This window comes from Syngnathoides biaculeatus, chromosome 13, assembly GCF_019802595.1.
Source record: "Syngnathoides biaculeatus isolate LvHL_M chromosome 13, ASM1980259v1, whole genome shotgun sequence".
In the NCBI taxonomy this organism is placed as follows: domain Eukaryota; kingdom Metazoa; phylum Chordata; class Actinopteri; order Syngnathiformes; family Syngnathidae; genus Syngnathoides; species Syngnathoides biaculeatus.
Genome location: NC_084652.1, coordinates 10872821 through 11081489, shown reverse-complemented (window position 1 = coordinate 11081489; position 208669 = coordinate 10872821). Strand labels below are relative to the sequence as shown.

At 42.9% G+C, this 208669-nt stretch overlaps 7 protein-coding genes and 2 long non-coding RNA genes across 22 annotated transcripts; 4 read left to right on the top strand and 5 right to left on the bottom strand.

Annotated features, from left to right (window-relative positions):
- Positions 1 to 12210: 12210 nt before the first annotated feature.
- Positions 12211 to 12656, bottom strand: LOC133511142 (uncharacterized). Its single transcript, XR_009797804.1, has 2 exons — positions 12499 to 12656; positions 12211 to 12399 (listed from the first exon to the last, which is right to left on the bottom strand). It is a non-coding gene; the product is annotated as an uncharacterized LOC133511142 (long non-coding RNA).
- Positions 12657 to 12683: 27 nt separating this feature from the next.
- LOC133511140 (neurocan core protein-like) lies at positions 12684 to 74109 on the top strand. Of its 5 annotated transcripts, none has more exons than XM_061839803.1 (22): positions 12684 to 12774; positions 26950 to 27088; positions 28831 to 29200; positions 43374 to 43453; positions 46672 to 46875; positions 48065 to 48247; positions 48959 to 49133; positions 50396 to 50523; positions 51356 to 51640; positions 52891 to 53016; positions 54429 to 54509; positions 54583 to 54722; positions 54912 to 55080; positions 56137 to 57153; positions 63557 to 63667; positions 66015 to 66128; positions 66647 to 66698; positions 67933 to 68039; positions 69219 to 69301; positions 69512 to 69656; positions 71852 to 72034; positions 73062 to 74108. In XM_061839803.1, exons 2-22 carry the CDS (start codon positions 27064 to 27066, stop codon positions 73175 to 73177), a joined length of 3894 nt encoding a protein of 1297 aa, XP_061695787.1. In that variant the 5' UTR covers positions 12684 to 12774; positions 26950 to 27063; the 3' UTR covers positions 73178 to 74108. The 5 variants fall into 5 exon arrangements, with proteins under 5 accessions (XP_061695787.1, XP_061695788.1, XP_061695790.1 ...); XM_061839802.1 differs by having other exon boundaries at positions 12755 to 12968; XM_061839806.1 differs by lacking the exon at positions 56137 to 57153 and having other exon boundaries at positions 12752 to 12968; positions 73062 to 74109.
- Positions 74110 to 74945: 836 nt separating this feature from the next.
- On the bottom strand, positions 74946 to 83024 carry tm6sf2a (transmembrane 6 superfamily member 2a). The gene is made up of 10 exons (XM_061840373.1): positions 82569 to 83024; positions 80877 to 80983; positions 80684 to 80781; positions 80499 to 80602; positions 80329 to 80411; positions 78403 to 78527; positions 77232 to 77333; positions 77054 to 77146; positions 76325 to 76444; positions 74946 to 76226 (listed from the first exon to the last, which is right to left on the bottom strand). Exons 1-10 carry the CDS (start codon positions 82658 to 82660, stop codon positions 76017 to 76019), a joined length of 1134 nt encoding a protein of 377 aa, XP_061696357.1. The 5' UTR covers positions 82661 to 83024; the 3' UTR covers positions 74946 to 76016.
- Positions 83025 to 92230: 9206 nt separating this feature from the next.
- On the bottom strand, positions 92231 to 101157 carry LOC133510455 (uncharacterized). The gene is made up of 3 exons (XR_009797613.1): positions 100893 to 101157; positions 94351 to 94606; positions 92231 to 92369 (listed from the first exon to the last, which is right to left on the bottom strand). It is a non-coding gene; the product is annotated as an uncharacterized LOC133510455 (long non-coding RNA).
- LOC133510454 (myomegalin-like) lies at positions 92355 to 140698 on the top strand. Of its 4 annotated transcripts, none has more exons than XM_061838353.1 (46): positions 92355 to 92493; positions 93597 to 93643; positions 93732 to 93799; positions 98083 to 98193; positions 103880 to 103956; positions 105512 to 105635; positions 105734 to 105891; positions 107492 to 107648; positions 108391 to 108444; positions 114152 to 114289; positions 114369 to 114488; positions 114560 to 114652; positions 114969 to 115193; positions 115270 to 115428; positions 115521 to 115622; positions 116228 to 116365; positions 116439 to 116618; positions 116705 to 116899; positions 117515 to 117697; positions 117767 to 117883; positions 117957 to 118028; positions 118117 to 118217; positions 118998 to 119140; positions 121599 to 121714; positions 121801 to 121931; positions 122023 to 122191; positions 124843 to 125005; positions 125134 to 125250; positions 126194 to 126459; positions 126526 to 126740; positions 127618 to 127735; positions 127817 to 127934; positions 128454 to 128502; positions 130907 to 131142; positions 131667 to 131927; positions 132267 to 132398; positions 132474 to 132590; positions 132670 to 132838; positions 132930 to 133051; positions 133946 to 134182; positions 135270 to 135371; positions 135526 to 135746; positions 135830 to 135973; positions 136066 to 136204; positions 137224 to 137270; positions 137944 to 140698. In XM_061838353.1, exons 1-46 carry the CDS (start codon positions 92453 to 92455, stop codon positions 137995 to 137997), a joined length of 6246 nt encoding a protein of 2081 aa, XP_061694337.1. In that variant the 5' UTR covers positions 92355 to 92452; the 3' UTR covers positions 137998 to 140698. The 4 variants fall into 4 exon arrangements, with proteins under 4 accessions (XP_061694337.1, XP_061694339.1, XP_061694336.1 ...); XM_061838355.1 differs by lacking the exon at positions 92355 to 92493 and adding an exon at positions 93248 to 93469; XM_061838352.1 differs by lacking the exons at positions 92355 to 92493; positions 93597 to 93643; positions 93732 to 93799; ... (4 more) ...; positions 107492 to 107648; positions 108391 to 108444 and adding an exon at positions 110765 to 112785 and having other exon boundaries at positions 119001 to 119140; positions 137944 to 140694.
- Positions 140699 to 142096: 1398 nt separating this feature from the next.
- prkab2 (protein kinase, AMP-activated, beta 2 non-catalytic subunit) lies at positions 142097 to 147730 on the bottom strand. Of its 3 annotated transcripts, none has more exons than XM_061840075.1 (8): positions 147521 to 147730; positions 146684 to 146863; positions 146457 to 146614; positions 145763 to 145860; positions 145391 to 145501; positions 144286 to 144419; positions 144136 to 144204; positions 142097 to 144045 (listed from the first exon to the last, which is right to left on the bottom strand). In XM_061840075.1, exons 2-8 carry the CDS (start codon positions 146840 to 146842, stop codon positions 143968 to 143970), a joined length of 807 nt encoding a protein of 268 aa, XP_061696059.1. In that variant the 5' UTR covers positions 146843 to 146863; positions 147521 to 147730; the 3' UTR covers positions 142097 to 143967. The 3 variants fall into 3 exon arrangements, with proteins under 3 accessions (XP_061696059.1, XP_061696060.1, XP_061696058.1); XM_061840076.1 differs by lacking the exon at positions 147521 to 147730 and adding an exon at positions 147168 to 147461 and having other exon boundaries at positions 146457 to 146554; XM_061840074.1 differs by lacking the exon at positions 147521 to 147730 and adding an exon at positions 147168 to 147453.
- A 2939-nt stretch (positions 147731 to 150669) lies between these two features.
- On the bottom strand, positions 150670 to 169974 carry LOC133510416 (mitochondrial adenyl nucleotide antiporter SLC25A24-like). Of its 4 annotated transcripts, none has more exons than XM_061838290.1 (11): positions 169835 to 169974; positions 168909 to 169015; positions 157677 to 157803; positions 157185 to 157272; positions 156794 to 156905; positions 154805 to 154963; positions 154581 to 154733; positions 154388 to 154495; positions 152588 to 152755; positions 152365 to 152515; positions 150670 to 151141 (listed from the first exon to the last, which is right to left on the bottom strand). In XM_061838290.1, the coding sequence occupies exons 3-11, from the start codon at positions 157792 to 157794 to the stop codon at positions 150960 to 150962; spliced, it is 1239 nt and encodes a 412-aa protein (XP_061694274.1). In that variant the 5' UTR covers positions 157795 to 157803; positions 168909 to 169015; positions 169835 to 169974; the 3' UTR covers positions 150670 to 150959. The 4 variants fall into 4 exon arrangements, with proteins under 4 accessions (XP_061694274.1, XP_061694273.1, XP_061694272.1 ...); XM_061838289.1 differs by having other exon boundaries at positions 168913 to 169015; XM_061838288.1 differs by lacking the exon at positions 169835 to 169974 and having other exon boundaries at positions 168909 to 169643.
- Positions 159475 to 169667, top strand: LOC133510418 (EEIG family member 2-like). Its single transcript, XM_061838294.1, has 11 exons — positions 159475 to 159791; positions 161350 to 161470; positions 161649 to 161678; positions 161931 to 162047; positions 162248 to 162294; positions 165604 to 165707; positions 166359 to 166439; positions 166528 to 166735; positions 166876 to 167012; positions 168464 to 168527; positions 168716 to 169667. The coding sequence occupies exons 1-11, from the start codon at positions 159646 to 159648 to the stop codon at positions 168756 to 168758; spliced, it is 1098 nt and encodes a 365-aa protein (XP_061694278.1). The 5' UTR covers positions 159475 to 159645; the 3' UTR covers positions 168759 to 169667.
- A 24-nt stretch (positions 169975 to 169998) lies between the features above and the next one.
- On the top strand, positions 169999 to 177869 carry prpf38b (pre-mRNA processing factor 38B). Of its 2 annotated transcripts, XM_061838293.1 has the most exons (7): positions 170001 to 170236; positions 170355 to 170410; positions 171769 to 171837; positions 172988 to 173139; positions 173219 to 173279; positions 175582 to 175817; positions 176695 to 177869. In XM_061838293.1, the coding sequence occupies exons 3-7, from the start codon at positions 171826 to 171828 to the stop codon at positions 177353 to 177355; spliced, it is 1122 nt and encodes a 373-aa protein (XP_061694277.1). In that variant the 5' UTR covers positions 170001 to 170236; positions 170355 to 170410; positions 171769 to 171825; the 3' UTR covers positions 177356 to 177869. The 2 variants fall into 2 exon arrangements, with proteins under 2 accessions (XP_061694276.1, XP_061694277.1); XM_061838292.1 differs by having other exon boundaries at positions 169999 to 170410.
- The last annotated feature ends 30800 nt before the right edge of the window (positions 177870 to 208669 follow it).

Genomic DNA, 208669 nt, shown 5'->3' with positions numbered 1-208669 from the left:
GATTGGTTGTTTTTGCTTGGGCGTGGTGGTTTCTGGTACATGAAATTAGATGCAGGAGATGGCGCTAAATAAAGATGGCTGTTTTTTCCCCCCTTCGCACAACATATTTATCGTATACTACTGTCAAGACGTGATAACAATGAGAAAAGTGTGAGGGGGGGGGTGGTTGTGATTTGTTTTTGTTTTTTATTGCAAACTCCCCTTTAAGTACAGAGTCTGTACTCCCACTTTTATCTAAGTAAAGGAGTTTAATCAATACTTAATATATGTGAGTGCTTTTGCCACTTGTGTACATTTGTAAAAGTACACAGGGGTACAGGCACATTGGAGTTTTTGTTACTTACAACCCCATAATACGATTATTATTCATTATCTGCGCAGTCAAGCAGTTCTTCTGACACGATGACAGTTAATGCAGGACGACGCGGCCTCCATTTTGTATTTGTTGTTTACAGTTTTGTGTCAAAGCTTGTATATATTGAATGTGTTCACGTGCCAGCAAACAGCTTGGATTGATTGATAGATATATTGATCGATTGGTGTATTTGAGCATATAACCAGAAAAGATAGATGAAAGATTAAAAGAACGTCGCTACGAATACTCCACGACTGCACAAAGTTTAAAATGTAGTAGGAGGAAGTAACACTAACTTATCGAGTCCTATCCCTATCATGTGCATCAACTTCTAAACTTCAATCAAAACCTGCCACCATTGACAAAACGCTAAAAGTAAAAAAATGTCGAAAATAAGTGCAGTATTACATATTGTAGCTATCCAGCGTTTCAGTGTAAAGTAGCGCGACGAGGCCTGGCTGAGTGCACAGCCCAATTTTAAGTTCAAGTTGAAGTTATGACCTAATTGTTGTCTCGCCAGGCCCTCGATTAGAAAGAGGGAGCGCAAAGCATTCTGGGGGAATGGCAGGTGTCCCAATGTTGCAAGCAGCCAGCTTGTTATTTTGCACAACTCGTACACGTACACACACGAGTGTGCATGAGTGTATATATCAGTGATGGGACTTGACCCCGGCGAGTTGCGCCAGTGTTTGCGCGTCTTGCTGGGCGTGGGAAAAAGACGGGACCCCTTTTCACAGCTGCCTCGGCTGAGGACTAGACTGCCGGGGGGCCCCCCACGGACCCCTATACCCTTGTCCGACTAGACCCTCCAAACCCCTTTTCTCCCACCCTCCCCTTCAATCCTATTCACGCTGCGGCCTAGTGGCTTTCAAAAGCGAGTCCCCCCAACTCCCCCCACAACCACCCGTCCCACACGCACCCAGCCCCCGTCCCCCACCCCGGCCCTTCATAAATACATCTTATTATTCAAGCCCTCGTTTGCATAGAGATTTCAAAGACATCGCCACTTTGCTCGCGAGGCCTTTTCAGGCCCGACGAGTGCAAATTTCAGTTTAGTAATCTCCTTGTGTTAATATTTGTTTAGAACACAGTGTGTCGACTTTAAGGAGAATTTCTGGCATTTCTTGCTTTGCTGCCAAGAAAGTTGAGCAATCACTTTGCTGGCGTGTATTGCATCTGCCACCGGCCATTGTACAGTACCTCATCCACTCATACGTACACCCCCACCCACCCCCGACGCTCTGCAATGCATTACTGCAGAGATTTATCTGCCATCAGCCTGTATAATACGGAGGTTATAATTTACATCCACTTTAGAAAAAGGAGGGAAAAAAAGCAGCGCAGGCCCCCAGTCCCTTGCATATGCTAATAGCAAGCTTGGGAAAATCGGGGCAACTCAAAGAACTCCATACTAAATTTGAATAACTGAGCTTTCTATTGAGCGCCAAGGTTGTGGAACCATGAAGATTTGACCTTGGCGATAATATGTACTTTGTGTTTAATTCTTAATGCTGGGGGTGAAGAGAGGAGCATTTTGGGTGGGGTTGATGGGGTGGGGTGGGGGCGTGGGCTAGAATGTTGTCTTCTAGTTCAACTAAAGTACAACCAGCGTGAAAGACGGCAAATAATTCACACAAATTTGCAGAACGTGGAAGCGTCGGCTAAATGCGTCGCGGCGGTTGCACCGGCCTTTTTTTTTTGCATGCACTGCCGACAACAAGAAGGAGACCTTAAGGGGAGGTTGTCGTGGCGAGGCATTAAGGACGAACAGGACAGAGCCACCCAAACGCTCTTTCCACATGAGCGGGTCCAAAAAAAAAAAAAAAAAAAAAAAACGGCGGCTTGAGCCCGACTCCCCGTGCTCGCCTAACGGGATAAAGGAACCGCGGCAAAGATTACACGGCCACCTCCCAGCCACCTACCACACTCTCTACCTGACAAATAGGATCATCGTCTTTCAAGGGATAAAATGCTGACTGCGTGAGAATGAAAGAGGCGGGATGAGTGCAAAAGAATGGTCGCACTTAAAAGCGGGAAACAAATGTTTGCTCCAGACGTTCTTTACGCACTGGACGTGATTCAGGTTTGACACCACAATCATTGGATTTTGTGTTTAACAATGCTATACCGCAGCAATACCATTAATATTCATACCAATCCCCCAAAAGGACACCACAATTGTGTGTGTGTGTGTGTGTGTGTGTGGTGGTGGGGGGTAGAGAGTGAAAAATAAAATAAATGAATAATAAAACTGAATAGTCCCGGGTTGAATCTCGGACCCGCCTGTGTGGAGTTTGCATGTTCTCCCCGTGCCTGCGTGGGTCTTCTCCGGCCAAACCGGTTTCCTCCGATGTCCCAAAAACGTGCAACATTAATTGGACACTGTAGATTGCCCCAAGGTGTGATTGTGAGTGCGACTGTTTGTCTTGATGCTCCCTGCGATTGGCTGGCAACCAGTTCAGGGTGTAACCCGCCTCCTGCCCCTTGACAGCTGAGATGGGCTCAAGCACTCCCCGTGACCCTCGTGAGGTTAAGCAGCGAAGAAAATGGATGGATGGATGGATGGATGGATGGATGGATGGATGGATGGATGGATGGATGGATGGATGGATGGATGGATGGATGATGGATGGATGGATGGATGGATGGATGGATATAACTGAATATAAAGACTGCCCTGCGATTGGCTGGCAACCAGTTCAGGGTGTACCCTGCCTCCTGACCGATGATAGCTGAGATCGGCTCCAGCACTCCCGCAAATTTTGTGAAGATAAGTGCCCAAGTAAATGGATGGATGGGTGAATATAAAGACTTGTCTTATACTCTATTGCTACGACTCAATCATCATAATTTGGACGTGTACCTTTAAGGGGTGTGGCCTAGTGAGGGACACCAAGAGGTGGAATCAGTACCTTAACCTTCTGATGGCTTTCCTGTGATCGCTTGCTAATTGCCAGATCGTTCATCACGAGTTAAGCTAACGGCACTGATGCTCACCCATTTGTTGCTGGTCGCAGTTGGTCGAGCAACTGAAGCTAGCTAGTACTTCAAATTAAAAAAAAAAAAAAAAGACTCCAGTGTTAAACTTGTAAGTTGGGGTATTCGTAAATGAACGCCCGACGGTGACGTTGACAAATACGGAAAAACGGCCCCATTATCGTCGGCTCGAAAATGACAACCCAGGAAGAAGCCGGGAGCCTCTTCACGTTTGACCTTCAGGCGCAAACTCAAAATGACGGCTGAGGCGCACGTGTACCTGCAGGCTGACAGACGAGATCCTCCTGCTCTCTGTCAGCATTCTGGCTTCAGAAGACAACTTTAGGGATTGGAACGATGGCATTCTCCTTAAAAAGAAGAAAGCAAAAAGACAATCTTACTCCAAAGGGGAAGCTAAAAAAAAAAAAAAAAAACAGGTGCTAAAAACATGGGACAAAATATGCTCATTTCCCCACGTAAGGTATATTGTCTATTGCATGTATAATATATCATACTTGATGCACACACAAAACAGCACTCTTTGGGGCATCTGGGCAGTTTCATCAGTTGCTTAGCTACAACAATCGAAAATAGTACGAGACCCGCTGCCATGTTCCATGTAAAACAATCACACGCACACGCACAGCCAGTCACACTTGGGCCGAGCTCTTGTCTAACAGTGCACATCAAATATTGTCAGTCATGGTCTAAATAGAGCATGCCGGGACGTCAGGGATATTCAGTCATCTCCGAGCCTTGCTGATTCCGCTCCAAGAATAGATCAAACGCGACGCATCCCATTGTGTTCTTTACTGGCAAAAATAATCCACTCGATTGAATATGCTTGGAAAAAAATATATAACACGATAAAAAAAAGAAATTCGGCTCGGGTGAAGGGGACGGAACGGATGATGTAATATGTCGCTACGTTCCACCCAGGGGTAGCAAACAAAGCCAAACTTTTTGCGCTGCATTCACGATCGCGGTTGATCACAGAGTACTTTGTGACAGGCAGTGGACATCAAAAAGATTCTGCACCTACTGAGCAAACATTGAGATATGCGAGAATTTACTGTGAGCCACGGGGTGCATCGACAAAGGTCAGCTATGTAGAAGACGTCTCAAGCTGCGCCTTCACTTGCAACTTGTTCTCGAGACCACAAAATGAAATGACATTTTACCAAGGAAATTAATGAAAACACTATTGAATTGTTTCAGGCCTGCATTTTGCTATTTCTTTTGCATATACACCAGGTGGCAATAGAAGAGTTGCACCAATAAGTGACTCAGTAAGCTGCAGTATTATTAGTAGTTTTTCACAAATGCTAATTGTTATTATATGATGAGTATTGTTACATAGCCTCTCTATGTGTCTTGCTGCACCATTTGTGTTCAAAACCCCTGATCCTCTAAGGCAGTGGTCTCAAACTCAATTCACCTCGGGGCCGCTGTGGGCACATTCTAGCTGAGGCGGTGCACATGCACGCAATTTAAATGAGAAAAATTTAAAAAGTCTTTTATATTCTTGAACACAAAATAAGATAAGCAAAGAAGCTGGTGTCAACAAGTTGTGTCCAAAACTACAAATAAAACTCTGCACGGCAACACCACTGTAACGTTCACCAATGAAAAATGTTTCTCTGCGTGCATCAAGCCTGGTCGCTGTCACGCCCCCGAGAGCCACAACCCCACCGTGATTGGCAGGTTCGTCAGCCCCGCGCGCAACACTGTAAAAGTGTCATTCATATAAAACTTCAGGGCCGCACTGTCATTTCGCTTTCATAGCGTGGTGGGGGCCACAAAAAAAATAACTTGGAGGCTGCAAATGGCCCGTGGGCCGCCAGTTTGAGATCCCAGCTCTAAGGGTTACAACTACAGCAACATCAATGCTAATTTCGTTCGCCCATCTATGGCGTTGTGCATTGTGTTAGCCTCAAGCTGGCAGACTTTTTTGTATATTGTGCAAGTGAATTAAATACACATGTAATTCTCTTCCATGTTTAAATTTCATCAGGATATGGAAGTGAATAGGTGCGAGCATGAGGGTGAATGCCTGGTTGTCGACTGACCAGTCCAGGGCGTAGGCCGCCGCGGCAGCTCCTGGCTGAGGAATTAGCAGTATGGATGGAATTGAGGTCTTGTGACATTAAGAAAAAATGTGCGCAAACTTCACATGAATGAAAATGACAAGATATTTTGACTTCATAATTTATTGGACTAAATTCTGTAGGTTAGATTATTTTTTTAATTACGTCATATTTGCTATTCTGTGATCATTGTATTGCATGGCCATTTTCTACTCCCTCGATTCTTTTAAATGAGTCCCAAATGGCTCAAAAAACAACCTGGCATAAACAAACACATCTGAAAAATGGCGTCTGCTGCCAACGACGTCACGTGTCCTCCAAACTGCCCAATCACGTGGAGCCTTTTAACTCTTTCCATGTCTCACCTCCCCTGATATTTTTGCACTTTAAACACCCACCGCAAGTTCCAAGTCTCTCACATGCGCGCAAACGCCTCCTTTTGTGTCTAAAATGCAAAAATGATGAATGCATCGGCGGCTTCTTAAAGGCACGTGCGCACGTGCCACCTCGCGGGATGCAGCTCGGATTTGCACAGACGGGACCGAACCGTCACGAACAAAATCACTTCGTGTCCATTCCCGGAATCCTAACATCATCATCATTGTCATCATCATCATCATCATCATCGTCATCGTCCTTGGCATTTTCCTACTCGCTGTCGATTTGAGCATCCACCTCAGCATCCTGCGTCGGTGGTGGCCTTGACATAAGTCTTCCAGTCCGGATCACCCTCTGGCGGGGCCGTCGGGCTGGTCGCGAAGAGTTCGGCGTCAGTTGGTACTTTCGGTTCTCTAGCTTTATGAAATTAAAACTCATACAGCTAGATAACCAAAGACACAAACTAAGCCTGTCGTCTCTCTTAAAGGGCCACCGCACCTATACCAAAGCGCGGATCGTGCGCGCGCGCGCGTGCACAGTCAAGGTGGATGAACGTGCAGTTCTGCGTGAGTGGGCCAAGCATTATTGGACAAAATGTCCAAAATGTCAACGGAGAATCTTGCTTCCCTGCAGCGGTCCAACGATAATAAAACACTTCTCGAATCTTATTCCGCAACAATATGAATAAGATTCGAGATCCAAAGTGTTTTTTTTTTTTAAATTGTCAGATCAACACTACATGGAAACTCTGTTCGGGAAAAAGATTCAAAAGTGCTCTTCGCTGCAATTCAACTGAACCAAATGCAGAAAGCATCATACTTACTTCGACACCAGGCTGACTACGTACTCCTGCTCCTCTATACTGCCCCCCTCCCAAAAAAAAAAAAGAAGAAGAAAAAAATCAAATCTCAAATCGGCTTTTCACACAAGTCACCCCTCTCCTCACCCTCGACACCCCCCCTCCCCCCCAAAAAAAAGGTTCAAATTTTGCACCGCAAAAAAAGTGTGCAGGGGCAACTCCGAGTGGTCTGCAGCCTCTCGCAGTGCGACTGACAACTGCGAGAAGTGCACATGGTGAGCGCACACACGCGGGTTAGCTCCGCCTCGCAAAGAGAGGACCGGGGGAGGGTTTGTGGGGGGGGGGGGGGGCAGAGAGAGAAAGAGAGAGAGAGAGAGAGAGAGAATATATTTATATGAAAATGAACTAAAGTGTCTAATTCACACCCGATTTACGGACTAAAGAGTCTCTATGGTCCTATATGGTTTTCAGTGATGAATTTCAAACATGGTGGTGGTGGTGGGGGGGGGGTGAATTATACCATTTGTAGTAGAATTTGTAGTATTTTGTCCACTCGATGTCATCAAAAGGAATTAGACTTTGCACTACGTTTTATTGTCATTGATTTCAATTCATAGCTGGTCCCCTCTCACATATTAAAAAAAAAAAAAAATCCGGAAAATCGTCCAGAATTTTTGTCAGCCAAACTCCGTTCAAATGGCACCCGTGAATTTCTGCCATTGAAAAAAAAGATGGTGGCAACAATATGTTTTTCTTCTGCTCAATTGTGACGACCCAATTCAAAATCAGTTGACCCACATTCCTCTCCACTCCTTAGACTGACCCATTTTGCCATTTTAAGCCTACTTCCCGTTTTCTATAACACAATTAAACTCATAAGTTTACGCACCCTGGCAAGAGTTGTGAAACGTCGGCAATTTTGTAGGGGAAAATATGACGGACGATTTCTTCGTTAATATGTTGTGTTATGCTCTTTTGAAATGCCTAAAAGTTTTATTTTAATTCATTCAAGATAAAATAGATATCACAAATTTTAAATAATGGTACAAATCATCCAAATTCTACTATGTATGATCACAATTGCAGTTAAATTGTATTTGGACCACCACAGACACTTTTTCAACATTCGGGCCATGAGATAACTCTAATAATAATAATAATAATAAAATACATCTGGCTTCGTTAAGTAGCAGCACGCAGGTTCGAGCACATTTTGAGGTTCTAGTGAAGGGATTGAAACCAAGAAAATGCTGCTGCGCGTGCGTATTTATGTACTGTATCTGGATTTATCGGGTGTGATGCAGTATTAAGATTTGAATGAAATACGGGCTGGACACACACACTCTCTCTCTCTCTCTCTCACACACACACACACACACACACACACAGGCACGCTTGCAATATCTGCTGAAGTTTGAATCACGTGCTTGTGCGCATGTGTGCAGATAAACCAATTTAGAAAAAAAAACAGCAGAGGGGAAAGCTATACCTCCACCTCTTCCAGTAGGTTCCCAAAAGAACATGGCATCAGATAGCAGCTACATATCTGATTATTGCACGTGGGCAATCCGTTCTAAGACTCGGGTGGGTGTCAGGGCCCCGCGCAGCAGCGGCGGTCTTGAATCTTCCGGATTCCACTCTGCATCATTTATAAGGAGAAGATGCAATCGGCTGGGCAACGTACAGGCAGGGGGGTGGGGGGTGGGGGTCTTCTGCTGCATGCAAGCACGGCGTCAGACGTGTAATTGAATTTACACTTGCTCAAAAATGCAATTCAGATGAGGGCTCGCCGCGCGCTCGCGTGTATTTGTGCCCTGGGATGCGCGTGCACAATGGGGATAATCGGATAATTACGCACAACTAAACACAAATAATCCAGAAAAAAAGATGGGTGCATTTACACCCCAACGTGAATGAGTGCTCGGATGGATTTTCCCACAAACCTGTGACGAGGGGGGGGAAAAAATGCCCCACTCCGCCCAAATGAAAGGGTGGGGTGGGGGCCCAAAGAAAAAAAAAAGAGAAAGAAAGAAGTCAAAATCAAGTTCAACAACGTGCTGGAGAGACATTTACATGACAATTCGGTCTGGTGCCCCCCAACTCACCCCCAGCCCGCACAACAGAGTCTGGCGTCAGCCCCGCGCCACTTTCCCAGGCTCCCAACAATGCCCCCCACGCACCCCACCCCAAACCCTGCAGCTCGGCGCTGCCTGCCTGCCTGCCTGCCTGCCTGCGGCTCCTCCGCCGCCTCATTCAACGAGTTTCACAGTTTGCGCCTTAACGTTCGCCACGTCCGTGGCCGCTGGATCAACGTGCACGTGCGTCTGCGCCCTCACTTGGGCTTCATTGGACCACTATAGCCTTGTTTTTGGAATAATAATTCAGAATTGCATTAATTATGGTACATGTTTTTTTGCGGGTCGCTCCTTATTATTTGGCACACTGAAGTACTGTATTGGATTTTAAAAAGGATTTAAATTAGGCTGCTGCAATCGGGCGACACACACACACACACGGTGTCATCACTTTTTGTGAATGGAAGAAAATGAAAAAAATTCACGGAGGGCGTTTTACTATAATATTACTTTAAATTTTCTTTTCAATAAGGTACAAAAAATCACCGTAAACATTGTGTGTGATTGTGTGTGTGTGTGTGGGGGGGGGGGTCTTAACCTGTTGTGTTTTGTATGCATGTTACGTTCAAGGCTGCAGGAATTATGGAAGGAGGAAGAGGAGGCTTGGGGCCTGTGAAAAGAGCCAAAACGGGCCCCATTTTGGAGCGCGCATGCATGTGCTGAGCACGTAAATCACAGAAAAAAGGAAAACGTGCATTTGGGTGTGACGTCAGAGATAATATGCCGTCATACGACTGCGATGTCGGATGATAAATACAATAAATGTTGAGTCAATTAATGAGAACTCGAGATATGACATTTGAGTCATACAATAATAAACATTTATTCAGTATTTCATTACATTTTTAACTGTTTTTTTTGGTGGTGTGTGTGTGTGTGTGTGTTTTGTCTTAGTTTTGAATGCTTCATGATATCTATTTACATTGTCGTCGTCTCCCCAACTAATACCCTGAACAGGAGTGATAATAGGTTGCATACAATAATTTGAAACCTATCTATAATAACAAAAATAGCTGTGTTTTGTGTTAGTAATGTTTTAGTTTTGTGTATTTGTTACGTTTCAATTTTCTGTTAGGATGATTAAAACTCGCTGGTCTTTGGGGCAACTCTCCCACCCGATTTGGACACTTTCAGTGGTATATTAAAATCATTTTGGGAAACAAACAATGTATTTTCATAGGATGGCGCACATTTGTTTACAAAAGCACGCGTTCATAAACGCGTCGCAGATGCAAAAGACGCCGCGAAACAGCGCCACCCTTCGGCGAGAAGAAAACACGGACGCGCGACCGTTTCCACCAGCATTTGGTGGACTTCACGATTTGCATGTTGTTCCAAAGCTTGGGGTGGGGGGGGGGGGTGGAGACAGACAAACACACACAGACAAAGATACAAAACGTTCGTATACTTTTTTTTTTAATCGTAAACCAGACGTTATGTGGGGAGTTTGTATGGATGTTTTAGAATTAATTGGGATTAAAAAAAATACGTTTGAAATTAGGCCATGTGTAAGAAAAATAACTGAACGTGTATAGTGAAGTGTTGTATTATTAAAGCACAATATTATTACATTTCCTTGGTTATCATTATTATGATTGTTCTATTACGTTTTATTAAAAGTTACTTGGCACAATAATTGCAACAAATGTCACCAGAGTAACGTTATGTATTCATTTGATGGAAATATGATGGTCATGTGAAGTGAATGTAGCACATATCTCCTGTCATATTATTTATAGTTTTAAAAAGTGTAACACGATTTCGTGCTGTTTCAGCAGCGAACTGTTGGGTGATTTAAAAACGAATTCTTTTAAACGTCACCGTTACATTTTTTTTATTATGCATGAAAAATAAACATGCATTGCAGTTGGAAACGTGTGTGGTGATTGATGAATTAAAACATTTATATTTACAGCACGTGTTCAAGCTATGAGTTTGGTTGCTGTTTGTGTATAATGAGAGCATGTTTTACTACTACCGAGAGAATTCTTAATTTATTTTATTGTTTTTTTCTTCTTCTTTGAGACACTTTCTCGTGGTGCGGCCAAACTTTTGATCACCCCCATTAGCTTTTTTTTCATTTTTTATTATTATTATTTTTTAGCACGATTCGGTTTCCTTTTCAAACTCCACTTTCTCGCGTCGCCTGCAATTGTAAGATTTGCATTTCGTGTATGCTTTTGATTTCAATGTCTGATTTGCTCTCTGCGAGCAGAACGAGCTGGACAGCATTAGTGACGTAAGCACAACGTCAGAAAGTTTGTCGCAATGAACTGTGGAGAAATGATGTGAATTATCAATATGATAATGATGGTGATGTTCATTATTATTTTGACTGAGGTGTCAGATATGTTATTTTGTACATAGCGGTTGCATTAAACAACGCGTTATTTTATTTTTTTGTTAGATTCATCCTGTTAACTTTGAAGTCGTTATTTCATGCTATCAAGCAAATTCATTTTGTTAAATAGATTTTGAACATACTTAAATATCCAATTCATGATTTAAAAAATGTATTAAAGCAGATTACGATAGTGTAGTTATTTTCCAACTTTCCATGCCAACATATATTACCAACAAATATTATTCTGTTCTTGAGCAGATACTAAGGAAAGTTGAGGTATTGTTTATGCATTTAAAAAGGAAAAAACTTTGTCCATAAATTCACAAGTTACGAGACACGCACACCAAAATGAACAAACTAATTGTCCAGTATAAAAAACAAAAATAAGCAAACCAACCGGTTTATACCTTTAAAAAAAATGCATCAACAACCCTTTAAAAGAGAATAATAAAATGCATATAAAACAGATTATCTTCCATTTGGTTTTAATATTATTATAATAATTACGATTAAACACTTATTGCGCTATATTTATCATGTATGTACAGCCAAATGGGGAGTGGAGCCATTGCGCACTTTTTAAACACACACACAAACACGCACACAATTAAATCAATAAAATAAACAAAACGCGGGCACAGTTCGATGAAGAAAAATAAAACTACATAATCATTTCGAAGTAAAGAAGTACACTTTTAAAGTAAGATAAACACATTTAAGGGAATTGAATCTTAATGTACAACCAATACTCCAAATACAAGACACGCGCAACAAGCAACTATAAACTCTAAACCGGAATACGGAAAATAAAGAGAACGTCGGCGTGCAGTTCTTACCACGTGCGGTCTTTGTGTGTGTGTGTGTGTGTGTGTGTGTGTGTGTGTGTGTGTGTGTGTGTGTGTGTGTGAGAGTCCAGCAGGGAAGAGTGCGCGTGTGAACCAGGCGCAGTCCGCGTGCCGCCCGGGTCCCCCACGCCCCCCCCCACCCCCCTGTAAATGGAGGGGAGTCGGGAGGGGGCCGACGGGGGTCGACAGGGGCCCGCGTTCCCACGGGCCACATTCCGCCGCTCGCTCAAGTTCAACCTCAAAGACGCAGACTGCGTACGGTGGGCAAGACCCGCGCGGAAGACCACAATGGACACCTTAGATTAAGATTTAATTAGATAGAAGAAATCAAAATAAACAAGGTCGCACAAGTGTAAACTGGGGGGTGTGGCTAGGCGCGGAATGAAGCGATCTCATTCCAAATATGCGACAGGATTGGCTCGTTTGGAGTTCTTGAACCCAAATCCAGTTCAGAGTTTCCTGACTGTCTTGGAGTCACATCTAAAAGTGAAAATGTACAAAATAATTTCCAAAGCTTGAATTATAGAATGGAACAGAGTGAGAAGAAAGTATATTGTTAAAATGTTGTCCTGTTCTCACTTTTAGTTGGGTTGTGTCTTTCTTGTTGCTCCATTCTGTCCATGTCGCGGGTTGCGTGTTTGCTTCTTTGCGTGATTCAAATTCCTGCCAAGTTTATTTTTATTTAAGTCCTACTTTGTCACGTCGACTGTTTTTGGTTTGTTACTTGAAGTTGTTTTCAAACCGGAAATGAATCCACAGAGTTTAACGAGACAATGAGAAACACCTGGACAGGATGCGGAGTGGCTGGAGGGAGCTGATTGGTCAACACGAGGGTTGGAGGGCAAACACAGACAGGTGGGCACAAGTCACAAAATGGCTACAAAAAGACCTGGAAGACGCGATAAACAAAAACAAACCCAACCTCACCAAATGTGAGCACGGGGAAAATATATTGCACACTAGTGACGTTTACAAGAAATGGATGTCCTTTCAAGATGGATGAAAGGAAAAGATCGACAGCACCATTGGGAGAGTTGCACGGGTTTCTGGCAAGTACTGCCTATTTAGTACTGACTTTGGCTTTTACTGCATTTTTGCGTTTAACCTTTTTTTTTTTTTAAAGCCTAAAGTGTACATGTTAGTATGGTACTCGTGTTTATAGTCACTTCATATTCAATGACGTACATCCACATGCAGGCCAATATACGGTCATAGCGGACGTTTAGCTAAGACCTGTTAGCGCGAGCACTTGCAGTATTTTGCAAGTGTACATGAAACTATTCAGAAACTCAAAAGAAAATGTAATAATTTTCTTGACTGATAGTACAAAAAAGAATGAGTAATCCAAAAAATACAACTTCTATAAGGAGTTTGATTAAACCACACTGATGCCAATTCATGCAACATCACCAAATGCTCATCACTACATGTTGGAGTTTTTACTGATTCGTCTCTTCCACAAATGTATAAAAATGTACAACTTTTTAGTTTGACCCCTTCCACACACCCAAAATGTAGCGAGATGAACATTCTCTTAACTAAAGGAGACTTTTTAAACCATGTACTGTAAAATGGTTAAACTCTTATGATCTATTATTGTCTTCGGTTTTTGAGAGCACTGAACCCATAAAACACTTTGAGACTCTTGTGATTCAGGACAATAGAAACAAATTTGTTGTGCTTATAGGGGGAGGGGGGGGAGGAAAGTCATTTTATCACTCACTAACAGAGTTTTCAGTGAACATTTTAATGTGATTTGATTTCATCTTTGAAATTTTGCTAATTCTCATAATTATTGAATGTTTCTCTCTCTCATTGTGCCCCATTTGACTTCTTTGCCATGGAATTGGACACTCAAACACTAGAAAGTACTTTTCCCCTCCAACATGTTGCATAGTATTAAAGTAATCCAAATCTTGAATGTTCTGTATTTAATTTTCCGCGGTGCTCCAGTGCATTTACATGATTCCTCACATCTACTATCAGCTCAATTAGTCAACACTGCGCTGCAGCCAAGCTACCCCTCGGTTCATTTTTTTTTTTTTTAACAAGGCTGTAATGTACTTTCACTAGCTTCCCTTTACAGACCTCCTCAACGGCTCCTAAAAGCTTTAACGTCGCCGTAAAACGCGCCACTTATGAGCTTAAAGTCGCGCACAAAGCGACTAGCGTGCCGGGAAACGCCTCATTAAGACGTGACAACAAAGAGGGCCGGCCAGGCCAAAGGTGAGATGACCCCCGTGACCCCCCCCACCCCCGCGATGAGCCGGAGTGTGCCGCCGATCGCCGTTTCTGTTGATGGACTGACGGGCAGTGCATTTGCTGACCCGCGGGGGTGATCTTCTGGACGGCGGACGGATGTGTCTCGAACCGATCAGCATTGATTGCGTGACCTTTGGCGACACTTGGACACGATTGCTTTGTTTGGGGAGGGTCAGCGACGACATCGGTGCGTTAACAAGCTTTTCTCGATCAATGAGTCTTGTTGCCGTCGGAAATTATCCAGTTTTACTCAACTAGCCTGATTACTATATGAACTATGTCTCTTTGTCCATCTAGCCATTGACAGACAGAATGAAACTCTCGTCTTCGCCATGATTGTTGAAGAAAAGTATACACTGTACTTTTTTTTTTTTTTTTCTACATTTTATTTTCCAATATCAGCAGTAAGAGTGAAAAATAAAGTACAGATTGTCTGTACAATGTCACACACCGGGTAGCGGCTTGACGTGTACCTTTTTAAGTCAATTTCACAGATATCTGTCAAAATGGATGTCGCGACATTAACGGAAGGGGAGTTGAAGTCGATATAGCGTTGACATTGATTGAACGATTGAGATGTTGCCGACTCGTAAGGTGGAAAAACGGGGAAAGTATCGGCATGGAGGGATCGGAACAAAACGTCAGCATATTTGGGGATGTCAACTCCTCCCCATCCAGGACTTGAAGAGAATATATAAAATACAATTTCTTCTCAGGATGAGTACTATGTAGGTTAACCAAAGAGGGGAAACTATTTTCTGTCTTTAAGTTTTCAAGTCATTGTAATGTATATTATTGAAAGTAAAAATTCGGTACAAGTATTTCATTACTGTACCTGAGTGTTTTTCACATAGTTGTACTTTGATTTCAGGGGTGCATTTGGGTTTAACTTCTTCTATGGCCACACACAACTTGTGCAAAACATGTTTCAAAATTTAAGATGTTTGTCATTTGCACAGTAAAAAGTAACACAGAGCCATGAGCAATACTTACTTTGCTGGTGATCCTCCACTTTTGCAAAGAAAATAAAAAATAAGAATTGCAAATGTGTTCATCGATTTAAGTTATACCCGGTTGCAGAGGTATTGCGCAGTCTTGAATTGAAAATGTATGGCACATTAATTGCGAAATACAGCAAGGGTGACCCCAGTCTGTTAAGCAACTGAAATTTGTAAATTGAGCAAGGCTGCGAAAGAATTCTACCAACAATTAGTGTCCGCGGTTCCAAAGTACATCTTGAGTGTTGTTGAAAGGAAAGATGATGTAATAGTGGTAGACATGCATGTCTCAGTTTTTATGAAACATGTAGCACGCATCACATTTGAAATCTGTAAATACGAGATTTAATTTAAGCATTGAATATTGTTTCTTTTTACACAATTGTTTTTACATTTTACACAGATATACATTAAGATGGTCATAGACTCGTGAAGCAGCAGTAAGATTTGTCATTCTTCACAGAAGATAAAGAATGTGGGCATGTAACTAACTTATCTACCTCCCCCCCCCACCCACACACACATTTGTGTTCAATCATCGCGGAAAGCGTGACATTGCTATTCGTTGGCCCGTCTATGGCATTTTGCATTGTTGGGATTGGCTCAATGGATTTGTTAGGCAAAGGTACACTATATGGACGTTTTTAATATAATTGCAATTGTTTTGGCTTTTAGTTTCAGACAAACCTTGACTGGGGGTGGAAAAATATGAGTTGAAGGTCCTTTTTGTACTTCTGTACTTAAAAAAAAAAAAAAACTACTTACCTTTACATATCCTTACTAATCTGTACTTTTACCAGACAGAATCTTTTACATATTTGGTGCACTTCAGTAAAGAATCGGATGACTTTTGCTCCCTCCACCCCACCCTTCCGTCAGCAAATGCCTGGGCAGATTCTGGTGGCCAGTGGTACCCCCTCCCCCCCTCCATCCCTAACCCAGCATGCACACGCACCCCTCATTTTTTTATCCATCCTTATGGGCTCGTGACAAGTCTGGGAGAGGATGGGCCTCGCATACGGGCCAGACCGACACCTCCATGTAGTGCTGTTAATTACGGGCATCTGCCCAAACGTCCCAGTCTAGGGGCCTTTGGGGCCCGCTGGGGTCCTTGGCTGTTGTCATAGGGACGGCGGAGAACCGTTGGTGGTTTGCAGGGCCAGACAGGGACCCCCGTTATTCTCCTGAGGGGTGGCCAGACATGACCCCCCACGACTCTCCCCTTTTTGATTCGGGTGGGAAAGAGCGAGCAGGCAGCCAGGATGAAAGGCGTCATTTTAGGGCCACGTTTTATCGCCAGTGAAGAGGAATGACGATGTTGTGTTTTGAATCCCAAACAGAATTGTTGGACTTTAGGAAAAGACATTTTAATTCATTTTTTTTTTCAATTCTTTTAAAACTCAATTTAATGACTTTCACTTTATTCAACTTTCGCAAAGTAGATTCACATCAGATGGATGATTACTTATCTGACTCATTATCCCTCAATCCATGTTATGTATCCATCAAAACAATTCTCACCCAGATAGTATATTGCATTTATTTGCTTTTTTAATATTCATTGTAGTTGAAATTGATCAGATACACTGTTCAGCAGTGGTTTATTCCCCCCTTCACACACCGTCGCTCTATGCATGTGTTAATCGCTGTCTGTCTGTGTTCTCTAATGCATTGTTGGTTTCCCACATTCCCTGTTTGCAGCATCTTTTGTCAGTGGGAGTAGAAGAGCAAAGATTGATCAATGGATGGCAGTGTGAATGGCCAAAGGGAGGGAGTTATCATATCGCACAGGGGAGAGTCAACTGATGACCCCTGCTGGACAAATAGGCGAGAACATCCTGCATGGAAATTCTAACAAATTCCTCCAATGTTCTCTTAATTCTATAGTTTCTCTTGGCTGCACTGCTTTCAAGTACATGTGTAGTCGTTTTTTTTTTTTTTTTTTTTTTGGCCAATCAGATTTCAGAGAGGGGTTGTGTTTCCGGGTCAATGTAATCCAGTGCTCTCGGAATCAGTCGTGCTGGCCAATGGAAATGGGCGCTTGGGTAAGTTGGTCAAAATGTGGTCGGATCTGCCAACGAGCCAACTGAGGGTCCAACCAATTAGAGAAGACTGGAAGTGTCTCTTACAGCTGCTCTGGACTATTTAAAATAATAATAAATTTAGAACTCTCTTCTCATAAAGCATTGGCTGATGTGTACTGTGGCTCACTTCAAAAAGCTCTCAGGAGACCTATTTACAATTGTTGACTTGGACAAAGCTGGAAAATTTTGCAATATTTCAGTCTGTAGTTCAGACAAATTGTCTTTTAAATGTTGGCAGTTCAGGACATTTTCTACTCTTGGGAGGAGTGACAGTTCTGTAAAGATGACTGTGAGAACACAGCACGAGAATGTTCAGAGGTTAAAAAGGGAGAACCTTAGAATGTCAGCTGAAAACTTCCAGAAATCACTGGCACATGTCTGACAAAACTAGAACATTAAAAAACATTTGAACAAGAATGGAGTTGACGGGAGAACAATGAGGAAGTTGTTGCTGTCTTAAACACACTTTAATCTTTTTCTACTACACAGTAGTTCAATTTATATGTAGTATTATATTAATTCACCCAAAGTGAAATGTTTCAATATTCAAACTATTTTGATGACGACTGATTACAGTTAGAAGTAGAGAATACTACATAACGATCCAAAAATCATTTTTATCACAGGAAAATGTATTCTTAATGTTTACATTTGTTAAACTACTGTTAAAAAAAAAAAGCAACTTTGCTCTGATATTCTAATTCCTGAAGATTCACCAGTTGGCCACAAAGTTGCAGTAAACGCACGTAAGAAACGCTGACGTCAATTTGTACCACTAGATAGCGCTGTAACATAATCAAAGCTACCCACGCAGCATTTTACATTATAATTTTCCTCCGGCCAGCCAGCAGTAGTTTTGCTTGAGATAAAGTTCAATCAATATCTCAAACATATAAACTCTCCCTTAAAATAATTTACCTCAATGTTTGTTTTATTCCGGTATGTTGTATTTTTGCCATTTTGGAGTTCTTACTTCATGGATAATAAAATTGAGTCTGTTTTTAACTTTGTGGGGAAACGGTTAAAAACACAACGAATTCAGCAAATAACTTGATCCAGTCACCGTGGTCCAAACTCTGCCCATTTCCATGACTGAGAATCTTCAGACATTAAAAAAAACAATTTTTAGCAAGCACATTGTAAGGTTTTGAGCAAAAGATATGCAAATAGTAAACTGTTTGCCATTAAAATGGTAACAAAACTGATTTTCATTCTGATGAATTAAGAAAACAAAAAAATGGTCTTCTTCACTTTCTGTTAAAGTCCAGTTTGAGAACATGATTTTAAAAAACGTCATCTTAATCCAGGTTCTTTTGTTTATGAGAGCAACTCGACACAGGGGCAGATCTATTCCGGTGGGTCACCCCAAAAGGATCACCTCATTGGAAAGCTGTGATGCAGCAGTTTTTTTTTTTTTTTTAAATGACTACAATTTATGAACAAAAGAAAAGGTCACACTTGAGTTTTACCTCAACTTTTTGTGTTATCAATAAATACTGCACAGGGTCAACATTCTTCTACTATGAGGCTAAGGAGCATTTTGCCAGTGGGCAAAAAGATTTTACAGACATTGGTGCCACCGAAAGGAAAAGTAGTGAAATATGCACATTCTGTTCGTGAGAGTACAATTAAAATGTTAGTCATGTTGTTTTAATGTTCCTGCAAACCAAATGTGTGGTAGTTGTAATAAACAAACAGATGGCAATTTGCATAAAAGGTGACAAAAGTGGGCGTGTGTGAACGAGAGCGTCACCGAAAGATCAGGTAGACTAATTTGTTGATATCGGGTAGGATGAGCTGATTATTCATGCATCAATTTTCTCACGCGGGTGAGCTGGAGGCTGTCCAAGCTGACTTAGTGCACGAGGGGGGGGGGGGGGGGGCTGCAAGCTAGAATGATGGCCAGTCAATTGCAAGGCTCATATAGATAAGCAAGAATTCTCACCTATGGGCATTTAAAGTATTCCCTTAAGCTGACATTCATATTTTTAGAATGTGGGAGGAGGCTGGAGTATGTGGTGGGGGGGACCATGCAAAGTCCAGAATGAAATGCAAAAACTGAAATTCCTGTGAATGAGGCAGACTGTTCCCTGGTTCTAATCTATTTAAGTGCATAACTTCAAATCTTCTGTCTTCTATAATAAGAGACTGAATTCAGAAAATGACAGTCATAAATGAACAATTGATGACAGATTGAAAATTTTAGCGTTGTCCCCTGTTTAAGAATCTGAATCCGAACGTGCCGCTTTTGATTGAAAATGATACCGCTCCAATTACAGTTACAATTGGCCTGTAGTTGTGGTGATTCGCACTAACGTTTATTGTCAGGAGACAGCGTGAGGCAATGCGAGTGAAATGCGCTCGGGCCAACTCGCTCGCAGTTGGAAGCCAACAGCTCGCCTAATTAAGTCTTCTCTCCGTTATGTTCTGCGACGATGCGTTTAAGAATGAGGACAAGCAATGTGATGCAATAAAGCCAAACATGGAATAAAGTTTCACTGTGAAAACATTGCAAAATGCAGCATGAGAAAGTAGCTTACTTTTGTTTTAATAAAATAACTAGATGGATAAAAACAGTGGTATCCCGTTAAGTCTTTATCCCTAATATTACAATTCTGTATGGACTCACTGTAACTTCTTATATGGCGGTGTGAACAATCCTTCAAGATGTATCCCACTTGCAGTTGACCTTTACTGTCACTGTAAACATAAGAGAGCATTGTGTATTTAAATTGACTAAAAGAGATTGCCTTAAGAATGCCCTTGCTAGCTTAATGCTAACGTATACTGGAAAACACTGTTGACAAGCTACCACTTAGCATCGATCATTGTGGTAAAACCATTTATGAACACACAATTGATCAGAAACAACGGAGACCCCCCACTTTGATCGATAATGTAACTATATTCACCGTCAACTGTTCTTTATATTGCCAAAAATGACCAATATTGTATTACCGCTGCTTACTGAGTCGCATGAGTTCTGAAACCGTGAAACTGTTTGAGTCTGCATGACTGCCCCCAGTGGTCAAGACGGGTACAACAGAAGGAGCGGTACATTGAGTTGAATTGAAGCATTACAGTGTATGCTGATGCAGAAATTTAGAATTCTATTCTATTGGTATTACGCTATCCTTTTCTAATGCACAATATTCTAATGGTATTTTCGTAATTGCTTTATTTGTTGGGTGTTGCTGTGGCATTAAGTGTTCCTTTTTTTTCAGTGTGGAAAGATGACTTGTGACCAGTGTAGAATGACTTAAACTACAATATTACTTACAGGATCCAATACTTTTGTTTCTCACTTGTCACGGCACACAACACATGAACGTGATGTTTTGGTTTCTAACGACGTGATTTCGACACCTCTTGGAACACGAGTATTCTCCACAGAGAAAGCGTCATATCGAAAGTGCCGTTACGGAAAACTGCATCGAGCCATTAAAAGGGCTGAGTCACGCGCAGCCACCAATGATTTGTTCTCCACTGGATTCTGCGGAGATGCTAATGAACATAATAAATCTGCGCCGCGTGTGTCCCCGCATCAGTTTCAAGCAAATAAAGCAAATAGCGGAGCGCTTTGACAGAGGAGGTTCCATGTTTTTAAATTTGTTTTGATTTTTTTTTTTTTTTTTTTTTTTTTTTGGGGGGGGGTGAAAGGGGAAAGACTAAGTTGGCTAAGCGGAACACACAAAGCACAGATGCTGAACGGGCGCTCATAAACCACATGCAAAATGCTCAGCCACACATGACCTGCATTTTAAGCGCAAATCAGTACATAATTGGGCATGTGAAAGTGCACGAGTAGCTGTTGTCTGTTATTTTGCAACGGCCAATCTGTCTTAGGGCCCCGCCTGCTTGGCCCATTTTCATCAGCGTGCAATTTTAGACCGTTTGTTAAGCCATTCAACTTTTCACCTTTTCTGATAAGCTTTAGTAGCAAACTTATTTTGGATGGTGTCACACAGACTACTGCAAAAAGATGGCGGTAGGCGCATGAGCCTCTATTAGACTTGGGCAACACGAGGGTGAGGACAAACTAGAAACCCAAATCCTGTACTTGAAACTCAAGATAATGCATCATTTTGTATTTGTTGACATTACATCATTGCAGTTTTAACTATCGAATGGATTCATTTTTTTTTTTTTTTTTTGTAGTCTCAAAAAAACCTACAATAGTATGAACCGTGATATTCTGTTCATTTGTGTGTCGTTTTGATGGCGTTGAACGACCGCACCAGAAATCTGCATTTAAAGCGAAGCACCAGTTTGAAAACATCCCGCCTGCATTTTCTGCAGTTTTGACAGTTTTTGAAATTTCTGGCTTCGCCAACAGCCCCATTGAGCAAAAGCGAAAAGGCTGCTAACAGGATCAATCTGTGCCTTTTGACAGGCCCGCCTGCCGGCGTCGAGTTTTCTATTTTCCGAACGGCACCTTCCTGAGCTGGAAAATGCGCAAATTAATCTGGCAAACTTTTGACTGTCCTGCCTGCTATCGCACTTAGTTTTGACTGGCTGGCGCTGTAAAGATTTTGAGGGGGTTGGGGGTGGGGGCTATCCTGGGAATTGAAGTCACTCAAGCTCTGTGGTTCTCAATTCCTGTGTCCCCAGACTTTGCCTTGAAGGCTACAAAAAGGAAGAATGTGACGTCAGCGACCACAGACTAACAATTCGGCAACTCTTAGCCTCTGGAATTTTGTGTTTTTGTTTGCAGCAATTTTTTTTAAAAAAGCTCTTAATGTGTCAAATGATATGATGATGAAATGATAAAAAGATGATTTTTTTTTTTTTTCGGCACTATGGTCAGTTGTCAACACAGTAGACAAGAGTACTGTCTTCATCATTGCAGTGAGACCAATACCAGGTTGATCAGTGTCAACCTACAATCATCAAAATACTGATGTAATGCTGTTCAACGACATTTACGCGATGACATTTAAAAATGGGCATCTGCCCAAAAAATAAATAAACACCCATGATCCATTTTGAGCGCTCACCGTAAATCACAACCACAGAAAAATGAGGCGATTTTAAATATGAAGGAAATATGGGAAGTGCGTAGCGTTCTTAAAGTGCCCTACACGTACAACTTGTTTACTTTAATTGTATGTGAAACAATTGTTGCCTTCGTACAGTTCGGTTGTATTTAACTTTTAAATTGGCTTAAAAAAAACGAAAAGAGCACAAGTTTAATACGCTTGACTGGTTATAATTTTTCTTACAATTTAACCTATGTACAACACATTTTAATTATTGCCTAAATTCAAGTGCAGTGTTCATGTTCATACCGTCCAAGGGTTGTTGTTTTTTTTAAACAGGCCTACCATGCTCTCTTGATGAGTAATCATAATGGTAGTACGTTTTTTAGTAAGTAGTAGTAGTAATTTTTTTTTTTTTTTTTTTTTTTTTTTTTAGCTCGTAGTTTCTGTAAAATGTTTGAGAGCCACTGGCTTAGACTATTAACTATGGTACAAGTAGAGGTACATAGATCAGTCACTCACATTTGGAAAAATGCACGGGTGTGGTCAGTCATGCCCGCAGAGTTGTGGGTGTGTGTTCTGTTTTTAATCATGAGTGTAACCCTTTAAGAGCGGAGGGGGGCGGTGTCAGGTAAACTATGAAGTAGAAGTAGGCTGAGCAGCACCTCGTTGATAAAGACTGTGTGCTTCCGTGTTTAAACAAAAAAAAAAAGACATCAGGCTGTGGTTTTCATGTGCGGTGAGTGTGTATGACAAGTGCGCAATTGCGTGGTGGTGCATCTTAGAGGGAACATTGGTTAAGACTATAGATAAATAAGCGACATCTTTCAATATCTATGTATTTCTACTCGTAACAAATTTTAAGTGCATGATTTTTCGTGCTCGACTGTACAGATTTGCGAGTGCGATGGCACCCCAGCATGTATGCGCCCGTCAAATCACAGTGACTGCTTAATACAATTAAATAATAATTTCCAACAGGGACCAGTGGGTTGATGCCAAGGTTATCCACATTGAAACTAATAGGATGTAAAAATCTTTCCTTGCAAATTAATCTTTAATAATGACCTTATTTATTTCTAATCGTTAGCTTCGGTGTTTTCGCTGCCCAAGGGCAACACTTGAGTACTTGTGCGTGTAAACTTGGGTTGTTTTTCGGTTCCGTAAATGCCCGTTAACATGCTGTTTGAGTTCCAATTTAGAGAGGAGTTAGTTTGTTGAACGTGTGATTTAAAAAAAAAAAAAAAAAACAAACAAACAAACAAAAAAAAAAACAGGATGGTAATAGATGGAATTTCCAAACCCATCCAATCCTTTTGGAGCAGAGGAAGTGAACCGGAGAACTGAACGCACCCTCGATTGTTGACAATTCAGCAGCTGTGGAATTTCTTGTTTGCAGTTTCTCAGTGCTGCCATTTTGGATGAGCCTAATGTTGGAAACAGTGCTGCAGCTCATTTTTGGCCATTTTCCCAAGTCTTGTTGCAGGTCAACTTTCACATATAGTTTTACCCTCTTTTTTTGCACATGTTTAAGCATTTTTTTAAAATTATTTCATAGTATACAGACAAGTTGCACATTGTCTCACAGGATGCTGAGCAGCACATTTAATGAAAGCAACTTCCCTGGTCATTTACTTATTCTGTATGCTAATTTTCCGTAACCTATTGATGGCATTTCACATTGTTTTACACTTTTCAGTCAGTTTTACAGTAAACGCTTTGACTCTTACGTGGAAAAACTGTGCGATTGAGTCTTCTTTTCAATTCCCAAAAGTGATGTTATATGATTGTCTCACATTTTTTTTTGGAAGCACCCGAGTGAGTTCTCAAGAATTCTTGTGTATTAATTAATTCAAATGTGCTAGAAGCCTGTGGGAGGGGCACAGCTACTGGACAAACGTTTTGTCTTTCTGGCAAATTTTCACCTATTGCAATAAAGACGTTGCATCTTGCCCACAGCCGGCCTGTGCGGTTATGATCAGTTCCCGCCACGTCTCCTTCACTTCCTCCATTACTGTCTCCCGGACAAAACTCCATTTTATGTGGTTTACCCACCAGCTCGTTTGATCTCCCCACGTTAACACCACCAGTAAAAACAAACCGTCCAGAATGAGACTTTCCGGCCAATAACAAGCGCGCGCCAGACACCCGAGAGCACCCGACGCCGAGATGGAGAATTTATTATGCTAGTAAAAACATCATTATGCTCTTTGTTCCCGCTGTGGGCGCTGTGTCTTTCCTGGCAGCGCCGTTAAAGATGATGGAGCAGTTTTTCGTGTCATAATCCCACTCCTCTCAAGTCCCTCGTTCGGATGGCTGCTCCCCCCAGTGGAAAATGATTGACATTTCTAAAAAGTCACAGCGCTTCAACGATAAGTCGAGTCCCGTTCGTGTGTGCGCGCGTGCACGTGTTGTTAAATAACTACACTGCGTCGTACTTTGATACTCGGTGTAACGGTATAATGTAAAATGTATTCGACCACGTTTGAGCATGAACTGGCTCGGATGTTTGCTTATGTTCAGCGTTCATAATTTATGATGTGTTTTATCAATTTATCAACAGCTCAGTTGCAGCAGTGATATGGGGGAAAAAGACTGAAACTTTTTAAAAGGGTTTTGATCATTTTAGGAAGGTTCTCAGAAACTAGCAGCATGGTGTGGTTAACCCTATTTCAACAATTCCTTCTAGATTTGCTAATCTGTTGTACTAAAGTCCTCCTAAATGTTTAAATCTGCACCTTTCAGCAGTTAATTTAACGCCGAGAGAGCAGTGAAACACACACACACACACACGCACGCAATCAGCTTTCTTGTACAGAAGCTGCTGTCAGCCACAGCTTGCACCCAGACGCTCACACGTAAACTCGCTGATGTCACGTAACATTAGGCCGCGCCTCTTAGAGTATGGAATTAAATATGTGCCACCAGGATTTGAATTTGAAATGTAAAGTGATCACATTTTTAATAGTTGTATTTCAATGTTAACCATTCAACTGGCTACAATTCGCTGTCTAGAATAGCCAGCCAATTGCAGTTACGCTTTATTAGTCACGTGACCTCACATACTAAGAAAACTTAACTGGATTGGCTGGCTGTTGGGTTTTGACCTGAAGCAACCCTGCCTGGTGGCACAGACGGTGAATTTTCGACAACGAATTGTAGCCAGTTGAATGGTTAACATTGAAACGTGACACTGAAATACAACTATTAAAAATGTGATCACGTTACATTTCAAATTCAAATCCTGTTTTCTGTGGCATTTCAAATTTAAATCCTGGCGGCACATATTTACGTCCATATTAGAGGCACACGCATGTACAGCGATACCACAGTCCGTGAAGTATTCTCTATGAATTTCTTTCCGTACATCCAATATGTGTGCATCTGTAATGTTTTCAACTGTGTATTTTAAGGACTTTAAATGTTTAGTTTGTGTATGTGGGTGGGATTGGGGGGTAAAATTCAAAACTTTTTTTTTTTTTTTTAAAATGTGATTTTTCCAAATTGGAGATTTTACATCTATTGCAAATGAGTATGGAATACATCACCAGAGCTAAACAGTAAACATTTATTGTTGAAAGAACTCAAGAAACATTTGAATTGCTATTTGAGGCCAATTTTTAGTAATGCCTGGCACACATTACAGCATTGTGACCATTTTTGAGAAGTTCCTGTGGCCTGCTCTGACAACACAAAACACCCTAACATTTTTGACATTGCATCATGTGCACAGCATTTGCATCGTGAGACTGAAGTTGCAGGACCACGGCAATGTTTCAATCTTTACCACGTCTTGATTTTTGGCCTACTTTTTTCTCCTAAATCCTCGTTTAACATGTTCGCTGATCTTTGCTATACGCAGTCTCGGTTGTCTTTTGTTCATTTCTTTCTGCAGCGCCTGTCGTGTTCCGAGAGAATCAGGAATGCAATAAGCGTCGCGTACCCCCGCTGCTCTGTTTGACTGTTTTTGCCCGTCAACTCTTGCTGCGCTGATGAGGTTCCCCATCATGAAAGTTGCCGCAAATTGTGTTTGCTTGTAGAACTGACGCATAATTGGATGCCGAGGTGTTGCTGCTCTTTATTTGACTTGTCGGAGAGTGAACCGGCAGCTCGTAATTTGCATATGTTTAACTTTTACGGCACTGCACAAAAAGCACCAATTGAACGACAAACCACACTTCACAGTGAAGCCTCGCGATACTGCAGCTCTTTGTTCTCTTTTTTTCAGTCATATTTTACAGTACAATGCTATTTTTCACTCGACTAAAACAGTGATAGTTTAATGGAATTTCCATTTAATTTCAATGGGAAATGGTTTGAGTTAAGAGCATGGTGGTGGAATGAATGAAACTTGTAAGTCAAGGTCCCCCCTGTACTGTATGCTGCTTCCTGTGTGTCAAAGTAGCAGTTTGAAGATTTATAATCACTGCAACATCTATGGTCATTTCTGTTAGCCTGTCTTTGGCATTCTGCTATTTGTTTACATTAAGCTAGCGGGTGTCTTATTTATGGACTCTCTTTGGTGAATTACTTTAAAATCCAACATGTTACTGTTAATAATAATTTTTTTCCATAAGTAATTTAAATAGTAATTGAATTAGTACTTCATAATAGCAACCAGGGTAAGTAACCATTTGTTGTTTTCTAAAACAAATTCTTAATTTTACACCTGAAAATGTCACCCATCCATCAATTTTCTATTTTCAGCGTCACGGGGACCCCGAGCTTTTCAAGCTGACTTTGGGCAAGCGGAAAACTTCATCCTGGACTAATCTCCAGTCAGTTACAGGACGCATAAAAAGACCATTCACTCTGTCACTGATGGGACTTGAACCGACGCATGTAGGTCAGTGAACTACTGTACTATCAGCAACTGCCAAATATAAATTTTTTTCTTAATGAATATGTCCACAGATTTTAGATGTACAGAGATTTTTTTTTTTCCCCTCAGTTTTGACTGTGAAACAGACTGAGTTTGTTTCCATTATTTATGAAGGTGACATTTGTTCTGAAATGGTCGCACTTTCCTATAATAGACTGTGTCCAATGTTCAGATTTGGACGGTATCACCAAGAAAAAGTAATGTACTCGTAGCTTGGGCTGCACAAAGCCTTTTAATGAGGTTTCCCAATATGGACTCCAAATTAACTTCAAGTGGGGCAATTACCTGCAGCACTTTTTTTTTTCTCTCTCACTCTATCGCTTTTTTCCACTGCACATCTCATCTTAGCGATCATTGGTACTGTTTGGACTCCAAAAACCCGCCTCTGTGAGATGAGGGAAGATGCATTATTCAAAACCATGCCAAGCACCTAGCAACAGCCTGCAGAGCAACACCGGAGCAAATAACACACTCTGCTGCTCGCTTTCTTTCACGACTGCACATGTGTTGTGAGCAATTACCTGCAATAAACACACGCTCGCTTTTTCTGCCCTCAGAATCGGGAGTGTATTCAGTAATGCACCGACTAGAACCATGAAATCAGATATTCAACCACAAATTTCAGGGAAAATAATATACAGATTTTGTATATTTTTATTATATTATTGTTCATCACAGGGGAAATTTTAATTTTTATATCAGTGCAGCATAAAACTGCACAAAGGGAGGGATAATGAAAAATAAATACCGTAATAAAATTAGTATTATTTAGAGGATGAGTAGCAAACTGTAGACACTTTTTCTCCCTTTTTTGCACACTGTGCGCTAGCAGTCATAAGTTTTCGAACAAATTCATCCAATCCAATGTCTGATTGTATTCTGAAATGAATGCACAGAAAAATCAAAAAGTTACAAGATAAATCAATTTCCGAAGTAAAAAGTATTCTGATGTTTTGACTCATCAAGTAGCCTCCTTCTGGCAGGTAAAACAGCAGAATGCACTCTCTGTGTTCAATCCACAATGGAAATCAAATATTCTTCCTGACGATTTTGCAAAAGTTTCCATAATGTGGCTCAAGTAGTTTTTTGCATTTTATCTTCTGTCAAGTTTGTCCCAAACCACCTCGATGGGGTTTAAGTCTAGAGACTGTGGCTGTACACACATATAATTCGGAAATCTGTATTATTTTTCAGTTCACTCATTATTCTTGTATTTGGATTTGAAATGCTTGATTTTTATTTGTTTTAAAAGTGGGAGATAGGGGTCTTTTAAAACTTTTGAGGGATTGGCCTCAGTTTTTTTTTTTTTTAAAAGAATAGAAGGAAGAGAATTTTTGAAGAGCGTAAAGCAAAAATAACAAGTTGAGTCAAATTTATAAGGTGACGCTTGTTGAAGTTGTCCACACTTTTCGCCTCCTGTCCAGAAAATTAAAATAAGAAGTAACCGGACTCCTGATCGCATAGCAAAGTGCAGCTTGTAGTACTTCTGCTTCGGATGGCGACTTCTCTTGTTTTGTTGTCATTTGTCGTTCAAACTCCAGTGAGGCGAGCGGCAGCGTGAGGAGGATGTGACGATCTTAAGCTGCTTGTCAGACTGACATTCTGGTTTAATTCACAGACACTGGCTCAACCTTTAAAGGTTTATGTCGGATTATGGTCATATAAAGACGCCCCCCCCCCCTTCTTTTTTTTTTTTCCCCAACCAGCCACCCTCCCCCTTCCACCTACACCGCCACCCTCTCTCTTTGAATGGGGGCGCTGGAGCCGCCTGCCTCGCCTGCCCGTCAGCTGTCTTTGTTTCAAACTGATCTGGCTTCTCTCCGGAGCACCCAAAGGTGGCCGGCCGACTCGCACCCATCGCGCCCCAGGAGGCGCCCGCATCCTCGGCCGCTGGCTGAAGTCAGGCTTACCGCAAAGTGCTGCAAAGTGCTGCTTCACGCCCGCTCCGTCGAGCGTGTGCTGCACCTGCAAAAGCTTTTATTCCCCCCCCCTTTTTTTTTCTTCTTCTTCATCTCCTTCCTCTTCTCCCCTCCGCGCACATTCCAGCGGATTGCATCTCTGCTTTGTCGCTTTGAGGTGAGTACGAAAGCGGTCCTTATTCCTCGTGGAATTTACTGTTACAAGCGTCGCGTCGTGCATCACTAGGAAGCGTTTAAGTGTGAGTTGCATGACGAAAAGGTGGGGAAAAAAAAGAGTGGCACATAAGGTCTTGTGTGTGTGTCATATCACTAAACACCAAAGTGATGGTTTCAAGCTGGACAAATCAGTGCTATGGATTTTTGAATTATTTACACCGCAAAGCTGTTTAATATGGAGTGAAATTTACGACTAATGCATAAGGCTATGCATAAAACATCAACTCTTGTAACCTTGTTTGTGTGTGCGCTGCTGTGCGCTTTTAACCTTTTTAATTTAGTTTTCACTGGACGACAATCCCTGAATCTAAGAGGTTGGAGTGCTGTGAACAGGTGTTGGTGAAATCTATTGTGTTACCTTATGTCACCTGCACATGACATCCAAGGACGCCTTCCAACTTGTGCACCCATTGGCCGCCGCACTGCTCACAATGTGGGTTAAAACGGTTTCCACAACCTTTTTGGAGCCCAGGGACACATTTTACATCAGCGCAAAACCTCGTGGCACACAAGAACCCCAAAATAATTTTACAAAAAGTGGACAAATTGTAGCAAGGGTGAGGGGTGGTGGGGGGCTATCTGCCCTGATTCACTGAAAACCGCATATATTTGCTAATTTAGTATAAAAAAAATAGTCATTTTGGTGTCCCGCCAAGATACTGAACTGAGTGACTGCTTCTTTTTGTCGGGCCATAGTTTTGTATAACTGGAAAAAAAGTGCTTTGTCGCCATCTTGTGGTATCGAGGCAATTACAGCCCTATCTGGGTTGGCGAAGTGAGTTTCATTGTTCTGTATGTCATTATATGTTGCTGGCATAGGTAGGTGAACAAAAGATAAAGTGCTACCTTGGCTTGGAACTGAGATAACGTACGAGCTTTCCAAGCTACCAGCCGTCGCTCGGCTGGTTTATTCTTTTTTGCTTTGATTTGAAATTTAAATATGATTGATAGCAGGAAGCTCACCTCACTTCAAAGCAAGAAGGACTTTGGCACATAGTGAATAATTCTTCAAAGAGAGGCTTCAAGGTATTTTCTTCCCATTCCCAGCTGACATTTACTGTCAAACTAAACCTAAAACAAAGACATTTTGTATATGAAATGAACATTGGGTTCTCTGTTCGGAAAGTCTGCTAGCTCAAAACAAAAGCGAAACACCACAGACGGCTAACGGAACAAATTGATTTTGGGTCCTTTAAACATAAGCAACAGATGCTTGAACACAAACTATACAGCACCAGCAACACATGTAGACAGACATTACAACAACAGGATTTTTTTTTTTTAATTTGCGAATAACAAATAGAGAGAGAGGGTGAGAAGCTTGGTCATCCGCAAGGGGCTCAGTGTCGAGCCACTACTCCTCCGCATTGAGAGAAGCCAGATGAGGTAACTGGGGCATCTGATTCAGATGCCTCCCGGACACCTCTCTGGTGAGGTGTTCTGGGCATGTCCCACCGGAAAGAGACCCCGAGGACGACCCAGGACACGCTGGAGGGACTATGTCCCTCGGATGGCTTGGGAACACCTCGGGATCCCTCCGGAAGAGCTGGAAGAAGTTGCTGGGAAAGGGAAGTCTCGGTATCCCTGCTACTTCCCCCACAACCCTCCCCGGAAAAGCGATAGATAATGGATGGATGGATAAATAACAAATATTACTGCAGCTTACTGCGGTTGCCACCATCTTCTTAGTGTATGTCCATATGCTACTGCCTCCTAGTGGTGAAGACTCGCACACGAGAAGGAGTGGTACAATTAATTAATCATGACATACAGACTATTTCTTTGCATTCTATTTAATTATTTTTTTCAATCCCCATATTACTGTACAGCGCAGTTTTTTATTATTACAACGCGATTTTTGTCTTTTCTGGGTGAGGCTGAAACGTATTAACGGCATTTACATTCATTGCACTGACAAGTTGATTTGCAATACAAACGGAGTTTCGGAATTAACCACCGTGCATAATTAATTTGTAATAAATACATTTTGGCGCAATTTAGCGAAATTGGATATTTCCTGATGATCTGTCACGGCACATTAGTAGGAAGTCACTACTTGGATTAAAAAAAAAAAGAAAAAATCCAAAAAAGACTAAAATCCTGCAGTGATGAACACATCCAAATCCACTTGCATTTTTTTGGGTCACCTTGACAAACGAGCGGCATTGTGTGACCACCCGAGAGCCCCCATTCAGCAGACCCCTTTCCTCAATCTATTCCTCGTTCCCTTGGAGGAGTCGTTTCCCCCCCCCCCCCCCCCCCCCCCTTTCTTGGCCTTGTTAGTGCGCCCGCCACCAGCTGGGTGCCGGTGCCATAAAGCGGGACCAGGTTAACAAGGCGGCCGCATGTTCTGGAGCAGGAGGTGGTGAGAGGATTTTGTGTATGTGTGCGTTGGGCGGGTGAACGGGGGAGTGACAAAGAATGATGCTAAAAGCTGCTAGTTTACGGCATGCATTTTTCATTCTTTTTGTGTGCTCGTATGTGTGTGGCAGGGTGGACAGAAAGCAGCGTCGTGTGTGTGTGTGTGTGTGAGGAAAGGGTTCTAAAATAGTTCCTGCATGTACTCTTTGGCTTTGTACTGTACATCATTGTGCGACGGATGAAAAGCTTTTGATATAACACAGCAGACAGGAGTTTGCAGTATTATTAGTTACACAAAAAAATCGGATTTAACTCACTGACTGCCAGTCGTGTTGAAGCGTTCTTAATGAGACCCACTGAAATTGTGTGCTAGAACAACATACGCACTTTTTGCCCACCTAAAAGATGGTTTATGTCTAGAAATGAGCAATAGAACATGGGTTGATTTCACTTAAAACGGGCATTCCTGGATAAGGAAAATGAGCTTTTTGTGAAATGTCAAACATACTTCAGTTGTAATATCTGCATTTGCAAATTGGATATTTGTATTTTGTATGACCTTTTTATCATCTGGTGGTAGTGTTGTACAGAGGTTTAATTTGACTTTTTGGCCATCTATCAAAAGCAAAAGTGAAAATATGTTTCTGCTTGTCTCTCAGTGCAAGTACTTTTAACATGTATTCTACTTTGCTGTTACACTTTGCCTATATTCCCTGACATTCATTAATGTGTGCTAGTGCCCGAAGGTAATTTTAATGACTTGGAAATGTGTGTGTCAAGTACTAGTGCACATTTTCATTTGGCAATCTGTGTGCTTGTGTTATTTGGGTTATTTGGATGTGACCTGAGACTTAATGAGCCTCATGTGAAGTGGTTAATCTGTTTCAAATTGAGTAAATAGTTGTTTATACATACATGGGCTCGTGATTGTGTACAATCTCGAAGCACGGCGTTGATGCTTTATGATCAACACAATTCGGAGTGGTTATTTGTCATCTATCCCCAATTAATAAACCCTTTTGGTGGGTGGTCCATTATTAATGGCTTCGCTCTTTGCGGCAGGGTTTCAGTCCCTATTCCCAGCAAGTAATGGTGCTCTACTGTACTGGAAAGGATAATGTTCCTAAAGTAGCAATTCAATTTTCTGCTCTGCCACAAGCTGACTTTTTGTGGATGTTAATGTATCTCCCAACAACTTTGCATCCATTACTCTTAAAACCCTCTAAATTGATAATTGATTGTTGCACACAACATAATGAGCATGCAAACTTAAAGTGTAGCCAGGATCATCAAAGTACAGAAGTGATTTTGTTTATTTATTTTTTTTATGGCATTCTACTTACCGTATTTTCCGCATTATAAGGCGCACCTTCAACAACTGGCCTATTTTAAAACTTTTTTCATATATAAGGCGCGCATAGAATAGACGCTACAGTAGAGGTTGGGCTTACATTATGCATCCATTAGATGGGCTGCGGTCAAGGCTCAATATTGATCCATATATAAGGTGCACCTGATTATAAGGCGCACTGTCAGCTTTTGAGAAAATTAAAGGCTCTTAGGTGCGCCTCATAGTGCATAAAATACGGTAATCACTAACGGTAAAGTGTTACAATCGCCTGGTTGATGACCAGTCCAGTGTGTAGTGTGCTTTTCACCCCAATTTGGTATTGGCTTCAACTCCCTGTGGCCCTGAAATGGAGAAGTGGTGTAGGAAATGGATGGCCGGACGGATGAAATCTGCTTGTGAATCCTAAATAGTGGCTCAAGCTTAAGAAAAATTGTACTAAATGAGGCACAACATAAAGAAAAACAGCACGCACCGCCACCCTCCGGCTCTACCTAGGGGCAGATGACAGATGAGCACTATCTAGTAACTGCTAACTAGCAGCGAAGTGAAATTAGTTGGCTGAGTAAAAGATGTCGCCAGGCAACGTGGATTTAGACATTTTACGGCGCCAGGTTCAGTACGAAACAGACCACTGAAACCATGCAGTGAGGGATTATGGTTAAAGTAATGCATTTTAAATAAAAAAGAAGCCTTTTTTCACAGAGAGGAAAACGATAGCTAATATGCGGGAGCCAACATGTGTCTCATCTTTGCTACTGTGGTGACAAAATATCCAATTCCCCGAAAACTGTCACCAGGATTTAGCCAATTGGCTCTATGTTGTTTTCAAATAATTTAATTGGATTTTTCATTTATTGTACTTAATCATCTTGACTTTGGAATAGTACATGGAGTCCCACTTCGATTGTAATTTACTTACTTACTTAATTTACTTTACATTTGTTACTGTCGATGTGAATGAAGATTTAGACGGCGAGCCTGAGCTCTAAATCTTAAATATTAATGTTTGTTCAGAGCTACAATGCTTGAACCTTGTGTTTAATTTAAAGCAGCAGTGTCCATTTACAACCTGTTGCATGCTCTTTATTGGCTTGGAGCATATTTTAATATTAAACACGGTCCGCATGAAAAGGTTACAAGAACAAGTTAGCATTGAGGGGGGAGCACTTGATAATTGAAAGAAAAATGTAACAAAAGTGAAAAACATTTGTACATCCTTGGTATAAAGCCAATTAAAATTTGACTTTTGTTCAGCTATTCTAGGTGGACAGCTTTCACTTTTCTGCCCCGTAAGCAAGCCCAAACAAAATGTTTGTGATCAAGCCACAGTATCGGTCTCTTTCACTACATACCACCGAGATAAAGCCCCATGTGAGCCAGCAACACACCGCAAAGGGACCCAAAAGGGGATTGGCGCAGCCGCGCCATCAATCACCTTCGCTTTTGTGACCTGGGAGGGCTTAAAACCGCTGGTCCGGCCAATGGTTGCCAGCATGGATGAGAGCACAGCTGAGCAGCTCATTCACACAAAGAAAATCTCCCTCTTTGTCTTCCCTTTAAAGGTGACAAATGGCGTAAAAGACAAATGCGCCATCAGTTACTAGTCATGTCATTTTACTGCAAAGTTTTATCAGCATTTTCTGTTTTGTGTTGCTTGTTTTTCTCGCTATGTCACTTTCGGGTGTTTTTTTTTTTTTTTTTTTTGTCCCCCGCGCCAGCGCACTTCAAGAAACATCTCCTCTCAGCACTTTCTGTTCTTGTCTTTGCTGAACGTGTGAATGTGAAACACACCTGAAGGACGATGACGTTCGACATTCGACTGGTGCAGCACATCCTTAAAGTCATACAAATGTTTCATCATAACCAATCAGCGTGCTGCTGTCTTTTGCTCTATTTCAACATTTTTTTTTCTGTGTGCTTCACCGAGGATGCTGTAATGTGTTCTGTTTATATGCGAAGCTACTCTCTAATAAACCTGGTCTGTCATAGCATAGACTCGCACACCTGATGTCATAATTGGCTTTGTCACCTGAGGACCTAACCTCTGACCTTTCACCTTTGTCCCTTGCCGATTTGAGGCCCAGCTGTTGTCACGGCCACGTGGACAAAATTGTAACAATGCCAAGGTAAATGGGTTTAACCTTTAACCCTTCCACTCAAACCAATCGTTTCAAAGCTATAAATACAAAATAACATTTGAATTTTGCAAGAAAAGGGGTTCTGCTGGGGGCACGGTGGCGCAGCTGGTAAAGCGTTGGCCTCTCAGTTCTGGGGTCCTGGGTTTAATCCTGGACCCGCCTGTGTAGAATTTGCATGTTCTCCCCATGCCTGCATGGGTTTCCTCCGGGCACTCCGTTTTCCTCCCACACCCCAAAAAACATGCAACATTAACTGGACACTCTAAATTGCCTCTAGGTGTGATTGTCAGTGCGGCTGTTTGTCTTGTGCCCTGCGATTGGCTGGCGGCCAGTTCAGGGTGTACCCTGCCTTCTGCCTATTGACAGCTGGGTTAGGTAGGCTCCAGCATTCCCTGCAAACCTCGTGAGGAAAAGCGGCAAAGGAAATGGATGGATGGATGGATGGATGGATTAATAATGCCAGGGGATTACTTGAAGTGATAGCCACAGAGCACACACAATGATTCAACAATGAAGCAGCGCTGGCAATACTGAACAAGCGTTAGATCCACGTTGTTGTGTAAATGAAGGCTGGCTATGAACCGTAATCATGGCCCAAAAATCTTCAATTAGTGTCTCCCGCTTTGGGGCAAATATAGACATGGTTAACCATCAGAGTTCACATTCAGACAGTCACTAAATGGTAACTGAACCCACAGTGCCCGCACCAAAGTCAGGACCAGTGTCAATTGTTCAAATGGTGCAGATACTTCTCAACCACATGACTGGCCTGTATAGGTCAATAAGAGATGTGGCAAGACTACTATAGAGAGAACACAAATAATATTGAATTGGCCTGCCAAAGATGTGATGACAAGCTCAGACAAAATTGGCCGCATGTTACAAAAGAATTGTAAGTTAACACTCAGAAGTTAACGGCAAGAGGGAAAACGCTGTTAGAATGTCAGCTAGTTTTAGTTTGGATTGTTTAACATCTACCTGACGGAAGGAGCCAGAAGACGCGTTAACCAGGATATGGAGGGTCGAAGAGGATTTTGCATGCTCATATCTTAGTTCTGGTAGCGTGCAAGTTCTTAAAGGTGGCTAGGGGGGATACCGGCAATTTTTTTCAGCGGTGTTGGTTGTCCGTTGATGGCGTTTCTATTTTTTCATGGCAGCATCAAACTAGACTGTGATTGATGAACACAGGAGTGATTCGATGACTGCTGTTTCGAGTTGCCTCAGAAGGCCTTTCAAGGATGGAGTTGATGTTGGTTTTCCACTTCAGTTCCTGGGCGACTGTAGGAACTTGATGGTCTTGACTGTTGAAGCGGGGCACTTGGTCAGCATGAGGGGCGGCTGTGGCGAAGGATGCCTCCTACAGTCTTGAGCGGGTTCAGGTCCAGGTTGCGTTGGCTGCGCTACAGCTTCGTCACTCCACTTCCTGTCGCTATGCAGACTCGTCATCGTTGTTTACATATTTGTGTGCTCGCATGCAAAGAGAATGAATTCAAAATGAGTATTTGCTTGTCAGGATCATGACTTTGCTCGCTCATTTGCGCAACAGTGAGGATTTGCAAATAGACACGTACATTATGGTGTGGCGGGGCTGAGGATGGGAGAGGAGAAAAAAATCATATCTTTGCAGCTGAATGGTTGTTGTAGGAGCTGTCAATCACTGTCAAGTATGACTCATCATTTTGGAGAGTATGCTGTATGTCTTCTTGCAAAACAAAGATTGTGCCTCACAGTCCTTCTGTCTCGAGAGCTTTTTGGATAATCTTAGATCCTTTCAAGTGTTTTCAGATCAACACCGAATCTCAGCCTGGCCTCCCCCACGTGCCTAATTGTGCCACTTTGAATCAGCCTTTGTGTGGCAGAGAGGGTCGTATGGATCGCCAAGTACTAAGCAACCTTCCATGTAATGAAGCGACGAGAACAAAGTTGATGAGTCATTGGGTCTTTTGAATTATGGTGATTAGTCACCATAGACTGTGAAGGGCATGCATGTGTGCATGTTCTAAATGTACACGAGGGATTAATAAGTAGGATTCATCAGTGTCCACTGTTCTCTTTGTGATTGTGATTATGATTGGTTTAATTGATTTAATAATATTAAATCTCTGCTGTTCCTCCACTTGGTACAATCGTTTGTTGTCCTTCTACAGAAGAAGGTCCATAAAGGCCTTCAAATGAGTTTGGTGCTAAGGGACGCAGACGTAAACCTTTAGGATGAGCTACGACAGAGATTACAACATTTTGTAGGAACTATTCCCAGGAGAATAGCAAGATCATCGGCATACTCTGGTTCCATTGGATAAGAGTTAGATTTGTTCTGTGACTATGCTCTTAACTCAAAACACGTGTATCTCAATACATTTACTTCACATTATATGTATATACAGTAAATAAAATAAGTATTTGAACACCCTGCTATATTGCAAGTTCTCCCACTTGGAAATCAGGGAGGGGTCTGAAATTTTCATCGTAGGTACATGTCCTCTGTGAGACCATGACTGCGGCCATGTATTGTGAGATTTTGGGGAACAACCTCTTTGGCTCAGTCAGAGCATTGAAGATGTGTCGTGGCTGGGTCTTTCAACATGACAACGACCCGAAGCACACAGGCTGGAAAACCAAGGAGTGGCTCCATAAGAAGCGTATCAAGGTTCTGGCGTGGCCTAGCCAGTCTCCAGACCTAAACCCAATAGAAAATCTTTGGAGGGAGCTGAAACTCAGTTTCTTAACAACAGCCCAGAAACCTGTCTTATCTAGAGAAGATCTGTGTGGAGGAGTGGGCCAAAATCCCTCCTCCAGTGTGTGCAAACCTGGTGAACAACTACAGGAAACGTTTGACCTCTGTAATTGCAAACAAAGGCTACTGTACCAAACATTAACATTGTTTTTCTCAGGTGTTTAAATACTTATTTGCAGCTGTATAACACAAATAAATCGTTAAAAAAAAATCATCCATTGTGATTTCTGGATTTTTGTTTTGAGATTATCTTTCTCACAGTGGACATGCACCTACAATGAAAATTTGAGACCTCTCCATGAATTCTAAGTGGAAGAATTTGCAATATAGCAGGGTGTTCAAATACTTATTTTCTTACTGTATGTTTTTATGTTTTTTGTTATATAGTATACATGTACAGTCACTGTTGTGTTCAAATGAGTTGGTTGAAGGGTAAACACTAACGGCGATGCTATTCACTCGTCAGTCTATGGCGTTTTGTGTTGTGTGTTAGCATTAAGTTAGCGGAAGGCAAACTCGTGTGTGAGTTTTAGTTTGACAGAAAATTGCAATTGGCAATGAACAGTTCCAAGCCTCTTTTTTTTTGGGGGGGGGGGGGAGAATTGTTTACTCCAGTACATTCCGAGCTGCCGTCAATAGGCACCACTGACGACCATTCCATTCTTAGGTTGCCCATACGTTCTCCACATAGAATATGATTTCAATTTTTCAAGTCAAGATGGACTGCGTGTGTCATTTGTGAATATAGAACAGTATAAGAGCTTCCGTTTAGGGCTTAGTGGAATGGATTTCATTGTGATAATGTGACAAGGGCGATAAAATGACCTTCCTTTCATTCGTCTTCCTTCATCTTCTTCTCGCTCTTATCCCGCTTCCCACTTTGACTGTCAGTCATAGGGAGCTGTATGGACTTAAGAGTTTGGTGAAACATAATTAGAAAGAGGGGGTGTCCAGAGATTCGTCCTGTCATGGAGTGGTGATACACAAGACTGACAGTTTGACTGTTCACTTTTATGAAATGCTTTGAAGCAAACGGGATGCATCCAAACAATTCATATGCCTTGTCACATGTGCACACATCCCTTTCACACCCCCCGCCGCCCCAGTCATTCTTCATGTGTAAAAATCATGTGTGTCAGCACTACGCAGTAATCATCACGAGAAAATTATTTCAGGGATCAGCGAACTTTGATTGAAATTTCACAACGATGCCAGCTTCCAAGATAGGTTAAACAGGGGAACCATACACTGCCCCAGTCTGCCGATCTAGAGGCACTTTTGCCAATGTCCACGCGATGTTGCAGAGGCACTTCAACCAGGACAGCCCCACTACAGGCAGAGCCTTTAGGAACACATGGCGGATCTCATCCACCCCCGTGGTGCCTTCCCACCATGGAGTTTCTTAACCAACTTGGTGACTTCGGCCCGCCTCAAGAAGAAACCGCCTCACAGATCCCAGGATCTACTTTCTCATGTGAAGGCGTGTCTGTGGAATCGAAGCGGTCTTGAAAGTATTGTCCCCACCGACGCTCAATGTCTTGAGTTAAGGTCAGCAGTGGCTCGTCCCAACTATACGGAATGCTGAGGGTGCAATTCTACTCCCTTCTGAGCTGCCGGATTGTCGGCCAGAATTTCCTCGAAGCTTGTCTGGAAGTCTATTTCCATGACCTTAAACTCCTCCCACACCTGGGTTCTCATCCCAGCGGTGTTCCTCCAAATCATGCCCTTTTAGGTCTCACTGTTACTATCCACATAAGAATTGAAGTCCCCTGAGGCAACAGTCCACAGCGAGACCTCTCTACAGCACCCCCTCCAAGGACTCTTTAAAAACTCTGGCGTTATTTTTTATGCTTAAGCGCAAACAACAGTCAGGGCCCATCCCACCCACCTGAAGGCTGAGCGAGGCTACCCTCTCATCCACCAGGGTGAACCCCAATGCACAGGGGCTGAGCTGAGGAGCAAAAAGTATACTCTGCCCTGCTCACTTCTCCTTACTGTGGGCAACTCCAGAGTGCAAGAGAGTCCACCCACATCCACAGGTGGTGAGCCCATGGGAAGGGTGACCCACGTTACTCTTTCGGGCTGTGCCAGGCCGGCCCCCATGAGTGCAGAACAGGCCACCAGGCGCTCTCCTTCGAGCCCCACCCCCAGGCTTGGCTCCAGAGGGGGGTGACCCATTGACCCGCATCTGGGCAAAGGAAACCTAGATACATTAATTTTATTTGTCATAGGGGTCTTTCAGCCATGTTTTTTTCTGATCCCTGAACTAGGACATTTGCCATGGGTGACCCTGCCAGTTGCATAGAGCCCCAAACAATTTGGCTCCTATGATCACACAGACCCCACCACCACCGTTAGGTGACTGCTCAAAGTTCCTTGTGGCAAACCGATGAACCATGCTTTCAGCAAGAGTTAATGCGAAATGTCAATTGCAGATTTGTCTCTGAGTGAACTGGGTTGAACAATTGACTATAATGCATCTTTAAAACAACACACTTAGTAAATTTCCTGCTTTCCAGCATCCTTGAATCTTTTCATATTTGGGTTATGCCTTCTTGCTGAGCAGACGTTTGAATACTGATTCCTTATTTATGTGCTAGCCGCGTTTATCATTTTGCACTTTTTGGATCTCTGTCGCTGGCATTTAACATCCATTCATGCACTCTGGTCAAAATATATCAGTTATACATCCTCAGTGAAGCCCACTGGAGCGCTTTACAGGCTTCTGGCTCGATTTGCGTTAAGTGTGTGAGAGTAAAGCGGCGTGACTCAGAGGGTGGCATTCACGTGGGATGTCTTGTCCTGAACAAAAAGTAGCGCTGGTTCGTATGCTGCTGGTGTTAATGGGTGGCGCCTGCACTGTATGCTGTAAATCCCCACTGATGAACTTTGAATGGATTGTCTATGGACCCACAGTTTTGTTTATTGTCTTTTCAATTCACAATGTCCGTAGCCTAAACTGTGAGTTTAGACTTTAGGGGATCGGGATTGGCTGGGACCCTGCGCGGGCGAGGCTCTCAGATTCAATAATTTTGTATGTGCCCAACAACGTGCAAGTGTGGTGACCTCGTACAGAGATTTACAAAGCACCAGCAGCGAGCGTAACCCGCGGTTCAGCGGCCCAATGTGCAAACAGTCCTGCAGCTCGACCCCAATCTGTCAGAGCCCATCACGAAGTCCAAACCCACCTTTCACACGCTGGACGTCTTAAAGTGTGTGCCACAGCGGGGTCTCACCCGCACCAGAACCCCCTTTTCAGGAGTCCAACTTAGTTTCCATTAAAAAACACTCAAACGGGTGTTGTTTGGTGCCATCTGGTTTAGTGGGTGTCACAGGGGTGATATACTATCTCTAAAGAATGTTTTTCTTTCGCCTCACACACACTCCACTTTTTGATGGTTTTAGGGAGGCTGTGAATGGTTAGAAAGACTGACATTGTTGTGTTCATTTATTGGTGGTTGAATCGGCGTTGCGTAATCCTCTTTCAGAGCATCGGGGATGCTGTTGGAATGAGTTGCGGTTACCTTGGTGAGCGTGAGGAAGCCTTAATTAATTATTTACTTAATGTAATTAAAATAAATACGCCAACCGTCCGTCCATCCTTTTTCTGTAGAGTTTGTCGGCATTGGGGTGACATCATCCAAGTTGACTGCGTTGGAGCATTATATCGCCACATGACTGAAAGTAAACAAAATGAGTGTAAAAATTTTGATTGGACGCATTGGAGCAGGCCTGTTTTGTTAAAAATGGATCGCTGTAATCAGCCACCAAAATAAGTTTGCATGCCGACACTATCCGCTGTCGTCATCTTGTAATTTCTCTTTTTTACTGCAGCACCCATGGCCCTAAGACCTTTTGAAATAAAGTTTGGGATAATGATGCAAACAGTCATTCGCTTGTGTTAAGTATTCACGCCTCTCTTCTTTGTCTCGGGCTCAGTGAGAGCCGGGACTTCGACGGACGTGGCTGGCGGTGGCGACATCAGCCGTAAAATTCTAATCAATGACGGTGGACAAACTCTGCGACTTACCATGATCATGTTTCGTGGTAAACATGAACAAGATGGTGTTTGGTCATTCTTTTTTGTGGGGGTAATTTCAACACCATTCAGACTGTGTTGAGGATTCCCTGTTTGCTTTATTCACATTTATATCAGGAAATAAAACTGCATCCATGAAGCGAAGCTGTGTTTTGTTCAGCCAAACTCCTTTTCAACTGTCTCATAGCAGCATGGAACAATCTGCCTCCCCATTGAGCTGAGAACCTTCAGGCCTCCATCCAAATCCCCTGGCACAGTCAATAGCTTAGTTAGGATGCATGGTTGGATTTCCTCTCGATCATGCAGTGGGACCGCACTAGAATCTTCTCATAGCCGAGGACCGCGTCTTTGAGAAAGACCTGCGCTAGGCTAAATCCCTTTTTTTCCCCCACTGGGAGGACATCCGATGGGCTCTTGCCACTTGGTACTCGACAAAACCAGATGAGTTGAAGTCATGTCGGCAGGATGAGCAAGTCTGCTGTCGTTCGTGAGCTTTCATATCGTTGAAGGGTTCCTACGGGAAACCTGATGGACGAAATAATGAGACGCTTAAATTGCAACAGCCGCACTTGGGTGTCCCCTCGCCACACTGAGGTTCAAGGTCACTTGGTCTCCTTGCAGCACCTCTGGAAGAAACCTCTTCACATGCCCACATAGATTAACACTGCTAATTGCTCAGAATTCAGAGCTCTAATGAACTGTGACTGCTCAAAGAGGTGGGGTTTTTTTTTTTTTTTTTTTTTTTTTTTTTGGTCCTTATTACAATATCCAGCAATAGGCCTCTGGTGAGGGTACACTGGATTAACCTTTTTGTGTGATCTTTCTGTAAGGCCATTATGAAGAATTTGATCTATTAACAGTTGGATACAGAGATAATATCCAGTGTTTGATACTCTTATGCAATCGATAATATGAATCATCAATCACAACATATCGATTTGACGCAAAATGATAAGTACGAGACGAGATCAACATTTTAGCTTTCGTTTCCAGGTAGATAGCATTTCTTAGAAAAAATATTTTAAGGCAAGCACTTGGGTAACAACATACACGTCATTCACATGTTCCTATGCTTTTGTTTACATTAAAAATGCATTTGTTCACACAAAAGTGTTTATCTTATAAGTTGTGTATCAGATCCAAACATAATTAACTGGGAAAGAAAAGAAATCTGGCTTTACTCATCTTTTGACATCGAAAAAGTTATCAGGCTATTTGTTCCAATACTTTGAGGGAAGAAAACTAACCGACATACCCAACTGACTAACTGATCAGACATGATACAAACATGACGGAATATGATTGATCCTATGTACTGTTCGTGGATTGTAGTGTGGACTACCCATTGAGAGCATAAGCAGTAAATTCTGAACGGTCTCTGAATGAAATACTTTGATTTGATTTGTGTGAGACATCCCAAAGCATTTTAAAAAACGCACCTTCTAATAACTCCAATTGATTGGTTGCTTTCTGTCATCTCCCACCCTTCAGGTCCAGGATGGCGCTTCCTTGGCGTCCTGCCGGGCGAAAAATCTTCTTGACCGTCTTGTTGCTGCAGTGTTTTGGCCTCGGTGAGTTCAAGCAACAAATTACTGTCGTATATTAGCGGACCCAAATTGCAGGTAAACAAAGGTTGAACAATAATGATCACTTTATATTAAGTTGTACCAGATGTTGAAGAAAGCCTTATTTCCTCCACACCCAGCAGTAGCGTTTGTATCGATTCTGTCCAGTAATAGCTGTCACTGACTGTCATCAGGTGGTTTCACGACAGGTATGGAGAGAGCCGAGAGTCACAGAAAGGTATAAAAGTGGATGTCCTTGGAACTTTTCTTGGATCAAATACTAGTGACTTTTACGATTCAGATCCTTTTTTTACAAAAAGAGTTAAACTTTTTTTTACAGAAGGTCATGCTAAGTTCACTTGTAAAGATTTTAGTACTTTTAAAGTTTATCATGCTGAAGACTCCTTAGGTTTTCACTTTTGAGTGAAGACATCTCTAAGATTAGGTGGGATTCCCCCACATCAAGGGGAAATCGACTTTGTGGTTGGGGTGCACTCGCAGCAATATCCAGCATTAAAGGCCATTAGCATTTTTATTAGCGACTTTTTCGGCAATATATTCAGAAACGCCATGCAAATTCACTTTGTAGCATTGACCATCTTTGTTCTTTCCACCAACCGATCCAACAGATCCAATATACCAAGGACACCCACTGAGGACAAAGTGATGTGAGCAATAAAGTCTCCCATTATGGAGGAAATACGAATGCTTTTCACGAGATGGGAAATAGGATCCCCCCCCCCCCCCATTGCAATTTTTGACTTGCTCTGGGGGTGGAAAAAAAAACAAACTCCTTGATGGAAGCCAGTTTCCCAAAATAATTAACAACCTAATGGGTCAATTCATGGAATGAAGTCATTGTTACTAATGTATTTGCACATGTTTTTTTTTTCTTCATCAACTCCATTGATGGACATGTCCATTTAATACAAAAGATGGATTCAAGGGAATAAGAGAAGAGATCGTATGCAGCTGGATGAGGATAAAAGCTGCTAGCATTCCGCGGAAGCACATCTGTTCCTTCATTATTATTTTTTTCCCCCCCTATCGATGCAGACGTGTGTACTAATTTCCGCGTTCTAAGTGGGAGTTGTCATGCTGGGAGTGTTTGTAGACGTACTCTTTAGTATTGATATGGAACATCTCCAACGGCATTTATGCAATTTAACATCACCATCTGTGCATTTACGGCGGCATGAAATTCACAATTATGGTGGTGGGGGATGCTTTCCAATTAAAGTTGTCAAATAATACCAGGTGTGTTGGAAAAGTTACAGGGCTGCTGTCACAAAAGATAGTATATTCCAATTCCTAAACGCAAATGTGAAGTTTACCGCTATCTGTCCACTGTCAAATCAATATCAGTACTACGACCTTAAAAAAATGGATGCTACTTTGTCTCATATCTTTCTCATACCTACAAAATCTATCTGCTAAAAGCTTCTGGTGTCTGGAATTCATCTCAACGGGTGTTCACAAAGCTTGTCCATGTTGTGACAACAAGGCACTCTAATACAGCCGCACCAGAACTAAGCCCCTGTCCACACGTTGGGAGTCACGTCCGACTTTTTTCCTTTTTTCTCTCTTCTGTCTTCTCTCTTATGTGCACACACTCACGGCCCACAACGAGGCGCTCTAAAGCAGTCACGCTGGGGGACTATCCAAAGGCAAGATGCATACGTTTAGTAGCCCATTAACTCCACACCGCAGTTGCGCTGGATAACCACCAATGTGAACGAAGGCACTCAAGGTCCCAAATGCGTGACTGGGCCCTGTTTTCGCGACGACCCAAAAAAATCTGGAAAACTAAAATGGTGAAAAAACAGTTTTACAGTATATTTCCACAGCTGAGTCCTTCATAGCTTTCAGTCTTTCCACGTTGTCTTCAAACATATGGAATATATTTTAGAAAAAAAAAAACAAACTCTAAATTCAGTTGGGAGAGTCTTGAAGACAGTGCCAGCACGAGCAATCATAGGTTATTTCTTGTTATTGGTGTCGGTTATTAAAGTCGCAAGGAATGGGTTGTGTTTATTTTGGTGCGACTGTGTCAGATCCTTCAGCAAAGCCACTGAGCCAGCTTGCCTCCAAACCTCACTTCACTATCTTTTAGGGGGCTGACAAGAAGAAGCTAATGACACCAAGCATCCCTTTTAAGTCACTTCCAGTGCTCTACCCCTCACTTTTCGCCTTATTTTTACAATCCATCCCATCTGTCAGTTCCATGCCTACGAGTACACTTGTCAGCCAAAGCCCCCCCATTTCCATCATTCAATTTACACCAGCGCTCTTTGTCTGCGCTTCCTGCCCCATCTTTGTCCGCCGGGCTCCCGATCTCATTCCGGCTCACGATTTCGTTCTGCCTCTCAGGCTGTCTGGTTTTTGTGTGATTACATCTGATTTGAGGGGCAGGCTGTGGGGGCTCTCCTGAGCTCATCCAAATTATCTCGGGGGGGGGGTGGCTTGGGGTGTGAAAGATGTGCAATCTAAATGCAGATGGGAATATCCTCCAGAGATTTAAAAGCCACTGTTTGTATTATTCTGAAAGACCTTTTGTTTGTTTATTTTATTCATTTATTTATTTATAACCTTAACTATTTTGTATTCGCACACTTTTTTTGTTTGCATTGTTCTCTCACAGGGAATATGGTCACATCGTATAAAATGAAACAAATGGGTTTTCAGGTCGCGGTTGGATACACGGAAATTGTTTGGGTACATCTTTACAGGTGATCCTGTTGTCATGGTGACATTGTTATTAATGTGCAGAGGCACAAAGCCCGTTGCTTTGTGCCGTGCAATGATCCTTAAAAATCATTTGGACATGAGAATATAATGGGGGAAAACATAAATAAAAGGAGTCGGCCGGCAGAATGAAGATCACTTCAGCAAGTTAGTGTGCGCGGATTTTGCATTTCAGTAATGAGCTTAAAAGTTCTTTTTCTCTGGAGTGATGACAAAGATTGTGTAAAAGTTGCTAATGAATTCCCAATGCCTGATTAGCCGACAAATTGATTTAAAGCCAGAGCTGACCCTCATTAATATTTCTCTTCTAATACAGTGTAGACAGCACTCATCAATAAGATGACTGATTGGTGCTTTTATCAAAAGGCATCAGACGAAAATGGATCCAGAACATCATTTCCTCCCCCTGCTAACATCGGAAGCGCAGTTCCTCACGGTCACATTTTACAAGACTCCTCTCGTTCTCGTCCTCCGTGCAGGTGCGTCCTCCTCCATAGTTAACATGCGGAGGATCACCCATCCTACTGTACAGCAGCCGCTGGCAGGTGTGGCCACACTCCCGTGCGTCTTCTCCCTGCCGACCAGTTCATCTGCTCAGGACGTGCGCCTCGTGTGGACCCTCGTCAGGATTGCCGGCGCCGGACGAGGTTCCCCTCTGGAGCACGTTGTCCTGACTACTGAAGGTAATAGCAAATACGCCACGTTCCACATTATTAGGCAAATGAGGTTTTTCCTCACATTTTCCCCAAAGAGTTGACATAAACAACAGTCAGCATAATTGGAAAGTTATCAACTGTTAGAGCATAATCGGAATATTTTGAACAAACCTCCCAATGATAAGTACTGTTCCAAAGTAGAGGATACAACAGCGTTTTAAGAACTAAACATCTTTACATGTCAAGTTACATTTCAAGCTAGGATGCTTTCACAATTAGTACATCAACTGAATCTGTTTTTCTTTCTTTTTTTGGTAAGATTTTTGCTCGACTGTATTCACAGGTTGTCAGAACAACCTCCAAAAGTTGTTTTGTTGCTATTTGTGAACTGCAAAAATATTTACATTTAGGATGCTCCAAAAGGTCTCAACAGGTTTAGGTCAGGGGTCATGAGTCTCTCTCCTTGTATGTGCAATGCATTCAGTGATGCAGAGCTACATAGAGAAAGTCAGTTTGTGGCAATAACACTCCCCTGACACCAGAACAGTTGAGAACTTTTCGAGCATCCTCATGAAAAGATTTTTGCAGTCGGGTGGCGGTTCTAATTCAAACAGCAGTTCTGGGAGGCTATTCTAACATCCTTGAAAGAAATTCAAGCAGAAACGCTCAAAATACTGGATTTCAGAATTGTGCAACGGCTATCAAATAAGGGTTCTTATGAGTGTATTTTTCTTTTTGTGTCTTTTTTTTAATTTAATCTGCTTGTTTTTCAGCTGTGATGTTCAATTTTGGGGGTAGGAAGCGTGGACGAATGTGACAGTTTGATGTGCTAGTGGTCAGCAGGTCTGACTCACGCTTCCGAGGTTGGGGATCAAATCTCAGTTCTGTGTTCGCACGTGCCTCCCACATTCCAAAAACATCCATGTTTGGTTGATTGAAAGTGGAAAAATTTTCCGAAGGTGTGAAACCAGTCCATGTTGTGCCCCGCCTCTTGCCCAAATTCAGCCAGGAAAGGCGCCAGCTCTCCTGCAACCCCAATTCGTCTTTTAATTTAATTGAATTATACTCATTATAATCTCTCAAGGACAAGCGTGATATTTCAAAAAAAGGATGGATGGGAGCTTACAAGAAGAAAGAACATTTTCTTATCATCCTTTGCTAAAATATGCACGTTGGTTTCAGTCTGTCTGTCCGCCTTTTTCTCTGTCTGCCAAAGGTGATGTAATCAAGGTGAATACGGGTTTCAGCGGCCGTGTCACACTGCCAGGATACGCCGCCAATCCCCTCAACGCTACCATGGAGATCTCCAGCCTGCGTACCGACGACTCGGGCACTTACCACTGTCAGGTTGTCACGGGCAACGACTACGAGAGAGACGCCGTGACCCTGGTGGTCTACGGTAAGCCCGGCGGCGGGCGACGAAAATGCTCAAAATCAGACACAACAACGGCTTTCATTTTCTTTGACGTTTCTTTTTCTTGGACTTTTTTTTTTTTTCTCCAACGCTAATCTCAACGTCACATTGACATGCTAGCATTCATGTGGTTTGTACAAATACTTCATCAGTTTACTTTCAGATATCTGTACTTTATTTGACTATTTTTCGGATGACTTTGTTCATTTCCTCCCTATATTTGAAAAAGGGTGTCAGTACTTTCTACTCTTTACTTTATCTGAATAGACTTGTGACTATTTTAACATCTGCAGAAGATGTCAAAAAGGACAACCAGTACATAGAGAGTACATTTTCATTTTCACCTAAGTAGTAGACTTCAAGCAGTACTTTTACCGAAATCTTCAACTTCTACTTAAGTACAGTGTTTGAGTACTTTGACCACCTTTGATCAATGAAGCATAATCATTTTTAATTCAGCAAATGACAGACTTGATTAATGAACCGAGGCGCTCCTTTTTTTCCCCTCATCTCAATTTCCACCCAAGTAATAGTGTAACGTCTTTTTTTTTTTTTAACAGATGCATTTGGGCTGAATGGCAGTGATACTCTTTCAGTCTGCTCATCTGTGAAATTCCTGCGGAACCGTCACATTCTTTTAGGGAATAACATCATGTTTTTCTCGAGATAAAAACTAGTCCGCGTGTGCTTCTGCAGGTGTGGTGTTTCATTACCAGGCTCCCGGCACTCGCTACGCCCTCTCCTTCGAAGACGCCCGGCGAGCTTGCCAGGAGAACTCGGCTCAGGTGGCCACATCGGCCCAGATGTGGGCCGCGTACTTCGACGGCTTCGCCAGCTGTGCAGCCGGCTGGCTGGACGATCAAACTGTCCGGTGAGGAGAAAAGTAATGACTTACCTGTTAGCCACTTAACTAGTGTGCTCATTTTGTTAGATACCGCCAATCTTCCTTTACACACGAGAAAAATACTTTGAATTATTAATAGTGAAAAATGAGCCAGCCATCTACTGATTTTCTGTACCACTTACCCTCAATAGGGTTACAGGTCGTTCACGTGATTTTTGCTTTGACTTGCAAACAAATACCATGACCAGTGGAAGTTTACTGTCAAACTAAATGTAAAAGAAAGAGCATGACATGTTGTGCACTCACTTTAGCTTAATCGTAACACAGTGTGCATAACACCATGGGGGAGTTAACGGATGGACATCTGAGCACAAATGCTGGAGCAACACATGAAGATAGATGATAAAACATTACTAAAAGGCATATTTTATTTATCTTTATTTATCTGTGAAGAATGACTAATATTGCTGCAGCTGACTGAGGAGCTTTGATGGGCTCAATGTGGAGAAAGCTGTTTCATTCTTTACATTCTATGTAATTATGTCATGACAGTGATTTTGTGAAGTACAATACGCTACTAATACTAAAGAGCGCTGTTTCATAAATATATATATATATATATATATATATATATTATATATATATATATATATATATATATATTATTTATTTATTTATTTATTTTGGGGGGGGTAAGGCCTGGAACAGATTAATGGCATTTCCATTCATTTCAATTTGGAAAGAGAACTGAATACACAACTGTTTTGAGTTACCTGTCTGGTCATGGAACAAAGTAAAGTCATATGTCAAGGGTCTACTTTACTGTATGGGAAACATTTGCCTCTCAGATGAAATGGCAACTCAGCACCATTTTTCTATATATTTTATACAAAATATAGTGATTGACAAGTGAAATGGAAATGTACAAACACACTTGTCTCATAGTCATTATTGTTCATAGTAGTAATCCACCTGGTTGTCATAAAACAACCTGGATGGTGTGACTCGCATAAGCCAGTTTTGGGGCAGTCCATGTGTGTTTGCTCCACAAATTCTGCTTCACAACACGAGATACTTTATTATTGATCCGTGGCAGGAAATTGCTTTTTCGAAGCAACCTTATAGAACAATAAAAGTGCATACAAGTTGAAAGTAGAAGTGGAATGTAAAATTGTTTCCTGATATTTCCTCCAGTAAAATGCCAATAATTGTCTTTGCCTCAAAGTGAATCTTTTTTAGTCATATTATTGGCAGGGAAGGTGATTAATCTTCTGATCTCGTCTCTGCAGCTATTCTGTGCAGTCAGCCGACCTGGACTGCTCTGGACATAAGGAGTCCTCTGCTGGAGTGAGGAATTATGGGAAGAGGGACCCTAAAGAGTTGTTTGACGTGTACTGTTTTGCAAAAGAACTGGACGGTAAATGCATGACCGTATACACACATGTAAGCACGTGCACACCCACGTTGTTTTCAGGTCTACCCTTTACCCAACAGTAGTATTTTCATTTTTTTTTTAACAGTATACTATTTCCTGTAATGCCCTCTCATGTGGGAAAGGAGAGCTACAGTCGCCAATGCACTTTTCATCAGTTTATTGAACACGCTCAGCGCAAACGCACATTAAAACTCGCTGACCTCATCGGCAACGCCACCAGACCCCACCTTCTAAATGCAGATATGTGTAGACATACATTTCGTACAGTATTTTCTATCCATTTTGGGGCTGATTTACCGTGATCCCAAATAGCAGGTTACAAAATTTCAAATTCACTCACACTAACAGATTCCACCTGGCGTTAGAAACGGGTGGAAAAGCCGCATGACACCTTCTTGTGACTGGTGCGCGAAGTCAGCCCTTCAAAGTTGCTTGTATGTATCACCTCCAATAAACTATGGTTCACTGTATTTATGTCATCAGTAAGAAAGGACTAAATGTCTGGACAAAATCTGTCCAAAAGTCCAAACAACATGACTACAGTGGTGACATTCACAACGATACTGTATTTTTATTTTTAGTCAGTGCACGCCTTCCTGCTACTAGGGCGCTTGCTGTTGAATGTGTCTCTAAAAATAGTCTGCTATTTCTGCCTCACCTGGGGACAATTGGATTAAAAAAAAAAAAAAAAAAAAAAAAAAGTATAAGAAATATCTTTTTCCTCCTCCCTTACTGTCAATCCTTTTCAATGCAGGTATTAAATGAGATTCTATCTCGTGTTGATCTGTCTTTCTGTTCTACTTCCGGCCCGCAGGTGAGGTGTTTCACGCCTCGGTTCCTGGCAGATTGACTTTGTCTTCGGCATCGGACCGATGCGTGTCCCTGGGGGGCCAGCTGGCCACCGCGGGGCAGCTTTATCTGGCATGGAAGGCCGGCCTGGATAGCTGCGCCCCGGGCTGGCTGTCCGACGGCAGCGTCCGCTACCCGGTCACCCTCCCTCGCCCGGATTGCGGGGGGAACAGGCCCGGAGTCCACACTGTCACGCCCAACATCACGAGTGACAACACCACAGCGCTGTATGATGCGTACTGCTACAGAGGTATTGTGGGAAGAGATTATCTGATTCTTTTTAAAAGTACTTTTTCACGGCAGTCATTTTGACAATGGACACACCACCCTCCACTTTTCCAGCTCTGTCCCGTTAATAAAAAAAACCCACCAAAAAACTCAATTATAATTCAATTTATTCATTTTTACCACAATATTGCACAGTTTATATGTCACAGTACACAGTATGTTGTGTGTGTGTATATGTATATATATATATATATATATATATATATATATATAAATGCATACATACCGTATATATTTTCTGTACTAAATTACTGAAAAAAGTATTAGACTGACTTCAGCATTATTTTCATCATACTACCATAGTGCCTTGGGATACGAGTGATCTGAATTGTGAGTTTTTTTTGTTTTTCACCATTGTTAATCCTATTGTGTTGCTGCTTTTTGCTTGTACATCAAGCACAAAGGATCACTTTTAGTTTTATTTCCTCAATTCTTTCTCCAAAAAAATTTGATTCCTCAATTTTAAAAAAAGATCATTTCAGTATTTCCTCATGTTTTAGATAGCAGCGTTAAAAAAAGCTGCTGCTGGTTACAAATGTGGACTGACTGGGGAGGGGAAATGTGAAAATGAAATGCCAGTATTTTAAGTGGAATACCCCATCAGTAACATAGTGACAAAAAGAACTATGAACTTGTTCATTATTTTAAATGCTAAATTTACTCCAAAATTGTGAAAGTGGATGATTACGAACTAAACTAGGTCATTTTTGGAACAGTGAACTGAACATTGACTGTTCCAACACATAGTTCATGTGTAAAATGACCTTTGCTAACATCACTTGTAGGCACATATTCTTAAACCTTGACTGTAGATATGATCATTGCTAAAACAATAAATTGATGCAGGATTCAACACTTTTGGACGGTTCTGCATTTGTGTGCCGTTCGAGTGATTGGCTGCTGACATAAAGCATTCAGTGACGAGGAAAATAATAAGTAGGTAGTTTTAAATGCCCTTGACAGTCCAAAAGCCTTTTGTCCAAATGGGCTGAGAAGCTGTGGAAGGCTCTGTAATAATGACAGTACATGCCACAGCCAGTGTTGTCGCTATGGCAACAATTGATCCGGCGCAAGATCTTCACACTGTTATACAGCTGCGAAATAGCTGGATTGACAAGCAGAGGAAGGATTTACTTCAGCGTGTTTTTATCCTCTATATTGTCTGAAAAGCGTACAGTAAGGTTGTCAATTTTCAAATCTTTATTTCTGTAGGGGAAGTGGAGAACACGGACGCCATTTCTCAGATCTACACGTCCCTGTGGAAGCCCTGGAGCTACCTCACAGACTCCAGTACTGCATCTGCAGCAACAGAGAGCCCACCAACCGTTACTGCTGGAGGTCTCGGATTTCTTTCGTTTCACATCTTTAACAGCCGATTCATCAATTCATCAAATGCAGAGTTTTTTTTTTTTTTTTTTTTTGCACATACATTACCGGTTAACATTTTGTGCAAAATGTCTTACTTACACACATAAAAAGGTATTTGCAAACTTTTAACTGGTTGTGTAGAACAATGTCGGATTGGTGGAAAGTAATCAAGTAAAAATACGTTTTCTGTTTAGTTGATTTTTCGGGTATTGGTCCTTACTTTGTGGAAATCGGCTCATTACTTTTGTCAAACTCTGTGGATGATAACATCATGTAAAAATGATGCAAATAGAGGGGTAAAGTCAACCGTGGATTAGATCTTGATTGAATGAGATTTTAGGGACCGATAAGGTTGGAAATTAAGGAAGAATATGGAGTAACGTGAACCAGGAAGCAGTGACAACGATGAAAACAGACACAGTGAAATAACATTTGCCATCTATGTCAATCTATCAAGTGTTGTGCCAGTCTTAAAAAAACGGCGCTTTCACCAAATGTGAAAAAAAAAATAATTCAGTTATCATTGGCTAATTTATCATTAACAAAGCTATGGTATTGTTTTTTCTTCTCAGTACAAGACCTATTTTAGTTGATGAAAGAGGGAGATTATTTTTTGTCCACAGGTTTTTTTCCACTGTGCCAATTTTTCAAAAGGATATTGTACACTATAAATCACAGCAAAAAAAAAATCTTTATTGCTTTAGTACTTAAAGTCCAGAGAGAAGAAATATAGTCAGTCTCTTCTAAATTTGACACAAAACAGACAAGAGTTGTTACCAAGCCTGCCAAATTTTAGTGATTTAAAAAAGCCAAATATCTAAAATATGGCTTCAAAATCATGAAAAATCAAGTTGTTGCTGTGTATTGTGAATGTAAAAAGCCACGCCCCCTGACAAATTGATGCTTCTTTAGCTGTCATCTTTCGTATGCATAACCAGCCCAAATACATGTTTGAGCTGCGTAAATACGACATATCGCCTTTGAGCCTCCAGTTGTTGGAATATATATATATATATAAATGAGAGAACGAGGCACACCAATGCTAAGGCCCCATCCACACACTCCACACATACGACCAACAATGAGGCACCCTAAAGTGGCCACGCTTGTGAACTAAGAAGCGGAAAACTGAAATGGTTAAAAAAAAAAAAAATTGAACAATTCATCGTGGCAGTACTGTATGTATTTTTCAATGTTTGCACATTTTCAGCAATTATAACTAAACATCTCTGACACAAATTGACCACTTTGACTTAAGTATAGTATTTACCAGTCCATTGTTCTAAGTACAGTAAAAGTACGTCTGGATTGTGTGTGTATGAAATTTTTCTTTACGTATGATATGATTGTGTTTACATTTCTGATAAATCTGGGATCCACAGGTGATACTGACAATTCTCCATCCAACTGGACCGGACTGGTGGACCTTGAGGAGGACGAGTCCCTTCTTGGCATCAATGCTTGTAAGCCCGCTTGAAGACATCTTGCTCGCACTTATGTCCAAACCATTTTGATAAATGCCTCTTGTGTTCCCAGCGTCAGACCCCTGGTCCTCGGAGTCGTACGTAAAAATTCAGGTATTTCCGGGCCAAAGCATCGACTGGGGAGAACCGTTTGAGCCCGACTCGACTGAGTTTCTCCGACCTACTGTTTTTCCAACTCCTGCTGAGAAGAAGGTCAGTCTTTTACTCGCCCCTTCTGAGTGTCAACATTTGATTACATTTCTTTGTTCTGCTTTGATGATCAATGACAATAGACTAGATCAGACCACTGATTCTCAAAGTGGGGTATCAGTTTGGCTCATGGTGCGAATTGAAATTGAAATTGGAACTAAAGCTTCGTCGGTGGATTTGAACTGAATCCAGGTCATCGCAGGGATTGTCAAATCCTTTTGGAAGCCTTGGAACTACCTGGTCGGGACTGATGTTGGCGGTGAGGAAACAACTGGATCGCCCAAAGAAGCGACGGGTGAAGAAGATGTGAAAAAGAACATTGAGCAGACTGAAGAAAATTTGACAACTACATTATTACCAGGTGGGTACATGGATGTAAAGCATTTTCCAAGCACAATAACAGTAATAATAAGATAAGTGTTCTAGGTGAAGACATAGGCATGCATAATAAAAACAGGGATTAATAATTCAGAACAGAGTAAGGGCTTTTTCTTTAGCTCATGCGAGAAAACATGAAGCTCTTATTGTTGTTATCAATCATCTGCGGTTTGCTTGTTTCAAGTGTCAAAATAGCTTCAGGGGTGAAATACAGCAATTAGTGGTGTATATTTTCACAATATTGTTATGTTTTAGGAAGATGTTTTGGAGCAACGTTGTGTTTAAAGTGCTAAAGAACAAACACTTTTGCTTTTTTTCCCCTCCAAAAGAACATCCTTAGGTTTTGATCTGAGGATTATAGACGAAAATGTCTTTATTGAAAAATGTATAAATTAAATCCACATTTGTTTTGGTTATCATAGTCTTGGCTGGCACTGTGCAGCCGCTGTTCATGTCACCCAGCGCTGTCATCTCAGTAAATGTCTTTCTCGAGGTGGCTATTAGGGACGGTTAATATTAGCCGTTCGGAACGTTAATTTGTGTGGACATTTTCTTTTAACCTAAAAGCTGGCAGTTCACAGAAAAATTATCATTATCCTCTGTTTGTATTATCTCAAGAGTTCTGCATGGCTAAACACATTCTAGCTGTGGGTGAGAGGGATGAGATTACCAATGATATCCTTTCTGAGATATTCGCACAATTCAGTTCTGAAGAAATCTGTCAGGATTTCATTTTGTTCTTTGTGTTTCTCATTGTTGAGTCTTTTCACCAGTTTTTAACTTTGTGGAGTTCAAAGACTATACTTGACAGGAAGCTGGTTGACCAATTTTCCCTTATGTGTATTTCACTTTTGATTGTGTTTTACTTGTTTTTACTGGCATCTTGTCTAGACTTTACTTTTCTGTCCGTGTTTTTATTTAACGGTATCATACTTTTCTTAATTTTAGACTTTTTTGAGTTGCCGCTGTTCTTCTTCTGCCACGGTTCTTAATTTATTATTATTATTATTTTTTTTGGGGCATTCCTGACCATCTACAGGTTCTTTTTCTTGGGGAAGTTCAGTTTCTATTGTTGCCACCCAAGACGATGCAACCTCAGCCAACAAAGAATTCTCCACTCCTCTGACGTCGTTTTCTCCTGCCTCCAATACTTCCCTGACTACCGAGCCAAACATCAGTGAGGAAAGTCCACAGATGAATCTGTCCACCACCTCCACCCCGGCCACTGAAACCACTTCATCGAGCAGGGAAACCTGGGTTCGGGTAGACGTTGAGCCCACGACCCAGTCCAGTGACAAGAAGGAGGTTACGATGACATCCCGGCCGTATTCCAGAGGTGGACGGGGTAGGGGGAAGAAGTACAGAGGGGAGGAACGGATCAGAGGAGAGGACAAAGGAAGAGGAGATGATGAAGGAAGCGGTGAGATTACAGCTGTGGAGGCCAAAGGTGAGATTCAAGTCTCGCGACGCCCGGTCGGAACCAGCAAACCGAGAGAGAGGTCCAGATCTAGAGAGAGAGGTCACAGGAAAGGACAGACCACTACGACCACCAGCCCTCCCACCACTCCGGAGCTCATCGTCATGTCCTCCTCATCTCTGATTATTGACCCTAAACTCCTGTCCACGGTTTCGTCTGAAACCCAATCCTCATCTGTCCAAGTCGAATTGGAGCCCTCCACTTCTTCCCCCGGAACCTCATCATCTACTACTTCACCCTTTTCAACGTCAACAGCAACAATCACCCCATCTCCAGCCCCACCCCGGTCGGCACCATCGTTCTCCCTTTCGGTGGCATCATCTCCAGCTCCGACGGCTGAATCGGACCCTCCTCCGTTTCCCACCTCAGACAACCATAACAGCTCCGCTAACCCCGTGGCATTGCTAGACTGGGTGCCAGTTGAGAGCGTAGCGGTTCTGAACGTCTCTCTGGATTCTCCTCCGGAAGAGGAGGAGCCCGCCTGGTCCCAGAATGTGGGCTCAGGGTCCCCGTTACCGGGCAACATGGAAGAGGAGAGCAGCAGATTCAATGTCAGCACCGTCACTCTGGTCCCAGCTGGTGAGCACTGAAGTCCTGCTTTAACTCACTCTCCATATTATTGTTACCTCAATCGACTTAATCTGTTGCAATAATTTATATTTTAATACATTGGACATTAAGTTTTTATTAAATAGTTAAATGAACAGGGACAATGCTGATAATATTCATTGCGATGAAAGGGCCACGTTTTCCATTTGTCATCCCTGGATAAATGTTCAAAAGCCAGCCTAAAAACAATTATAAACTGAAGATATAATTGAAATTACTTTATTCAACATTCGTAAACATTCATAATAATAATAATAAATAAAAGGAAGCCTACATTCACAGATACTACTCAAATCATGTAGCGTGCAGCAGGCTCATCCTACAAAACACAACAAAATGGGTATTCATCTGAAATTTATGGACTGGAAAATCCTCACTGAAGCATACAAAGGCGAAGCGGAGGCACAGACATAAAAACCACACAAAGTACATAAAATACAGTCAGTCCAGAAATCATCAGTGTTCCATAACATAGTTGAATACATATTTTTGTATACATTTTTTGGAATTCAAAATTGCCATGCTTGAATTAAACCAGGTTACAAATGCATTTATGGCATATGGAAAACACGGTCTATTCCTCTCTTGCTGTTCAGTAATGACAAATTGAAAAAATCTATTTATGTCCCGATCATGGCTCTATCATTTATTTATGAAGCGGTCGATCATGAGATTGTGAAAATCATTTGAATAAATTGTCCTTAACAAACCATATCTGTTCGTTATGAGTGATAATGGGCTAGTTGGCATCTGTAAGGCCTGATGTTGGATGCTTATTTTAGAAAGTTAAGTCTAATTTATTCTGGTTGATACTTATTTCAAAGGAGGGCTAAGTTGGGTTCTCTAGAATATTTGCCAACCCATAAAGTGTGATGGTTAGACATAGGCAGCTGCCTTTTTTTTTTTTTAAAAAAGATAATCTAGTTTTGCCCCGTAAAAGATCAAAGGGAAGCAGAGCTGCAGCGGTGTTGACATTTTAAAGTGTCATCAGCATTAATTTGTGATAATCGGGAGATGTGAAGGTGGCGGGGCGTCGGTATTTGTGTCCGGCCTTGCGTCTGCTGCATGCGCCACACGCCTCGTCGACGCGTTAATTGACAAAGTGTAATTGGCCGTCTTGGTGATGGAGTCCCGCTTGGTGTTTTGACACAAGTCCAGAGCGGTAGTCTGTGCGAAAGATCTGCAAGCATTTCAAGGTTCATCTGATTCGGTGTAGAAGAATAGATAATGTAGCCGTTTGCTCTTTTTGCCGCTGAATAATGAACCTCACACCGTCGCCCCCAGCTATCGAACTTGACTCGTCGCCGATGAGATATGTTTTGTGTGTGCGTAGCAAATGTGTGAATCATCAATATGTGAGTAGGTCAATGAGGCAAAAAAGGCATAAATAGCAATTTATGGTAATGGCCCTCATCTGTAATTCTTATAACCAGCAATAAATACAAAATATGGTGCCGGCTCCGGGGATTATCACTAAAGATTGCCTTTTCATTTCATCCCAGTCACCGCTTCATAGCTTGAAAATAATGCAGTGTTAGCCCCCCTGGCTGTATTCTCATCAAAGAGGCTGAGACCACCTTCCCGTCATTGTAGACAAGCTGCTGATTAAGTCTGTATCTCAGCGGAGCTGCGGGCCGGCTTTTCCACTTATTTTTGCTTGATAATGAGCAAGCTCGTAGGAAACGCACTATCACCTGCCAGTTGAATTCCTCACGGCGCATGGCGATATCCTACATTGCTATGGTGATGACTTCGTACCTCTGCAAAGCCGCAGCGAGTAAGTCAAAGCTACAAACTGGCGGTAAGAGGGGAGAAGAGCTGTGAATTGTATCGACGAGCGAGCCCTGGGGGAGAGAGACTGACTGTGGCTGCTTGTGCTCGGGATGAAGGTTGATTGATCGAGCGGGATCCCCCGCAGATACGCGGGCGCAGGGTCGTAAACACACAAACGCTGATATTTTAACCAGGCAAACTCAGGACGGGGATGGATGAAGGGAGCGGCCCGGGGTGATGGCTTTCCTCAAACCCTGGTTGTCGGGATGCAGCTCGTGTTTGCTCATCGTCACTTCATCGGTCGGTTGCTTGATGGCAGGGGATGGAGAAAACGGAGATGAAGAGGCAAATAAAACGCTGCCAGTCAATTTTTTTTTCAGGAATGGGCGTACAGAGGGGGTCAAGCACCTTTTCGATTGGCTGATCCTCTCAGTGCTGCATTCACCTGACCCAGGTGCAGCAGAAATCCCACAGAACAGAACTCTATAAACGTCACCCTACAACTTTACTACATTTTGCTCACCATTGTGAAAAACAAGACTGACTTTGTTTACCAGAATTCAGGTAAACACATTTTACTGACAGAGCTTCACCAAAAGCAAGACAATATTAAAATGAATTAACATCAGCAAATACTAAAGAAGTGCAAAATCTGCACCCGATTCCTCATCTGACACCCAGTGGAAGGAAACTCCAAAGACACTAATGGAACAACGGTGTCTTCCTAATACAGTTTTTTTTTTTTTTTGCACTACAGAATGACATTTGGGCAGCAGCTGGGAGCTGGTAAAGTGATGGCCTCACAGTTCCGAGGACCCGGGTTATAGCCCAGCCCTGCCTTTGCGGAGTTTGCATGTTCTCCCCGTGCCTGCATGGGTTTTCTCCTGGCACTCTGGTTTCCCCCCACATTCCAAAAACATGCAACATTAATTGGATGCTCTAAATTGCCCCAAGGTGTGATTGTGAGTGCGGATGTGTGTGTCCTGCGATTGGGTGGCAACCAGTTCAGGGTGTACCCCGCCTCCTGCCCGTTAACAGCTGAGATAGGCTTCAGCGCTCCCGCGACCCTCGTGAGGATAAGTGGAGAAGAAAATGAATGAATGGATGGATAAATGACATTTCTGCACTCTATTAGGAAAACAAAATGTGAAGCAAAACTACAAAAGGGCACTTTGGTGCTACTAGTAGGGTCAAGGAGATAACTAGTGCATGACACAAGCCTACAAGTTAGGCCGTGTAGTGTTACAAGTACAATTCAGTCATATACTAGTAAGGTTTAACTTCATACTTGTAAGCCAAATGTGGCACTACCAGTGGGAGGGGAAAAAAAAAAAGACCACTCATGTTATTCTGCATGTGTGCTGAATTGTCTTGCTAGTGAGGACAGAGCATACTAGTGCATGGACCTTAAGCTTTATTATAAGGTTGGCAAATAAATGCTGAAACGTCTTTCCGTATGTCTGATATAATGCCGTGTGGCTCACACACATACGCACGTATCCAGTCAATTGAGTTCCACGCAAGATGAGTGGACAAATGCCTTAGGGATTACATTTGCCCTTTGTGTATGAATCTGAGTCGTGTTGTTTGTGTCGGTGGTGTCAGATGCTACGCAGACCAGAGGACAGTTCACTCTGTCAGCTCCTCCTGCGCACACTATTGACTTTTTTTTTTTTTTTTTTGCACTGCTCACTTTAATGAACGACCAATCGCGCACGGTTTATCCTTACAATGCGCTCAGATCGCCATCTTGCTTGATATTTGTCCAGGTGTTCGTTGAGCTTGCAACTCTTGGTCCAGATTGGTGTACTTTAAATTCAATAAATGAATGAATGTAGTTAGCACAGACTTCAGTTGAGAAATTAAAGCACCGTAATTACCGGCCTACAGAGCGCATCTGGTTATAAGCCTCACCCAGTACATTTGGAAAGGAAATACAATTAGGCACATACATAGGCCACACCCATGTAAAACCCCCAAGTGCCCACATTGAAACTGACATTGAAACACGAGATATTTACAAAAAGATGGTACACACCCTCGTGCCGCCACGCTAACAGGGAGGGTTTAAAAAAAACATAGTGGTAAAAATCACTGAGACACGGCAGTGACACGCTAGCGCAGCGCTAACAGGGTTGGACCAGGAAAAGTTACTTCCTCGGCACATATATTCCGCCGATCTCACTCTTAAGTTTTCCGCTCCAGTGCTCCCTTGCGGCCGTGAGGGGGAAAAAAATGCACAAATTAGCCACATCACCGCAAAGGCCTCAGGGTTGAAAGCGTGTGTGTGTGTGGGGGGGGGGCTTGCAGTTTATAGGTCAGAAATTACGGTATTACTCTGTAGAAGTCTATAATAATACTGTTAAAGCAAAACACTGCGCAATGTGCGTTGCATTGTGGGACGTGGCCGGCATTACAGGCAAAAAACAAAGTTCTAAGCCTTCGTGCCCATCTCAAGACTGTTTGTAAACCAAATATCAGGTATAACCTGAGGTAATTATTCTTTAAAAAATAAAAAAAAAATTAAAAATTCAAAAGCGTAATCAGTCACAAACCTAGTCATTGGTAAACCAAGGTTCCACTACCTGGGCAAACTGAGTTACAAGCCCAGTCATGGAACGAATAAAACGCAAAAGTCAAGGCACAACTGTATAAGTGAGTAGAAATCTCACCTTTTGACAATTCACTGTTTTTTTGTTTTGTTTTTGTTTGTTTTTTTGGTGGAACCTACCCTTAACTTTTATGCTAAGGATAAGTCTTCCGCTAAGATGGAACCAAAGCCTTGGCTAATGGGAAAGTAGTAGTTGCTACAAGAAAATATTTTGAAGTTGTAAATCTCAACTGGGGAGGAGCTAAATTAAGCCTGGGTTGTTAGCGGAGAGCTTCGTGTGTATTACTTTGCCACGTGGCGTGGCTATTAAAAAGAATAAATTTATTCCTGAAGGAATTAATCTGTAAACCATTTTATGCATGTATTAAAATGCTTGAGATCATCTTTTGTGGAATATTTTAGATCTAATCTATTAATATAGGCAATTTGAACCATTTTAGGATGAGTGTAAATTACTTTTTTTTTTTTTTTGGGTGGGGGGGGTTTCAAAAAGCTCTTTTGAGGATCCCACCGTCTAGTGGACGGGAGAATAATCATCGTCTTGTGATTTGATTTTTACCCACAGCACACAAGCCTTTGCGTGCACGTACACACCGTCAGCGACGGCAGAACAAAGCCTCCCCAAAGCCGAGCTTGGCGACCAGAATAAACGGGTGGTGCTTCTCAAAGGCCCATAGTCGCCATAATGAGCGGTCAAGGGGAGAAACACGTGGTGGTGCGTCAATTGATATGGAAATGTGTAATTGTGGAAAACAGACCACACGCATGCACGCATTTAGCGGGTGAATGACGGGGCCGACACATTCAGCACGGGGGGTGGGTCTGCTCATTTCTGCCGAGGATGTCTAATGTCTGAAGTTCTCACGCTGCCCGCTACGCTCAGCCGAGCGAGCCGGGGCTTGCTTTCCATATGGTAACCATGACGACGGTGGCTGTGAGCGGTTGGCGAGGTTGAAGCGCTGTGGCTTCTGATCCCTGTGAAAGGAGGCAAAGTGCAAAATGGATATGAGCGTGTTGGAGTCGTCGGTTTTGGCCGAGGCGCCGTGATGGCTAATTAGCATCGCATGACTGCGGGCAGATTGTCTTTTTTAAAACAATAATACTAATAATTATGAATACAGACTTTAGATAATTCATCAATAGTGATTCCCTTTATTTGTTAGCATTAAGCTCACTAACGCTAAGGCAAAGTTATGTTTGAACAAATTTGCAACAAGAAATGTTCCTCCTTTTATTTTAGTTTGACAGTAAACTTCAAATGGGCGTGGCATTGAAAAAATGTAAGCATTCTTTTTGAAACCACTCCCCGTTGAAGTGTTGAGTGCACCGCTACCATACATAACTCATATCTCAAATTTTTACCCGCAAGTCAAAGCAGAAACTCGTCTGAAAATTGCCTCGTATGTTGCACAACTCATAGGTCAGTTTACTTCTTTTTGAAGATTCTCTAATATCGGAAATATTTTGAAATCAGATTCTTACTGTCGTCCTTCAATTGCAATTAAGCAGGATTAAACGACGCCGATCACGCTAATAGCCCCGAAGAAACCATATTCTTCAAAACACAGCAGCAGAAAATGTTATCTGTACAAATGGTTTGTTAATGCCAATAACAACAAATGAAGTATACTTATGGGTAAATATCTACACTGTCTTCTGCTGTGGTTCACGCCTCTTCTCCCTGTGAGACAGGAGTACACAGAATTCAGCTAAAACTATTTGACAATTCACAAAAACAAATGTTTTTATTTTGAAACGTACTCAATGGGGATACATTTTGAAATTCCGAGAATCTCAAATGGTGACCTTTAAAAGGTTATTCAAAAAAATAATGCTTGCTTTGTTTACACTCTTCCGTTTATTAGGACACGATTATTCTCAATTGATTGGAATTACTTGAGATCCATAACCAGTGTATCAGTCCAATTGAGTCGGAACTTCTATTGAAATTCCTAACCCCCCTCCCCCGTGTTGAATTGTCTCTTTCAGTCGAGCCCTGCGTGACAAACCCATGTCTGCATGGAGGCAAATGCCTTCCTCAGGGAACAGGCTACAGCTGCTACTGCCCACAAGGGTACGCGGGGGAGAACTGCGAGATTGGTGAGTGATGCTTACACACACGCGCGCACACACAGCAACGTAATAAAGTCGACATTGCGGCGCATAGCGACAGAAGGCGCTCCAGCAGCGCTTCAACGGCAGGTTAAAGACTTGAGCTTTCCGTTTCGGGGTTCAACACAGAAGGGGTGGGGTGCGCCGGGCCAAAACGTCAGACTGACAGGCTGCCAAACGCAGATGAGCTGATGCTCCCTCAAGGTCAAAGTGCTGCTGTCGCTCACTGACAAGGAATCTTCGCCACAAACAAACATTTTGAGCTGTCCATTGGCTGTGAACCTGACAAAACATTAGGCACGTCTACACATTTAGCACATGGATAGATTCCAGATCTACCCACAATTATTCTTTTTTTTTTTTTTTAAGCCTTCACATACGGTAGCATTTTTTTTTCATATTTAAACCTATTTTAAAATACAATTTTCCCCCAAAAAATTCAAACAAAAAGGTCTTTAAAAAAAAAAACCCTGCATGGATTGTTGTCTCTGTGTCTTTATCAGCCTTTGGCGGCCTCTTGTGGCATCTTAGGGTTAAGGAACTATGTTGAAGTGACTTGTGAGCTTCATTTACAGAAAAAGTAGTGCTTTGCTGCCGTTTTGTGGCGTCTTCATGTTCAGTTAAATGTGTTGAAGTGAGTTGAGGAGTTTCAGTTGGACAAAAGTAGTGCTTTCCATAATTGTGGGGGAACACTGAGCACAGCAGTCCACACCACTCCAAACCAAATAGAATGTTCGATACGGGCATTGTACTGGATGTAATTACATTGTGATGGTGTACTTAATGAAGCTGTATGGATATTTGTGGGCCATGGTGAAGTCCATCATTAGGCACGTGCACGCTCTGTGAGCCTGGCTATAAATTGGCCTGGTCTGCCTTTAAGGAGCAAAGTGGAGTGTTTAATTGGTTCTCTTCAGGCGCACTTGACTGATGAAGCAGTCCTTCCTCAAGGTAGCGTGCGTGAAAGGATAAAAGGAACCCCAAGCAGCGACCTCATCGTGGTCCCGCTCGCCTTATTTCCGAAGAACGGCATTAGGTTTGTTTTCTGGGATGGACGAATGATAAATGCGCATTCTGCAGGAATGATGGTTGGATCAACGGATGATGACTAAATGGTGTTTATACTATTTGATACTATAAATTATGGACCGATAGATGATGAGCTGTACTGTAGTGTGATGGATAAATAAAAGGTAGCTGGTGAATTATTGATGGGCGATGAATGTATATGAAACGTTAATGAATCAAAGATGGATGGATGGCTGAATGGTTGATATGCCGTGTTAATGGAAGATAGATGATGGGTGATGAGTGTTTGTACAGTGAATATGATGGATGGATAATGGATATTTATTGTATGGTGATTCATAGAAAAAGATGGATGACTGGTGAATGTTGAAATAAATTAGATGATGAATGTATGTATGTTATAAGTAGATGCTGATGTTTTAACCAGTGAAACATACATAATCAAGTACTGTACAGTATTTTAGTTTCCATTACTGGTTATTTTGGACAGATGTGACTTAAATTTCACATTGAGTGATGGACTAAGAAATTTGTTATGCAAAGTGAACACAATATCGTTATACAGTGTCACAAAGCAGTGATACAATTTAGCTCAGTTTAGCTTTATGGTAGCAAACAATGCAAAAAAGGATAGACGGGCTAACGAATAGCATCAATGTTGCGATGTTATTACCCTTGGACACAAATGACGTTGCAACACGTAGAAACAGCTGATATGACAATACTCGGTCATATTTTTGTGAAAAATGACAAATATTTATCAGTTTACTGAGTCAGTTGTGAAACACATTTGTGTGTCTATATTCCACTCCTCCTGGTGGCAAAGGCTCGTCCACCAGAAGGAGCAGCACACGTCCATTGAATTGAAGCAAAAGAAGTACAATATAAAGTACTGTTTTTATTATTTAAAAAAGAAATTCTTTGGTAGTGTAATGGCATAATAGCATTTCCATTCATTTGCTTCATTTGTTACAAACTCCAAATGGACTGAATGAAATTTGTAAGGGATGAGCTTTTAAGCTGCATTTGCACACAGAGACTATTGTATATTGAATGTTTTTGAGTGTCTCCTTATGTGGCACAATGAGTACGGCAAAAAGGATAAAACTTCCTTACATCTTGTTTACTCATAATACAACGCTCTTGAACATCAATGCAGTACTTTGAAGCAAGAACACAGATGGCAGGATTGCATTTGTTAGCGGCTGGATGTTACACAAATTGACAGATTTTCTTCCCTCCATTTACGGAACATCTTTTTTTTTTTTTCCTCTGTCTCTTTTTTTTTTTTTTTTTCTCCTCACAGATGTCGACGACTGCCAGTCAGAGCCATGTGAAAATGGAGGTACTTGCATCGACAAGATTGATTCCTTTCTCTGCCTTTGCCTGCCCAGCTACGGAGGGGACACATGCGAGAAAGGTGAGAGGTGAAACACTGGGCAGGTCCAAACGGATAAAAAAATGATTACATGGGGAAATATTGGGGGAAACTAAGCTAAGTTTTCCAACATGTTAAGAAGTGAAATCCATACTACTGCATTTAACAGCCTTTCTTTTCGTACTTAAACATGTAAACAGAGTTTGACTTGTTTTACTATGTGCTGTACAGTGTATATATAATTCTGCTTTATGTATAATCTGATAGCGTTGAGATGATCCGTTGATGTACAATGCATATCGGATGCACACTGTAATAAAACCAAGTGTGTATGTGTGTGTCCTGTGTCAAGTAATTAATCTGTAACCTTTGCAGTAGTCAATGGCTCCTCCACGTAATTAATAGCCATTAAAGATGCAGGAGAGAGGAGATGCGGCGTGCTGTAATGAGAAAACTGTCCTTTATGTAGCAAGTTGCCAAATGGCGGCCCTCCCGTGTTTACCTTCTTCTTTGCTGCTGCTCTTCCAATAAGAATACATGAAATGCTTTTTCCCTTGCAGACGTAGAAGGCTGCGAGCACGGCTGGAGGAAGTTCCACGGACATTGCTACAGGTAAGAATCTCAAGGCAGCGGTCTCCAACCTTTTATGCGCTGCGGTCTTTTCACAGGCCTCCATGTAAGAAACATAAATAAATGAAAACTCAAGCTTTGATTTGGTCATAGGCACGAAGTCGAAGGCCAAAGATAATCAAAATAGCAACAGTTCTGAAAGGGCCAGTAATTTGGTAAAAGTAATAAATGCCAACAAAATTGTATTTACTCAGTTATTCAACTTTGCCAACACAAATACTTCCATATTTTGTTGTACCACTAAATGATTGAAAGGTGTCCTGGGTGCCCAACTGTAACAACTAAAATCAACAGAACCTCTATACAGGCTACAATTCTCTTTAAAGTAGACTTTTTTTTTTTTTTTTTTAATGAAAGACAAACAAAAAGGAATAAAAATAACAGCCCATGTTATATTGTTACATTCTGCCATTTGGTCAAAACGCAGATTAGTGATTAGCTGCCATTCTGCTAGCAAGCTACAGCAGTTACATAGCTAGGCCGACCCTCTCAAAACAATAAACCTTTAATTAGCAAGGAACCAATAAGACAAAGTGGCATTTTAAAATGGTAATAAATGGATTTATAGACTACCTTTTAAGTAGGGCTTCACAATTAATACATTTTTGGGAATTTCAGAGTTGTAACATTACTTGTGGGCAAATATCGATACTAACTTTTCTTCTTCTGTGGTTCGCAACTTTTCTCCCCTTGTCCTTTGTCAAACTGCATTTTCAAAAAAAACATCTGAATAATTATTCATTTATTTTCCGTAGCGCTTTACCTCACTCGGGTAGTGGGCGTGCTGGAGCCCGGATGCTCAGAACTGTCAGGCAGATGTGCTAACCAGTTGACCACCGTGCCGCCCAGAATAATCAATAAACATTCTGCAGGGCCACGCAGCTGAATAGGATTCTTTAAAAAAAAAACAAAAAAAAAACACACATGGGATGGTAGAAATAGATGTAAAGTACTGATATTTTGGCCTTTCTGAAGAAGCTCTCAGGTACCAGTCTTAGGCACGGTAGTTGTGAGGCACTGCTCCTTCAAGGAGATTGTTAAACACGTTTTAATAATTTGACCCACGCTGTGATTAAGCACCCTTAAAATGCAAACTTTTGCTTTCATGCTTTGTTTCTTTCTAATCGTTTAGCAGAGGAGATTTGTTGCGCTTGTGCAAATGATGGAAACAGGACAAAATACGTGGGTGTTTTTTTTTTTTTTTTTTGTCTCTCAGGTACTTCACCCACAGACACACGTGGGAAGATGCAGAGAAAGACTGCAGAGAGCACAGCGCCCACCTGAGCAGCGTTACCTCCACCAGCGAGCAGGAGTTCATCAATGGTAAGAAAGTCGGGAAGCGAGAGACATGCTGAGCAAACAATATTGCAAAAACAGCAACTGGAATGTAATCAAATCTGCAACCACTCTTCAAAACGTTAGGTACCCTTTCACCATCTAACGAGGTCCAAAGCTACTAAAATTTGCTTTTCTATAAATGAATAGTGGTCCAGTTTCATGTAGCAATAAGATCATAAATGTGACCGTTTATAAGGGTTGCCCAGAAAATACTTGAAAACCAAAATGTTGTTCATACATTTTTAATCAAATTCTCCAATAGGATCCAAATAGCTTGTGAGGCTTCCTCTATATCAGTATTTCCCAACTTTTATCAACACAAGGAAGATATTTTACATGAGATATATTTCACAGCACACCACCGAACAAGAATGTCACGAAATGTTCTTTTTTTTTTTTTCGCAGATTGAGTAAAATAGAAGAACTGCGGTTTCTGGAACCAACCCTTATCTTAAAGGGGAAATCCACTCGTTTGCATTAACAATGTATCCAATAGGTCATGTAATATGTAATCTCTCATTTAATAGTGTTTTGAGAAGATTTTTATCGACAGTTGCGAATTTTCAGGGGCGCTGCCATTTTCGCGAGTCACATGACCTACGTGCGCAGATGTGACGTGTTACGTGCCGCAACAAACGCTCCATTACATGGGACACCATTTATCCTCAGTGCTGATTTCTCGGATTTATCCTCATCTGATGAAGAAATAGCAGTATCGGTTGATCGGGAAGACGGAGGAATACTTCCATACACAGCAGTGAGCGGTATAGCCGTGAGCCCGGCAGGGCCGGGGAGCGACCTCACGGCTCCCCCAAGCCCCGGGGCTGTGCCACATTGTCAAAATAGAGAACATATTACTTGACTTATTGGATACAATGTTAATGCAAACCAGTGGATTTCCCCTTTAAATTACTTCTTAATCATACTGAAGAGTGACAAGTTTATAATGACGGGATAAGGAAATGGAGATTAAAATAATGCCATCATAGATTGCCAATAAGTGTCTTTTTTTTTTTTCGGTTTTTCTTTTGCAACACTTTACATGTTCCAAAATTCAAACCAGAACCAGATGATTGAACAACTCTGACTGGTAGATATACTCCACTTGTACTCCATTCCTTCCTGTCCATTTAACGGCAATTTGTTGTTGGCGGGTCTATTAAGGTCTCGGTCATGACAATGCCTGGGTGGGTCTGAATGACCGCACAGTGGAGGACGACTTTCAGTGGACCGACGGCAGCGAACTGGTCAGTCAGAACTCTTAAATGGTTGAAATGGTGCCACAATGTGAAACGCTACATTCATCCATGATGTCTTTACATGAATACCAGAAGGTTGTACGAAAATGCTTGTGCTTTTCTCTCTCACCTCCACCTCCCTCATCCTTCAAATAAAATGAATTCCAGACTCCAGTCGTGCTGCCCGCTGAAAAATAAACCGGATCATTTCTTTTGCAGGTATACGAGAACTGGCGGGAGAGCCAGCCAGATAACTTCTTTGCAGGAGGCGAGGACTGTGTTGTGACCATCGCTCATGAGGACGGCAAATGGAACGACGTGCCCTGCAACTACAATCTGCCCTACATCTGCAAGAAGGGAACGGGTACTGCTTACTTACACAGACAACGCATACGTGGTTAGCCGAAAAATATGGTGGACGCTCAAAAGTCAGCTGCAGTCCATTCCGCGGTGGCGGTTGACTAAGTAATTGTAATTTTAAAACCATTAACCCATAATGGAGTGGGAACAGGAAGGTTTTTTTTTCCACTACAAAAAAAATGTCCAAAATCGTCCTATTGCTAATTATGGTTTGAAGTTGAGGCATATTTTTCCTGAAAGGTTTAAAATTTCAAGTCCAAATTGTCTTTGCAACTTTGGAGGTTGCACTGTGATCAAAAAAAAAAAAAATGAAATAGGGGAGACAAAGCTACAGAAGAAAAAGGCTACAAATAAGTGCGTAAAAGTCAAACTAATTATAAATGCCTTCGTTCAATAATGAGAAAATAATTACTCTTTGACTTATCAGTTCCCAGAAGCGACTGAGGTGAGATGACTCATAAAATCATTACCATGACAAATAATTACAATCTCGCATTATCAAACAACTAAGCAATCATTGTTGTTCTTGATTATCCAAGTCCAAGAGTGAAAAATTAGAGGAGGCCAGAAATCATCTTAAAAAGTTGAATTTTACGTAAATGAATGTTTTCCCCCCCAGACATGTGAATTACTTCAGTGAAGAGCACACAGTTTTCCAGTCTTTATTGTAACCATTTACAGTTTATTCCTTAACTCAGTATTTTGTCAGTTAACAACTGAAGATATTCTGGCCCCTAGTTTTTTTGTTTGTTTTTTTGTGATTGAAGTGCAACAAATGGTGGTAGTACTGTGACTTTTTTTTTTTTTTTTTTTTTGCGCCTGTTAGCGCTAACCATCTGGCCACTTTTCAGTCGCCGGTGGTCATCCTCACAAAGTATTCTCGCACTTTCCACTTGCAGTCAAAAGTTGGCTGCTTTTCGTTTTTTGCTTTACGAAAGGTCACCGCGAGCAGATGCCGCACAAGTCCATGCCAGCAACAATCTTGAGTCGGAGCCCAAAGCAGCGTGACTGTCGTGTGCTGGCAGAAAATGACATTGAGGGGTCACACTGCTCTACTTCACAGGTGTCAAACTGAAGACCCGCTGACTGGGACAGGCCCTCGTTTCATTTTGTGCGGCCCACCAAATTCGATTTTACTTTACTACCATTCCAAACTTGCCATCTATCATGAAAACCACAAGAACCAAAATCCTTGGCAGTTATGTAAAATAATTGTGTTTCAGGGTTCCCACATAAACGATATTAGGTAAGAGTCAGGAAGTGCTCTTAGCATATTCAGTTTCTGTAAACAAACAAATTGTAGCTCAGCTCCTGGCCAGCAAACGTCATGGCTAGTGACGTGCTTTGGAAGAAGGCTGGACTTATGATTTTTGGGATACTTTTGTATTTTACTCATTCCCCCCTTTGAAATGAATGGAAAAGCCATTAATTCGTTCGAGCCACCCCGGATGATTTTCGTGATGTTTTTAATGCGAAAACTAGTACAATAGTATACAGCATTGCACTTCATTAAAAACTAATAAAATAATTTCAAAATAGAAAGCATTTTACAGTTGCGCATGTTGTCATACATTATTTCAATGAACTTTCTGCTCAGCCTTCTGGTGCACTCCCGCCAGGGGGCAGTATCACACACATCTTAGATTTGCTGAAGCACAGAAAACCATAACAATTAAACTACAGTAAGAGTAATAATTTTTCCCCAAACATTGAAGAATATATGCCTGTAACTATTCCCAAAGTGTCTCTCTGCATGTGTTTGTATTCATATTTAAGTTGTTTCAAGATATGCAATTGTCACAGTATCAATGCTTGTATCGTTAGCCCACCCATGGCGTTTTCCATTGTGCATTAAGATAGCAGGTCTCCTTAAGAAAAAATGTACATGGTTTGGTTAACATTACAAAATGTGTCGTTCGCTTCATGTTTAGTTTTACAATATACAAACAACTGGAAGAAAGCATTTGCCTTCTTTTTGGAGATTTGCTCACTGTGAAGTCCACTGCTACAATAAAAAAATCATTACTGCAATTTTTTTGCTCACATAAAATAAAAAAAAAAATCCCTTCAAGCATTGGCTCATATCTCAAAAAGTCTAGTTCGGGGCATCACTGTATGCGGTTCCACCATCATACCGTTTCTGACTCAAGTGCCCGTGATCAAAACGGGTTTAACATTTCTACTCGATCCTGTTCCCAGTGTTGTGTGGGACCCCGCCTGCTGTTGAAAACGCCCACCTGGTAGGTCGGCGCAGGTCACACTACGACATCCACGCGGTGGTGCGCTACCAGTGCTCGGAGGGCTTCTATCAACGCCACATTCCCACCGCACGCTGCCGGGCAGATGGCAGCTGGGAGCGACCCAGGATCATCTGCACCAAATGTAAGCCTGCTAAATACAATACGCGCTGTTTGAATGCTAACTCAGCCCTTCACGTTTTCAGTGGCCTTTCTCGATAATTACATAACTATTATGAGCACTTTAACGGATTCAAATGGAAACGGTAAGTAACCAAAAGTATATTTAAAAAGTACTCATATCAGATACATAAATTACGGAAGCGTATTGCTACCACACCCAAAAAAAAAAGTCATTATCACATTATAACGTGATATGTTTCACATAATGTGGTTAATTACATGTTAAAAAGTGAATCGTTTCCCTAGTATGGAAGCGTATTGATGCCACACCAGGAAAAAGTCTCTATCACATTGTAATGTAGTGATATTTCATGATATATGATTTACACGTTATAACATCAAACATATCATGTTATAAGGTGATAGCGACACTTTTTTTTGTGTGTGGGAGCACCAAAAAAAAAGTTGCTATCACCTTATAACATATGTTTCATGTTATAACATGATTTCTTTTACGTTATAATGTGTAATTAACCACATTATAACGTGAAACATGCGTTTTTTTTCGGGGGGGGGGCAGCATATGCGTTCGTAATCAATGGCAGTGAGATGACGAGTTTTAAAAAGTAACATTATACAAGCAGCTCATATTATCTATCCAGCTTTCCACCCATTCATTATCCAAGCTGCTTACCCTCACAAGGGTAACAGAAGAGTTAGAGCCTATCCTAGCTAGCTTTGAGCGGACTACACCCTGAACTGATCATCAGTCAATCACAGCATCACTAAGCGGGAATCGATCCAACACTTCCTGCACCAAAGTCAGGCATGTGTACCACTACGGCACCAGTGACTTATCTAATTTTGAGAACACATTTCACAGTAATAGTAGAAGATGTTTACTTTCAAACGGAGGAAGGCCCGCAATGATGCGGATGTTATCATTATTATTTTTACCCTACAATCAATACAGTTACTTAATTACACGAGAGTGTGAATACTTTTCCACTACGCTCAAAGATTTCCAAGGTATTTTCCCTCGCTTTCAGCCCGCCGCTCCCACCGGTACCGGCGCCACCATCGCAAGGAGCGCCGCGAGCGCCGCGCCCACAGGAGACACGGCGAGGGCCGCAAGGCCAGAGAGGACGCGGGCAGCTACGACTGAACCAAAATAAGCCGCCGCCGCCGCCCGCAAAGCTGAGGCGCTGCCGTTCACGCAAAAAGCAAAACGCAGCAATTCCCTTGTTCTGCTTCGATCTGCTTTCGCCCTCCTGATGTATAACACAAGGTTTTATTACTACCACGCACACTTGATCTCATTCACTGCACCGACTTTGGCGGTTTGGTGTCCCCCCCCCCCCAACTTTTAAACCTACTTCCTTTAACTAAGGTCCAACGCGAACACTAACTGTATCACTAGATCTCACGCTCCCTAACCTTTCCGTACAAAGCCCCTCGATGAACTTCAGTAGGTCAGACTGGCGGCAGAGCGCATGTAAGATAGGTATGTTCCGCTTTTTGTTTGTGCTATGTGAAAATGACTAATCTCGTATTGCGTTACAAAGCACAGATGTGATTGATGCAAGATAGCAAAGTGACCCTCAGCTCTTTTTTTTTTTTCCCTACGCGTTGCAGTTGCCCACAAGCACACGCGTTTTATTCTACTGACATGCTTTTTTTTTTTCCTAATATCTGCTACGTTTGATGTCACGTTTTATTATTTATTTTCGGCAGCAAAAATGCTCCTTTTGTACTTCTTTGGGGTTACATCGGTTTTGTCTAACCAGTATTATGTCATACAATCCAGCCAGTAATAAAATGAATCATTTTATTGTTTCTAACCTGAGTATTGTACATATTGTGGTGTTTCCTGGCTTATGTTTAATCAATAGCTGGACCTCGTCCAATCAGATTAATGCGCCTCAAGCACTCTCAGTGGGTGGCATTGACAACTTGATTGATAATGTGAATGGCATTATTTGAGTCCACTCACTCGTACCTACATTACTTAAATTTCCTGTCAATCATTGCATGGATACATTTACTTGATGGCTAGAATGTGGAATTTTGTTGTTTTGTTTGTTTTTTGGCATTTGATATTTGAACTGTCATCGACATTTTTTGCTGTTCTTATGACATTTTTGTCTTGATGTTTCATTCTTAATAAAGAGAAAACTATACAGCACTTAGTGATTGCGTATCATCTGTCGTGTTTCTCCATGAATAATTTGTTTTGGGAGGCACGGTGGATCAGCTGGTAAAGCGTTGGCCTCACAGTTCTGAGGTCCCTGGTTTTATTCCCGGGCCCGCCTGTGTGGCGTTTGCACGTTCTCCCCGTGCATGCGTGTGTTTTCTGCGGCCGCTCCGGTTTCCTCCCACATCCCAAAAACATGCAACATTAATTGGACACTAAATTGCGTGTGATTGTGAGTGTTGCTGTTTGTCTTGATGTGCCCTGTGATGGATGGATAATTTATTTTGATGTTACTCTTAACTATAATTAGTACATTTGGTGACTTTCAATTTTTTTATGTGCTTCAATCAGATTTGGCTGAAATTTGCTGCTTCATTCAAATTTGAGCCAACTTTGTAAAATTCAATTAAATCCTAACTATAACATTCTGACAATTAAAAAAAAGTTTTTAAATTAACATTGAGCAATGACCAAAAGATTGACATCAAATATGATGAATTATTTGATTTCATGTGATGTTAATCACATAAATGAACTCATCTGAATCAATACTTTATTGTAATAAATTGTAACATAAGTCACCAACTGTCAAAAGTAGAGAATTACACATTTGTAGAATAACTACATCACCTCAGCTATGGCTAACAACTCTGTTCGGATTAGTGATGAAAATTAAAAAAAAAAAAAAAAAAAAGCCATAGATGTGCTAAGAAATAGTGGGGTAACAAATACTCACGGGCATATATTTTTTTTATCCTCTGTGAAGAATAATATCACTCTGGGTTACTGAGGAGTGAGCCTCTGCATGTATATTCAGGTCTGTATTATAGTGCCCCCAGGAGCAGCACGGCAAAAACTGTTTTAGTCTTTACATTCTATTTTATTGTTTTCTTTCAAGTACAGTATTATAGAGTCAAAGTTCCTAGTTACAAAAACATTGCAGACATTTTGGGTGTTTTTGATCAGGATTAATGTCATTTCAATTCATTTGGATGGACAGCGACGATTTGAGATAAGAATGTGATCACAGAATAAATGATCAATTCAAATCATTAAGAGTAGAGATAAATAGCTACAACTCTACTTTTTTGGGAGCATTTTTTTTTTTTTACTTCCGTCGGGAACCAACAAGGATGTCACGTGATTGATCGTCGAGTGAGACAGTGCACTTCCGTCCAGGGTTCACCTGTTATCAGTTATGCGGGCCAGCGGTGTGCAGCACGTAAGGCGATGTGACATCATCGAGTGAAAGATCAACTCCACTCAAACGCAGCGTCAGCGTGTCAATTTGAATGAATTCCAATTAATATACAAAGCGGACAGAGACAGATGAAGGACATCAGACTAATATTCACCTTTATTGTTCAATATTAAGATTTGCGATACTGGGTCATTTTTTTAGGGGGGGGAGGGGTTTGTGACATGGTCGTCCCTTGAACATTTATCTTCGTTACATACTTTCCGCTTCGTTGAAAATGATTCTGTCCTGTAAATGTGTTTGTTTTAGTAGCAAATTGATTTTCTCGTTTCATTTTTGTCAACGATTAAGACTGATGTTTGGATGAGTCACCTGAAAGCTGTGCTAGCTGCTCAAGACACCCCAACCCTCCCCCTATTAAAGACCTTCTTATCAGGGTCCAACAGTCCAGACAGGGAGTGCTACACGGGGCCACTCACAGAAACACATTTGCAGCTTTCCTCCAGGTTGGGTGGCCTTGAACACACCGCAAGTAGCGTGCTAAAAAGATTTGCCGCGAGGCGTTAGTCTTGACAAAACGTGCACCTGGAGAACCCTCGGTTGCCGTGCGGTCTAGTTTTTCTTCTTGCTGCTATTGCTCTGTCCTTTGGGAACGGGTTTCATGAAATAAGCAGGACTGTTGTGGCAGCGGAGAGCCAACAGAGCCGGCACAGCGGCGAGCAGCACGTTGACGGTGATCACGGGCCACAATTTGTCTGTCGGGACTCTGTACGTGAAGGGCGTCCGGGAGTGTAGAGATGCTCCGACGTGGCACCACTGGGCCTGGAAACACAGCGAGAGAGCGGGTTTAAGTTCTAAAAATAAAACATGGGGGAATTTACTCATACAACATTTAAAAAACACGACAAAGACAACGTTACCTGGGCGGCGCTACCAGCAAGGAAGAGAGTCCAGTCCAGCATCCAGCTGCAGCCTGGTCTTATCAAACCATAGATGAGGACTGTCAGCAGGGGCACAGCGTAGAACAAATAAACCAGCATCTAGAGGAAAAAATTGCTCTGATCAAATATTCTTTTATCCGCAGTAAGAAATAGAACATAACTCCACCTAAGCTTGAACATTTGGTAGTCCCTGTAAAGGGAAAACAAACGTCTTGTAAAATTGACACGCCACAGAAAAGACGGTTGTTAAAAATCTTGCCAAAACCTTGAAAGGTTTAAAAATAAAAAAGGAGAGTAAATAAAAAAAAAAAAGGCTTCAAGGTGGAGGGGGGAAAAAGCCACACACTCTAAAATGCATAAATCACATATTACCGGCAATAGCATATTTTTAAACATGATTCTACTGTACATTTTTACTACCTGTCCGCAACCCACGTATGTAAAATGGCCCACTTTTGGGTCCTGACTCACCAGTTCAGAATCTGAAATACATCAAATTCTCAAAAGAGCGGTTCAGTAAAAACCACATTAAAAAAAATGGTTGGTCTTAAAACTAGTTTAACATTCACTTTAGCATTTTTGGACTTTTTTCCCCAAAAACTGCATGCTTGAACAAAGACTAGGATTTGATGTTTGTGCTCTCAGTATTGCAAAGACTAATAGATGTTAAAAATCCGCCGGTATTCATCCATTGTTCCTCAAACTCACCATGACTCTGGGGAAGCCCACGGGATCTTTGAGGTACGGCTCAAAATGATAAATGTATTTGAAGCACACATCTAGAGGACAGTCCAGCACCACCTGAAGAATATTAGGAGGAGAACTGAGTTTTTGAGCGCTAGTTTTGCAGAACTAAGACGTTATTTTTTTCCGGCGATCGACTCACAAAGCCTCTAAAAAGAGAGAAGGCCAAACATGCTAGTAGCAACACTACCAGTGTCAGGTCAAGAGGACGAGATAGTAGGCCTTTCTTTTGCTGGGCTGCGATCTGGTCAACACAAACAGTTTGAGATAGGGACTAATCTTTTCTTTGACACCTAAATCCAAAATAGATCAGGATCTCAATCAGGCTGTGACTTTAGAAGCCGCGTTCATCCATCATCTTTTCAATCAGCCCGTCTCTCAAAGTATCTCTCCTACTTCCGTGTTTATCTCGACATCAAGCAAGTGCGTACCGTAATTTCCAGCCTATAAGCCACAACTTTTTTCACACGCTTTCAACCCTGCGGTTTATGCGATGTGGCTAATTTGTGCATTTTTTTTCTAATGGCCGCAAGGGGCACTCGAAAAGGTAAGAGTGAGACCAGACCCTATTAGCGCTGTGCTAACGTGTTACTGCTGTACCTCAGTGATTTAGGTATGTTTTTTTTTTTTTTTTACTGGACCTATTAGCGCTGCGTTAGAGTTAGTGCTGTGCTAACGTGTTGCTACTGTGTAGCTGCCGCGGTTGTTGTTTTTTTTTTAAACTGGTGTGGCGTTTACATCGCCGAGTAACGCAAGGTGGAAGTCATTATGTTTCTGACTGCATTTATTGAAGACGCGACCGACAGCACATCAAGCACAGACCGACTGCTAGGCTAACTGGCATTCACGTCATGGGACTCAGGACTGCGTCACAAAGGCGCAGTACTGAACCATACCAGTTGTCACTTACTCTATGTGACAACTGGTATGTTTTTTGTTTTTTTTTTTTTTAAACCAGCCCTGTTCCCGCTACCGTGTTGTTGCGATGTTAAGCTAAGCTAAGGTATTAAAACTCTGTGTACTGTCTTTCTTTGTAAATATCTCATGTTACAATGTGGGCTTTTACACAGGTGTGGCTTATGTATGTACCAAATGGTATTTCCTTTACAAATGTACTGGGTGAGGCTTATAATCAGGTGCGCTCTCTAGGCCGGAAATTACGGTATTACTCTTTTGGTTTCCATGTTAGATTTTGTGGTATTACCCAGAACCTGCTGAGGGTCTGATGGTGATGATATCACTTCACGGTCAGTCATTTAAAGGGCATATGTAGTACATTTGTTACAAGAATCCAGCGCGGCTGTTTTATTTACCTTGTCTGCCGTGATGATTGCCATCTGTCTGGGCCTGTTAAACAGGATGAAAGCTGCCCAGAAAGGGGCTAAAAAGCAGGGAATGTTCCTCCAAAAAGCTGGACGGATATTTGATCCATGTTTACCTTGGGGGGGGGGGGGGGAATGACATGATGAACAGAACTCATGGTAGGAAATATAGAGGTAAGACTATATTTCTGTCCCTTAAAGTACAAGGTGGAGTAACTGAAAAAAAATTTAAATTCAAAGACTGGAACTAGCATTAAAAAAAAATCTGTTTCTATTTCATTTGTACTTTCATTACTGTATATTTGAGGCTTGACTTACTACTGCTCTCATTTTTTGTCAAATCACTTGTATGATGAACTTGAAATTCTTGTTAGCGCACTGTTGTTGTCCGTGCATAATTAAATATAACATTTTTAACAACTTTGAGCCGCTGGCCCCATTCTTTGCTCCCAGTCCCGAGGTTAGTATGAATCTTTTAAGACTCATAACGATCAGAATAGCCAAAACTAGCAAGATATTAATTCCGTTCATACTCGCACAGATCCGCACAGAAGTATGTAGATTCTTTTGTGTCATTGGCTGGACGTATCAATGCTTCACAGAGTGTTACAGTCCGGGAAAAGCGACAGATGGATGACCTGCGATAGTAAATTGGTTGATTGTAAAACGAGATACCAAAACACCTGATTCGCAACTCTACGATTTCAAGCCTTAAATGTAGAGTAGCGAAGTCGACTCATTGACTGATCAGTTCAACCCCTACAGTTTACACCATGAGGCTAATTACACCGTATCATCTCCTGAAACAATATTGATAATGAGACAATCCTCTTCAAATCAAATCAGCTGTTTCGCTACGTATCCCTTTTCACATGATACATTTTGGACTTCTCCTCACTTGTGAAAAGAACTCTATTGTTGGTTTACATCAGCGGTGTCGAACTCATTTTTTGTTGCGGGCCACATTATAGTTACGATTTCCCTAAGAGGGCCGTTATGACTGTGAAACCATGAAAATCTTTCGCCTCATCATATTTCCGCATGAAATTTATGAGCTAGTTTTGGAATCAGAAATCAAGGGTAATGGGTTTTTGAACTATTGCTGATGTTTGGGCACACAATAATGCTTGCGATATCTCGACGTTATGATTTATGACATCCATCCATTTTCTTAGCCGCTTATCCTCACGAGGGTCGCGGGAGTGCTGGAGCCTATCCCAGCTGTCAACGGGCAGGAGGCGGTGTACACGCTGAAATGGTTGCCACCCAATTGCAGGGCGATTCACCCATCGAGACAAACAGCCGCACTCACAATCACACCTAGGGGTAATTTAAAGTGTCCAATTAATGTTGCATATTTTTGGAATGTAGGAGGAAACCGAAGAGCCCGGAGAAAACCCACGCAGGCACAGGGAGAACATGCAAACGCCACAAAGGCGGGGCGGGGATGGAACCCGGGTCCTCAGAACAGTGAGGCCAACGCATTACCAACTGAGCCACCGTGCCACCCATTTATGATAGATGACAATTTGAAATTTTGGGACAGATTTTAACACAAATCATGGAAGTTGATACTCATAATTTGCCTTTTTGCGGGCCACACAAAATCACGCAGCGGGCCACGTCTGGCCCCCGGGCCTTGAGTTTGACACCCGTGGTTTCCATAAAGCAAGGTCTGTAAAAGGCATGGTGGGGTGGCTTTGTGGTGGAAGAAATAGAGAACCCTGACCTAAACTCCATCAAACATGTTTGAGATGAACAAAAATATTCCTTTCGAAGATTGGACAAAAAAACAAAAATCTACAGAAAACACTCCAACATCTTGAAAGATTCCCAGAAGATTCATCACTTTACTTCCAGAAAACTGGAAATACATGTGTCCATATTTTTTATGCTCCCAAGCTATTAAGCTCTCACCTACAACCACTCCAAGGATGTGAACAAGTTGATGCGCGATGGAGGACCCCACCCAAAGCAGTGCCAGGCTGCGGCAGGACTTCCTGCAAGGACCAAACTATCAACTCTTTTCATGAAAAATATATCATAGGGAAAAGAAAAAACTCATTAGTGGTTGCGCCTCAGTTTACCCTCTGAACATGCGGTGGATGATGAATAAGAAGAGAAAAAAGTGAACGACACCTTCCCAGTATGACATCATCACGGCATACGCCGTACCCAGATGAGGCTCACCCTGAAGCAAAAGCAGCATGTTGTGACTTTAAACTTTTAAGTACGCTCAAATATTCCTCGAGGGAAGAATCACCAAATTTACCATCTTGAGGTAGAAGCCCATGAAGCCAGAAATGAAGCCATCTTGCTCTAGTGCATTAGTCAGCCCCACAAGGCAAGTGAAGGAAAACTCAGCGAACACTAAAAAAAATAAAATAAAATAAAAACAGCGACTCGTCTCATCTTTGATTTAACACAACAACAACAACAACAAAAAGGTTGCGGTTGTCATGTACCGTAAAATAAAGGATCCACCGTCTTTTTATGGCGCACAGTGAGGAGGAAGTGAAGAAGAAGAACCGATCCCAGGACGACGACTCCAACTCCGAGGATGAGCAGAGGCCTGCAGGAAGAAAACACAAATACTACACTTGTGGAATACACTCAGCTGTTTTGCTTTCATCTGAAAAACTATTTGATTAAAAAAACTTTTCTCCCGACTTTATTTGAGGATTAAGGAAAGTTAACCAGGAGCCGAAATGATCGAAGTCCACTTTTAAATAATCAGAAAGATTAAATAGTAATGACAGTTGTACCTTAAGATTCCAGTGATCCGACTTGCATGTTTATTGAGCTATTGACTGTCATTCAGCCATTTGAAAAATGTTCGTCTTGACAAGCAAATATTTGCGATATGAGCACTCTATGGCAGCAGTGACCTCAAACCAACTCCGTTCACAGCAAGCAACAGTTTGGCAGATATGAACAATAATTCAAAAGTGTGGATTCAGGCGGTTTATTTCCACTACGAGTTGAATTTTACTCTTACATTTACATAAAACAAAGAGAAAATAATGGGCTGTGTATTTGAAACAACCACATAGTTTTATCTTAAACGAAGGTCCGCTAGCTAATGCTAACAAACAATACAAAATGCTATTGACGAGCTGCCATGTCGTATCAATGTTGTGGTGTTACAACTCTTTAAACAACAGATATTTATAAAGATATTTCAGATCATACAGCGAGAAAGGCATTTCCAATTTTCAGGTGGTAATTTTTTTTAAAGCTTATTCAAAATAATGACCCAGAGAAAAATGGGTGAATTAAGATTGTTTTATTTTAAAATGTAAACATTATTATTAAATTACTATCCCAGGCTATTATTTTTCAAATCAAATTATCTCGAGGCCTGTCCAGCTCACTAGATTAGCGCAGGACTTCCACTCTCATCCTAGACAAAGGAGTCCCACAAGGGTCCGCCCTCAGCCCCCTTCTCTTCTCTTTCTTCCTTCCCAACAACATCCTAAAGTTTGCTGACAGCACCACCACTATTGTGGTTCTGATTACAGACAACGATGAGTCAGCCCACAGGGAAGGATTCCAGCTCCTGAGTCAACCGGTGTCTCCACAATAACCTGAACATAAACGCATCCCAGAACAACAAACTCATTGAAAGTCTGAGCACACCACTATTTCAGGCAAAACTAAAAAGTTGAGCGGGTGGAGAGATTCAGTCCTCTTATGCGAGGAAGCTGGAAACTTTGCTCCCTCCAAAAGTAAAAGCAGACTTCCCCTCCCTCATGACCTGCCAGCTAACTTCGACAGGACGACAATTTAAAGAATCCTAATCTACTTTTGGACAGTGTGCTTCTCTAGCTGCATTGCAGAGGATGGGCAACCATCAGTGGCTACACTGGACTAGATCGTGCAATCAGAGGACCGAAAATGACTGACTTTATTGTGGGCCCTGTGAGGATACGTGAAAGAAAACTCTCATCGCTAACAATATACTGTTGGGAATAAATTATACAACTGAATGGAACAAATGTTAAAATTCAGGTCAGCAGAGGAGGCCTCGGGTTGAAATGAGGCTGCAACAGACCGCCGTGTGCACAAAAGCTTCAAGCTCAGCAAACAAAACCGACTTAAATGCCTTCACCCAAACCGAAGGGGGAGCGAAACCATTCCCAGGAGAACGCACTTACTCGTGGAGTGCAGGGACGTTGTTCACCGTGTACAAAACTGCAGGAGCCAGAAGCGAGAGGCCCAACACGCTTACTTCCTCGGGCAGCCTCATGGTTGCACGCTCAGCTGTCGCTCTTTGAGAGTCCAGACCCAAATACCCTCCCGCCCCCAGCTGCTGCCCCTAACGCCGCACAGCAACGAGTGGACGCATGCTCGACCCCGGTGTCAAAGTGTCCACTCCGGTAGTGCAGATGACCACTGACGACGTCGCCTTTTGATCAGTGATGAATCAACACCAACCCGTCTCAAAGTCCAAAATCCGAAACTCAGCCGGTTCGAATTTAATGACGTGTGTAAGGAGGAGCACTGGCTGTTATGTAATGACGCAAAAATACTCCAATTTTCATTAAAACCTGTTAGTTAGTTTTCGTGTGGGTTTTTTTTTTTTCTTGCTCTTTAACTAATTTAAAACCTTTGAACCATACACGCCCCCCGATTAGAAAAGTGTACTTTTGCCAACACTGCCCCCGAGTGGACATACCGGGCCATGTCAAAATTCATTTGCCATAAACGTGGCTCTCAAAACATCATTACCAGCAGTAATGTCTTCATAAAAAATGTGATGTTTTTTAATTCTAGTGTTTTTAATGTCACTACAATTCAAAATTAAGCACCTTTTTCTTCACTACGAGAAAATGAAAACAACCTACTTAAAAATGATCAAATTAACATACCGAGCAGAAAAGTTAATTGAAAAGTTTACTTCCAATGTTTTTTGAAACGTTTCAAGATTTAATACAAATTTGCTCAAAGGTTGAATACAACAGAACTCCAATTGAACAATGTACTGTGCTCTAAAAGTGAAGAATGTACTGTAAAAAAAGAAATAAAAATAAACAGGCCACACAGTTGATTCTAATGTTTAACTGTAATTTCATGTCACTGGAATTATTTATTATTTTTTTACTCGTACTAGTCATCATCACTATTGCAGATCGTGTATTTTTGTGTAAGTTTGTTTGATTCCTCCCATCTGTTGCATTTGCGATGACATGAAGTATCCATTTTCTTGGCCGCTTATCCTCACGAGGGTCGCGGGGAGTGCTGGAGCCTATCCCAGCTGTCAACGGGCAGGAGGCGCAGTACACCCTGAACTGGTTGCCAGCCAATCGCGGGGCGCGTCGAGACAAACAGCCGCACTCACAATCACACCTATGGGCAATTTAGAGCGTCCAATTAATGTTGCATGTTTTGGGGATGTGGGAGAAAACATGCAAACTTCACACAGGCGGGGTCCAGGATTGAACCCGGGACCTCAGAACTGTGAGGCCACCGCTTTCCAGCTGATCCACTGTGTCGCCTAATATGAAGTATTCCTTTGTAAAACATTTCCATTCTTGATTAGATTCTGGATTATATACCGATCTGATCGTATTCTTGAGGGGGGAAAAAAAACGTTGTTCACTCCACCACAAGTAATTTCATTTTCATGGATGACCAACGCAAGAGTATTATGCAACGTCTTGTGCATGAATATTTCCAAAGCAGGCCCTCATCTAATGCAACTTATCTCCTGCAACAAAGCGGCTGAAGAGGATTACGCAGAAATTGAACGGCCAGTGAGAGTGGAGAGGGTCGGCTCGACAAAGCAGAAGCAGACGCAGACGCAGACGAGCCGACAGCACACACGGGTCCATTTCCGAAGCGGTTTGCCACCATGCTGCATCCCCTAATCATCGCCATTATGACCGTCAACACCTCTCTGACCGTCATCTACTGGACCTTCCTCCTGGGCGACGTCTACTTCAAGTGGATGGTGGAGCCGGAGGACAAGCCCAAGCAGGTGGTCACCCCCGCCTGAGGGGTCCGCCATGGGCCCACCTGACACAGTCTTGTTTGCATCTAGGACTCAAGTCAGCTTGTAGAGGTTTTTTTTTGTTTGTTTGTTTTTTTTTTTTTTTGTGGTGGAGCTGCCATTTAGGTTTTTGATTAATGGAGAACATTCTTGATAGTTTTTGTATTTTAAAGTGAGAGGAAGCGCGAGGGCCTGCGGAAGGAGTCAGTCAAACAGGTACGTTCTGTGCCAAATTGAAATGAAATTGAAACTTACCCTCACGACTCACCTGTTTCATCCGCACCCAAAGCAATTACAGCTATGCATTTTTAATAAAAACAGATTTACGCAAAAACATTTAATCTGTGCGTAGAAAACATCCAGACTTTCAATCTTGAGGCGACGTAATGCCGCACGGCTCCCTCGGCGTGAGGAAAATCAGGGTTTTACCACACTTTTAGATGAGATTTGTTCTCGAGCTTTTTTTCGACTGAATGCGTGGAAACAACACAGAACGTGGGGCAAACCAGTAGTATTGATTTGTGAAAAAATATATATCTATGAAACTCACCATATTTGGACACACAGGGCTTTCTGCATGTGTATAATCATGTGAAACTTTGTTCGCAATGTGTGTGTCCCAGCATATTTTCTGTTCCTAAATCAATTTGGGCACTTCAGGTGATGAACAATCAGTTTTTTAATCTGCCGACTCAGCTAAAAGAAGCTTGTGTGAATGACATGTGCGAGCAAAACCTTAATCGATGAGGATTACTGTACTTAGAGGAGCGCCTCGACGGGCCGTCCGAATCCTCCCACCAGAAACCTTTTGAGACTGGCTCAACATGACCCACGAATTCTACTGCGGTTTGCACCCCGTCTCCTGGTTCATTCTCTTCGCAAACGTCGCCCTCATCATCATCGAGTGGCAGTTCGTCTTCACTCGCTTTGTCCAACTGAACCTGCCCCAAAGAGAAAACAAGACGGAGCCCTAGAGGAGGAGATCTGGAGGGCTTCTGGATCGGCCCGTCGTAGCTCGTGTTGACACTTGTAGAGAGAAGCGACGATGGTGCGTTTGCGCTCGTCGTGACTGAGGCGTGGCCTCAAGTGTCAATTTGACGATATTTCGTTGTGGTTCTATTCAGATGCACCCGAGTCCCGCTCATTTAGAAGACCCTTTATGGAGGAAAAGAGATGATAAGGCAACACATTTTGATTTCCAGGTAAGGAATATTTATTTTAAATGAGCATTTTAGTTTTTTTGTGTTACTAACCATTGATTTTGCAATGTTTTTTTTTTTTTTTTGGTTTGTGTGGAAAGCAGAAATTTGAATTCCAAGTGATCTTTTAGACGCTCCACTGCTAAATTGTGGATAACGTACAGTATAATTTCAACAACAACAAAAAATGAATGAATGAATAAATGTGCGGCGGCACGGTAGCTCAGCTGGTGAAGCGTTGGCCTCAACGTTCTCAGGTTCCGGGTTCAATCCCGGACCCGCCTGTGTGGCGTTTGCATGTTCTGTCTCCGATTTCCTCCCACATCCCAAAAATCATGCAACATTACTTGGACACTCTAAATTCCCAATTAGTGTGATTGTGAGTGTGGCTGTTTGTCTCCATGTTGCCTGCGATTGGCTGGCAACAAGTTCAAGGTGTACTGTGCCTCCTGCCTGTTGACAGCTGGGGTAGGCTCCAGCGCTCCCTGTGACCCACGTGAGGATAAGCAATGAAGAAAATGGATGGATGGGTAGAATAAATGTGTTTGACAATGAGCTTCCAATTTCTAGTAATATTAAACGATACATTTTTTCCATTTCAACTGGTCATTTAGCATTTTTGGCCAGGTCTAATACTGTAACACAAGAATCCAATAAATGGCGTCGGTTTTCAGGCAAGTTAGATGTTCCCGTGAAAATATGTATCACAGTGATGTATGTAATGTACCATATGTACGTGGCGTGGTCGCGAAGGCCCATAATCCTCTTTGGTGTATTCGGGTCCACCTCTCTGTGCTCATATCTGTAATCCCCGTACAGATGGAATGCTGATATTGCTCAGTGACACCATCAATCCTATTAACACCGTCTTATTTTTACCTCTCCTCTGGCTCACATTCCCTGCTCGTCACCATATCGGACCCGAAGCGAACATATCTCGAAATGGGTCGAACTGTATGGCGGGTTTTCAGTTTAGAGTAAAGATCTCAGGAATCGGCACCGTTCTGGCGTCACGTCTCCTTGGTGTGATGAACTACAATTTGAGATTATTCCTTTAAGATTACAGTCCTGACATTGCCCTCTTCCCATCCTTCCTCTCATTTGAAATCATCATGCGAAAAAACTGTTTAGTGCAAGTTGTACCACCCAAAAATTCATTTTACCATTCATTGAAATTGACTTTGCTTTGCAAGAGACTGTCCACTTGTTGAAAACACCCCCCCCCAGCAAGAAATGCCATAACTCTACCGCGCAAAGCGGTCCACGTCCTCGTTGGGGTGGTCTTGGTTCTTGTGCCTGCATATGCCTGAGTGGGACACCTGATAAAAGATCTCATGTATGCTGGTAACGTCAGGCAAGAAGAACCCGTCCTCTCCTCGCATCGCTTCCTGTCTCTTTCGTGTTTTGTCTCGGAATTTTCACGCAGAATTGCCCCAAGGTTTAAAACTAAACTCACACAACTGAAAGACCTTGTAACATGATAATTGCCAATACATGTCAATTAGTGGACAACTAAATTGTCAAAGGTAAACACACACTTCTAACCGTATTATTATCGTTGTTCCATTTTTCTCCCTCCCAGACTTAAGTTTTGGCCCCAGACTGGTGGAAGATCCCTCTGAGGAATGGAAGGAGTGAAGAAAATGAGAGACAAGGTGAAAATGGAGCGAGAGCAAGAAGGGATGTTGCCAGGCTGCCAGCTTCCATCCAGCCCTCCTCCTCATTCCTCTTCCAAAGAGAAACATCGAACTATATATATTAAAAAAAAAAAGAGAAAATCCTCACATGGCTTGACCTTCATCTTCCTCTGAGCCCTCACGTCACCCCCCGTCTAAATCTGTTGACGACGTCATCTCGTTTGTTTTTCAGTTATTTTGGTCGCTGTAGTGATGCTTAAAGAAATGCTTTTCTTGTCGATTTTTTTGACTGTATATATTTTGTTTATACATAGTAGGAACACGCCTCTCATGATCACAGCTTCAAAATGTCACCTGTCACGATTGTTAATATCCTTCCGTATTGCACCCTGGTGACAAACAATGACAAATTGCACCCAAAATAGAAATGTGACATATTAAAATTGATTTGGGATGTCAAAAATGAGAGGGAGAGAGAGAGTCTAGAGTACAATTTAATGGTGCTGAGCTGTCATTTCCCTCGTCACAAGTGTTCCTGTCTAACTAAGCTTCTTTCTAGTAAACAACTTAACAATATAAATTGTCTCGTCTGCTCTCATTAATCCATCTTACCTTCCTGCCGACATTAAATACCTGCACAGTGAACTCATTTGTAAAAGCCGAAGGATTACTGAACATCAGCGTGATTAAACGCAGAATTGTACATTAGATAGATAGATAGATAGATAGATAGATAGATAGATAGATAGATAGATAGATAGATAGATAGATAGATAGATAGATAGATAGATAGATAGATAGATAGATAGATAGATAGATAGATAGATAGATAGATAGATAGATAGAATAGGCCCCAGCACTCCCGCAACCCTTGTGAGGATAAGCGGCAAAGAAAACAGATAGATAGATAGATAGATAGATAGATAGATAGATAGATAGATAGATAGATAGATAGATAGATAGATAGATAGATAGATAGAATAGGCCCCAGCACTCCCGCAACCCTTGTGAGGATATGCGGCAAAGAAGAAAACAGATAGATAGATAGATAGATAGATAGATAGATAGATAGATAGATAGATAGATAGATAGATAGATAGATAGATAGATAGATAGATAGATAGATAGATAGATAGAATAGGCCCCAGCACTCCCGCAACCCTTGTGAGGATAAGCGGCAAAGAAAACAGATAGATAGATAGATAGATAGATAGATAGATAGATAGATAGATAGATAGATAGATAGATAGATAGATAGATAGATAGATAGATAGATAGATAGATAGATAGATAGATAGATAGATAGATAGATAGATAGATAGATAGATAGATAGATAGATAGATAGATAGATAGATAGAACTTTCAGTATTGATCCGGACTTCACTCACACCTGAGGAAATCAACTTATAACTTTGGTTGCACTGTATGAAATGCTCGAATGAATCTGACAATCAAAACATGATTTTTTTTTTGCATTTTTGCAAAACACATCATGTGTCTGTCTGAGTGTACACGTTTGTGTCGCAGTGAAAACGACCATCTGACCTTGAGAGCTTCAAACTGCTTCTAATCCACTTCTGTGAGCTCAGCTCAACATGCAGACGCTGATGGGCTCAAGCGTGAGAAGAAAAAAAAAACACATACAATATTTCTTCTCATCTCTCAGCACATTTGGCCAGAAAAGGAGAGCATTTTTTTTTTTTTTTTCAAAACTCTCCGAGCACCACAATGGATTTTCTAACTGAAGTCTTGTAAACTTTTTTAAAACCATGGAGCTGCCGGGAGACGGCTTGAAAGTCCGCTACAGAGAAGAAGACGGGACGGTGTTGTTCGAGAGCTACATCCCCCCCTCGAGAGACGCCATCCACCTGCCCACCTACGTGCTCTATCTGCTCATGGCCATTTTCATCGTGCTCGGTGTTCTCTACGCCATCATCGGTCACCTCATCAAGGACCTCATCCACGACTGTGCAGGTGTGTGGCTATCATATTTAATATTTGTAGCGTTTCACAAACTTTATTGAGTCAAGGCACCTTTTACACTAGAAAAATATATTCTCACAACACCATCCAAAAACCTCATTAAAAGTACTGTACATGCATGCAAATAATAACAATATCATCTTAATCTACTCACAAATGTACTTAAACAGTCAGAACTTGTTTAGTTGAACACAAAGCTACTCGTATATAATTTATATATATTGTGAAATTTACACCAAAAAACGCTGTCAAATCATGCCAGAAAAAATTGTAAAAAAAATAAACACTGAAGCAGTATTTGATTTATATATATATATACTTATATATATATATATACACAAACACACTTTGGATTTTTTTTTCAGTTCACTGCACAATGGCTGATGATCATTCATAGCAGATTTTTGTAGTCTTACATTCATAATTAAATATTCCAGGGAAATCTAAGTTGTCAAAAACATATTAATATAGCCTGTGTTTATTACTGTGGTTGTAGTTTGCAAAAATTCCCGATATTGGTCATTGGTGACCAAATATTTAAAAAAAAACATGTCTTAGTATGATTACTTTACTCTAGTGGGGCACAATAATTTGCAGATATGAACGTGATATATTCCAGACTGGCTCTTGGGGGAGCAGCCCGAGGAGGTGGTGGTCAACTATTGTGAGGCCAAAGACAAATTTGTGGCCGACTGGTGTCCAGAAACCACCCCGGAGCTGCAGGAGATGGCCCGGGCCGAAGAGAACAAGATGGCTGAGAAAGACTTCATGAAGTCGCCTGCAATCTGGATCATCTCCACGGAGCCTCGGGGCACCAGGACAGGGCCCCGTGTGGTCTTTGGGAAGAGGACTTAAAAAAAGACAAGACAAAGTCCTAGATCATAGATGTCAAACCCAAGGCCTGGGGGCCACATCTGGCCCCCCACCCGATTTTACGTGGCCTGCAAAGCCAAATCTAGAGTGTCAATTTCCATGATTCTTTTGAAAGAAATCTGTACCACAATTTCAAACTTTCTTATGTCATAAATGATAAAGTTGAGATATTCCAAACATTTTTGTGTGACCAAACGTGAATAGATGGAAAAACACATTAACCTTGATTCCTGATTCCAAAACTAGTTCATAAACTGATGATGTAAATATGATGAGATGATTAGATATTTTTGCTCCACAGTCATGACGGCCCTCTGAGGGAAACCGGAACAACAATGTGGCCCGCGGAAAAAAAAAAGGGCGACACCCCTGTGTCCAAGATGCTTCTGATGCGGATGGTTTGGTCATAGTAGGACATCTAGTGGTTCACATAGTCAGTACAACTGGGGATGGAGGAACCCTGCTAGGTTACGACTGCATTGTGAGAATTTGTAAATAACACAATCAATCAATCACAATTCACACATACAGTAATGTATTTGTTTTTTTTAGACAATGAACGTCTGTAATTGGTCAGGTTCTTTTACTGACTTTTTTTTTTTGGGGGGGGGACATTTTTTATCCTTAAGAGTGTGACAAACTCCAAGTCCACAAGAGGAAGCCACCAACCTTGACTGTGACCCAGCGGCTGAGACATTGTGTCATCAAAGTACTGTCATGCGCTTCAGTAATGGGCCTCAACCCTTCCTCCACTCTCTGGACTGAAGCAGGCCCCCCAGTGGAAACGTTTCCTACAATGTTAACAAGATGACTTGTTGAAAGTTAACCGTTTTAATCCCATTTTCTGTCACTGACTTCCAACAGTGCCATAATCTTATTAACCGTTTCTCACTCCAAACTCTCCCTCCACCCCCCCCCTCTCTCTCTCTCTCTCTCGCTCGCTCTTTCTCTCTCTCCAAACCCTGCAATCAGCACCGCCATCAATCCAAATTATGTAATCCGCGGCATGCGTAACTTTAAACCAGCAACAGATGAGCAGCACATTATCCAACAATAATGTGAGACTATCTAAATCTATTATATTGTAAACTGCAATGAGATCAAAGTCCATAACAATCAATCATTCAACATTTAACAAATGGGCACCGACTGAGAGAAATTATTTTAACAAGGTGCTTATTATTGTTGCAGTAGTTTATCGTGGTGAATAACGCTACAGTGCCCTGTATCCATTTTCTGAGCTGCTTATCCTCACAAGGGTCACAGGAATGCTGGAGCCTATCCCAGCTGTCATGCCGGGAGGCAAGCACAACTTGTTGCCCGCCATTCGCAAGGCACAGAGAGACAAAAAATAGTCACATTCACAATTACACCTCGGGGCAATTTTGAGTCACCAATTAATACATATTTTTAGGGATGTGAGAGGAAACCGGAGCACCAGGAGAAATCTCACGCGGGCACGGGGAGAACATGCAAACTCCACACAGGCATGGCTACAGAGAAGAAGCCACAGCGTTTTTTGGTGTAAATTTCACAATATATATAAATTATATAAATTTGAACCACGGTCCTCAGAGTTGTAAGGCCAACTCGCTAAACAGTTGCACCTTTGTGCCCCCAACGTTTAGTCAATATCTTTGATATTCAGTTTAACGTCCATGTAGTAGTAGCAACTAGTAGCCTTTTTCATCACTTTAGTGCCACTTTTGACTTACTACTCAATTAAACCTTACTTATAAACTACTGTGCTGCATTCGTACTACCAGGCACACACTAGTAGCCTTCTGGACCCCACTAGCAGCAGCAAATGCCCACGAGTAGTTTTGCCTTAAGTGGTAACATATAGTTGTGTTATTTGACTGTCAAAATTGTCCTGCTAATGGACAGAGGTGGGGGGGGGGGCAAACATAATGAACAATAAACAGTCATTCTAGTGAGCTGAAATGTCTTCCTAGCTAGGATTATGAACGTACTCGATCACTGATTTAGGATATGAAGGGAAGGCTTAGAATGCTTTCCTTTTGGTTGCTACTAGTCCCTTTTTGCCCTCGTCCTTTCCACCTTCATGTGGCGACATGCTTGCTGCCTGCAGCTGCAACAGAACAGTTTCTTGTGGCGAGTTCTCTCACGCTCCCTTTTGTGTCACGTTTGCTGCTCGCGGGAGGGCGCTCACGCGGCACGCCTCCTCCTCCTCCTCCTCCTCATTCCTCATCCTGCTCCTCCTGCTCCTGCTAGTGCCAACATGCCCCACTTCTCCACTCTGCTCCTCTCATCTGCGGAAAGATCGCTCATGAAGACGGTGTGCTTTAAGGGCGACATGGATGCTCGTTGATTTAAAAGGAATTACTGTGCGTGCATGGATCGGAGCTCATCGCCGATGTGGGGCGACTGTGAGAGGTGAGATGTTTTTTTTTTTTTTAAGCTAATTGTCCGTAGAGGTGAAACAGTGGTGCCTGAACGCAACACGCCAAACTGGGCAATATGTATTTAAGGTGGTTTAGGGATGCCTTCGGTGTTAGCGTCATGGTTATTGCTAAATTGTAAGCATTCGCATTGGAAGCCGTTGCCTAAAAAGCATCAGGCCCACATTCACTTCATTACAGCATCTATATACATAGCCCCCGTCATTTCTTATCATGTCATATTAAAATGAGATATTCAGTATTATTGGTAACATTTTAAGCACCCAAAAAAAAAAAGCAAAGGATAAACAACAACAACACAAGTGGCAGAAGATGTACAATGAAAGCTCACAAATAGGCAGTGTCAGTGTTTTAACACGTAAATTCTCAACATGCTGCAGTGTGCCACATTATTTAAAAAAAAAACGAAAAAAACATTAGTATCGTTTCATTGCGATAGTCTGGCTCAAGCACAACAATGCGCGTGTGAACAACTAGTCTGCAACTTTTAAACCATCGGCATGCTGCGACTGACTTGTCGTTTTCAGCTGTTTTCAGGAATGCGCCGTGTATAGATGCGAAAAAGAGCACCGGGAGCTTTAGGCCCGCGTTGTGCACTAGTAGCCATAGATCTGCTACTACTTTAATTCGTGGCACTATGCTAGCATGCTAGTTAGCACAGTGGCACATTGATTTGCTGGCTGAGTTTTTCTCATCCCTCCAAATGTTCCCTGCTGGGTTCCCTTCATGAGTTAATTACACCCCTGACCCCCAGCTCAACTCTTCACAGAGATGCAAATGGAATGAGACGTTCTTCAGGGCTTCAAGTGTCTTTTTAATTTTATTTTTTAATGCTGATTCGAAGAACTGTGAAGTACCACCAAAACCATTTTGCTCGCCATGACATCCGCCAGCCAGACGTTGAGCTGCACTGTGTTTGTTTATGGAGTATACAAGTGATAGAACATGAGGTGATTACACTTCTTGTTTATATGTACATTATGGGTTGTTCAGGAACAATTTGTACTGTGACAAAAAAAAATCATCTAAAATGTCTCTGTGGCCCACTAAAAGTAGATTTTTTTTTTCTTTGGACAGTGCTGTGGAGGAGGAAGCATCATCCAAAGTCACAGGACCCGTGACAGGTAGAACTGACCCGCAATTCCTAATCACCACATATATCTAAACGCATGTGAGTTTTTTGTTTTAAACTCCAACTCTAATCTGTTCTAGATGTGTGTCAGGACGACGAAAACAACACTCCTCCTCTTCAGCCTCACACTCTAAAGCAATTTGAGCAGGTAAATTGCATTATGCATTACTTTATTATTGAATTATTGGTAATTCATTCTTGAAATGAAGAGTTTGTTTTCAAAACGAGACATAGGCATTTTTTTCAGATTTACGAAACTCGCGCCAAAATTATCCATTCAGAGCTGGATAATTTTGGCGCGAGTTTCGTAAATCTGAAAAAAATGCCTAAGTCTCGTTTTGAAAACAAACTCTTCAAATATTTAACCATTTTTTCATTGTGCTGATTTTATTTCCCTGAATTTGAGTTTGAAGCAGTCTTTCCAAAGCTTGTGAAAATGGCATAATTTTTGTATTCCATCATTTGTTACTATTCTTGCTCCGAGTGTGTTGGCAGTCATTTGCAGTGACCTCTGGACGCTGTGCTCTGTGTTGCTATCGTGTGGTCAAATGTGTGATTACAGGTCAAGGCATACAATATACAATTTTCCTATTTTTGGAGTGTGGAATTGTAGTTTAGTCATCATTGTGAAGGCCGGCAAAAGAACATACAGTATACACAATGGACCCCTTTTTGGCACCTAGTGTTATGGTTACTAACCTGTAGTGATGGACCTGTCTGATTTTGGTGCTGGCAGCGTGGGTTCAATTCCCTCTCACGGACTGTGCGAATGTGAGTGCAAATGGTGGTCTGTGTTTATATGTCCTGTGTGACTGATTGTTCACCAGTTCGGGGTGGAGTCCACTTTTCACCCGGAGTCAACTGGGATAGGCTCCAGCGCCCCGCGGATAAGCGCTGAGTAAAACGGATGGATGGATGGATGGACGTCCGCATTTAGCCGTGTGTTGTGTACTGCCTGGTGGGGAGAAAAGGGGGGTTAAAAGTGGCTACATGCATGTATGCAGTACCCGTCTTAAAATATCATGATGCCAATGAGATCACCTACAACTGAGGGCATCACATGGAAAACACCCTGAATGGAACCTCCTGGTTTCCCCCTCAGGGCACCAGCATGGCCCAGATTTTCTCAGTTCTCCTTGATATCATTATGAGTACACTTTTCACATTTAGACAAATAGTCCCCATAGAAGAGAAGAGAAGAGAAGAGAAGAGAAGAGAAGAGAAGAGAAGAGAAGAGAAGAGAAGAGAAGGGAATTCTTTATTGTCCACCAAGGTACAAAATTGTCTTGGGCTTATCAACAAAAAAGACAGCACTAAATACACATTAACAATATTAAAGTTGAGTATATTCATAATAGGGCGGCACATTGGCTCAGATGGAAAGCGTTGGCTTCACAGTTCTGAGATCCCAGGTTCAATCCCAGACCCACCTGTGTAGAGTTTGCATGTAATCCCCGTGCCTGCGTGGGTTTTCTTCGGGCACACATCCCAAAAACAGGCAACATTAATTGGACACTCTAAATTGCCCCTAGGTGTGATTGTGAGTGCGGCTGTTTGTCTCTTCGTGCCCTGCGATTGGCTGGCAACTAACTCCTGCCCATTGACAGCTGGAATAGGCTCCAGCACTCCCCGCGACCCTTGTGAGGATAAGCGGCTGAGAAAATGGATGAATGGATATTCAAAATAAAGCAAAACATAATAAATGCATCTGATTGTGTTGTGGTCTGTTGTGAATAAGAAAAGGAAGTCAGAGGTCAGTGTGGAGCAGTCGGGGCCCTTCGTGTAGAGCGGTCACTTTGCTAAGTTCAGGATCACGATGGCATTTGGAATCAATGATTTTTTTTTTTAAACTATCTTTAGCCAGAGGAGCTCTGTAGCGTCTCCCAGACTTCAGAAGCTGAAATTGACAAGACAGAGGATGAGCGCTTTCTGCCAGGATTTTCTGAGCTTTGCCTTTCATTTGGTCGGTCGTAATGCGGGCTAGCGGTTGTTGGGGTTTTCGCACGATTTAAGTCGCCATTTCAGCTATTTTGTTTAGCTTGGCCAACATTGCATTTAAAACGTTGGAACGGTGGTTAGAACGTGTGCCTCAGTTCTGAGAACAGGGCTTGAAATCCCGGCTCCGCCTGTGTGGGGTTTGCATGTTCTCACTTGTTCAAAACTGGAAGGTTGCAGTTCAAGTCGCCCTACGGGAAAAAAAAGCTGGCAATCTTTCGTTGGAGATGTGCGTCATGATTACTGAAGTTGAATTTCCCAATAATGGATTTTCACCTGTGTAATGAATTAAAAGAAGTCTTACACTTCTTTCTCTCGGTTTTACATTTTTTATTTCTTTGTTTTTAAATGTTTTTAATCATAGAAATCAGACTCAGTTACATTGTGTAAATGCACAATACAACAAAGTTTGTTCTGCTTTGGTTTAAGGTTCAAGGTCAACTAAGGGTCTATCCCAACCATTGATTTATTGATTGATGTTTCCAAATATTTGTGAAGAATGTCAAACAAGCATCACAAATAGTCACTATAGCGACGTTCCAATTGATGGGACCCAAACAAAAACTGTTTCACTTACATGTCTGCAGACTCTTTGGATGTGGCACACTCACCAAATTTCACCGTGTATGTCGCCGTAATTGATTTTTGCAGGGTGTGTGCGTGCACGGAAGTGAACCTGTCATGTGTTACTGCATGCCATGATGTCATTCCTAATCCATGCAGACACTAAATTTGGTGTCTGACCCATTTTGCTCTGAATTATTGAACAACCGTGTGTAATAGGACACTTTAATGGACACACTCAGTGATTGCATCCGGAAGAGGAAGCGGTGACGTAAATCCGCACGTGTAGTATTCCTTTGCACTGAATTACAATTTGTCAAGACTGCATTTTATTTAGTATGAAACTATATTAAAATTGTTCACTCATCTCTCTTAAGGATAGTTTGAGAGTAGGGAAATCTCACCAATATTCAGTTCTATGTTATGATGTTTGATTATTCCATTCCTCACCAGCAAAACTCCTTGTTGAGGAACCTCTGATTGGACCAGAGGAGTCTCATGTTATTATTTTATTTTATTTTATGCCGGCTTGTGTCTTTGACTTCGACATCCAAGATGGACATTTTTATTGTTTGTAAAGAGGTAGTCTGGTATCTTCTCTGCATTCAAAAAATATGACAAGCTACTGTTTACTTCCTTTTTTACTTTGTTCACTGTGTCTGAATGTGATGTCCAGTTGATAATATGTTGAAGCTTTGAAAATACAACCCATATTTATAGCAGAATTTGGCAATGAATGATGGAACTTGATGCACATCGTTTGCTTTCACCGGCCACATAAAGTGCCTGATCTGGCACCCTGGCCATAAGTTTGACACCTGTGTGGTCCAGTGTGCTTTTTCTTTCTGTATTAGTATATGCATGTATTATAAATTGTTTAATTCAAGAATGTGGTCACGAAATGAATTGAAACTCAGAAATGAAGCCACCAGTGTATACTATCCATCCATCCATTTTCTTAGCCGCTTATCCTCACACGGGTCGCCAGGAGTGCTAGAGCCTATCCCAGCTGTCAACGGGCAGGAGGCAGGGTACACCCTGAACTGGTTGCCAGCCAATCGCAGGGCACTTCGAGACAAAACAGCCGCACTCGCAATCACACCTAGGGGCAATTTAGAGTGTCCAATTCATGCATTGTATACTAATAACCCCTAAAAACGATTGTTTAAACAGTTTCTGGTGTATCATGAACGTGAAGGATGAACCATGGTATAGAAAGGAGAAGCACTGTACTGAAGTATTATAAAGTAACGCGAAACTGTAAACTCCAGTATAAGGAAAAGCCTAAATAAAAGGGTAAAAAAAGAGTATACTTGTCCTTGTGTACTTGGGCTTGTGTGCCTGCGTGTGTCAGCTACTGCTTTTTTGCAGGAGGGTGAGACTTGCCGTCATATAACAAGTGCCTGCAAAGCCAGAGTAACTTTCCTCCCGCCCTTCGTGTCTCCCCCCCCCCCCCCTCGCTCCCTCCACTTCCACCCATCTCCCTTGGCGGTCTGGGATTCCATGGATATGTGCTCCTGTAAAATAAGCCCCAGCGCCTGTCCCCTTGCCCCCAGAACACACCATGGAGCTGACACGGATGGATCTGTGAACCACTGGGGACGCAGAGATGCCCTCTGCACCTCAACTGCTCTTTTAGACTGTTGGTGTTATTAGTTTAGAAGTGTGTGGTTTTGTCAATGGGGTGTCAGAGGCCCAACTCGGGCTACATTTGTCACAATTACCAGCCTGGAAGAAAGGCACACATCCTTTGACTTGGCGTGTTATGGAGAAGCCGAGGAGAACTTTTTATTTCTGACCCGTAACAGACATGTCAAGCAGCGTCGGCGCTCTTTGACAGTCATGTCTAACGGTTACCGCACTTTGTCACAGCACCTGAACGACCTGAAGAAGGAGAACTTCAGCCTCAAGCTGCGCATCTACTTCCTGGAGGAGAGAATCCAGCAGAAGTACGAAGAGAGCAGCGAAGATGTCTATCGAACGGTGAGTGAGTCCGGCAAGTAGAATGTAGAACTCATTTGTTGCAGCTGAAATTGTATCCCAAAAAAAAAAAAAATGATTGCAAATGGCTTGCCTCAACATTTTGGTGTTCACTAAACCATTGAAAGTGATTCTTGAATATGTGGCTGCTGCTTTGAATGGGCTCTTTTATGCTTTAAAATGTGCTATAGTGTGCACTCACAGAGTACAACATGAGGTGGATCTGCATAAAATAATGAGCCGGTTGATGGATAATTATACTTTTTGGACGAGAGGTATCAATGTGTTCTTCTAGTTCAAAGGATTTTCTCATTGGATGATAGAGGTGTGCCTAATGTTGTGCTCTAAGAAACAGAATTGCACAATAAGTTAAAAAGAAAACTATGACATATTGTGTGAGTAGCTATCATGTGATCAAGGAGGAAAGGGTTTGATTTGATTGTGTCATAATCACTCGTTTTTTCCCCTCACGTGTTTCAAATACTGCATGTACAGACCGCTCAGGATCATTTTCATGGATGAATTTCAGGATCAGTGAATGATTTTATGCATTTGTTTATTTTGTGGATCAGTGTCCAACTATAGGGATGGCAAGCATTCTGCTAGTTTTCCTAGGGTTCTGATTAACTATAGAGAAAATTAATGAAGCAATAAATGGCTAGATTTTTTTCCTAATTAACAGTTTCAGTCCAAAAAAAAAAGTCAGAAAAAAAAAATATATATTTTTTTTGCTGCTTAGCTACTCAATGTGATGAGGCAGAAAAGAGTTGTTCAATAAAGACAACATGTTCCAAATGCAGTGGAGACTACCAGCTATCTCTTTATCAATATTTATCATTATTATTTTTGTAAAATGCACAAAATATGAGTCTATATCCTTCCCATTATGAGTGCATACCAGAAGTGATGAAGTGGCCAGCTTGCATGTCAGAGGGTTTTTAATCTTTTGTCTTCACTCCTATCAGTTTAATCGCTTTGTGATTGGCGACTAAATCTTCGTTCCATATTCGAGAGCTGGTCGGCGTTGTTGCTGTTGGCAGGGCGTCATGACCGAGGGGCTCTCCGCCCGCTGTCTAAACATTTCAGTGAAACCTAGCACAGCCTAGGTGAGCACATAGCGATCCCTCTGCAAGCTTTGACGCAGTATTTATAGCCTGGGTAAACTCACATGGAGTCGCATGAGAGTCTGTATGACACGTAGGAGACTTGGATCGTGTTTGGGTTTTTGATTTGATGAGCTCTGACTAAATGGTTGTTAGCGTCCTGTCTCAAAATCCATCTCCCCACCTGTTAGGATGTGATCTACGAGAATAAGTTTGTTTAAATTTGCAACCGCTGTCACGCCTGCTTTATTTGAGGCGTTTGTTGCTGAGGGCTGATGGGCCAACAGGGGCCAAAATAGCAGGTGTACCCTGATGGGTGTCTATATATAGAGCTCCAGCCATTTTGTTGACAGATACTGATGCACATCCCCCCCAGCAGTGTGTTGCATTATTATCATCAATGTTGGGGTGATAAATAATTACATAATGAGAATAAGATTAGCAGGTACGTTTTTATAGTGAGATTTGAAATCTAATAAATGATTGCACCAATTTCTTTCAGAATCATTGAATTAATTTCTCAGTGTTTCCCAACCCAAACAAAATTATTTCCCAAATTATCCACATTGGTACCTTGATTTATGATTCACGCGACTTATGAGTGTTTTCAAGACATGCGTCGTTGCTCTGGAATTTGTTTTTTTTTTTCATCTTGACTTACGACACAAAATTTGAGTTATGAGCACGAGATGGTAGCAGCGAACTTTAGTTTACTTTACTTTTATTTTGCTAACTTTACAACAAACAGCAGCTCGTCAGATCGAGAATTTTTCCAAAAAGAGGCCAAGTGCTTGCTTCAATGCTATTTTAATGCTAACACACAAACGGGATAATGTTGATTGTAAGGACAACTTAGATTTGAACACAAGCTTTAACAACACTTGCAGACAGAGTATAAACCAATACACTCAAACATATATTCCTCTGCACAAAAATATGCAAATATTATTGAATCTTAGTTACGACAAATTGTTGCCAAATCTTTGGGTCGTGTTTCTGTGTATTTTCAAGTTCTCTGGTAGCCGAGCACAAACACCTGAGGAGTAGCCTAATGCACATTGAATTATCATGACTGTTTAATTCTTTACATTATGGGTTGTGGGTTTGTATCCCACTGGGGCCTCCACTCCCTGAGAAGGGTTGCGTCAGGAAGGGCATCCGGCGTAAAAATTGTGCCAAACATATATTTGCGTTCATCTGAGATGACACGCTGTGGCGACCCCGAAAGGGACAAGCCGAAAGAAACTTACTTACTTACTTACCTCCAGAGCGCACCTGGTTATAAGCCTCATCCAGTATATTTGTAAAGGAAATACCGTTTGGTACATGCATTGGGCGCAGCCGTGTAAAAGGCGCAAGTGCCCACATTGAAACCGACATTGAAACATGAGATATTTATAAAGACGGTACATAGAATTTAAAGCTAGTGCCGCCACGCTAATGCTAACGCTAAGCGCCCTCGCACTAAAAGGGCTGGTTAAAAAAAAAAACATACTGGTAAAAATCACTGAGACACAGCCGTAACATGCTAACGCAGCACTAACAGGGCCAGAGCGGTAAAATCACTTCACCGGCACATATATTCGGTCTCACACTTACCTTTTCCGCTCAAGTGTCCCCTTGCAGCCGTTAGAAAAAAAATGCACAAATTACCGCATAAAAAAAAATACACAAATTATCGCATAAACCGCAGGGTTGAAAGCGTGTGAAAAAAAGTCGCTGTTTATAGGCCGGAAATTGCATTACTTCTGGTATAGTGAATGTTTTTTTATCAAGTAACATACCACAGTGGGGTATTTTGGTTAGTTAAGAAAGTTTGGGTTACAAGCGTGGTCATGTAACAAATCAAACTTATAAGTCAAAGCACCACTGTATGCTGGCACTGGTACAGCTTTACGTACTTTAATATGATGACATAAAGAAATATTTTTTTCATCACCCGGTATGCGGGACTTTGCATTTGTAGATGTGTTTGCTGAATGTGGGCTTAAGGAGCAGAATTGACCGGTTAATAATCTGCAATTATAAGGAATTTGTGTGCACGTAGTACAAGTACATTTTAGTGACTTGACTAAAAAGACTAAAAAAGATAACTATAAATTAACAAGAGGAGACAAGGAAGTGGTCATTTTAGGGGAACATGATTGTTTTATTTAATTAAATTAATATCTGATCTCAGATTAGATCCTGACGTTCAGAATAGGGGGAAACTGCATTAGATTTTTTTTTTTTTTGGCATCCCTGCTTAAATCATCTGTCCCATTGTAAAAGCCCTGATGGGCTCTCATGCGTGGGTGTCGTTTTTCCAAAGGCTGCTAATAGAATAATTGAAGAAGGTTTGTTTTAATATTGGAACACTGAACCCATTTCCCTTATTTATGCCTTCAAAAATAGAGTTTGACATCGAACAATAGATGAGATGAGCTCAACATTTCAGCTACAGTAGAGCTGTCACTGTGGAATATTTTCAGATTTGATTATTCTAACAATTAATCCATTGATTAGTAGAATAATCAGATAACAAATTGTCTATCCATCCATTTTCTGAGCCGCTTATCCTCACAAGGGTTGCGGGAGTGCTGGAGCCGATCCCATCTGTCATCAAGCAGGAGGCGGGGTACACCCTGGACTGGTTGCCAGCCAATCGCAGGGCACAGTTGCTCTACTGTGCCGCGGATAACAAATTATTTTACATTGAAGTTTTTGCTATTTTTTTTTCACAATTACTGTTTATTAACTGATCATTTTTAACCAAACCAAATAGCTACATATGTAAAAACACAGGAGAGGGAGTCATGTACTCAGTCACCAACCTTTTTAAATCTGAGAGCCTCTTGTTGCATACTGTTTTATGCAAAAGGGTTCCTATTTTGATGATGCATTTAAGGTTCTGCTACGTAGGCTATGGCTGCAAATAATAATTTTGCTGGTGTCTTAGTTGCTCAGACTGTTGACATACAATACATTAAGACACTTTATTATGAAGTCACACCCAAAGTATTGAACCAGATTCAGAAAATAAAGTGACTTTGCTGGCAGTTGTGGCTTTTTTTTTTTCTATGTATTTTTGCTAACAAAGCAAGATTTAGTTGCCTTAACATGCGAGCAGTTGTCTGTTTGGCTCTCTGCTGTCTCTTCGACACGTACTGAATGTTGACATTTTTTTTATACAGCATCTGCAAAGACTTTGATCTTTAACTACTGCTGGACTTCAATAGGCGCCACTGAAACGTTCTCATACTTGCTTGTTATAATCCACACTAGTGACACCATGCCCAATTCTCTTCTTGAAAGGATTTCTCCTCCCTTCTTAGACCTGCGCCACCTAATGTCCAAATTAGCAAGATCAATGCAGCCGCATAAAATGTTGTTTCCGGCAGTCCGAAAATGGACCGCAAGACAGACTTTGGACACCCTTGATCTAATGAAAGAGTGCGGGGAAACAAACTGCAGAGTTTATCCCTTGACCACCTGGGGTTAAGCATCTGAGCTGCCGAGAATTCTGCTGCTCTAAATATACCAACTGTGACAGCACATTCAGGTTCTGAAATGATGATACACAACACCTGCAAGCTCTGATTCACTCTACAGATGGAGAGATTAGGAGGTGGTCTCATGCCACCTTTAGGAAGACAGTCAAAGTCTTTGAACTATACAGTATTCAGATTGACTTTTGTTTATACTGTATTCCTTATTGTACTCAAATTATCAATATCAATCTAGAATTTAATTGCCGTCCATCACTGTGTCATAGCGCCCTCTACACACTGTATGTGTAGAATTAAATGACAAATGGGAATTTAGCACATAAAGTCCCCACCCTATAGGGCCCCGCATTCCTCTCCCCTCTCTTGATGGCCTCGACTGTCCTTGTTCACGACGGTCAGCTGATCCAGTACCCGTGCCCCTCCCTTTGGGATTGGTTGGGGTGCTTCTGTCAGGGTCGGGACCTCCCTGGTCCTGGGGTGTCGGTCCCTGCTGCATGGGCTCGCTAACTCAGCTGCCCCCCACCCCCTCGTGAGCTGGGCTCACCCTTCCTCGAAGTGGCGGCTCAGTATTTCCGTAAACAAACCAGTTGACTAACGTAATGTTTTCTTCATTCGCTAATACAGCGGCTGAAATAAGTATTTAACACGTCACCATTTTTCTCATTAATGTGTATTTTCTAAAGTGCTATTGACATGAGAATGTCACCAGATGTTGTGAACAACCCAAGTATTCATTACAAAAATTTTGACCAAATAAGGTCAGAAATTAAGTTGTGTGCAATTCTGTGAAACGAGGGGAAAAAAAAGAGCCAACTCGTATTCATTTAATACTTAGTACAAAAACCTTTATCCCCAGAGGAGTGAGTGAGAAAAAGCTGTATGCTCCCGTCACTTTAAAAACAATAAACAAACAAAATCAGTATATATGTTATGTGTTTTTTACTTTACTTTTGTATATGTGGCAAGAGCAAATTTTAGCAGTGGATGAAACTTACTGTATCTGCTCACTGTACTAGATCAGTACAGACAAATTGGCACCATTTTCCCGTGAGGGCTCGGTAAAAAAAGTTGAAAGGTTTGTGTTTTTATTTGTTGCAGAACATCGAGCTGAAGGTCGAAGTAGAGAGCTTGAAGCAGGAGCTCCAAGAAAAACAGCAGCTTCTCGACAAAGCTCTGTAAGTTCACACTCACTCACACTCAGCGACACTAAAGTAGTAGAATACTGCAGATATACAATATACAGTAGTAGAATACTGCAGATATACATTATACAGTAGTAGGATACTGCATATATACACAAAACTGCAGATATACATATAAAAACAAAGTGCTAAGTTTCATTTTATACAGCTATGATTATGTACCTTAGAGGAAAGCAATCAACATTAATTGATTTTGTTGTTGCTCAAATCAGCACACATGGCTCTTTTTATAGGTTCCGGACATTAATAGTCAAATATTTCATCCTAAATCATCATGTACTAGTGTTCTTTTAATGTTCACACCACTCACTATTTAAGGTGTTGTTGTCACTTCATGTTTTACAGTAAAGCGTTGTCACAGTATCTGAATGTGATGTGAAGTCATATCTATTGTAAGGCTGCCAGTATACAGTATTTCAATTGCACCTAAGTATATTTTTAATGGTCACTATACCGAGGTGGAAAAAGTGATGATTTCTTTTTGATTTTCTGTCTCATGGAATGTCAGTTTCTGACAAGACAGTTGTGCTTTCTTGATGGTTACATTTTTCTTTTTAAGACATGCCTACGCTCTGTCCAAATTCGTCCTCTAGTGAGCACTGCTTAACGTGTAAGGACACTTGTCCATTCCACTACTGAGATATCAGCATTAACTCAGACGGGTTCAAAATATCCGAGTTATCTGAGCTGTCGCATGTGCTGTAGTGAGCCAAGAATGAATGTAGACAAAGTTCCAGATTGGGACTCAGTGGCGACAGTGTGGCGTGTGCCATTCTGGGAGCAGGAATTCTGGTAGAGGGGCATTGGCCCAAAACGTGAGGTAGACAGATGCTCACACTGTTGTGTTTGGGGCTGAGGAATTTAGAGATACGTGACATGACTTTGATCATGAAAATGTGTGCGTATTTGTGAATTTGCATGAAATAGAATGTAACAAAAGGCTATATACAACATCTGTGGCATGTCAATTAAGGGGCTTTTTAAAAGGAAACAAAATGGAGAGCTGGGTAATGAGATCGGAATCCTCTTTATTTTCCAGGTATGTCAAAAACACACAAGGAAGCACAAATACCCATTTACTACATCAACAGTTGTGCTTTTACAAAGATAACGAAGCTCTGTTTTCATTTATGCTGTCAAAAAGAGCTTCATTTAACAATATTTTGTATGTATGCTGTACTGAGAGCCCTTTTGAATAATTCCATTAACTGTAGCTAGTTTGCTATCATGCCTGATGAAGTATCCTGGGACTATAGATACTGCTGTATAAAAATAAATGTTTGTGATCAACATGTGCCTGGGTATTTCTTTTCATAGTCATAATACAATAAAAGCCTACATGTAGGATTATGCTGCTTGATTAATATTAGCACAGCTATAAGTGGAGCGGTGTTAAATGGGCCTTTAACACTATAGCAGATGACAAAATGGTGACTTTTTTCACCCACATTAAAGCCTCATTAATGCCCGTGGATGTTGTTTTATGATGCCTTTAAAAGCATGACTGTTGGTTTTTCATCCTTGACAGCACAACAGCAGAGTGCTTGACCAACCACAATGAGGAAGAGGTGCAGAGAAGATGTCAGGAGAGGCAGCAGGAGATTGAACAAATGCAGCAAGTGCTCGAGACCAAGTTACAGTTCTTGCAGAAGGTAAATTAGCATGCTCACAACCGTGCCGCTCGTACTGCTCACTGACACACAGTGGAGTTCAACCGGAGCTGATGCCGTGTCTGTGGATTTTTTTCTAGGAGGCCCAGTTAGCACGCAATGAGGCAGGGAGTTCGGTGTCGTTAACTGGGTCACACTCCCACACTTCAAACCACTCCCAAGATGCCACTATGGAAACTAGCATTATGGGTGAAAAGCCTCATGATGTCATATCTCCATCGAACACGAACAAAGAAAGGTACACTGCAAAACATTGAGGGGGGCACATATTAGACTGTAATGAAAATAAGAATGGTTCAGTATCATGTTATAACGTGTTAAGTTTCACATTACAATGTAATGGGTTTCACGTTATAGCATGAAAAAGTTGGTCTCGCAGAGGACACTCAGTGGTGTTCACTCACATCATTTCAAGGTGGAGTTAGGAACACAGGCAGACACAGAGGTGGCCTCGATCATATCTATAGTTACAGTATGTATAGCTAATAACAAGCGTGACTCTGCCAGTGATGAGAAACCAAAAAAATGTTTTCATTTTGGTTTGCGGCAGTACAGTGTATCAGGTGGAAAGCGTTGGTCTCACAGTTCTGCCGTCCCGTGTTCAATCCCGCCCCCGCCTGTGTGGAGTTTGCATGTTCTCCCCGTGCCTGCATGGGTTTTATCCGGGCTCTCCGGTTTCCTCCCACATCCCAAAAAATGCGACATTATTTGGACACTCTAAATTGCCCCTAGGTGTGATTGTGAGTGCAGCTGTTTGTCTTTATGTGCCCTGTGATTGGCTGGAAACCAGTTCAGGGTGTACCCCATCTCTTCCCCGTTGACAGCTGGGATAGGCTCCAGCACTCCCCGCTCCCTTTTTGAGGATAAGCGACTAAGAAAATGGATAGATGGATTTTGGTTTGCCAAAGTTGGTGCATTAAAAAAAGAGCATGAGAACTTGACTTGGGATGTAATATTGGCCGTATGGTACCTCAGTAAACATGTAAAATATGAATTTGATTTGTTCACGCATTCCTGAGTTCCAGACATTTTTCCGCCAAGAAGCCTGAAATCTGTTCACTTGAATTTCTCAAGCTTATTTACGTCATCGGTGAAGATCTTCACCTAGCTCTCCGTTCCCAAGACAGCGCTGGCAACATAACAAACGCGTGTGCTCTCATCAGTCGATTTTCTACACAGAGGCAACCAGTTGGAAGGAAAGGGGGCTGTCTTGCCAAATGAGGACAAAGCGGATAGGAAATTGGGTCAAACAGAAGTGGCTTTCATTGAGGCCTGACAAAACCAAGTTGTTTCTAGAAAGGAAATTGACACATTCATACTAAGTTCACGTTAGCGAGTCACTCTATGAGGGTCTAGATAGCCCAAAAAATGGGTCCTTTCATACAGTGAATACAATGTTTATTGAACAATCTTCGTCTTTTGGAAGGTGCGTAGAAAGTGGTAGTGGTAGGTCTCAGAGGCGCCTTATACTGTAGAGAAATCTGTACTGACTCAAAATTTTACAGCATAATATCACATATATGAATCAAAATGTTGAATTCTTTCAGCTGTTGTAGGATAACCTTTTTCCTCATCAATCTAAAAATTAATAGCCTGAGATATTAATATTCAAGTTTGCACTCATCCCATTTTCAGGCTGATCAGACAGTATACTGTACATGCAAAAGGTAACTGATTTCCTATTATAATAGTTTTCTAGTAGTGGTAGAGTAGTTTGGCTGTGTTGTTTTGACTTTCAGATTGAATCTAGAAAAATATCATGTGGTCTGTAAATATGCTTTTCTGTTGTGTCACAATGTAATTATCCTGTGTGACAGTGCCTCTGTGTGTGTATTCAGAATTATCAAGAAGTTGACGAAAGACCTTCAATCTAAGGAGGCCCTCATTACAGAGCTAAGTGGGGAGAAGATAACCCTCGTGCATAGGGTGGGGGAGCTGGAGGGTCAGGTTCACGAGCTGTCTTCATCTCTGCTGCAGAAGGACAAAGATCTGGAGGTAAAAATCGCACTTGATTTTGTCATATCTGGAGGTGGACTGTTAACTTTGATACCTAGAGTGTGGCTTGCTTTTATAATGCCTAGAATCAGACAGAAATATGAATACGAGCCGTCTAATGTTACTACATTCCACTTGTGCCAGTGCGTCTCTTCTTGACAGAAGCCCCTGAAGCAACATATGTTACATTCCTCAGCCTTATTTACACAACTGTTCATGTAGGTGAAGAATGCGGAGGATTTCGTAAACAAACACACTCACACCCATCCAAACAGGTGGCCACATTTACGGTCTTTGACATCCTCTATGGAGCATTAGTGGATGATTCTTTTGTGGTTTTGATTTGAATCAAAACTCTGGTAAGACACCTTACTTGAAAACTTACCATAATTCCCGGCCTGCAGAGCGCACCTGGTTATAAGCCCCAGTACACAGAAACAGTTTAACGCTAGCGCGGTGCTAACGTTAGCGTTAGCGAAGGGCTAGCGTTAGCTCGGCTCTCGCGTTACCTTATAACCATGTGCGCTATTGCTAGCGCCGCATCACCACATAAACCGCAGGGTTGAAAGCGTGTGAAAAAAGTCGCAGTTTGTAGGCCGGAAATTACGGTAAATTGGTGTTTAAAATGTTTAAATAACCCAACAGTGGCAGCACTGCGGAGGAATTGGTTAGAGCGCAGTCATTGATGCTTCTACATGAGGTCCCTAGCGCGTATGTGAGCATTATCTTCTATTTCATACAGTTCTATCAGGAGGAACTCAGTCATGAGAGGCTGCGCATCGAACAGGAAATGCAGGTATGCCAAACTGATGTACACCAAAATAAGTGTGTTCAAAATTACTCATCATCCAGGGATTTAATTGGGCACAAAGGCATGACTCCCACCCTGTCTTGTCATCTCGACTGAGTGTTTGAAATTCTTGTTGAAAAGCAAAGCCTACTTTGGACAAAGTCTGCCTCCCCCTGGTGAAGCACGACATTTTCAGGAATGGACACAAGCTTGAAGGACACAGCCAGCGGATTCAAAAGCATGCACTAAGACAGGGTTTATATAACCACAAAGTAACACTCCTATTACAGTTAGAACTGTATCTTACAGCCTAAAGACACATTCACTCCATGTTTGCTTTTATGGCTTAAAATGAGGGAGGGTATCAAATTGACAGTGTATATCTTGTCTTATTTGAGCTTCTGACAGTACAGGATCTACAATACTTGTCACTGCAATGTGATATGTTGTCACAAAAACAGTGTTTTGTTTTCAAGGTGTATCTGCGTGCAATTTGACTTTCAAATGACAAATACTTTTAGTGGAGGACAATGCAAATGTACCTGCTCAAATTTTCACATTGACAACATGTGTACAAGAACGTTGCTGTATTTGTGCTCAGGCATATGTGTCTTTTTTTAAAATTAGGTTTCATTATTTAACTGTTATTGTGCTCGTATGAATGCAGGTATTTGTTATATATTGTAAATCCAACAGAGTACATACAGATCTGGGCAGATGGGTTCTGTTTACAGAGATTAAATAAAAAAGGGTTGACGCATGTGTTTGTGTGTAAGCATTCCAATGTGGTGCCCTCTGTCACACGCGCCTGCGTGCAAGTGCGCATGCTGGCATCTCGCTCTCTGGGAGTTCACTGACTCGGGTTTCAGTCGGCCTGTCCATAGATCAAGTTGACTTTTTTTTTGTGACCTGTGAGCCAGACGCTGATACTGAGTTGAAGTCCTTCCAGACTTGACACTCAACACGAGTTCTTAATTTGTTCCCCAGACACCACAGCCATTTAGATCCCAATCTATGGCAGAGAAGAGGGAGTATCATGTTGACTCGTTTTATTTCCACTGTTACTAGGCAAATGGGCTGGAGGAAGATAATACTGTACAATATTTTGGATTGGGTTCTATTTGTACTTCTGTTGGATCTTTGCAGCTGCTCCAATATGAATTCTAACAGACGTACGAGTGATATAACAATTCAGATGTTAACTTTCAAAGAATCACCTTGAGAGGACATGATGTCAACTTCTCCTTGCAGGAGTCTTGGTCACTAAATTAACAAGTCAAGCAATACCTTTGTGGATTTAACTGGATGTTTGCGCAAAAGTCACAGGAAGATAGTGTGACCATCTGCTCGAATACTGGAAGAGACTTGCAAATAAACTGCAGATTCCTTGAGAAAGACCTTGTTGTTCAACTGTTACAATCACATCATTGTTGGATATCAACACAACAACGACACATATATTTACACATAAAAACAGCAACTCTGAAAGTCTTAATAATTCTTCCTCATATTTGAACATCATTAACTTTGAAAGGTTAGTGTTTCAAGGTGTGCTGTCTAGATCCATTTTATTGTACATTGTTTCCCAACCTTTATTAAGCCAAACTGAGGCACATAATTGTATTTTACATTTTTTTTAAATAACATACTACTAAACAGATACGCTACAAAAAGACTGCTTATTGACTTTATGATATCATCAAAATTCTCAATGGACTTATTGTGAAATGGGGCGGTTTTTTTTTTTTTTTTTAGTTGAAATCGAATCTATTATTCTATTGTATGAATAATACAGATGGATAAACACTGATAAACATTTCAGTGTTCTGTTTGTCACTATATGATGCTGGCAAAGATGGAGGGAGTCAAGTTTATTTGTATCTGTTGACAAAGGTCAGTGACAATTTGTGCGATAGAATTATCACGGCTTTACTTAATGTTTTATTCTCTTGACAATAATGTTGCCGTACAACTTAATGCAGCCATTGTATTTGGGTGTAAATTTCATTTTTTAGAGCGTTACTAATGTTACTCAATAGTTCACTGAGCAAGTCAGTCAGGCGAGCTGAGCTTTGCCAACTGAGCAGGAAGAAAAGAAGTAGCCTACACGAAGGGGAGTACAGCTGTGTCTATTTTCTGTTAACCCGAAAAGAAGAGGAATGTTTAACGACTCTTTGTTCGGTTAAGTGTTTATAGAGGTGGAGATCTACATTTATGGGCTTGTATTTCCTTGTTTTATGAGAAAAGAGTTTGCTGTGTCACGACCACGGACTCTAAACTCCCCCGTATTCGTGAATGGTACGGTCCGATGCTGCGGGTCTGGTTCAGCCTGCCTCCTCGTTATCTTCCCCGGAAGATCTCAGGCCGCGCGTAGCACCTGACCGTCGCGGTTACAGACGGCTGGGAAATGGGGGAAACGTCGCTCCTTTGCTCGTCAAAACCATCCACGGACTGGTAAAATGGCTACGGGGTGCCTTCTTCCGCGTTGTGTCAGCGTTAGAAGGGGCAGGGGGACAGTTCTCGGTCGTCTGTCACGATGAAGCCGGCGGCGGCGAGGCGCTCGTGACTGTCCGGGGAATGAATGGCGCAGAGAGAGCTGGGTGAAGGCTTGTTTGAATTGAACGTGTACAAAGAGACTGGTGCTATTTTTTTCCCCCTTTTTTAAACACTACGTCAGCGCGCCTGTTGCCATGGACCTATAAACACCTGCCGGAGAAGAAGCACCTGGTCTGAGTGTTCAATTGAAATGGCTGACTGAACACTCATATTTCATTTCAAGCCAAGGTTAGCTGAAGGTATTTACTGAAGTGTAAGGACAAGGGTGTCCGGTGTGAATGGAAACTGTAGATAATTCACACTAATGCCTACAATTGCTCACAACGGAGGGAAATGAAAAACAAAATGAAAGCTACATCCCACATCACTGGAAATTGAAGGTACTCAAGTGGAAGGACTGATCCCCAATGGTATGAATGCCAATTGAAAATAATACACATTAATATGTGCAGCCACTCATAAGGAAAGTGAGAGGGAACTTGTTCAATGCTGGACAACAAAATGAAAGAGACATGTCGCATCTGTGGACGGGATCTGTGCGGCAACCAGCGGCGATGGATTTTCCACCCGACTGCCAAGCTCAATCTGCAAGTGCTGCTGTCACACGCTCTCGGCCAGGAGCTGGCGCGGGATGGCCGCGGGGAGTTCGCCTGCTCCAAGTGCGCCTTCATGCTGGACCGGATGTACCGCTTCGATACTGTGATCGCCCGTGTGGAAGCCCTCTCCATTGAGAGGCTTCAGAAGCTCCTACAAGAGAAACATCGTCTCAGGCAATGCATTGGCGGACTTTACCGGAAAACAAACTCGCTGGAGAATGCTCTAACTTCTGCGGAGTGTGGTGATGCACCAGGAGACGGGATAGTGGATATTTCAGGCCTCACCCACGCCAAGTACTGTGCCCTACTTCAGGAGGACCTGGTCTACTCCTTGTATGAATCCTGGGCTGACGACAGTGTGGAATGCCAACATCACCACCACCCCCAGTCTTCAACGGGGCTAAATTCAGAGATTACAGGTTCTCACCGTTGTATATCCACCACTCCTAGAAGATGTCGTGGATGTTCACATTGGCGGGTGGCAGACTCTGACTATGAAGCAGTTTGTAAAGTGCCCAGGAAGCTCGCGCGGAGCACTTCCTGTGGCCCCTCCACCAGATATTCTGCAAGTCTCATTGGAGGCAGTGGTGGAGGTGTGGAAGTAGAGGAAAAAGGAAATGGTGATGAGCCAGATGAGCCACCATCTTCTCTGACGCTAGTTCCTGGTTCTCAGGATGTGTCAAGGACTTCAGATAGTGACCGCACTCTAGCTGGAAGAGCCAGCTCCAGCCCCTCTATAGCATCCCTGGAGACAACCGATGACTACATCCAGCCCGGAGGCAGGATTGATGAACTGTTGAACTCTCCCAAGGAGTTGTTAGATGACCAGATATCTGACACCACCCCTGAGGGACCTTCACATAGTCAATCTTCCCCTGCACCAAGCCTCTCTGTGGCCCTCTGTTTGCTCCAGAATTATGCTGTCCACCGACCGGTCCAAAGCACCAAGGGCAGTAAACTTCCAGTGCTGCTTAAACGGGGCTCCAGTCACGGAAGGTTGGACTTCCCCGATCCAGTTCTGGAACTGAACTTTGGAAGTCCAGGTGGTGACAGATACCACCGCATGGCAACACCTGAACTGGAGGCCCCACTTATCCAACTGCACGTTGGGCCGGACCGTGGTCTCACCTCATCTGATATGGAAGACCTTTCCGAAGATCTTTACATAGAATATCCACCACCAAATCCACATCAGGTATAACACAGTGACTTGGAATAAAAGAGAATGGACTGAATGATAATTATAGTGATTACACTTTGAACTGAGAACAACCCACAAAGTACTCTGTTCACACAAAAGCTGGAAACCTCATTCTAGTCGATCAGAAACCTGAAGACTATCATTTCTGGAAAAGGCTCAATACCAGCAAGTAAACTTGCGGGGAAAACCCTGTATTGGAATTCCCCCCAAACTGTTTGAAGAACAACTTGTGAACAAAAGACCAAAAAATATCTAGCAGTAATTAAATAAATAGTCGTTTTTTTTTGTCCAATGTAATGACTGGCGATGACAGTTTTGCGGCCTTTGCCACGCAGCTGGTTCAGTTGCTTACAAAGTAGGCAGGCAGGGGATGGGAGCCATTGTGGTTTGTGTCTGCGTGGAAGAATACATTGAATTAGCAGTCAGTAAGCTTCCAACCACGGCATGGCCTGATTGCTAAATGCGTGTATGTCCATGTTGGCATGCAACAAAAAGGTCATTGTCATTTTAGGGCAGAGGACTTTTTTTTTTCACATATGAAACTCAAAACTAGACTTTAATAGAAACACTTGACACGATAGGATAGCATGAAACATCCAACTATGATGATTTAGTAATCCTCAGTGATAGAATTGAAAGACTTTGTCGACTTTACGTACAAGCTGCTGACTTAAGTAGGCTATGAGAGGGGAGATGTTGAAGACTGACTACCATTGGCCTAATTTCACCAACAGCCCTTAAGGCAAAGCCACCCCATGTCACAAAACCCTCTCGTCTCACAAATGCAGCTATTCCATTTGAAATTGTAATTACTCCGTACTGTACATTTTAAAATCTTTTTCTTGCTAGATCATTTAGGCCACATCACTGATGCAACTGTCTCGGTGAGTGCACATGAGGGTTATGTAAACATAATAGCTGCACACGGCACTTTCGGTATACTCAAGCTAACTCATGCGTGTAGTAAAGGCAAAGTCCTCTGTGAGAGGCTTTCACCAACTGAATATATGAATAAGTAAAGTTTTATACGTTGAATGACTGGTACACAATCTGCAGGCAATGCTTTTGAAGTCTTGCATTTCCGATTAGACTCTGTCTGTTGTCACAACAGTGTACAGTATTTGAGGCTTGATCCATTAATTATTCAGATTCGATTTCATCCCAGGTGTCCGATATTCGTCGGCAAATATTCCCACAGACCCGCTCCTGAAAGATATGTGAAACTGTCCCATTTGTTTTGTGTAAATAATGTATTTTAATTCAGAGTGAGGCCTGACTCTATTGCTCTCAAAACCAGAAGTGCTGTGTTCAACCACTGCTTACAATCATTCTGTACTCCATCTCTCTCTCACTCTCTCAGAATCTTGTAGAGGAGCAGCAGAGCCAGCTGAACCAATATGAGTGTGCAGCCGGCCAATGTGTCACCGAGCTTCAGAAGGCCCAGATGCAGGTCCAGTCCCTGCAGGCCAAAATCCACGAGAGTGATTCCAACAACATGGTAAACCTCACTTTTGGCTTCAAAAGGAATATGACTCAAAGAGTTCGAGACTGACTACGACCTCTGCATCTGAGAGTAGAAGCTCCAGGAGAAGCTGACTGAGATGGAGCGTGAGCTTCGTTCCCTCCGCCAGGCTGCTAGAAGTCAGGAGAGAACCATTCAGGACCTCACGGAGTCCATTAGCACCAAAGACACTGAGGTAAGTATCTTGAAATAAAATATATTTGATTTATGTACGCGCTCTCATCAATGCAAATTCTGCCTGAAAAGGCCCAGGAGTTGTATCAGCTGGTGGAGGGTCAGAACGTCACATTATACAAGCTGCGAGAGATGGCCCACCGTAATCAGCTTACGCAAAGCAAGGTGAGATGTTAATGTTTGATAGTGGAGTCGTCTGATGTTCTCCAGGAAGCAAACGACAGATTGACAGATCTGCATTACGTGGACATGTATCAGTTCATCTAAAAAAAAAGAAAAATAGAATTTGGTGGAGAAACTTCATTTATTTCAGTAGTTCAAGAGTGAAATTCAAAATTAACAAGTTGCCATTCTTACCCTGACCATTAAAAACAAATACATGTGCAACAGGTGCCACAATATTCACAAACCCTTCCAGCCAGTCAGAAACCGAAAGAAAGTAAATTACAGAGAAGGTATTTGTTGTTTATTCCCTCTTCAGGCTGCCGAGGGGGTCAGCGAATCCGTGACACTCGCTCAGCTGCAGGGAGAGCTGGTAGGAGTACAGAGCTCCCTGTTCTCCCTGGGTCTGGAACTTGAGGCCAGCCAGAGAAGCCTCAGACAGAGTCAGCGACAAGGCGAGGATCTGGCCCGCTTCAAAGACAGACTAAACGCTGACCTCCAGGATGCGCTCCAGCACAGGGAAGAGACTGAAAAACACAATCAGGTTTGTGGTCACTTAAAAGGATGTACTTTGTGTATTTTTCAACAGGCTTCATGAAAGTTTCCATTTTCTACTGCAGGAGCTGCGTTGCAACCTCCAGAAAATTCGTGCCGAGCTGCAGGCTAAAGAAGAGGCTCTGAAGGAAGCTGTGGCAGAGAGACTTACTGCTGTGCAAGAAAAAAACAGAAGCATCGCACAACTCAATAACTCTCTTCAGGACAAGGAGCGACAGTTACAAGTAACCCCTCACACTTTGCCTGTTTCATACTGTACAATACATCATGTAAACTTCCGTGTAGCTTCCCAAACTTGTCTTGACTTATTTTGTAGGAGTACTCGGAGATGTTGGAAACACCAGAAAGCTCCAAACCAAGAGATGCACTTCTTGAGAAACTAAGAGAGCGCATTAAAGACAGAGACAGAGCTTTGGAGGTAGTACACTAACACAAACACACGGCGACATATTCTACCAGGGAAATTAGGGTTTTTTAAATCTTTTTGTACAATATCACATGTCCAAATAAATCTGTACTTGTCTTCCCTTCTATACTCACTCTTTCAAGTGCCTGTAGGAATGAATAGTTTACTGGCTACATCATTGGCTGAAGGAAATAAAAAAAAAAATGTACAGTGATAATGGTTTCAATTCTTGCTAGTATTTGTGTATAGAAACGTTTTTGCTCTGGGAAAACAAGAGACCACTGCAACATCTGTTGCCATTAAATGTTTGTATAAAATGAATATTTCAGTTTTGTTCTATAAATTACTGACAACATAACTCCAAATGTCATTCACAGCATTTATTTGCAGAAATAAAAATGCTCAAATGGCTTTTTTTTTCCTCTTTTGAGCTGTATATACATGTATACATTTTCCTTATTTTTCCCTAGGATGTAATACAATAAAATAAATGTGATTATAACTAGGTTTATATAAATATATATATACACACTATTTTTTAAAACTATCATACCTGAATTTGTCCCTGGATAAAATGCGTCACTTATCAAAAGTTCTTGTGCAATGTCTTCCCGCAGCGCTCTATCGATGACAAGTTTCGTTGTCTGGATGAACGCGAGGGTCAGGTGAGGACGCTTCAGCAGGCGCTCAGGGAGAAGGACCGAGACCTGGACAGGCTCCGCTGCATCCTATCGAACAACGAGGAAACCATCACGGTACACATTGAGCTCCGAGGTTGAAGGGACATTTATTAATGCACTTGATAACCAGTGTGGGCGCTGATTTTAGAGTCTGGATGCTCTGGTGCGAGGTAAAGAAGTGGAGCTGGAGCAGGCAGCCGAGGCCTACAGGAACCTTCAGTGGCTGAAGCAGCAGAGTGAGGAGAAAGAGACAAACGTTTTGAGGGAGAAGGACGCCATCATTGGCCAGCTGCAAGCAGCACTGCAGGCTCGCAGCAAGGAGACACAGGTTACAAACACTCCTTGTTCTTTTGCGGCTCGGCTTCCTTAGCTTTGTAAAACCGAACTTCAGCAACGTTGTATCTGTTTGGGCAGGACTTGACGGCAGCGCTGGTCGCCAGAGTTCACGCTGGCCCCACCGAGGTAGTAGAAGAGCTCAAGGCTCGACTCCAGCTGAAGGAGAAGCTCTTCCAGGAGCTGCTGTCTGACCGTAGCCGCCAGTCAAGCGAACACCAAACACGAGTGTTAGACCTGCTCAACACACTCGGTGCCAAAGACCAGTACCTGCAGGTATTATATAACTTGATTTTTTTTTTTTTTATTTCAGCAGTTGTAGCTGACAATAGTGTACAACTAACAGTATCTGTTCATATTGATTATTGATTGGATTTAGCTACATGACACATGTATGTTGTACTAGAGCAGTTCCAACTAAAGATTAAGAAGTAAATCTTGGTACCGAGGACAAGAAATGGCAACGTGTAGGATGTCAGAGATGTTTAGGCACCTCACACTCAAACCGTATATGTAAATGTTTGGTGTAAACGGTATGTTTTGCGGTAGATAGCAGGTGTTTGTCGCAATCATAAGAAAAGATGACATAGTTCAGGGAGTGATAAATTAGGTGTAAAAAAGAAAAAAGCCACTGAGGTTCAGGAGTTGTTTACAGCAATCAATAATTCGTATATACTTACTTCACACCCCCACCAACACACCCCCACCCCCAATAACAATTGACTTAGCTCAGAGAGGCAAAATCCTATAAACGGTACGCTGTATAATCGTAGTTCTCCAACACAACAACAAACCACTCTTAGATGGGCTCTCATTAGATGTGCGCATGTTATTAAGTATGTGTGTGTGTGTGTGTGTGTTTTCCTGTAAATGACACTGTATCCATTTCAGGACAACTCGTACAGGCTGTCCTTGGTAATAAGCGAGCGCACAGGTCAGCTGCAGGAGGTGCGCAGCCAGTTGTCACAGAGAGAACAGGAACTCTGCGAGCTGAAGCGGGACAAAGAGAGGGAGACTGGCAGGGAGGTGCAGCATCTGCAAGGTCTTCTCCGAGAGAAAGAAGCGTTACTGAAGGTACTGCTTTCAACTCTTTATTTTCTTTGCTCCCTGCTCAATATATTTACAACGTACCTGATTGATCAGGAGATGATGCAAAGCCAGGAGGAGGTAATGATGCAGTCGTCTACAGAGCCTGAGGAAAATGTGAAGGCCCTCCAGGAAGAGTTGCAATTAATCCTCAAGAAGGAGAGGGAAGCCCAGGTAAAAATACGCTTGAGATCATCTATTTTTCATCTTTGTGTTTCTATTAACATCTTTTAATCGCTCCTTATAGAAAGAACTCTCAGTTCTGCGTTCCTCTGTGACTGCCCAGGAGGGAAAGAGAGCCGCAACAGAAAGTACCGAAGTATGTTTTTGGCATATCACAGTGTCTGGGGAAAATCACCTTAAGGCTCATTCGTTTTTGTTTTTTTTTTTGTCCATAACTAATCTAGCATGTGCTGGAGCAGCTTGTGTTAGAGTACCATCAGCTGAATGGTGCCCTGAGGACCGAGAAGAGATTATACCAGAGTCTCAATCACTCAACCGGTGACAGGTAGGCAGCCACAACTTGAGGTACACCTGCACAGCAAAATAAGAGCTACCGTAATTCCTGGCCTACAGAGCGCATGTGGTTACAAGCCTCACCGAGTACATTTGTAAAGGAAATGCCATTTGGTACATACATACGCCGCAAGTGCCCACATTAAAACCCGCTTTGAAACATGACATGTTTACAAAAAAAGACTGTACACAGAAAGAGTTTAACGTTAACGCTAGCGCCACGCTAACACTAACAAAGCCAGTTAAAATAAAACTTGCGAGTAAATATCACTGAGACACACCAGTAACATTACAGTAGCACAGCGCTAACAAGGCAGGAAAAAGCCACTTCCTCGGCACCACATATATTCCACCGGTCTCATTCTTACCTTTTCCGCTCGAGTGCCTGCTTGCGGCCGTTAGAAAAAAATGGACAAATTAGCCGCATCACCGCATAAACGGCGCAGGGTTGAAAGCGTGTGGAAAAAGTCTCTTTGGAGCCTTGAAATCATGGTACATTGGGAATTCTGTCTTGGATTGCTAAATTTTATCACAATACAGGGAATGGGGGGGCAAATAGATTCTAAACTTTTAAGGGGTCTTTCTGTTTTTCGCTTTTTTTATCAATATATATCTGTCCAACGATACATCCCTGTCACTGCAAAAGTGAGCATTATTATCTTTATAAAGTGGGAATTTCTGAATGAAGGGATCTCAATAGGTTGTGCAGGTTGGAATGTGATGAATGTACCGAGAATTGATTTGACACAATCTCCAACTCTTCTCCACTCAGCAGCTCGGACAAGATCTTGGCCCTCCACACTCAACTAGACTCAGTTCAGGCACTCCGCGGACAGCTTGAGGAGGTCCTCGGCCGGATTCAGAACATGGCCCTCGAGATGGAAAGGGCTGCCAAAAGGCAGCCTAACTTAGGAGGTGGGAATAGTCAGAGTTGAGCTTCAGGGGCTGCAGGGGGGGGGGCTGGAACAAATGCTGTGTGCTGTTTGGTGTGACCTCAACATGTTGATGAATACTTATTCCAAAAAAAGTTGTAATCATAGATAAGAACATCTAACATCATTCAGATGCAACATAGTTCCAGAAACCGAACATTAATTGATTCATGGTCATTAATATACTTTTTGGTGTTGTGAATGTTTTATACGGTTTAAAAAAAAAAAAAGCCCGCATTTTGCTTTTCACTGCTAACTGTTCTGTTTTGCCATTTCTGTGTACCGTCTCTCACCGATTTCACTCTTTCCTGCCTTAGAACCGCAGTCACGTTTTCTTCAAGTCTTGTGGGGAAACTGAAGCCCATGCCTTATACGTACAGTCCAACGTTTCGCCAAATATTTGTTTTGCCGTAATTTTTGTTGTCTGCAAAAACATGTAATTCACACGCTCTGTGGAAATCCCAAAACAAGAGTAGTTTTACCCCAAGCTTCTGCAGTCAATTTTAGGCCAGACACACACCGGATGACGCGGCCGAATACCACAGAACTGTTGCACGGTGCGCGAGCTTATGGTACTTTACGACAGCCAGGAATTAAATCACAGGTGAACTGCATTGCAGATTTGTACATGTAACAGTGTTTTAGCATCTGATTTTCTTTGTGAAATTGACGTTTCCAGGAACGAAGCGACATCTGGTTGCTGCTAAGCTGTAGTTACTAATACACTAAATACAATGTGTATATAGTTTTACATTACTTAGATATTTTTATGATTGCACCCGTGAATAAAAACTAAAGTGTGGAGAGTCTCTGTCACCGGGAATTACGATTGCGGTCACTTAATCGGGGATCATTGGCAACAAACTGAAATTTCCCCACTCTCTCCATTATTCCCGGCCATTTCCGTTCTCTGTGATTTTATTTCTCAGTGATTTTATCATGTAAGCAGCCTGGCCAATCTGCTTCTACCTTGACAATTGCTACATGTTTTTTGTGGTTGAATGGAAATTTAAATTTAAATAATTTATTGCAGTTACTGTGGTGCCTCAGTTTTTCCAGGCAAGAACACCTGAGGTCGCAGTTTTTTCATTTTCAGTCGCGTCGTTCGGTGTGTGGCTGTCCGTATGTTGCAATTTTGCACTTTTTACAATATCGTCTAGATAGGCATGCGACATGAACTCAGCCGTACTAGATGAGATGGAAGTAAATCAAGTTGTTTTGTGCTATTGGTTAGTTTTTGCCATAAATTCTATATCCTGTTAATTCCATCCTGGAAGCTCACTTCAGACATTCCATGTCAACACTTTTGTATTTCAAGTGCAACTAAATAAAACACATGCTGTTGTCCTCTGTTGAAGGGAAGTACTTCTCTTTATGGATTTCTCTTTCTTGTGTTCAATGAGGGAATATTTTAAATATTCCAACCCAGAAATCCCAATTTTTGTCCTTTAGTAACCCACAATCTGCCATAAATCAACCCTTTTTTCTATTTCTTATTAAAAAACTGCCAATACTTAACATTCACCTTACAGTTTATTGTAAACATGACATTTTCACATCAAATGTCTTCATGTCCCTCGTTCATGAAAGTGTGCCACGCATTCCATGTCTGCATGACTGGTTTTCCCAAAGCACCCCCAGTACAAAACATCCAATTAGCACAGTTCTCATACTGACTATCAGGGATTAAATGCATCACTAATTAATTCTCCAGAAATACAACTCCTCTGTTAATAAATCAGTTTGTGTTTAGAAGTGTCAGCCTACAATACTCCATTGTATAATCAAGCATTAATTAACCCCTTTTCTGATGCTAACAGAATTTATCCACTTACCACAACATTTAAGTCCACTCACATCGTGAGATCCAAATAAACTAGTATTTGTATCACAAATTACACTTTTTTTATGTTGAACTTCACTGCATCACACTGAAATGTTTAAAAAAAAAAATCAATTTCCCAATTCGATGCTGTGCAGTTAGTCCAATCCCGCCCAGCCCCACCAAAATAAATAAAAGCACGTTTACTACATTTGTAATGACATGTTGATAAAGTGATCAGATTGTGCACGTGGCCAGTGATTAAATACTAGTGCGGTTCTTCGCTGGCAGTAGCCAATAAAAATGTCTTAAACAGCCTGTGTTTGCTGGCCAAAGTATGATTATATAACCCATGACCATATTTTTCTCCATGTCCTCCCTGGTTTACTCCACCCTGTGTGTGTTTTTGGCCAACTGGAAACGGATGACATAACATTTCCCCTCAAGTCCTGTGACTCCACGTCAGAGTGGAGCTGTGTTAGGGAAGACAATAGACCATGGTTGGGGGGGGGGGGGGAATGTGAAACTTGAAGGAATGAGGAATACATGAGACTTCATACATAAAGTATAAGGAAGTACACATGTGGGTTGTGTCCTAATGTGGCGGCTGTGTTTCCAGACGTCAGCTCTGACGAGGAAGAGGAGGGGGATGATGAAGACGGCAGCAGCGACGAGTTCACCGACAGCATCGAAGAGGACGAGAAAGTGACGTCTGCGAGTTTGCCTTCCGATCAGGTTGGATTTTTTTCACTCACGTATCCACGTGGAGTCGTTTAATCGCCGCAAACGTGACAAATTAACATTCGGATGTGTTTGTGAAGAGTGCAAGATCCTGCGGACGTGACGAAGAGCGTGGATCCCTGAGGACCGGAACACAGACGGCTGAACTACAGCTAAAAGAAATACAGTCGCAGCTTGAGAAGGAAGGATTCACCTCGGTGACCCAGATGAGGTGGATATTTGTCCAAGTGACAAGCTCCATTGTGTTCCCGCTGCCTTTTTTGTCTTTTCCAGCAACAACATTGTGGTGTGTTTGCACAAAGGAGCACGCTGCAGAGGCTTCAAAGGGAAAACCTGATCCTGAAAGAGCATCAGGGTCGGAGATCAAACCACGGGTGTGTCGACCAGGGACAGGGTGATGATGATACTGATGAGGAAGAGGATTACATGGAAGATGATGAAGACGGGCCAACTGCATCAATGCCTGACAAAGTAAAACTAATATCCTGTGTTTGTTCCGACCTTTTCCTCTTTAGATTGACGTTAACAATATTTATGAATCAAGGCCTATTCTACAGATATATGTGAATTCACAGGTATTAAATCAGATTACATTAAAATGAAAATTAATTGTGGAACAGGCTTCAGCTAACCAGTGACAGTAAAATAATAAGTAAATGGCAGTTTAGTCTGTAGTATGGAATATATTTGCTACGACAATGCATCCCTGACACTAACATTTCCAAATGTTGAGGCCACACTAATTCATTGTCATGTTTTTAAAATTCCATTATTCGATCGTGTATTATTCAAAATTTACCTTTTGAAGTTGAAGCTTGCGCCATATAAAAAAAAAAAAAAAGCTTTTGTCATATTTGCTCTGACTCGACAGTAGTACATGATAAATGTGATACAAATCACTTCACACTTCAGTCAAACCTTCGATCATTGATTGGTTGGTTTTCCTCGGATGCTGTGGTTTCATATGTCATGAACAGGGCTTGAGGGTGGACCCAAATGCGCGACTCCAGAGACAAGCAGAGGAAACCTTTATTCTGTCCAAGGTCTGGGATCAGGCAGACAGTCCAAACAATCATAAGTAATAGTACGGCAGGCTTACGAGGGTGGTCAGTGGACAGGCGTGGGTCGGTAAACGAAGAGGAGAAGTCAGGCAAACAGGAGTGCGGGAACGAGGCATCAAGGACAACGATCTGGCGGAGGACAAGTCGTCCCCCGGGTCCTATATATAGACTGGGAGGCATCAGCTGGGACAAGGTGCAGGTGTGCGCTGACTAATTGGCTCGCCACACCCAGCCTGGGCAGGAAGCCAGGAGCATGACAGTGCCCCCCCTCAACGCCCGGCCTCGGACAGCAGAGGAGCATCAGGATGGGCTGCGTGAAAGTCCCTGATGAGGGAGCGGTCCACGACGAAACGGGAGGGGATCCAGGAGCGCTCCTCCGCTCCATATCCCTCCCAGTCCACCAGGTACTGGACCCCCCCTTCCCCTGCGGCTGGAAGACAGCAGCCGGCCCACCGTCCAGCATGCGGAGGGGTGGGGGGGGGGCTTGGCCGGAGGAGCCAGCGGCGAAGGGCGATTCGGGCAGCGGGCGATCAAGTGTCCCAGACGCCCGCAGTAAAAACAGCGACACTCCTGTCGCCGGCGCAGACGCTCCTCCGCTGGCCCGTTGAGACCCTCCACCTGAATGGGTTCAGCCGTGGACGACCGGGCGGCAGCCGGACTGGACCCCTCCCTCTCTCCCTCAGTCATTGTGGCTAGTTGATCCTCCATTACTAGTCGCTGGTCAACCTTGAGGGCCAACGCGATGAGTGCGTCCAGCGAAGGAGGGAGATCTACAGCGATGAGGAGACCCCGGATTTGGGAGGAAAGCCCCTGGAAAAAGGCGTCGTACAGGGCGTCCTCGTTCCATTGACTCTCGGCGGCGCAGATCCGGAACTCGATCACGTAGTCCGAGACGCAACGACGACCCAGGCGAAGCGTCAAGAGGGAGGCCGCCGCTTTACGCTCCGGCGCCGCATACTGGAACACCTGGGTGAATGCGCAGATGAATGACGTCCAAGAACGACAAGTTACTGAGTTACGACTCCATTCAGCCGTGGCCCATGCCTCCGCCCTTCCCGTCATGTGGGAAATGACAAACGCGATCCTGGAGCGGTCTGTGGGAAAGGCGGACGCATGCAGTTCAAAATGGAGATCGCACTGAGCGAGGAAAGGCTTGACTTTCCCCGAGTCGCCTGAGAATCGTTCCGGTCGGGATAGCGGGGTAACGCTGCTAAAGGGGAGCTCCGTGGAGAGCGGTGCGAGCGGAACCGGTTGTACCGGTGGAGTGGCCACCGATGGCGTGGTAACCACGCTAGCCTGGGAGTTTAGCCACGGCTCCAGCCGGGTGCAGATCTCATGGAGCCTCTTGTTGGTTACCTGGAGAGCGGCCTCCTGCTCCACCAGGCGTCTGCCCTGGACTTGCAGGGAGCGACAGATAGCCTCTTGAGTCGGCTGGGTCCATGTTATGGCCAGATCGTTCTGTCATGAACAGGGCTCGAGGGTGGACCCAAATGCACGACTCCAGAGACAAGCAGACAGTGCAGAGGAAACCTTTATTCGGTCTGGGATCAGGCAGACAGTCCAAACAATCAGAAGTAATAAATACGGCAGGCTTACGAGGGTGGTCAGTCGACAGGTGTGGGTCGGTAAACGAAGAGCAGAAGTCAGGCAAACAGAAGTGCAGGAACGAGGCATCAAGGACAACGATCTGGCAGAGGACAAGTCGTCCCCCGGGTCCTATATATACACTGGGAGGCATCAGCTGGGACAAGGTGCAGGTGTGCGCTGACTAATTGGCTAGCCACGCCCAGCCTGGGCAGGAAGCCAGGAGCATGACATCACATGCATTACACATTAGAGGTACAAGATGTATCCAGAGATCGTATATTTTCGCAGTACATATTCATATTATACTAAGTCATAATGATTAAATGTGACAAAAGCGATTGTTTTTCAAAATCAAACTCTCACTTTAATTCTCAATGTCATACGTTTTTGGTAATGTTCAGCCCTTTATTAATGCTAATCCTAATGGTAATGATTTTAGACTGAAATAAAACGTTTTTGATGTTTGTGTCGCAGGGCTTGAAGCCTCCAGGTGGCATCGGGGAGGCAGAGCGGGGCCTCAGGGAGCGTTCGGAGAGGCTTTGTTCTGAGAACCGAGAGCTGCAGGAAAGGCTAATGGTGTCTGAGGCCACTGTCCACGCTCAGGCCGAGCAACTCAAGGACTACAGAGACCTGCTCAGTGAGTGTGGCCGATCAGAACGTCGTCAATCCGCCGTTTAATATGCATGATACTCATCACAGGAATATGACTGATTGAGAAGTTTCATTTCCTAGCATTCACGATTTCACCATTTGGTGTCTGTGCAGGCGAGACGTCTGTGCAGCAGGCCAGTAAGCAGGTGCAAGTGGATCTTCAGGATTTGGGCTATGAGACTTGTGGACGCAGTGAAAATGAAGCAGAGAGAGAGGACGCCAGCAGCCCAGGTGAAGCTCTTGCACAATAATACATCTCGTACACCAGGCACGACTGAAGCTGTCATACACATGACTGAAACACTTATATACAACCAAAATATTCTCATGCAACTGAAACTCTACTGAAATGCTCTCACACACACACACACTACTGAAATGTTCACATTAACACTTCGGAAATACTCCCATATGCACGACTGAAAAGCTGTCACACACTACTGAAACACTCTCATACAGACGACTGAAATGCTTTCACACACAAACACACACCTCACACACTACCGAAACTCACAGGCACACATGCATAACTGAAAGAATTGTTTAGCTCTTAAACACTACTGATGCACTCTCTCTCACACTCACTACTGAAATGTACTACATCACAGGTGTCGAACTCAGGCCCTTTGGCCCACGAGGCAATTTAAAATTAATATTTGAGCTGGCCCGCCAATATTACAAGTATTACACACTTGTTTGGTTCCATATTAAAAGGTTCATTTGTTCAACCTCGGCCCACGGCTTTGTTCAATTTAAAATTTTGTCCCTCTGTGAATTTGAGTTTGACGCCACTGTATTACATCATTACCCCCACCGAAACACTCTTATAAACACTATTGCAATGCTCTTTATACTCGCTACTGAAGTGCTCTCATATACACTAAAAAAACCCTCATAATCAACCCGAAATGGTGTCACACACACTACTGAATCTCTTTTTGCTCTCACACACAACAGAAATTCTCTTATACACACTAGCAGTAATTGTAATTAGCTCATATACACTACTGAAACGAGTTCACACATAAAACTGATGTTTTTAAATGGCCTCTAATTTTTTTGCTTAAAAGTTTATTTTTTTCCCCTTTTTTCCCTATTCTTATTTGTCGATTTAAAATTTCAAAACGCTGCATTACATTCTATACTCATAAATCTTAGTGTTTTTCTTCCACAGAGTTTGACGACCTCGAGATGTGCACGTCGTTGTCTCATCAGCAGGAGGAGAGCGTGAGTGGAGGCTGGTACGCAGGAGGTAGAAACAAACATAACGGAGGCGCCTACGAAGAAATCGGGGATAAGTCCACATTGCAGCACCTGGTCCAAGATCTGCGCACTCAGCTGACCCGCTGCCACAAAGTGATCCGCGGGCTTCAGATGCGTGTGCGCTCCCTGTCGGCCACAAGCGACTACGCCTCCAGCCTGGAGCGGACCTCGCGCAAGGTATCGCTAAATCAGCTCCTCATATCACAAAAGATGGTTTTGTCACCTTTAACTTGTGTTTTGCAGGTCAATTGGGCTTTTGAGATGTCGCCCGGCCAAGAGGCCGTGGAGGAGGACGAAGGCTGGATGTCCGACACCCAAGCGACTTCACCCGGGTCCAAACCCAGTCGTGAGCTGAAAGAATTGATGGCGCGTGTTGCCACCTTGGAGGCACAATTGAAGAGCTCCAAGCTGGAGGAGAAGAGCCAAGTGGAAGAGGGCAAATGTGCCACATGGCCGGGGTGAGTATAAAGGCATCGTACACATTTACGCAAAATAAAAAAACACAAAAAAACAGCAACAACAGATTCCAGCTTGCTGAACAGGATAAGGCATGTCATCTATTATTCATTATAAAAAACCTCACACATTCACTAAAATGATAAAAGATGGCGCCACACCCCCGTCAAATATCCCTAAAATACCACAAGATGTTGCCAAGGAATTGCAGCACTGCCTTGAGTTTCATTCCTTCTGTGACCAAACTCAAAACGCAAATTATTTTTCCCTATGAAATAAATGGAAATGCCGTGAATCAGACAACATTTTTTTGTAACTTATTTTAATAGGACTGTTTCGACACTAAAAAAGCACACGGTTGTAAATAGTATGTAAAGAATTTAATCGTTCAGTCATTTTCACAGAGGATAAAGAATATGTGCCTGGGACTATTGCTATATTTTCTGTCTCCGTGTGTAGCTTTGTTCAAATATCTGTTGCTTAAAAATGTGTTGAAATGATTTTAATTAGGAGCCAACTAAAAACTTTTTCAAGGCGGGACTAGTTGGGCTTTGTCATCCGTCCCTATTACTGTGTCGAAAATAAATTGATGAATGACAGATTTCTGCATCCATGACCGTTCTATGAACCAATCATCAGACTACAAGTTGTCATCTCTACCTATCTTAAAGTGTAGCACCCCAAAAAAAAATGCTATGATTGTAATTTCTCCCAAAAGTAGTACAATGCAGTCTGGCAATTTCAGTAATATTCACACCTTTTCACAACGGAAAGGACTAAGCTACTGATAATAGTTATCCACATAAGACATCGAGCCACATGTAATATTCTGCTGTCGTGACCCTCCGACCACTTCGGCAACTCTTCCTTGTTTCCCAGGAAGTACAACTCGCTAATCCAGGCCCAAGCCCGTGAGCTCTCCCACCTGAGGCAGAAGATGAGAGAGGGCGAAGGAGTCTCGCATATCCTCACCCAGCATCTGGGCGATACCACCAAGGTGCCCCAAAAGTCACCATGCGGAAATACAGCTCTGTCGTCAACAATTGCTCGTTGTAATTTGTTCTCGTTGGACTTTCAGGCCTTTGAGGAGCTACTGCGGGCCAATGACGTTGACTATTACATGGGTCAGAACTTTAGAGAGCAGCTGTCACAAAGCACCGCGTTGGCTCAGAGGCTGCTCACCAAGATCAGCGGACGTAAGGCACACTCACGTCTCGGCTGCCGTGATTCCCGGCCTACGGAGCGCACCTGGTTACAAGCCTCACCAAGTACATTTGCAAAAGAAATACCATTCGGTACATACATACGCCGCAGCTGTGTAAAACCTGCAAGAGCCCACATTGAAACACGAGATATTTACAAAGACGGTACACAGAAAGAGTTTAACGCTAGCGCTAACGCTATCAGGGCTGGTTAAAATAAAAGTTACCAGTAAATATCACTGAGACACGCCAGTAACACAGCAGCAAGACGCTAGCACAGCGCTAACAGGGCCGGTAAAAGTCACCGCCTCGGCACATACATTCCACCGGTCTCATTCTTACCTTTTCCGCTCGAGTGCCCCCTTGCGGCACAATGCACAAATTAGCCGCATCACCGCATAAACCGCAGGGTTGAAAGCGTGTGAAAAAAATCGCAGCTTGTGGGCCGGAAATTATGGTACTTTGTTGTTGTATTTTGTGCCAACGCCCATCCTGCGTTTTTTCCCGATTTAGGAGCGGAGAGCCCGGATGACAAGACGGGCCAGGAGTTGCTCGCCTTGCAGTGAGTCAGCCTCATTTTTCCAGTGTTTGTGTGTGACTGAGGAGGATTTTTAACTACCACGTTGTTCCAAACCGTGCTAGGATAGCTTCACTTTCAAGCAAAATGACTCGTACCAGAAAGTTGTCGAAAGTAGCCGAAATGACTTCTCTATGTCACAAAATGTTAATACAGTGAACCCCCGCCTGTTTGAATTTGAAGAGAATTTCTGGAGGGAACCTATCCACCTTTATTTATTGAAAAACTCGCTTGTTAATAAAAGTTCTACTTTGGCACCACCTTGTGGCATCTTGCTGCCAAGGGACTATGTTGAAATGGTGTGTCACCTATGTTGGGGCATTTATAGGCAATTATGAATATTTTTGTGTCTTCATACAGACTTTTTGACTTTTATATTTCTAGATGTAGGGAGAATGGTGTAAAATTGGTAAGTACCGGGGTTCAAATCCCTCACCTGTGTGGAGTTTGCATGTTTTCCCCGGTTTCTTTCCACATCCCAAAAATATGTGGTAGGTTGATTGAAGACTCTAAATTGACCGTAGGTATGAATATGAGTGCCATTGGTTCTTTGTTTATATGGAGCCTGCAATTGGCTGGCGACCGGTTCAGGGTTTACCCCGCCTCCCGCCCACCATCTTAGAATGCCAGGGGAATTTTTATTTTTTTTATAGTGCACTTTAAAGAGTATATGTACCAAGTTTTATGCTTGTATCACTTTTTGAATTATTCTTTCTGTATTTGCAATTATCTGCTGGATTTACTGGGGAATAACTGTGGTAAGGCCACTGTTGGTTTTGATTGCCTCACATCAGCCGCAGAGAATGGAGGCAAATGTTTGTCATAGCTACCTGTTGCTTGGCAGGATTCAAGTTTAGACACAAAGAGCTGTAAAATAAGAGCAAATTGGACTCGGTCTACTGTTTCCATGGCAACTCTGGGTAGCTCCACAGAGTGCAGAGAGGATAAGAAGCTCAGCGAGAAAAGACTCCTTAATAAAGATTGTAAAAGATTAGTTTACTTTGTACATTTTGGGATCCTTTCTTAAATCTAAAATTGTCACAGTTTGCACTACCTATTCTCTATTCGTCCCTGGAACGCACCCATTTTGTGTTTTTTGGACTGTCTTCGACAATCCATAACATGCCACAAGAGGGCGCCAAAACCATGTCAACAGATAAGTAGTACTGTACAGTGAATGCCGGCAAACTCGAGGTTTGGGACCCGTGGGACCCCAGATTTTTTTCCCTTCCTTAGACAAAACAAATAATTTCTTTTTATATTTATTGATTTATTGTTATTATTATTGTTGCTATTGTTGTTGTACTACTGCGATTGGCTGGCAACCAGTTCACAATGTACCCCGGCTCCTGCCTGTTGACAGCTGGGATAGGCTCCAGCACTCCCCGCGACCTTTTTGAGGATAAGCAGCAAAAGAAGATGGATGGATGGATGGATGTTGTACTATTCTTATTATTGTTGGGAAATTACAGTCTAAACATTTTGGAGCAGGGTTAGTTACAACATGGTGCCTATCCTAATTCCCAATGAATGTGTTGTAAATAGATAGATAGATAGATAGATAGATAGATAGATAGATAGATAGATAGATAGATAGATAGATAGATAGATAGATAGATAGATAGATAGATAGATAGATAGATAGATAGATAGATAGATAGATAGATAGATAGATAGATAGATAGATAGATAGATAGATAGATAGATAGATAGATAGATAGATAGATAGATAGATAGATAGATAGATAGATAGAATGGGAGAGTGGGAGAAAGGGAGAACAGTCTTTGATTGATGTAACAGGCCAAGGGCTAAAGAGGAGACAGATGGCCGTCGTGGTTAATCCACACTCAAGCAGGTAGCGTGGATCCTTTACTGTTAAGATGATTTGGCTGCAAAGACATCCCACCAGCTGCTGCTAAGAGGCTCAGAGCCGCCGGAGAGTGGAAGTGCTCCTTCGCGTTTTATCGGTATTGCGGCGATATCGGGGATGAAATAGTTAGTGGCGGACGCTATCATCGTAATACTTCTCCTTTTGGACTTTACTGTGGTTGTTATGGCTCCGTTGTGGAAATATATGATCTCGAAGAGCACTCCAATGTACAGGGACTCTCTTTGGTCTTTTTCTATGAATAACGGCCGAGGTCGATCCAGAGATATTTGCCTGCTTAGAATGCTGCATCAGCAACATAAACAGTAAGAAATGAATCCGTGTTGCTAGGTGACTCCAATAGCTATGTAAGGAAATACAAAACAGTTTAAAGTGTACATGAAAATCCGTTTCAAATGAATCATTTTAGGAGAAAATTAATACGACAAATGTTGGAGGAAATTCAAGAAGCAAGCGGGGCCATTTTCTCTGCCCTGAGTTTTTGCCGCTTTCCCCTTCAGGCTTAGCAAAGAGCTTCAGCAGAAAGATAAAATCATCGAGTCTCTGCACAACAAGCTGCAGCACCGTCCTGAGACGCCGTCCAGCTGCCAAGCCCTTTCCGAGACCACCGACCCGTCAGACCGGACCTCCTTGGTGTCGGATGAGTGTCAAACCAATGAAGACCTGGACCTGTGCTCCGATTTAGACGCCCGAGAGTATCCGGATGAGGAACAGCGGCTGCAATCCCGTCCGGACGGTAAGTGGTCGTGTTTTTCTTCTTTCTTTCTTTTCTTCTCTTTTCTGCCCTTCATCTTCCATTCCCGCCTTTTAGCCCACCCATCTATCACTCCTCTTCCTCGCGGACCCCTCCAGTCCTCCTTCAGCTGTCCCGGCACGCTTTACTCAGCTCCGTCCTTTAAAGGTACAGGATTGACGACTCGAGGCTTGAAAATTTCCCCCCTGTTTCTTTTCTCTTTTTTTTATGTTACTTCCTGTCATTCTCCGCCAGCCCCTGTCAGTACTCCCCTTTCCTCGTCCCTCCCTCCCCCTCGTGACACCGATGCCCGTGGTAAGGAGGTCACAAGTGACCCACACTTTAGAGCCTTGTCCGTGATGGCTGTTCGCCCAGAGCTGGATACGCTGTACAAACAGATGAATGAGCAGATAAGGGGTGAGGGGGGTGTCGGGAGTGTGTGTCATCTTCTTTTTGCGCACACATTCATCCATTCACAATGTGTGTGTGTGTTGTGTGTGTGTGTGTGTGTGTGTGTGTGTTTCCAGGGTTCCCGGATCTACACGGCAATCCTCTTTTCTCTCTCCCGCCCGGTGCCCCCAACCAGTGCGAGCGCTCCGCCTACAGCCAGCTTCCCCATCACACCTTTCAACAGTACCAGCTGGGCGGCATCCCCGAGGGTCACTCGTTCATGTCGGACTCAGGTCTGCCGGCAGGAGGGGGGGCCATCTGGGACGTGGACAACATGACTCAGCCTATGGGGAACTATTCTGGAGTCCCGAGACATCTCCTGGGAAGTAGCCAGACAGGTAGACTTAGCAACCGTAACAATCCGGCGTCCTTTATTCTTCATTCATTCTCATTCTATAACAGCAAAACAAAACCAAAACATGGTTCAAATGTAAAAAAAAAAAAAAAAAAAGGGGGGGGTATCAGTAGTTGATCAGTGGTCTTTCGTCTTTGCAAATACTCATCCTTTGTAAGAATCAAATTATTCTGAACTTGGAACGTCAGGGGTGGCAAAAATTGAATGTCCCAATATTTCGCCACATAGTATTAACAACAGTATTCCAATGCCCAAATCCAAAATAGACGTGAATGATCCACATCCACTTCGCCAACATTCGTGGAAAATGTTTTGTTTTCAGGGCCGAATGTAATCGAAGAGCACCTACGAGAGGTGCGGTGTCTCCGCCAGCGTCTGGAAGAGTCCATTAGGACCAACGAGAAGCTCCGACAGCAGCTGGAGGAGAAACTGGCGAACCCCGGGCGCGACGGAGGTACCGCAGAAGATTTTTGACGACACGGTCGAGGGTTGGTAGTTTTCATTGATGTGGTCCTGTCGTGTTGCACAGGAGCGCCAACAAACATCTACATTCAGGGGCTGGACACAGTCACACACCTGTCTAATGAAATCCGAGTCCTGACAGACGAGAACTTGAATCTGCAGTCCCGTCTGCAGGCCAGCACAGGTAGCCCACCTGGAAGCGTGCCATTATATTGTCGATGCTTAAACTTTTGCTGTGTTCGTTTGTCGTCGTTGTTGCGCAGACTCGTGCGAGGAGCTGATCGCAGCACGCGCTCGCCTCAAGCAGGCCGAGCTGGAGGCCGAGCAGCGGAAGGAGGAGTTGAGACGACTTCAGGCCCACAGCGAGGAGCAGGGACGGCAGATCCACGACCTGAGGCAGGAGAGGCAGGCCGGTCATGAGAAGATCAACAGGTGTGTAAAAAAGATGGAGGTTGGGGTTGGGTAGTCTGTCTTCTAAAGTTTTTCTTTTCTTGTCCTTACTATGTCACTTGCGTGTACTCAGAGTGCAGCATGAGGCGTCGCTACTCCAGCAGCAGCTGAGCGAGAGCAGGGAGCTCATCCACTCTCTGCAGACCGAACTGCATGTTTATGATCGAGTGTGCTCCAGCTTTAAGTCCACCAAAGGTCTTTCTCGTCACACTCTTCCAAAGAGCATGTTGAAATGTCAAGTGTGCCCTCATGTGTCAAAACGCCACCCTTGCGCCACCTCGTGGCAGCAATAAGAACCACACGTCAAAATATTTTCATGATTAAGTGGACTCTATATCTTTACAACCAGCATAATAATAATGGTAAAAAATATATTTTAACAAGTATTACTGTTAATTTAAAAGTTTAAATTAAATGTAATACAAATCTGACGATGATAACAATAATCATCATTTAAATCTGACCTTATACTGTCTTTTTCTTTTCCTTTCGACTTATACTGTGCACAACCAAATTTTATTCAAAACCAAACATCACATTCATAGTAATAATAATCATCAATCATCATCAATAAAATCATTTTTATTAATAATATTCATATATATAATAATTATTAGAATTATTATATATTAATAATAATTAATTGATGATCAATAATGATAAATTATGAATGGATTAATAATAATGACAAAATAATGACATCAAATTAATATGGTATGTAATCATATATGACTAATAATAATAACAATAATGTAATAAAAAGAATTGTATTGCACTTTTCAAGTGAATTTTCACCAAAATTGTCATTGGAATATTTTGCATCATGAATATTTTATTTATTAGCTTTCACCAATTAAAAACAATATGCATATTTTTTTTACTATTGTGACATTTTTTACTCATTATTTTAATGGATATTTACCCAGATAACGTTGACTCTGCATGCGTGCTGGATCGTAATAACATACTTATATAGTCGAAGTCAAAACCTGTAGACAGGAAATTCCAAATGAACAGAAACTGACGACGGACTGGCGAGAACTCCCGAGACTGCAACTGCGAACCTGGAAATTGCCATGTGGTTTTTAGGCTTCCTGTGCGAGAGCCCCGGCCTGCCCGTGGAGTTGGGCGAGCTCCTGACCGAGGTGAGGAGTCTGCGAGCCCAGCTGCAGACCAGCGTCCAGGAGAACAGCGCCCTCAAGCAGCTGGAGCTCCACAAGCAGCTGGAGCAGAAGCTCGGCGGCGGCTCCCCTCGCACGCCGTCCCTGTCGGCCTTCGGCGCCAGCCCGCAGAGAGAAAACTTCTACCGACGTCAGCTGCTGCATGGTAAGACAGCGTAAGCGGTAAGACAGAGTAAGCCTCCGCTGCTCGCTGGGGGTGGGGACTGAGCCTTGCCGTGACAGCAAATAACTCACATCAAAACAAGGAGCAGTTTGGCAAATATTAAACAATTCTCTCCCCCCCCCCCAAAAAAAAAATGTTGTTTAGCACCACTCCCAATTGAAGTTTACTGTGAACCAAAACATCAAAGAGATCCAGACGGTGTGCATTTAAAGCAACCGCACAAGTTTGTCTTCCACTAGCTTCAGCATAACATGCAAATCAAAATAGCATACTAACTATTTCTAACGAATACCACAGTGTTATTACCTTTTAACCAATGGCTATTTGAATACAAGCGGTGGAGCAGCACATGTATACAGAAAATATACTCCCTGCAAAAAACAACTCATTCTAATGCAGTTTTCTTTCATTCCTGTATTGTACTCCCATTGAGTCCAAGTTGCACACGCCAGAACACGTCACAAACAATTCATCATTATTTAATTTTTTACATTCTATTTCATTGGGGCATTACTATCTATATTTTATAAGGTTAATATTCCAAATCCTATTTTCACTATTTTTTTTTTGCTGGGGGTGGGGGGAATTCATACTTTTTCCATTCCTTTCAATAGAATACAGTAGAGTACAGTAAAATATAATGCAGTTTATTTCTTTACATTCTGTTACTGGTTTTATTTAAGTATACTAGTACAAAACACTAATATCATTTCAAACTCATCTTACATTACATTTTAAAATAAATTGCTTACTAATGATTTAATTAAAATCATTATTAGTCCACGCGTACTTGCACATGCGGCAAATAATCTCCGGAACTTCCACTAACCACCCAGGCTAAACTTAGCTCCTCTCCAATATTCAAAGCTCTTCGTCCCTCAGTCAAGATGTACTGTCTCACTCCAGAAATAATTTCTTTGACACCAATTCCTACTCTCGTATTATTGTGGCAATTTAGGGCATAATGTAAAGAAGCACAAGCCGGGGGGGGTTTTCACTGTGCACGTGGATGTGAGGCTTCGGCGTGAAGTGTGTCCAAGCCCGCTTTGTGTATCTGTGTGCTCCGCAGACCCGGCCCCGTCTCCGCCCGTCAGGGACATTGGTCTCTTTAATTGCGGATCTCCCTGTCCCCCCTACTCGGACCTGGATGACAGCCATAGCACGGCCAACGGTGTGACTTTAACCGCACTGCATGACTGTGGCTTGACTTGTACACAGTTTGGTTCGAATGTGCCCGTCGGCGCTGCGCTTTATTCACTACTCACATATACTCACCAACTGAGTTATGAAATAAATACCCTTCCATTTCCTCTCAACAACCGCAGACCCTCTCGACCCTCACTCCGAGCTGGAAGGTGACGCCCCCGACGGCTCCTTCGCCAACCGCTACGGCCGCCACGCGGTCGGTCACGTGGACGACTTCACCGCTCTGCAACAGCAAGTCCTGGAAGGTCGCGGCATCGTGCAGCGGGTGGAGGCGGCGCTGCACGCGTGCCTGACCCCGCCTTCACCGTTGGGGGGCACCCAGAAACAGAACAGTGAGATGGTGAGGACCCTGCTGCAACAAAAGTTTCGAAATGTGCACCGGGCAGGCAAAATAGCTGGAATCTGACTAGTTTCTCTGTGCAGTTCTTGGATCATGCCAGTGCTAAGAGTCTCCTCTCCAACACCAAAACCCTGAGGCAGATTTTGGAGGAAGCAGCGTCTCTTCTGAAGATGTTTTGGAGGGCGGCGCTGCCCAGCTCCGACATGTCCATGCCGAACCTGAAGAAGGTTTGCGCGAGCCGCGTGACGCAAACTCCCGAGTTTAAAAAAAAAAAAGCGCAATTCCAATATTGGTGCATTTCCACGCGGTTTCAACACAGGAGCAGTCCATGCAAGAGGAGATCTTGTCCCTGAAGCTCCGCATGTCCGAGCAGGAGGAGGTCCTGAAGGGGACCATTCAAAGACTGAGGAGCACCAGCCGCACCAAGGAGAGCATGGAGCATTTCATCGTCAACCAGCGTAAGTCTGCATTTTGCAGGAGGAGACCACCAAATATGGAACGAGTGGGTTTAAAAACAAGCCAATAGACAATGTATGACCATTTGGTAAACACACACAATAAACAAAAATGTACCGTCATTTACGGCCTATAAGCCGTGACTTTTTTGACACGCTTTCAACCCTGCGGTTTATGTCATGATGCGGCTAATTTGTCCATTTTTTCTAACGGCCGCAAGGAAAAAGTAGTGAGACCAAATATAAGTGACTTTTACCGGTCCGGCCCTGATAGCGCTGCGCTAGCGTGTTACTGCCGTGTCTCAGTGATTTTTACCAGTATGGTTTTTCTTTACTGATCCTTTTAGTGCTGCGGCGCTAGCATTAGCGTTAGCGCTAGCGTGCCCTCTTTCTTGGTAAATATCTCGTCTTTCAATGTGGGCACTTGCGGCTTTTACACAGGTGAGGCTTACGTATGTACCAAATGGTATTTCCTTTGCAAATGTGCTGGGTTAGGCTTATAATCAGGTCTGCTCTTTGGGCCGGGAATTACGGTAATTGTTGAAATAGTGAGGAATTACACTTGCTAGCAAAAGCTTAGCTTGATGTCACCCACTGCACTATGGGGGAAGTAGAACCATGTGGTGTCTCCCAGCCAATCAGAGAAGAATTGATACTTGCATATAATTGGGGATTATTATAACAGGAATATCCATACATTTTTCAAGTCATCACATATATTATTATTATTAATTATAATCATAAATATATTTATTTTAAAAAAATATGATTATATATTATAAAAAATGTAATTGTATGTATATATATATATATTAATAAAATTATTGTGGTCATAAAAAAATGTCAGAATTTTTATGCTAATTTCATGGGTGGAAAAAAACGTGTCATTGTAATACCCTGAGTACCCTAAATTGTGTTAATGGGATATTATTCCTTTTGCCCATGTCTGATTACTACGCAAAGTGTATTTTTTGTTAACAAAGAAGTAGAAATTTTTCAAAATGTCACTTTTTTTTTTGCAGTGTCAAGGACTCGGGATGTTTTGAAGAAAGCCAGGACAAACTTGGAGGTATTTTTATGTTTTTTTTTTTTGTAACGTCCATTGTTTAGTGTATGAGGTGTCCCCAGGTCAAAGGGTTATTTTTGTGCGGGGATGTCCTCTTTTCTTGTCATTATCTACGATCCCACCACTTTTTGTCTTGTTTCCATCCCTCCGTCTCACACGTCTGAACACCTCCAGAAGAACGAGCGGAGACTTTCCTCTCTAAGCTCCTCCTCTTCCTCCCCCTACGCCGGTAATTGTCTTGCCAGAATCGGTTGACGCTGCCCCAGATGCTGTTTTTTTTTTTTTTTTTATATATATTCATTTTCATGTAATGTGGGGCAGCTTTCACCTTGGTGTGCATTTTCGTTTGCAGTTAGCGCTTGACCATCTTTTCTCCAACGCCATTAAAAGCGCTAGAATTAAACGTTCAAAGAAATGCACACTCGTAGACACAAGCGCATGGACGATGGTGTGTGTTTTTGTGTGCGCGCATGTTGTTGTTGTTGTTGTTGTTGTTGTTGTTGTTGTTAAGGAGCACGGCACTCACCGCCTCATCTCCAGAGCACCACCTGCAGTCGCACAACTAACCCAAAACTGCAACTCGGAGTAATCTTATTTTGCCAGAGCCGCAGCGGGTGCAAACGATCCGGTGCTGTACTGGTCCGGTTTCACTCAAAATCTTCTCCTCTCGCTGCAGCTGAGAAACCAGGATTTGGTCCCCGAGCGCAGCCTGCTGATGTCCTTCGCCTGAGGACAGACGGGGTGGAACCGAGCCAATGCCCGGCAGCTCGGAAGCGCACCAGCCAATGCTTGCTTTAGACCGCCCAACAACCAGCCTCAACGCCACCACCTGTGACCTCAATATCAAAAATAATAACCCTCCTCTTTAACCTCCGACTTCGACCGGGCCGTGGCAAACTGCCTTCAGCCTTTTTACCCCCTAAAACTGCCGTTCATGTTCTTTGAGTGGAACCGTCAGCAGTGTGTGTGATAGAAGGCGTGTGAAATGTGTCCTCGGTGGTTTCAGTGACAAGCCGGACAGAGCGGCTCGAAGGCGCTCCGACGGGTGGTGTGGTGGTGCACGAAGGAGGCGCTCCGACGGGAGCGCCTCCTTCCGAAAGCCTGCGGAGGGAAAAAGGTGTTTTGTGCACGTTCAATTTGAGGTTTTTGAGAGGAACGCTGCACACGCGTACACTACATTTGAAAAGGTTGGGGTCACGTACAAATGTCAGTTCCGGTGTTCCACAGGGATCTGTTCTTGGCCTTCTTGTGTTTAGCATTTGAAGAGGTTGGGGTCACTTACAAATGTCAGTTCCGGTGTTCCACAGGGATCTGTTCTTGGCCTTCTTGTGTTTAGCATTTGAAGAGGTTGGGGTCACTTACAAATGTCAGTTCTGGTGTTCCACAGGGTTCTGTTCTTGACCTTCTTGTGTTTAGCATTTGAAAAGGTTGGGGTCACTTACAAATGTCAGTTCCGGTGTTCCACACGGTTCTATTCTTGGCCTCCTTCTGTTTAGCATTTATCGCCTTCTCCTTGGCAACATCTGAGCTAAATGTAGCATCTGTTTCAACTGCTACACAAATGACACCCAGCACTACCGCTCAACTAATTTTATCCATCAGCTTCTTTTCTGGTAAACGGTGCCTAGTGCTGCACTTCAGTTTTGGCATTTCCCCCTCCCCCACTATTTAATCATTTGAGCACCCTCATTTGCAGCAGCAGTTGTCCGGCGCAATTGCAACATCCAGTTAGCCAGCCAGCTATACTGTACCGACACCTTTCAAAAATGTATCTTCCCTTTAGGTGATCCAGCGGTGTGGCTGTTCTAGAGCGCCTCGTTGTCAACAATGAGTGCGAGGATATCACCCAGAGTAAGCCAGAATAGTTTTAAGCACTGAGTTTCATTTCAATAACCCCCAAAACAAAATCAGAAATGGCGGGACGGTGGCTCAGCTGGAAAGCGTTGGCCTCACAGTTCTGAGGTCCCGGGTTCAATCCCGGACTCGCCTGTGTGGAGTTTGCATGTTCTCCCCTTGCCTGCGTGGGTTTCGTCTGGGCACTCCGGTTTCCTCCCATATCCCAAAAACATGCAACATTAATTGAACACTCTAAATTGCCCCTAGGTGGGATTGTGAGTGCGACTGATTGTCTCGACGTGCCCTGCCATTGGCTGGCAACCAGTTCGGGTTGTACCCTGCCTTCTGCCCGTTGACAGCTGGGATAGGCTCCAGCACTGCCCGCGACCCTCGTGAGGATTAGCGGCAAAAGAAAATGGGTGGATGGATAATCATAAATGCAGTTTTTAATGGAGTCACCGATGGTGTAGTGGTACACATGCCTGCCTTTGATGCGGGCAGCTTGGGTTCAATTCCCGCTCAGTGGTGTTGTCGATATCTGCCCTGCGACTGACTGGCAACCAGTTCAGGGTGTAGTCCGCCTTTCGCGAGAAGCTAGCTGGGATGGGCTCCAGCTTTCCCGCAACCCTTGTGAGGATAAGCGGCTTGGACCATAACATGACAGTTTTTATTGTGGTTTAAAAAATTTCTAAGTGATCCCCAAAGTTTCGAACAGTTGTGTTTTCATTGTAAACGTGACATTTTGTGCTTGATCCCAAACTTTTTAACGGTAGTGTACATGTGCAGTGTGGGTTGTCAAGGAAAGTTCACTCAAAGCCCGAGAAAACAAAAGTTACAGCAAAAATTTGAAGGAATCTTTTTGCCGAGGCAACGCATCCAACTCCCTGACATTCACAACGTATCAGCAGACGTAACGTCGGCCCGGTGGCTGGTTCTGTAATATTTTGGGCGTATCGCCACTGGTAGACACCAGCAAATGGCTCCTTTCCGGTTCTTCACTTGGCGAAATTTGGCATTTCTGACAAGCATGTGTGCTAAATTGTGAAGTTGAAATGTTGAAAAAAAAAAAAAAAAAAGGAGGAGCTCATGTACGAGCATGTGCAATAATGCTTGAATGATCACACTGGAGTGTCACATGATCATGATTGTTTTTAAAAAAATTAAAAATCTCACACTATAGGACAAGAGATTGCCATTACTTGCCAAAGTTTGAACTTTAACTTGCCTTAACCATGTGAGTGAGTATTTAGCCTACCGTGAGGACTTTTTAGAACTACGTGGCGCCAGTTTGGTTTGTATCTAGTGGTGCAATGAATTTCTGTTTTGGACCAAAAAAAAAATATATATATATATATATATATATGAAAAACAGCAAAAAATGCGAGTTTCCTCCAAAAAGGCCTCCTGCCGTTCATTTTGTGTTTCTAGGATTTTACATTCTCATGGCTCACGGTCATGTTATAGATAATGCAAACTTTGGCAGGCGAACTGGTGGGATGGTCGTTGTGTACATTTTTTTTGTTTTTTTTTTGCTTTGTTTGATGCTTGTACATGTGCCACTTGTGCTGTAAATGACCAGTTTTCTATTATGTGTGTGTGGGTGGGTGGGGGAGGGGAGGGGGGGTACTTGAGTAATATATACATTTGCTTTGTGCAAAAGTTGAACATTTGGGGTAGCTGTGCAATATCTTTTCAGTTGATGTTAAACATCATTGTATTACAAGTTTGTTCTCGCCCTGTGTTATTACCGTGTTATTATTCAGCTTCCAGAGGCAGATGTTTTGCGTCACGATAAATCTCTTTGCCTTTATGATGCGCCTGAACGCAACGTTGTGCGCCGGTATGATTGCTCGGCTTCTTAAATCGAAAGCTTCTTTATTGGGCTCAAACTGGGGCACATCTCCCAAAATTGGTTTCGTTTGACCTCAAGTGACAACAAAAGACGACAATTTTTATTTTATTTTATTTTTGGAGTGTTTTCCCCAGCATAGCAGAACAAAAGCCTTATTATTGTTCAAGAAAGATCAAAGCAGCGTGAACACTATCTTGACTTGTGGATGTATTGTACAGTATATACATTAGTGTCGTTGCTTTTGAAGCGGTGCAGCTTTTTTGTTGTGGCTGGAAAGAAGCTTAGTTTTGCAGAGTACTGTCATAGAAAAAGCCGATGCGGGACTCGTCTCTGACGACGGTTAAGTGTGTTGTGTTGCCAAAAAGTATTTATTGAGAAAAAAAGATTTTTGGGAAGAACCAATAAAACATCCCCCCCCCCCCAAAAAAAAAGTTGCACAATTATTGTGTTATGACTGATCCATGATTTTATGTGTGTGTGTGTGTGTGTGTGTGTGCGCGTGTGTGTGTTTAGACCCAGATAAACATTTTGTATCATACATAGCAAGTTATATTTATTGTAATGTTATACAAATGTACTTTGGTTATAATTATTAAAAATAATTTCATTTTAAATTATTAAAAAAATGTTCATGCATATAATTGCCCGTTTTAAGTTGAAAAGGGTTAAGCTATTTTGAAATTTGCTGCCCTAAGAAATAAACACTGACTAGTTCAACTATTTTTCTAGCATCATGGTAAATTACTGTCAAATAACTTAATGTAGAATTTGTCAGATTATGAACAATAAAATAAAGTTGAAAACAATACCAAAAAAAAAGACCAAAAAATGTATTCAATACAGTGGTGCTTCTGTGGCTTACTGAGGGGTTTTGACCAGCTCTGTGTACACTTCGAAGTGCACACACCAGAAGGAGCAGCACAATATCCATAAAATTCATTTTTTTTACCTTCTGCAATTCCCGTTTGTTAATCCATCCATTTTCTTTCCCGCTTATCCTCACGAGGGTATGATATACAATATTACATTTTTTTTACTGCAATTAATATTTTTATTCCCAATGCAATACACCGTCACACAAGAAAAGGAAGTAATAAAGTTTTTTGTTTTTTTATTTTTATTTGTTCTTAAAGAAGTACAACATTGTGCAAATGGCTTTTTCAACTTGAACCTTCACGCATTTTGCAAACATTCGGAAAAATGGCTGTCAAATTCAAGTTTTGCCGTCTGATTTTGTATGCGGTCACTGAACACACGTGTAACAGTACAGCCCGTTTGAATAAATACAATAAATACACGTTAACGATCACTGCATAGGTGAAAGGCCAGGATGCAGGTCACCTCAGCACACGAAAGAGCAAGCGTGAAAACACAAACCAGAAGAACACGCCACCAACAGTGCATCCAAATGGCAAATGTTCAACTGTGAAACAACATCAGACTTTTCAATTGCACTTGAAGTTCCAGCACTACTAACTTATTACTTTCAATAATTCTTCATCCACTGAACGCGCACGCAATACATTTGATCTCCAGGTTCGGGCCCATGATTGTACTAGCAGGCTCTCAGTCCTCACTAGTACACCAACTGTGTCTTATTAGTAACGTTTTTCCCCTCTATGACATTTTTGCACGCTAGTAGGCAAAGGTGGTACTAGTTGACATCTGTGTGTTACTACTACTACTAGTGAAGCGCGAGATGTTAACTTCGTGTCACTGGCTGGCAGCACTAGTAGCTCACATTTCACAACTCATAAAAGGACAACTACTTGTTACTAGTTCGGCAAAACTGCACACTAATTGACATCTGCACACTACTAGTATTACTCATGAAGATGTTAACTAGTGGAATTGTATTGTGTCATCGAGAGTGCAAATAAATCAGTTGTCAACTAATAGGACGACATGTTACTAGTGAGGTAAAACAGGACTCTAGATGACATCTGTGTGATACTAACACTACCAGTGAAGCGCGAGATTTTAACAGAGATGTTAACTTGTAAAATTTCATGTCACCGGCAGCACTAGTAGCCCACAGTTCGCAACTAAAATCACAAGTACTTGTTACTAGTACGGCAAAGCTGTAAACTAACTGCACACTGCTAGTATTACTCGTGAAGATGTTAACTCGTGGAATTGTATTATGTCATTGATAGTGCTAATAAATCAGCTGTCAACTAACAGGACTACATGTTACTAGTGAGGTAAAACAGGACACTAGATGACATCTGTGTGGTACTAATACTACAAGTGAAGCATTAGATTGCAACTTGTAGATGTAGAATTTCATGGCACTGGTAGTACAACTAGCTTACAGCTGGCAAGTAGTAGGACAACTACTTGTTATGAATGAGGCGAAAGTGAACTAGTAGACATTTGAACACAATTAGCAATTGAAGTTATATATATTGACTAGTACAATATTACATCACTAGTAGTACTAGTAAAACACAACTCTCAATAGCAAGACATCTGCACAGTATTACTATTACTAGTAATAAAACTAGTAATAACTCTGTCACTAGTAGAACTACTAGCTCTAAATTCGCAAGTATGGCTTTACTAGGAACATATATTTGTCATACTAGTATCCCACAATTGTCTTACTAGTGAGGACAGCAAGTGTACTAGTACCTGGGCCTTAAAAGCCGGATATGAAGAATATTGAATAAATGCTCAAATGGCTCTCTAAATTCAGCAACTGTTAATGTGCCCTTTGAAGTGAAAAAATATTCAACGCATCAGCATGCAAATGGTCACAAAGTGCACATACACACACACACACACACACAGTGTTGTCGTCATCAAACAGCGGCTGCACTTTGCTACATTGTGTGTTGGTTAGCCCTCGTCCACGTAGACAAGAAGTGCGTGCGACCTTGTGACCTCCGAGGCCTTTCAGCCGTAAACGTGTCCCAAGTGCAAGATTTTTGTGCCAACCGTCACGGGGGGGGGGGGGGGGGCGACACGCTGCTCTCATCCCGAAGCACTAGTAGCGGCAGACGCGAGGCTTTATATGGGCTTGTAGAGCAGCGAGGTCACATATTTCTTCTTGTAGCGATGAGTGGCGCTCAGGACCATGACGCCGTCCTGCGTGGACGACACCGGAGCAACGAGTCAAGTTTTTTTGTTTTTTTTTTTTACAGCTACGAGATGTCGCACGTCAAAGCGCAGGCTGACCTTTATCGAGAGCGCGTAGAGATGGTTCAGCATAACGTGGTTGGGTTCCGGCAGCAGGGCGGGGTCACACTGCCAAGATGGAGGCACGCGTCGTCACGGAGCACGCAAAAACTAGCGCTGACGTACGCAAAGTAAACGCTGGGCACTTACCGAAATATTGGTGTCCTTGTTGAGGATGACCTGAAGCAGGTGAGGGGGGAGGATGGGTGGCGCTTTGAAGTGCCCCTCGGGTTTGAACACGTATTGGCTCTGCCCGTACGGGCCCGGAGGCGAGCTGGACAGATCTGCGAGCGTGCGACAATGGTGTTAGCGTCCAAATGCGCTCAAATTAAACCCTTACATGTCTGGTCACATATCACAAATATTATGTACACTAATCAATAATAATTAATTAACATCAATATTTACCGCTGTATGTGTTGCGTGTTTTTTTTAGAATGACTTTTTCACTGCAGCGGGGAAAGATAAGAACAAGCAACTTTCATATATTTAGCAAATAAGCTAACAGTTAGCCTAGCTGCTTCTATTTCTTCTTCTACTATAGTGGTGCCGTGACTTGCACGTTTTAAAAACTTTTATTTTTTTTACTTATTTTATTTGCCACATTCATTTAAGAATTTGATAGCATTCGTTTATTAATCTTAAACTCTTTTGTTTCTTTCCTGAGGTTGCTCCAGAACTTCCACCATTAAATAAGACACTCGTTTTGGTGCCTCTTGGCACGCTGCTGCCAACCACAGGTCGGTCTTGGTACTGCAACAGAAATCCGGTTTTGTTGGAGGAAGCTCATGACTGTCAGCGAATATGGCTTGTGTGGGGTCATACATATTTTGAAAATACTTTAAGATTCTAGAAATGAATATATGTGTATGTCCTGCTTTTATCTGATTAAATCAAATACCGTAATTCCCGGCCTCCAAAGCGCACCTGGTTACTCGCCTCACCGAGTACATTTGCAACGGAAATACCATTTGGTACATACACTCGCTGCAGCTGTGGAAAAGCCGCAAGTGTCCACACTGAAACACGACATATTTACAAAGAACGACCGTACACAGACGCTAGCGTTAACGCTAACAGTGCCGGTAAAAGTCAGTTCCTCGCCACATATATTCCACCGGTCTCATTCTTACCTTTTCAGATCGAGTGCCCCCTCGCGGCCGTTAAAACAAAATGCACAAATTAGCCGCATGAACCAAAGCGTGTGGAAAAAAGTCGCGCTTGTAGGCCAGAAATGACGGTGACTAAAACAGACCCGATGAGTCGGAGCACTCCAGAGAGTCGACCTGCAGGGCATCAAACACCTCAAAGTCGGACTTCTTGACCTGGATCAGGTTGTTGATGGTGCCGAGCTGGCTGGTCACCACTGGCTGTAAAATGGAGACCGGGGGCAAACGTTTCACATATTTATAGAGATTGGTCAAATTACATTTGGTGGAGGACAGAAAAAAAAAAAGATGTAGCTAGTATTGCATTTCTTCTCGTAATATGTATTATTTAAATTCATCATGATGTATTATACTTCCCAGGTCCTTTTTTTGAAGCATTTTAGCTCAGTGGCAGCATCTCGCAAAAAGAAATTCAAAGTAAATGTACAATTTCTGGGTTGCAAGTCACGAAGTCCGACATGCCTCCGAGGGATCGTGCAGCCACTGGCCGTCCACAAAAAACTTGTACTGGTGCTCGCCTTCGGGCAGGTCCAGGATCGCTACAAAGTCGTTGTGACTTTGGGAAGAGAAGAAGTGAAGTGGTATTAATCGTGGAACGGTGGTCCCGCATGTGAGAGTATTCCAGTCGGTAATGCTAATGCTAGCACCGTGCTAACGCGAGTGCTGTGGTAAAGTTAGCACTAATGCTAACAGGGCCGGTTAAAATAAAAAATTACCGGTAAATATCAGAGACACGCCAGTAACACAGCAGCAACACCCCAGCACGCCGCTAACGCGAGCACAGCGCTAACGGGGCCGGTAAAAGTCACTTCCTCGGCACATATATTCCACCGGTCTCATACTCCACCGGTCTCATTCTTAGCTATTCCGGTGGAGTGCCCCCTTGTGTCTGATAAGTGTCGTAAAACCCCCGCTTTCCCTCACTATGCGGGGGGCGTGCGGGGTTATGTCGCCTCAAGATTGAAAGTCCAGTCGTTCCTTTGACAACGACCCATGAAAAAAGTTTGTCCTGATCCAAAACTGAAGCCTTTGAGCGTTGGCCAATACCAACGTCGATCCGATCCGGTTCCAGCAATGACCATACATTATTTACTAGTATGAAATTTTCAGAAAAGCTTTAATAAAGTGATAAAAAAAAGAGCAGCTTTGTACCTTTTATTGAGCGGTATCTTGGTGCTCCAGTTATTAAAAGAGCCAGCTATGTAGACTTCCTTCCCTCCTCCGGACCACCGGATAACAGTCGGTCGAGCCTGAGGAACAGTTTTCACCAGGTCGTCTAAATCAGGTGGGAATTCTTTCTCTCCCGACACCTGGAAGTATATATGTCAAATAATGCTAAATACTCTTATTTGTACTGTGCGGGCGCATTCTTGCGGTACCTTGGACTCCAACCCGCGTGTGCTGAAGATGTTGGGGTCGTCCGTGCTGTCCGCCATCTTGCCGCTGGGCTCGAGGTCCTTGTGACCCGCGCCGCTGTCTGAGCGGTGGGCTTTGGCCCCGTGGCGGTCCGCCGACACCCTCTCGCTTGTGTTACCCATCACGCCGCGATATTTACACCGCTAGGAGAACGGCAATGACAGAGAGTAACTTTAAAAATAAATAGCAAGAACACAGATGCGGCTCAGGCTATTCGTGATTTCAGCTAACGACCCTGGCTAAACTTAGCTTCTCTTTGACATTCAAAAATCTTAGAGATGTGTGACTTTAACATACGTTCTTGACACTAAAAACTTATTCTCTATTGGCTTGAGCTTTCACGCCAACTTCTACTATGTTGGGACGCTACGCAAAAGGCAGAAAAATACACAGACAACCGCAAACAGGTGAGTTTTTCTGCAAACAGGTCTTTGGCGGTAACCCTACCATCTGGTGGCTACTTCAAGCAGGACATGTCCAGAAGCTTTTTGTGACATTTTTGTTTGGTAGTGTGCAGTGATTCCTCCCCCCGTGTAATATGAGTCAAGGTGTGGAAACGCTGGCCCAAGTCATGAATGACAAGCGATATAAACACGGCGGAGTTGACCACTTCGTTTATTTTTAGCTTGCTCCTCGCACTCGAGCGGCGGTTAGCCAGAAGCGCACACGGGCTGGTGTCACCCCGAGCAGGCCGCTTTGTGGTGCTTTGTGCTCGTTTGCGGTGTCGTGTTGAGTGCGCGACAGCACGAGAAAAGCTCGACTTGCTCGACATTTCGTTACACAAGAGGTGGCAAACTCACCACAAGCCGCTGGCGTTTGATTGTTTATCAACGTGCTGTCTTCTATCCAGGACACTCCTCCTCCTTCGCCTCTCCTTCATAGACGTATATCACATAAACAACGCCTTGAGCGAATTGAGCAGTTGCTGCTCGTCCGCCATATTGGACGTGGCAGCCCTGACAGTAAACTCATGAAAGCAAACGACTGCATCATTAAATGTCATCCATCCATTTTCTTAGCCGCTTATCCTCACGCGGGTCGCGGGGAGTGCTGGAGCCTATCCCAGCTATCAACGGGCAGCAGGCGGGGTACACCCTGAACTGGTTGCCAGCCAATCGCAGGGCACATTGAGACAAACAGCCACAGTCACAATCAGACCGGGGGGCAATTTAGAGTGTTCAATTAATGTTGCAATGTTTTTGGGATGTGGGAGGAAACCCACGCAGGCACGGGGAATACATGCAAACTCCACATAGGCGGGGCCGGAATCGAACCCGGGTCCTTATGACTGTGAAGCCAACACTTTACCTGCTTTACCACCGTGCCTCACATAAAATTCAATTAAACTTAATTAAATGGAATTAAATTACAACCTGCTGCGATAAATACGAATATAATTCAATTCATCCGGCGTAAAAATTGTGCCAAACATATATATGCGTTCATCTGAGATGACACGCTGTGGCGACCCCGAAAGGGACAAGCCGAAAGAAACTTACTTACTTTTATACTGAAGAATTCATGGCATTATTTGTTACTTATTGGTTTATCTATTTTGGAAATGTGTTTATTTATTAGTGGAATAATAGAAAATCACAGAGAATAATTATGCTAATAATGGTTTAATCATGGATAGATTTTTCAATTATTTCTTTGACTTATTGATGAATAGGATTTTTAAAACGTGTTTAAAATGTCCATCCCTATATTCTGAAAGAAGAAATTATTTCATATTGACAGTGCTAAAAAAGCACCAACATGAATTGATTGGGCAAATGGGCAGAAATGTTCATTAGAGAGTTCCAAAGTAAAAGCAGATGTTTGTGAATGTCATAGATTGAACACAAAGACAATCTGTTTTCATGGACGAGTACAGAAATATAACAATATTCACTGTAGAGAGTTTCAAATTCCGAGGACTTGATCAATTATAAGTTAAACATGGTCGCTATACGATTAATGTATTATTGACATCGTTTAACTATGATTGATAATGGATAATTTGTCAATTGTGCGATTATTGCGTCTCTAATCTTTGGTTTGGAGACTGATTTCAACACGGGAATTCACCGCATCATGCATAAAAGAGACTTCATAGTATTCATCACAAAGTGAGCAAATTCTACTCGTAAATACATTTACTGTACATCTCAGTGCTCAGTCATACGAAGTGTCTTTGAGTGTGCATATTTCACAAGTTTTGGAATAATCCACCTCCAATATGGCCGCTTTGTCAACGTATGAGTAAGCCCTTAAAACGGGAGCTGTGTATGTCTGTGCTCGTTCCGCACAACTGCCAGACTGTCGTCCCACTACGGCGCGTCGGGAGAGACAATCAAAAAGCAAACTTTCCGGTTAAATTTGAACGGTTAAAAAAAACCCAATACGCAAAACACGTATTGTTTGACTATGAAAAATAACGTTTGCTCTGTTTGTATACCGAGTATATAACCCTGCAGGGTTGCTTAAGTTCATATTAAGTTCAAGTCAAACTTTAATCATTCTAACATAATAGCCAACCAACATGTCTGGTTTGGTTTATTTAGGATTGTATTTTTTCCTTTTCTTTTTATTTTTTGTTTTTTTTTTTTTTGTTTTTGTCTATTGTGTCATACAACTGTTGCAATTTTTAAACATATTTCTCTTACAAATTTTACCTGTCAAAAAAAGTTCCCGGTATGCGCGTAATAATTTTCCTTGTGTTGATATATTGTTGTATTAGTGTATTTTGAGTAATACACGGAATTTTTCAAGCTGACATGAGTATTTAATCAGTGGGTTGGGACAGCACAGTTACTCTTTACTCAGCCTGGAATACTGCACACTAGTATTACATGTTACTACAACCCAAGGGGCAAGAGCAATATTAGTACTTCAGAGTGTCTGTAGCAATATCAACCCATTCATAGACAGGGTGGCAATTTTTGACTTATTGAGACAAAAGTCTCCTAACAGACTACAATCAAGGACGTAACACTTCTTTTCGTTTATGGTTAAGTTATACGATAACTTTACTCATTTATAATCTCGTCCCAGAAATGGGATGCTGCCCGCGAGAGGGTACTTGGGTTTTCTTAGTCGATCGTCCCAAAAAAAAAACAGGACCTTGCTTATGAAAGGATATATTTTTCAAGGGAAAAAAATGATGCGTGAAAATCATGACACAAAAATAGGACACTGCCCACGAATGGGTTAAGAAGTTAATTACGATGATAATAATTATATTGCAGTTGTATTTTATTAGAAAGCTAGCAATTTGAGTTCTTACTGGCGTGTATGCTGTAACGTGTCATTCGCGTCTAATTCTTTCAAATGAAGAGAATCCCACTCACAGGATTTATTTAGGGGGAAAAAAGGACTTGTAAAATTGCAATCTATAAAGTATTCCCCAATTTAGCCAATAAAAATAAAGTTAACTTTTTTTTTTTAATTAGTCATGTATAAAACAAAGCGTATATGTCGTATAGACGCTTTTGTGACATTTTTTTTTTTTTTAAACATTCTAAGTCCACCAAGTAAAACCGAAGTTTACAATGTACAGACTCGTGAAAGGCTGGCTGCTTGAAAAGTAGATCTTGGGGCAAAAAAAAAAAAAAAAAAAAAGTCTGGGCACCCCTGAGTTTGAGCTACATAGCAAAAATTAGATGAAAATGTTCCAGGTTTATAGTGCGCGAGGTTGTGTGAGCAGAACACCGGTAAAGTTGTGCAGCTGTGATTCAACTAGGCTGGTACAAGTAAATAAACTGGAATAATCCAAATTTGAGGCAGTCACAGAAATCTGTAGCACCGCAAATCTCACTTTTGTAGCCCGTTTTCACCACAAAATAAGCCCGATTTATTTTTTCCAATATCGGGCTCCATTATGGGGTGAGTAATTTCTAACAAACTTAAGTAGCATTCATCTTAATTAAAAAAAAAAAAAAAAAAACATGGCAAATTAGACAACCGGTTTGTATTTTCACAGTTTTATGTTTGCATTCACGTACAGTTCAGTCCATCGAGTCAAGTATTATTTGAACAGCCTGCGCATCTGAGGCGTCCTTCTCAGTAGCAGGAAGACAAAGAAGCATGCTTAAAGTACACTATAAATAATTCATATTTACGACATGAACAGACCATCCTTAGTGCAATACGGTACGGCCGTCTGACCACGCGGGCCCAGTGTGACCCGGTGGAAGTCGCGCCACATCGCGCCGGCCTTCGCAGCGTCCCCGTGCTCGCTGGCTTCCCCCCCGGTTGTCATTTGCTGATCCCCAAACCGATCTTCATGTACTCATAAACGACGTAGCTGATGCTGACCGCCGGAATGACTTTCATGAAATTGGGCAGGATGCCTCGGTACAGTCCAAAAAAGCCATCTTTGGCCACGATATTCTTGAGAAGGGAACTCATGCTGGGCTGGTCTGAAGCGTTCAGGGATGCTGCGGAGAAATAAATTGATGACATCTGTATGAAAAGGCAACACGGTGGAGCAGCTGTAAAGCGTTGGCCTCACAGTTCTGAGGACCGGGGTTCAATCCTGGCCCCGCCTGAGTGGAGTTTGCATGTTCTCCCTGTGCCTGCGTGGATTTTCTATGAGCACTTCGGTTTCCTCCCACATCCCAAAAACAAGCATTCATTGGAGACTCTAAATTGCCCCAAGGTGTGATTGTGAGTGCGACTGTTTTCGCAAAGAAAATAGAGACAAAAAAAGAAAATAAAGCATTGGTCACACAGAGGTTTACGTAGGTTAACATGTTGCCGCGACACGCTTCCGAGTACGGGTGCTGAACCCTATCCCAGCAGTTTATTTTCTTTTTTTTTTAAATACACATTGGACTCATTTGAGAACAATGCATATTTAAAAAAAAAAACAAAAAAAAAAGTCTGTCACGGAGACGTTTACCGAAGTTTAACGTGTGGCTGCAACACGCTTCGTGTACGGAGGAGCCGACTCGGTCTCCCCCCCCAATCTTAATTAATGAATGAGAGTTTGTGTACAACAAGGGGTCATTTATTTAAATATTGGTATTTGTATTGAAAAAATCTGAGTGGCTCCATTGCTATGTGGGATTTATTCTTGATTGAGAACAGTGAATGAAGTATTTGTATGCGTCCGGACTTTTCTACGCTTTCAAACTCTTCCGTGTAAATCTCGACGACTTACTCACCAGATCCATGTCTAGATCCAGTTGTTCAAGACAAGCGCAAACGGGGTAATATTCCAATTTCTTATCGGCGAATACATCAACTTCGGCATGAAATATGGGTCTTCTATGCCAAGTGTCTCTCATTTTTCCACGTGCCTTTGTTTATTATCACACTTCTAAATGTCTAACGGTTTCGGACAAAACTTAGTACGTGGTGCTTTAAGACGTATTCTCGGGTCGTCTCCAACCGACTTAGCATTGAACAATGCTCTGTTTGACCAACTCTTCCGGCCAGTGACGTCATTTCGGTGACATACTGTAGGTGCACGAGCTCTATATTTCAGTACTTTTTGTACAACAAGGATCTGAACGACAAAATACCACAATCTCCGCAACTTTCTGTGCCTGGCGTATGTCGCAAAAGAAGTTTCATTGAGTTACAACAGGCAGCATTTCTTCAATTTCACATTTCTCTGTATATTAGGAGTGCTTTATTCAAGGGACACTCAATTTACCTGTTGCTTGCATGCGCGTGCGTACGAGCGCGAGGGGATAGCTGGCCAGCTGTCCGCAGGTACTGGAAATGGTCCCGCATCCCAGCAGCACAAGGACTCCAGGATTAGCCGAATCTTTGGTGTGGTACGACAGCCACGCGTTCTTCAAACTCTGCAGCCGAGACATGTTTAAGGTTCTGAAGAGCAATTTGTTTTTTTAGCGCGCATCGCCGAGTCTGCGTACCTCGTAAACGGCGAGGTCAATCCCGGCGTACGGAATGATGCCAAGTAAGTTTGGAATGTAGCCCTTGTAGAAGGCCTTGACGCCCTCTTTCTTGAGGATTGTCTTGGCGCAGTTGAACATTCCTGAATACTGTCCAGTTTTTCTCAGTGTCAGTCGAGTCTTTAATACCTTTGGGAAATAAACAAACGAGTGCACAAGAAAATAATGTATTCTGTCCTCATGAATCAAAACAATACATGACTTACAAGTTCAATTCATTCCATGAGCATGCTTGTTACACAAAACACTCAAATCATTTTAACCCATTCAAATGAATAGAAATGCGATTAATTGGTTCCAAATCGCTGAAAAGTGCAAACAAAAATTTGTGTAATGTTTTGCTTAGTAAGAAAAATAGTACTCTACAGAACTGTACAATACAGTAATCATAAATAAATGGAATTTAAAAAAACAACAACTGTGCATTATTGATAATTTAGTGGACGTTGTGCTGCCCATTCTGGTAAGCACCCTGTCCACTAGGGGGCAATATTTTACATACATCAATGCTAAAACAGAAAAAGACTTGCATCAAAACATCAGCAATGGCATTTTTCCCCCCACAGGATAAAGAATATGTGCCTGTGATGACCTGCTTTTGGCCTCAGCTCATGCTCACACACTCACACACAGATATTTGTTTTTGAGAACAAGCAGGAAGTGACGTTAGTAGCAGACCCCCACTCAAGCGGTCTCGTATGTTTCTACTAGTTTTACCTCCTGGAAGTTAGCTCGTTGTTCCTTCGTGTTAGCCAAAATGCTGGCTCGGGTAGGTGTGTATACAGCTACTAAAAAAAAAAATAATAATAGTTGGGGGGGGGGGCGTAATCCTCTCATAACGTAACAAAAGATTCGTGTATATAACTCAGGGGTGCGTGTCGGACGGCCGCGAAAGGACGGCCTCTGCACGCCCTTGTGGACGGCCCCGGCATTAGCCCTGACGCGGAGGTGAATCGGGCGGAGAGGTGGTTTGGCCGGGCTCTCTCCCCACCGGCCACTGGTGTCTGGGCACTCCACTTTGCGCATCGGCTCGCCCGCCAGCTACGGCTTGCTCGCCGGCGACGGCTTCCGCGTTCGCCACATGCGGGAGGAGAAAGAAGCTCTCCCCCCGCCTTGCTTGGGTCCTCCTGAGTACGCTACATATTGTCGGGGAGTCTGTCGTTCGTTAGAAGTGATCCGCGTATCATCAAAATATAGCTCGAAACGACAGGGTAATATTGCCCAGGTCATTTCACTTGATTGTGAGATGTTCTCTTCGAAAAGAGCTTCCGTGTTCCATAGCAAGTTGCCACTACGTGTTTTCAATGGCGAATGTCCCGGTGTAACATCTGCTGATGACGTCGCAGGGAATATGCCGACCGTATGGATGCCGAATCAGACTTCCGCAACTTTGCGCATAGATGACACGCTCTCCGCCCATATTTATTTTTTCATATAGACATTGAAGTGATGTTATATGTATTTTTCATTACGATATCTATTTCACAATGTTGATAGGCATGACAGTGGAGCTTTAAAGGCAAATGTGTGTGCACCAATACTAAAATAGATACAGTATTTTTGGTCCATTTTATGCTTGCAATAAACGTTTCTTTGTGTTTTTTTAAAATGGATTCAAAAACTGCTATGTTCAAAGGGGGTGGGAGCAGTGGACCCATAGAAAAATGCCTTAAAGCGGTCTCTCCATATTGCAGGTGCTTCTGGAACGTACCTGCTGCAATAAAAAGGGATTTGCCATCATTTGATAAACATTATTTGTACCTCCATGGGATAGATGGCGGTCTGCGCAGTCGCTCCAGCCAGCGAGCCAGACAGAAACCTTTTGTGCGTCTCGATGTTTTCACCTTCTGATGAGAGCATCTTCTTAAACTGTAACACACAAAAAAAAAAAACACGTTCCACTCTACACAATGCCATCATACTGTACAAAAACGCCTTTTAGGAAAATTGTTACCTGCTCGTATGCCATGAATTTAATGGCGGTCTCAGGTGCGATCTTGAGAACGTTGATGCCGTTGCCCCTCCACAGCGACGTCACACCCCCCTCTACGATCATTTGCTTGAATCCCCTCGCCAGGCTTATTTTGTTGGTTTTAGTGGAGTGAACCTGCAAGTTAGAAATGTTATTAACATGCACTCTCCGACCTGAAGACGGACTTTGGTCCGAAGCGGATTCACCTGCATGAAAACCTTCAGCCGATCCAGCGGGGCCGTACCGGTGCGGGAGACGGAGCCCGCCACGGCGCCCGCGACCAGTTGCTTCCACCAACCGCCCGAGCTCTTCTCCTCCTCGGTGAACTCATCGGGGATGGCGAGGCTGTCACCGATATCCAGAACCTACAGACCGCAGCACCCGCATTACTTCATTCCCCCTTAAGACATTTAAAACGTACTCCAACTTCCCTTTTTTTTTTTTTTAGCCGTCACATCACAGCGTCACAAGTAAGTTGACAAACTGCAGCCGGCAAGGACGATTAAAACAAACTCAACTATCACACGACGGCCACACGGAACTGTAAACCACTCACTTGTATGTTAGTTCAAACTTCCCCGTAAATTCCTCACTGTGGAGAAAGATAAACAACGACCGGCGCTGGAGCGCTTCAGATAAACATGTGTAGTGTTTTCCCAAAAGCAAAAGCGCTGTGTCCATGGGTGACACATGGAGGTAAATTTCAAGTCACGCGGTCCAATAATGAGGAACAAGAATGCGGCACTGTCCAAACACGCAACGCATGCATGTGTGCTTTTCATTTTTCTTTTTAATAAAACTAGTGACTCCCAGACGCTAAAAATGCACGCATTGAGAACCTCACTCTGGGATAAAACCGAATCAAAGGAAGACCGAGGCAGTATTTTCCAAGGGAATTAATGCACCGCTCGGGCAAGTTGGGGCAGCATTGGTGTAGCACCCTTGTCAAAAGTCGGGCCATCACAATAAAATAATAATATCATATCATACCACAGTTTCACAACACTTTCTTCGGCCCGCGCGGATTATTCGAAAAAAAATGTTGCTTGTTAATTGAGCGCAGCTGTTGTTAACCCAACGTTGGGCCAGAGGAAGTGTGGTGAAACTCCACTGTCGTACTATTCGATATTATTATGGCGGCCTGACTTTGGACAGAATGTGTTAACGGAGATGCTGCCTTAGCTATGCCGAGCAGACCCGAGGTGTTATCGCCTTGCGTTATTAATAAAAGCATGCCATGTGTTCAACCCTTTTTACACAACTTAGAAAATGTTCGGATGAACACGGACAATGGTGCTCACTCGGGTTGAAAATTTGGAAATCTCAAACATGCGGCCCGCGGGTCGCAAATGTCCCACGAGATGATATTTTGAGGCCCCCACCTTAATATGAAAGTAAAATGGTAGTGCGGCCCTTGAGTTTTATATGGATGGCACTTTTACAGTGTTGTGTGCAGAGCAGACCAATCACGGTGAGGTAGATGGCTATCGGGCGTGTGACATTGATGCAAGCGGAGAAAATTTTCAATGAGAAAGTTACAGTAGTTGCAAAGGAGAGTTTTACACACAAGTTGTAAACACCAGCATCCCTCATCTTATTTTGTGTTTAAAAAAAAGATGTATCAGAAGGTGGGATTGTTTCTAATTTTGAATTTTAATTCCACAAGAGCGCATGTGCATTGAGGCTGCGGCCCAGCCTCAGCCAGACTCCGCCTCCAGCGGCCCCAAGTTAAATTGAGCTTGAGACCCCCGCTAACATACGAAAACCAAGGTTCCGCTGTATAAACAGCCCTCTCAGCTCAGCTGAATTTAATGTTCTGTATGAATTTATGAGGACATGAATGACTGTGCACGTTCCCAAAGTCTTCCGAGAAGAGTGGACCAACTCCAAACAGGCGATCCAATAGTTTTATTCGTATGATCCATCTCTGGGAGCGTACCGTATATAGTTACATACCAGGGACTCAGCACTTCATTTGGATTAAGCACGAGCGGGAGCGCTGCAACAGGCCTGACCTAATTATTTCCGACAGCCAAAGTCTTTCAAAGCACCGGCCAAAATGTTTACCGCAAATAGAAAAATCCATCAAATCGATCACAAGGTGACGAGTGGACGACACGCGACTCGATCGACAGCGGCGCGTTGCCGAGCGACCGTCCGGATTGAACGTCCGCGTGCAAATGAGTCGTGCGTACCGAGGAGTGTTTCCAGTAGCGTATGATCTCCTGCAGGTTGTGAGCGGGGTGGAACAGGAAGTGTTCCCGCCACTCGTTCCAGTCCACCATCATGGTCCCGTCGATGTCCATGCTGCAGGGGAAACAGCCAGATACCATTCAGCTGCGGTACGTCGCGCATGACGATAAAGCGCAGCTTGTTGCCGCTTTTTAAGCAGTACAGTGCAATAAATCATTAAACCCGCCCCAAAAGCACGTATATCTTTGTCAACACAGACTGTTTGGTCAGGGTCTCGTATTGCTACTTTGATAATTGTTATCTGGCGGGGTAGCGCAGTTCAGCGACTTGCGAGCAAACGTTAATATTTTTCATCGGCGCGGGAAGCGCGCAGGCGCAAGTCGGCGAACGAACCTCTGCAGGATTTTCAGGGCATCCACTTTGCTGATCTCCAGGCCCAGTTCGGCAAGCGACTGCTGGATCTCGGTGGCATCAATGCGCCCTGACGTGAAAACAACGGCGATTGCAGCTTTTGCATTCACGCAAAAACAAATGAAAAATCGGACAGCAGGCATGTCATGTGATCATTACGAGATTTCACAAGAGGAATTACGACCAGTTTTCTTTGGAGAGTGCCTCAGTTATAATTTCAATTTAATGTGCACTACATTTTTTAATATATACTGAAGCACATTGTTAACGTTCAAACTGCATCGTGTCACAGTTGTAGGAATAAAAGCCATTTTTTAACACACAGTCTTGCTGTTACTTTTTTCAGGTGGTAATTAGTGTAAAAAGTGGGAGGATGAATAAACAGTTCATTTTGCAGCGGGGTCATTTTTTTTTTTCAAGGCCTGTATGTGTGCCAATGTGAGTGAACTCTTACAGTTTTTGTTCAATTCCTACCGTCGTTGTTCCTGTCCAGACTCTTGAACGTCAGCCGCAGTTTCTTCTCGTGCTCCTTCAAATATTTGGTGAACTCGTGGAAGTCCAGACTGCCGTCCTTATTCTGGTCGCCGCTCATCACGATTTTCTGCCAAGAAGACCCAAACAAACGAAAGTGTCTCATTCTTCCCACGCGCACGGAACGCAAAGCGAAAGGGAGGCGAAGTTTTCTCCCCGGGCCCGGCTGCTGCTATACCTGAGCGGCACCTTGTCGGAACACTCCCATCGCCTTCAGGCCCGCCCGCAGTTCGGCAACGTCCACCTTGCCGTCTTTATTCGCGTCGAGCCTCTCGAACAGGTCCTGGTAGGACCGCTCACTGTCGGCATCCCAGCACCGAGCTTGGGCGAGTAAACCGAGTCCCGTCCGAATCATTGTGCGAACGTTTGCACGTGACCGAACTGGGTTTTTTTTAATCCATGCTAGAAGCAATCGTTATATCTTAAAAATTAAATACAAACCAAAAACTCCTAAATGTTTGCTGTTAAACGGGCTGTTTGTTCATTTTGCGTTGGGTCCAAACGCCGACGTTCCGAGGCTTCCCTCGGTGGAACTGCGGCGGTAGCACAAGGGCGGAGCTAAGAAGGCTTTGCGACGCTATTCGCAGCATTTTCTGCGGAAAAACAGCCACGACGCGAACATGCAAAACGCCCCGACGCTCGCAACCGGCGGACCCGAAGATTCGCGCATCGTGCACCGAACATGAGCTCCCGTCTACCTGCCAACATGCGAATAAGCGGAACGAACGAAGCAGGAAATGTTCGGCCTTATCTCGCCATCCTTCTGCACAGACGTGCCGTCGTGTTTCGAACCCCAAGTGGGGGCTTTCCTCGGATGTAGTGCATCAGATGGCCACTTAGGGGCGCCATTTCACCCCGCACACTTCTTTTTGCCTGCTCGAGCAACTGCAGTGCAGGACGACTGTTCCAAAAAGCAGTAGTAAATAAAATTCAGCTTCCTTTTCCCCCCGAATATGACTTATGCAACTTTTGTACAGTCACTGAAACCCCTAAACCGCCAATGATGTCAATTAAGCATTTTTTGCTCCAAGATTTAGTAACTTTTCAGATTGACCTCGCAAAAAAAGAGGCTAAATCCAGCACCACCAATCGTCTGGTTTGTGTTTTGTGAAACAATCACTAAATTAAAAATCGAAAGAAAATTTACATTTAAAATCGATTTATAGCACTGATTTCTATTTCACCTTTAAAAGCTTTGTTTTTCAACATTTATTGGTGTATGTACATTTTATCTTAACTTTTGTTTGCAATAAATTTTAATAGTTATTTATGCGCAGTTTCATGAAATATTTAACTGCTTTAATAATTTTTTGAATTGTTCTTATGTAAGAGCTGCTTACATGAAAAAGTTTTTTTTGGGGGGGGGGCATTTGGGTGCTGCTCCACGGGACGTTGTAATACAGTTCTACACCCATCCAAAGTAGAAAAAAAAAATAAATATTGAGGATTTACCACTTGCAAAGGCAGACCTTTCTTTGTAAAACAATAAGTAATTTACATAAAAGTAAAAAGTCTTTAGTTGGGGCTGTAGTTGACCTTTAACTCTTGCGGTAGTTTCGTCAGTGTTGCTGTTTTGTGACGGGGAGCACTTTTTTTGAAATTTTCTTTTAAAACTTTTCCGTGACAGAATTACGCTTGGCAGTTGGGAAATGGGAATAAATAGCAGTCCGAAATTTTGAATGGCGAAAATTGAAACGGGGTTGTCAATGTAGCAGCCAATGAAAACGCGATACGTCATGAGTGGGCCTCGGGTGGAAAGGAAGGAAAGAAGGAAGTCGCAGTGAGAAGTTTGAACACGTTTGGAACAGCTGAAGGCGGCCAGCAGCAGCAGTAGTCCAGTCGGTGGACCAAGTCCTGTCCGGACTATCTGTCAAGGCTCGCTCTTTCCTGGTTCCTTTCCGCTCCTCGCAGCATGTCGTTCCTTCTCATGAAAAAGAAGCGATTCGAGTTTCGAGTGGATTTCGACTTGGAGGAGTTGTCGTCAGTTCCTTTCGTCAATGGCGTTTTGTTTTGCAAAGTTCGCCTCGTACATGGTAACTTCGTCCAAGAGTCTTCTCGGTAGGTTTGGGGGATTCTTTATTTAGTTTTCAGACAAAAATGTTTGTATTTTTTGTTTGTTTGGTTTTAAGCAGGAAACATATTTAATAGAAGAGTCGGTATGTTGTCTTTAGCAAACTTGTATCTGATGTTCGCGCTTTGGAACAGATTAGCATGGTTGACCCCAAATATTGTTTTTTAGCAGTTGATTTACTAAGTAATTAATGTTCTGAATAATTAGCATCTTAACAGTTCAGCATTCACCAAGAAACGTCATTGTAACAGTACAATATGTAAGTAGCGATACTGTAGTTTTGATTTGTTTTGATTTACGTACTGCACATCCTATCCAATACATAAGCAAAAAGAGTGAAAAGGATACATACTCTAACTTGTTTTACTTAGAGTACCTTACTCATTGTACCGCAGTAGGAGAGAGTACCGGTATTTATCCGAAGTAAAGGAAATCAAAGCAAATAAATGCATTTCATACACAAGTTGACTCAATGCGCTTTACATGATTAACAGCATTGAAAAACATAAATAAAATATTTGGAAAAACTACAATTAAAGCAGCTTTTAGTGCAAGAAATGTCACTGAAAAATGGAAGTAATCTAAAACGCATGAGGGCGAAAATTTTTTAATCTGGATTTGAAAACACTCACACTTGGGGTTTGATAATTTTATGTCCAAGAGGACAGTGCAGTACTTTAATTTACTACTTATTGTATTAGAGTAAAAGCCAGGGAGTATCTAAACTTACTTTTCTTATTGCACACGGGAGTACATTAACTTACTTTCCGTAATGTACAAGGGAAAATTTGAAGGGAGTACTTTAACCTATTTATTGTACAAGTAAGTATTTTAGGTTGCTTATTGAACTTCCCCAGTGAAGTTACTTGTTCCTTAGCAACTGCTTAGCTCAACAGTTTTTAAACTCATTCATAATTTTGTAACATGGTGATTTTTTTTTTTTTTTTAACTCATATGTCCAAACCACATGATTTAGTGCCACATTACAGCAATTTTGTCAATGACTTTACAATAGAATGCCATTTGGTTTGCAGATATTTAACGGTTATTATGTAGTATTGCTTAATTATTATTTGATGGTACTGTACTGTATATAAATACAGCAGGGGATCGTAGTGGTTAACATGTCTGCCTCACAATTCTGAGGTCAGGTTAAACAAACAGATATTTTGAGGACTGCATAGCAATAACCAAAATAATAATAGGTTGTTCCATTGCAAAAAAAAAAAAAAAATCCAAACAGTTCATCCGTTGCGTACTACCAGTATGAGTTATGAGTCAGCGTGGAAAAATGAACCAAGATGGAACCCGTGCCAGCCGTGAGTCGTCAATACATCACGATGGTAACAGTTTGCTCAAACAAACCGTACTGAGCGTAAACACTACTGTCAAAGCTTTTCTTGGCTCTAACCACACGGGACACTTAAAGTCAGAACTGTGATTTTCATTTGAATGCCATTTTTAACCATGATTATGAATACCGTTTCCCCCTTCCCAGGGTTAGTCAGAGTACAGCATATTAAGTTAAATCTGCTTCCCCGCCAGGGAGCCCGTCCAAGCCAACTGTGTGTGCTGGAGGAAGCGTTTCTCCTTCGTGTGTAAGATGAGCGCCAATCCGAGGACAGGTGTACTGGATCCGTGTGTGTGTCGGGTGTCAGTGCGCAAGGTACGCAACAACTTTTAGGCCTCGAAGGTTTTGCTCTGTGGGTGCGAGAAAAACTCCTGCAGGGAGACATTGAAGTGTTGAAGAAAAGGAGAATTATTACCTAAAAGTTAAGAAGCGATGTTAATTTGTAACCGGCGGCAGAGTGAGCAAACTAATTTTGGTGCTTTTGTCATTCTAGGAATTAAAGGGTGGGAAAGCGTTTGCAAAGGTATTTCCTTCCTGAGCTTCAGAATCAATAATCCATTGGAATTATGTTATCACTACTTTTATACCATAGCAGCTGACATCTGGACTTTGGTACACCATTAACCATGACTGGTTTTGTTTAGTTCAGACTTATTGAAATATCTGTAATTCAGAATCCACACTGTTAACAAGTAACTATTCTTGCCATGTCTGTTCTCTGTCTATCTCTCAGTATTTTCTTTTTTTTTTTTTTTTTTTTTGCATTCATGTGCAGCTGGGCTTTGCGGATTTAAACCTGTCTGAGTTTGCTGGGTCAGGCAGTACTACAAGAAGATGCCTCCTGGAGGGATACGATACCAACAAAACGAGACAGGACAATTCCATTCTCAAGGTACCACGTCAAGTTACCTGCACGACACAAGTAGTATTTAGGCGTTGAACAAATACAGTCCCTGAGTCAACATTACTACTCCGTTAACTAATCGCGAATAACCTATTTTTGGCATCTCGTCTTCCAATCAGCCATTCAGTATCACAACGTGACACTTGTTGTTTGTCATCGCACAGCTGACAGGTCACCTTGTTTTGCAGGTTGTCATCACAACGCAGCTCATGTCTGGAGACCCCTGTTTTAAAACGTAAGGACATCCTCCTTGACTCTCATTTAAACATCAATTCAGTTAGAAGTCGTGAATTGCTAATTTTTGTCAACTTCATGGATCAGATCAATATCTGATTTAGTTTTAAATAATCTTTCACATAGCAAACAATCTGGTCTGTGGACCAATTTGAGGTCACCACCATAACACCTTTAACTGTAAAAGCAATGTTTTAACTAGTAGTTTAACATAAATTGTTACCGTCAAGCAACTTTATATCCCGATAATATAATATTTTCCTTTACATTAGATTAATGTCGTTTTTTCTGTGGTCTTTTCTGCGTTTATTTCTAAAATACATATTTTATATGCATTAATTGGACACTCTAAATTGCCCCTAAGTGTGATTGTGAGTGCGAGCGACCGTTTGTCTCCATGTGCCCTGCGATTGGCTGGCAACCAATTCAGGGTGTACCCCGCTTCCTGCCCGCTGACAGCTGGGATAGACTCCGGCACTCCCCGCAACCCTCATGAGGATAAGCGGCAAAGACAATGGATGGACAATAGAATGAAATGAATAAAAGATAAAACAAATATCCAGTGGACAAATAAATACCCCCCCCCCCCCCCAAATATCTGACAGTACAACCACCTTTCAAGAATGCAGTAAGGTGCAAAGAACGAAAATAACTACAACACATGCAGTAATGTTCAAGTATGACTCCCATTTATCCATCAAAATATTACTAAGTGGAGGGAAAGGAATTAGAGTACTCACTCTGTAGCAGCAAGGTAAAGGTAACGATAACAGTAGAAAATTATATCATGATAAGCATTTTATTTGGAGCTACAATGTACATATTGTTATATCGCACAGGTCAAACTCAAATTCATTATGATAGTTCACATATGTGCTAAGGCATATAATTGTTCACTACTAGAAACTCCATTTTTATTGCTGTTTTGTAATGAACTTTTCATTCTTCTTTTCTTCATTTTGCACCGAGGAAGCAGGAATGCGTCTCAAAACTATTTGTCTGCTTCCAAATTCTCCAGCCTTTAGGGCATCCCGCTGTATGTTCTGAAAACCATAACTACATCCTGTCGATCAGCACACTGACGCACTCGCTCTTTTCTGATGTTAAAATTACCCGCCGAGATGAAAGCGCAATTTGGATCTTCGGCCTTTATCGGAAAAGCTGATAAGACGCCGCCGGGTTATCGGTGCTCTTTTGCAACATCTGATAAGTGATCAGAGCGACAACAGTGCGGTCGAGCCCTGTCTGAATGCCAGACGGTTGATAACAAAGGATGTAACGTACCGGTAATAACTCATCTTGGCAAAGCTTGTGAGATGTGAAAACTCCCCTGAGCACAGTTTTCACTTTCAACTTTGTGTTCGTAATAAGAGCTGGGTAGTCATTCCCGACATTTACTCTGAAAAATCCAGCTGCATTCGGTGTGCTACTTTTATTTGTAACTAAATTATTGCTTCTATCTCTATATTTATTATTCCTCAGGCACTGTCACGAGACTCGGTTGACCCATCCTACGTAACAATTGGTGACATCTGGCTAATAATAATCAGAATTCTTTCCTGGAGTACTTAAAGGTCAAGTGTCATGCGTATAAACATTCCAAAATAGATATTGAAATGAAAAATACATATGACATTATTCACTTCAATGTCCATAGGGAAAAATAAATATGAGCGGAGAGCGCATCATCCATGCGCAAAGTTGCGGAAGTGTCATTTGACGACATCCAAGTGGTCGCCATATTGCCTGCATCGTCACCGCGACATTTGCCATTGAAAACATGCTGTGCCACCTACTATGGGACACGAAGCTCTTTTCAAAGAAGAGGACATCTCAAAATTTAGTGAAGTGACCGGGGCAATATTACCCTATCGTTTCGAGCCATTTTAGATGATATGCGGATGACTTCTAATTAACAACAGACTCCTAGACAGTATGTATGAGCCAGCCCGGCCGAAGCCGTGCCCCTCGTCGACGGCTACGTCGACACATTTAGCACCCCTGACTTACTTGCGCGAATATTTTCTTACATTCTGAGAGGATTACACCACCCCTCCTCCAACTATTGTTTTTTTTTCGTAGCTGTATACACACCTACCTGTCATTTGGAACCCACAAAGGTCTCGTCCTTTGCTGCCGTGCAATCCATTTTTCACAACGAACCAGGTCTTTTTGAAAAGTATGAACGATGAATCCCTACTCCCGAGTGTTCGAACAATATCGAGCAATACAACGAGCCGTCATTTTGGCTAACACAAAAGAACAACGGGCTACCTTAAAGCAAGTAAAACTAATAAAAACATACGAGACCGCTTGAGTGGGCGTCTGCTACTAACATCACTTACTGCTTCTTCTCGAAAACAAATCCCTCGAGAGGATTTTCATGGCGGGAGTGGCAAAAAGCAATATACTGTACGTCAAAATCATGTTGTGTGGCGAAAAAATGGATGGGTCTATTCCGGCTGCCTTTTTTTCATTAATAACATACTAAAAATCATGCATTTCATGACAGTGGCACTTCAAACTTCAAGTATAGCTATGAATATTCTCATTCATCCAGGTCATTAGGTCGATCGCAACTGGACTGCTCTTACGAATAGTAATTAATTGAAGGGATATTCTTTCCGTCATATGATACCAAAGTGATAGCACTCCTACTTTATTACATTTTTGGCGACGTTGCCCATCTCTGGTAATAATACTCTACATGAGCTGCTTCCTAGTTTGGCCAGTCACTCATCACACTGAGTGTTACTCACTGCATGTAGCGCATTTATAGCACAGCGCAATGAATGGAAATATGATGCATTCTTGAGTGTGCTTCCCCACCCTTGTCATTCTTGTGTCTAACATGCGTAGCAACACAGTAAAAACTAAAAGGTGTGTCCTATCTATTAATGTCTGGCAAAGCAAGTACTGCTACGTTTATGACAATTTGGATCATCCACTTGTAATGTATTTGTGCATTCAGCTGAATACAGAGTTGTGATTTGTAGATTTTGAATAAACCTCAGCATGTAATAATACATTTTTGTCTGGTACTCGGACTTAAAATGTTACTTTAAACACTGCCCGTGGAGTTAATAAAGGTTTTATAATGCCTGCAGTTTGACCCATTTTATATTGCTTTTAAGATAGTCCACCGGTGTCAAAGAACATTTGTTTCAATTTGGAGCTGTTGCCGTATTCACTGGTTAGGGAGCACAATATTTGTAAGTGTTTCATTATATGGAAAAGTCTGATTTCTCTTATCAACCATAAACAACCAATATTCTCTTTAAAACAAAAACAAACTTCTCCCTCCCTGCAGCCCCTCATCCAAAGCAATGACATTGGGTGTACCACAAGCTGAGTCTGAGTGTCTACTCGAGGAGCGAAAGGGGGGAGATACGCACACATCCCATTCAGCAACAGGTATTGATACATACAAACGGCCTCTAATGAGATATAAATTAACCTTAATTTCAGAGAAGTAAATTTACAAGACTGTTAGATTTGTTTCATCTGTTGAGGTGGATCACAGCAGAACACCAATAGCTTCAGCATCGACAACACGACGGGGTGGCGTGCTATAACAGGGTACTACACCTGCAACTAATAATCAGGAAATATTAAAGAGTGGAGTAGCTGAATGAATGGACTAAAAAAAAAAAAAAACACTCATCTGACAAGATCCAACACTAGGACTGTAAATTTACAGTATAATATGTCAGATGTACTTATTTCTTTAACAATTTGTTTATCTTCTTTTTCTTTCGGCTTGGCCCGTTAGGGGTCGCCACAGCGTGCCACCTTTTTCCATCTAAGCCTATCTCGTGCATCTTCCTCTCTAAACTTGAAAAATTTTCTTTAAACTACTTTAACAATTTGCTTATGTAGTTTGAAATTGTATAGAAACACTTCTTGTGCCGTGGTGGAGTCCTCCACCATTGTAAACTACAACCATAATCATAATAACAAACAATTCCAGATAGGATTAAATTGGTAAAGAGTTTATTATACAGCGTACGTGTTGGATTATATTGTTCAGGTATAAAAATAAAATGCTAATTTTGCTCAATTCAGGGACTCCAGTCACTGAGCAAAGGCTTACCAGTGGTCACACGAGAACATCCAGCTACACCAGTCAACAGTCCAAAGTCTCAGGTACATTCATGCAAAAAAAATCCCCCCCCCCCACACGGTACACCTATAGTAATCCCTCCCATCTAATCAATTTAATCACATTTTACAGGGTACAGCTCAAATCATTCGAGTTCACCAGACCTGAGCCATCGAAGGAACTCATCGGGAGGTTCCGCCTCAATAGGCATTGACAGCATCCCAGAGCCCAGTGAGCAGCAGACGGACAGAACAGATAAGGAGAGCCGGTCCTCTCCTCCAACCACCGCAAGCTGCAATCACACTACGGAACACAACTCCGCAACTCCCAAGGCTTCAAGGTAACACACACATCCGCCTGAATGCGCAAGCAAAAAATTCTCACACAGATCTGGAATTTCTATCACTATTTTAGAATCGAGAAGTACTGTATGTTTCCCTATTTTCACGATATCCCACCTTGTTCTTGTCTGTGAATTAGGCATCCAGTCAAGCAGAACTCAATGGAGAATCAGCTGACGAGGGTAAACGCCACCAGGGTCGATGCCGATGACATCATCGACAAGCTCCTGCAGGGCCAGGATTTCAGTCACAGTATCTTGGACTCCAGTATGGAGGGTGTGTACTTCAAACTGGGAAGTCAGCGAGCATCCCACTGATGGGATCAAATTACATTAAAGGGATGCGGCGACTCGATGCACTTTCTGATTGTAATGGTGAGGTAGAAAATGGACAGCGTGGCATGGCCACTTGTTCACTTAGAGGCTGCCCCTACATTTTTCATATTAAAACCCATTTATGATTCCAGGTAACCTTCAACCTATACAGTCTTGACTTTGGGCCAGTGGTGGAGTGGTGGTGCCAGTAAGGCAGAAACATTTACCGTAATTCCCGGCCTCCAGAGCGCACTTGGTTATAAGCCTCACCCAGTACATTTGTAAAGGAAATACCATTTGGTAAATAGAAATGTCGCAGCTGTGTAAAAACCGCAAGTGCCCACATTGAAACAGACAAGATATTTACAAAGAAAGACGGTACACAGAGAGTTTAGCGCTAACGCTGGCACCGCGCAAACAGGGCCGGACCAGTAAAAGTCACTTCCTCAGCACATATATTCCACTGGTCTCACTCTTAACTTTTCCGCTCGAGTGCCCCCTTGCGGCCGTTAGAAAAAAAATCACAAATTAGCCACATCACCGCATAAACCGCAGTGTTGAAAGCATGTAAAAAAAGTCACGGTTTATAAACCGGGAATTACGGTAATCGAATAGGTCAAGTATAAAAAAAAAAAAAATCAAATGCAAAGTCTCAGCATCAAACCTTCACTGAGATAATTTTTCCTCAGAGACTATTGTTATTGCAGACACATGCACCACTCTGTAGAAATAATGTGGCGTGATGATCATCAGCCAGGATGAATCTGTCTGTAAAAAACAGAATGTCCAAAATTTGGGATTGCCTTAACATTTACAAAAAAAAGATCAAGTGCAGTGTGTTTACTAAAAGTAGAACTGGCTTACACGTCGACGATATCTGACACAAGATAACGTTAGCATTGTTAGCTAATTTACATAACATGGCCTACTAACATTATTTAGAATATATTGTAAGACACACCTGATGGTGCATTTTCAATCAATATTTTGAACAAAACAGAATAAGCACATTCATTAAAAAAAAAAAAAAAAAGCTTCTGTGGGCCAAAAGTCACGACTGACATCCATTCAATCAACACACGGACTTGCCAAACGTTAGCTGGTTAACAGCCAGCTGCTAACCTGAGCCAACAACAGCCAGTGACACTCTCTCTCGTTCACTGGCGCACACTTCACTCGCCAGGCCAGGCACTGCCTTTAAAGCCACACACACTCAAAGGCACAGTTTTAAGTAGAATGTGAGGATGGTGAGCCCAGGGGGACCATGGTAATATTGTAAAATGTGTTGGTATTGTTGCTTAATAATCATAGATCAATGTTTATCCAGTGACTCGAGGAGTAATGGGCACAATCGACATCAAACTCTGAACTGAGAGTTTCCAGATTGTAATGCGTTTGCGTGTATTTTCACAGAGGAAGGACTCAGCTTGTTTGTCGGTCCCGGAGGCAGCACAGCTTTGGGAACTCAGTACACTCGGTAGGTGTTATGTAACTGTGGAATGCGTGTGCAGCACTTGATTAATGAAGTCTCATATTGTACAATATAAATATGGACTTCCACTAAGTCCTGAAAAATAATGTGTTCTTCCGCTCATTAATACAAGCGCAATATACATGTCGGTGGTTCTTGTAATCTAAAATAAGCGGCGTTTTTTTTTCTTTCAGGGTCGCATCGGGAGCATTTGAGCAGGTGGTGATTAAGCACTAAGCTTCTGGAAGCATGGGACAGCGTGATGGGTGCCAAATTACACTGATGCATTCGGAAGACCTTGGAAGGGGCACCAGAAACCGCGCTCTCCACATTCCACGAAGAGGGGCTTGTTGTACAAAATACAGTCCAAAACACGATAGGAATTACCTACAGCATCTGGACAGCAGGAAAGCCCTCTCAGGTCCAACAAGTGCAATAGAAGGCCACCGTGTGCAGGGTTTCGGCTACTGAGCAAGCATCAATGATCCTGGAATCTATGTACATTTCAAGAAAAGGTTGTTAATATCATGTAAACAAAAACTACCCATGTTCCTTACAATATTTTTCTGTATGTTTGTTATTTCCATCATCTTTTGCACTTATTACTATTGTGAGTGTGTAGATGACATAGGATATCCCAGTGTATGTATATACACTATACTGTATATATAGCTACATAAGATATTTCACCAAATATTTGTCTTTATTGTTATGAGTGTGCTGTCACTAAATACTGCAAAGCCTACTTTTGGATATGATCAGTGAATAGGTTAAGACACGGTACTCTGTTCTATAGACTAGGGAGAAGAGCGTATTACAGGTGAATTTATTTTTCTCCTAACAATGCCGTTGGAAATTTTATTCCAAACTCATCTGAGTAGACCTATTATGCACAGCTTAAATGAGTGGACCACAAGATTTGTAAAATTTTTGGTTGTGCTTTCATAATTTGTGTCAGTACAGTTACTTTTTAATTAATTAAATATGTTTAAACCCAAAGACACTTTAAATACACGTTCTTTCAAATAGTGTAAATTGTTTTAATTATTTTTTTTTAAGCCTGCGCACGCGTTTTATGGGTAAATAGAGTAAAAGCAAAACTAAATGCGGTAAATGTATTGCTGTAAATAAAGTAGATGTGGATTGCGTGTGTGTGTGTGTATTATTAAACCAAATCCAAAACGTTAAAATAAAATCGCCGGTTGCTTTCTAGCTAGATAACGGGAGACCAGTCTACTGCGTTGTCAGGTCAAACAGAAATTCAAAGGCACTAATAGAAGTAAATGGCGAAATCTCACAGGCATAATACTTACAAAGAACCCAGTTGTGTTTAAATACAATTTCAAAGTAACCTCCAGAGATATAACCTAAAATAGGAAGTCCGGCAGTATTCCATGTTGACGTAGGTACCGGGGCTCACACACTGCACCACGAGTGCAACTGCCATTTGTTTGGTGGACTAGTAGACGAGCATCCAGTTCCGGTTCCACTTGGCAGCAGCATCATCGGCAGCACTTTCGCCACAACGACGACGGCGGGAAGTTGCTATCGCCGTTCCGCCACCCGTTTTCCGCCGATAACGCGCCAAACTGGGAACAATCGGCATTCGACGGAAGCAACTCAGATGGATTTGTAACTGGAAGGAGGCCCCATCGTACTTGAAAAGCTCGGCGTCGCGGGACTTAGCCACGATGGCTAGCCTCGGAAACCAGGCCGTGAGCAAGCCTGCGTCCGGAAAACATGGCAACGTACTGCCCCTGTGGGGCAACGAGAAGACGATGAACCTCAACCCAATGATTCTGACCAATGTTCTGTCCTCTCCTTATTTCAAAGTCCAGTTGTATGAGCTTAAGACGTACCACGAAGTGGTGGACGAAATCTATTTCAAGGTAACGTTGGGCCTAAGCACACTTCGCCATGGCTTCAATAGCGTGTGGCTAACAGCTACGACCCTTCGATTAGCTCAGTGCAAGTATTTTAAGTCAGCTGTATATTTATTGTGTAATATATATTTAAAACACTTCACATGTGTTTTCACCATTCTTAACAACGCGACGTGCCAAAATTATACAACTTGGGTGTAATGCTAACACCTGAAGCTAACTGCTAACAAATAAGAGTCAGTAATGCTGTGGTGGAGCATCCTTATTTTAAATGGGAAAAAAAAACAATTTAGTTTTGGTCTGAAATGGTGTAATTACCTAGAAATAGCCAGGCAGTAAGTCTTCTAATTATGCTTATTTATAACTAAAATGATGGCATTGACTCAAAAATAGCCTTCAATGGTATCGTTATTGCAGCGATATTTTAGGGGCATTGTCGATAAGTGCTTTGCGACTGACTTCCAGTTCAGTGTGTAGTCCGCCTTTCGCCCCAAGTTAGCTGAAATAAGCTGCAGGACAAGTTGATGGATGGATATCTGCACCATTGTGTACGATTCCTTGTTAAAATATAAATGATCGAATTGACCCCAATGTAACCTACAGTGGTATCAAATTTTTAGATAATTTTCTATGAGCGCAATTTTAAGTTGCATCAATTAAAAACATTGTTCTGCTGGAAAGGCTTTATGAAGCCGTTTTAAAAGATTTTAAATTAATAAGGAAATTACACTTTTATAGCAAGTCACTTGTTTGGTTGTTTTTTTTTTTAACAAAATGGTAGTTAAGTAGCTTTTCATGACCTTCCATATCTCGTTTGGTAGCATTATTAAGTATTATCAAGCTTAGCAGGAACATATCAGAAGTTCCTCAAACTTTCGATTCTCACATTTAAAAAATGTTTATAGTGTCATGAGCCATAACTGCATTTGGGGCCCATCCAAGATGTATTTAGTAACTCCTTAAAATATTTAGATGATATGCTCAAGTTATGTTTCCAGGTGACCAAGTGAGTCATTTATTTATATGAATGAGCTCAGTCATTTATTTATTTAATTTTGTTTTTGGAAAGGTTACACTCAAGTATTGAACAATAAGGCAGGGAATAAGGTGTGTGTGTGTGAAGTGGTTCTTTAAATTTGTTTTTTTTTTTTTTTGAAAATGTAAAATTAACAAAAACATGTTTTACAACTACCTTTTTGGCATTGATTCCCAAGGAATGTCAGTCGGTGAAAAGGGGGATTTTTTTTTTTCATTTGTTTTCCACCAATTTTGTTTTGTGTAATAATTATTTAGTAATTAATAGTAAACGTGTCTTTGAAATAGCGAATACGTGTAATTTAACTTGGTAATTGTTCCCCATGCAGGTGACTCACGTTGAGCCATGGGAGAAAGGAAGCAGAAAGACTGCAGGTCAGACTGGAATGTGCGGAGGGGTAAGTGAGAAGTACGTGCTTTTTCTTTTCCCCATCCTTAAGTAATCCTCCCTAGCCTTACTGACATAAGATGTTATTTACTTAGTTGAATACATTTCCCATCATGTGCAATTTGATTATTGTATTACATGCACTACCTTTCAAAGTATTGGAGGCTAATGAGAAAGGATCAAAATGAACATCTGGAAAGACTGCAGTGGTACCTGGACTTACAAGTAACGCACCTTTTTCAAGATAAGACGCATCGCTTGCCTTTTTTTGTTTGTCCTTACAAGTTTCAAGCAAAACTTTGAGTTCGGAGTGTTGGATGGAGGAAGCAAACTTCACAAGAGATTTAATAGTTTGCAAACATTCCTCCCAAAGATAAGTCAAGTGCTTTCGTTGAGGTGTTTGTTGCCACTCCTCATTGAATTTTATTGTAAAACAAAGAATTACACATTGTGGATGAAAACAAGCAGTGAAATTGTGTTTTGTGGAAGTGCAGCAGTTTAATGCCAACACACAATGAAAAATGCCATAGACTGGCTAGTGACAGTAACCGACAAGGTAATGGTCATGATAAGTCTTTGTGCAGCAAATGTTTTAACAGAAGTGGTGTAGCAACACATATAGACAAACATAGCAATGCTCACAGATGTATCATTTTGATGCTCTGTAAAAATGACAGATTACAGCAGTTTAGTAAATTTAGATGTGGGTGTCTTAGTGTTTTTATGTATTATGCTGGACCTAGTTGCCAAGGTGCACACACTAGAAGGACCAGGACAATGGCCATAAATTAAGGCAAAAAAAAATCCTGATGCAAAAACCATTTTGTTCAATAAATTAAATTTATTACTCTCTTTTTGCCAAGTGCAATACTGTAGCTTTTAGCTGTAATAATTTTTTTTTTAATAAATTTGGTGGGGGTTGGAGCAGGGGAGACATTTTATTATATTTCAATGGGGGAAAGTGTTTTTGAGGTTAGAGCGCAGTCAGGCAAGAATCTTCTCTTAAGTCGAAGCGCCACTGTATTTCCGATTTGTAAATTAGATCTTAATTGGAAAACAAAATAAATCCAAGATAACATTTCTAAGTGAATGCAAACCTTTGAACGGGAGTGTGTGCTAGTGTGCCAGTCTATAGATGTTCTTGACTTGATCCCATCTAGGTTCGTGGAGTTGGGACCGGAGGGATTGTGTCAACAGCCTTCTGTCTACTATATAAACTGTTTACGCTCAAGCTGACACGCAAGCAATTGATGGGCCTCATCACGCACACGGACTCGCCCTACATCCGAGCACTCGGCTTCATGTACATACGGTATGATTCATTTCCGCTCCTCCACTCGTTATAAACACTTGAGATCCCGCTGTTTACAATTTTTCTCTTGAATTTTTAGATACACACAACCCCCGGCCGATTTAATAGACTGGTACGACGGCTTCATGGATGATGACGAGGTATGTCGTGCCTGGTAATACTTCCATGTTTCTATTTCTCTCCATTTAAATACGTCCACGTGTTGAAAGTGAGCAGCACCCCATTCTCCCCGCTGTGATGTGCATAGCTGATTTTTCACCTTTGCCTTCATTTGGCTTAATTATCCACAGTTTTGTCCTCTAAACCTGTGTAGCTAGGTTACTTGCTCACTGCCATGCTGCTGGTTGTTGTCAGGGTAAGTACCTTAAATGATGCAGAGTACATCTTTTACTAGTCATGTGTATTTTTTTTTTTTTTTTTAAGGCATGTCCATATGCTTTTGACAAGATTTGATCGGGACTAGTTGCACAAAAGACCTTTCTGTAATTGGCAATTATATTTATGCACACATTCAAACCAATCATATAGATAAACTGGGCGAAGCTGGGCAATCTGATGAGATCCAATATAAATACTATCAACAGTTTCCTTGTATATTTGTGTGTGACCTTTTACAGGTGCACACACACACACAGGAGTTTGCCGACTTATGATTTTGAGGTAGCAGCATATGTTTGGCTGTTTATTTATTTACTATTTATTTTGCTGGGTTGTCCTACCACATACCGTAATTCCCGACCTACGGAGCGCACCTGGTTATAAGCCTCACCCGGCACATTTGTGAAGGAAATACCATTTGGTGCATACATATACATGCTGCAGCTGTGTAAAAGCCGCAAGTGCTCACATTGAAACACGGGATATCTACAAAGAAAAATGGTACGCAGAAAGTTTAACTCTAGCGCCGCCGTGCTAACAGGGTAAGAGCTAACGTTTAAAAAAAAAAAAACATACTGGCAAAAATCATTGAGACACAGCAGAAACAAGCTAGCGCAGCGCTAACAGGGCCGGACCAGTAAAAGTCACCTCCTCGGCACATATATTCCACCGGTCTCACTCTTACCTTTTCTGCTAGAGTGTCGCCTTGCGGCCGTTGGAAAAAAATACACAAATTAGCCGCATCAACGCATAAACCGGAGGGTTGAAAGCGTGTGGAAAAAAAGTTGCGGCTTACAGCCCGGAAATTACGGTACTAGAGATGCAAGTGTTTTATGGTGGCAGTGAATTCAACTAATTTCACAATTAGCAGGACTTTGGCAGATGGCGAAAAAGACCTCAAGCTCTTTATTCCCACTCGCAAGTTAAATTTACTGTCAAGCTAAAACAAACAAGAAAATGACAACTTATTTAACAACAATTTAAAACAATCACAGGGCCTTTGGCGTGTGCTGTCTTAAAGCTTTTATGTTGTAGCCCTTTCAGCAACAAATCAAACATTGGGGCACCAACATGTCGACAAATAATATCGCAATACTCTGAGGCTACGTGATATTTTCTTACCGAGCACCGCACACGCACTGAAAGTCACAGATATTAAAGTGTGGAACGTGAGGGTGTTGACCCCAAGTAGACATCGGTAATACCTGCGCCTCTTGTTGGATGTCATGAAATTGTCCAGCCGAGTCTAATGTTGTGGTCGGTGAATGTGTTTGATACCAAGTGTGCAACCAGGCCTCCTTTGCTGTTCTGCATTCTATTTTTTTTTTTTTTTTTATTGAAGTAATCACATATATCTCTAATATTGCTAACCCTACGCAAGTGGTTAATTGCCCTGTTTTTGTCTTTAGATGCCCACTGTGCTGCAGGTGAATTGGATAGTGTATCTCAGCACTGTTGGTTTGCGTGTGTGAGTGCAAAGCGGCTGTTCTCTACCTTACAAAGTCAACGATCATTTCAAGCGGGCGGGGGCGCTTGCCTCCCCACCCCGCTCACATCTGTGCTTCCACTGTAGCCTGTTGTCTCGCCACAAACTCCACGACACTCCCGTGACGGCAAAGAGGGGTGAAGGAAGAGAAGAGGCAGCTCATGTTACTTTCTTTCTCATTTTAGCACAGCGAGCGCAGAGCTCAAGCTCGTCAGATTACTCACCTCACCTACCCGCAATTCAAAAGTAGAGAAACCCCACTTGGTGGCCAGGAAGATGGGGTGTCACTAATCTGTTAACTTGTTACCGTCACCAAAGCTCACCGTGCGAGTACAGATGTTTGACAGCTTAGATGAGCCAAACAGTGTGTGATACCTTCACATTTTTATCCCTATCCCATGTGGTAAAAGTAAAGGCAGACACATTTGACTAGAGCAATTAAGCTAGATGAACAGAGGTGAAGGCTCAGTACACGGCCATCACATATTGCCTTTTGAGTCGATGCAACAACGACACAGCGCACCTGCCGACGTGTTAACGGACGTACCGTCGGCTCCCCCGCCGCCATTTTATTCCAGGAGCTGGACGTGAAGGCGGGCGGAGGCTGCGTGATGACGGTCGGCGAGATGCTGCGCTCCTTCCTCACCAAGCTGGAGTGGTTCTCCACTCTCTTCCCCCGCATCCCCGTGCCCGTGCAGAAGAGCATCGACCAGCAGATGAAGAGCAGGCCTCGGAAGGTGCCTCAGAAGGAGCCGCAGGAGCAAGAGGAGGCCTATGAAAATCACGGGCGGCAAGGGGAACGCCGGCGCTCAAGGTAATGGACAAATCGTTCATATCAGGATATCGAGCAGATTCGTCGCCAATCACGTGTTTTGGTCTTAACAAAACGGAGGCCTCTCTAAAATTGACAGATGTCTGGTCAAGCGCAGCAAATGAGCAGCGGTGGCTCGAGCGTGTAGAAATGTTTCACTAAAAATGAGGCGGGTAGCGCAGTCATTTGCAAAATATGCAAGTCTATCCTCAAATATAACAAAATCACAAATGCTATATATATCCCCCGATCCACTAATGCTAACTGACCGACAGTTTAAACTAGGGTTGTTCCGGTTTCCCTCGGAGGGCCGTTATGACTGTGAAACAAAAATATTTAGTAGTCAAGTAATCAGAAATCAAGGGTAATGTGTTTTTCAACTATTCATGTTTGGTAACAAAATGGTTATATCATCTCAACTTTATCATTTATGATATATGACAATTTGAAATTCTGGTGCAGATTTTTACTAGAATCATGGAAATGGACACTCCAGAGTTGGCTGCGCGGGCCACATAAAATCATGTGGCGGGCCAGATCTGGCCCCCGGGCCTTGAGTTTGTCACCTGTGCGTTAAACCCTCACAAGCCAATTTACAAAAAGAGACCAATCATCATGCGGTGTCTGCTTGGACAACGAAATGAAGACAAGCGGTGGTTGATCAGTAACGTCTTTATTATTCAAATGAACTCGTTCAACTAGCAACTATCTGCGTTCGTCCGGCATGCACGCTCACAGTCATCTTGCTCCTCCACTTCCGACCAGTCACCAATCACAGGTGCCTTGATCTGCTTGATTCATCGTAGAATGATGAAATCTTAATTACGTGATAGCTGGCAGTAAGTGATTTTGTCGTCAATAACGGTTGCGGTCTTCCCAGGAGCCCCAGGCGGACGCCGACCCCCAGACGCTCTCCGAAGCGGTCGAGGAGCCGAAGTCACCACCGAGACCGCCACGGCCCCAGCTACGACCGGGAACTGGAAAGGGAGCGGGAACGTCAAAGGAAGGAGAGGGAGGCTAGGGAACGCGATAGGGACCGGGCCGACAGGGAGAGGAGACGGTCCCGCAGCGCCGAACGGAACCACCAAGATCGGCGCGAGCGCCGAAGAAGCCGCAGCGGCAGTCGGGACAAAAGGAGCGAGCGCAAAGACAAGGAGCGAGACGGCGGCGATGACAGGAACAAGAGGAAGGAGCGGGACCACTACAGGGAGCGGCCCCAGGAGAGGGACAGGTCCCGGGAGGAGAAGAAAAGCAAAGGGGAAAGCGACGACCGGAGGCACAAAGACGACAGGGAGAGGCACAGAGACGAGCGCAAGGCCAAGAAGTCCAGCCGGAGTCGGAGCCGGGAGAGGCGGCACAAGAGCGGCGCCGACGACAAGGGCAGGAAGCGGGAGGCCAGCCGGAGCAGGGAGAAGGAACGAGACGCAGAACTGCGCTCGCACAAACGCAGTCGCAGCAGCGAGAGGAGCCATCACCAGAGAGAGGCCAGCAACGACCACAGCAAACACGGCGACCGGCGAAGGAGTCCCAGCGTTGAGTAAATGTTTTTGTTTGTTTGTTTTTTAAATCCATTTCTCTCACAGACCAAATGTCACCTGGAGTCGTCTTTAGTTCTGTTTTTTTTTCCTCTCGGCTTTTTCACGTCCTAGCTGGCCATTGTTAGTCTTCACTCGACTGGAAAAGTGGCATTTTAATTTTGTACGGTTTGTTGTTTTGGCCCCTGGAAAATATGATTTTTGTATATATCTAATATTTCAGAGACTTGTCTACACAGCAGCAGCTGACAGGATTTGCATTCATTCATGTGGCGGGAACAGTCAGGCGTAGCAAAATGCTACCAAGTTTAGCCACATACCTTGATTTCTTTTTTTTTTTTTTAAACAAGTCAATACTGCCTGTTCTCTTCAAGATGAAGGAAAGCAATTTGTCCCTGATTGTCTGTAGACCACCGGAGAATGTTTCAATTCCTTCACGTACAGTAAAGACCCCAGCTTGTCATGTGTTTGGGTTGTTGCATTTTGTTTTCTAATAAAACAATTTTATGAATAAGGAGAACGGTGGTGGTGTCATTGAAAAGTTTTTCGTTTTTATTAGAAGACTCTGAAAATACTACATTTTCTTAATATTCATGTAGACGGAGATTTCACCAATTATTCTTGCTGTATTAGCTTTTTGGAGTAATATAAAGCGAATAAACAATCCCCACAGCTTGAAACTTTCAGTGGACATTTCTACAAAACAGACAAGTTGTGACAATCTGGATCCTACCAGGATGTCTTTTTTAATTATTTTTTTTAAAGTACTCTATATGGACTAAAATATTGAAGGTGACCAAAAAGACCTACAATTTTTTTTAGTCACCAATTGCTTTTCTAAGAAGTGACTATGACTGTTAAACTGATGCAGCATTGTGGCAAATTTACAAATTAGTGTCCCCAGACTCGAGTTTACCCACCCACAACTTTGGATTCTCAAGCAACAAAAGCACAAGTGTTAGCATTATGACAAGATTAGCACGAGTCCCTGTTAAATGTCATAAAATAATTGGCAAGATTTTCTGCGCTGCGGGCGGGGCGTCATGCGTGTGCCGCGTGCACGGCTCAGCAAACTTCCAAAGTAACTGCTGCCTCCGGACGTGAAAACAAGCAATGCTATTACTTCATCGATTCACCATTTTTTTTGTGAAGTATGGGGTCTGCTATCATACAAATGTATGATCTTCAAAATTTTGAATGAATGATTCCAAAGGTTTCTGTGTTTGGAATCATGATCCCCTACAACTGTAATCACCGTCCAGGCATTTTTAGAGAAACGTTTTAGTGATTGAGTTTCAATACTTTTTGCACTTTATAGTGTACAAAGAAAGAAAAAAAAAAAAAAAGGCAAAATCAATGTATTGTCGTGTGATTTGGCCTTCTGTGCGGATATGCGACGTTATGAAGAATAACTGTCTTATCTGGTCTGTCCTGTTTCCAAACACACGGGTTCCGATTCCGGCCCGACGTCGGTGCCGTTCCTGGCAGACACTGTGAGGCAGTAGGCGGAGTCGGGCCTCAGATCGGTGAGGATGACGCTTTGCCCGAGCACCGTCAGTTCCTCCTGGGGGGACTCGGAGGCGCCCCGCTGCTGTGTGATCAGCAGCTTGTATTCGCCGACGGCGTCTTCGTGGACCCACTCCACCACCGCGACCGTCGACGCGGCCAGCGTGATGTTCAACACGGGAGCTGAAAGACCTCCTGAGCGTGGGCAAGGGAAAATACATATGACCCTACCTCCATATTTGTCATTTTTAACTGGAGAAATTCATATAAAATATGGATATATATATAGGGCACATTTCTTTACTGATTCCCAACCAGTGTGTGTAAGCATGCAACTTACCACTTTCACTGAGGTCTCTTTTTCTGACTTCATGTGGCACCACTAAAGATAAACATGGTGAGAATGTGAAAATTGAATTGTTAAAATATTGGACACCCCTCGCCCCCATCTCCTACCAGCCGCGACGGTCGATCCTTGGCTTTCTCCGGCCGCGTTGCTGGCGGTGATCAGCAGGTCTGAAGACGCAATGTCGGTGAGCAGAAAGCAGGACAGGCCCGCGGTGGTGCACAGCCGGGAGGCCGGCGAGGTGTTGCGCTTGTACACCGCGTACGTGGTGGCGAACGCCGAAGGACTCCAGGAAACCTTGGCGACCGAGCTGTTGCTGCTGTACTGCACCGTGGACGGCGGACAAGGAGCTGAGGGGATAGAAACGAGATGCTAGTAAACATTCTCGCCTTTCAATTTTGTCATCAATGCTGCATTTACAGTGAAGAAAACAAGTATTTGAACACCCTGCTATATTGCGAGTTCTCCCACTTAGAAATCAAAGAGGGGTCTGAAATTTTCATCGTGGGTGCATGTCCACTGTGAGTGAAATAATCTAAAAAGAAAAATCCACAAATCACAATGTATGATTTTTTTTAATGATTTATTTGTGTGATACAGCTGCAAAGAAGTATTTGAACACCTGTCTATCAACTATAATTCTGACCCTCAAAGACCTGTTAGTCCGTCCGCCTTAAAAGTCCACCTCCACTCCATGTATTATCCTGAATCAGATGCACCATTAGGTGCAGGTCATTAGCTGCATAAAGACACCTGTCCACCCCACAGGTTTCATACACTTCCAGAGAATCAAAATTCCATGAATTTTCCATGACTTTCCATGTATGAAATACAAAATTCCATGACTAATATCGGATTGACTGATTGTGGTAGACAGCAATATTTCAGCTCCATGATGGTGTGTTTTCACTTAAAATCATAAGTACCAAAGCTTATCAATGTAGTAGGCGCATCATGATGACTGTGAAATTTATGGTTATTAAAAATATAAACTATAATTACATATTGCACATATATTTTCATCTAAGATTAATGTTATGTTGCCCATATTTAAAATACAGAATTAGCTATTTATGCACTGTATTGTCTGTGCTTTCATCCTGGATCAGGCCGTGCCAAGGTGGAATTTTAACATTATACACCATCTCATCTTGTACTTTCTACTTTGGCTTCAGACCAGATCTCTTTTACCTAAAAAAGAGAAAAGCTCGTCCAGGTGCACCACTTTTTCTTCTATTATTCACATAACCCTACATTCATTAAAGCAACAGCACTTTTTTTTTTTTTTTTAATTTTACCATTTTTACCGAGCGTAAACACAAGGAGCCTGTCTAACTCTTTGGTCTACGCTGCCCAGACTGTGGGTGGATGGTGTTTGTAATTATGAGTGTACCCCTTTAAGAGCCGAAGGTGGGCGGAGTCAGGTAAACTATCAGGAGACTGTGTGCTTTCGTGCTGAAATAAAATAAATAAATAAAAAAAGTCGGGCGGTGGTTCATTGCTGGATTCTTTTTCATGACCGTGGCCATGTATAGTGAGATTTTGGGGAACAACCTCTTTCCCTCAGTCAGAGCATTGAAGATGGTTCGTGGCCGTGTCTTTCAACATGACAATGACCCGAAGCACACAGCCAGGAAAAGCAAGGAGTGGCTCCGTATGAAGCATATCAAGGTTCTGGCGTGGCCTACCCAGTCTCCAGACCTAAACCCAATAGAAAATCTTTGGAGGGAGCTGAAACTCCATGTTTCTCAGCGACAGCCCAGAAACCCGCCTGATCTACAGAAGATCTGTGTGGAGGAGTGGGCCAAAATCCCTCCTGCAGTGTGTGCAAACCTGCTGAACAACTACAGGAAACATCTGACCTCTGTAATTGCAAACAAAGGCTACTGTACCAAATATTAACATAGGTTTTATCAGGTGTTCAAATACTTCTTTGCAGCTGTATCACACAAATAAATCATTCAAAAAAATCATACATTGTCATTTCTGGATTTTTCTTTTTAGATTATCCCTCTCACAGTGGACATGCACCTACGATGAAAATTTCAGACCCCTTTCTTTATTTCTAAGTGGGAGAGACTTGCAATATAGCAGGGTGTTCAAATACTTATTTTCTTCACTGTATATATTAAACTGCACATAGAGCGCACATACAGTAGATATCAAAGCGATCCTTTACCTGTTGTATCATGAAGAGGCGCAGACTGGTTGCTGAGTCCAGCCGTGTTCCTGCTCTCCACCGTGGCAGCAAAGTAAGAACCGCAGGGAAGCGGGATTTCGAACCAGGTCCTGTGCGTCCAATAGGAGGACACCTGAAACTGGGCCTGGCTGTCTCCCAGCAGGTTCCCCGACAACTTCAGCAGGTACTCCGTGTCACCACAGTTTATGTCGGTCCAGCTGAATCGCAAAGTCTGGATCCCCATGAAGGTCATCATGGGCTGCACTTCAATAGCGTCTGGAGGACACGGAACTGGAAAAAGACGGCGGGAATTTCCTTAGTCTGCCACAACTACAGGCAGAACATCTTTACCTTTCCATACCATATGGTTCAAATTTCACCACTTTTGCTGTGAAAAATGACTCGACGAGACACATTTCCTAAAGCTACCAAATATGCGCAAAATGATAATATGCAATAAATGTACATTATATAAAGGTGCATCTCAATAAATTAGAACAAAGTAGACAAGTGTATTTACATCAGTACTCACACACTTCCTAATTTTGACATCAAAACCATCTTCAGGGTTTCTTGACCATTTGTTACGTAATATTTACATAACATAAGGGTTTTCATTTGCTGCAAGGTATAGTCGTCAAAATTATACATACACGTATATATGAAAAAAAAATACAGGAAATATTTCTCTCTTTGTAGTGCATGTCTACAATATATTTTTCATTTAGAAATACTGAGTTAAGGCTTGCACGTGTCAAGCAGACCAGGAGAAGTTCGTAGACTTGACTATTGTAACAGTCTTCTGACTGGACTACCCCCCGAAAGCAAAGAGCATTAAACAGCCGCAGCTCATTCAGAACGCCGCAGCTCGGGTTGTGACCAGAACAAAGAGGTCACAGCATATCGCTCCAACTCTAAAGTCTTAACATTGGCTTCCAGTCAGCTTTAGAATTAATTTTAAAATTTTGCAACTGGTCTATAAATCACTAAATGGTTTAGGTCCTCAATACATGAAAGAAATGCTAAAGGAATAGAAACCGGTGTGTATGAAATGTGCAACAAATACATTTGCTCTGCTTTCTTCTCATTTACTGAGATGTACCCGTATTCTTGCATAGTGAGCACTACCTGCTCCTCTCTGCAGCGGCTCACTGACGGAGCTGTTGCACCCGCCGTCCGAGGCCTGGACGGTGAAGTTATAAATCGTCCCGCAGTCCAGATTGGGAACGGTACAGCCGTGATAGGTGCTGTGACAATAGAGCATATCGCCACTCTGCGCCTGAGCACAGCCGTAGTAGTACGCGGCGCGATCGCTGGGGCTCCACGAGAGTACCGCAGACCGGTTGACGCAGTGGAAGGTCACCGAGAGACCCTCGGGCTGACAGGGACCTGCACAAGATGGTGACGGAATCACATACTGTTAGTTGCAGAGGTGGACAGCAAAAATTTACAGTAGACATACCGTACCTGTGCTGAAGGTGACATTGTGACTGGCCTTGCTGGTGCAATTTTCATGGCTGGCCATCACTTGGACTGCGTAGTCTTCGTCACAGTGCAGCCCAGACAAGCTACAGCTGGAGTTGGAGCCATAACAGCCGCTGGTGTGTCCGTCCGCAGACGTCGCGACAGCGCGGTAGCTTGTGGCCACCGGGGAGGAGGTCCAGGACACCAGGGCGCTGTGGTCCTCACACGAGGTGCTGACGTTGACCTCTCTTGGGGAACACGGCTCTGAGAAGAAGATTGTATATTGATATTGATATAACACATGAAGCCCAACATTTATTTAACCAATCGTGTCAAAATTCATCAACAAAACCAAACCAAGTATGTACCCATGCTTATTTTATAAGGCGGACTCCTCAAACTGCTGCACTGGTCCGAGGATGCGGAAACGATGACGGTGTAGCGGAGGTCGCACCGGGCCCCGTGCAGGGTGCAGCTGGTGCCCGTGCCGTTGCACGACAGGTACGTGCGGTCGCTGGCCTCGGCCGTGGCGACGTACACGGTGCTTCCCTCGCCGCCCTCCGCCAGCGTCCACAGGACCAGGATGGAAGAGCTGTGGCATTCGGGGATGGCCGTGATGCCGGAGAGAGAGCAGGGGGCTGGGGAAGGCAACACATTGACTTCATGGATATGTTTGACACGGCGCAAATGTTTGGCACCTGCAAAGTCCGCCCAGGAAGTGAAGGTGAGCCCCTTTATAACAATTTAGCACTGCCTATACGATTTGTTCAAACCGTAAAAATGTATACCACAAATTACAATCCCAAAACACATCATTTCTACCTCATCTTGCAAAATACATTTCATCAAATGACTTAGTACAATAAAATATTTGCCCGTTATTAGTTAGCAGACGTCTGCCTTAAAATTCAATTTCTATATAAATTATTAATAATAACAAATCTTGGGGCACGTGTACAGTAGATAAAATATTTTTAAGTCATTAAAACTTATACCTATACTTACAGTCATAACAGCCCATATAAAAACTTGAAGCTAATGTCTTGCAAGTGATTTTTAAAACATTCTCCAGAGAAAAAAAATGGTTGAACTGTAAGACCGAAGGTCTGTCATGACTTTAGAGCACAGGTGTTAAATCCAAGGCCCAGGGGCCAGATCCAGCCCACCCCAACATTTCATGAGGCCCGCGAAAGCAAATCATCTGCATTGATAATGTTAGGAAAAGATATGGCAACTGTATTTCGGTACCGTACTCCTCAACAAATAGAAGAGGATAACAATCAAGTTGTTAGCCTCTGGTTTAAAAACTAGTATCCATCCATTTGTAGTGTATTCGTAACAATGTGACACAATTATGTATACATTTATATGGTGTCACATTCATAACGGCCCTCTGAGGGAAAGCATAACTCCGATGTGGCCCACAATAAAAATGAGTTTGTTTCGGAACTTGTCAATTACCTGTTTGCAAGTCAATGCCAGCACTAGGGTAACTGTCACACTGGCTGTTCTTGGCCGTCACACTAAAGTTGTAAAGAACGCCGCATGCCAGGTCCTCCACCTCACAGCTGGTGTTGGTCCAGGTGGTGCAGTTGGCCATGCTGTCGTCCTCCCCGACCGCTGACACGGTGTACCAGTCGGCGCCCAGGGCAGGATTCCATGAGATCCAGGCCGAATTGGTCACGCAGTCGAGGCGGCCTTGGATGCCCTGAGGCTGGCAGGGAGCTGGCGAGACCACAACGGGCAGTATACGGAAGTAAAAAAATGACAAATACTGTATTTACCGCAATTTCCGGCCTACAAGCTGCGACTTTTTTCACACGCTTTCAACCCTGCAGTTTATGCGGCGCTAGCGTTAGCACAGCGCCAGCACTAGCACACCTGGTTATAAGCCTCAGTACACAGAACGAGTTTTTTCTGTGTACTTAGGCTTATAACCAGGTCCCCTCTGCAGGCCAGGAATTACGGTAAGTAGATTTTTAGGTATTTGTGCTGTACTTGATCTTTTATTTTTTTCTGATAACATTTTCATTTTACTGACTGTATAAGATCTCCAAGTTTTTCTACTTCTGCTGATGTATTCATGATGTCTTTTGCAAACTCTGGCAGAGGATGGGAAGGGTTACAGTTTTCATACCTGACAGGACGGCGTGGTCCTGATCGGACCGGGTCTGGCAATCTCCTTTGACTGCTGTGACTTGGACGGAGTAGCTCCGCCCACAGTTTAGGTAACTGGTAGAAGACTCGTTGCTGGTGGTGTTAAAGGTCACGCCGCCGCCTCCTCCGTTGTCTTGGCTTACTCGCACCGAAAAGTAGTCAGCGTACCCAACGGAGTCCCAAGAAACCGTCAAGTTGTTGGACATGCAGCTGAGCTGGGTGCTCACGTTCTGGGGTGGACACGGGGCTGGAAAAATTGACATGGCTTAATCTCTTAATGCCTGTAGAGGCCAGAAAAGCTTCACATCGCCAATTATGAAGTGATTATTATTTTCCTCTTTGTAGGTATTCAACAAAATTGTCTCACCACTAGACATGTGGCCTGCTAACGATGCTGCATGTAGCATGATGGTCTTTGGATAAGCCCCTCACCTGAGTCAAATACCAGAACTTGACTGGGAACACTGGAGCAGCTGTCATCCATCGCCACCACTTGAACGGAGTATCGGCTACCGCACGTGAGGTCATCCAGAGTACAGTTGAGGTCGGACGTCTGGTGGCTGATGTTGCCATGGTAGCAGGAGGCCGTCACCAAGTATTGCGTCGCGCCGTCGCTGGCGGACCAGGTCACAGCAGCGGAGTTATTGGCGCAGTCCGTCTCCACGGCGACGTTGGTGGGAATACACGGCACTGAAAGGGTGGAGTGACAGGAAAAAAAATGGAATAAGAAATAACAAAATGTGAAGGCAGTAAGTAATAATTTTCGGTATGGTGTTCTGGTACACGGAAGCTCTCCCAATTTGCAGTTTTATATCACGAATTCACCAATTCTTGTTTTTTGTGCTATTTCTATAACACTGAAAGATGTCAAAGGCTCATGAAGGAGTATTAATTGGCTTCAAAGATGTACTTTAATTTGATGCATTTCAACTGAAAGACTAAAATCTTTGCATTTCTGGGAGGAGGTAAGTTTAGCCTGGGTTGTTAGTGGAAGTTACAGAGAGTTTTTGCCAAACGTGTATTTGCAAAATTATTCATATCAAAGCCACATTGGAGTTGAAGTGCATTTTTATTGTTTAATTGACTTTTTTTGTGTGTGTCAAGAGGGGAAAAAAGACATAAACCTCACCTGACTGCAATCTGTGATGCGCTAGAGAGGTGACGTTACACTGCCGGTTGGATGCCGTGATGGACACTGAGAAGTTTTGTCCGCAGGTCAGTCCGGACATGTTGCATTGGCCAGAGTAGGACATGCACATTTGGGAGATCCCGCTGTCAGAGTCCACGGCGGCCGTGTAGTGGTCAGTCCCATTGCCGGGTCGCCACATGACCATGGCAGTACCAGAAAGGCAGTCACGCATGGCGTAGACCCCCTCGGCTGGGCACGGCCCTTTGGAGACCGGACATAATCTGAGCTATCCTCACAGTTTCTGGTTACTATGACAAATATCAGTTGCATTTGACCTACATGTCTGTACGGAAACGGGTACGCTGGTCATGCCTGTACAGTACCGGTTGTGAGGTGTCACTGTAAGGCTATAGTTTCCCCCGCAGTTGAGGTCCGACGAGTGGGCTTCGGTGTCATTAGTGGTAACCGTAACACTTCGGCCTCCCGTCTCAAGTGAGACCACGTACATTGTTGTTCCGTTGCTGGCGTCCCAGCTTAACGAAACAACATCGCGCTCACAATCAACAGAGGCACGGACATTCTGGGGCGAACATGGATCTGGGGGGAAAAAAAAGCCAAAAACATTTCAGTTATTTGAGAAATGTTTAGGTGGCCAGACACTTCTCTGCGTATAAGAGGTTTAGACATGACATTGTGATCTGGGGTGAGACAAGAGAGCACACAGAGTAGGAAATTTGTGGCGAGAAAGAGAAGACATTAAGATGGCTAGAGTTCGAGCAGAAGATGCAAAGGACAGAAATGGAAGAGGACTGAAGGGAAAGAATTAATTGAACAAATGCGGTTCTTTCTCAATGTAATTACCCATGTAGATGACGGAGCTATTGCTGGGCAGACTGGTGCAGCCTTCATCCGCCGCGCTCACCAGTACCGTGTACTCCTCCCCGCAGTGCAGGTCGTCCCAGGTGCAGTTCGTGTGGTTGCTGTAGCACCGGTGGCTGTGTCCATCAAGACCGACGGCTTCTGCGGCGTACCTCTCGGCGCCGTCGCTGGCCCACCAGGTAACAGAGACGGCGTTCGCCACACATTGCTCTTCGGTTGTCACGTGACGAGGAACGCACGGGGCTGTGGATGGAAGAAGGATGTCAATACAACCTAATGAAGTGCAGCATAATTGAGTAAAAGAGTGGAAATATACGGGCAGTTTTAAAGATTTTGGTCTTGCAGACTATAACAATAAACAATTTTAGTCTTGTCACGGGAGGCATTTTTGGTCGTTTGGATGCAACTTTTGTATTAAATCACATTGGCTTGTGTAACATTATGTTTGGGCACACTTGCATGCAGTAGTTATGTTATGTCTATTTAATGAAGAAAAAGGTCACTGTATGGTATCAAAAAATATAAAGAGTAATTCCAGTACGTACTGTAGTATCTGTGTTTTTTGGAAGTGTTTCTTTAATGGGAGTGGTCGGTTAGTTTTGTATTAGCGTACGTTGTGGCCTCGAGCTGCTCCTTGCGAGTATTTTCATTTTGTATTTGTGCGGTTGTATTTGTACTGTTGACTGGTTGATCTTGTTTAATAGAAAACTGAAAGTGGATAAGCAACTGTGTTTCCATGCAAGGGCATTACAGAACATTAATTACTTTTTTCCCCTTTTTTTTTTTTTTTTTTTTACTTCATTCAACCAAGCGACAGCTTGTAATTTGAACAACAAAAAAAAAAAACTGCTACGTTGCGACACTTGTAAGCCAAGCTACAGTGCTAAGTGTTTCTTAGTGTAAGATCTTACATGTTTTGACAAAAGCCGGGCTGCTTGGGTCACTGCTGCACTCGCTGCCCTGTCCTTGCACGACAATGCTGTAGTTTTGTCCACACGGTACTGCAGCAGTAAGACTCGTCTGCGTCGTGTTGTAGTTCTCCACATAGCCCAGACTTCCCGTGGCCGTGATGAGGTAAAACATGACGCCGCTTGCGGGATGCCAAGAGAGCTGCAGCTCATCGCTCTGGCACGGAGACCGAGCCAACATGATCACAGGTTGGCAAGGCTCTTAGGTAAGGGAGGAGAGAAGCCATGTTGAAATATAATCCACATAAGATAAGCGACCTCTGTCATTTATTGAGATAGAGTAACATACAAAGACATTATCTGTTGAACTTCAGAACCGCCTCTCGTTAAGGATGCAGCGTCGTTATACACTACTAAAACTACAATCAAAACTAAGTAATATCAGTGCAAAGGTAAATAACGTGTGCTGAGCAATATCCTTCATTTGTCCACTGAGCATAAAATTATTGTGAGGTGCTGATAAAATATATGAAAAGTTCACCCGTAAAAATGCATCGGCATCACTGCAGTAATTGCAGTGCAGCACCATTTTTTGTACCTGTTTGAATCTGCACAGAGTCACTAACTTGGCTGCAGCAGCCGTGACTCAGTGCCTTGACAGTGAAGTTGTACTTCTCCCCGCAGTGGAGACCTGGGAACGCACAGGAAGAACCTGTGGCGTTACACCAATGTTCCTCCCCGCCGGAGCTCGGGACGGCGCTTCCCATGTAAAGTTCCACCTCCGGTCTCGCCTCCCAGGACAGGACAGCAGTTTCAGAGCCGCACTGCAGCTCAACTCCCACACGCTGAGGTTGGCACGGTCCTATGAAATATATGTGTTATCGTCATCAGTCTTGGACACACCAAATTAGAATTTTGGGAAAACGTACGTGTGGTGAAGTTGGAGGGCATAAGCGACGTGATGTTGCACTGGTCATTGCTGGCTGTGAGGCTCACGTTGTAGGTTTCACCGCAACTTAGACCTGTCAGGTTGCAAATGTTGTCCGTTGCTTGGCAATGCACCCGAAGACCTCCGATGGCTGTCAGGGAAATGTTTGCTGTGCCGTACTGAGGGTCCCAGGATGCCACGGCAACTCCATCCGAGTTACAGTCAACTTTGACCCCTATGCTGTTTGGGAGGCACGGAGCTGGGAAAGGGAAGGAATTTGGGTAGCACTTCATCAATACATTTTCTCTTTTCTTGTCTAAGGTAACAAGAGTATATTCTAGTGTACTTTATGGAGTACTCAACAGTAAATCACACAGACACAAAAAGATTGATTCAACACTGACTCAAAACCTTAAACATCTTTCTCTTCTGATGGCACTGTTACCACAAAAGCATATTTCAGTTGCAATTTACAGCACATCATATTGCAAAGCCCCGGATAAGAAATGAGGAGGGAAAAAAAATTGGGGCGGCAGTGTAGCTAAAACGTCCGTACAAAATACCGAATGCAGCCACGACATCCAAATTTGGGGAGTACTGTCGTATGATTCCAATGAACAACTTGGAAATGTGGCTAGAAACTGCAATACCCTACCACAGCGTCTCTACAAAAACTGTGCTGGCTTTCAGCATTCACCAGTCGAGCATATTTTTAAGTTTTAAGAAAACCGCAATGTAAATTAGATTTGCTATTCTGTAACTGTCAAGGAATGACAATAACATTATAAATTTTGATTTTGCTCACACCTGATAACTAATTCATGGCCACAAAGAAGCATTTTGTAAGCACATTTTATGTCTATTCTTTCTACCTATGTCAAGTGTGAGGCTCAGTAGACATTTTTATATTCTACGTGGACGGCGTCGCATCCGTACCTGATGTGAACGACACCATTGCGCTATCAGAGCTGTTGTGCTCCTCTCCCAAAGCGACGGCCCAGACGTCGTATCGGGTGCCGCACATGAGCCCCGAGACGACACAGTTGGCGTCTGTGTCCTCAGCGTTGCACATCAAAGTGTCTTTTCCGTAACGGTTGTAAACATAAGCGACGTAACCCACAGCGAGCTCACTCTGCTCCCAGGAAATAGACACTGACAGCTGTGTGCATTCCACATCGACCTCAACATTGGTAGGTGGGCACGGTTCTGTAAGGATAGGAAAAACATAAATTGAGGAAAAGCCAATACGGAGAACACTTTACATAGTTGTGGGTTGCGCTTCCCAAATTCAGCTTTGTGACACTACCCTCAGCTATTTGCTGAAATATATATTTGTGGGTTTTCGTCCCACGGGGAATTACCGTCAATATTTCACACCTCCCTCCACTTTGCCAGACTAACCTGTCATGAGTTGGTATGCATCGGATGTCACTGTGTTGCTACAGACGTCATTTTTTGCAGCCACAGTGACGTTATAGGTCTGACTGCACTGCAAACCAGTTAAGGTGCACTGGGTTTCGGTGCTGTTACAGGTGGCAGCCAGGCCCTGGCCAGTCACAGCCTGGACACAGTAAGATCCGGCACCTCTTGCTGCACCCCACATGACCTGAGCTTCGCCCATATTGCAGTGGATGGAGACATTCGTCGGTGCACACGGCTCTGAAAAGCGGGGCGTAGCAATTGGTGAAAACCGTTTCACATATGTGTGTATCATTTACCGTAACGGGTCACACGCTACCTGTGGTGAGGTATTGGGACATGTGGGAAGTGCTGTTGCAGGTCTCTGCCACACTTGCCACAGTGACGTTGTACGCCTCCCCACAATGCAGAGACGTGAATAGACAGTAGGTGAGGTTGGTGGCGCATGCTGTCGCGTGGCCCGACGAGGCGGTCACTTCGGCCAAATAAGACTCAGTTCCATTCCCGGGGAGCCAGGATACAGTAGCCGACTTGATCTCACAGTCCATAATGGCTTGGATGCTGTTTGGTGGGCAAGGCCCTGGAGATTTAAGAAAACCATGATGTCGTAATAGTGTTTATAGCAGACACTTATCACTGTTGTATATCATTATATTTAACTGGTAATATGATTGTTGAGTGGTGTTATTGAGATATTTGTTCACCCCTGTTAGCTGGTGTGTTAACAGTAACACGCAATGGCTATGCCATTGATTCCTCTTCAACTTTGTGGCTAGGCATCAGTCAACCGATAAAGCACAATTCTCCAATAGTAATTAAAGAAGAAGAGCTGCACTTTGAGTATCTTTCCTTTGTATGCAATCATCCCCTGCGCACTTGTGAGTAACTATTCGCAAATTCAAGGATTCAAGGATCAATTTGTCGTTTGAGCATGTCTATACCTGTCGTGAACGTGACATTTCTGCTGTCAGAGCTCATGTACTCCTCTCCCAAGGCTACGACCCATACGTCATGTTGGGTGCCACACATGAGTCCGGAGACAACGCAGTTGCTCTCCGTTTCCTCAGCCTCACACGTCAACATGTAAGAGTAATAACGGTCGTAAACGTAGCCGACGTAGCCCACTGCGAACACGCTCTGCTTCCAGGAAATAGTCACTGTAAATTGATCACACCCTGCATCGGCTTGAACGTTGGTAGGCGGGCATGGTTCTGAAAAAAAAAAAAACAACAAAAAAAAAAACAATCAATAGACAAGTTTTCATAACCGTGACCAGATTATCACATGCACCCAGTCTTGATGCTGTGACCCACCTGTCTTGAGCTGCTGGTTGTCAGAGGTGAAACTGTCGCAAGCCTGGTTGTGCGCTGTCACAGTAACGCTGTAGGTCTGACTGCACTGCAGGCCATTCAAATGGCAGCTGGTTGCTGTGCCATTGCATGTGGCTGCCCAGCCCTGATCGTCCACAGCCCACACCGAGTAAGACCTTGCGCCGCTTGCAGCACTCCACAGCACTTGGGCATCATTTACTCTGTAGTAGACTGAGACATTCATGGGAACGCAGGGATCTGGGGAGAGAGCGGTTGTGTTGGTTAAAGTTGCCATATTTTACCAAACCGACATTTCTCATGCTTGCGATGTAATGTTGGCTTTATGGTGCCCTTCCTGAGTTCCAGATATTTTGAAATCAAGTCATTCGAAATTACTCCATTGAGAGTTTAACAGCCAAAATATGTGACATTTAAAGGCAAACAACAAAAGGTCACACCTGCAGATTGTAATGAAAAGTTCTCCCTTGACAAAAAATACTAATATTTTGGCTTCCACAGCAAAAAAAATTTATATTCTCTTTCAAGCTCAAGAGGTTATGATCAGATTGCTTTCATGATGATGTTACAATGTAAAGTAGTTGACGTACATACAGTACGTGCATTCCTACAACTGCATGCTAAAGCTCACCTGTTGTGAGCCAGACTGGGGTAGTAGTCGGACCGGCACACCCAGTATGCATTGATTCCACCATGACAGAGTAGTTTTGTCCGCAGACCAGGTTGCTAAGTTCACATGACATTCCAATTTCACTGCAGGAGGAGTTGTCGCCGTTGGTGGAGGTTGCAAAGGCGTGGTAGGCTGTGGCAGCAGCGGCTGTCGTCCAGCTGACCTGAGCTTTTCGGGTAGTACAGTTCATCTCTGCTGACAACTCACCAGGGGGGCATGGAGCTAGAGAGCAAGAGAAGATCAGTTCTGTATATAGTCACCCCCCCCAAAAAAATTGATGCTGATATTGAAGAGGGTTACCAGTTAGCATCTCTGTGGGGTAACTCATCTCACTCATGCAGACATTGGTGTGGCCCATCACCGTGAAACTGTAGATTTCACCACAGCTCAGGTCCAGGAAGGAACACATGCCTTCGTTGGTTTCGCAAGTGGAGTTAACACCTGAAGCGGATGTGGCTACTACAGTGAAGTTCTGGGCAAGCGAACTGACTTGGTCCCATGCCACTGTCAAGATGTTGGAGCTGCAGTTAAGCTCCCCCGTAACATTCTCCGGTTTACATGGAGCTGCATGTGGTATGACGAAAGCAGAGAGAAACCCGTATTTCATCTGTTCTGCCAGAAACACGTCTTCTTTTCTGGTTCAAACAAGTTCGACTCACCGGCTTGGACCTTGTAGTCAGAGCCGACAATGATTTCGCAATGAACAGAGGACGAGGTGACGAGCACGTCGTACACGTGACCACACTGCAGGCCATGGACGGGGCAATTGTTGGACGTGGAGTTGCAGGAAGCTTTGTGTCCTTCTACGCTGATAGCCCAGGCAGTGTAGTTGTCCGAGCCGGGCGTCTCTGACCAACTCACATTCATCATATTGTTGTAACAATCCACTACTGCTAGGACATCTTCTGGGAGACAAGGAGCTATGAGAGACAGGTTCAATAGGAGAGTTATTCATCCATTTTATCTCAATGAAAATGATTTCACAGAGGTCGTAGTGTCTTTCCTTACCTGAGTCGAAATTTATGTCAGCATGCTTGGTGCTGTTGCAGCTCTCGGTGGACGCCACCAGCGAGGCAGAGTATGAGCGGCCGCAATGGAGTCTGACAGCGCAAGAAGTGTCCTTGGATGAGCAGGACGCAACGTGGCCGTGCTCTCCTGTCACCTGCACTGTGTAAAAAGCTGCTCCGTCACTTGCGAACCAGGAGAAGTTGCCCTTGTTCATCCCGCAGTCCACGTGAGCAGTAAAGTTTGTGGGCTGGCAGGGAGCTGATCATGGGGAAAAGTTTAATTCAGTCACAATAATATGGCTATTGGTTGATTTTACATTCTTCTGGTACCTTTTCTGGAAGTTACTCTTTTTTAGACTCATGCTTTAAGAGTTTAGTCGCACTTCCTGTTTAAGTGTGTGCTTCAAAGCATGACAGTACGACTACAATGAGTGCATAGGTGTACATACAGTGGACCATTTTTCCTTTAAAGTTTTCTTCTCGTTTAAACGGTTTTCAAGTGATCAAAAATGTTTCTTGACACGTGATGAGGCACTCTAAAGCAGCTTCTTCTTCTTTCGGCCTGTCCCGTTAGGGGTCACCACAGCGTGTCATCTTTTTCCATCCAAGCCTATCTCGCGCATCCTCCTGTCTAACACCCACTGTCATCATGTCCTCCCTCACAACATCCATCAACCTTCTCTTTGGTCTTCCTTTCGCTCTTTTGCTTGGCAGTCACCATCCTCAGCACCCTCCTACCAATATACTCACTCTCTTGCCTCTGGACATGTCCAAACCATCGAAGTCTGCTCTCTCGAACCTTGTCTCCAAAACATCCAACTTTTGCAGTCCCTCTAATGAGCTCATTTCTAATCCTATCCAACCTGGTCACTGCGAGCGAGAACCTCAACATCTTCATTTCTGCTACCTCCAGTTCTGCTTCCTGTTGTTTCTTCAGTGCCACCGTCTCTAATCCGTACATCATGGCCGGCCTCACCACTGTCTTATAAACTTTGCCATTCATCCTAGCGGAGACTCTTCTGTCACATAGAACACCAGACACCTTCTGCCACCTGCTCCACCCTGCTTGGACCCATTTCTTCACTTCCTTATCACACTCACCATTCCTCTATATTGTTGACCTCAAGTATTTGAAGTCATCCACCCTCACTTCACTCTTCCACCTCCGCCCCTCTCATTCATGCACATATATTCTGACGAGCTAACTGGCTACATCGGTCTAAAGCCCTTGACCACATGTTGGCGGTAAAGTCTGACTTAAAAAAAAATCTTCCCTCTTCACTCTTCTGCAACTGTGTGAGGTGCGAACACTCATGGACAACAACAAGGCGCTCTAAATTGGCCGAGCAAGCAGTTCATTTTACAAGAGGGTAAATGTTGTAATTTAATGTGTTTGAAACAGTATTAAAACTGTTTTGGTATCATTGTTTGTTGTATTTGATTGTGGTATATTTAATATTATTAACAATAATTAATGCCATTTAAATAGCATCTTTCAGGACAGCTAAGGGCTGATTTGCAGTTTGACTTTTAATAGAGGGGTTGTCTTTTATTTTTTTGATATTGATTTAGCAGGGGTTTTGTTTATACTGCTGCAGGTAAACATACTGCACCTGTGCTTAATTCCATAGCAGGGCTGTAGCTGCCGTGGCAAGCTCCATCCAGAAACGCAACGTAGAAGGCATATCTTTGTCCACACTGTAGATCGGTCAGCGTGTGGGAGGTGTTTGAGGTCTCCCATGATGAAGGAGGAAGTGTGCCAGGGAGTTGCTTGTATTTTAGGATGTAGCTAACCCCTGGCATTGGACTCCGGTCCCATGAGACGGTCACTGCATTGGTGTCACAGGCGACCTCGCCGGCCAAGTTAGTGGGTGGACACAGAGCTGGTATGGTATAGAAGAGACGTTAGTAATCACGCATGTGTGTGTTCAAAATATGCTGCCAGCTACTCAACACACCAGTTGCAACTTCGATAGCTGCGCTCGGTTCGCTCCAGCAGCCCCGGTCTACTGTCACCACAGTGACAGAATAGTTTTGCCCACAGAGAAGGTCAGGGAAACGGCATGAGGTAGAAACATTGGCACTGCAATTGTGGTTGTGTCCATCGTCTGTCGTTGCTGTGGCTACGTACATCTCGGCCCCCGGTACACTGGACCAAGAAACTGTGTTGTTGTGATCACATTGTGGAGACATGGTCACGTTGCTTGGGGGGCAAAGTCCTGGAGGATAGGCAGTAAAACAATTTAGTCTTTCGTTGAATGATGCCTAATATGATTTTGATAATTGTTGTGCACCTGCTCTGAAGCTGTAGACTTGACTCGTCCTACCAGCACACGTGTCAGAATGCGGTGTGACGGTGACGTCGTAGGTTTCACCACAGCTGATGTGTGATAGTTGACATCTTGTAGTATTGGAATGGCATTCATGTGTATGTCCATTTTGGTCGGTAGACGTAACTGTGTATTCGACAGCCCTGTGGCTTCCCACCCATGATACCAGTGCTGACTGATTCAAACATATCAGTGTGGCGCTAATATTTTCTGGGGCACATGGGACTGGAAAGAAATGAGAAAGTGACAAAAACAGACGATGTTACTGGATTTATTAGCAAAAACATGAGTCAATTGAAATGTTATCAGTATTTTACATTTGAATAGTCATTTGATTATAACCACTTGGTAGACTCACCAGTTTGAAGTGATTGACAAGTACTAGAGGTGCTGTTGCACTGTAGCCCCTCAGCCTGCACAGTAACATTGAGATCCAAGCCACAAGGAAGATTATGGACAACACAACTGGTATTTGCAGTCCTGCAGGTGTCCGTATAGCCGTATCCGGCTATTTCAGCTTGGAAGCTGAGGCGTCCAGCAGTGTCGCTCCAACTGAGGACTGCGGTGTTGTTGCCACATGTATACTGTTTGGAAATGAGCACTGGAGGGCAAGGCTCTGTAAATAAACAAATTAAAAACAAGGTGAATATTAACTGCGTGAAAAAGCCAAATTGACCTCTACAATCCACTGTGCACCTGTGGTAATATTTGCACTTGGTCCAGGCAGACTGTCACATGGGCTTCCCCGAGCCACAACAGTGGCAGTGTACGTCTCACCGCACTGTAAATCTGTCAGCGCACACGTCGGAGTCGTCGTGCTGCAGGATACTGAGTGGCCGCTTGCGGCTGTCGCATTAACCGTGTAACCTGTGGCATCGGCTACTGGCGTCCAGGACACAGTGGAGGAATTAGCGCCGCATATCTGGGTGCTGTTCTCAATGTGTGGTGCGCATGGAGCTGGAAGGGAATGAAAGTGGGGTTTATCGTTTGAGATGTTTAAATTGTCAAACCATTTGCTGCAGCAGTCACATTGTGGATGAGAAATGGAGTCAGCCCTAGTAAAATGGTGTGCAAGCAATTAAACCTGACACTGTGTATTATGACATCACACATCATATTAAGGCGAACCATATTCATTCCCTGGCCTCCCACGTTCTCTGCCGAAAATCTTCTGCCCTTTTTCTCAGTGAGACGCAAGCGTGATGTCTACCATGTGTTTGTGGCTTTAGCAGAAGTATAGATGTGCTCCCCACAACCCCCCTACGCTGACGCCGACTCTGGTGCTGGGCCAGGTAGAGAAGCGGCATACAACAAACAAAGCCACCGGGTGTCCACTTTTTATCCATAGAAGGTCTTGAGAGAACAAGAAAACCGGGACCTCATCAGAACGTGACAAGCCAGGATGGGAAGGAACTTCCTGGCATCTGTTAGAAAAGGCCCAGGTCAAAACGTGATCTGCCTTTGATCTTCATGCTCCCCTAGGAACCATCACATATATCTTTATAGACTGTGAGAAAATTGAGCTCAAATGGAAAAAGAAATGGCAAATCTCGCAAGGCGTACTACATATCAGGCAAAGGCAACATAACCCCAACTAAATCCCGTTGAAACGTTTTACTACCTGTCATCAGCGCCACTTGTGATCGCCCTGTGCTGTTACAGGTATTGTCCTCAGCTAGCACACTCAGGTTGTATGTCACTCCACACTGCAGCACGTTCAACTGACAGGAAGTCGACGTGCTCCGGCAGAAACTTTGATGCTGTGCGCTGTATGCCAAAACATTGTATGCCATGGCCCCACCGCTGGCGCTCCAGGACACTGTTGCTGCATTAGAGCCACACTGGAGCGTAGAGGTCACATTAACTGGATTACACGGTCCTGGAGGAAGAGAATAAGTAATGTATCCTGGCAAATGAATCACAATAAATCCAGTACCACAATTTGGAAAACTACCAGTGGTCACTGTCATCTGAACGGAGGCGCTGGCGCAGAAGTCGTCGTGAGCGGTGACGTTAATGCTGTATTGTGTGGCACACTGCAGATGACTAAAAGAACACGTGAGGTTTGACGTCGAGCAGGTTTCAACGAAGCCATTTGGTCCGCTCATAATCGCTGTGTAGAAAGTAGCCCCTAAAGAAGCGCTCCAAGTGGTCCAAATTGAATTTGTGCTACAGTCTGTCATTGCTTCCAAGCTCTGAGGCGCACATGGAGCTGGAAATGAACAAAAATATGGTTTCTTTTTATCATGGTCATTCAAACATGAATTCATTCCATTCTTTATTTCTTCTCACCAACCCATGACTAACCATACATTCTCATACCTGTCATGATGGTCTGTGGGATGCTGGATGGCCCAGGGCAATCTCCATAGCAACCTTTGACAGACACATTGAAACTCTGTCCACAGTGAAGGCCTCTTAGATGACAGAAAGTTGTCTCGCTGCGGCAGGTGGCTGGTGTCATATTTCCAGAAAGAGCAGTGGCGCTGACGCTGTAGTTGAGTGGCCACGAAGAGTTTTTCCAGCTGACCATGAAGTCGTTCGTGCTGCACGACACCACGGTGTTGACATCCACTGGAGCACACGGTACTAAGATAATAAAAAGATGGAGGCGATTTACTATGAGGCAAAGAGAAGGGACGGAATCAGGCCCCACACATCTCATCAAAATTGATCAATTGAATTTACTTTGTACCCCCCTTCCTTCTCTGTTTTAGCCTGTACAAACAAACACATGTTTTCAGTCAACTCACAGAGCTGGCAAAAGTACAGACACTCTCTACTTGAATAGAAGCCATATTAAGCAGAAGGCAAAGTTGTGTGGTTTTAAAAACATGTAATTCTCTTGGTTTTATATTTAGTTTAATGCTAAATTTGAACTGGGAGTGGCATTAAACAGCGCAAAACCTTTTTTTTTCTTTTTTACAGAATTGTTCACTACCTGCCAAACTGCTGCTAGTTGCGAAGGGGCTTGAGTTGTGTTCATTGCCCAGACAGTGCTCATATTCTGAACTTTTGTGCTAAAGTTAAAAAAAAAAAATTGTCCAAACAACGGTTTTCTTCTCGAAAAACTTCTTAAAAACCCGGTCCCTTATATCTCAAGGCACCACAGTATTTGTGAACAAACACATTACCAACGACTACTCTTTAGGCAATGGATGGATCCATGAAAATGATTGACAGCTGCCTTTTGACCAATCAGTGAGCGTCATTTTCTGAACTCCCAGATGCTTCCCAGAGCCGCTTTCCTTTACCCACAAAAAATGACAGCGCATGGTTGGTTTAAGCCTCTGAATTACGAGTGTATAGTCTTGTTTGTATCCGATTCCGAAATATGGTGCTAGGATGTGGCTGGGGAACATGTAGTGGAGACGAGCGCTATCCAGTGAGATTACTGGGAGGATATCTCGTGCGCTTTCCCACCCCAAAGCGTAATTTAGATAAATGCAAATGGCTCGTGGCCGACCTCACAACCAGCTGAACGTATCAAAGATAAATCAGCACAAAGTCGTTTGTTCCAAGGTGAGTTATTCAATTAGTCGTTGGAACATTTATAACGGAAGGAGGAAGCGCTACCTGAGCCGGGCAAAACGCAAGAGCTTCCAGCCGCACCTCGCCTCTGCTCTCAAACGTTGTTATCCGTGATTAAATACATCACGTGAATACAAATATTTTGGGTCTACATTTACGTGTACAGTACGTCCTTTCAGACCGATAGAGGACACGCATACTTCCATAATTTATGTAAATTAACTATCCACTTTGAACGTAGATATAATTTCAAATCGACATGTTTATGTTGCGTAAAAATGCAAACTTTCCCTGCTTTGCATGAAAAATAGGCATGAGAAATCTTATCGCATTCGATGTCCAACATTAGTTTATGAGGTGGTTGATTCTTTCGCATGGATGTATGGCCAACGCATTGCAGAAACTTTAACTGGCATTCCCGTTTGGGAAACCTTGACATTATGAATATATCCCTGTTGAAAGTAATTCAGGGCTTTCTGTACACTGTCGATATTTCTGATACCATGGGCAGAAAGGAAACAGAAATGCTATGGGGAATTTGCGCTAATGAATCACTCATAACGTGGTTCGGCCGCACTGCTTCCGCCATTTTGATCGGCAGCTTGGGGTGCATAACAACAGTATCGAAGTAGGCGTTGCTTAGGCGCCCTGCGCGGATCTATGGATAGTGCAACAAACCGAACTCTGCAGCTCAAAGGAACCCAAGTAACAGATTTCTGTGCTTTGCCTACAGTATATCTCTATGGTGTTCAGCTTATTAATAACCAGCGCTCATTACCTGGTGCTTGCCAGATGGCGAGACTGCTGCTGCTGACACAGATGCCATCAGTAGCCGTCACAGAAATGTCATAGGGGTGGTCGCAGAGCAGGCTTGTTAGTGTACAGTTGGGCGTGGGGCTGACACAAGTGAGCCTCTGCTCCGAATTGGTGGCTGTCACAGTGTAGCTCACAGCATTTGGAGCCGAGTTCCAGGACACATGAGAGGCGCCAGCAGCACAGTCCAGCTGGCTGGACACATTGGTTGGGACGCATGGCTCTGCAGGAGGTGCATTAGTGAATTGGTAAGTGCCACTGTTCTCAATGATGATGAAGTGAGGGTAGGGGTCAGCGCGTGTTACCTGTGTGCAGCGTCACGGCGTCTGCTTGGTGACCATTGCAGTAATCGTCCACCCCTGCCACACTGATGCTGTAAACCTCCCCGCACACGAGGTCGGGGAAGTGGCACGATGTTTCATTGGTGGTGCATACTGAGGTAACGTTTGTACTGCTCACGGCAACGGCAGTATAGGATTTGGCACTGGCACTTGCCACCCAAGAAACGGGAATGGAATCAGGTGCGCACATTTCCACAGCAACGACAGATGTAGGAGGGCATGCCACTAATGGGAAAGGCAAAGAGAAAGTGACAATAATAATTATTACATACCATTGCAATCTCAGAAGCTACACCTCTTCTTGAAGCAAGGAGCAGTGTAAGTATTCAACTTTGGTGCTTTTCACTCCTTGATCTCATCGGGCATCGGAAAATTTTAAATGCTATGCATTTTTTGTATCTGACTTGAGCACTTGTGTTAAAATAACAATGTGAGTTTTTTGTTCTTTTTATGGCCCTGTGAATGGTAGTTTCTCAGCATGATGATCCTTACATGTTTGCACGATGACCTCTGTACTGGGAAAACTGTGACACGACCCGTTGACGGCCGCAACGGTTATAGAGTAGGTGCTTCCGCAAGCCAACCCTCCCCTGGTGCACTGGGTTTCTGTGGAGTTACAGAACAGGGGCTGACCCAACCCTCTAGAAAGAGTGGCTGTATAGTTCTCCGCTGGGGCAGGGATGGTCCAGGTCAACGTCACTTCGCCTGTTGGGCAATTTACGCTGGCTTTTACATCCTCTGGACCGCATGGAACTAGAAGAAAACGATATCGTGTGTTACTTTGAGCACTTTTATAACTGATGCACCAAAGCTAAAGTTGCAGTACCCGAGTCCATGCTGATTGATGTTGAGATGGAAAGGCAGCTCCCATCTTTGTTGGTGACAGAAACGTTGTAGGTCTTCCCACAGGGCAGATCGGGGATTTTGCAGTTGTTGACAGTGTCGCTGTTGCAGGTGAGTTGAGCTCCACTCTCATCCTCTATGGTTGCAGTGTAGTTGCCTGTGGGCTGGTGGTTCTGCCAGACTATCAGAGCATGGTTGGCATCGCAGTCTCTGAATGCTTCAATGTTATCGGGAGGACAAGGTGCTGAGGAGGAGCAGAGGAGATTGAGGTAATATATATATTTTTTTTTTGTATATGCAGTGGACTGTTCACAGTTACTTCTCCTTACCTGTAGTGAAAGCGATTTTGTCGCTTGCACTGCTGTTACATCTGAGATTGGTTCCAATAATGTAGGCCGAGTAATTCTGTCCGCATTTCAGGTTTTCCACCAAGCATTCAGTGCCAACTGAACTACAGTCGTGTGAGTTTCCATCTAAATCCTGAACAACTGCAACGTAAAATATGGCACCAATGCTAGTTGTCCAGGTGACTGTTGCCGAGTCTTGGCTGCAGTTGCCAAATACTGACACAATGGTGGGGGTGCAAGGAACTGGAAAGATGGAGGAAGCATAGCTATTAGTAATAACCTGGAATGAAGTTGGGAAATAGATACAGTACTATATTTGTTTCCAATTTGTCTGTTACGATTGTCAGTCATTCAGGTCACGGCAAGCCGGAAAGGTTGAAAACTCTTATTCAGCTCTACGAAAAAGTTCTTGAAAACAATGAATTGACTTTTGGATTAAAAGTGAAACATCTTCAAGAGTTCAGTTGCCTTGATTTAACATTTATGGATTGTTTATTATTTCATCAACAATCATGTTGGAGTATCCATTGTCATGGAAATTATGTTACAGAAAAGTGACATTGTTTGAAAACATGAAGTTAAGAAAATTTGCTTCAGCATCAATGCAGTTCGGACACAAAACTGTCCAATCTATCGAAAAGTGTTGAGCCATCGTCGCCTGAGAGGGAATGTCAACAAAGCCTTTGGTGTAATCAAAGAATATAACAATAAATTTCAAAATAGGATTTACCCTGTTCTAGACTATTCAGGAATACTTTAATCGAGACCTACTGCAATTGCTGAAATGTGGGTTAAGATGACTGAATTCCATTAATCCATTTTCTTTGCCGCTTATCCTCACGAGGGTCGCGGGGAGTGCTGGAGCCTATCCCAGCTGTCAATGGGCAGGAGGCGGAGTACACCCTGAACTGGTTGCCAGCCAATCGCAGGGCACATAGAGACAAACAGCCGCACTCACAATCACACCGAGGGGCACTTTAGAGTGTCCAATTCACGTCGCATGTTTTTGGGATGTGAGAGGAAACCCACGCAGGCACGAGGAGAAACTGCAAACTCCAGACAGGGGAGGCCAGGATCGAACCTGGGTCCTCAGAACTGTGAGGCCAACGCTTTACCAGCTGACCCACCGTGCCGCTATGACTGAATTATAATGTGCCAAATGAACATTCTTTGTTTTTACATACATTGATGATTTTAGTTACTAATGGTACACGGGGCTCTTTTGAAAGGTGGAGGTCAAGGGGCATGGGACACAATTCTATCGCATGAGTCAGCCACTCAAAAGTCTGATCTCTGATGTTTTTCTCCTGGCACGTACTAGTTTGAGCCACTTCCCCCAAGACCCTTTCGGTGGAGCAGTTGTCGTTAGAAGCGACGATCCACACGCTGAGATGTTCTCCACAAGGCACGCCGGTCACTGCACAGCTGCTGGACGAGGAGGTGCAATTGTAGGTTTGCCCCGTGTTGCCTTGTGCTTCCACAGTGTAGGACAGAGCTCCTGGCGCTGGTTCCCAGGAAGTAATCAGGGTTTCGGAGTGACACTCTGCCGCTGTCTTCACTTTTGTCGGAAGGCATGGTGCTGGGAGAAAGTGATAGAGAATTTCAATATCTTCAGTATTTTGGTACAGTAATTTCATTTGGGAGCAACACCCGGTTTATTACAGGGGTTAGGTTCCAGATCAGTGATGTAGTGGAACTGCAGTTGGTGAACTGCGACATAGGCGCAGAACACTATTTTATTTTTTATTAAAAAGTATATCTGTATATCTATGCACAATGTGTATAGATAGAAGATAGCTAGAGAGGCAAAATCATACTCACAGGTTCGTACAAACTCAGGCTGGCTGACTTCACTGTTGCACTCGGAACTGACAGCATACACGGTGTATGTATAGAACTGACCACAGCCCGTGTTGGTGAAGAAGCAGCTGCTATCTTGCGTCTGGCACTGAGTTACTTGGCCGTTGTTGTCCTCGGCCATGGCCACGTAGTACAAGGTGTTGTTGGTCTCCTCCCAGCTAAAGAGGATCACGTTGCTGGAGCAGTCGTGTCGGGTCAGAGGATGAGCAGGTGCGCAGGGCACTGGACACAGATGGTTGTGGGGGTTCGATGTTCATCAGTGTATGTCGTTAAAAAAAAAAATTAAAACAGTAAAAGTGAGAATGGACACCTTTGTCTCGTTCGTTTCACTTAGCAAACATTACGTACATAATTTCTTTGACATAACTGACCTTTGAAAAATCCCCCTCACTTCAATAGTCTACAAAGAAATGTAAAATGAGGGTGTTCACTCTTAGTAACCAAAGAGAGGGTGTGACTGTGAGAAAAGAGTGAAAGATACAATAGCCGCAAGCTGAACAGCATCCCGCTGGGCCAACTTATCGGCAGATGACATCGAGCTGCAGCCTTGCGCGTGTGAAAGTAGCAAAGTAAGACGAGAAGGTGTTGGCGGGGGTCAAACAGGCGGCACTCACCTGTCTCGAACATGCTGGAGGTGTTGCCGATGCTCTCGCAGTCATCCGAGATTGCTACCACGTGGACTCTGTAATTCTCGCCGCACTTGAGCATGGTGATCTGGCAACTCGTGGAGGCTGACGTACAGTTGAGAGAAGCACCGGTGCTGTCCACGGCCGTGGCCCGGTACGCGTTGGCGCCGAACACCAAATCCCATGTTACTGTCACCATGCCACTGGAGCAGCTGTAGACCACCGTGATTGATGTGACTGGATTTATGGCTAAATAAGAATAGTGAAATATGTTAGTCCCTCTTTAGCACTGTTTTATTACCCCAGTAAAGTATATTTTAGATTCTTCAGTGAACCTCACATTCATTTTCTTTTTTTTCTTTTTTTTTTTTTTTTTTAAGAATGTGTGAGGCAGCGGCAGTCTGTGGGAAAAAAAAAAAATCCATGCAAGCACCATAAGGAACGCATACAAACTAGATACTGGAATGCCAGAGCTGAGACCATTAGGGAGCGACTGCTACTCAAGTCAATGATTCACATTTCACGTTTCAGGGCAACCTTGAGTGGCAAGCCAGAAAGTTTCCTGTTGCACTTTTTTTCCCAGATAATCCCACATTTACAAGTAATTAAATAGCCAACTGTATATTTTGTTGGACGTCTATGCTTAAATTAAAAGAGCACCATTCCATAAAATTGAGGATTCTGTCGATGGTGCAAATTGATTGTGTAGTGGCTGTAACCGGCAAGGTGCTCTTGAGTCAATAAGTCAATGAAATGTAATAAACAATTTTAGTCAAACATTCGTACTCACTGGATGTTACGTGTGTGACATTGGAAGCCTCCCCTGGTACTAAGAACATGTTGACCGACGACACCCCGACCGTGTAGGTGGAGCAAGGCTCTAGATTACTGATATCCAGCGTCGTAGACGAAGTGTTCATGATGACGGGCGCATTGGCGGGATTGTCGTTGTCGCTCACGGTCACTTGATAAAGCAGAACTTTACTGACGGGGTCCCACGTCACTTGAGCTGTACTCTTTCCCGTCGGGACGAGAGTCACACCAGTCGGTGGCTGCACCACTGGAGGCAAAACACAAATGTTACTGGAGTGTATCGGAAGAAAACGGGGGACGTACTTTGAGTCACCAGCGACCCGTTCGGACTTACAGGTGCTGATAGTCCTGATGTTACTTCTGGCGCCCCTTCCTGCTGTGTTGGAAGCGTAAATGTAGCAGTTGTACGTTGTAGATGGAGTCAAGTCATCGACTTGCCCGCTTAGAGATGTGAAAGTCTGGTTGTATTTGATCGCGGGGAAACTGAACAACTGCTCCACATACAAGGTGTAGCTGTCAGCCCCAAAAACACTTGACCACTCAAATATTATAGAGGTACTTGAAATAGCTTTGGAATATGTGATCTGAGATGTTGCAGGTACTGTAAGGAGGCAAGAAGACCTTTAATATAAGAACAACCCGAAGAACATCACCGTCTTCTGAAACAATATCTACCTGTCTTGGTTTGGAGAGTGTCTTTGCACACAACAGTAAAAAAGTGAAAGACCTTGAGAGTGACAAGGTACGTGTGGCCAGGTCGTAATCCCTGAATAAGCCTCTGGGTGCTGGGAGGATACGGCATCACCACCACAGGGGCAATACTGGTGGAGTTGACCACTCTCAAGTCCAGTAAATAGACCGAACCTCCAACGTCATCGCCCCATTTGACATTCAGGGATGATGCTGAAGAAGATGTTACTGACCCGATCTGACATCCTGAAAAATAGGGCAATTCAGCTCATCTCAAGAAAGACAATTCACATTCGGTACATCCATCCATTTTCCAGAATGTTTATCCTATTCAGAGTCACTGGGTTCTGGAGCTTATCCAAGTCAACTTTGGGCCAAAGAAAGGCAGACTACACCCTGGACCGGTCGCCAGTCAGTCATAGGGCATTTATGGACATGGACAACAATTCAGACTCACATACGAACCGTCACTTAGTGGAAACTGAAACCCAGGCTGCCTGCGCCAAAGTCAGGCTAATGTACCTCTACACCTCAGTACATACATGGAGACATTATAAAATATTTTTTTTATTGAAGTTGTATTATTTGTATTATGTTTTCAGCATTTGTGAAAGTTACTTGACATGAGATTTACCATTTTTAGACTTTAGAGAACGCACTGTTGGATTTGTTGACAGTCACTCATCATCATAATAATAATATAATGATACAGAACAAATGAGTGTTTTATTATTATTTGTAATGATTATAAACCAAAAAGTTTGTAAAAGTTTGAACAATGTTGAACACACTCACCTGTTGTCGAAACTTGTTGTATCTTAAAAAAAAAAAAAGTCACAAATTAAGAAGTAAAAAACACACAAAAAAGAGATGGAATAATGTCCACTTACCTGTATGACAGACAGAAGGATGGCTGAAAAAAAGGTCCACATCTTATCCAAAGGTATTGCCATTCCAATCAGGGCATTAATTCCATTCACACGTCCCGCATTCACCTGCTCTGAATGATGATCTGCAATCTTTCCAGACCAAGTAGTGCACATCAACTTGGTGGGAGCCAATCAGGGTGTCCCAAATGAGGACAGGTGGATGCCCGTGGGTGCACTGTCATCATGAGGAGGAAACAAAAGGGATGGTTAGGTGGGGGAACATTCACTTCTCTACACAATCTTCTATTCACACTACTTCCGTTTACTTAAACTACACAGTATTTATAAAACAAGTTAAGTATAAAACAGTAGCCTTGAGAAATAACATTCCTGTGAAGTAGGTGATGGGCTTTTTTTCTATTCATGTCTGCATTTCTATAAAAATCAATTTCAGATTTCACTTGTAAGATAATGGGATCTCTTTTACATGATATGCTCAGTGTCCTTCTACATCCTTCCTGGATTGATATCATTTTTCTTGGAAATCTTCCATCATGTTACACTATACTATTATATATTATATACTATTGTATAATAGCTAATCTGTAAAAAAAAATGTATATATATACAAAAGTAACTTGTTACTTTTGCGTTTACGAAAAACTATGAACCAGCACCTTTAAGTGAAATGTTTTCCAGCTAACACAATGTAAGCAAGTTGAATATTTAAAAAGAAAAAAAAAATAAACAGTGATATACAGTAATGGTGCTGATATGAAGAAAAACAACATCAGTTTCAAGTGATTAAAATATAGCATATATATGCGTACAAGTATTACCTTGTTTTGCTTGCTGAGGGTGCTAATCGAAGATTTAAGATCTCAGCTTTGTTTCTTCATCGTATTCAACGATCAAAAACGTTAATGGATGAATCATGAACATCAATACAGTTACATATGAGAAATTTAAAAAAAACATTTACCTTCAGCCTGCCATGGAAAATGTCCTCAAGATTCAGGAACTTCATTTTCTTTGCTCCCAATCTTGCAGTTCCTTTCTTTCAAATCTGAGAAGCGACTAGTCTCTCTCAAGGACCACTTAGCCAAATTCGAAGTGACATCGTCAAACTAACTTTACACAATGCAGATAATTAAATACAAGTCATTTTGGTAATATTTGGGTATCCCAAATGCAGCATGTTTGTTTCATTGATAGTGGTCAGATACATGTTTATTTATTTTTTTTGTAAACCTAACTCTACTAACCACAATACATCCTATTATTTATTCATCTGCCTCATTAAGTGTTGAACAATTTAAATTTACTCAAAACGTTTAATTAGATTTTTGCATAAACAAGGGCTGGACGAGTCATAGATGTTTTTAACTCTATTTAATTTGGCTTTTTTTGTTTATGTGGCTTCAGGCAATGCTTACACTTCAACAATGGACGCAAAACAGAGAGGAGGTCGTGTACAAAAGCCAACTCTGTGTTGCCGACTTAGTGATAACGGCCATTTTAACTCATGCAATGGGGTAAAAATGCGGTTCCCCATCCCCAAAATTGACATGACAGTATGGGGAGTCTGTTAGGAAACTTAAAAGAGAACCGTCATAGAAACTCCATGCACACCCCAAAAAGAGGCCCAAGACAAGACAACTGTGAGCGTCCAAACCCACGGAAAATATCAAAGTTCAGTGGAAACTATGCTCAGCAACCCGATCACACAAATCATCCACAGGTCTGATAACTTTTATTTTGTGTCAGGGGGGGTAGAGTCAGTTTTAGAGAATTTGTACTACATACACAAAGTGACATTGATATGTGAGAATCACCCATCGCAATTAATCTGTATTTTACCTTTTATTTTTTTTCATTGGTTTGCCATGTACAGACATACATGCACAGCTGCCTGATTTTCAGATATTTTTTCTTACAGACTCCGATAATGAATAAAATCATTTTTGTTCCGTCTTTGCCAGGGAGTTTCGGACTAGTGGGCTGAAATATGTTTGGACACGTCTCATTTTGTATTAGTTAATTATCCATCCATCCATCCATCCATTCATTGTCTTTGCCGCTTGTCCTCACGAGGGTCGTTGGAAGTGCTGGAGCCTATCCCAGCTGTCAACAGGCAGGAGGCGGGGTACACCGTGAACTGGTTGCCAGCAGATCACAGGGCACATAGAGCCAAACAGCTACACTCACAATCACAGCTAGGGGCAATTTAGAGTGTCCAGTTAATGTTGCATGTTTTTGGGATGTGGGAGGAAACCGGAGTGCCCGGAGAAAACCCACGCAGGCAAGGAGAGAACATGCAAAGTCCACACAGGCGTG

Bases quoted from the DNA above. Each gene is read 5' to 3' on its own strand.
- LOC133511140 (XM_061839802.1), top strand. From the start codon at position 12,915: ATGGATGAAAGGAAAAGATCGACAGCACCATTGGGAGAGTTGCACGGG. The intron at 54,510-54,582 runs GTAAGCCCGCTT...TTGTGTTCCCAG, and splicing joins CCTTCTTGGCATCAATGCTT to CGTCAGACCCCTGGTCCTCG. The intron at 72,035-73,061 runs GTAAGCCTGCTA...CCTCGCTTTCAG, and splicing joins CAGGATCATCTGCACCAAAT to CCCGCCGCTCCCACCGGTAC.
- tm6sf2a (XM_061840373.1), bottom strand. From the start codon at position 82,660: ATGAGGCTGCCCGAGGAAGTAAGCGTGTTGGGCCTCTCGCTTCTGGCT. The intron at 80,984-82,568 runs GTAAGTGCGTTC...TTCTTCCTGCAG, and splicing joins AACGTCCCTGCACTCCACGA to GCCTCTGCTCATCCTCGGAG. The intron at 80,603-80,683 runs GTAAATTTGGTG...CTTTTGCTTCAG, and splicing joins TGGGCTTCTACCTCAAGATG to GGTGAGCCTCATCTGGGTAC.
- LOC133510454 (XM_061838351.1), top strand. From the start codon at position 111,481: ATGCTGGACAACAAAATGAAAGAGACATGTCGCATCTGTGGACGGGAT. The intron at 117,884-117,956 runs GTAAAAATACGC...CGCTCCTTATAG, and splicing joins AGAAGGAGAGGGAAGCCCAG to AAAGAACTCTCAGTTCTGCG. The intron at 126,460-126,525 runs GTATCGCTAAAT...TGTGTTTTGCAG, and splicing joins TGGAGCGGACCTCGCGCAAG to GTCAATTGGGCTTTTGAGAT.
- prkab2 (XM_061840074.1), bottom strand. The intron at 146,615-146,683 runs GTACCGCAAGAA...ATATACTTCCAG, and splicing joins CACGCGGGTTGGAGTCCAAG to GTGTCGGGAGAGAAAGAATT. The intron at 145,502-145,762 runs GTCGGACTTCGT...TTTTACAGCCAG, and splicing joins GCACGATCCCTCGGAGGCAT to TGGTGACCAGCCAGCTCGGC.
- LOC133510416 (XM_061838287.1), bottom strand. From the start codon at position 158,088: ATGATTCGGACGGGACTCGGTTTACTCGCCCAAGCTCGGTGCTGGGAT. The intron at 157,804-157,911 runs GTATAGCAGCAG...TCTTCTTGGCAG, and splicing joins TCCGACAAGGTGCCGCTCAG to AAAATCGTGATGAGCGGCGA. The intron at 157,273-157,676 runs GTAGGAATTGAA...TTTTCACGTCAG, and splicing joins TCTGGACAGGAACAACGACG to GGCGCATTGATGCCACCGAG.
- LOC133510418 (XM_061838294.1), top strand. From the start codon at position 159,646: ATGTCGTTCCTTCTCATGAAAAAGAAGCGATTCGAGTTTCGAGTGGAT. The intron at 166,440-166,527 runs GTACATTCATGC...CACATTTTACAG, and splicing joins TCAACAGTCCAAAGTCTCAG to GGTACAGCTCAAATCATTCG. The intron at 168,528-168,715 runs GTAGGTGTTATG...TTTTTCTTTCAG, and splicing joins TTGGGAACTCAGTACACTCG to GGTCGCATCGGGAGCATTTG.
- prpf38b (XM_061838292.1), top strand. From the start codon at position 170,213: ATGGCTAGCCTCGGAAACCAGGCCGTGAGCAAGCCTGCGTCCGGAAAA. The intron at 171,838-172,987 runs GTAAGTGAGAAG...GATCCCATCTAG, and splicing joins AGACTGGAATGTGCGGAGGG to GTTCGTGGAGTTGGGACCGG. The intron at 173,280-175,581 runs GTATGTCGTGCC...ATTTTATTCCAG, and splicing joins GCTTCATGGATGATGACGAG to GAGCTGGACGTGAAGGCGGG.